At 39.5% G+C, this 288,358-nt stretch overlaps 11 protein-coding genes across 16 annotated transcripts in view; 4 read left to right on the top strand and 7 right to left on the bottom strand.

Moving 5' to 3' along the window:
* The first annotated feature begins 32,732 nt into the window (after positions 1 to 32,732).
* rab26 (RAB26, member RAS oncogene family) lies at positions 32,733 to 148,202 on the top strand. Its single transcript, XM_074697152.1, has 9 exons — positions 32,733 to 33,446; positions 35,309 to 35,419; positions 75,858 to 75,899; positions 79,214 to 79,280; positions 99,177 to 99,229; positions 137,855 to 137,920; positions 142,229 to 142,285; positions 143,879 to 143,955; positions 146,405 to 148,202. Exons 1-9 carry the CDS (start codon positions 33,261 to 33,263, stop codon positions 146,502 to 146,504), a joined length of 759 nt encoding a protein of 252 aa, XP_074553253.1. The 5' UTR covers positions 32,733 to 33,260; the 3' UTR covers positions 146,505 to 148,202.
* A 1,077-nt stretch (positions 148,203 to 149,279) lies between these two features.
* On the bottom strand, positions 149,280 to 166,478 carry LOC141810057 (arf-GAP with dual PH domain-containing protein 1). The gene is made up of 11 exons (XM_074697376.1): positions 166,000 to 166,478; positions 161,681 to 161,811; positions 160,235 to 160,326; positions 158,631 to 158,713; positions 153,200 to 153,312; positions 152,952 to 153,098; positions 152,275 to 152,358; positions 151,616 to 151,678; positions 151,396 to 151,467; positions 151,016 to 151,244; positions 149,280 to 150,935 (listed from the first exon to the last, which is right to left on the bottom strand). Exons 1-11 carry the CDS (start codon positions 166,088 to 166,090, stop codon positions 150,907 to 150,909), a joined length of 1,134 nt encoding a protein of 377 aa, XP_074553477.1. The 5' UTR covers positions 166,091 to 166,478; the 3' UTR covers positions 149,280 to 150,906.
* A 616-nt stretch (positions 166,479 to 167,094) lies between these two features.
* rnps1 (RNA binding protein S1, serine-rich domain) lies at positions 167,095 to 169,488 on the bottom strand. The gene is made up of 7 exons (XM_074695916.1): positions 169,409 to 169,488; positions 168,659 to 168,805; positions 168,374 to 168,559; positions 168,170 to 168,275; positions 167,837 to 167,990; positions 167,604 to 167,745; positions 167,095 to 167,475 (listed from the first exon to the last, which is right to left on the bottom strand). Coding segments are annotated over exons 1-7 (843 nt in total). The 5' UTR covers positions 169,411 to 169,488; the 3' UTR covers positions 167,095 to 167,369.
* Positions 169,489 to 169,516: 28 nt separating this feature from the next.
* On the top strand, positions 169,517 to 172,597 carry LOC141809097 (uncharacterized). Its single transcript, XM_074695915.1, has 4 exons — positions 169,517 to 169,663; positions 170,271 to 170,947; positions 171,092 to 171,196; positions 171,297 to 172,597. The coding sequence occupies exons 2-4, from the start codon at positions 170,306 to 170,308 to the stop codon at positions 172,248 to 172,250; spliced, it is 1,701 nt and encodes a 566-aa protein (XP_074552016.1). The 5' UTR covers positions 169,517 to 169,663; positions 170,271 to 170,305; the 3' UTR covers positions 172,251 to 172,597.
* On the bottom strand, positions 172,585 to 179,326 carry LOC141809100 (cytochrome P450 2K1-like). Its single transcript, XM_074695919.1, has 9 exons — positions 179,138 to 179,326; positions 178,838 to 178,997; positions 178,581 to 178,730; positions 178,285 to 178,445; positions 176,322 to 176,501; positions 174,805 to 174,946; positions 174,208 to 174,389; positions 173,041 to 173,182; positions 172,585 to 172,966 (listed from the first exon to the last, which is right to left on the bottom strand). The coding sequence occupies exons 1-9, from the start codon at positions 179,324 to 179,326 to the stop codon at positions 172,779 to 172,781; spliced, it is 1,494 nt and encodes a 497-aa protein (XP_074552020.1). The 3' UTR covers positions 172,585 to 172,778.
* Positions 179,327 to 181,211: 1,885 nt separating this feature from the next.
* On the bottom strand, positions 181,212 to 187,601 carry LOC141809099 (cytochrome P450 2K1-like). The gene is made up of 9 exons (XM_074695917.1): positions 187,404 to 187,601; positions 187,164 to 187,323; positions 186,896 to 187,045; positions 186,602 to 186,762; positions 186,231 to 186,410; positions 184,167 to 184,308; positions 183,437 to 183,618; positions 181,534 to 181,675; positions 181,212 to 181,448 (listed from the first exon to the last, which is right to left on the bottom strand). The coding sequence occupies exons 1-9, from the start codon at positions 187,599 to 187,601 to the stop codon at positions 181,261 to 181,263; spliced, it is 1,503 nt and encodes a 500-aa protein (XP_074552018.1). The 3' UTR covers positions 181,212 to 181,260.
* Positions 187,602 to 190,719: 3,118 nt separating this feature from the next.
* smim22 (small integral membrane protein 22) lies at positions 190,720 to 193,778 on the top strand. Its single transcript, XM_074697191.1, has 5 exons — positions 190,720 to 190,774; positions 190,858 to 191,039; positions 191,992 to 192,111; positions 192,273 to 192,343; positions 193,467 to 193,778. Exons 3-5 carry the CDS (start codon positions 192,006 to 192,008, stop codon positions 193,512 to 193,514), a joined length of 225 nt encoding a protein of 74 aa, XP_074553292.1. The 5' UTR covers positions 190,720 to 190,774; positions 190,858 to 191,039; positions 191,992 to 192,005; the 3' UTR covers positions 193,515 to 193,778.
* A 1,731-nt stretch (positions 193,779 to 195,509) lies between these two features.
* rogdi (rogdi atypical leucine zipper) lies at positions 195,510 to 205,684 on the bottom strand. Its single transcript, XM_074697182.1, has 11 exons — positions 205,496 to 205,684; positions 202,762 to 202,833; positions 202,500 to 202,582; positions 202,317 to 202,371; positions 202,144 to 202,224; positions 200,395 to 200,490; positions 200,185 to 200,283; positions 199,855 to 199,968; positions 199,720 to 199,769; positions 199,476 to 199,602; positions 195,510 to 197,803 (listed from the first exon to the last, which is right to left on the bottom strand). The coding sequence occupies exons 1-11, from the start codon at positions 205,568 to 205,570 to the stop codon at positions 197,762 to 197,764; spliced, it is 894 nt and encodes a 297-aa protein (XP_074553283.1). The 5' UTR covers positions 205,571 to 205,684; the 3' UTR covers positions 195,510 to 197,761.
* Positions 205,685 to 208,521: 2,837 nt separating this feature from the next.
* glyr1 (glyoxylate reductase 1 homolog (Arabidopsis)) lies at positions 208,522 to 220,914 on the bottom strand. Of its 2 annotated transcripts, XM_074696584.1 has the most exons (16): positions 220,806 to 220,914; positions 219,393 to 219,429; positions 219,229 to 219,308; positions 218,996 to 219,134; positions 217,665 to 217,775; positions 215,627 to 215,710; positions 214,684 to 214,737; positions 214,392 to 214,442; positions 214,163 to 214,236; positions 213,861 to 213,960; positions 212,110 to 212,220; positions 211,911 to 212,012; positions 211,629 to 211,791; positions 210,376 to 210,555; positions 210,056 to 210,180; positions 208,522 to 209,435 (listed from the first exon to the last, which is right to left on the bottom strand). In XM_074696584.1, exons 1-16 carry the CDS (start codon positions 220,841 to 220,843, stop codon positions 209,361 to 209,363), a joined length of 1,524 nt encoding a protein of 507 aa, XP_074552685.1. In that variant the 5' UTR covers positions 220,844 to 220,914; the 3' UTR covers positions 208,522 to 209,360. The 2 variants fall into 2 exon arrangements, with proteins under 2 accessions (XP_074552685.1, XP_074552686.1); XM_074696585.1 differs by lacking the exon at positions 215,627 to 215,710.
* Positions 220,915 to 222,375: 1,461 nt separating this feature from the next.
* ppl (periplakin) lies at positions 222,376 to 244,129 on the bottom strand. 2 transcript variants are annotated; one of them, XM_074697116.1, is made up of 23 exons: positions 244,073 to 244,129; positions 241,426 to 241,682; positions 237,178 to 237,280; positions 236,473 to 236,627; positions 235,508 to 235,628; positions 234,399 to 234,524; positions 234,223 to 234,264; positions 232,723 to 232,884; positions 232,499 to 232,606; positions 230,877 to 230,972; positions 230,648 to 230,770; positions 230,397 to 230,543; positions 229,925 to 230,076; positions 229,694 to 229,803; positions 228,549 to 228,706; positions 228,280 to 228,458; positions 228,053 to 228,191; positions 227,748 to 227,941; positions 227,297 to 227,447; positions 227,094 to 227,177; positions 226,890 to 227,006; positions 225,456 to 225,548; positions 222,376 to 225,370 (listed from the first exon to the last, which is right to left on the bottom strand). In XM_074697116.1, exons 2-23 carry the CDS (start codon positions 241,470 to 241,472, stop codon positions 222,698 to 222,700), a joined length of 5,280 nt encoding a protein of 1,759 aa, XP_074553217.1. In that variant the 5' UTR covers positions 241,473 to 241,682; positions 244,073 to 244,129; the 3' UTR covers positions 222,376 to 222,697. The 2 variants fall into 2 exon arrangements, with proteins under 2 accessions (XP_074553217.1, XP_074553216.1); XM_074697115.1 differs by lacking the exon at positions 244,073 to 244,129 and having other exon boundaries at positions 241,426 to 241,772.
* An 8,098-nt stretch (positions 244,130 to 252,227) lies between these two features.
* The window catches only part of LOC141809049 (syntaxin-binding protein 4), a 56,716-nt gene continuing 20,585 nt past the window's right edge, over positions 252,228 to 288,358 (top strand). For 2 of the 4 annotated variants that reach the window (XM_074695858.1, XM_074695857.1), the window contains exons 1-5: positions 272,158 to 272,500; positions 276,169 to 276,242; positions 278,047 to 278,142; positions 284,680 to 284,749; positions 284,849 to 284,923. In XM_074695858.1, coding sequence (XP_074551959.1) covers positions 272,454 to 272,500; positions 276,169 to 276,242; positions 278,047 to 278,142; positions 284,680 to 284,749; positions 284,849 to 284,923 — 362 coding nt within the window. In that variant the 5' untranslated portion in view covers positions 272,158 to 272,453. Of the gene's footprint in view, positions 252,395 to 255,453; positions 255,632 to 272,156; positions 272,501 to 276,168; positions 276,243 to 278,046; positions 278,143 to 284,679; positions 284,750 to 284,848; positions 284,924 to 288,358 lie in introns of those variants that run through there. The other 2 variants (XM_074695860.1, XM_074695859.1) reach the window with 2 other exon arrangements.

Below are 288,358 nucleotides of genomic sequence, written 5' to 3' on the forward strand. Positions count from 1 at the left end.
CAGTAGTCCAGCGGTGTTTGTCACTCGTGTTCACACATGCTTTCTAAAAAGTTCAGAAACTTTTTGAAAGTTTGTGGCATGTGTGGATAGAGTTATAGACACAATGAGCTGTTTTGTCCTTCCGTTAAGATTTCCTGAAGCGTTTTTTCTCTGTTTTTACAATCTGCCAGTTTCATAGTGAATTGGCTGTCCTGACCTGTCCTGAAAACATAAAACTGACTCATAATAATCAAACCTGGTGCAGGTTATCATATGGAGCCACTGCCTGACCTCTGCTCACTTCAAACCGGTGCAGGCTGGTATTACTGCTGGATCTTAGCAACAGCCTGACAGCAGCTGGCTCTCTGGTTCAGTTGAGCACAGTGGCACTTCGCTGCTGCCTCCCATCCCAGGTGTGTGTTTGTGTCTGTGTGTGTGTGTCTCTGTGCATAAATGGTGTCTGTACAATGGCCGCCCTGTGTGACCCTGTGCATCTGTGTCTGCCCAGACAAGCTCCACTGTCCTCCATGCTGAGCAGTCCTCTCTTCAGTTTTGACAGCATGCTACAGGTGCCTAACACATCTGGCCCTTCACATAATCACACACACACACATCTTACATCTGCTTCAGCACTGATAATTCAAATTAAGCTGTAGCTCTCAAAGGAAAATGCTAACAGAATCAGCAGGAACACAACACACTGCCTTCAGTTGCTACTTTAAGAAGTGAGAGAAAGGTTTTTTTTCACTCTGCAGGGCCACAAATGCCTTCATTATTTGACCAGGCCACAAGTTCATGACCAGACCTCCAGTCATTAATGAAAGTCTGTGTTTGGGGTAGGTTTCTGAACAGTCATCACACTGTTTTTTCATCTAACACCCCACCCCCCCAGCATCTTTTAGTACCAAACACATCCTACACATAATCGATGCTCTGTCCCACCACAACCTCTGTTTGCTAACTCTGGACAAGCAAAAAGTTTGCTTAAAAGGAGCCATTTATTCTCATTTTTGTGGGCTAAAGGAACATTTGTTGGACATTTGGTGTCTTTTAAAACAGCGCGACCATGCAATTGTGATTTAGCATCAGTCTGTGGCTCTCTGTTTCACCCTGCTTGGCTGCAGAAAGGGGGTGAAACGAGTAGAAGTCCAGTTATGTGCTAAGTGATGCAAATAAATCAAGCAGTCAGTCAGTTGGTATCAAACCCACAGTAAGGTCAACCTGCTTGTTTTGCACTTCTGGTATGCAAAAGGCACAGCGTGCAAAAGCAAGCAAGGGGGTTGGTCAGGTAGCAGATGTACTTCCTCCTTTACCTGGCTGCACGTTTGCATGAGCTCCTAAAGAGGAACCATCATCTGTTACCTGTCATACAAATCAGTCAGCAGCACGTTTGGGTGAGAATGTCTTCCTCATTCACCTGTGAAACTCATCCCTTCGCGTGTTTTTATTAAAACCATTCCTAAAGAAACCTTTGGTATCACTTTACTTTTACTTACGCCAAGGAAACATCTTTGATAAACTTCTTCTAAAGCATCAGTTACTGAATCAAGCTTCCTGGCTGAGCTGGATTCCCTCCCAGAGTGTGTGTTTGTGTGTATTCCTGTGTCTGTTATTACAGCTCTAAGTCCACCAGGTCAGGTCACAGGACATGACAGTTGGCCAGTGTAGAGCAGCCCCCAGGCTAGTGTAAGTCCCCTCCCCCCTCGCCCACCTCTCTGACTCACACACACACACATACACACACTCTTCTGGGTGGCCTGTGTTTATGAGCTCCAGGAGCAGGTCATCTCTGCGTAGAGAACACGGCTGCTGCAGGGGGACTGTTGCTGGGTCAGCCCGCGAGCAGCAACCAGGAATTTTTTTTCCTTGTTGTGTGTGTCTATTTATGTGTACTCGCGCTGTGTGTGTGTGTGTGTGTGTGGATTGGGACTTCCTGTGAGCTGCAGTGCGGGGGAGCAGAAATAGGGGTGAGATGACCCTTGACCTTGACCACATGTCCTGGTTTGTGAACTGATCACCCACACTTCCGCTTGCCGGGCCTCTCTGCTCCTCTTTTGGTCCCTGAGAAATCTTCCATCTTGTCAGAGTTGGTTTAATGTTTCAGTTTCATCCAAATCTGTTTCAGCATTTTCTGTTTGTATCGATCCAGCAAATTAAAGACAGCCAGATAAAATTCTGGCTTCCTTTAATTTGTTTGTTCAAAGTTCAGGAACACGCTAGGGAAGTTGTAAGCCAAAATCTTTATGCAGATTGTTTCTGAGCTAAAAAAGTCAGTCTTCTCAGAAATTATTTATATGAGTGTGAACCAACACCTTGGTTACATATGTACCAACCTACTGTGGGTGAGACTGTAATACTATCACTTAGGAGGACAAACAAAGCTATAGTTTCACTCAGACTACAAATCGCTCCTTCTGCTGAAGTTAAATTTGGATTAATTTATCCCATTTATTCAATATTTTCTTGGGACAAGGAAAGACAAATGGAGTTTTCTTTTCCATTGTCAAATGTGCAGTGATTCCCAACCAAGGGTTCATGTACCCCTAGGTATACGCGAACATATTACAGAGGACACATGGACACATTTAATAATTTATTTCCAACTTGAAAGTACTGGGATAAGCCCTTCAATAAACAATATGTGTGTGCCACGACTCGTTTCCCCAGGGAGACAATAACCTGTGGCACAGCTGCATCAAAAACAGAACAGATGTTTACCTGCAGCCAGAAAAATGTGAAAGACAAGCAAGCTCAGGTGTCTTATTAATGAATATAAAGTAAAACTGCAATAGTAAGTCTGTTTATTCTTTTGTTTACTGTTTTTTTCCTGAGTATTAAAGATAGACTGCCTGCTTTAAAGGGGACTAAGGTCATGTCCACACGTAGCCGGATATTTGGGAAACCAGATATATTTTTATGCATTTACGCTTGTCGTCCACATGAAACCACAGCTTTATGTCACTAAAAATGATGTTTTCTGAGAACTCCAGCCAAAGTGAAGATTTTGGACAACTCCGGTTTCATGGTTTGGTGTGGACGCTGGTTAACAAAGTTTTCGGTTTACAAAGTCACAGCTGAACGACAGGGGCTCATTCTGATTGGCTGGCACGGGTTTTACGTCTGGAAAACACCACCGAGTATGGGTTTGACATGTCTCGAGTCGCACTTACCGGTGGATTTACCTGCTGCGTGTGGATGGAAATATTTTTAAACACGAACGAGGGGGAGTATTCCTTTTTGAAAATACCTGACTACGTGTGGCCATGGACTTATTCAACGGAGCTCAATTTTTTTTAAGTTAATGTTACAAGAGTAAAATATAACAAAGAGAGGTTTTTATATTTAGATTAGGTGTTTATTAGGCAAAATATTTATTTTAAAGCCATTATATTTATCATGTATATGTTTACTTCTACACAGATGTTATTTTATAGTGCAAGCACACTTGGCAGTATTTAGCGTTTTTTATTTGCTTTTGTTTCATTTATAAGCTAGATCCTGGGGCTTTTTTTAGAAAGGAAAGGACGATTGATTGAGAAAGAAACAGGATATGAGTGGGGATTGACATGCAGGGAAAGGAGCTACAGGCTGGATATGTAACCCGCTCAAGCTGTTAGCCAGCATCGTTTGCTTCAACTGGTTAATCGACACTTGACCAGATTAATAATAAAAAACAGCACAGGTATAGGTATAGGTATGTGGATGCTAACCTGCAAAAGCTGGTGGCGTTGCCACTCTTAGAAACCATCAAGAGACATCATTTACCCACAGGGTCCATGTTCCTTTGAATCGCCAAGTCAAATTAATTGTGCTAATTTTTGACGGTGGAAAAAGCATCATCAAATTGTGAATTCCTTGAAAAAATCTCCCTTATTGCTGCCGAATTTTCTCCATCCATCCTCTTCTCTGTTTCTAATCAAGTTAATATTTCACTAAAAAAGAAAGAGCCAACAACCTTGGTCAACTGGGCCCTGCTCTACGAAACAAGAGCTGCTGGATCTCATACTGCAGAAAAAAATGAATTACCCTTTTGTTAAGCTCTTTTGAGGAGTTTTCATTTGGTAATGAAATGTACTAAAAATCACACTGACGCCTCTTCATAACTTTCACAAGCATAAAAAAAGGCCCATCAGCGACAAAGCTGGTGATTTGTGTACTAACTTTTAGTGCCTTTAACCACTGCCATGAGGTGGGTGTCAGATGAGACAAGCACCCTGCAAAGCAGCGGGGAAAAAAAGAAGAAGAAGAAAATCTGAATGAGAATGTGTGTGCTGGATACTGCCTACGCAAACATGGTTCAATGAGAGATGGATTGTTCCAGTTTGTTTGCAGGGGGCACCAAAATCAATATAATTAAGAGTTCCTCATAATTAAGACCAAAATGACAAACTATGTTGATGTGAACTTAAACTAGTAGCCTTTTTATTTGTTTGCCCGGTTTTCATCCATGCGCAGCCTTCTGAAACAGTCCACCATGAGCACTGTGATGACTGGTGACCTTTTAACCCTCTCACTTCCATGGGAACGCCATAATTCCTGTCCTCTCACTCACAGGGTCGCAGGGTAAACCTACCACAAGGCTGTCTTTGACAAAGCCTAATAAGAAGACTGTGGTACGGGATTGCAATTGACGTGGGGAGGTTAGCTTCCTTTGCTGCGCTCCTTATCAGACTCTGTATCTAAAATTATTCAATTATGTGTATCTCTTCTCCTCGAGCATTATATCCATCCGGGTAGAGCTCACAATCCTACTAATGGGGTTAAATACAGTTAAATTGTATAATCACTGAGGCTGGTAAAGGAGCCAGTATGTGTGTTGGCATGCACTCTTCTCCAAGATCTCAATTCCTGTAATTAAATGTAGGGGTCTGCGTTTTTGTTTATTGGATTTCTATTGCCTGATTAGCCCTGGCATTGACTGATGGGTGAGACAGAGGTGGTGGTGTGCTGGTGGAGACAGACAGGGTCTGGTTTACTGTGTATGCATCCAATCCTGTTGCTACTATTCCTCCCTAAAGTCAAAGGTTAATGAAGACATTATCAATCACAAGTCTCGGCTGTCGCTTCGTGAAATGGTATTTTAATCAAACACTACGAGTGTCATTGCTTTCACGCTTTAATCAGTCCTTGTTTGCAAAGCCTGGTGTAAGGTCGTGTGTGTGTGTTTGCAGTGGAGCTGGGTGTGTTTATTTTGTCAGGGGTGTCAGACAGATTAGCTGCTGTGTTACAGGTGCTATAAAAGTTGTAGCTTTGGACACGGCTCATGAACAGTATAATGACGCTGGTCTCAGGTTAATCTCACCCTGCCTGGCTCCGTCGTTGAGTCGCTGGCTGGCCTGCTTTGGCTGCCGGGCAGAGCTCAGGGCTAACAGGCAAGCAGAGACGACTCAGAGAGAAGAGGAGCGTTCCAGCCTTACGCCCACAGGCAGAGGCCGGGAAGGAGGCCAGAGAAGGCGAGAGGGAAAAGAAATGCATTTGTGACCAAAACGGTGTTGTTTTCTCATCAAAGGAAAAAACTCTTTTACAATATTTTTTTCCTCTTGTCATTTGCTCCACTGTCATTCATCAACAAAGTATTTGGATAAAAAAGATAAGAGAGAAGATTTCATGCAAAGCAGAGATGAGCTGAGGAATACGCGGATTAGGAGAGAGAATAATGGAAATTCGCTCAGTGTGCTCTCCTCAGAGGAGGTTAGTGTGCTGTGGAGGCCGTGCTGTTTATCTTATTGGCCTTAAGGGGAGAGAACATTTGTTCTGGATACAGTGAACCACATAGTCTGTATTTTATTTGAGTATGAAACTCAGTTCTTTGAATGAGCATCATGAGTCATAGATCTTTGTCTTTAACTGTCACACCAGTTTGCTGGTGCATTTGTTTTTGCCCAAACCTGTCGCTTCTCTTTACACACATGAATTGTTCGAGCTGATGTTATCTGTTACCAATCCCGAGCTCATTCCTTGCTTTTTTGTCTAGTTTGGAAATATTAATTAAGTACAACATGCATCTGAAAACCTTGTACCTCCTTGGTTGGAGGACTGCCAAGCTGTCTGGCATGGCTCTCTGATGAGGTAGTGTGTTGGCACAGCCAGCACACAGGCTGAAAACTCAGGTGTAGTTTTGAACCGCGGTGTTAACGAGGCACTATGCTGGTGTAATCTGAGTAATTGTTTATTACAGGCCTCAACCTATAGTACATGTAATTACTTTTGGGTTGCCCTTGCCCTGTAAAAATCACTTTTGTTTCCTGTCTGGGTGCCTAACACCACAGTCTAAGCTCCTCCTTCCAAACAGTGCATATTGCTCTTTTTGACTGGTATTACATATAATTGAGGATTATTTTTTTCTTCTCTGTGAGCAGCACAGTTGTAAAATTTGTGTATTTGCCATTTAGCATCATTAGAGCTTTGATGGTGCAGAGCTATTCCTCAGTGACACTCCATTGCCTGCACCCATAAAACTTCCAGCACCAAGCCAGTGGGGGAGGATTTTAAGTGTTGCACAGCGCTCTTATACCCACTTCCTTAATCAGACGGCTGGACAAATTGTAATCATTAGCAATGTAGTGAGCATGACATGGGTCTCAGAACTCATTAAAGAGAGTTAGCTGCAGTAGAGAGTGATTGAGGGAGGAAGAGAGGAGGGAGGAAAGTGCTGTCACACACTCACCTGGGTCTGTTTGCAATCAGGAGGTTCAATTAGGGCCCAAAGCTAAGCGCTGCAGCAGCTTGGCTTGCGTCATCTCCGACGACACATGGATGCAAGAACTTCTCTGACATCAGCATGCACACACGGTCAAACATGTGCGCATTAATCCCCATGAGCTGTGATTACACTCGCAACAAAATGCATGTGTGTTTGTGCTCAAGCAAAACACAGATTCTCTGATTCTCCTCTGAGGCTTTGTCGTCCGTCTGTGCCATGTAGCGCTCTGCTGCTGCAAGAGAAAGCTGCAAGGTAGGGCTGTGACTAATGTTCATTTTAGTGATCGATTACTCTGATTATTATATATACGAGTAATCCATGGATCGGAAAAAAAAAACATGAATGGCATGAATGTAGTGTTACTTAAAGAATCAACAGTATGGGCAAAATAACAGAAATACACTGGCCATCCAAACCATGCCATGCTTAAGCAAGATTGTCCTCCCGCAGCGCCGTTCCCCCGCTGGAGGATGGCCAGCACACTACTCCAATGATAACCAGTATTTAGCGGGTATCACACTCGCGAATGGCCCTCCTACGTCATCGTGAAGCATCTGTTTACATGAATCGAATCTCATCAGAGTCAGCACAATGAGACACAGAGAGCACTGCTACAACTTCTAGGAACTTTTTGACTTATGGTAAGTCGTTTTGGCCCAACACAGCCCTCCAACACCCCACTATTGTTAAAACGATTGTCGAGAGATGCGCTTGCGGTGGTCGTACGTCATGGATCACATGCAATGTCTGCGTGCTTGTGCTGGTGCATGAAGTAAACCGTGCCAAAGCCCACCTCTCCGAAAGGTGCCAAAGCAGAGAAGTGAAGCAAAGGCAAAGGCAAATAAATAAAAATGTGTCCTCAGTCTTTTCACCTGCAGGTCAAACAGTACACCACCTCTGCCCTACCACTATCTGTAGCAGCTAACGCTAATGCTAACATTAGTTTAATAAACGCCTTATGGTTTTCAAATAGGGTGGCAATTTAATAAAAGACAAAATGAGTCCTCAAAGACATATCGTGCATTTCACAACATATAAAAGGAGTGTATGTGGGATTTTGTAGCTACTCACCTTGCTGTTGAGCTCCCCGACTCGTCATCGATGAGCCCAACATGTTTGCGTTTTAAGTGTTGGATCGTTGCAGTCGTACTGCTGTGCCATGCAAGGTCTTTTTTTTGCAAATGTTGCTATTAACACACTGTGTGCTCCCAAACTATAGAGATTGTTTGTTGACAAATGGCTTCCCCGGCTCTGCCATTTTTCTCGTGTTTGCTTGTTTCAGCTCAGTTTCCCCTTTGCCACGCTGATCTGTTCACTTGTGGCGCATACAGCACAGCCCAGGTGATCTACACTCCAGTCAAGTAGGTGGCGGTAATGCACCTTCAGTTAGTTGCAAACCGCTGAATAATCCGACAAGAAGGAAGAAGACAAATAAACTGAAGACAAACTAATACAGTAATGAGCATCGTTGCAGCCTTACTGCAAGGTGTCAAACATTATATTGGTTTGATTCTGTTTTTTAATCAATGCACCTTTAAAGGCCCGTTTGTCATCTGTAACTATTCATTCTGTACACAGAATAACGAATAAGGAGAAATATCAACTGACATTATCTTCAGTCAGCCTGTTAATGTAACCGAGGAGCCAAAAACCTTAATGACTAAAGCTGAGAATGGTTTGCACAATAGATTTGGCACACACACAGACGAAACCTCTGAACAGGCGAGCAGATACATTGTAAAACAACCACATACACACACACCAGTACTGTACACGAAAAGCAGCAAGTGTGCACCTCCACAGCTGCACATGCTTGAGCAAAGCTAGCATCTGTCCCAGAAACATCCGTCAGTGCCTCCACATCTGTGTGCTCCAGCTCAAGCCTTTTGCTCCGGCCCCCCCACACCCCGAGCACGTTCCCGTTCCCTGGGCTTGGCCCCCTGCCACCCTCTGCTAGTCCTCCAGCTGAGTGATACATGCGCTAACCTCAGACGGTCCTGTAGCCAATTTAGAATATTCCTTCAGGGAATGTGATATGGTGGGTTTTATTTAAAATGTCCTTATTGATTGAGAGGGAGATGTGGCACACTTACCATAATGGCACCTCTAATGGCTCTAATGTGGAATGTCTCTTCACGGTAACACATGTTCAAAGCCTTTTTGGCATGCTAACTGAAGCAGCAAATGCTGCCCCGCAAACCATCGCTCATCAGTCTGAGACGTGACTTTTCTTTGTAACTTTACGAGGGGACATCAGCTCATGGATATCATTAATGCTGGCAGTTGAAAGCATTGCTCACAGACAGTGACTGACACAACATTTGCTGTAATAGGGCAGAGTAAGAGGCTTGTTTGAACTCTAATTTACCTCATTTCAGTTCCAATTTGGGAGAGCATGCAGTTTTGAGTTAGATGGTTCAAGTTTACATCCAGTGATGTTGTTGTCTCTTTCTTCGGTGCAAGCGTCATTCCTCCCCTCGATCTAACCCCTAACTAACCCCTGCCCCGAGGTCATTAGTCATAAGCATGGAGCGAGTGGAGGGAGGATTGTCAACAGCGCAGAATGGACCCTATTGTTAGCCCCTCAGGCCAGAGGGTGCTGTCTCAACCATGGAAGTGTCACCAATTTGGGCTATGCTTGCAGCCAAGTGTGTGCGTCTTGGGTGTCCTAGCGAGTGTGTGTGTGTGCATTCTTATTTTTCTGCGAGTGTGTGTTTGTCTGCAAGTGCACGTATGTGTTAGAGTGTGTCTGCACAGACATATCACCAAGGCAACTGCTCTTTTCGGTTGTTCATTTCCATCGAGCAAGTGATGTGACGCAGCCTGACACCTCCACATGAGCATGTGAAGCTTGTCACCAGCTAATTTGTTAACTTGTTGTCTTCTTTTACATACACACACTTCATCGCTTCTCTGCCTCCAAAGGTATGCGTTCGCCTTGCAGTGCGACGCAGAGAGCAAACGGCACACATATGTGGTTTGGTGGGTGGCTGCATGTGTCAAGCCCTAATCTGTATTTATGTACTTGCGGTCTAATTAATACAGATCACTATAAATGTATCTGGCTGTGACATGATGATGGTTTAAAGCCAAGTCTCTTTTTATTCATCTCAGTAAACCTATTCCTCTTTCACTGGAGCCCAGATTGTTAAAGGCGAGTACACCTTGTTTCTGGAGACCCGGGCCAAGGGGGGGAAATCAGCCTTTAATAACTTTGTAAGGGAAAAGGCTCACACAGCCAAAATGGCAGCCGTCCTGTATGCTGTTCAGTTGGCAAACCAACAGCCAGAGAAGGAGGGACGGGATTGGAATGGACGCAAAAAGTAAGAGTGATTTTTCTCCCAGACCTCCTGTTGCAGAGACAGCATGTAGGAACGTGAGGAGAGGAGTGTGAAGAGGCTCAGTGAGCCATCATGATTCTTTCTCATTATTATCCTTACATTGCATTGTAGTTCCCCTCAGTATGCAGCTCTTTAAAAAATTCTTTGCTACTGGAAAACATCTTGTAGAGTTACAGTCTTGTAGTTTGCTTCACAGTGTTAACAGTTAGTAGAAAAAAATATGATTGTATAAAATGTTATCACCTTTAAAGATGCTATGAGTAGGATCTGTTTTAATTGCACTCCCTCACCACCTTGTGGCCTGGAGTCTCCGCACACTGTCGTAAATGACTTTTAGCGAGGCATGTGTTTGTTTTTGGGATTAAATGGAGATCGGATTGAAACAAATTTTTTTGTTCAAGACAACTTTTTACTGGATGCATCGCGCCGAAGTAAGGGACTTATCAGTACAGCTACGCAGAGCTACGGTTTGAAACGTGACATCAAGCAAACGTAGCAGCTGACTATATGTTAGCCCGGTGCTCCGACGTATCTGTAGGCTAACGTGACAACAAGTAAACACTGTCAGTTTGTAAGTAGTTTAGTAACCTTTTATATTAAGTGCAGCTGGCAGCCCAGTGCTCTAAGACGTGTCTGTAATGTGTAACGTCAGAAAATCCTGGTTAGCCATGTCCTGCCAGTCATCTACCAATCAGAGCTAATGTAACCTCACTCTTCATTTTTATTGATAGACTCAAGTTTGAACAGACCACTGCAGAATAACTGCTGCATGTGGGTTGGGATGAACATTATCACTAACAGTTTAGCCCCATTGTTATAGAGTGATACAGCCCAATGCTCAAGCTCAGGCTAAAGGTTTGGCACGATTTGGTACAGTTAAGCCTGATCCGATTTGCGTTTCCACAGCCAACTGTGCCCTCTCGTGGTAGGCGGCGTGTAAGCTAGATGCTGAAAGCTGCAGCTGTTTGACAATAGCGTGACGCCGTAGCAGCACGACACAGTTTACCTGCTAATAAATCCAACAAACAAGAAAAACACGTCACAGTAAACTAAGAGCATAGATGGAAGACATCCAGCATTTCGTCCTCTCTGTGATTGATACAAAGTGAAATCAAGCTTTGTTTCAGAGAAGTCTGTGTGCTGCCAGGAGAAATGTAGCTGCTGTTGGGGTATGTGATGATTCTTTTGACCAATCAACGGTCTGCAGTGTTGTAGCTCCACCTTCCGAGAGTGGATTGGTTCAGTCTGGCACCCATACAGAAGGGTCCCAAAAAGTCTGATGGCTTGTCTCGGTTACGTAGGTATCTGTCCTAGGATAAGTCAGTGGAAACACCGCAAAATGCGTGCCGTACTGAGACGAACCGAACTGGTCTGCTTTGTGGAAACGCAGCTATAGAGACCTAGACGTGCCATAAATCAATCCAGTCTTGGTCGACCCAAACTGGAAGCAAAGAAGTAGCAGTATAAAATAAGCTGTAACCAGCAATATTGGCTCTGATAATCTCATTTTAAGGCGTAGATTGCGATTAGGCATATATCTAGAAGGAAGCCTTTTTCAAGATCACTTTCAAACTCCTTACAGCCCTTTAACATGTGGACTCGTCTCTGTCTGCTTGCCCTCTTCTTCTTCTTACTCTTAACGCTGTAAGAAGTTGTGTGTTTCGCTGTAAGCTGAGTCTTGAGTCTGAGCAGACCTTTGTAGGGAGGAGGCTCGCAGCATGCTGGAAGCCACTCCATTGTCGGCGCCAACTCCAACGAGACATGAGTTATAGCTTCGGCTTCCCCGAAATCAAATAAATAATCTCCCTCTTATTTATTTACTCAGGCCCTTGTTTTGATTTGCAGCTTCATGATTATTCTAGGGTTAAAAAGGACCGCTTAGCGCTCTTGTCATGCTTGGCTCTTTCTTACACACGTGCTGTGCTGATTTTCAGGCTCACACCTGTCACATGTTTTTCCCATTTATATGTTTCAGTCTGGATATTTCATCATTAAGTAATTGCAGCGCGGCTGTAAGAGTGTAAAATCATTGTCTGAGCATTTATGCAGGAGCAGGGTTCGCCATTCCTGCACCAGCACCAACAGAAGCAAAAACATTCAGCCAGCCTACCTATAAACACACGCACACACAGACGTACAAGCCTACACACACACACACACACACACACTTGAAATGAGCCTTTGGTAGCCACAGTGTAACAGCAATCAGAGCCTCTTGGCCATGTGTTGAGTGCAATAATGGTAAAGCAACGACAGGCTCAGCCCATACTCTCAATTAGACTCCCAAGTGCTAGGTGTGGAAAGGTGTCTGGCACAGTGCCTGACCGCAGCACTCAAAGAGCACTTTGTCTGCCCACCTCACACCCACCGTACCTGCCTGTGTTGTGGAAACAACCCAACGTTGTCACACAGTTGATTTAATAAAATTGGATCCCCAAAATGAGACTTCTAGTGTTTCAGGGTCTCAATAGTCGTAGTGGAAACACAACCACCCCCCTACCCACCACCAGCACACTACCCTCCTTTCCCTCCTCCCATTTGCTTTACAAGCGTCCTCCCAGAGTGAGAACGGGTGAGGGGGAACCCGGGGTAAACGTACACTTCCCCACTATGAGCCCAAGAGTCCAGGTATGGCAAAGAAACGCCGTGTCCAGAACAAGCATACACCTCGCCACAACCTTGGCTGAAGCAGCAGCCCCCTGATTTGTGAAACGATGATTGCAAAAACAGAAAAAGAGAAAAAGGAAAATAAAAGCAGTGCCAGTGAGGGTAAGGTGCTGTGGTTTTGTAAGTTGGTTTTGGTAGCAGTGGGAAGTCTGTTAAGTCTCCTGTAACTCCTGCTTAGTGCATAATGTTTCAGCGTATGTGTTTACAGCATCGAGGATTAATAACCACCTCAGTAACTAACTTGACTTAATAATGGATGTAGTGTGATGAGAGAGAAGCAGAAAGTTTTACATTAAGTTATCAAGTGTTCACTTACGGCATATGTAGTAGCTAAATTAGCTACAGCAGGGGTCTGCAACCTTTGTCTCAGCTCACCTGGATTAAAGTCATTCTGGAGCCATATATTATTATTTTTAATGAGTTAACAAAAAATTTGACAAAAAAAATTCAACAATTTACAAAAAAATCATTAAAAAAATGTGAAAGTTAAAAAAAAATCAGAAATTTGCAAAGAATTTCAAGAAATGATTTTTTGGGGGGAAAATTCATAAAAATGTTTGAAATTTCCAAAATTTGTATTAAAAAAATAAAATGAAAAAATAAATTAAAAAAAAGGAAAAAAATACAATTTTGAATTTTTTATTTCTTTTATTAGGTTGTTTAAAAAAACACTTAATTTAGAAAAATAAATGTGTGCAAAATTTGCAAAAATTTTTGGAAAGAATACTTGAAGTTGATAACACATATTGCTAAAATTGTTCAACTTGTCATTTTTTGTTTTTTACTAATGTCTTGCAACATATCAAGCATGTCTATTAAACCAGCACGTTGTCAGTGTTATGAGTCCATCCACATATTTTATTCCAGATTTGTCTTTTTGTAGAATTTGTCATCTGTTGGGGGCTCTTGTTGTTAGGTGGTGCAGCAGAGTCATGTTAGGCCTTATTGTAAAATGTGATGAACATTTAGTTCAACAAAATGTCAACACAAGATTGGATTTAGTGTTGATGTCTTTAATCATCAATATCCTCTGTAAGAAAAAAAAGATACTATTAGTATTTTTTTTAAAGCTACAAGGGGCCACTGCAAAGGAGTCAAAGAGCCAGAGGTTGCAGACTGTTGAGCTAAAGGTAGCAGCAAGGTGTGCTCTTCAAACTTGTGTCTCAGAACAGTAAGGGAAAGAAATGTTCTAACTTCTTAACCAACAAAGAAACCAGAAACAAAAAAACAACACAACAAAGAAACCGAACTAAACCAGACTTCATAAGAACCCAGGTCACACAGGAACTCTGCAACATGAAGCCAAACAAAGAGAACCACAGATGTAAAATGATGCCTGCAATAAAAACAGATCAAAGCAATAAAAAAGATTAAATCAGTTAAAAAAAGAAGATCAAAGCAATTACAATATTGAATCAATAAAAAGTGACTGAAGAACCAAAAAGGGATGTAAGTAGTTAAAGAAAATAAGAAACCAAAACAGACTAAAGCAGTTTGAGTTTTCTGAAAACAGTAAAAAGAGGTAGTTGGTTAAAGTTGAGATAAAGGCAATTACAGATTAAGATTACGCAACAAAACAAGATCAACAATAAAGAGAAGTATGAAGATGTGTTTCTAAGGGGATCAAGAAAAACATTGTATGCAGCTTAAGAAAATAACACTCTTATATTGGACCTAGGCTACATCACAACTTACACATCAAACTGAAAGCCTGAAAGAAAACTGAACAAAAGTTTCTTAAATGAAAACTCTTTTAATGAATCCAACATTTGGTTGAACCTACTGGTATTTCACATTATGTGACATTTCTTACCAAACAACATTTCACAACACAAAACACAACGCTTTGCAAAACAACAAAAACATTGCACGAAATACAACAATTCACGGTAAAATTACGCAGAGCACAATGACATGACACAAAACCAAAACAATATCCACAAATCACAGTGACATTTAAAAAAACACAATACTTTTTAAAAACAGGACAAAATGTAACAAAACATTTCACACAAATACATCTTTACATTTAACGGAAAACATCTTGCAGCAAATAATGATTTTTTACTCAGTAGAAGACACAAAACATTAAAGATAGGTTTTAAAAAACAGCTGATCAGTGTTGGATCTTCAGCCTGAGTCCTGGTTATAAACCACATCTGCACACATCTCTTCACATCACCAGTATTTCAGATTCTCTATCATTACCAGTCATACATCATCTGATAACATGCTGTTGTGTGTATGTCTGTGTGTCCTCTGGACATGTGACAGCACATATGACAGAGCTTCTACATGTTCAGATGATATAGCACCACTATGAACAGATGATGATCCATATGCGTTTGCTGCTCTGCCATTTTTTTTCCTACGTTCTGTTTTCTGTCTGGCTTGGAATGATATCCTCCGGCTTGGGACAATATTTATAGGATTTGTCTGCAGCCCAAGAAACTCCATGTCTATAGCCGATGGAGACTAGTTTATGTAAACAAATTACATTTTTACATCAGTGTAATCCAGACTGACTGTATAGTTGCTTAATTCACCTTTTTTTTTCAGTTATTTATTTATTTGTAATTTGAGGCAAAATTAAAAAAACAGAGAAGTAATCCAATAACTCTCAAGCTATAAGAGATAAATGAGGAAGGGGGAGGGGGAAGGGGAAACAGGCAAACACTCTGGTGGCATTTTTGTTTGTTTACCTGTTGTGTGTGTTGATGCATTGCTTTTGCCAGGGGACTCCTAAGATATGGCCGGTGGTCAGAGGTGTGTGTAGCCATTACTATGGTACTCCACTGTACCAATTTTCTGTACTTTTTTGTGTTTGTGTGGTAAAAAATATCAATTTGTTTAATAAATAAAATATCTTTTTTTTCAATCTAACATATTCATTCTTCAGTATATACCCTTGCAATGCAATGTTCATGTCCAGCATGGAAAATCTCCTACTCTTCCACTCCCTCATAGTCACAAGGATGCATTGAGGTTCCCAAAACATGGTACCTTTAGATTTTATGTGAATTGGTACCCAGTACTTTTGACAGAATTCGGTAGGTACCTATAAAAGTACCTAACTCGGTACCCATCCCTGCCTTAAAGAGAAACACATTGTAAGTAACACTCTGGGTGTGTCCAAGCCTCCTGATTGGAGCATGATCCTAAACTGCAGGCATGTACAGAAGTGATGAATGCAGGTGAATCATTTAATGTCAGTTTAACTTTGTTATTAAACCAAAGGAAGTTTGATAAGCTGCCAGCATCAAGACACATACAAGTAAATCTAAAAAAATTATGAATTAATGCACATAAGTTAATACCAAGTGATACATTCTGGAGCTTTAATCACTATTTAACTTTAATAATCAAGTAAATAATTTTACTATTCATTAATTTATCAATCAATTTGAGTGTGAATCAGCTATAATGTCATTATTCAATTTCTGTCGAGACGGCAAGAAGTGCCAGAGATATTTTTAGGGCCTGAGCCCCGGAGAATCGGGGCGAGGCCCTCTTGTAACCATTAGGATTATTATTATTATTATTATTATTATTATTATTATTATTATTATTATTCCCATTCTTTCTTTCTGCCGAAATAATGCCACATTTCCACCCTTTTGCTTGAAAAAAAAAAGGCGAATTGACCTAGCCACAAAATTCAAGCCTAGTGAAAATTAGATTAGATTAGATCAACTTTATTGTCCTTTGCAGGAAATTTGTCTTAGACAGTAGTACTACTGGCCTAGGACGCAGCATTTTAAATGAGAAAATACTAGACACATACAACAGTCACATAAGCAAGAGGTCCGCGGCAAGGATGGCCAGGAGTTATTGCGCAAGGATGTTAAAGTGCAGTGCTCGACACAATACGCAGTGAAGCTAAGCAGAAACAAGTTAAAAACCGAGTTTTGACGATAAGAACAAAACATGGGTAAAAGTCAAATATTGACAGCTAAGAACAAGTAGAAGCAGATAATAAGTAAAATATGTAGAAACAAGTTGAAAAAATAAAAGATAAAAAATGATAAGAAGTAGAAAAAAAAACATGAATAAAAAATGAATAATCATAACAGGTCAGTGACTGGTGGCAATAAATAGGCTAACAAAAATATATATACAAGCATTATATATCAATTCAAGGAAAGAATTAATTCGATTTTTTGTTAAGCAGAGAGATTGTATGACTGCACTACAGCCCCTCTGGCTACTCTAAGCTACAGCCCTGAAATTTGGGGTGTGTAACAAACATGACTAGATCTACAAAAAAGTCTCTTACGACTATCGTGAATTCTGAACAGGAAGTTCGCTATTTGCACGTAAACTTTGGATTTTCACGATTTGTAGCCTATGTATTTGAACAAACTAGCCCTAGTGTTTTGTCACATATTGAGGATCAGTTTTGTAATGCATCACAGGTGCTTCTTGACCTTTTTCCACACTGCATGTTTTATTTTCAGTCTTCTTATAATAATTAAAACAGTCTGCAGCCATAACTGTATGTCTCTTGACAAACAGTGAAATCATTACTTTTCTCCAGTTCCTTCAGCTTACACAATCATCATCTTAAAATAGTCATTTGAGCCACTTAGAAAATTAAAGCCAGATAGTCTCAGCCAGATCCTCTCAACTTTGGACTAACAGTCAACTTGTCAATGCTGTGGATAAGCCGGTGATAATATCAAACATGTCTAAAATTTGGCAATCAGTGTTGGAAAAATTTGTTCCTAAATGGGCCTGAAGTCTTTTGGTGTGTCAGGCTCAATGAAGCTACTGATTTGTGATAGGAGTGATAACAGCTTCTAGCATAATTTGCTGGCTTTACAACTTCTAAGCATGAATACAAGTATATAATAGTTTTGTGTGTATATGCATGCATGTGTGAATGTGTATGAACTCTATACGTCACACAGCCACCTCCAGCCTCATTTCCACAGCTGTCTAGACAGGTGTCATAAGGATAAATTTCACGGTCCATGATACGCAGGTTTGCTTCCATAATCACACTCTGTGGGGTTATTTATATCCTTTATGGGTCTGAACTTGTGACCTTGGATAAATCATGGACATTTTATGATTCCTGTTTTCTCCCTCCTCATGTACATGATAACATCTGCAAGGCTCCCCTGAGGTTCACTATGATGACAACTTACAGTGAACACGTTACAGAAAATGAAACAGCAGAACTCTCCCCTTTCCTCTCCGTCTCTGTCCTTCTCTCTGTTCCCTCTCCTCCTCTTCTTCTCCACTCTGACACTCTGATGTGTTCCTGTAGTCCCAAGAGCTAATTGGGGGTGGATTGGGGGTGGGGGTGGGGGATCTTTTTGCACATCTGAGGTATATTTTGCCTTCCTCTTGGGAGTGAAGCAAAGCTCTGCGCCTCAAAGAAATCACTCAGAAGCACTCTCACGTGTGCATACCCATATGCTCATCAGCTGGCATGCTACCCCAACTTTGCACTGTCACCGTGGCGAGGTACGTCCACTTTTACTTTCCCTGAAACTCAGTCTTCAAGTGCATGTTTTTATTCTATGCACAGCGCTGGGATGTGTAACCCCTTTGTCTCCATGTAGAGAATTTATTCCAGCTTTGGAAACCCCCTTAATGCCTCCTCAGGCAGGCTTGAATGACAAATCTCTAACCGAGCAGGCCTTAACTTGTTAAGGAAAGACACTCGAAGGAGGCGAGGCCTGCAATGATCAACATCTAAAGCTCTAACACTGGTTAAAGGTGTGCATTTGCAAATCAGGTGTTAAGATTTAATCAAGAACTTTATATTTTTAGCAAATGAAAGTGATGGATGATCATAAGTGAACTTATAGCTGAGGTCTTTCGTCTTCCTGTCGCTCATTGCATTGATCCCCACCTGGCAGCTATTGAAGTTAACATCAGCCAGAGAGGGGTTTCACAATCACAGGCAGGTGGTTCTCCCTGTGACCCGGATGTACTTATCCTGCTGATCCCCGTCAAATTGCTGTCTTAATGACCTCCCCTGGTGGCCCTTCCGTCCCCTTGTTGCCTTGCAGGAAGGAAGGATGCGGTCTGTTGTCCTCAGGCGCCGCTTACCCGCTCTCCCCTCCTCAAAAAAAATTATTAATTCCAGGCTTGTCTCTCTCTGTGCTCATGTTTTTTATCCATCTTTTGGTCTGTCCCATTTCCCGTCTCCTTCTCCCTTGCCTCAGCACCCACTTCATCCTCCTTTGACATAATATCTGTCATCTTTCCTCATCTTTACTGTGCCCCTGTGAGATGTAAATAAACACTGTGGACACTGGCGAAACCGCAACACCCTCCAATTCCAATCAGTTAGCCTCGAGGGGCTAACAAGAGCTGTAATTTATAGCCCGTGCTTAATTTATTTCTCACACTGACTAGTTTATTCGTGTTATTGTTATTTTATTGGCCATTTGTTTGCATTAAGAGTGGCAGTCATTTCATGTGGCAGAGAAATCCCAACGCCAGGCTTCTGGGTTTAGTCTGCTCTCAAATGATGCACATGCACTATGTGAATTACAGGACACCATTTGGTGGTAGTTAGGAGGAGAAGGGGACTTCCCGACAGACGGAGAACGAGACCTCGCTGACAACATCAAACGCTGTTTTTTCTGTTGTTCTTCTGGCTGTAGTTTAAAAAGCAGAGACTCCAAACCACAAAAAGAGGTGAGGAGGTCATGTCGAACCTCTTCTAACTGCTCAGTCATCTGTTGTTATTATAGCTGTGACAGCAGTGTGGAAGAAAAATTTTTACCCCCCTGTGCTGATCTATGATTCTCCCCTTTTGGCATCATTATACACAGTGAAATCATTCACACGCACTCTGTTTGATCCGATTGGATTTCCATTAATCACAAGCTGTAGGCATGAAGTACCAAATATAAGTTGGAGCAAGATGGAGCTCCTATTATCTACACTATGCTACCTGCTCATACAGAAGTTAGGCACAGCACACACACAGTGAACGCAATCAACCATCATGCTAACCCCCAACTCTGCTCACTTCAAAGGTGTTATTTAGTGGTATTTGTTCATATTTTCTGTTTCACTGAAATGCATCATCATGACCTGATGAGTGAGGAATGTGTTCAAAAATATCCATCATGCTTTGCGCAACTCGCTTTCTCCAGTGCCATAGAGGACAATAAAATACCTCTTGCTGCATCTCAAACTGGCATGTTGGTTGCGCTGGTGTATATGTTTAGATGACCAAAAAGGCGATAAAAGTGTTTCTTGTACATCAAGTTTTACCGTCTAACAATTTAAACTTTAAACCACAAACAACTTTAAAAACCCACAAACTGGTTAAGCACAGTGAGCCATTCATGCACTTTATATGGGAGCAGGGGCGTGTTCAGACCAGGGACAGGGGACCCTCCCTGTAATCTGACTGACCTTCGCAGATACCTTCTCCAAAATCCCAATCTACGGTTGTCTATCACCTTATAGGAAGCAAAGCTCGTTATGTTATAATCAACTATGCGGACTATGTTTCAATGGACTACTGGCACCCTTTTTTCAGTTAATATGCTGCACATCTTTTCTTTCCTTATGTCGCTACTTTACATTGGGAAGAGGGCAAATCTACTGTATGTCTATTGTGTCATACAGGTGCTAGAAAAGGAAATCAGTCCATCCTAAATTGGAAGCAAACTCCCTCACACAGTCAAATATGCATTTAAAGCAGTCTAAACCTTTTTGTTTGGAAATGCTGCCTATTAATGCTTTGTTTTCTGTGCTTTTAAGGGTGGTTTGAAAGGCCCATTCTCAAAAATGTTGTATAATTAAGTAGCTTGATTAGATATATATATATATATATATATGAATGTTGTTTCTGCTTGTTTCCAACCCATGACCCTTAACTACATAGGGCCACATGTTGTGGAAAAAGCTCCCACATCTACAACTGAAGGAGCTTAACCACAGGATCATTTGTCCCCCTTTGACCTTAGGGCATGTTAGAGCCCAAAATGTAACAAAGACCGAAAATGTAATTTGAAAAAAAATACAATAATCTCAAAATGTAATAACTTTTTCAAAAGAATATAACACATTGTTACATTTTGGGTTTTATTTCATTTTCTATATTACATCTCGGGCTCAGTACTTTTGTGACATTATCGACAAGTTACTACATTTCAGACTTTATTACACATTCTTTTTTTACATTTTGGGTCATTGTTACGGTTCAGGCTCCAACAGCACAGTTTAAATAAACTTAATCTAAATGTCCCTCATTGTAGCTTTAACTATTTAATGATAAAAGAATAAAATATAGTTTTCACTGAGACATGTTTGTATTTAGTTATTTTTTTGTACACAGTTAAAGGTATTTATCATTTTCAAGAGACCAGGTAAAGAAAAAGACATTGGAATATCAGGGGGGACTTAAAACCAAAACTAAAAATAAGAGGAGTAAAAAAGACAAAAACAAAACAAAACAGTAAATTAAAATATAAATCAAATCATGTCTGTGTTAAGTTGTATTATTGCTATTTAAGTCTTATTATATTACATTTACAGATTTATAGTTTTTTTTCCAAAATTTGCTAATGGCATGTGCAATAAACAATGTTAATGTAACAAAAACATAACAGCAGACAGAAGCTAAAGTAAAAATTTAAGGAAAAAAGGAAGAAGAAGAAGAAAAAGCTCTTTGTTAACAACACCTACAATTCAGTCTTAACGAATCAGTTTCAAGCTTGTAACACAGGATGTGATCACTAAAGCCAACTAAACGATCCAGTGGTGTAATCATTCAGCCTGATTTCTTCCTGAATATTGCCACAAATCTGGATAGATTTAGCTAAAAGTTAATGTTCTGCTCATTAACTTGAAAAAATCATTATGAGATCTTTAAAAAGGGGGTTGCTGAGTTTAAATCCATGTATTTTGCGCATAATGCTGTTCAACAAAGTCTTGTTGTTTTGTTGTTTTAATTGTGTCTTTAAAAGTTTAGTTGCACCCCCCGATTTAATTAAATCCTCGTCCCTGTTTTCTAAATGAAAATGTAACACATTCAAAAAGATTTGGGACAAACGAGAGGACAGCAGGAGAGAGTGTAAAGTGAGATGTTGTGATCCCACAGGTGTTTATCTCCCCTCTGTGATGTGGCTCTGCAACTGCAGTGCCACCTAGTGGAAGGGACAGTCCACTGCCCTCAAACGTATGTGTTTCTGGACCAGAGTAGTTTCTGTAAACAGACCCAGCATGTTCTTTAAAACATTGGTAGCATATCTGAGGTGGAGTCATGATAAATAAGTAACTAAGACAGAACACATGTAACCAATTTGTCCCTGTCATCTGTTTGTCCTTTTGCTTTTCCAGGTCAGACTGTTTGTCTGCAACTGTAAAGTATTCATGCTGAGCTTCTCTAACAAACATCAAGCCTGTGAGTTCACATCTGGAGCTTATGTAGGAGATAGACATCAATAAGACAGGCCCTCAAACCAAAAGAGAGCATCCTTTAGCTGCAAAAATTAAAAAAGCTCAGATCAAAAAGATGTCATATCATCCGTTCAGAGGAGGCTGAAGCTTTAAAAGTGTGTTTCAGTTCAATGAGAGGATTGGAAGAAGTGCAAAGGGGTGGGTGAAATGAGAGAAATGAGAGAGAACGCAGTGTAAAAGCAAAGGAAGGTTTGTTTGGCCATGTTTTGCTAATTGGTCTCAATGGTGCAGCTAATGGTTTTAGGTTTATGTCCAAGCTCTAAAATAAGTGGGAACCAGTGAACAGCTAGGCACGGGGTTTTATGCATTTTCTGAAAATTGCAAATGGAGACTGAAATCACCTCATTTAAAGCCACTTGTAGCACACGCTGTTTCTCCTGCATGTATTAAACAGATGTTAAGTGAAGTGACTTTGGTGCTGTTTCTTCCATTAGAAGCTACCTCAAGTTTTCACACCTTAAAATGTCAAAGTAGCATTTTGAATCCACTAACATGCTCCTGCTCTCTTTAAAATTCACCTCTGTCCCTGTCTGTCGTCTCTTTCAGGTTATAAGTGGCCCTCCTCCTGACCCTCAGCAGTCCGTTTTGTCCGTCTTTCATCGGCTCTGGCTGAGGCATGTGGCAACAAAGCTCTGCTGTGGTCATATGGCATCTGTCCCCTCAGTAATCCCAGCCTTATCACTACACATCAAAGCATTACAGGCTTGCATAATTGAGTTAACGAGTGTGTTGGTAAGTAACCTGATCCTTTACTCCCCGTGAGGAGCGCAGTCACAGTGTGTAACCGCAGGGACACATCATGAGAGAGGGTGAGGAGGCCCTAAAGCCCTGAAACAACTGTGGGTTCACGCTGTGAGCCTGGCAAGCCGCGCGGTGCCCAGGGCCAGAGCCACGCTAATGAAAAAACAACAGTGGGGTAATGCTGGTGTGGAGCTGGAGCCGTTGCAGCGTGCCCACTGCACAACTGCCCCGGTCAGCACTGGCACTGGCCGGAGCGCCAGTTGTCACGGCCTTAATCCTGCCGGCTAAATGACCTCACCAATGCCTGCCTGCCTCCCTGCAGCTGCTGCGCGCGGAGGCTCAGGGCTGCAACGGCAACCAAGTGACCTCACCTACACAGCACATGCACGGTCACATGCAAAGAGAATGGTGCAGTTCCCAAAACATGCAAAACTTTAATCAGTACCGTCCTAATATTTTTTCACATAGATAAATCTCATGCATGCAAACTCATATCAGAAAAAAATAAAGACTAAAGCAAAAAGAGACACTCACATCCACGCTAACTTATGCCAAAAACTCTTTAAACTGATTTTCCTCAAGGCCCAAGTTGCTGTGTTCTCTGGCATGAAAAGTGCAGTGGTTTTTTTAAGCAGAAGCTAGCAAGCTACCAGTCAGACAGTGGCGTACTACATCTGTCTCAAAGTGATTTTTTTATTTAAAACGACAAAAAAATAAATGCATAACTTGAGGAATTGTTGGTGTTGTGTTGGTGTCTCACCATCTTGAATGAATTCAAATTATAATATTGGATCCTCTTAAAGAGAAACAACTGCCCACAGTCAAACTTGAGCAGCCTTTCTGTGGTGTCTTTGAAATCTCCTCGTTTATATATTTGTTTTTTTTCATCATTTTATCATTTCTTTTGCATAATTTTGGTTTTGAAACCTATGCTGCATACTTTGTCTGTGATGATTATTCGTGGTTATACTCTGCTTTCCGAGGCGCTGCATGTCCATGTTACTTTTTTGTGCATAATCTGCAAAAGTTACTTCTCTAAGTTGCTCTTAAACAGTTGCTGAGACTGTTTTCTGATGAGGAATCTCATCCCGCTGTCTTTTAAGAATACGCTCTACCACTTGAGCTGAATATTTTATTGAAAAATATGGAGACAAAAAAGGCTTTCGCTTCAACATCCTGTCAGTGGTCTGGTGTGATGCCTGCCCCCTCACAACAACAACAGGCATTATGTACTGGTTCCTTTACAAGTGTGTGTGTGTTTGAATGTGTGTGTCTGGAATATTCTGTCAGAGCTACAGTTATTCTCAGAGGTGTGTCTGAAGCATAGCAAAGCCAGATCTGTGAGATTACAAAGTCAAGTAAAAACTCAGGATTACGCCAGAGTATTAAGATCACATATAACAACAATGTATACATAAAATAACATGCTAGTAGCAAATTACTCTGCCTTTCTAGGTTTGTTAATGGATATTAACCTGTGAGGTTTGTGCTTCTACCATAAGACAATACCAGACACAAATTAAGACTTCCTTTTCTCAGGTATGGCAATAAAATGTTTAAAGTTTATGTTCTGCTTTGACATGCTTTATTCCCAGGGTCACAATTTACAGCTAGAACTTTGGTTGCTGTGGTGTTGATTTGTGACTGCTTTTAAGCTGTTAGTGTTTCTATGGTCTGATATTCAGTTGCTGGCGGGGGAATCTTCATGCGGTGGTTTTTAAATCGACCAGATTCTCTTCACATGTCTGACTTTCTCTCCTGATAAGTCTGCTCTTTTTAACAAGCATGCAATGCGCTCAGCATGTAGGCACTCTCTCTGTTTGTGGTGGAACTGAAACACAGTGCAGTGTTTAATGTGAAAGCACAAGCATTGACAAGCACTGCTCCAGAGTACACTACACTGATGGGACACAACTTACACACCTACCAATGAACTGAGATGTTAGATAGCATAACAAAGGGACATTTAATCTTACTGAAAATGATTAATCAATCAATCTGTATATAGCGCCAAATCTTACTAAACGTTAATTTAAGACACTTTCCAAAGAACATTCACAGGTTTGGACCTCTTAATGTTGATAAAATCTGATTAATGATCAAACAAGCTTGTGTATGGATTACTTATACAAGAATATGGAAAAGAGGCATCACCACTGATATCATTGAGAGCAAAGTATTGACCTGCTTTTTACAGAGTCGTTTATATTTTATGTCAAATATTCTGATATCTAGAGCCCAGAAGGACTAGTGGTCTAGGTTGCGCCCCATGAGGTTCACCTTTGCGCAGGTGGCCCGGGTTTGAATCCAGCCTGTGGCCTCTTACCCACATGTCACTCCCCACACTGTTTTTGCTGTATCTATCTATATATATAGATAGATAGATAGATAGATAGATAGATAGATAGATAGATAGATAGATAGATAGATAGATAGATAGATAGATAGATAGATAGATAGATAGATAGATACATAGATACATAGATAGATAGATACATAGATAGATAGATAGATAGATAGATAGATAGATAGATACATAGATAAATAGATAGATAGATAGATAGATAGATAGATAGATAGATAGATAGATAGATAGATAGATAGATAGATAGATAGATAGATAGATAGAGATAATTTCATATATTTATTGATACAAATATATAAAAATTGGAAATAACAAATAAAGTCTTTATTTGCAAGGGAAAATAGGATGCCATTTTTCCTATTTTTTAATATATGAATATATAGGTATATGATATTTATTCTTCTTCAGACTTTTATTTCTAGGAATTTTTACAGAGACAAAATCAAGCTCACACAGGAAAAATTCCCAGACTTCATGGTCCACAGACTGAAAATGCCTCCAATAAAATAAATTGTCCAACCAAGTTTAAAAGTGTCTTCACCAGGGTCTGTACATTATCAAGAACTACAATTGGATTTTTGGGGGCCAACAATTCAATTTTTTATGGTTTTTATCAACTAAATTGCAGCCACCTCAATTGTCTTTTGGACCCCAGAATAGTTTTGCGGTTGAAATCTGAAAACCAGAGCTGCCCAAGAAAAATTCCACAATAGATTATTCAGCTACGACGAAAAGCCGAGGTTCAGCACCAACACAGGAAGCAGTGGGCTTCAAATGCAACAAACTAAAAGGTGAAAAAGGTGAGCAAGTAAATAAGAAAAATAAATATAAATTAAACCTTTTGTTTGTCAAAACACCACAATAGTTAGAAAAATATAAATATGTTGGAGAAGTGTTGTTTTTCTTTGTGGTTAAGGTGTAGTGACCCTTTAACTAATTATAGTGAAACATGACTATATCATGCCAACATGAGGCTAATTTACATGTGTGTACATCGTATGACAGCTTCTTCTTGCACTCACGTTAAACAAGATCAGACTGCTTTGCCCATACAGACTAATTTACCATGAAGATGGATATAAAGAGACACAAACACAGATGTACATAGTGTTCATGAACATACATCGCCACAGACACACTTGTGTGTGATGAAAATAAAGAGACACTTGCTCCGTTGGCACCTCCTCCAATCACACACGCCGCCTCCACTCCTTCATCCCAGCTGTCACAACTGCAAAAACTCTACAAATACACACGCACACTCTCACATATTCACACTCACCCACACACACCACTTTTCCTGCTCACACCTTTTCCCGCTCACCATGGCTCTCTCCAGTTGGTGCTCATGTGCCCACTCTCTTCTGCAGCTTGTATGTAAGCGTGTGTGACTCTGTGTGTGTGTGTGTGTGTGTGTGTGAGTTTAAGAGAGCGTGTGTCATAGTCTTTTATTGCCGTAGCTCCAGCTGAGCTCAGACATGTATAGTGCCCACCACTGGTTCAGATGCATATAAGAGAAACAGTGGACAGTGAGTCATGTTTTATTGTGGCCTCCTCTAAGCTGTGAAAAATTACAGCCACCTAAAACTCAATCTGTTCAGCGTCTGAGAGCAAGCGAGAGGATTGAAGTGGCAGTGAGCAATTTAGACACGCCTTGTTGTAAATCTGTGTTTTGTCTCTGCTGAACACCCCTTCACTTCTTGCTCAAACTAACCTCACAGGCCATCGAATCTCAAAACCAGTTTCTGAAATCACTTCTGTTGTGCAGTGAGTTTGGGCGGGTTTCTGCACACAACGCCAAACACTTCCTGTTCAACAGCAACGGCCATGTGTCAGGTAATAAATCTGATCTCTGCAGAAACAGAATCCAGTGACAGTGATGCTTTCAGGAAGCACCCAGGGTATGAGAGGATTTATGGGGGGCTTCTCATGTGAATGCACCCAGTACCCTCTTTTTTAACATAACAGATTGACATATTTGCAAGTGGAAACAGGGGTGTTTTCAGCTTAAATCTATTCCCAGGAACACAAAGCAGACTCAAATTAAATTTAAGTTAAAGGGCCTACGTCCAAATAAATGAAGGGACTGAAAAAAATAAAAGATATTGAGGAAAATTGGGCCCCTGGTAGTGATTATTACTGTTGCGGAGTTTTCCATCATGGTACCCTGGCTCGGACTCTCATGTCTGGTTCTTTTAAAGGGCCCGGCGAGGGCTGGGCATGTATTATTTTCAACACTTCAGATTAAACCCTGCTACAGCTCTCTGAGGCCTTACTAATACAGACCCCCTGCCGGGTAACAGCGAAATTAAAACTAGAGAAAAAAAAAAAAGCCCTGACTGTGAAAACAGTGTTAAAACAGAGGTGGAAATAGCAAGCGTGACACTGTGATGCTGTGATGACGTCTTTTGGAACAGAGATAATTATTGGAGTTACCTTTTTAACGATGTATGGGAAAAAGAATTAGATATTTTGTATGATGACAGATTTGAAGTCAGGGCTTGGCTTCACTGGTTTAGCACATTATTAGAGAGACTCAATGATCATGCCAAGGCACTTCGAGCCACCAGAACCAAAGACTTACTTCATATTTTCTCTTGTATTTTCTCAAGTACTTAAAAAGAAGCAGCTCTTCAATTCAAAATATAAATATGCTTTTTTTTAACTTAAAAAAAAATGATTCAGATAATTAATAAATTAATTTTGTCTTTTTATGAATGTCAGGAGTAGACATAAGCTAACATCAAAATAACGCCCCAGAAGGAAATGCGTGGTGTCCTGACTGATGCATCAGATTTATAAAGTTGTAATGAAATTGAGCTCCAAGAAAAAAAAAAAAAAAAGACAACATAGAGCTCTGTGTCTACATGCATGGAAGCAAGTCTATCCCGCTGCCTTTTAAATGTAAAAAAAAAAAAAAAACTACACTTAATATTTTGTTTATTTATTTTTTATTTTAATTAGGATTTATTTGTTTATTTATTTGTATTTATTTTATTTTATGTCTATTTATCTTTTATTTTTTAAGTTTTTATTTACTTATTTATTTTTTTATTTTTTTATTTTTATTTTATTATTATTATTATTTTTTTTTTTTTTTGGGGGGGGGGGGGGGCATTTTTATGAAGCGCAAAATTACAAGTTTGATTACTATGCATATGCTGTTTTAGTTCTAGTTGTGTTATCTAAAGATAAAGACTGTGGCTTAGCGGTACAGTTTGTTTTGTGAGGTTTGTTCCTGAAGTTCACTGCAAAAGGCAAGACAGTAAACCCCAAAATTGCTCTAAGCTAGCACTGTGTGAATAGGATTAGCTAAAACTGACAGGGGACTTTGCATCTCAGACTTGGCCAACCATGCACAGGGGCTTGTCCAGAGGGGTGGCCAGGGGTCCCACAGCCCCCTCTTGAAATTGTTTCCCATCCTAAGAGCTACTCAGAGGCCCAAAACTATGACCAACAAAACCTGGTAAGAGGTTGGACTGTTGGACTATGTTGTATCTGACCCCTGGTAGTTTTTAATGCATTTTAATAAAGATTATTTACTGGTCTAATTAGAAACGCTGACTCAACCTAAGAGGCGAAACGGCAAAGTTAAGGCAGACCTTTAGCTTTGACCAGTCACAGCGTGCCCATCTGGCAATCAACTCACCCTGGCTCCTGATTCTGCAAAACACATAACCTGAGTTTTTTCTGAAGTAATGAGTATTTATAACAAATTATTGACCCCCTGGGCTTTTTTTGAATGGATTTGTAGCTTTTGCTGCTTCTGGAGCCAGCCTAAAGTTAGGTCCTTAAGGAGATGCAGTGTTTAGCACTCACACTAGCATCATATGTCAAACCAGTGGGTTTCTGTCAGTGTGTAAGTGTAAAGCAGGAAAGGATCAACTTTATTTATTATTGACTGGGGCCTCTGGCAAACTGGTGAATGGGGCTTAATTTAGCTATTTTCTCTCTGGTTGGTTCCAGTCTTTTACATATATATAAACATGATTAATATTCTTTACATTTATTTATTCATTTTGAATATAATTTGAAGAGAAACACAATGCAAGACACCTTGTGACATAAAGACAGCCTATAACTTTTCTTAGAACAAACAAGCTCAAAACAAACAAGCAGCACCCATGCCACAAAATTTCCTTTCCCCTGTCCCACACTCACACACACACACACACACACACACACACACACACACACACACACACAGTTCCTCTCATTTAAGACGCCTCTGGGAGCGAATAAGTGCCAGGCTGTACCAGTCCACTGGTGTCTGCTCTCGCCAAGGCCTGACAAACAGGGATGCCGGCTGGCAGGGAGCCCCCCCTTCCCCCCTTCTTCCCCCTCCTCTTAGCACCGGGGGGTTGTGGGCAGCTGAGAGAGGGAGCAGTCAACAGTTGCAGTGGCATTGGGTGAGCGACTGGTTGGGCTGCTGCACGCCACCAATCCCACATTTAGGGCATCTGACCCTGGGTAAACTGACAAATGCCTGGCTTTTGGGTGCGCCTCGGAGTGATGGGACTCATGGGTCATTATGATGTTACTGAGCTGGAGATACACCCACACATGTCAGCACTTGTAGCTATCCTCTGCTTGTTTTGTGCTGCCAGTTGCAATGTTTTTCAAGCACCTGATTTACTACATTACATGTAGTTATTACATTACACTTTCCCGGCTGTTTGATTTATTTCCATGGAAATGGCACAGCTTGAAGGCTTCTTGCTCCAAGAAAAGAATGCTGTAATTTGCTCTTAATTAACATGTTGAAATGATGAGATTTGATTAGTCTTTGACAGCTGAATCAAACAGTTGCTTTACAGTAATTTGATCGTTGCCTTGTAAGTTTTAGCAAAAAAAAAGTACATTTGCCTAATTAGATTTCTCTTCACCACCTTGAAAGTGTAAGATCTTTGTGTGTGCCATATATATATATGTTGGCACAGACAAACAGAAGCATATGGCACACAAGTTTTACAGCCTTCTTATGTATACTGTACACTCCTCAGGCACATTTAAGTCATCTTGACAAGGCTGTTAATTTCTCTGAAACCAGGCACAGTTTTCATCATCCCTTTCTCTCCCCTCTTCCCTCCAAAATGCCCAGCTGTCTCTGCAGTAGACAGCTGCTTCACGGGTAGAATGAGTCTCAGCTGTCGAGGGGAGCTGAGTGCGGGGGTTGGTGGATTTTGGGGGGTTGTATTCCCCCTGCAAACCAATGACAACTCTGCTCCCTGCTAGGCACAGAGTTGGGTGGAGAGTGGAAAAGTGCTGACAGCGTGCAGATTTCAGGACAGAAACCAGAGGCTACAGCTGTCTGTGTTTACAACCAAAGTGCTTAGTACCTCTGAAAAAGGGAAATTCTGGGGTCATAGAAGTGACATCCCTCAAAGTCTGTGAGCAATCATAGTTCTCATCTTGCAAACTGTGTAAACATATTCCTGGTACCTTTTAAGGCTTAACTCTTAACTATGCTCTACCTCCTGTAAATCCTTTGAAAAAATGAACATGACTGTAGGATTAAAAGTACCGGTACCCTTAAAGGTAGGGTCTGCAGAAATTGTTGTTACTTTTTAGTAAACACAATATTCAAACTGGGCTTCTCCTCATTGGCTCAGTGCCAGCGGCAGCACACACCCACTGCTTTCAACCATGACTACGTGAACACACTCGCAAGCCCAGCAACCACCTGTAGCATTGCCTTTCTAAATGGGAGCAACTCAAGAGATGTGCACCTGACTTAGCATGTTAGCATAAGCTAATCACAGGTATTTGACACATACCTGCTCAGCAGAAAGCAAACTTGCATCACTCCAGTGCTGCTTTAGAGTGCCGGTAAGTGAATGAAAGTCAACCTTCACCCTCTATTTGTAAAAAGCTTTATCTGTTTGGCATTTCGTCTCACTTTGGTTTTCTTGCTCAGTGCTACGTCCACTGTCGTAGCCGCCTGGGATAGCTTCTTCTTGCTAATTAACACATAAAGTCACTTGGACTCTGTGATTGGCTGATGTAACCTCACTTACTTTCCACCCAGAAAAGCCCTGGTAAAACTAAAACATCAACATATAGGCAGAGGACAGTGTCTGGGACAGACACAGACACTGACACACATGCACAGAGGCCCTGAAGTGATGATAGAGCAGGATTATTCCTGTAAAAGTTGACATCTTATTTTGTTTGGAAAATCCCACAGACTCTACCTTTAAATGCGATCAAAAAGGTTTCTTAAAAGACAAAACATGCTGTCAAATGTCCACCACAGAACAGAATCTCCCTTTAACATGACTCACAACCTGTTTATAGCTCTGCTGTTTCTCTCTGCTGTTATCCATGCTTCCTTTTGTAAAGGTCAGAGGTAATTTAATCTCACTTCAGTCTCCTGTCACAGAGAGCAAACAAGGTCTCTGGGCTATGATCTCTGAGCGTATGTCTAATAAGCCTGGACAGCCTGGCTCTTGATCACACAGGCAGTTGTATCATACATTAATTTCATATTGCATAACCATCAGCAGCATCTCATTACAGGCCGCAGCGGATCGAGGTCTAATCAGAATATGCTGCTTTTCTTTTTGTGGCAAATGCAGACAATGTGTGGACCCTGCGACTCAGTCACATCCTGGATGTTACAGAGAGGCTCTTGAATGGTGGTGTGGGTTATATCTGCTGTGGGTGAGAGTCAAAAAGAGGCCAGGGACTTTCTTTATGACTGTTCAACTCTGATCCTAATCAAAATTTAAATCAATACAACAACAAAAAATAAAAGAAAGAAAAAGAAAAAAACTGAATTACAAACATGAAGACCTTTTATAATCAGGAATCAAAAAATGTTAATTTAATTTCAATTAGTGTATATGCTTCATTTTGTAGTTTTGGTTGTTTAACACTAACCCTCAACTGTACAGATGTTTAAAACTGATTAAAATTGCCTTAATACGTTTTTGTTTTTTTTATTTTATTTAAATTAGGGGACTTCGATCATTCAGGTTCATCTTGCCTTGACTTTACTGTGTAGCTGTTTCTTGTTCCATTAGTCACTTCCAATTTGATATTGTTCTATTGCCCTCTTGTGGTGCATCATTGTCATCACAACTCGAGGAGTTGCCACAGGTGTCATTCTTCTGAATTTCAGCCATTTTTTCTCCAAACGGTATCCATATAGTTTAAAATTGCATTGGCATTTTATTTATTTATTCATTTATTTATTTATTTTATTTTATTTTATTTTATTTTATTTTATTTATTTATTTATTTATTTTATTTTATTTATTTTTTCGTATGTGTATGTGTTGACGAACAGCGTGTAGAAATTAAATCGACGAGGGTCCATGTTGTAAAGTTAGCTTAATACTAATGCAATCTGTAAACTGCGATCACTATTAACACTTTAATTGTCTTTACGTTCGCGCGAGAGTTCTAGAACGCTTTCGAGCACGTGCGCGCTCCTTATGGTTCATTTTCCTTAATATAGCAAACTTTGAAGGAGACAGGCACGTGCTAGATTCTTCCTTTCATTAGGGGTTTTGTCTGTTTCACAATGGGGAGTTTCTGTTCAGTGTTCATATATTGTTTCAGCACTGCTCATTGTTTATAATATGATGCTCAGAGTTTCAGAGTAAGTGTGTAAGCTTGTCTTCCTGTCTGTTAGCTGTGCGCATTGCAAAGTATCCCAGTCTCCCCCTCTGCCCTGATTGTTTTGCGCTCATGGTGGCGTCTTGTGCCACATCACACGGCTTGAAGCTTCAGCGCGCAGAGAGCCGAGCGTGTTGTCCTGAGCAGAACAAGCTGTCAGCAGCAGGAAGCAGATCCACAACAACGGAAGCGAGCGCGTTTTTCGTTTCAGGACTGTTTCGCTCATACTTTGGGGTTTAGAGGTGAGGAAGAGGAACATGCGTTCATCGCGCAGGTGAAAACAATCCGCTCTTCATCACCTCTGCAACTTTTCAGTCCTACACCTCGAAAAGCTTCGCGATATCTTTTGTTTTTTTTTTTACCTTAGCTTACATTGGTTGAGATAGTTCTGAATTTATAAGAAATGTCACGTAAGAAGGCAGCAAAAGGTAAAGCCGCGAGCAGCAGCCCGTCTGCAGGCAGCCCTACCGGGAAAGGAGCTGGTAAATCAGCGAGGAGCAGCCCGGGCATCGTTCAGATGAACGGCGTGGTCCACCCCAGCAGACCCTCCATCAGCAACAGCAGCGAGTTTTACGACATTGCTTTCAAGGTAAGCTGCCTGGTGTTGTCTTCACAGTTTAAGCACAAAAACAAGGTGCAACTCACAGGAAAGTGCACTCAGTGTGTTAACATCACAGTATCAATATCACGGTAATTATCCATATTGATGTCATGCATGTTAAAATAGCCTATATGTTGAAGTTGTAGATGAATAGGTCACTTTTTTGCCCTCAAGGGAGAGAAAAATGCAGCATATTAAACAGGCTGTGTGGTTGTACAGATCATTTTATTTCTTTTGCCCAGCACCACCTTTCTTAAACAGATCGAGCTCCTGACACCAGCTGTGTCAATATTGGATCGATAAGAAGGGAAGGTGCACGGCCCTGTAACAGCCAACAAACAAATCATTTACAGCAACTGGTTGAGTGCATGCCTGTTTTTCTGAGCAGCAGGGCACTGGGTTTGGATTTACTGAACAGCGATCGCTTCGTCTAACCACAGTGTGAGCACTTTAGTGAGTCGAAAAGTGTCACTTGAACACAACACAAACAAATTTCACGCCCACAGATTCTCAGTGTGCTCCACAACCATAGCTTCAAGGGACTTGTGCCACCTCCTCCTCCTTGGTTTTTGAAGCAGCTGTTTGATGTGAGTGCATGATGGCTTTGTGTTGCTCTTCTTTTGGTGAACAATTGATTGGACCAGCCAAACCATTTCACTCTGGGAGCTGAAGATAGGGGCTGAACAAACAACAGTTTCCCTAACCAGTTGATGTAGTGTTTTTCTATGGTTCCCTGTGCCCAAAGCTTTCTCTTGCACCTGTTTCTTTTTTCAATCCAATTCACACTTCCTGTAAATGTCAACAAATAAATTAACATACATGGAGCTATAGGCAGAAAATGCTAAACAGAAAAACTCTTCTTCACTAAATTGATCTAAGTGGCTCAAAACTGCTCCTCTATAATTATCTGTGCCATTGTTTACACTGCACTTTTAAGTAGTTACATGATTTTTGCATTTTTACATCCAGGCACGTCTTTTTTTCCCAGTCTCCTTCTTAATTATACCTAAATATAGCTTTAATACCTACTTTGATGTTGCAAGAGTGATGTTAAGGGTAGGATAGCTCATTACCAGCCCAGCTTTGCAGAGATTAACCTTTACTGTATCCTCTTTCTCTGAGAAATGCTGAAGTGCATGTGCCATGTTTTGATTACTGTTCCCTCTTATCCTCCCTCTGCACTGAGTCATAGAGAAAATTGATTTCATTTTCTACACAAATCCGAGAGCAGGTAGAAACCAGGTTCCTCTTCGTGCACAGTCCTGCAAACATTTTGCTGCTGCACATCTTGGAAAAGCAGATGTGGAGAAAATGCCATCAAAGTGACTCTTTTCCACAGCTTCTTGCCTGTTCCCATGATGTTCCCAAGTGACCCTTCTGATTTCTTTAGTCTAAGACTCTCAGTCACTCAGGTAACCTAGTAACAGTAATTACATCAAACCTTTACTGTCATCTTGAATTAAAAACCTGCCTGTGTTGAAGATGTCAATGCATTTGGATGGTTGAATGCAGTCAGACTGTTGCAGAATGGACATCTTCCACTGGTGGCCATGATGACACACTCATTCATGAGCCAACTTCACTGGCCAAGCACCAGAAATACCAGGACTGATTTAGCTGAATGATTCAAATGTTCTGTTTCTTTTTTCTGCGGACAAATAATGACAGACAAATCTAAATTTAAACATCTCTCACATTAACGCTTCTCTGTTTTCGTTGTTTCAGTTATGTCTGACATTTACCTCCATTGATTACTCAACACTCTGTTCCTTGAGTTTCATTTTTGTGCGTCTCAGTTTTACCTTCCAGGTGTTCCATCTGACAATCCTCTTGTTGTTTTCCCCACACAGGTGATGCTGGTTGGAGACTCCGGGGTGGGGAAAACGTGTTTACTGGTTCGTTTTAAAGACGGAGCCTTCCTGGCTGGAAGCTTCATCTCCACTGTTGGCATCGATTTCAGGGTGAGTTTGATTTTGAGAAAGCAAATGAACAACTGGCAAAGTCCAGCTCATATAAAGCTCACTCAAACTCTCTGATGTTTGGTGCCTTTTTTAAAACAGGTCATATGGAATGGGAGCTAACTGCCTTTATAAGCCTGCAGGCAATGTAGATTTCCCTGAGTAAAAAGTCTCAGCAGATAGAATATTGATTTCTTAAATTAGTTCGACATGCTTTAGTTTTTAAGTTTCCCCTGGAGAGAAACGTATCTCTCATGTGCCAGTTTTGTTCTCCCTCGCTGAGCAGCCTGGGAAGAACATGTCCATCTTTCCTTTCCTATAATCAAACTCAGGTGTGTCTGTCTCCTAAGAGCCAAAATTAATTGTAGCACAGCAGAGAACAGACAGTTGGAAGATAATCACCTTAAATGTGCAAGACAACCTACACATGTACACTCCCTGGCCACTTTATTCGGCACACCTGTCCAACTGCTCGATAACAAGCATCAGAATGGGGAAGAAAGGTGATTTATGTGACTTTGAACGTGGCATGGTTGTTGATGCCAGATGTGCTGGTCTGAGTATTTCAGAAACTGCTGATCTACTGGGATTTTAACCCACAACCATCTCTAGGGTTTACAGAGAATGGTCCCAAAAAGAGAAAATATCCAGTGAGCAGTTCTGACGCCAAAATGCCTTGTTGATGGCAGAGGTCAGAGGAGAATGGACAGACTGGTTGGAGCTGATAGAAAGGCAACAGTAACTCACATAACCACTGGTTACAACCAAGGTCTGCAGAAGAGCATCTCTGAACACACAACACGTCCAACCTTGAGGCAGATGGGCTACAGCAGCAGAAGACCACACCGGGTGACCCTCCTGTCAGCTAAGAACAGGAAACTGAGGCTACAATTCACACAGCAACACCAAAACTAGACAATAGAAGATTGGAAAAACGTTGCCTGGTCTGATGAGTCTGGATTTCTGCTCCACATTCAGATGGTAGGGTCAGAATTTGGCCTCAACAACATGAAAGCATGGATCCATCCTGCCTTGTATCAACGGTTCAGGCTGCTGCTGGTGGTGTAATGGTGTGGGGGATATTTTCTTGGCTCACTTTGGGCCCCTTAGTACCAACTGACCATGGTTTAAAGTCCACAGCCTACCTGAGTATTGTTGCTGACCATGTCCATCCCTTTATGAGCACAGTGTACCCATCTTCTGATGGCTACTTCCAGCAGGAGAACGCTCCATGTCATAAAGCTGGAATCATCTCAGACTGGTTTCTTCAACATGACAATGAGTTCACTGTACTCAAATATCCTCCACAGTCCCCAGATCTCAATCCAATAGAGCACCTTTGGGATGTGGTGGAACGGGAGATTCTCATCATGGATGTTCAGCTGACAAATCTGCAGCAACTGTGTGATGCTATCACGTCAATATGGACCAAACTCTCTGAGGAATGTTTCCAGTTCCAACCTGGTACTAGCAAGGTGTACCTAATAAAGTGGTCAATGAGTGTATATGAAGAGATCAGCAAAAATTTTCATGATGGGATGGCATTATCAATAAAAACAGAAAGTTTTCCACAGGAGCTCTATCCTAAAATTTGGTTAATTCAAGACTGAGAAACCAACTTTTTAGACCTTGAATTCACAACCATCTCAAAGCATTTTGCCCTTGCAAATAAAACTCTTAGAACCTGACACTGCTCAGCTACTTCTTGAGCTCCTGACGACTTGAAATAACTTTTTTTTCATTATGCACTCATTACCTGCAAACATAGTTTGATGTGCAAATGTAATGAAGCTCCTCTTTAAATAACTTCTGCTGATTCTCTGGCTTGTGTGAGGTTCTCCTACCCTAATATCGACTTTTTTTAACATACTTGAATTTTAATAGAGATGATCCACTTGCAGATGTAGTCTCTTATTAATTTATTAAATGGTGCATGTTCCTGCTGATCCTTAGTCAAAGCTTTTAGCCAAGTGCACGTCAGTCACTTGGTGAAACTTTCTCAGCTCACTGGATAGCTTTCTAAAAAGTTCATCTCCACTTTTCCTCCACCTGTCTCTTCCTCCTGACATTGTAAATTAAACTATTTGAAAAAGCTGTTTCAAGCTTTGAGGTTAACCCCATTATATAAAGAGTGAGAGCAGCATTAGATCCTTTATACTCTTGGGAGGTAGTCTCACATGCAGGCCGATACTGTGTGTGTATGTGTGGAAATGTCTGACCATTGTATGGTCGTGCGTGCGTGCGTGTGTGGGTTGGATGAGAGTGTGGGTGGATCAGTTGATTTATTTACTTATGTAACCTCTCTTATAACACTGTCTGTAGCCCTGATGTACATTAAACCTATCTCAGCACGACAGAGTCCTTCATCAGCTGCCCTTGACTAATACTGATAGAGAGAAAAGTACAAAACCCATAAAGTTTATGCTTAGTCTGCTCCTTTGTCATATTGACTGATTATTCAATTGCAGTTTTGCACTGTGCAGTGTCACATGAATAATTTTATTATCATATCCACGGCTCTCATTTGCTTCTGCATGGTTTATAGTTTGATGGTTCTGCTTTTGGTGCAAGTGAAAAAGTTCACCTCAGGACTTTGTTGTCAGTGTGAAGAAGGCTACAGAGTGACGTCTTGTAATCAGCACATTTCTTGAAGCTGACTTAAAACATTTAATATAAAGTACCCTTTATCTGACTGCATAAATCTTCCAGGATGTGTCTCTGAGAAGTTTTTGAGAGCAGACTTAGTCGAGTAGAAAAGAATGAAGGTTATCTTTGTTTGTCTTCCCATGGAGAATACACAGAGACTGAGAGTGAATGTTATTTTTAGGAAAGACAGTTTTTATCCCTTCTAGTTGGTGGGAAAGAAAGGCAATTTGCCACGTATGGGGATTTGATCTGCTTCCCACTTCAAAGCTGCAGCAAGATGCTATGGTTTCTACCCCCTCTTGTTTATTGTGGACTCATCTCATTTAAGCCCCAGCATGTTCTCAGGATTACAGTGCTGCGCTGCTGCCTTGTTAGGCTTAAAAAAATGCTGTTTCAGAAACAAGAAAGATTGCGCTATGGTTATTGCATTTGATTATAAAATCTCACAAGAAAAGGTTTAAAACAAAGATTGTTGAACTAATTATATTAATTCCATGAGGAGCTTAACCTTGTTATATCATCATTTTCTCAACCTCCTTCTCCAAAACAAGTGCTGCTTTACACTAATGGAGGAAATCCCTAAGAAATTAGTTTAAAGGATCTCATGTAGTTGGGTTTATTTCAGCAGTTGTGAAACTTTTTATGTCATTATCAGTGGAGTCAGTTAGAGGTGAGGGGTATATTGAATATACTCTATATATATTGCGGGTTGTTGCATGTGAGATGTGTGGAATGAGTATATCGCGATCATCAAGTACAAATTGTCACGTAATGCTTTAAGGGGTTAAACTGATGATAAACCGATGTCACACTCACAGTGAACACACTTCACTATGATGTACTGCATCACAAGTGATGAGACAGCTAAGCTATAAAAGCGAATGTGAAGCTAACGTTATGGTATCCAGAAGGCAAGGCAAGTTTATTTATATGGCACATTTCAGCAAGGCAATTTTAAGTGCTTTACAAAGAAAACATATTAAAAGAAAACAACTAAAATTCAATTAAAAGCAGGTGAAAAAAACTATAAGATACAATAAAACAAAATAAAATAGCAAAAAAAGTAAAAAAAAAAAAAAAAAAAAAAAGAGATTTAGGATGTATACTTAAAAGTCACAGTGCAGAGTTGCAGAGTTGTGCAATTAAAAAAATACATATATTAAAGTGACTTCTTGAAATTCTCTAGAAAGGTTAGTCTTCAATCTGGACTAGAAGCTATATTATGTAGCTTCTGAATGCTGTAACATTAGCTTGTCAAGGTTTATGTAGCTGATGGAGCTCCTGAATGCAGCTTAGCTGTTGTATCATTCATGAAATTCAGTTCATTGTACTGAAGTCTGTTTGCTGAGAACTCGTCACCCTGGTCTGACATCGGTGTGGCTGTTACAAGCTAGCTATTGCTGTAGCAGTGTTAGCTAGATTGTTATAAATAGCGATTTCAAAATACAACTCTGTGAAACATGGCTAATGTTTACGTGAAGTAGCTAAGGATTTGATATCTGATAATATCTTTTTAATTCATTAACTTTATGTAAATAGTTCTTATCCCATTTTGTATTTATTGCGTTGGTACTTACTGATACCTAACTGCTTAATTTATTGTATACCTACAACTTATTTATTGTATGTCCCTATTCATCTTATTTACAACTGTTGTATAATTTCAAGAGCAATGTTAAAACCAAATTTCCCCCTGTGAGTAAAAAAAATTTCCTGATACCTGAAAATATAAATCAAAGGAAATTTGTCACACTCCTTGATTTCAAGTGAGCTTCCGGTTTGTCTTCATTTCGAGGGCTGTGCAGCCCTTCCCCTTGATCGTATGTAGAATTGGGACACCACTTCACAAGATGTGCATGCGCAAAACCAAGGAATAGAATAGAACAGAATAAAATAGAATAGAATAGAATAGAATGTACTTCATTAACCCCAAAGGGAAATTCAGGAAGGGGTGAGGATAAGATGCTTGGGGGTACAACTGGGATTAGCCTTAAATGCATATTAAACCTATAAAAAGATTTGTATACCCAACAACGAGGACCATAATGACACCACTTGATCACTTTCTCCTGCACTGTAGCACACTGGTCTCACTTTCTCTGCTCCAGGTTTGCATTGAGGTTTGTTGCAATCATTAATGTGTTTTTAGTACTCATTAAGTTAAATTAGGCTCCATGAGCATTCCCATTTGAAGAAGTTATATGATAAACTGTTTACCAATAAGAGTCTCTTGATTAATTGCACACATTGAAGCAAACAGCTCTGCTTTTATCAGAAGTTTCTTAAAACTTAGGGATGTCCGATTTGCATTTCAAAAGTTGAATCAACAACCCTAAGGTTTTATCTCTGACCAGGTTTTGCCCTGAGAATTCAGCACACGTGCAACCATGCAGCATGTCCAGGACATCAGTTGCCATGGCAGTGTAGGTGCTCGTTTACTGGCAGGTGACTAGGATATACCAGAGGACGGAGCTTGTCTTTGAGCTTATGAAATTCTTGGTTTTCGGAGTCAGAGTGCTCTTCTTTCTTTGCATCAGGCTGGAGGCTATAGGTAGGATATGAAAGGCATCATGTGGGTGTCAATAACTCCTTCAGCTCAGATAGACTTTAGTTGGGTTTTATTTATTTTGAGTGACAAAACTCTGGTGTGCTCTCTATCCTTCAGAGTGAAGTTTGAGTTGAATGTGGCTTTGCAACATGGGTATACACACCTGATTAACATTTGGAGACAACTTGAAACATTGCACAAATTTATTTTTTGCACTGTTGGATTTAGAAGGTTCTATATAAAATTTCAAAATGCAACAAGAAGAAATGGGAATGATGCAAAAAAAATGAAAAATGAATAAGTAGTTTATTAAAAATAACAGGACTAAAGTAGTCTGTTCACCAGCTCATCAAGAGTTCAAGACCACAGCTTTTAAAAGCCAAAATCTGTGCAAAAATGTGAAGTCAATATCATTTTCTGTCAGGTATTTACTCTGCCATGACCTCCTGATGGCAAAGGCTAAAAAGATTCATAAGCAAGGCCTCTCACAGTGTGCCGTGGCTTCTGAGGTTGGACATTATAAGACAGCCATTTCTTCTCCAGGTCATTTCTTCAATGACTTTCAGGGTTATTGAACAAAAGAGTCAAGTGGTAAACCCAACAAATTTTTCTAGTGAGCTGAGCCAGTGGATCTGTGCTGTCTGCAGCCAGATAACCATCAGATGGCATCTGCTAGAGAAGGGCTTTGGGAACAAAAAATGTCTTCAAAGGTCTCGTCTTCCTCAACACCTCTAATAGTTGGGCATTGAAAGGTAAAAAAAAAGTTTTATTCACCAATGAGAAAAAAATGGACTTTGACAGGCTTCCAACATTAGTGGCATGACAAGGAGATCCCACTTGAGATGTTTCCTATGTGGCAAGGTGGAGGAGGTGCCATCAAGATCTGGGGTAGAGCATGTGAGTGGATTTCCTCTCCTCCCTCCCAGAGTTGTCTGCCTCTGTCCCTCCTCGCTCAAAGGGTGCGTCTCAAAGCTCCAAAGTTCCATCCTTCCTTCCTTCCTCCACTTGCGTTGTTCACTTACGTCTTAGTCTCTCCCACCAGAGATGCATGGGCGAGACGCAAGGAAATGAAGAGAGGAGAGAGGATGGAGGAGATTCAGAGCAATGGGACATCCTCTCCTCCTCCAGAGCGTCACATGAAGCGACATGTTTGTTTCAGTGATGACGGCATCAGCTGATCACCTCTGGATCATCTGTCAGTCAGCTCTAACAGCTGTTTGCGCGTCTGCACATGTGCGCTGTAATAACTCTGATCAAACAGAAACAGTAACAGAGCTTTGTCTGTTCCTTTAACCAGTTTAACAAACACACTACCATGAAGAAAACCTGCTCTCTGCTTATTCTGTGTGCAGTTTAGAAGCACACGGATCACTCTACTGGTAAAATGCGTAATTGTGAGATTATTTATGAATTATTTAGCCTATATCTAAAGCACACCTGATTGTGAACTCTGAAACTTATTAATATAACCCAGCTAATTGTGTTTTAACAAGATATTATTTATTAGATTTCAGTTTTTAGTTTAATCCTCTGTTATATTGATTTCATTTCATTTCAAACTCACAACAAACACTTTATTACTAGCTTTATGACCCGTTTCTGAACAATCTTCAGTGCCAGTCCTCAGCTCGTCTTTTGTCTTTCATTAAACTCCATTGTGCTTGTGAAGTTTCATGTAGAAACGACTGAGCCGCTGCAGCATCCAATCAAAGAGTGATATTCAATATGGAGGCGGATCTGCCAGTGAAAAGCTCTTGTGTTTCCTTAATCATAGCTCCTCCAATCTGTCTCCTCCATCCTCTCTCCTCTCTCCTCCGGGCACAATTATCGCTTTGGGACAGTCTTCAAAATGGCGTCTAAGAAAGTACTTCCGGTGCCGTGGAGGAGATAGGACGGAGGAGGCACGAAATTAACATATTGAGATGCACCCAAAGTCCCATCGTGGCACTCCTTGTACTGCTCAGCGCTCAAAGGAGATTGCATCCTGCTCTTTGCTCACGCTCAATGACAGTTTGGAAAAGGACTTCTTCTGGAGGTATAACCTCATTGTTTTGGACCAACTTGCCCCTGATCTAAATCCAACAGAATATTTAGAGATGGATGGCAAGGGGAGTTCACAAAAATGGGCATCAGTTCCTATGAGGTTCACCTTCAAGTAGGTGGCAGTGTTTGAACCCTTATGACACTTTTACTTTTTCCAGCTTCATTAAGATGTGTCAGTGGCTGTGGGCGACAGTGGAAGACCAAAAATTAGTTAGGAAATAAATGAGGACTGCACTCTCCATAAGATAACCAGCAATTACCTCTTAGAGGACTCCTGCAAGCTTCTCCTTTATCAAGGTCTGGCTCTTCAGAGCACAGACTCATCTCAGTATTACAGATAAAAACACAGGCAGAAGGAAGACATCTGCTCATCAAGAGGTTATTCTAACTCCGATTTATCAATTTGTACGGAAGACATGAAGTGTTGTAGAAAAATGTGTATAATTTGCTCTGTTTCTGCAGCTCAACTTTTAAAAATCTTAATCTCTTATAAAAGTTATGTATTAAGACATGGAGAAGTTATTCAGAGCACATTTTGGTTGTCTTAATTAAATCCAAAATACCAGCTATGAATTTTGGCAAAGCCTTAAAAATAAAGAAACAGTGAAAAATTCAAAGCTACGTGTTGGTTTCAGAGAGCCAGTTTAGATTAATTAGTTTCCCCTTACGCTGGCAGGAAAATAAAACTGTCATCCTGTTTATTTGGCCCAAACTTAACAGCATGCTCTGATGGTTCTCAGCTCATTATTCAAAGCCACATACCCTCTTTATACCCTCTGTGACTTATTCAAGGGGAAAATAAAGCAAAACAGACAATTTTTGTGTCACCCTTCCTTCTAACTGTCTCCCTCATGTGGCGTTCAGGTCGAACCCACTCAGTTCAACTGGGAAATGGACAAAGAACCAGCTTCCTGCCCAATGAAAGCAGAGCCAACGATTTGCTGATCTTTCAAACAAAGCGCTTTTCCTCATTGCCCAGCACGTTTGGAAGACAGCAAATAAACATCTTCATATTCATCTTATGGGAATTACTGGAGTTGTTTTTTCCAACTTCATCTTCTGTGTAGGTGTGTGTGTAAGGGAATTTTTCTTTTGTTTCAATTTCCAGTGCTCTTTCCCATTCAACTCAGGTTTCTCCATGAGGCTTGACCCCTGACACATGAATAATATGAAGATGCATTCATGTAGTATTTGATTGCTATCAATTTGTCAAACATTTGTAAATTATACCAAACACCACTGTCAGAAAGCTTTAAAGGTTGTACATGCTTGTCACGTAACTCGTCTTAATTAGTGCAGTGCACTTTATTTTGGAGTCAGCCAAACTTTTTAAAATCATTTACAGCTCGTCCAAAATGCTGCAGCTTATGTTTTAACTGGTAGACACAGATACGACCAAATCTCCCCCATTTGGGCCTCTCTTCACTGGCTTCCCATGCGTTTTAGGATTGATTTAAAAAAATTGTAAACAACTTTGAAGTTTCTCAATGGGCTGGCCCCTTTCTTGCTTTCTGACCTTCTAAAACCTCATATTTTACCTTATACTCTCAGATCCTCTGATCACTGTCTTCTTCCCCAGGTCAGGGTTGAAGCTCAGGGGTGTTGCGGTTTTCTTAGTAGCTGCACCAAAGCTGTCCTCCTGCGTTTAAATCAAACTTGAAAATGCACTTAAACTCTCTGGCCTTTGACTGTGCTTAAAAATGTATCTTTTAATCCTTTCTGTTCCAATTTATTCCTTTAAGTCCTCCATTTAGTATTTTTGTCCTGTATCTGTGTTTTATAATTGGTAACCTTTAACTGTACAGCACTTTGGTCACAATTTTGTTGTTTTTAAATTAGCTCTAAAAAAGCTTCCACTTTCCTCCAAATGAGATGTTTCTCTCTGACTCGTGATCGCATTTTATTGGAAAATGTGGTTACTGCTATAGTCTGTAGACATCATCCCAATTTGTTTTTTTCACATGGTCTGGTGTTAAAAAAGCAAACTTAAAATTGCAAAAACCAAAAATATCAGAGAATCGCAATTTAAATCCAATGGGCACCCCAAAAATTGTAAAAGAATCGAAGCGCGAGAAAAGCATATCGTCCCAGTCCTAATGAATATCTCCCCCTTCATTTGTTTTTAAAATTATTTTAATATGCAGCAGGTAAATCTAACAATAAGTTTTGAATCATGCCAAACCTGTATGTTTCAGTGTTTTTCAGACGCAAAACCCGTGCCATCTAATCTAAATTAACCCCATCATTCAGCTGTGACGTTTGAGAACCAAAAACTCTGTTGCCCAGTGTAAATGTGAGACAATGAAACCAGAGTTTCCAAAACCTTCACTTTGGCCAGGGATTTCAGAAAACAGAAAACATTGTTTTTGCATTTTCATGTGGATGACAGCCTAAACCTCTATAAATATATGTGCTTTTCCAAATACCTGGCTACATGTGGAAGTGTCTTTAGAGGAGAGTTTTTATTTGGAAGAAGTTATCTGTTGGACAAATCATAAAAAAACATCATCACTCATGTTTCTTATATCTGTATATTTCACATTTGCCTGTAAGCTGACAGAGCAGTCTGTACATGGAGCTGTCCCTGGTGCTGAACTCTTCTTACTGGGGCTCAGGGATTTACCAATCAAGAAATATGACATGTCAGCCCATCTGTCTCAGTCTACTGCAATCATATTTTCACACACTAAGGAACCAATATCAATTTCCTATGCTGTAATTGTATAAATCCATCATTCTTTGGATTGCTCATATTTTTTCTGCCACTTTCCTTCCGGCTTGCTATTTGACATTGTGATCACATTCTGGTCAGATATATTTAAAGGGGTCCTGTCAATTCGTTTAAAACTTGTAGCCCAAAAGTTATCACAACTAGGTTATTTATCAAAATAACAACGTCCTAATCTTCAGCAAGGTTTTCAGATCCCTTTCAGAAGTCGAAATGCCCTGATTTGGAAAAGATTTAGATGGATGTTCTTTGCAAGTCAAAAAAAGGCAATAAGTGCCGGAGAAAAATGGAAAGGAAACAATATCAGTGAGGCACAAATATGCACATAGGGGCAGCCAATTTCCATTTTATACACAACTCATAAAATCCAAACAAGCTCAGGGAATCAGGGAAACCCAACCTCTCCTTCCCCCTTCTCTTCTTTCCCAGTAAAGATATACCTCACCTCATGACACTTAAGGCAAGTAATCCTGCAATCCCCTCAGCTGATGCAAATCCAGTGTTGTGGGAAAAGAGCAGTACAGGGGAGCTGCCCCTGAGCTGTCAGTTATGTCTGTGCCCCCAGTGACACGCAGCTTACACAACCACAGATTTCAGCTCTCTGCACACACGATAATTGGCTTGTTTGATTTAGAGAGAAGGGTTTGAATGATTCCTCCTGAATTAGTTTCAGTCTCCAGCTATTTCAATGTCACTCTGTTGTCCTGGCTGAATCCAGTCATTGGATATATTCCCATGAAATTCTGAACAGACATTAGCTATACAATATAAATGCATACATTACATAAGATATACTTTCTTTTCTTGCACCATTTATAAACCCCTTTTTACTTGCAAAGACTGAAGGTGATGTTTTTCCATTACTATCGCAAGGAGTACCATATAACGAGATAGAGAAGTTAGCAAGTCTCCAAAATCCCTAATTTTTTAGTGAAGATTTCAAAATCCCTAAACCATACTGTGTCCAATCACCCTTTTCCTGTCCTCTGACCCCTTTAAGAGATTTCCACCATGTCTCATTCACACACTGAAGACAGAGGCTGTTGATTGCACAGCAAGCTCCGCAGTTCAAGGTTAAGTATCTTGTAAAAGTACCCTTCAGCACCTGGGATTGAATCCCCAACTTTCCAGTTGAGAGAAGTTACCTTCCTGACTAAGGCCCTTCTTCCCTGATTGCTCAGCTTAAACAGGCAGCCAGCTCCAGGAAGAGTCCTTGTGGTTCCAAACTTCTTCCATTTATGTATGATGGAGGCCACTGTGCTCATTTTTCAGTACTCTTCCCCAGATTTGTGCCTCGAGGTAGTCCTGTCTTATGAGCCAACAGACACGTCCTTCAACTTCATGCTTGGTTTGTGCTCTGACATGTACTTTCACCTGTGGGACCTTTTATACTCAGGTCCAGGGCCTGTATACATGACAAGCCATTAGCGGGGAATGGACCGTTTTTACTAAAGACAAAGAAAAAGGTTGATTAGCAGAATGCATGAGTCCAGTTAACAGCCCAAAAGAGCATTATATTTATTGTATACCCCACCTTTACAGGCGCAAACGACAGGATTACAGCGCCTGTTCGACTGTCTAAAGGCAGACATCACGTGATGCAAAATCATTTGGGATAATTTCTGCCAGAAATCTGGGTGTCATGATTGATGACCAGCTGACCTTCAAGGTTCATGTGGCCTCAATGTCGCCGTCTTGTCGATATGCCCTCTATAACTTCAGGAGAATCAGACTCTACCTGACACAATCGGCCACGCAGCTTCTGGTACAGGCCCTTGTGATATCACGCATCGACTACTGCAACTCCCTTCTGGTCTTTAACCAGCCCAAAACAGCTTACATCACCCAGCTGTTAATCTCTCTTCACTAGCTTCCAGTAGCAGCTCGAATCAAATCCAAAGCTCTTCTTCTGGCTTACAAACATTTACAAGAATGGCTCCTGCCTACCTGGGGTCCCTCATCCAGGTCTACACTCCTTCTCGCCCACTAAGCTCTGCTTGTGAAAGACGCCTGGTGCTCCCAGCCCAGCGCAGCTCCAAATCATGAGCCAGACTTTTCTTCTCTGTTGTGCCCAAACGGTGGAATGAATTACCTAACTCTATACGATCCACAGAGTCCCTTTCTACTTTAAGAGATGTCTGAAAACTCATCTGTTCAGGGAACACTTGTGCACTTAATCTGACCCTTCTCCTCTTTGCCCTCAGGGGTAGAATGAGTCAGTAGGTCTAAGACTCAGCTCCTATGATCTTTTAGCACTACTACTGAATGTTGTCGAAGTTTGAAGCCATACAACAGCTTTAGGTTTAGGAGACACATTTTTTAGTGAACAGATGAGATAAGGGAGACAATCGAAGGCTGCCGTCAGTTTTACAAGTTTGATTCGCTCTTTGCTTTTATACATCTGGGTTCTTCCAAGATGTGTGTGGTGAAATGTTGGAGTTCACAAACTGCTTTAAGAGTTATTCATTGAGGCATTGGGGCATTGCTGCAGCTTTCATATCACTGATTTTATTATTGAGGTTTTTTACTTTGTGTGCGGAAACACCACGCACATCTACTTTGTTTAAGATCACCAAACTTTTTCTTTCTCTTTGTTTACCTGACTGACTCTGTAATAACAGCTGTTGGTGTATTATTGCGACAAAATCTCCATCACTCCAGCTAAAAAAATGCTTTTCTTGATCTTCTCTGTCACACTGTTACCGCTTGCCTGGTATATTGCTGTTAATGAGTGGTAGACATGCGCAGTTTGAATTTGTTTGATGGGGTTTTCCAGGAGTTTTCCCTTGAATTATGACCCAATCTGTACCTTTGACTCTTTCATGGTGTAATTAGTTAACGGGCCGAGTATTTGCAGTCATGCATGCGGCTAACGCTGCAGAACGTGAATACAGGCTCTGGTTGATAAATGACAATCTGTGCCAGGTTAAGAGAGTAGACCCATTTTTTGGTCACACACACATCTGATAAATGAAAGACATTCTGTTTCTAAGACTGTGTAGAAACTTGAGCTTCATGCAGATAACAGCCACGAGTTAACCTGAGATCACTATTCCTAAAATAAAACCTTTAATTTATAAAACAGAGACAATTTTATTTCTCTTTTTTCTTTTCTTAACGTGATGAATCTTTGGGAAGGAGGGAGACGAACAAGAAGCTAAAAGAAATGAAGAAACGAGAGGTTAGAGTGGGAGGTTGGGACATGAAGTGGGTGGAACAGGAGTTAAGAAGTTTAGTGTAATCCAGAAACATTACTTCTTGGACCTTGCCCTAACTTCAGTCAGATGCGGGGAGGGGTGGAGGTTTGGACGCTGTGCAGAGGCTTGCCTGTCCAGAGAGATGGTGGGTGTGGATCAGAGGCAGGTTGTCTGTTGCAGGTCATCCAACGCCTGAAGGCGTGGGAACAACACCTGCCCCTGAGCCTTCAGCGGTTTGCTTCCTGGTCCAGCTTTGTTGACGACTACCTTCATGTCAAAAACTTCTCCCTCCACCACAGCACAGGATTTTTCAGACTCTTGTTGTCGCCTGTGCATTTAGCTTCTTCTCTTTTATCATTTCATTCTTTTTAACATTTGTCCCTGTTGGGCTTCTTCAGCCACCTCTGAGACTTCTTAGTTTTGGCTGATTTCGCTGACGCTGCAGTGCCTCTTCAAGATGCTGCCTCTCCTCCTTCTCTTGTAGTTTTATGACAACATCTTCATCATCTTATAAAATCCTCTGACACCCAATCTCAAAAAGCATTTGTTGCTCTTTAGATCGATCCGGCTCCAATTGAGCTGCACGCACCATGGCTCTCTCTTGCTTTTTCTCCTCGGCCAGTTCTCTCACTTTTTTTCTCTATTCTCTGTCCTTCATTTCCTGGACTCTTCTTGCATAGATCTGCCTTCATGTTTTTTAATTTTTTTTTTTTTTGTGCTGAGCCAAGAGCTTAGCAGTCTCAATCTTTCTGGCTTTCTTGATGCGGCTCTGCTTTGCTCCGCTGCTTGTTTTGCCTGCTGCTTTAGATTCTTTTCAATGTACTCTTTATCTCGTGTCAGCCAGCTTCTCCTTCACTCTCCTCTGCTCTTTGGCCAACATGGTCTCAGCATTGATTTGTGTAATTCCTTCTGCAACTGCTGTTGATCCTCCCTCTTGTTCTGCTGGGCTTTGAGCTCATCCAGCTTCAGTTTCTCCTGGTAATTTTGAGTCTGCTGTTGGCCCAGCTCCTTGGTCTCACACAGATCTTGCATTTCTTTCTGACGTTGCTGAATTTGTGTGCAAAGTGCAGCATCCCATTCTTCAGCTTTTATTTTGTGGAGCTCATTAATCCTCTTCGTGTTCTCCACAGCTCAATCATGCGTCTACATGTCTCTCCCCTTCTGCCATGTCTGCTTTGATCGTTTTTTATTCACACAGATTGGGATCTCACAAGTGGCCTGACACTGAGCCTCCAGAATAAGCCTTTTGACCCTCTTAACACCCTCATCTTGCTCCATCCTCGGAGCGTCGGGTGGCTCCGACAACGTCTGAGTACGGTCATGGGCTTCAATCTGCTCTTGAGCCGGTGGCTTTTCCTGCTCACCGAGTTGGTCCAGCTCTATTATTTGCTGCTTCCTGACCTCTGCAACTTTGATATCCTCTCCTTTATTCTTCCAATGAGTCTGTCTCTGGGTCTCAATCTCTTTCTCTGTGAGGACTCTTGAAGCTGTGAGGATACGCCGTCTCTCAGATGACGGCTGGAGTAACAACTCTTGTGGATCCTCAAGTGGAACCCTAAGTTGCAAGTTTGAGCTCAACAGTCTCTCTGTCTTGGGTCTTTTTGGATGGACTTCTGACTCCGAATGTTGAGTTTCATATTTGTCTTGCATTTTTTTATTCTAAAGGATTTATCCCTGAGAGGTTGAGGGCCCATGTGTGATAACCAGATGCACAAGTGCTGTATTACTGCATGTATTACAGGTCCTGTTGCTGGGTTAATAGTGCTCTCTCTGTGTAAAAGCAGTGTAAGTAAGCTGACACTACTTTCAAGGCAAAATAGGCAAGCTTGTTTGGTTTTACTTCAGTGTCCAGTTTCTGTGTTTATGTATCCAAACAATCTAATCCAGGAAAACTCTATCAGAACATTTCATGTTCTAAAAACAGAAAAACTGGCTGCTTAAAAGCACAATAAAAAGTAGGATTTGAGTTTATGCAAACACACTCGATGATTTAGTTCAGCTTTTAGGGGCCGTTTACGCGACAACGGTTTAAGGGTGAAACGCAAAAGTTTTGTTGCATTTCAGCCTCTTGTTTACATGGAAATGGCGTTTCAACCAACCTAAAACGCAAAGTTTTGAAAACGACACCGTTGCCAGGTAAACAGTAAGCCGGCGTTTTCAGTGGAAATGCTGACGTCACACTCCGCCTCGTGCACGCACATACAACAGGACAACAGTACCGTTGTTACGATCCTGGCTAACTACTGTGTTGTGCTTGTGCTGCTGTATCTGCTGACTGTCTTTGAACAAAATGTGCATCTGTTGCTCCACTTTTTAACTTAGTATTCCCCAATACACCAGATGACCGGCTCAACTCTACTTCGGTGGAGATCTCCCAAAAGCGGCTTCTGGACAAGACAGTTATAGCACCACCCACAGGCCTGGTATGCTTACTACAGCGTTTTCAGTCCATCATCGTTTCCGTGTAAACTCAGATTTTTTTCACTGCGTTTTCACAGCGTTTTAGCGTTTTCAGATGAAACGTTGTCGTGTAAACGGGGCCATAGGTCCAAGTGCATCAGCTGGGCTGAAAAGGTTTATAAAATCTTGGATAAAAGGTTTTAAGATGTAAGCTGTGCTGCACGGTGGCGCAACGGTTAACGCTGCTGTCTCACAGCAAGAAGGTCACTGGTTTGATTCCCAGCTTGGCCGGTGGGCCTTTCTGTGTGGAGTTTGCATGTTCTCCCCATGCATGCTTGGTTCTCTCTGGGTTCCTCCCACAGTCCAAAAACATGCTCACCAGGTTAATTGTCTGTAGGTGAGAGTGTGTGTCTGTCTGTCTCTTTGTCAGCCCTGTGATTGACTGGCGACCAGTCCAGGGTGTACCCTGCCTCTTACCCAACGACAGCTGGGATAGGCTCCAGCCACCCGTGACCCTGAACAGGATAAGTGGAATAGAAAATGAAGGAATGAAGATGCAAGCTACCCTACAAGGACAACTTATGTTCAAAGTTCCTGTGCCATGTGAGACGGATTACAAAGCCCAACAACCAGATCTTAACTCGCAACTGGAATTCTTAAAAGCTCTTTAGTACCCATCATGACTAAACAAGCATGGCAGACGATGGGATAGTTGTTAAACCTAACTTTGCCAGCTGTTTAGCTACCTAACACATCTGTTGTGAGTGCATTGTCTGTTTATCTACTCTCCGTTTAGTTTTGATTTATGGTTTTCTTTTGTTGCTATAAATCAAGAAGTCTAATCTGCATCGCCATCTAACATTTCCAACAAGCAGTTCAGTTCACATCGTTTCAGTAGGGTAGCATTTTGTGGCGTTTCCACAAACTAATCCTGGGTCAGATCCCGAAATGACTGAGACGAACCATCCCACATTTTTGAGACCCTTCCATTAGAGTGATAGCTGTAACACTACAGACCGTTGGTTGGTCTAAAGAATGGTCACTTACCGTGCGACAGCAGCTGTATTTCTCTTTTCAGCCTTCTCTGAAACAAAACTTGATTGTTCTTTGTAACAAAAAGTCACATAGAAACCACAAAGAAGGCGAATTGCTGGAGTCTCCCACCGTTGCTCTTTGTTTACTGTGTTATGTTTTTCTTCTTTGTTGTATTTATTAGTGAGGTACACTATGTTGCACTGCAGTGGTGTCACGCTATAACATATCTGGCGTGGCTATTGGCATCTGGCTAACACGCCACATACCAAAAGGGGGCAGGGTTGGCTTCTAAAACACAAACAGGATCAGGCTTCACCAATCCAACCCATACCAGACTGGACTGCTCAAATGTTGGTGAGCACCTCACTTTCACTTAAGCTGATGCTTGGTTATAGATGTGAAACTACATTTATTTTTTCTTTTCTAGGCCCTATGGTTTCACTTTTTCTTACTCCTGTGTTTTTGGGGAACATTAGGCTTTTCTCCTGGCAGCAGTATCAACACCTGTTCTTTGGATCCAACAATAGCATCACTGATGTAGAAAGAGTCTGTGGTCACAGGTGTGAGCAGCAGAAGAATCAGAGCAAACTTCAGCACAGTTTTCTGTCTTTCTTGTGACACTTGTTTAAAAAAATGAACCCACCACCTGTGAGAGCTGCTGTAACGGGCGGCCACCGGTGCAGCACCATCTTCACTATTCAATAATTCATTATGACAAAAAGCTGTTGACTTGTTCACCAGGCTGTTGCATTAGACTCAGTAAAACTCTTCATAGGTAACACAACACTTTCTGTTCAGAACGTAATTGATTGGAGCTGAGAAGGGGGACTGTCATTCATCTTTTTGGCAGTGTTTAAATTTGTCTCTAGTTGTGGGTTGATGTGTGAAAGAAGCTCGGTGATGTGTTTAAAATAAAGAATAGAAAGCAGGATACTCTATTAAACACACTTCATTCCCTTTAAGATCAACAATCATTACCTCCCAGGAGGTTGAAAGGTTTTTTTTTCCCAAATGTTCCATTTCCTGTTCTTTTATTCTGAAGCAAATACAAGTTAAACCGAAAACACCCCTGTCACCATCACTTCTCAGTCTCCTTGGCAACTGCCCAAGGTTCTTAAGAGCCTCTTATTGTTGTGCGGCTCACCCTGCTTATTATGGTCAGTTCAAGTGGAAAAACAACTTATCTATTTTTCCCATGTGCCATTCTGAAGATGCAATGCTTGTGCATCTTTATTATTATTTATGCATCATCCTCTCTGACTGAGATGCTTGACCAGCCTTGAACTCCTCCCTGTCGCTCACTCATATTGGGATTCGATGTCCACCACATTGTTGTAAATTCCCCTGTCGCATAAAAAATGTCGCCCTCGAATGAAAAGGTGGTTACATATAGTTGGCAATAAAGTCACAACAGACCACAGGCTCCAGCCAACGACAGATTGATGCAACACCTCTCTCTCTGCAATGATTTACTTAAAGCACTCCATCAAGGCGCGATCAATGAAACGATCCTGACAGGTTAAAGATGCGTAGATCACGCCCTGCATACTAATCTGTCTTGTCCTGGTTTGTTTTGTAAGCAAGACCTTGACCTTATGATGAAAGCATGTCGCGAGTTACAGCAAAGGCTGTGAACATGGACAAGATTAAAATGATCCTTCTTACTGTTCTCAGTCTAGCATTGGTTTGGTTAGCATGTTAGCATTCTGATGTCAGAAATAAGTTCGGTGTTGCACCATGTAGAGATGCTGTTAGCAGTTACAGCGGCTGACGATGAAGCCAGTGTGCACTTTGTTTTGTCTTTATTAAACTGAAAAAGTAAAGATTTTGTGGCAAAAAATGAATTTCATGACACTAAAAGTAAGAGACAAATTGCCGATTGAGAATAAAAAATCTGAGTGTCAGATGGACAAGATAGCATGAGATAATACATGAGAAAAGTAGCTTCAACCAAAATCCAAATCCAGGCTAACGACTGGTCTAAAGGTAAGAAAACACTTCGTTATCAGTTAGAATGGAGCCCAATTTATTTGAACATCCTTTCCCTGACAGGGTGCCCTGCATGGTCCTTATTATCCTCTCATAAAACTCCTGACCTCCTTGTGTCACAGATAAACCCAGAAGTTTCTCACTTCATTGAGACTGAAGCATAGGAATCAAAGTTTCTATTTATAAGCACAGCAAAAGGCTTTTACCCTGAACAGACAGTCTCTTTGATTCAGATTTTATGTCCTCTGATGTTATTTTTGGGTGTACTTGGTATGTATGTGTGGGAGTTGGGGGGGTGAATCAGGCATCTCTGAAATCTTCTAAAAGTCTGGCTCTCGATTCTCACTTCTAAGACCATTTCTGTTTTTAGCCCAAAGAGGCATTGAACGTACAATATTTGACCTCTGACCTATGACGTAAAGCATGGGCCATGTATTTACTCATGTTCTAATTTACAAAAACACCTCAAAGCTGAAGGACTCTGATAGGAAGTTATCCTTTTACAAAAAAGGGACAATTATGCTTCTAATTTTTTAACTCAATTCTTAGTTATGGAACACAAACGTCAATTGATTTCTATGCCAATGCTGATACAAACTGCGTAGCACAGCTGCATTTGTATTCACTAGCCATCACTGTGAATTGTTAAGTGTCAAGTGTAGTTTTGTTTTGCAGTAATGATTAAGGGTTTGTTTGTTTTTGCTTTTTTTAAATATATTTTTATTTCAATCATAAAGGTGAAAACTCAGAAGTAAATCAAAGTCCGTGTAAAGCAGCAATAAATTTGTGCTATGAGTTTGTCACACAGCAGACACGTGTCATTGACCACTGAGCCAAATTTGAATAATTAAAAAAAATTCTTAGTATCTAAATTTAAGCCTCATAGTCATGGATAAAACAAGCACTTCTCTCTGCTGTCAAAAGCTGGGGGCGTGTCGGTTCGAGGTGCCAGAACCACGCCCACACGTGGGAGGCTAGCCGCCTCCATGTACTGTAAAAACCTATAGCAGCAATGGAAGCTAGCGCCATTAGCCTCATTGGTCAGACCCAGCCCTACCTGTTTGAGCCATCAGAGCCAGAATCTGACTCTGAATCGCTTATCGTGTTCAGCCTCGTTCCTCACAGTCTAGTTGTAACAAATGCTATCCGAGACTCGAGCGAGAGGAAAACCACCGAAGCCAACAACGCTGAACGTATTTATACCACACTAGCAGCAGGGGCAGGGATATGCTAATGATGGCCCCGTTATGTAACCTGAACACAGAAATTTTGAAACACGGTCCGTGAGCATAGCCCCACAACTAAACCCTAAATGGTTGAAAGAAATTTTTCATGTTTTAAGGAAATATATTTATGACCCATTTAATATGTTAAAAAGAAAATGTCTGAATTTGCTTTATATGGACTTAAAAAACAGAGGGGTAAACAGTTAAGTGGAAAAAAATACAAAGAGTGATAATCAAAAAAAGAAAGAAACATTACAAGGGAGTAACTTTATTCTGTTATTTCTTAAAGTGATACTCTGGGATGGAACAAGTTGGGTCCTATCACAAGGTTTAGGGCAGAAATTACCCCTACAGCAGTGTTTTTGTGCAGCAGAATCCCAGGGCGCTCGCACCAAACACCCCCTCCCTGCTCCTCTGCCGCTTTCCTCTGCATTCAAACGGGGCCATATTTTACTTGACCATAAACACAAATTAACGGACTCCCACCGAAAAAATCTGATATTGGTCTGCATTCACACTTTATTTAGAGAATTTTCTGCGCGTTACTTTCACACAAAAACACCGCTAAATAAGGCTCTAGTTCTCATCATGTCTCTTCGTAGTGGCAGACTACCTGCATTTGTTGATATCTGGCACGCCGCGCGCGGACTGATACACTAAGCGGCAAGCGCCTCGTAGCCAGCTGTGGCTCTGCAGCGGAGGTAGCGCCATTTCACGGCACGATGCCTCTCAGCTTACATGAGCAAAACTGAGAAGATTGAACAATGTATAAACATGAATGGTCCTACCCCCTTAAATTTAATTATACTTTCTTACTGCAATCATAACACTGTCTTAAGTTTATCATTAATTTTATAACATGTAAAGACAAAATTGCAATAAAATCCATACCTTATATGGATTTAATAATTTGTGAAAAGGAAAATTCTTTGATAAAAATGCTCAATTTATAAGCTGTTAGTGATGGTATGGTGGTATGGATTGATGTGTTCTTCCTGTCATTGCAAAAGGTGGGAGATGTGTCAGACACAGGAAGGGAGACGTGTCCTGCCTCATTATTATCAGAGTCTGAGACCTGAGATACAGGAACTTTATTCACCAGAAAATGCTCATCATACATGCTGCATGACTTCTTTAATACAATCATACCTGACTCTCAATATATCAATATAGGGACATAAAGGTGTTTATGCTGCTGCATACATGATTGTTTATTCATGAAGCCTGTCTTCTTCAAGGGTATCCAATAGAATGTAAATAGAGGCAGGACAGGCTTTTTCCATGCACCTTGCTCATCTTGTTTGATTAGGCTCAGAGTTTGAACCTCACCAGTTTAAAAAAAAAAAAAAAACAAGGTGCCAGCAGACAAATTTGGGTCAAGTTTGTCCACCTCAAGTGTTCAAAAGATCAATTTAGGTCTTAAGCATCCAAAATCCGCATCCCTGAAGTATGGCCCTGATTTTCAAAAGCAGCTCTAAGAGTTTAATATCAGAGTCGAGGGTGTTCAAACCTGCAGAGCATTATGTGGCTCGGGTGATCACATGTGGACAGCCTCTTTGTCTTTTTAAAACCAGTCATGATACTCATCAGTATGAGAAGCGGCTGGTCTGTTCCTCCACATGATTGTTGCCATGGATACACATCAGCATACAAACTGCCAGACCTATGTGGACAAATGTATCCCAGAGCACCTCAGTGATAGTGATTGGGTCTCAGTCTGTCCTCAGGATGTATGTGTTGATCCATGATCCATGATACTGCCGTGGTCTCTTACAGCTGTCACAGGGCCAGAGGCACGGTAAATCCTTCCAGTTTCCAGTCAATCACAGGCAAAAGAAAAAACTATTCACACAGACAGTTTGAAGTCTCTGACCTACGGGGGTCAGCCAGAGTACCTGCAGCTAGTCCATGCATGCGTGGGTAAAACATGCCAAGAAGAAGTTCCTGCACGGCTGAGGAAGCAGCATGCTGTGATGCAGCAGCACTGAGCAGCTGCAACATGCAAACTTAAGAAATGAGAATAACTGTTTAAATTTCAATAAATCCTTAAACTTTTAAATGAATCCGAGGTGAATTGCAAAGTGTTTTATCTTTAGAATATAAACAAGTTAACTATTCCCACTTGCAGTTGCTACAAACAATGTTTTTTTGTGTTCAAGTGTATATTTTGCAGAAATTAACTTTTTTTTTCTCTAACATTTTGGTAATGTGATGATGCTAGAGAGAAAAATGAATATTAGCAATTATACTTTACTTTTGTCTCTAAATGTTAAATGTTAACTGTATGTGGACATGCCAAATACAGGATTTAGTTCAAGGTGGGGATTTTCTGTCAGCCTGAAGCTCAAGGTGTTTGATGTCCTTTGTCACAGCAGCTGAAATTAAAGCTGTAAACATTGATTTCCTGCCTGAACTCTGACCCCCATAATGCCACTGCCTACGCCAATCATCAGACATCGACACACAGTTCATCAGGGAGGTGATGTTTTGAGGTTTTTGTTGATGCGTGTTAAATACGTTCAGTGTTTGCACTGGCAGAGCCATGGTCTTATGATTGAAAGCACTGATAACAACTTAGTGTCTAAATGGGGTGAACTGTGCCAGAAAGTCAATCTGCTGATCTCAGTTAAGCCCTGACAGGGCTGAGCAACAGGGAGATATGAATTTTAATTTTAATGCTTATCTGAAAAAGCTCTGAAAACTTGGCACGAAAACATGCTCATCCTGGAAAAACAGTATTACAATCTCTCATTAAATATGTAAACCCTCCCGTTTGTTGTGCCAAACCATGAAGTAAAACATTGGTGTGTTGTTCTGTTCAGTTCCATTCAGTCACACATTCAGCAGCACATTAAGAGGCTGTCAATGACACACACATGTTCGCGCAAAATATACAAACTCACACTGATAACAATGCTCAACAGATGTGGGAACTGTTAATGAACCAGGGGAGATCCAGGCTCAGTGTTATCTATCTCTCCTACATCACTGGAGGCAAGAAAGCAGTTGTGAAACCTGGCACCAGCACTGTGTGATTGGATGCATGCAATGTGCTCAAGTGCAGGATGTTACACTCTGATAACTGATGGTATACTGTTGACTGTTGATTGAAAAACAGCTGCCTATAGCTAACTGAGCTAAGCGATTGTATAACATTGTAATAGAAAGTGCAAATACATATTGAGGATTGATATGATTTATACCACAAAAACTTTAACTTTGATTATGAAAACATGAGTAACTTTTGTAAATGTAGAAGCTGAAAACATGCAAAGATATGGAATAGTAACACCATTCTTTTTTTCCAAGCAGCAGCATTTCAGAGTTTTGAGGAGAACAGGAAGACTTTTGTGAAGGAGTTTGATTTTCTGAAGTTTCATATTCATGATTGCTCAACCTTTGTTGTGTATTTTTTTGTTTTGTTTAGGTAGGAGTTGGAGATCACTTATAGACAGGCAGAGGGTTTAAAACTGGGAGAAAGAGGAGGCTAATAAAAGTAATTATCAGATTGATGTTTGAAGTGTAGATTTGTGAAACGGCCTTAATCTGTGTAAATGTTATTGATATGTTTATGATTTTTATCTTCATATAGCCTATTTCTTCTACTATTTTGGTTAAGCAGTATTGAATAAGAGGGTGTATTTGTTAATATTCACTTAGTTCTTGATAAAAAAAAAAAAAGTAAGCCAGTAGGTCCCTTTAGAGGCTTGGACTTTTGGGGGGCCCAAAAATCTTGAACAAATTTCCAGGAAATAAGACTTTGTACACAACTTTAGTGCACAAAAGATATGGTTAAAGTAAGAAAAGGTAGGACAAAACAACAGAAAGGCCCATTTGATATCTTATTTAGAGTTCCAGTTTGTTTATCCCCAGCTCTGAATGTTGTTTTGTAATCTGAGTTTCTGATGTTTTGAGAACTTTCTATTAACATGCGCCAATCATTTTGGGAATGGTGATAATTTACAAATTCATTTCAGAAGTTTGGCAGACTGCTCTCACTATTTGCTGAAGTCTTAAAGAAAACACTTATGGCTTACAAAAAAAAATGAAAAGTGAGCCATCAGCGTTCAAACCACTCATAACAGTAGAGTAGACAACACAGAGGATCAGGCAGTTCATAGAATTTAAAACTAGAAAAGCACTCAGAGAGCACAGACCTCCACCAAGCATATTGTGACTGCCACCAACACTTTAGTCCTACTTTAATGTTATACTCCCTTTCAGCAGACTGTCTGCTACAACTTGGTGTTAGTTGCAGGTTTGTACGATAATTTGTTTCCTGACAGTGTTGAAATTATGATGACCCAGTACATATTCCATATTCCAGATCTTAGTATCCAGAATTTTGCCAGGATCTGGATCGTACTTTTACATCTGTCAGAAATTATGGTGACCTTGTCTTGTATTGTTTTGCAAAGCAATCCGACCATTTATTGTGGAGTTATGTATACATATGGTGAAAACGGCCCTATCTCGCACTGATAAAGAATCCTTTAAAAAAAAATCCTGGATCCAGACAGTGATCCGGATTACCTCCAAAATTTAATCACTTCTTCTTTATCCCATTTTGAACATTTCCTGAAAATTTCATCAAGATCCATTTGTTACTTTTTGAGTTATGTTGTTCACAGACAAACTCTCCCAAAAACATAACCTCCTTGGCAGAGGTAATAAAAGAATAGAAAGCAAAATAAAATAAAATTAAGATACATAAGACACAAGTGGCTAAAAACTAAAGATACCAAAGTTAGGTAGAGACTTGGAAAACTTAATCTTATGGATGTGAACATAAGAATTTAAACTTGACGCATGATATGAGGCACTTTTACCTCTGGCCTTGTGGTACTCTCTGTGTGATCCTGTGTATGTTTATCTGTATCAGCACACTATACACACTGTGTTGGCTGCTTCGGCCTTCAACCTCCTGTACAGTAACGTCACTGCTGACGTTTGAGGTTATTATTGTAAACACTGCATTTTAAAGGATTCGTTCCATGGCTGAAAACCTCTTTGTTCCTGAGAGCATTAGGTCACCATCTTCACACAGCATGTTTTTTAGCCCGTGACTCATGCAACAAGTGGATGTTAGTCATCATGTAATTACCCGACTCATTTGGAGGCGAGAAACTAAATGCACTCTGGTGTAAGAGCATTTTCACAGTTTTGTTTCGAATGTTGCTTCTTTTTAGTTAAATGCTGAGTACTTAATTTCCCTTTTACGCAAACATGAAGTTGATTGTGCAGCTTTTTCTGTTGACACATATAATCAGCAGGCAGCAAATCAAGCTGATGACAGGGAGCTTGCTGCTGTTGCTTTTTTGGAGGATGCAGATTGAGCCTTTCTGTCAGTGCCTCTCTAATTATTGACAGTGATAAGTATTTCTCATGCTGAGGACACAGAAGAAGTGCGACTGTACATTTCAGCACTGCATGTCAACTTGTAAATTAATTCATTGTTCGGTGTTTATTAGAATTCCTCCCCCTGAACTCTTTGTGCTTCTGTGAGTCTGAGTTTAAAGCTGTCCTCATTCAGCCACACAGTTATCGAACCAAGTACTCTTACTGGACTCATTTTAGAAGTCCGCTCGTCTGTTATCAAACAAACCTCACTTATATTGGTAGGGATGGGTATTGATACAATTTTATTGACACAGATGCCCTTATTAAGTCTGCTTATTGATCTGGTTCTTTATGGATTTCCTTTTCAGTTCCTCTTGTGAATTTTCTCTACTTAAAAAGTAGCTCTACAGGTTTTATGTTTCAACAACATTCAGGTGAGTTTATAAGTTAATAAATATGAAATTGGTGACTGGATTTCAATATCTCTGGACGTAAATAATAGAAATAAGTAAAAGTTGCCTGTCACATGACGCTGCTGCACTGTTTTGTTACATATTGACTGAAGTAGGCCATCTAGTGTCTCAAAGTGGTTATAACTTGTGTTTGGGTTGTTGGGAACCTTCCTGTGGTTATGAAGCCAGCCATGAACCAGCTCGTAACTTTTTTTTCATTTGCCTGTCAGTATTTTGACATTTAGAGTTCTTAGTATCATTTACAGAGAGTAATTGTGATATTTTTCTGTAATGAAAGTTGAAGTTATGTTGTAAAACCAAAGTTATGATGTATACTAACGCTACCAGATCAATGCAATTTCCCATATACCTTAGCATCAAGCTAGCACTATTTTGTTTATATCGTTTTTGGTAAATAAGGTGATGTATAACATGTTGAACGTATTGAATATGAATCTTGTGTGAGAGAATAATCTACATTTTTTTGGGAAACTGTTATCAATCTGCTAAGCTGCAGCAGGATAGTCGTCATAAGGTCCAGCAGCTGTGAGATAATATAAAGAATCAATTTCTTATCATCCTACTTAACATCCTGCTGTTTGGTGCCTCTAAAGGGGCTGTGAGGAGTTTGAAAGGGATCTCGATAGGGATGGGTACCGAATTAGGTACTTTTATAGATACCGACCGAATTGTGTCAAAAGTACCGAGTACAGATTCATGTAGAATCAAAATGTACCATGTTTAGGTACCTAAATGCATCCTTGTGACTGTGAGGGAGTGGAAGAGCAGGTGATTTTCCATACTGGACATGAACACAGCATTGCAAGGATATATATTAAAGAATAAATATGTTTGATTTTCTAAATATAAAAAAAATTAAATAAATTGATATTTTTTACCAAATAAACAGGAAATAGTACTGAAAATTGGTACCCTTGAGTACCGGTACCGTTTGCCAGGTACCGGGGATCGGTACAGTATCGTTTCAAATGTGAAAGATGCCATCCCTAAATCTTGAAAAAGTCTTCCTTCTAGATATATGCCATAAAATAATCCACACTTTGAAATAAGATTATCAGCACCAATATTGCTAGTTACAGGTTTTTTTTAATTGCTACTTCTTTGCTTCCTTATCGGGTCTACCAGGACCGGATTGATTCACAGCATGTCTAGGTCTCTATGACAACACCACGTTGGCTGACAAAGTTTAGTAGAGAGAAGAGATAAACTGTTTGTGCCAATGTTGATTCCAGCCCACAATCAGCAGTTATTCTGCAGTGGTTTGTTCAAACTTAACAGTCTATCAATAAAATGAAGAGTGAGGTTACGTTAGCTCTGATTGGTAGATGACTGGCAGGACATAACCTGGATTGAGATGTCTTAGAGCATCGGGCTGCCAGCTGCTGAATATAAACGCCTACTAAACTACTTACAAACTGACAGTGTTAACTTGTTGTCACATCTGCATACAGATACATCAAAGCACCGGGCTGACAATGTCGCTACATGTAGCCGCCTCTACAACATCTGCTTGATGTCACATTCAAGAAAATGTGTTTCGATCCAATCTCTATTTAATTCCAAAACAAACACATGCCTCCCTGACCGTAATTTACAACAGTGTGCAGAGACTCCGGGCCACAAGGTGGCGAGGGAGTGCAATTGAAACAGATCCTCCACATAGCATCTAACACTTTTTTTTTCAATGACAGCTATTCAATTGGCTTGAAAAAATGTTTTGTGAAATTTGACTGTTTGCATATTTGCAACACTTTTTACAAAGTGCAGTTGTGTGATGAGAAGCATTCACACCAATTGAACTCTGCAGGTTGGTGAAGCTGTGGTAGATCAAGCTGCTCCTCTGTAATGACAGATTGAATATCCCTGATCAGTGTATAGTAATGTGTAGGCTTGTTGATGTGTCAATGAAAACAACTTTTATCTGTCATTTTTCTGTGATTAAAAGTATTTTAAAATGACAAAATATTTCTATTATGTAGGATATTACACATCAGTTGTAAAAATTTGCTTGGAAGCAAGTTTTGGGACTCAGCTGTTTGAATACAGTATTTGAAAGATTTAAAAGTTGAAACCAGCAGAAATCAAGTAAATGTGTGAGCGTCTGTTTTGCAAATTTAAGAGAGCGAGTAATTAAAAGAGGAGGAAATCGGACAGCAGGCAGAGAGGCAGCTCTGGCATGAACGTGGAAGATAACGAACCTTTCAAAACGATCAAGCTGTGTGACTCTGTGATTACATCTTCTGCTCGGTACGCTTCGCCTGCTGTTTGTTATGTCCTCCACTGTTGTGCTCGTCACTGACAGTCCCCCATCTTTATGCATCTGTCTAAAGATTTTTATTGTGTTATTTTTAAACTCGTGAGCAGAGGGAGGGCTGACTGGCTCTCCACTGTCCTCCTTCCTGCTTTGCCAGCCTGTCTGCCTGCCTGCCTTCACTGAGTGGTTGCAATTAAAGTGCCAAGCTTGATCGTGCCATCAACAGGCAATAACGTTTCTCCTGCTTGAAAGAGAAATTAATAATGAAAGCTGAACTCAGAGCCACATTGTAGCATAAGAAAGAAAACCTTTGCATGTTTATAAATCCATTTATGTGCAGTTGTTGTGTCAGTCTTGGTTTCTTTTGATTAGGGATGAACTGCCTGTTATGTTGTCATACAAGCTGCAGCCAGAACTGAATTAAAATTTGGTTTCACTCCACAGTTAGTGAGTGTGTTCATATGTGTGTAAATCTCTGTGAAAAAATATTTTGAATGTGTATTGAGTGGGAGCAGGATGGGGGGGGTTCACTTCTGCCCAGGGAGGTGTTTGTAATTAATGACAAGCCGCTTTGCCACCTGCTGCCCTAATGTCACAGGGATCTGGAGAGTCGAGCCCCTAGGAGCAGATTAAATAATTAACCAGAGCATGAAAGAGGTGGAAAGTGTACGCTAGGAATATTAAAACAGCACTGGACAGCAATGATATGGATGATGATGATGATGAAATGGACATTTCTTTACAAAGGAGTCTAAGAAGCAGGAGTTAAAGTATAAAGTATTTAAATTCAGGTTCAGCAAGTAGTGATAAATGATGACTGAAACCTTGCCTGTAGTTTAGTAGCCGTCTATATTTAGCCCATTAAGTGTAATGTTCATAATGTGTTATGTCCTGCCAGTCATCTACCAAACAAAGCTAATATAACTTCACTCTTCATTTTATTGATAGACTCTCAAGTCTGAACAGACCACTGCAGAATAACTGCTGCATGTTGGTTGGAACGAGCATTATCGCGAATACCTTAGCTCCTGTGTAAGCCTTTAGCTTGGGCTGTATCACTCTCCTGTTTAGCTTTCTTCTTCTCTTCTGTCCTTTTTCTGTCTAAAAGTTACGCTCCTGTCCACCATCACTACAAAATTAATCACAGATATCGTATTCAGCAGAAAAATACACCGATCTCTCTACTCACTACTACAGTTCGTCAGCCAGCATGGTGTTGTCATAGAGACCTAGACGTGCCACAAGTCAATCCAGTCCTGCTTGACAGAATCTAACCCCGAACCCCTAATTCACACATAAAGTGTGAGTGCCACCCCACTTAGCGCCGCACACCGCGCCATACTTACAACCACTCGAGTCAATCATGGCATTCACACAGCACGCGCTGCAGTCAGTCTATTTTTGCCAAAGTGCACTGCAGAAATGTGTCAATCTTACCAAACAGGAAATCAGACACAAAAATGATCAAAGCATCCGGTCATTTCAAAATAAAGAACCATGTTCTGGCTCTCGAACGTAAATCTCATTCTTGTTTATCAAAACTACATCTCTGGCACATGGCCAGAAGTCATCAGCAGGTCAGATCCACATGAAATCCGACCTTCTGGACAAGGAAAGTTAATCCTGGAGGTGAAAGACTTAATAATTCTATACGACACAACACATCATTTCTATAAGGACACAAACAGAAAGGAGAAGGAAGGCAGGGACTGAAGGTTTAAGTGTGAATTAGGGGTAAGAAGAAGCATTTGGAAATAACCTATATTGGTGCTGATCATCTCATTTTAAAGTATAGATTATGATCAAGCATACATCTAGAAGTGAGACTTTTTCAAAATCACTTAGGCCACTTGTAGCTGGGTATATGGGAAACCGCATATACTCTTATTCGTTTACATCTGTCATCCACACAAAACTGCAGCTTTACGTCACAAAAAAATGATGTTTTTTGAAAATTCCAGCCAAAGTAAAGATTTTGGAAAACTCCCGTTTCATGGTTTTGATTGGCTGGCACGTAAAACACTGCCAAATATGGGTTTGGCATGCTTCGAGCCGCACTTATCAGCGGATTTGCCCACTTTGTATGAATGTAATATTTTTAAAAACAAACGGGGGAGGGAAACTCGTTTTTTGAAAATACCTGGCTAGGTGTAGACATGGCCTTAGAAATTCCTCACAGCGTCTTATAGCAGTGTAACAACTACTGTTATAAGACATACAAAACATAGAGCCACTCCCAGGAAACTCCACAAAAGTGTTGTAAATAGGGATGGGTACCTTTCACATTTGAAATGATACGGTACCGATGCCTGGCACCCGGCGATCGGTACCAGTACTCAACGGTACCAATTTTTGGAACTTTTTTGTGTTTGTGTGGTAAAAAAATATCAATTTGTTTGATAATAAAATAGAAAAAAAAATCCATTTAACAAGTTTATTCTTCAGAATATAACCTTGCAATGCTGTGTTCATGTCCAGTATAGAAAATCACCTTCTCTTCCACTCCTTCACAGTCACAAGGATGCATTTAGGTACCTAAACATGGAACCTGATTTTACGTGCATTGGTTTTGACAGAAATCAGTCGGTACCTATAAAAGTACCCAATTCGGTACCCATACCTAGTTGTAAATCTAAAGCTCTCCGGGAGACCTTTAAGTAAATCTTGGCTCTCACTTTAGGTCATCACAAGCTGAACTCAATCAATTCCCCACTGCTGATGCTTAAACAAACACCAGTGCGAGTTCTCTGAGGAGTTTGATTCCTTACTGTCTGACTGACACTAACATTACCATGAATGAGACAAACCTCTTCAACCTGTCACAGAAGGCAGGATGTTAAATTAGTTTGTTTTCCAATAACCCTCAATTATCCTGGTTATTTACACTTTTCAATGATGTGAATCATTGTCAGCAGCCAAAGGTCAGCATATTAAATGGTTTTTAGATGATATTTGACTGCTGCATTTTATTGAGGAAGAAGAAATCATACTTTCAGATAGTGCTTCTGTTGAGTGTGAGGTTTGTGACTCACATCAGTGTGATGTGTTTGTTTTTTTGGCTTTTAAAAGCAGTGCCTGAATTTCAGGCAGGTTGTCTCAGCAGTTGAGGGAAACTGTTATAAATCTGAGCAACATATGCGTTGGAAGATATTCTTTGGAGATGTCTGTGATCATGCTGGGCAAAAAAATAAAAATAAGTGCTTCTGAGAGAAAAACAAAAAGCAGGGGCAGAGCACGGAGAGGAAGAGACTCTTTCCCTTCAACCATGCTTGTAGTCGCTTTGTTTGCTCTGTGTGTTTACTTCACAGGGTGAAACGTGCTGTATACTGCACATGTGTTCGTATACCGACATCGCCAGGGAATAAACGAGCGAGACAGACGAGAAATGAGAAATGTTTGGATTTGCAGCTAACAGCTTGCCCTAAAGTCTGTTCTGTCCTGTGATTCAGCCCTTACACATGCTCATAGATACCACAATAAACCATGCACTGTACTGCTACCGTTGGATTAGTGCCATGCCAGTGTGTGAAATAAGCTTCAGGGAGGTCAGGGCTCCCCCTCCTTACAGCATTCAGCTGCATAATGGAGCTTTGAGACGGCATCACATCACACTGTGCGAGTCCATTTGTGTGCTTTTATTGCCCAGGGGTAGGTTTGGTTTCTGTGAACTCGTCGTCACAAATGAAGATGCAGCTTTAACCCAGAACATGAAGGGTTGCAAAGTGTTCAAATAAATCTAAAATAATCACAAGCGATAAAGTTACGTCTCTTCTTTTTGAGGATGGATGAACTCTGAGGTTAAAATGTTTATTTTGTTTTTCACTGGAGCTTTTCAGAAATGGCGCTCCGCTCCACGAGCGTTTCACTCTCAAAGAAATGAATGAGCAGGCCGGTGTTTTTGCAGCAGTGGAGCTTTCATTGTTAAACGGCCCTAAGGCCCACTGCGCTTTCAATTAGTCTCAGTTTTCAACTCCAGCGGGTCACTCAAGTGAAAAAGTCGATAACAGGAAAGGTTCAGGCTATTACACCGACAGCACAGTCAGAAGTGTTTTGGGAAGGCAGAGTTTTCTTTTTCTGTCAGTGCTGTGACTGATGAGCACAAAACATGTCGTAAATTTCATATAAATTATCATCACCTAGTTATAATTCAATGTAGAGCCATCTAACTCTACTATATTAAACAAATAACCCCCCCCAAAAAAAACTAAACACATTACACCAATAAGCAGCACCTGTCTTTATACTAATTTTGATATTTTGGGGCAGATAACTATCACCCGTAGAATCATACTTACCAAATAGGCTCAGTCAGCAAGTTTATCCCATCAATGAATGAGTCCCAGAGTGTCCATACTAGCAGCAAGTGTGTATGGTGTTCTGTGATTTATGGTGCTATAAAAGTCTCCAAGAGAATACCCAGTGCTGCTAAATGAAACTGTTTGTATGAGACGCTCGCATCGTTTGAAAATGCTGACGACGCCGGAGGAGAGGAGAGGTCAGGAGAGGAGAGGAGGACAAGCATTCAGAGTTTTTTCTATCACTAAATGCTCATAAAGCGGGTGGGTGATCTAAGGCTACAGTGACTGAAGTGATGTTGTGATTTTTGTACGTCAAAAGAGTTGTGCTAAAATGATTTGATGACTTTCCTTATGACAATAAATTGTGCAGGGTGAGCTTTTTCTTCATGCTCAAATGATTTTAGATAGTCTGTCCAAATATACACCTGAAACTGGAGTTTCCTGTCTGACCCCTTCGTACCTGCTTACTTAGGGATGGAACAGCTCACATAATCCACAGTTCAGATCCTATAATGGGTTTGTTTTGGTTCATTTTACTGTTTTCAATTCAGTTCGATGTACATTTTTACCTCCGCCAGGGAGGTTATGTTTTTGGGAGAGTTTGTCTGTTTGTCTGTGAACAACATAACTCAAAAAGTAAAGAACAGATCTTGATGAAATTGTCAGAAAATGTTCAAAATCGGATAAGGAAAAGATGATTAAATTTTGGAGGTGATCCGGATCACCGTCAGGATATAGGACTTTTTTAAAGGGTTCTTTATCATTGTGAGTTAGGGATGTTTTCACCATATGTGTATATAACTCCACGATAAATGGTCGGATTGCTTTGCAAAACAATACAAGACAAGGTCACCATCATTTCTGACAGATGTAGAAGTACGATCCAGATCTTGGCAATATTCCGGATACTAAGATCTGGAATATGAAATATGTACTGGGTCATCATAATTTTCAACAGTCAGGTAAAAACTATCATACAAACCTGCAACTAACACCAAATTTTAGCAGACAGTCTGCTGAGGGGAAGTATAACATTAAAGTAGGACTAAAGTGTTGCGTGACAATCACAATATGCATGGTGGAGGTCTGCGCTCTCTGAGTGCTCTTCTTGTTGTTGTTTTTATCACCCCAGACTACCATATATCTCATTAATCCACCGTTAACACTTTTTTGAAAATAATTTGTCATTTATAGTCATGTAAAACCTGAAAGAATCTGGCAGTTTGCCTTTTAAAACATCATAAAAGCTGAGTGTGACATTGCTAGTTTCAACATGTCAATTCCTCAGCAAGGGAAGTCCCTATTGGCTGTCATTAAAAGTGGCTAAATGACACCATCGCCTAATTTGTATAATACGCAATTTGCCTGTATTTGATATAGGCGCTGTAGGAAAGAGAAATAACGAGGAAGAGACTGAAAGCAGGTGAAAAAAAACTCCATAAATATGTTTAGAACTACAACCCTCCACCTTTTTCCAGGTTTTGCAGAGGTGACCCAAATGAGACATGCTCTTGTGCGATTTGCTTGAATGTAGTTGTCTGCTCTGGGTGCAGCAGGAGGAGACTGCTGCATGTGAGGGGGACTTGTTTTGTCAGTGTTTTGGAAAGGGGAGGGGCTTATAACAGCACTCGCTGCTCATTGAGGAGATTAAGATCAAAACTTGCTTTCATGTCAGAATCTCCAAACGCTTAAAGGTCCCATATTCTGCTCCTTTTCTGCAGTTTAATACGGATCATTGATGTCTTCATGAAATGGTAGTAACATGTTTTGGTCCAAAAAGCCAATAAATCAAGCACAGCAATATTGTTTCCAGGCTCTCATAGGGAATCGCTGACGTTGGCAAATCCCAGAAATTCCAAACAGCTCGTTTTAGGTCAGGATTTTACATTCATAAGCACTACTACGTACAGGTTTGGTCATTAAATGTCACATTTTGTAGGCTGGGAGGAAAGCCAAAGACCCACAAATTTCACCAAAAGACTCAATAAAGTGATTTTTGCATAATAAGGGACCTTTGATAAAAAAAGAAAGTTGCCACAGGGATCTAAAAAGTTGCTAAATGTAGCGAAAAAGCCGTAAAGTAGGCAACACTCAGTCATGGTTTTATCCACCACCGTCATAGCTCCTGCAAACTGTGTACAGCAGAAAAACACAGCGCCACAGGAACATCCATAAACACTGACTTTCTCCTCCGCTTGCCATGTAGGCTACACAATACACACATATGCCTTTCTCCACATGTGTCCGACTGTTCTCCTTCACCTTACTTTGTGCATGATCAGAACGACATACATGCTCCAATCTGAGTTGTAAAACAACAAAAAATAAATAAAAAATATGAACTGAACGGCATGCGCGCCCCGATGGGAGTCATCTTTTTTCACAAACCCTCCCATCCCTACTGCTGACAGTTTCATAGTTTGCACCTCACCAGGAAGAGTATCTCAGGTGCAGGTTGGTGTATTTGGATAGCATCATCACAGAAATGGCACAACAGTTTTGCTATGGAGGCTAACTTTTAAAAATTACAAAGTAAACACTGGCAAAAAGTTTGATGAAGGGATGAAGCATGTTAAATATGCGGTGGTGACCTCCCACCTGCTGACACTTTCTCATCATGACGCCAAAAAACAAGCTGATCAAAACAAATAAGGTTTCAGTACCTATTCAAAAGAAGTAATATTCAAAAATAGTCCGAGTTGTCAACCCTACATTCAAATTTTCATCCTGATCATAAGAATATCTCCTCAAACATTCTTCCAAAGGGAGTTCATCATATGAAACATGATGGCTTGTAACCATGGAGGCTTAGAAATCGCTGATTGAAATGTTGTTGGTTTGTTGATAACTGAATCAAATCAATAAGCCAGGTTACACCTCCAAATGTGATGCATTCTGAAAGGCTACAGTTTGTTTCTTTCTGTATGTAGAGGTTGAAAGGGTCAGCTGTGTGTGTTTGTGTGTGTGCACTGTATGTATAAGTGTGTGCATATGTCTGTGTCAGCACGCCTTCGATAGCCTGACAGCTGGACACTGGGCTGACTGCAGAGTAGAGCGATGCCTCTCCGTATCCCCCATGCTCTCACTCCTTTAGCTCGTTTCCCCCATTGCTTTGATTTTTGACGTGTGGTTGAGGCTGGGCAGCAGAATGCATCAGCAAACTCTCGGAGCAAAAACAAAATGACGTTGATGAACAGCTCCACGTAGCCATTTTCCCATTACTTCTCTCAGGATACGTCTCATGCGCGGCCTCTCCGTGTCCTCTAAGCTCCTTCTCATTGCCTCACGTTGCTGCTGTTAATGTTTTATTGGCTCACACTTCATGAGCCACTCTGAAAGCTCTTCTTGCATTTGTAATTTATGATCCCTATGAAGGGCTGTTAGACTGACTTCACCTTCACTCATACACCTTAAGGGGAGAAAGATACAGGCATCCAATGACGAACATACAGGCGCTCGCTGGTGAGGAGAGCAGTTTGTGTTTGAAGATCTGCTCAGTTTGGGAAGCTTTCCGTCTGAGCTCAGGGAGTGAAATTGACCTGAATTTGGTACAAGCTTCTCAGCAGCCCTTCTGTACATTAAAGTATTGAAGCACAGAGAGTTGTTGGAGCTTGTGAAACTTTCTGAAAGCAAAGTGGAGCCTGTGTTCCTTTAGGTTTTGAGTGACAGCCTGTAATCTACAATACTTAAACTCTTCACTGCCGACTTAGTCAAATAAGCCACTGAGATCCTCTTTATCCTGCCCGGTGCACACTCTTAGGTCTCATTAAATCTGTGTTTTCATATGTCCTGTCCTGTTTGTTTTAAAGTCTTAACAAATCCAATATAATTATACATGTAATAAAGCCTGACTAACTCCCAAAATCCCCCAAAACACCACTGAGCTATCATTAGCTTCTTTTTCTAGGTCACTAAATATTCATGAGGCCTGTGAGCACACTGAGGCGTTTTTTTAGTGGCGTCAACATCAACAACAACAGGGAGAAAGTCTTTAGAGACTTGTGATATCTATCAGCGTACACTTACGAAGCTCCCAACTCGTAACTGTCAGTGAATTTGCATCAGACTCCTCCTTACTGACTCTCAGCGAGGTAAATCAAACACGTCAACACAGAGCGTATCTTTTGTCCAAGTGTTCTTATCATGGGTTGAATATCTTCTGTTTCTCCTCTGGGAGAATTGGAAAGGTTAGCACAGCTTCTCAGGAACAAATAAGAGGAGATGTTAGAGGGGATAGGGGGGGTTGAGCGTTACCGTGGTACCAGATGATGTAATCCACATTGGCGTAGCCGGAGCTGACATATGGGTTACCTAAGAACATGTTGACCTCCTCTGTTCTGCAGCTGCTCACAGAAAATGAGAATTCAAGAGGTGAAATTGATTTGTGGTGAGGGGGAGAAAGAGCTTAAGTGGTAGTGAGGGAAGAGAAAAGGAGAAAATTTTTCTGCTGCATTTTCTCTTTTATTTAGACTGAAAATGATCTCTGTCTGTAATTGATTTTCCTTGGAGCTGGCATGGTCTGCACTCACCTACTACTATTGTGTTCAGGTGTTATTCACAGAGGACTGTTAACAATAAGATCATATATTTTTATAACTTCACAGTAAACTTAAGGTATGCTAGGTTTTGCCTTTAAAAAAGTTGTTGTTCATACACTGATAGGGATGGGCACCTTTCACATTGAAAACAATTCGGTACCAATGCCTGATACCTGGCGATTGGTACTGATAATCAACGGTACTTTTGTGTGTGTTTATGTGGTAATAAATATTAATTTGTTTAATAATAAAATTTCAGTTTTTAATTTAACATATTTATTTCTCAATATAACCTTGCAATGCTGTGTTCATGTCCAGCATGGAAAGTTGCCTACTCTTCCACTTTTTCACGGTCATAATGATGGATTTAGGTACCTTAACACGGTACCTTTTAATTTTACATGAATCAATACTTGGTACTACAGATGGGATTTGGTCAGTACCTATAAAAGTACCTAATTCAGTTCCCATCACTTTACGCTGATGCACTGGGCATTTGAAGATTTTGGACTTCCCAATAAGCCACGTGACCCTTTCCTTAACTGCTGTCACTTTTGATGCCACTTTGTAACTTTTTTTTTTTTTTTTCAGAAATCACCAAAAAAGTTAAGAGACCACTTATGTGTTACTTTACTGGTTAAAAAAATATTTAAGTAAAAGCTGTAGGCCCCTTTCCTTTCCTCACAAAATCAATTGTGGCTCCCTTTGAAAGAGGTTCAGGCACTCCTGGCCTGGATGACACATTTATAGGTAAATTTATAACTGTCAGTGGGTGAATGGTACCAGCAAGTTTAAGCAATCCTGCTGTTGATTTGGGGTATACGGTAAATTGAAAATACATCAATGTTTATTAGGGGTGGGATTTTTTGTTTGACAATGTCAAAATCGTGATTCTTTGTTAAAAAATCAATGTGTTTTTTTAAATTCAAATTCTTCATTTCAGTCTTTGTTTATAAACTGGATTAGAAAAAAGTTACCACTTTTCTTTTGCAGAGGGTGAAATGTTTCTCCCTGACTGCTAAAGTCTGTAGACATTAGCATCATCATTTAACCCATGGTCTGGTGTTAAAAATAAAAGCAAACTAAAAATCGCAAAAATCATAAATATTGAAGAATCCCGATTTAAATTGAATTGACAACCCAACAATCGTAATAGAACCGAACCGTGAGAATAGCATATCATCTCAACCTAATTGTTTATGTTGGGAATTCTTACTGAACACAGCACAAAAGTCTTCACTACCTTAAAAGACAAAATATAACAGGCACTTTTTCCACACACAACACCCCATAAGGACACCATGATTTTTGTTTTTTAATATTTACAACTTTATTAAGAGCAGTTTCTGCTTCTTCCTTGTTTTCTTGTGAACTGGCGTGTTTGGAGAACAGAGCAGGAGAAATGCAGTATTCCCATTAAGAGTCCCTGGCTCCCATCAGTGCTGTAATCTGACAACATTTTATTTATCTTTATAAACAGATTTCTGCAAGCCGGTGCAGCTAACAATCTGTCCCAGATGAAGCACTTTAAATTGAGCAACAAATCTGCTCTATGCTGTGTTACGAGAGACAATCAACACTCAGAATTCCTGAGTTACCGGAGTGCAATAGAAATAACTGACTCGATATCCTTTATAAAACACGTTTATTAAAAGTTGTTTCTTCTCCTTGATGACACACCCAAAAAATTACATTTAACTATTTTATCTTGTCTTTAACCACTCTTAAATTTACTAAGTTTATTTCCACATACTGACATCACAATGTTGAACAATGATCCACATCTCCCATTTTTTCTTTTCCCAATCAGCCCTTAAATCTAGTCTTTTAAAGTTTTCTGATACTCGAACAGCAAAAATGTTGAAACAATTTATCAGAACAACATAAACAATCCCTTGTTGTAGCCTCTTATTGCTTCACAAACAGGAAGAGGCAGTGGTGGTTATGCAGCATTGGTTTCACAGCATAGATCAATAAAATGTAATGTTCCAGGAGATGTTGGAACAGGAGAGATGATCAATGAGCTGAGGGGCAGAGGGTGTAGAGCAGGTCCACACCTCATGGCTGATATATCTCCTCCTTGTCACTGCTCAGGTTTGCACATTTGCTAAGAAGAGGGGGAGTTATTGAGTTCAGCAATGTCAAGTAAAGATTTTAGATTTTTCATCTAATTCACATCTAATTCTGTTTTTCTAAGAGAAGCCTCCACTTCATGCTTCATCTTATTTTTAATTCACAAGTCTGCCATCATTAGGACTGATTTATCTAACGACAGGTGGTTTAACCTTTGTGCATCAAGTCATTAAGACGACGTGAACCTTTGACCAGAGACACTGCGTGCTCATTTGGCTGAGCCCTCACTCTGCAGTGTAGAAGATAGATCGAAACAGAGATCCGAGGACTGTCTCACGAAGATAGAGGGACTGGTGGAGGTGAAAAGAGCAGAGGGGGTTAATTCTTTTGGAGGAAGGAAGCAAGGCTTCATCAAAAAGGGTCAAAGTGTGGAGGATGCATGCAATATTGATAGAGACAGAGAGGTGTGTGTGTGGTGGGTAGATGAGAGGAAGAGGATGTTTGAGGTGAAAGAGAGATGCTGGACCACTGTGATTTTTTTCACCCCAAGACGGAAAATATGTTAAATGTCCCATGTTCTGCTCTTTTTCTGCAGTTTAATATGGATCATTGATGTCTTCATGAAATAGTAGTAACATGTTTTGGTCCAGAAAGCCAATAAATCAAGCACAGCAGCATCGTTTCCAGGCTCTCATAGCCCCTCTGCTCAGAACGCTCTGATTTAGTGGGCGTGACCTTCATATGTAAATGAGCCACCACTGATACCGCCCCGCTCTTCCACGTCACTGAGAGCGGCGCCACGAGCTCTGAGTGCACAATGTTTAGAAAACAGCAAAGCTTGTTTACAGTAACATTACAGGCTAAAACGACAGGCTAACCGCAGCTAAAGTTAGCATCCTGAAGCTAACACAGAGACAGGGGGGGACACTGAGGAAAAGCTCTTACATCTGCTCCACAGCACACAGCATTTAAAATACTCATATTTCCAGGGTCTGAGGTTTGTTGGCGGATGGTTGGTAATGCACCTGGATTCGGGACCAGTCTATTCGCTAGCCCTCTGTTGGACTGTCCAAAGTTGGAAAAGCAGTCGGCCATGAAGTGAATAGCACACACATGCACAGTTTTACTGAGTGTAGCTGGCACATTTCCTTGATAAATGAACTCTAGACACTTAGTCTTGTCTTCTTCGGAGATGGGAGGCTTGTGCATGGAACTATGTGGCTGTTTACAGCCAAAAAACAGAGCAGTGATGGCAGTGATGGCTACTGGAGCAGCAGCAGGGGGTTTGGAGGTTTCTGCTCCAGTGGACCAATCAGGTCAGACTTGCTCCTGATTGTTCAAAAAAGGGAATTGCTGACGTCAGCAAAGACCCAAAATCCAAACAGCTTGTTTTAGGTCAGTATTTTACATTCACAAGCACTACTAAGTACAGGTTTTGTCATTAAATATCACATTTTGTGGGCTGGGAGGAAAGGCAAAGACCCACAAATTTCACTAAAAGACTTGATAAAGTGATTTTGGCATAATATGGGACCATTAAGAGTCTTCAAACAGTCTTGAGATGAAGCTTGTTGGGATTTGGGGCTATACAAATAGAGATTGATGTTTTAATTCAGGCTCTGCACTCATGTTCTTTCTTTCTTTTATTTCTAGAATAAAGTCATGAATATTGATGGAGTCAAGGTGAAGCTTCAGGTAAGAATTTAAATGCATCCTGCCAATCATTATAAAACTGCTTATACAACAAGTTCTTTGAGATTTTGTCAAGAGCGTTGGAGCCACTTGTCAGATCTTGTTTCAAAGAGAAATCCAATTTTGGCTTCAGCACAGACCCAGATGTAAACATGAGATGGAGGCTGAAGGATTTTTGGCAGTTACAACAAAATTGTACATTGAACTGCACCAGAAATGTAACCTGGGTTTACTGTGTAAAAACTGTTATTAAAGATGAGTATGAAGGGTAGTATGCTGATATCTGGGCATTTGCAGGAGACAGAAAGTCATCTGCAGAAACCAAAATAAACAAAATTAGCTGTGAGGAAACCTACAAGATATTCTGTGCGAGTGCAAAATGTCCACCACCTGATTCATAGTTAATTGTATTTCTAATACACAACCAGACTGAATCTTGCTCTGACTGCTAAATCATGTTCTGGATGGATAACTCCACAGACAGCTGGGGGCCTGGTGTAGTCCATGCAGTTGCTTCAGGGTATGTTATCTGACTGATGAGATGCCAGAGGGCATGACAAAGTAATCTGTGGAAGATTCAGTAATTAAAACCAAATTCAGCTTGATTATATACGTGGCTAATCACGCTAGATAAACCAGATATTGGTCTCATCTTATAGAAAAAATCAATGATGTGGGCATTATAGGCTCCAGGAGGATAATTAGTGTTTATTTGTCTCCATAAATACTTTTCATTAGGCCTAGAGGTCCCTTTTCTACACTTGTGCTACTTTTCTGAAAACCCCTGCCCACACCATGAACAGCTCAGCACTTCTGTATGTTTAATATTTCTGTCAAACAGAGCAAGTAATTATGTGAATCATGCCTAATGATCTTAATTAGGGGTTGACGGGGGCTGGTGGAATGGGCCTTTTCTCTGTGATGTATTCATTCCGGGTTAATTGGCTCAGAGTCCGTTAGCAGAGCAGCCTGTAGCCCGTGGAGAGAAAGAAAAGAGAAGTGAAGGAAGAAGAGGAGGAGAGATTCTTCTTCTGCTAATGGCCATTCTTCATTACTGCTGCCTGCACCACAGGGGGCCAATATCCCCATGGGACCATTGGGCGAAAGAGCCAGCGCCACAGCTGCTGCGTCTCAGATAGAGTCAAAAAAAAAAGGCTAAAAATTTTCGGAAATGTTCCTTCAACGAGAATGAAGTGATGTGTGCAGCCAACCATTACAGGTCTGCTCCAGGGAGGGATGGAAATGTGATTGCCATAGGAGCAATGGTGATAAGTGACAGTGAGGCCTGATGGGAAAAGAGAGGGATGAAATTGTCCTTAATTCAACTACAGTTAAACAATGTGAAGAATGCTATTAACCAAAGCCAATTACTTTTCAGATAACTGAACCACAAAAAAACTCAAAGAAAGCACATTAACAGAGTTCAATATGTGTTATGACCTTAAAACTGCTCTAATCTATGTTTTTTCATACTGATGAATGCTAAAAGTACTTATGGGATTCAGAAGGGATTGCTAACAGCCTGTTAAGCCCAAGAGAAACTCCTACTCATTTCCCTCATCTTCCTTTTTGCAAAAGAGTTAGGTTTACTGTTTTATAAACACTGTTTGTTACTGGACCAAAGGTAGCCAAGCAAAAATCAGCATCAGCTGAGGTTTTAAGATGGTAAACATTTGGATCTTACAGAACTTACAGTCTTACAGTTTGGAAAATTTACTTACGCATGACACTTAGTGATATTTTTCTTCTTTTGGAAAACTTTTTAAGAAGGGGGCTGCTGCAGCCTCAAGTCAGACTTGTGTGTTGACAACATATTGTTCAATAACAGTCCACCTTTAATTTCCTTTCCCACAATGATCCAGTATCATAGGTGTTGGTTAGTGTTTCACAGTGAGCTCCAGTGGGATGACAGAGCAAACGAAAGAGTTATTGTTTTTTTATAACTTTATTTTTCAGAGTGTGAGTCACAAATGTAATAGAACTTGTATATACAGCAGACCAAAAAGCAAAGAGACAAAGCTAACAGATGAGAATACATTTACACAAATACATTGACTATAAACAAAATAGACTGACAATAGATAAACAACTTACAAAATAAAAGGAAAAGTAGAATACAAACAAAAATGGACAAAGTGGTCCACTTTTTATTAGTTGACTTTTTTTTTTACCAGTATTACATATTGTGCTATTTGCTGTGAGAATTAAACTGTGTTACTGTTTTTACTAGGTAGAGGTTTAATGTAATAATGGTAAAAGTAGTAATCCCTATTATTGTTATTTTAATTGTTGTCAGTTTACTTTGTTTGCCCCAACCTTTTTACCATAGTTTCCCATTTTGCCCACAAGATTTTTTACTCTTTTTTTGAACTATAAGAAGTAAGGATGGGTACCAAATCAGGTACTTTTATAGGTACCAACCGAATTCTGTCAATAGTACCAGGTACCGATTCATGTAAAACCAAAAGGTACCATGTTTAGGTACCTAAATGCATCATTGTGACTGTGAGGGAGTGGGAGAGTAGGCAGTTTTCCATAGTGGACTTGAACATAGCATTGCAAGGTTATATATTGAAGAATAAATGTGCCAAGTAAAAAATTGTTATATTTTATTATTAAACAAATTGATATTTGTAACCACATGAACACCAAAAAAGTACCGAAAATTGGTACCGTTGAGTACCAGAACAGATTGCCAGATACCAGGTATCGGTACCATATTGTTTCAAATATGAAAGGAACCCATTCCTGACCAGAAGATCAAACCTTCTTTGTCTTCTCAGTGATTAACTTATGTATTTATTTACTAATTTATTGCACAAATAAGAAATTAAACCTAGAAGAAAGGAACCATACATAAGGATTTCGTAGAAGAACAAAACAAAACTGACCAAGCAACAAACAATAATATCAGGAAATGTGCAGTGGGGGCTCCCTCCTAGAACGAAATCTGGTCATACATTCGCACAAATACACAAATATATTACAGTAATTCAAACAAATAAATAAAGTTAAACAGGGAAAAAAAACAATAAAGTGTTAGCAAAAGAGAGATTGGAGAAAAAATGATGGTGGTAAATTGATTAGTTGATCCAATAAAAACTGTGTGGTATGTTTCTTGAAAGACTTTAAACTGGTATGGTGTATGTTTCTAATGTGGCTAGGTAACTTTTTTCAGCAGTGGGGTCCTCTACATCTAACAGAGAATGGCGAAAATGAACTCCTGAAAGAGGCTTGATGTTTTGAGAATTAAACTGAAATAAATTTCTAGAATAAACAGAGAGTAAGTTATTAACTTCCTCTCATACTCTCTGCAGATCTGGGACACCGCTGGACAGGAGCGCTTCCGCAGTGTCACTCATGCCTACTACAGAGACGCCCATGGTGAGACACAAACACGACTTGAAACATGTTTATTTGTACACAGTTTTAAGACATTTTTTTCCTTGAGACTCACTTAAAATATAAACAACAACCTCTACTTGATTTTACCCTACTTTACATGAAATTCATATGACAATCAGGTGGGTGCCTTGACATAAGGGGAGTCTTAGTTTGAAAATCTGATGTTTTTATAACCACACGATGTAATCTACACAGGTGTTTCATGGCAGAAAAAAACAATTGTGCAATTAAATATATGAAAAAATGTCTTGTGCATACAGGGCTATAAAGGTAACATTTTTAGGCTTAAGATAAATATGCAGACTCCATGTGTATCATTACAGATACACTGTAGTGATTTTTTCATAACAATTACAACTTTGAGCTGTGGATAAGATTGCTTTCTGCTGTGCACTTGAATCAAGCACTGAGGTTTTATATCTCTCCTGCTGGGAGTGAAGGACATTGCGTTCAGAATTCATGGCCTCTTTGATGATCTGCAATCAGTCACTCCCAATGGGTGCATGAGTCTGCTTACAAGTGGCTCTACTCTTATTCATAATGGTGTCATCATTAGCCGTTCAGGTTCATGTAGGAAGCTCTTACCGGTGACACTCATGTGTGCTCAGAAATAGCTTTTAGCTTATATCGGATCTAAAAACCTGAACCCTTTGTACTTTTTTCATGTTACTTGTTATTCACTTCATGTTGGAGTTTGTCATTTCCTCATCAGTATGGAGCGTGCATCACATCATCTGGTCTTTTAATCTGGTGCCTTCAGCGTTCCTTGTGCGATCAAAGGGAAGTTTCACCTTCTGAATTTGTGTTTTTAAGGTTTACACAGTTAAAGTAAGCACGTATCGTGTGTGTGATGGACTACATGCATAAATCTCTCGATGCAAATCATTTGCATTTGTTGTAATGGTTTGGCAGGTAGCCCGCATAGTAATGGTAGGATTTATTTGTCTCAGTCTGGAGGCTGCAGATCCCAGACGGCAGTTAGCCGGTTCAGTTTCAGGCAAGATTCCTTGATGCAGATCTTCCTCCATCAAAATCCCACTCTTTGATGGCTCAATGCCAGGATTATGGATTACCATGCAGCGTATCACTGCTAGAATTGCATATGCAGGATCTCTGTGTGGTTGTGCATTTCAAACAAATGTGCAACCCTAGCTCCAAATTGTTTGAACACGTTGTGAAAGGTCGATTAAGGCAGATTTTAATGGTTTGCAAATCTTGTGAAATTAAAATGCCTGATCATCTTCTTTTAATTACACTTTTTAAATGTTTGGTGAACAGAGAAACCAGTTTCTGGGATTTCAGCCATTCAAACAGCTCACAGGCTCATTTGTCCTTTTTTCATGATGCCCCAAAAGTTTTCAGTGGATGACAAGTGGACTGCAGGCAGATCTGTTTGGCTCCTAAATCATTTAATACTGACATACAAAAAGCCTTTCCTGGGAAAAAAATGCATTGAATGGATGTCAGCACATGTTGCACCAAAACCTCTGTACGCTATATAATACTCATACCAATGGTACCTTTCCAGATAAGTAAGCTACCCATGGTTCAGGCACTGATGCCTGCCTGCTTTTGAACTTTGCCCTTAAAATAATCTGGGGGTCACTCTCCTCTTCAGCGCAGAGGATGTGCTGCCATGATTCATTATATACACCCGTCTGTCACAACATTATGAAGATTGTTTGGACCCCTTTCTTGTCAAGTCAGAGCCAAAACAGCCCAAACTCCACTGGATCCCTGAAGGTGCTCTGTGGTATCTGGCACCAAGATGTTGGCAGCAGATCCTTAAAGTCCTGAACATTTCAAAGTGAATCAGACTTGGTTGTTCAGCATCGTCCATCAAATGCTCAATTAGATTGGGATGCCGGGAATTCGGAGGTCCAGACAACACTTGCATGTTAATCCAGACCACTTCCTTTTACTGCTCTGTAGTTCAATTCTGATGCTTGAGTGCCCATTGCAGGGGCTTTTGGTGTTCGATCTGCAGATATACAACCCAATGGCTGAAATACACCAGATGTGTCTCTGTTTCGTCATGACAACAGATCAAATAGGTTCCCATTCAAGTCAATGTGTCATCTTACAATGGATCTGTTCCGTTGCAGTCCGTAAGCGTGTCTGGTCCTTTACGTCAATCATTCCCAAAGTCTGGGCCCTGACCCAAAGGTGGGTCTCCAGAGATTTTTTATGGGTCACCAAATTAGTTTTCAAAATGTTTCCACGAAATTCATGCTTTCCTTAACCAGAATAAATCTCCCCTCAATGATTTGTTTAATGATGATTGGCTCCTCACACTTTCATAGCTGGTTATGTTTTCATTGTGAAGGGTCATCAACAATGTTTACTGTGACTGGAAACATGTAACTGTTTTTCAAAAGTCAGATGCCATGAGCTTGCTACTCAAACAACCAAAGCCAAACCAGTCTATAGTCAGTGCGACGGGCACCAGCTGCAGAAACTGAGCTGTTACAGTTTATTACTGCTGTGAAGTGATGTCACGCCGAAAAAGAGGCATGGACGGGAGCTGTCACCTTTGTTTTGATGAACATTGCATCTTAATATCTTGTCCTGAATATCACATGACTGGGATACAATTCTGAAAAGCAAACAGACCAACCCATCACAGTAAAAATGTGAGTATTGTCAGAGTGTTAGCCTAACAAAGCTGTAATGCATTTGTCAAATATGTTATATGTTAGGCCTGTTAGCTGGTACAAAAGATGTAAAATGATGCAGAACCATGATTCAGAACCCTTTTTTTTATCTTTGCACAGTTATCCTGTCGATTTAGAGATGACACATTTTGGATTGGGTTATGGCTTGTTTCCCCAAAAATGTGGGTCACCTGAAAAAAAGTTTGGGAAACACTGCTTTACGTTGCAGTTAAAACACAGCCATCCTTTTTCTATTTCTGCTGTGATGCACTAATGTAGTTTAGGGAAAATCAAACGGGACAGGAAGTCGTGCCTAGAAACTACCTAAAAACAGCCAGCGACTTTAAAAATAAGACAAAAAGTGTCAAAATCGATTCGTTGTCAGCTTGACTTAGACAACAAACGGACATAATGAGCAGAGTCAGACCAGGGGTCATCAGGTTTGAGGTTTTACAGCCCAACTTGGAACTTCTTGGTCTCAGGACTCCAGTTGTCAGTCAGTCATGCAGCTTGTCTAAATGAACATGCAGGCGTGAGTTGACAAATGCTGTCAACACGCAAGTACGTTCCATCAGAACCAGTGAGAAAATTTCCAGCAGTTTAAGCTTCAGTAGTTCATGAGTTGGATCAAATCACACCCAGCTTTTACTTTCCTTCACTGAGCCTTGGCTGCCCATGACCCCGTGGCCTGTTCTCCAGTTCCCCACGCTCTGACCCAGTCATCAAAACACCACAATCTGACCTTTGTCGAAAAGCCTGACATTCTTACATTTGTTCATTTTTCCTGCTTCTATGACATGAGCTTCAGGGACACGTACATATTTCACCCACTGATTGAAGCTGTTGTAAAGAGATTAAAAAAACTCACTTCAGTTGTTGCTCATATTGTTATGGTTGATAGGTGAATAGTTTCCTCTTTGCATGGTGCACTATTCACTGATAACTCTGTGTAAAGCTGATGCATGATGTGCTACTTTCAAACTGCAAAGTTTGCACTTGACTGCAGTTTCTCTTAGTATTCAAAAAAGAATACAATTTCAGTGAAAATAGCTAAAATAACCTCCGATAAGCGAATGATCATAACATGAAATATATTGGAGGTCTTGCAGGATCTATGGCAGCTTGGTAGACTAAATGAATACCTTTTGTTTTAGTGGTGATACCAGGAGGAACATGTCTCCAATCATCATCTGAATTCTCAAACGGTAATCCTATAAATGGTTCCTGCTGTGATCTGCTGCATTTTCTGGAGCTTAACAGAGTCCTGCTTCAGAGACAGACTGTCAGCGAGGCTTTGAAGTCTCTGAGGTGTTGAACCAAAGTTTCTGTTACTGATGTTTCCCCGGCTGTCAGTGCGTTGTTCAAACAATGCACCTACACATGGATCTTACTTTTATATTGTGTGCAAACTCTTGACAGTCAGTCTCTGTGCGTCTCTTGAACTCTGAAAACAAACTCCACAGTCTTCAGTGTGTCCTCTTGTATCCCCACAGTGGAATGATCACGTAACATAAGCAGATGTAGAGGGTGAAAGCATAATCTCTGATGACTTATAGTTCTTCAACATTAAAGTGAATTAGTGAAAAACGCCAGCTGACCTTGAGCAAAGCTGAGTGTTGAACTTTGTAATTTTAACAGCTGTCTGACGCAGGTAAATGTATTGTGAGAAGAGTTGGAATTTAAAATGTGCTTCCATTGTGCAATGAGTAGTATGCTCTACTACTCTCAGTTCTTCTCAACTACTGTTGAATGACTACACTGGAAAAACTGAGATCTTATCAAATGATTTTGCCTGATTTTCAGTAGAAAATGTCTTTTCATGCTTAATATAAGCCACATTCACCTGACCAGGTTAGAGAAATGTCTTCTTTCAAGTCATTTAAAGACAAAAGTGAGGTCTGAATCTCTTGTAACAAGTTTTAAAAAATCTGCCAATGGAACAAGAGAAAAGTTACTTGTATTAAGACATTAATCTAGTTTTAAGCAAATTTACAAGCAAGTTTCTCTTTTTCCATTGGCAGATTTTTTTTTACTTGTTACAAGAAATTCAGACCTCATTTTGTCTTTGAATAACTTAAGACAATACATTTTCATGGGCTGACCAGATGAATGTGGCTCATGTGGAGCATAATAAGACAATTTTTACTTAAAATAAGAAAAAAAACACTTGATAAGATCTCGTTTTTTTCAGTTCATGTTACAAAAAAATAGGTTAAACTTAGATTCACGCTACTCATGATCACCCTGATCTCTTTAGCTGTTTAATATCAATATATGTAAACAGGGTGTTCGATATGTAAAGGGTGAAATGTAAGTTTAGTGGGAGTGGGCTTTATTTTGTCATCCTGGTACCTCTGTAGTAGCTTTTTGTGAGTAACAGCTAAAATAAATTCAGCCTCTGTCTGAGATGACTCATTAAGCTGCTGTACCTTTCAGGATGTACGCTCCACAAACCCCCTTCCCTCCGATTGGCCGGCCCTCTGGAGGCTTGTTGTGGGCAGAGCTATTGGCACCCTTGGTGTTTAATGGTGTGTTACATTTGTACTCGGAGGCCGGGATTTACAAGTTACAAGTAGAGGGAGACCGATATATCGGCCGGCCGATATATCGGGCCAATATTTGGACATTTGTCTCTATCGGCCATCGGCTGTATTTTCTTTTAAAAAGCCGATTTTTGATCCGTTGTATAAAATGACGCAATTTTTGATCAGGCACAAAAAAGATGAGCACCTCAAACTTGTGGAACCACTTGGATACATTACATACTTTTGTTCAAATTATATTAATAAGTTTAAATTTCTTTTTTGACATTTTAAGAAGAGTGTGAATGTTTACTACTGCTTGTTACATTGTGTGTTTACTCAGACAAAATATTTCATTGTTTTGAAAGCTGAATAAATGTTCAGAGGACTGGACATGACTTGTTGTAATAGATTTCTTTTAGTTGCTCAGAAATTGCTGCATTTCACAAAAATGTGATAAATATATATTTATTTAACAATCGGCCTGAATATCAAATTGGAAAAATCGGCTATGCATATCGGCATCGACTGCCCAAATTTGGAAAGCATCGGCATCGGCCCCCAAAAAACCCGTATCGGTCGACCTCTAGTTACAAGTGGGAAATTCCTACTAGAACGCCCCCTTGAGTTAGAATTTTCTACTGGGAATTCTGCAGATTAACAGCACCCCTGAGTTTACAATCAAAATCAAAGATGGCTGCCCTGGGTGTAAACAGTAAAATTCTGTTTATTTTAACATTTCTGACAAGTGTTTTTCACACTAAATCATCCATTATGTCAGTATTGTATGATGTTTCTATATAGAAATAATGCAGTAGTGTTATATACATTCTTTGTGTGGTATGCGTGATTTAAAATGTAGTGGGTGCTATCAACAAGTAACAACAGCCAATAACTTGACAACTGGGACACTTTAACTTGATGATGGTGTCCTCTCTTCCTAGTATACACTGGAGATCAAAATTAGAGAACACACCACAATTTTACAAATGTAAACTTCATTCCATTGTCCTCTCATAAATGTATTCAAACACAAGTTCAAGGTCAGTTTTTTGAGCATATTGCACCAGTTAAATTCATTCTGAAACACAGAATCAAAAACTTAAATCAGATATTCAAGAAAGGACACTGATCAAAATTAGAGAACACTTTCAGATCCCTCCATGTAATTGGTGTTAGTCTGGCACCTGGTGCCAATATCCTTAACTATCTGACAAACCCTATTTAACTGGCAGCCTAACTTCCAGTTTTCACTGACTTCACAAGATGGCAAGCCGTTCTAAAGTCACAGAAACCCTCCGGCAGCAGGTTGTCCAGATGAAGACCAAAGGGATGACCTTGTCAGCAATAGCAAGAGAAGTTGGGCATTCCAAATCTGTGATATCCAGAATATAACATCTCTTCAAAGCCACAAATTCATGTAAGTCCACCAAGAAGTCTGGTCGTCCACAAAAGACAACTGAAAGAGAGGACCGAATAATATGGAGAACCTCAATGGACAATCGGTTTAACACTGCAGCTGAAATTGCTCGTCAGTTCAGTGACCAGCAGGGTAAGACAATATTTCGTCATACAGTGTCTCGACGTTTGAGAGCATTTGGACTGGAAGCCCACTCTGCAGTGACCAAACCTCTCATTGGCAGAAAGAATCAAAAGGCTAGACTAACCTTTGCTGGGGAACATGTTGTGTGGACAGAAGAAAACTGCTCCAAAGTTCACTTCAGTGATAAAAGCAAGTTTAATTTGTTTGGGTCTGACGGAAAACACTATGTTTGGTGTCGGACTGGGGAAAGACTGAACCCAAAGTGTGTAAAGAAGTCAGTGAAAGGTGGAGGAGGAAGTGTTATGGTGTGGGGAGTGTTTTCTGCAACGGGAGTTGGGCCTTCAATACAGCTACATGGCCCAGTGAATGCAAATGTGTATAAAAGCCTCCTTCGACAGCATTTGATTCCTCACCTGCATTCATCACCCAATCAGTCAACAATTTTCTTGCAGGACAATGCCCCTTGTCACACAGCAAAACAAGTAAAGCAGTTCCTTAAAAGTGAAAACATTGAAGCAATGAATTGGCCAGCCCAGAGTCCCGATCTAAACCCAATAGAGAATCTCTGGGAAATCCTTGGAGACAAAGTTATGGCCAAGAAACCGACTACTATCACTGAACTGTGGAAAAGACTGGAAGAAGAGTGGACCAAAATCACACCAGAGCAGTGTGAGAGACTGGTTATGTCCTGTGGTCGTAGATGTGCTGGAGTAATTCACAGCAAAGGCCTGTACACTTCCTACTAAGTTTTGATCATTGTAACCTCCATAAAATGATGTTATTATCTTTCTTTGTACTACAGGCGTTGCTGTTCTTTAATTTTGATCATCATGTTTTTTACAAAATGAAGTTGTTTTTGTCAGTGCTTTATGTTTTGATGTAAAACACTGTTCCAGTGGTATGGCATTGCCACCACAAAGAATCCTTTAAATGTTGAGCATTGAGGATTACATTGTTTTGGAAAAAAACAAGTGTTTATAAATTGTTCTCTAATTTCGATCTCTAGTGTAGATGTAAAATCAACATATCACAAGGCAGTAATGAGATCCTTATGACCTCATAATTTGAGCAGGTCTCGTGAAGATCTTGCGCTATTTTTAGAAAAGAGTGATTCCGACTCAGGGATTTCTACAACTCATAAATTATGCAGTGGTTTCAAAAATCTGCATTTGTTTAACATCAAAATCCAGCAGTCACTTTATATTCATGTTTGAAATATGGGAAAGCGTAAACCTGTAAGCGTAAAAGAAGCCTTGAATTGCCTGGAACCATTGACAGGGTGTGGCATGTTGTCTTTTTAGTGATAACTTTTAAAAAACAGAGTTTGGCTTCCAGATCAATGGTACAGTTTGGCTTGAATTAAGGATGCAATGGGGTGATCAATCTCAGGAAAGAAATCACCAGTTATTCATAAAATACACACAACTTTCCCTTGAAAAATACTTCACTATCCCCCACAGTAACAAAATGCATATAACTGACAATATTTCAAAGCTCGAGAACATATTGAGGTGTGGGCTGCAAATTGTTCAGCCCACTGAATCCCATTATGCAGAGAAGGCTCATTAAAATAACCTCGGCGGACACAGAGCGAGGCTCAAACCACTAAATATGGAATTGCTGCAACAAGAGAACTCGACAGAAAAATACTGCCTGCTTATTGAGAAACACAGTTGGTCCATATGGTCGGGTTTAACCCATTCAGCAAATGGGTGATAGTGTAGTCCCAGAGGACACTTACTCAGAAGGTGCTGATGTTGCTGGTTTCCAAAGATACTGCCAGCATTTCATCCAGAGGTGGGACAGTGCTGTAAAGGCTGTCAACCTCTTCTAGTTGAATAATATTGCATGTGGCAGAGCTATCATGGAGCCACAGCCCCCAAGCTGAGCGTCCTCGCTGGCACCTTCAGCCGGATGGTTCAGGTTAAAACATGATCTGAATGGCAACACTGATAAAATCAAATGTAAGAGGAAGACCACACATCTCTGCCTAATGGAATATTGAATAAAAAGAAGCATGCTCTACAGCATTCTTAATCATCCCGATTGTCAAACATCCCTACAAGAAATCAGAGGGAGTTGTGCTGAAAAGTCCATATACTGCCTCTCCATGACTAAGGGGCCGTTTACACAACTACGGTTTTAGAGTGAAACGCCAAAGGGTTGATGTATTTTGGCCTTGCGTTTACACGAAAACAGCGACCTGAAAAGCAAAGTTTTGAAAGCGGCCTCCATTTTTCTGAAGCGCTACTGCCACCGCTGCTGTGCAAACAGTAAGCCGGCGTTTTCAGTGGAAACGCTGACGTCACGCTCTGCTTCACATGTGCGCTTACAACAGTCCAACAGTACCGTTGTTATGATCGACCAAACTACCGTGTTTGTCCTGCTCAGTCTGCTGACTGTCTTACAACAAAATGTGCATCTGTTTCTCGACTTCTGTAATTAGTATTCGCCAATACACCAGATGATCAGCCCAACTGTATCCATCCATCCATCCATCCATCCATCCATCCATTTTCTATACCGCTTATCCTGTTTAGGGTCGCGGGTGGCTGGAGCCTATCCCAGCAATCATTGGGCGAGAGGCAGGGTACACCCTGGACTGGTCGCCAGTCAATCACAGGGCTGACACATAGACAGACAACCATGCACGCACACATTCACACTTAGGGACAATTTGATGTGAGCAATTAACCTGGTATGCATGTTTTTGGATTGTGGGAGGAAGCTGGAGTACCCGGAAAGAACCCACGCATGCACGGGGAGAACATGCAAACTCCACACAGAAAGACCCACCGGCCGAGGTGGGGTTTTGAACCAGTGACCTTCTTGCTGTGTGGCTGCAGCGCTAACCGTTGCACCACCGTGCAGCCCAGCCCAACTGTACTTAGGTGGAGATCTTCTAAAAGCAGCTTGAACAAGACTGTTACAGCGCCAACTACAGGTCTGGCAGCGTTTTCAGTCCATTAGCATTTCAGTGTAAACACAGTTTTTTTTCACTGCATTTTAGTGTTTTCGGATAAAACGTCGTGTGAATGGGGCCTCACAAAAGCCAAAGAAAGCAGCTGAGCCATGAGCCTGAAGATAATTTCTGGTATTTCAAAGTGGATAAAAGATAATTGAAATTACTCTAGATGTAAAACAAGGAAGAAAAAAGTAGAAACTGGCATAGTGAAGTTAACTCAGCTAAACACTGTCCATAATCACACCAGGAGTAGCTTTTATTTTACTGGAAACAGAAACAGAAATGAAATCAGTGGCTCTTTTAAATGCTGCTAAAATGTGTGCTCTTGGCAATGAGAATCATTATACTTTCTCAAACAAAGAATGAGTACAAAATAATTAATAAAAACTAATATGATACTCTACTGTGCCATCAGCTCACAGAGAGAACATCCTTGTTAGCTTGTTAACCGCTGGCTTTTAGCCAGGGAGTTTGTGCTTCATGATTTTTTTTTATTTTGAAGATGCACTTTTTGGTAGTCATCCACTGAATGCTTATCTGATGAGTACATTTTGACATTACAATGAAAAGATGCCCTTTTTTCAACAATTGTAACCATGACAACCACAGGAATTCATGTTTGAAATTCACTGGTTAACAAGGTCACTCTGTCGAACAGAACTGGAAGGTGTTGAGTCTTCTCAGTCTAGTGCTCTCATTGTCAACGTAGTGAGCCTAGATTAAAAAATATATCCAGTGATTCCTTTAACCAGCTTATATTTCTGTAAATTACATTTTATTGATACAAATTTGCCTTGGATCATAATGGAGACTTGGTCAGATAACAAGAACTTGAAGAGGCCTTCCTGCAGCACTATACGACCTCTGAACTACACAAACTGTGTCTGGCTTACAAACACACACTCCACAAAACCAAGAAAAATGATGAATGGAGATAATTTCGAGCGCCACAACTTAAGGAGCCTGAAGCAGAAAAGAGAAATAAAATTCAGCGAGAGAATGAGTGTGGGAGGGTAGAGGGGATTCAAAGAGGAAGGAGACGCTTTGAGGGAGGACGGAGTGAAAGACATAAAGGGAAGATTACGTTAGATGTTGATGAAATGCAATGCGTCCACTGTGTGGGAGAAAAAGTGCGGGCAGACAAAAGAGATTTTTCTGCTCAATTTTAAGTGAATATTGAGTGACTTTATCTTCTTCAGATGTTTTTTTAATGCTTATCCTGGTTGATCAAATTTGTGCGCACTATGATAAAATAAAATGAAAACAAACTCAGACCAGACAAAACAAATGAAATGACAGGTTTTCTCCAAGAGGCTGATTGAAAACAGAAGCTGGCAAAATATTTCACTTCAACAAAGGCCTCTGTGTCTGCAGAGAAAGAGCAACGTCATGCAGTGGACTTTAATTCAACACGCTGGTTCAGTCATATTACTCTATTAGGCTGTCTTTTACAGAGGGATAGATTTCTTATTCCTATTTTGCAGCTTAAATTTATCCTAAATTAATTCAGTGGCTCACGGTGCAATCCATTTTCCTTAATCATATGCTGTTAGGTTTGTTTATCTGGAGAAAGTAGTCTTCCTTAAGCAGCACTTAAATGCGTGACTGTTTGGGATCTGAGATAAGAATCATTTCAGAAAACAAAATCATCTCTAACCTCCAGGTACAGAAGAGGAGTGAAACGTCGTCGGTCATAATGTTCCTCATTTTAGTACAGGCAAGGTTTTTCAAACATTCATTATCATACATTTCTCATCTTTCGTAACTGTCTTAATGATTGTTGGGGAAAAACAGTAATAACTAGGGATGGGCAGTTCAATCAAAAGAGCTCTTCAATATTCACTTGTAACTATTCAAAAATTATTTGAAGATTGTTGCTGCTGCCCGCCCACATACACGTACCTGCTAACATTATACTTTGACAAATATGTAGGGGGCTGTTATAATTGCATATGTCAATCATCAAACTTACTTCTTGGGTGGCAAAGTCTACCATTGGCTGCAAGTCTGTGGACAGTGCCACACTTTCTGATGCATGCCTCATCCTCACATGGCTGTGCAAAGTTGTTGCTGACTTGTGATATGCTAGCCTAACCTTAGAGAGTTTGAACTGCACCTCATTTTCATTAATTTCATCGAAGGAGTTCCCGCACTTCTCAGTCCATTTTTGAGTGTCTCCTCATACCTTTTTTTTTTTGGCTCTAAATCCTCCAACCTGTTGACTCCTACAGTTTTATTTAGCAGACGCTTTTGGCCAAAGTGACGTACTACACAAGCAAGAAATTAAGACAAAAGGAAAACCTTAGTTAGTGCAACCGAGTGCTATAAGTTATTTGGCCACAGGTGTTGACATTGAGGCCTTGTCTACATGACAACGTTTCATCTGAAAATGCAAAAAACGCAGGGGAAAAAAATCAGTGTTTACACAGAAACACTGAGGGACTGAAAATACTGTAGTAAGCATGCTAGGCCTGTAGGTGGTGCTATAACTGTGTTGTCAAGAAGCCGCTTTACTAAGTAAAAAAGTGGAGCAACAGATGCACATTTTGATGAAAGACAGTCAGCAGATTGAGCAGCACAAGCACGACATGGTACTGTGCTACGATCGTAACAACATCGTAATGTCAGCATTTCCACTGAAAACGCCAGCCTACTGTTTAAACAGCAACAGTGTTGGCAGCGTTTCAGAAAAATCCCACTCTGGAGGCCGTTTTCAAAAGTTTGGCTGAAACACAACAAAACTTTGGTGTTTTACCCTAATACCGTTGTCGTGTAAACAGCCCCTAAGTGCAAGATATTTTCGTCTTTTTTTTGGATAATGTAGAATAATCTAGCCAATTAACCACAATCAATTGCTGCAACAGTATACTCCAACCTTCAACAACATTCAGTTAGTGCTGAAAATTGACGAAGAGCTGTGTCTGAGACCTTCTGACTCATTCTACCCCTCAGGACAAAGAAGGGAAGGGTCAGATTAAGTGCTTAAGTGTTCCCTGAACAGATGAGTCCTCAGACGTCTCTTGAAGAAGAAAGGGACTCTGTGGATCGTATAGAATTTGGTAATTCATTCCACCATTTGGGCACAACAGAGGAGAAGAGTCTGGCTAGAGATTTGGAGCCTCGTTGGGCTGGGAGCACCAGGCGTCTTTCACAAGCAGAGTGTAGTGGGCAAAAAGGAGTGTAGACCTTGAAGAGGGACCCCAGGTAGGCAGGAGCCGTTCTTGTCAATGTTTTGTAAGCCCGAAGAAGAGCTTTTGAATTTGATTCAAGCTGCTACTGGAAGCCAGTGAAGACAGATTAACATGTATGGTTTCTGGTCTGGCTCCATTCATTATGACAGTTTGTTGCTGTAGTCAAGTTAAAATAATCTGGTTTGGACACAGTTTGTTTTATTTTGAAAGTCACTGGGCCTTTTAGATGGTTTCTGTGCACAACTTCCTGTCCCGCTTTCTCTGCTCTTATGTGAATTGACGTGTAACAGCTTCAGCATCCGGCATAAAACTGCAACTTGCTGCTGACAGGACAAAGCCATCACTGCATGATATTTTTTAATGTTAATGACTATTCAAATATTCAAAAATCATCCCTAGTTACAACCACATTAAGGCTCTTCTTCATAGTAAGTGGGGTTGGAGGGGACCTTTCTGTGCTTCTATCAAACCAAATATAATTAAAATATTCATAGACATGATTAATTTACCTCCGTGTGAACATGACCTTGAGCTCAACTGTGTTTTGTATGATCTGAGTGTGAAGAGACTTTGTTTACCTGGATGCTGCAGACACTGATTCATCCCCTCAAACTCACACCGTGTGCTTTCTGTCTTGCGAAGAATGTCAGTGTCACACATGGTGCACCTTCCTGTGTTGCTGCCTTTTTGATAGATTATTTGTCAAACTTTGGACAGCTTTCTGCAGTCTGCCATGAATCATCTGCTCAAAGCTTTGTACACCTACTGTGTCACAAACAACATGCAATTATGTTTGCGCAGCAGCTCCTGGCAGATAAATACGAGTTCTATGGACTGCTGTCACCAAAAAACTGAAAAATAGAAAATGAAATTCTCATGCCGCCTTGGTTCCACAAATCTCATTCCTCCATCTTTGAAAATCATTATCAGTCAACCAACAACCTGCACCTAATTTAACCCAGTGCTGCACATATCCTGTCGTTCACAAATTGAAAGCCTCCTTGTAGTCGACCATGGAAAAGACAATGAAAACTTTTTGAAAACTTTTCTGCACCAACTCCTTGAAAACACTGATTGAACACTTTCGTTTCAGAACATTGTTTCAGGGCTCGTGGGAGGATGGAAATGATTACGGTGGCATAATTCCCTCTTTGTAAATTTCCCTCTGTTTGAATTCTACTTTGATTTATGACACATTCACAGACATCAGCCGCAGTTTTTAAGTCACTTCTGTATATACTGCAGCTCAAATCATTGGATTGCAATGCAGCAGTCACCAACAAAAAGCTGGATTGAATCCCTTAATCTCTGACTCACAGGCCAAGCATTCATAACTTTACTGTTTCTTTAAAGAGAGTTCCTTTCGTCTTTATGATTTCCCAGAACCTTCTTTTTAGTTTTTGAATTTGGTTTGAAAAATGTGAAATACTTTAAAAAATAGTTTCACCAGTGAATTGAGTGATTTTGTCAAAGTTACAAAACTTTTTCTTTGACTTCTTGATGTACTCATATTTCAGAAGGTTAAAAACTGACCAAATTTTAGTCCTGAGTGCTCAGACCAGGGCCCATATGCACATCCAATCATTAAACAAATGGAACCATTAGTCATAGCGTACTGTTATGGAATGGCCCATTTGGCCATAACTGCCATTATGGCCAACTGCCAAAAATTGGCCAACTGACTCCACCATAAAAGAGAGGCAGGTGCAGAACATCATATGTCAGGGGAACTTCCAGGAAACTTTTTCTGACAAATTTGAATTGTGCATGCATACTCTACATAAACAGCAATAAACATGGCGAGCAGTGATGGTGCCACATATATCTAAATTTGCAGTATATCTTGGGGGTGTCATAATTTTTCCAAAGGATTTATTAGATCCCTGAATATGTGCTCCCTTATTATTTTGTCTTTAACTGTGCCAGGTAAGCATGACGTCCACTTTCTTTAAAACAAGTGCAGTAATCTTGTTGTTAGGGCCTGTTACGGTGGAGTTTACTGCCCCTAAATTTTATGTTTTATTGGGAAGTTAACCTGGCTCATGCACACCACTCCACATAAAAACAGTCCATTTTCCTCATTAATGGCTGGACGTGCTTGCAGGCCCTGGTTTTACCCTGTTTCCACCAAATTTATGCACTGAAACCCTGTAAGGATTTGACTTCCCTACAATACTGTGAAACCATAACCACATTGTCTAGCTAAGTGATACACTTGAAAAAACAGATAGGTTCAAACTGAAGGAGATCAACAAGATTTGAACCAAAGACTGTAGAAAAAAAATGGACGTCGTTTTGTTTAGATCAAAGTGAGGGCTCCACAAAAACTGCTCCCCCTGGTGGCTGGCTGCAGTATAGGTAAAAAAAATCCATCTTCTCAGCCATTCCAGATTGGCTGTTTTCAAACTTTAGAAAACCAATACACCTCATTGAAACATTTCTCATGTCTGATTGTTGTGGCGATTTGAAGATATCATTTGCTGCCTTGTATTCAAGTCCTCTTTTTTATCTGAAAATCTTCATTTTTATTAGTTATAAGGGGTTAAAAACAAGGTTTTACATCAGGTTTAATGATGATAGACAGCTTCTGTTCTTGTGTATTTTTTTCAGGGATTGTAAAATATGCCGGGAGGTAGAGTCAAGAAAAGATTAGACTCTCGAAAGAAAAAAACAGTTATTATCCCTCACAGTCCTTACTGCGCAGACTCTGTGACGGGGGTATTTCGGCTTCAAAATCGCACAATGGTAAATGGCAGAGCCACGCTGTCCACTCTTTGTACAGTCTATGATTTACACAGTGCTGACCACACTCAGGAAATAAAAATTTATAAAGAAATAAAATTAAAATTTCTAAAAATGTGGTCTCAATCAGAACAGAACGTGTCCATCTGAAAGTTTACACATAAATGAGGCAAATATTTGTATTATATCAAGTTTCCATTATGCTTTATTGTTACTCGTCACTCCTCTTATTGTTCCTCAGAGATGTTCCCTCATTTAAGAATGTGGGTGTAATAATTATCACTCTAGTGTTGGTCCTTCCTCTGCCCTTTCAGTGTTTGCTCATCTACCCTTTAAACCTCTGCTCCATTGTTGTATTTGCAACTGAATCTCGTGGTTAATGACACTTCTTGATTGCTTCCTTTGTTTGCAGCGCCTCAAAGAAAACAGGGGCTGTGTATTTCACACAAACTGCTAATGTCACATTTAGTGACCTCATTTTCTATGATTTACAACTGGGGCTGCCCTTTAAAGATACTGAAACAGAACGGGCAGAGAGCCCACCAAGAAGGCAGAGAAGACAGGGATGCATGAATTCACATAAACACTTTCTCTGTCTATCTCTCTCTGTATCTGTCTGTCCTCTCTCAAACTACATCCCTGGCAGATTCTGATTTTCTTTGCTCTGCCCAGCTTGTGAGGGATAATGGACACAACACACGAGTAAGAAACAGCTCCAGGACAAGTTTAGCGCTACACAGCTTTATTACACAGTTGTCAGTCTGCATCATGCTCTTCTCCAAGCTGCAAGGTCTTCTGCCACCTTTGAAATACCTGCGCTGCCTGGATGAACTACACTAAAGACACAGAGCAGGACACGGCCTGAGGCACCTCAGGAGTTTAAAATAGGGACGCCTACATCTATTAAAGAGAATGAACATCACTTTTTGATATTTTTTCAAATATACAATAATAAAATAATAAAATATGCCTGCGCTTGTGATGTAATCTATAACACTATCTTTATATAGCATTGTCTTATTATACTTAAACAGTGTTTCTGTGGAGAAGCCTGTAGCTGTAACAACGGCAGACTTTTCTTGTGTGCAGTCATACAGGTTGGAGTTATAACAGAGAAGAATGCACTGTTCCCCCAGGATGAGTATTACCTGGGGACTTCTGGCAGTTAGTGAATTTGTCCCAAATATCAGTGTCTGATGTGGGGCATTGGCATTGAAAAAACAACGTCTGTAATTTACTCAAATTTACCGCAGACAGCCAACAGCATTTGAGAATGTGCATAATTGAGCAATGTGGTAAAGTAAGCCTTTGTGCTTAACAATCCCCTTATCAATTCTTTACATTGTGCCGTAGCCGCCGGGGCCTTCAGCTATCTTAGCTTAGCAGTTAGATAACGCTTCCCAAGAAAACTCTGATTCAGGATTTTCAGCTTGAAGTTTTACTGAAGAACTGACTTCAAAGTGTACATTACTCTCTCAAGAGCCTCATATTCAGTACATTCAAAATGGTATAAATCACCTTATTTACCAAAATAACAAAATAGCGCAAGCTTGAAGCTAACGTATATGGGAAACTGCATTGATATGCTAACCGTTAGCATACATCGGTATAACTTCAGCTTCAAAATAGAATTTCAACCTTCACCACAGAAAAGCTTAAGGGCAATTGAAAGGCTCATGGCTGACTTCATAACTACAGAAAGCTTCCAAACGACTTAAATCATTGCTATAACCACTTTGAGACACTAGATGGCCTACTTGAATTATTGATATATTACAACACAGTACATCTACAACGCATTGTGTGCAATTTTTTACCTGTTTCTGTATAATAATGCTCAGAAATATCCAGACTCAGGGACCAATTACATTTTATTCACTTACAGTTTAAACTCAATTAAATATTGTTGACACAGAAAACCTGTAAAGCTACTTTTTGTTCCAAGAAAATTCACAAAATATATTAATAAGGGAATCGATAAAGAATCAGATTGATAAGCAGAATCAATAAGGGCATCGGTATTGACAAAATCTTATCAATTCTCATCCCTACCAATCAGTAATCAGTGAAGCCAACCAGAAAAAAAGGCTTCAGTCTGCTAGGGAGCTTAAAGATTGGACTCTGAAGCAATAAAAGAAGGTCATGTGGTCTGATGAGTCCAGATTGACCCTGTTCCAAAGTGATGGGAGCATTAGGGTAAGAAGAGAGGCAGATGAAGTGATCACCCATCATGCCTAGTGCCTACTATCCAAGCCTGTGGGGCAGTGCTGGGGTTGGGTGTCTGGGGTTGCTGCAGTTGGTCAGGTCTAGGTTCAGCAACAGTCTGTGCTCAAAGAATGAGGTCAGCTGACTACCTGAATATACTGAAGATACTAGATTGGCCACCACAGAGTCCAGACCTAAACCCCTTTGAGAATCTTTGGGATGTGCTGGAGAAGGCTGCACAGCGGTCAGACTCTACCAACATCAATGCAAGATCTTGGTGAAAAATGAATGCAAAAATGATGGAAATAAATCTTGTGACATTGCAGAAGCTTATTGAAACAATGCCACAGCAAATGCATACCGTAATCAAAGCTAAAGGCGGGCCAATGAAATATGAGAATGTGTGACCCTTTTTTTTGGTGGCAACTTTTTATTTGGTTGGACATAACATTGGCACACGCTGTTTCTTAAAGCATGCTTCAAAGCAGAATCACTTCAAACCCATCCACTGAATTATTTCAGTTTGCTTATTTTGCAAACAGGGCTCTATAACAATGACTCAGAAGAACTTGAATCTAAATGCCATCTCAAACATGTTCACAACATCTGATGCAGCCTTCTTCTTAGGAGTTACATTCACACTTTGTACCATCAATCTGAATCTTTAGGTGCGGGATTATAAGTGCAACAGTAAGCCAATTTAAAAAATGCAGACAAACTTGTGTGACTAGAGATGGGTACAAGTAATCAAGTAATTAAGTCCTTGAATGTTTTACTTCTCTTCCTTTATTCTTATCATCACTGTAACATCACTTTTTGTCCTTTTCTTTTAGTTCTACATCCTTTTGAAGTTTTATTGCATTCATCCTTTTATTTAGTCCCTAACTATTTTTGTGGTCATCAGGATGTCTTTTCCTTTTTTTTACCATCAATGTTTTGTAGATCTTTGGCAGTGATTTTTTTTTTGTTTTCATACTCCTCACTTTTTTCGTCTGCTCTTAGTTTGGCCAACTGTGAACACTTTCTGTTTTTACCTGCTGAGCTCCTACCTTTGCTCTGCTCTTCCTTGCAGCAGCTGTGTTGACAGCAGCAGTGTGAAAAATAAGAAGCCAAACTGGGGATGAATTTGTAAAATGTTTCACACTTGACTTTTATCCACTTTTACCAATGTCACTCGTCTGCCTCTGCCAGACTAATTTGCATATTTTAACAAGCCTGGGGCCCCCTGTGTTTATTTCAGGTTTTCATGGTGCATTTTGAATTAGTGCAGAACAAAAACATTATGAAAATAATAACCCATCAGGGAAATGACACGTTGTGTAGCTGTGGGTTGTAAGGAAGTAGCTTTAGCTCCAGCATCCAATGCTCAACATCACACACTGACAGTTCATAAGAAGCCAGGTCTATGAGTGTGGATTTTTGTTATTTACCATGTTGTTTGATACTGATACCACGGAAAGTTTAAACTCATTCCATATGAGAGATGGCCATGTTGTTTTGTTTATTTTTTCCTTTGATTAAAAATACATCAACAGTGCTTCTGAGGGCCGTGCATTATTAATCTGGAGCTCTCCCTCACAAAATATTCCCTCTTTCTTAGATACGTATATATATTATTGAAAAGTATGTCTGAGGTTAATATGAATAATGTCCTGTGTGGCCCCTTGTACCTGCTGGCATCGGCCCAATCAGCAACTGTTAGAGGCCTCTCTGAATCAGGGCTGGAGTGATTTTTCAAAACAAAAAGGAGACTGAAAGAAAAATCCACCACAGCAACGGTTTGAGGAGTTTTCTGATTCCCAGTCTACGGTATCCTCCTACACATACCTGTGCTTTTACAAATTCAAAGGCTTAGCCTGTACAACTCTGGCTAATTGGGATTCAGAGCCCTTATAATTCTAAGACAGAATATTAAAATTCATCAGTCTGTCTTTTGTTGAAATAAAAATGAATTTTCATAATTTATTACAGCTGCTGAGGATTTGTTCTGAAAAACTATTTAACAGTACAAAAGGATTTTCAGTGTGTTTAAACTTGTTTCTTTGTCTTCTAGCTCTGCTCCTGCTGTACGACGTCACAAACAAGACATCCTTCGACAACATAAGGGTAGGTTGTTTTTTGTTTGTTGTTTATTGAGACTGACAGTATTGTTTTGGATCAATCCTGTCACTGCTATCATTTTTCAACTCAGGTGAAAAGGAGAAGCAATGCATCAGGGTCTTTCTATCTCTGTCAGAATTCTAATTTGCAGAACCATCTGTTCACTGTAAATTATCTCACTTATTCCCCTGCTATCAACGGAATTCAAAAACAAGGTGACACAATTTATTGACTGCAAAATGATCCTATTATTAAAATTGTTTTCCCGTAGAGCTAAATACAAACCCTCTCCACTTTTCACCTTCTTAGAAACAGCTTCTCATGTGTCTCTTTTTCAGATTAGTGGACAAGATGTTGTCCCTCTTTTCTCAAACAATCTGTGTTTACACATAATCAGTAACCCTTTCATAGTCGGAAAACTAGCAATGACCCAGTTGCCCAAGGGCCATGTGAACACCAATAATCCTTTTGAAAAATCAGGATATGCTCATATTCTGTATTTTAAAAACCCTAAAATCCCCCCTAGGGTGCTCCTTTTCTAACCTGAATATTTGGTCATGTATACGCCTATCGGGATATCCCCGACACTAACTTGTGTTCTGTGCATGCTCTGTTCGCAAGGAATCTTGCAAGAAGTCCGCTGTGCTGCTGCTGCTGTTGTTGCTGTGGATACAGCAAGGTGAAGCAGAGATGACGCGCATTGGGTCATGACGTTTTCCGTGTGTTAAGATGTTGGATCACTGTTTTTATCAGGATACCATGTAAACAAGAAGAACTATGTTTGCTCACACATGTTCACATGTTTTTCCAAACATTCCAGAAAACAGAATATTGACCTAAACCTGAGTATTGACTGCATGTAAACGTAGCCATTGTAGGGATGCATCGATCTGATCCTGGTATTGGATATCAGCGCCGATCCAGCTCGATATAAAGCTGGATCAGGTATCGGTGGGATAGGATCAATCCAAACTTGACACTAAGGCTAAACTATGATTTTTTTTATGATAGTTTAAATAAATATCAACTTCAGTAATTCCATATGTACTCATTTGTGTCTTTGACTCAAAACATTACCAGTTTTATCTCACAGTAGAGCATGCAGGTTATTATTTAACACTGGTATCGGATCAGGATTAATGTCGGTCGATGCCCAAAGCCCAGGTATTGGTATCGGTATTGGGACCAGAAAATCTGGATCGGTGCATCCTGAAGCCATTGATGCCCGGGGTCCAGTTGCCCCTGGGGTTGGTAGCTCTCACTATTAGGGTCCAAGCCAGGTCACCTTGAAACCCCAAGGATTATTCTTTCATTGCTTCTTCTGCTTCTTTAACCCCAAACTGCGTGTCTTCACCGTGCTTGAAGTTTTAATGTAACACACCAAAATATTTGCTCACGGAAAAAACTTTATGAATCTAGTGTTTTTGTGCCAATATTTGCTCTATGGCGCTTACTAGATGAGAAAAATATAGCCCTACCAGCTACTTTAAGCTACAGGCCTGAAATATATCTATCATGCTTAGATCTACAAAAAAAGTCTCTTGTTGGCATGGTTAAATCGACACAGAAAGTTCATAAATTTGAGTTAAGTGTTGAGTATTGACAATGTATAGGATATGGTCGTTTGATTTCTTAGTTTTTTATTTTTAAAAAGTTTCTTTTCTTCTAAGTTCTTTCATAAGCCATCAGTCAATGATCTACTCAGTTCCTTCAAATCAAAGAATCACACAAGGTGTAAGATTTCTTTGTCTTCTGCTCATGTCTTAGGTGTTATCTCATAGCGTTGATGCTCAGTTGTGGGTTTCCCAGGTCAGAAAGAGTCCAGGCATGGCCTGGTACCACACTACAACCATCAGATTAATTATGTGGACCAAAAAAAACTGAATAGCTCTGAAGTCTCTGTGAGCAAAGGAACGACTGCATAATGTTGCTTTTGACTAAATGTCATTGTTCGCTTTCAGTGTAGCTTCAGGCAACATCATTAACTAGATTGTGACAGAGAGGGATATTATGTTCTCTGCTAGATGTCAGATGGGGGAAAAGCAGGAGAGGAAAACAGCAAACCACACGGGAGGAGGATAGAGGGTAGTGTGAGTTTAGTTCGGGAAAGCAGGGTCAGCGTTATGTTCTTTCCAAAGTCCGGAGGGACTTCTCTAACTGTCCATTTATCTGACAGAGCTCCAGTTTCTGTCACTCTTCACTGGGCTCTGATGCTTTAAATCAGAGGAGAAATATTTCTGATTGAATTTCTCTCCTTCTTGGCCTCTCTTCTTTGTAGAGTCAGATATCAGTAGTTGGCTCCAGCAGTGTGAGCCCTAATAAGTCTGTCTGTGTTCAGTTCTGGCCTGGAGAGTGTTTTAGAAAGTTACTCCGGACAGTTGTAGATCGTCGGTTTGGTTTCTTTGAAGTTTCGTCTCTTAAGCTCATAAGATTACAGGCTCAAGTTTTTAAAAGGGAAAGAAATTGACTTTTTGGGGGCAATTTAGCTGAGTTAATTCATGTTCTTATTCTCTCCAGAGGAGTTTGTCTTGTGCAAACACAGTTGCCAGCATTTTGGTGAAGAGTTAATTTTCATATTTATTTTTCATCTAAAGCAGCTGAATCTTAATCTACAGCGTACACAATAGCCTCAATGTTTGTTTGTTGAATTCTCAATTCTGATTGGTCAACAGCCCAACGCACTGGTGGGTTGTCTCAAAAGTAAAGCATCACTTTGACGATCGGTGGACAATCTGATTTTCATTTTAACTGTGGTGTCTGTATACACAAGTATCACACTTGAGGTCACCAGAGACATTTTATATTTAAAAAATTTCTATAAAACTCGAAAGTCCCTGTCGTTATATATACCCAAGTCCTACTGCAGCCAATGCTTGATCCCCAAAAACCAAGACTTGGGTCTAAGCTCTGGACTCAAACAGATAATTTTATAAGATCTGATAACCTCATTAAGACAGAAGATTTTACAGTATCCCCTCTGAGACCAGAAACAGCAGCCTCCTGCGCTGAACATTAACATGAAAGACATTCAGACACACGCTGTAATTCGTAGGCATATTGAAAATAATCCTTTGCTGCAGCCAGCCTTGCAGGATACTGCAGTTTTCCAATTAAATTACAGTGTAGTCTCTAGAAAATCAGACTGTTTCTTTATTGATTTAGCTACTTAGAAGAAAATGAAAATTCAATACCAGGGAGCAGTCTGGTACAAGGAATCTTATTGATTTTACTTCTGTCATTGTCTTTGTACTCATAAAATGGGAGGGGTTGTAGCTTCGTTGTGTATTTGATCTTTTTTTAAGTTATTTTGTTGGGATTGTTAAGCCTTTATTTAGCGGACAGGACAGTGAATCAGGGAACAGAGTGAGAGTTGGGAGTGACATGAAGGGAAGGTCACAGGTTGGATTCAAATCCAGGCTGCCCACTAAGGGTTTACAGGTCCCATACTGTGCTCCTTTTCTGCAGTTTAATATGGATCATTGATGTCTTCATGAAATGGTAGTAACATGTTTTGGTCCAGAAAGCCAATAAATCAAGCACAGCAGCATTGTTTCCAGGCTCTCATAGCCCCTCTGTTCAGAACGCTCTGATTTAGTGGGCGTGGCCTTCATATGTAAATGAGCCACCGCTGATACCGCCCCGCTCTTCAGCATCACTGAGAGCAGCGCCACGAGCTCTGAGTGCACAATGTTTAGAAAACAGCAAAGCTCGTTTACCGTAACATTACAGGCTAAAACAACAGGCTAATCGCAGCTAAAGTTAGCATCCTGAAGCTAACACAGAGACAGGGGGGACACTGAGGAAAAGCTCTAACATCTGCTCCACAGCACACAGCATTAAAATACTCACATTTCCAGGGTCCCAGGTTTGTTGGTGGATGGTTGTTAACAGATCTGGATTCAGGACCAGTCTATTTGCTAGCCCTCTGTTGTACTGTCCAAAGTTGGAAAAGCAGTCGGCCGTGAAGTGACTAGCACACACATGCACAGTTTTACTGAGTGTAGCTGGAACATTTCCTTGATAAATGAACTCTAGCCGCTTAGTCTTGTCTTCTTCAGAGATGGGAAGCTTGTGCATGGAACTATGTGGCTGTTTACAGCCCAAAATAGAGCAGTGATGGCTGTTCAACTTCAGCATTCTCCATTGGGGAGTGGGCAGGGAGGAGGTTCGGGGGTATCTGCTCCGGTGGACCAATCAGGTCAGGCTTGCTCCTGATTGGTCAAAAAAGGGAATCAGTGATGTCGGCAAATCCCCAAAATCCAAACAGCTCGTTGTAGGTCAGGATTTTACATTCACAAGCACTACTAAGTACATGATTTGTCATTAAATATCACATTTTGTGGGCTGGGAGGAAAGCCAAAGACCCACAAATTTCACTAAAAGACATAATAAAGTGATTTTTGCATTATATGGGACCTTTAATACTGTCTGGTCCTACATGTAAATTTTTTCTTGTTGGTTTGAAACAAAGAAAATAACTGAATGAATTTCAGAAAGTTTAGTAGTCCAGATCAACCACTTTTTGGCACATCTTCCAAAGTCCTCCATGGACCATAGTACATGCCGAGCTTTGCTGCTTCTCCTCACCTGCACCTGTGACCACGTCACCCCCGTCCTCCAACACCGTCCCCTACCACATTCAGATTCAAATTCTCCTCTTCACTAACAGTGCCCTCCACCACCAGCCTCACTTGACCTCACCCACCATGACATCCCTTCCCACAACCTGCGTTCCTCTCAACTTACAAATCTCTGTAAAAAAAAAAAACTCATATTTTAAATTTGCTTTTAATTTGTGACTGTGCTGTTGTTTTTGTTTTATTTAAATTATGTGTAATTTGTCTTATTTTTAGTATTTCTTCCAAATGTTGTGTAGTGTGTTTGAGTCCTGAAAAGCGCTCTATGAATAAATTTATTCTGATTATTACATTCAAGGAAAACAGTCAGCATCACAAAATGACAGCTTTTCAGCCACATCTATCTCCCCTTTGCCCTGCTGCATAGTGTCACTGCTGTCAAATGGACTGAAGTTGTGCCAGCTGGTGCGACTATGTCAACACACCTGCTGTTTCCCTCCGTGTGGTAAATATACCCCAGAACAGGAGGGCTGGCTATTTTCAACTGCTTTAATTGACACTGGCCGTCAGGACGAATGTCTCTCAGAGCAGCAAAGAGGCTGTTAAGGAGAGGAGAGAGTGTTGGTCACTGCCAGAAAATGTGAGGTGCCCATTTTTCCCAGGGGATGATTTAGGCAGAAAAAAAAATTGCTGCTCGAGCTCCAGATGTGAATTGCAGCATAACAAGGGTGCGTGTGTTTGTGTGTGCTCCGTGTCTTCACTCTTGAAGGCACACACTGCTTTAAGCTCTGGTTTTCCCAACAGACTCTACCTTAGCAAGCTGTTTGTAGCTGATGCAGTCCTCCTGCCTTTCTATTTAATATGTTCCTCTTAGCGTACCCATTAGCACAGATATGCTAAGTTTTCATAATTTCTGTTACTGCAGCCAAATATAACGTTTTATAATTTTCTATCCCTCAAAAAATGGTCTTTATACCATGGCACGCCATGTCATTTGAGCAGTTATTGACTCTTCACCTCCCCTGAGCATTTGGAGCTGCTTTATTTTCCTCCCAGCAGGATAACATTAAAACTGACAGCCTGATTGTGCAAGGGAGAACCCATTAAAGTCTGATTCACTAATCTGAATCACAAAAACTGTAGCTGTGGATTGGGCTCATAAAAAAGCAATGAATATCAGCCACAGCTCAAATAAAATCTATGTACCTTCCCAAAGTGTAACACCAATGTCAATAGCCGGGTAAAATATGTGGGCTGAATATCTGGACTCCTCAATATCTGTGATTTTATACTTCCATACTTGATCTGTTGTAGGCATCAGATTATACTAAGCATATTTACATCATTTACAAGTCCACAGTGTCAGGCCTGTTCCACGTAACTTTTTATTTAACTTTTGAAGATGGTAGCCAGTAGGGCTGTCACTTTTTATAAAAGTTTCAAATGTTCATTTGAACATCAGGTGAAAAGTTCATAGCGCTCTAAGAATTCACTACCATGTTGACGCACTGCTTACCTATGACTAAACAAAGCTACACGAGTGGGGGGGAAAGGCAGTTGCTGCCCTGGGTGCTGTGGGGGGCCCGTTTGGGGACTTGTATCAATGGGATGACTTTAGCAATTTTGATGACATTGGTTGCAACAGGTACCCGCAACTCTCAAAGCTGGCTTTTAAAAACCTGTGTGTGCCAGAAACGTCTGGGAACTCTGGGCGCATGTTCTCATTGGCAGGTGATATTGCAAACAAAAAAAGAGCCGCCCTTGATCCCAATCAAGTTGATAGACTTGTGTTTCTGGCAAATAATCTCAGAAATAAAGACGAGTCGCTCGGCTTGACTTTTGGTTTTACCTTGTTGTCATTTTTGAGCTGTCGGCACTCCCTCCATTAGGCAGGTTGAGAAATGAAAGAAACAAAAACAATGAGTATTGCTGTGGTGTTGAAGGGGAGAGATTTTTTGACAGCGGTGGGGGAGTCTGAATATATTTAAATGAATTACAGTTCATTTGAAATTGGTTTGTACTTGATTTTTGGAAGAAGTGACAGCTCTAGTAGCCAGCTACCTAGCAGCAATGTTAGCAAAAGCACAGGTAACTTGAGCACAACCTTGTTGGGATGCATCCTTGGAGAGATTTCATGTCCAGCTTTTCTCCAAACAGAGTAAATTAGTGTTTCACTCCAATTTAAGCGACAGTCTGGAGTAAAGGTGAGCTGACTTTGTTAGAACTGTAATGTGTTAACAGCTTTCCCCTATTACACATTTCCATTGGTCTTCATCAAATATCAGTCTGACCAAAATTTTGCGAATCTGTAACAATAATTGTCTTTTGGCTCACATTGATCACCTGAATTCACCAAAATGAAACAACATAATAACCAGTTAGTCTCTTTCATATCGCACATTAGCAAGCTCAATTGGAGTGCTCCTTAGTCATGTGTCAGGGTACAAAAGCTTAAATGACTAAAAGATGGAGGAGCAGCATTGCAGCTGATGTGGTTGAGGACCTTTAGCACAACTAGGGTCAAAATTGGGAGATATAAGCCCCGTTTCTACCAAGTGGTTCAGTTTGGTTTGTCTTGGTAAAACACGTATTTTGTAGTGATTTTTTTGTGGCAGATCCCCAAATAACCAAACCATACCAGTCCACTTTTTGGGGACCCTTCAGTTGGAGTGTCAGAAGTAGGAGCTACAATACAACTAATAATAAGCGGGGTACATTGTGTCACGCTGCTATGGTGTCACACTATTACGTAACTGACGCAGCTATCGGCCTCTGGCTTACACACCCCTACCATGAGGGGGCGCAGTGGGCTGTGAAACCCTGTTCCCCAAAATTTGACCTTATGGAGCTAAAACATACATTACATAGACACTTTCAATGGCATTGGCACTTGATCACATCAGTGTTTGATCAATGCTCTCTAAGTCATGAGTGGTTAATGGTTGTGTTTGCTGTTTTAGTGTAAGGAATGTGTTGTGGAAGAGAGCTTGGTGTTTTGCCGTAGTGGTGAATTTTGCAACTGATTTGCAGTGTTTTGACAGTTTGAGAGATTGAGCCACAGTCTCCGGAAATGTGTTTTGAAAAATTTTCCTGTAAAGATGTTACTACTGTTTCTAGTGTGAGTTACGATGCTGCACTGAAGTTTGAAGCAGTTTTAAACTTTCAAAACCTTAATAAATTTAATTTCTGTCATGTTTCAATTACATGTCATCATGTGTTATGTATTGATTTACATTTTTATGCCTGAGTTCGCCATTGGCATATTGATGGCTCTTGTCTTTGTTGTTACTGTAAATCTTTACTTTCTTTCCTGGGTCTCACTATTTCGAGTTTCAGAGAGAAAAAAATGGGGCAGACTTATTAGACACATTTTGAAACACACAGGCATCACCCTGTTGAGCTTTCCCTCCTTTCTTTCTCGTCTCTACATCCCTCCATTGCTCCCACAATCAGTCTCTGTGTATTACAGTGAACAGAAACTCAAGCAGGGTGCTACAGATGCCCGCTGGCACACCGCTGCATAACGAGCACTAACTCATGTTAATGAACGCTAATGGTGATGAATGCCGCTGAAGGAGAAGGAGAAAAGAGACGAGCAAATCATTCCCTCTTCTCCCGCCTGCAGACCTGCTCCTCCTCTTTTCTCCTGCTCTCTGTTTAAGAGACATTACGGCATGCAAAGCATTAACGTCACAGCAGCTGTCAATCAAGCGGAAGAAAAAGACTCAACACTTAAGGCCAGAGACACTTAGTGAAAACATTTCTTCTTGTATTGTGACATTTCTGCATTCTAAAAATATCAGCTGCTTTATTTGGAGATAATAACCCTGTTTGAAGAGAAAGGTGACATTTCAGGGAAACTTAAAATGAGATCATTTCCCAGGCTTATGCATTTGTTTTTATAGCTTTCAGAGAAAGTTTGAGCTACTTAAATTTGATGTTGTCTGGTATGGTTGGAAGACTAAATCAATCTTTTGTTTGTCTTACACAAAGTGGCAAGTAATCGTTGCTGTAAGCCATTGAAGCTGAAACACACAATCCATTTAGTGATGTGATGAATGTCTCTCTGTCAGACGGCGTTCTTCAGGGAAACTAAAAGAGTCCATTTGGGGCTCTACTTTAAATCATTTGTCTGAGTAACTTGGTTTAAAAAAAAAAAAAAGGAGGCCGTCCCCATTTTGCGAAAGCATTTAAAGCTCCGAACATATGCCTCTGACAGAAATCCAAAGGGTTTTCAAACCAGAACCATTCAGTGTTACCAACCTGTCACTGAAGCTGCAGCTCCTGAAACATAACGTTTTAAGTGGAAAATAGACGACTCTGGGTTGCCTGTCAGCTATAAGCTGCAGTGTTGGTAAGAGACAGCCCTTAACGGAAAGCATCCTCAGTGGAGCTAATTTTTTTTTTCCGAATACAAACAAGACCCGTACTTATGTAATGAGGTCATTAAAACCAGGAAAATGTCATTTTGGTGAAGTGCAACAATCTGGAAACACACGGCAGAATATTTTCATTCTACAATGTTGTCACAACCATTACTTGTTGTTTACTAGATACAAAATGCTCCATATTTGTCTCCAGCTTGCTGCTACCTTTCTCACTTGTGTCACTCTAAAAAAACATCTGGAGGAACAGCTCCCGACGACTATGATTGCTTGCATAAGTTTGAAATGGATATAAGAGGTTGAGTCTCCCAGACGTATAGATGAACTGAAGAAACACACGCCATTTCATAAAACATTCCTTTTCAGAATCGATAAGAAACGGTTTAATCCATGAACATCATTAGCCTTTATGCTTAACATTTCCCTTACTGATTCTTTACGCTTCGCCAAACATTCGTCCTAGCTATCTTAGCTTAGCAGTCAGATAACCTTTTCCTGAGAAAACTCTGATTCAGGGTTTTTCACTTGAAGTTTTATTGAGAACTGAACCCACAGAGAAATGTACATAACTCTTTCACAGTGTACGAAAAACCAAATTGAAAAAATAGAATGAGCTTGATGCCAGCGTATATTGGAAATTACTTTGATATGCTAGTGGTTAGCATACAAAGAACTAGCATACAACTAGCATCAAAGAAGCATATCACAATTACATTTTGTAAACAACTCTGAGATGTCAAAACACAAACAGGAAAATGTTTTTCAAACAGGAAGATGGAAGAAATGTCATGTGCAGGCTCATGCCTTACTTTAGCATAGCTATGACAATAACCACTTTGAGACAGTAGATGGCCTATTTCAGTCAATAACATAACAAAACTAGAAAAGCACTCAGAGAGCACAGACATCCGCAAAGCATACTGTGATTGTGACGCAACACTTTAGTCCCACTTTAATATTAAACTCCTTTCAGCAGACAGTCTGCTACAATTTGGTGTTTAGTTGCAGGTTTGTACAATAGTTTGTTACCTGACAGTGTTGAAAATAATGATGACCCAGTACATATTTCATATTCCAGATCTTAGTATCCAGAATATTGCCAGGATCTGGATCGTACTTTTACATCCGTCAGAAATTATGGTGACCTTGTCTTGTATTGTTTTGCAAAGCAACCTGACCTTTTATAATGGAGCTATATACACATATGCTGAAAACAGCCCTATCTCACAATGATGAAGAATCCTCTAAAAAATCCTGGATCCAGACAATGATCCAGATCACCTCCAAAATGTAATCACTTCTTCCTTATCCCATTTCGAAAGTTTCTTTAAAAAACTACATCAAGATCTATTCGTTTCTTTTTTAGTTATGTTGTTCACGGACAAACAAACAAACTCTTCCAAAAACATAACCTGCTTGACGGAGTTAACAATAAATCAACATCACGTGACAGAGGGTTTTTTCTCTTTAGTATTTATCTACGTCCACAGATATCCAGATTCAGTGACCAATTTCTTTTATATTTACTTTTAAATTCAATAAAATGTTGTTGGCACCAAAAACCTGGAAAGTTACTTTTTGTACAGAGAAAATTCACAAGAGGAATTGATAAAGAATCAGATCAAAAAGCAGAATCAATAAGGGCATGGTATCAGTAAAATCTTACAGATGCCCATCCTTATGGCAGACTAGTTTGTTTTTTTAATTTACCAACCTTGACCCTGCATTTGTGCCATAGACTGTATAAACATGGACGTAGTCTCGCCGACGTCACCCGTCTTTTTCTGAAACAGAAAATGAAGCACATCGGCTATAGCGGTCATATTGGTAGTGGCAAGGGCTTCGCCTGCAGCCATAGGGCGCTTGTCGGTCACGTGACCCTCAGCTGTGCCTCTTATTGGGGGAGCTCGTGATCTTAATATCGTCTGAACAGCCGCGTTAGAAAAAAATCCCCCCCCGTGCAGTGGGTGCAGGTAGTAAAATTAGCGACTCAGACAGGAGAAGTTTTTTGAACCAGGCTGTAAATAGGTTAATTTCTGCTTTGAAAACAGCTTTTTTTGGTTTGGTGTGTTTGTGACTTCCGCTACCTCCGGCGCCAGCCTCAAGCGAACACTCGAGAAACAGCAGATTTTAGCACTTCATCATTGTCTCATATTCTCAGACCGGAGGTTGCTGCTTGATTTGTGCCCAAAGCAGGACCCTTATCATGCATTTTTGCAAAAGGATATGCACTTTTGCATGAACACGAAAGGAAAAAAAATGTAGTTTCTGCGGTGGACCTGAAGTGCAAGAAAATGGAAAAAAAATAAGAAAAAAAATGTGACATTGCAAAACGCAAAAAGGAAAACACAAAGTGCATGTTTTGAGATAAAAAGAGCAATGTTGGTGGGTAATTGCAAGATTGTATTCTCATTTGTGTTGCCCATTTTATGTTTTGCTCTTCAGGGCCACCGTACTCTTAACATTAGGATGAATCAACATGCAGGCAGTGACACAAGCAAGACAGGCTCAAATGACAGAAACCTGGTTGTGCCATTGATGTGTTTGCATGTGCAGGTGCTTGGTCACTGAAGCCTGTGTGTTTACGTTGAAACCCTGTCAGAGCATTGAGAAAGACAAAGCGTCCAAATGTGAGCCTTCATTCATCTCTCTCTGTCTGTCTGTCTCCGTCTGTCTCTGGGGCATGATCCGGCTTCAGATGAAGCGGCCGCCTGCCTACCACATAGCAGTTAGTTAAATGTCATGGCATCACCGCACCAGATGGTGATGAGAGGAACTGTTGGTAAATAATGCAGTGATGTGAATTTAAATACCAATCATTTAGAATCACTGGAGAGTCTGGCATTTTCAAAGTGAATCATAAGGCAAGTGTCACATGAAGAAGCACATCATGTTTCGTTCTGCATAATAGTCAGGCCACGACATGCAGTAATGCTCATTCATTACCTTGTCATTCTAACATCACCTGTAATTTGCCCCCCTGCATGGAGCATTATTAGTATTTCAGCCCAGTGCTCCTGCAGCTTATTGCCCGTCATGGCTTGTATTCATACATGATGCAGCCGGTGGAGCATACGGCTCAGCAGCAAAATGATTCCCCACTGTTCAGCTCATTTCTGTGCACATTTCCATTTACTTTGAAGGCAGCTGCAAAGTCACAAAATGGATTGAATGCTTATATGCACACAAAAACACTCAAACAGCAAAAGGAATGAAGATGTCTTGTCGGCTGGGAACTTTACGTTGTTGTTGGAGCGCTTCAATTTCCCAGAAGGTGTGAAAATAAACTGAAATTCATCACACTGGATGAAGTCACATCAGAAATTTTCCACTACCTCTATGAAGATTACTTCAGAAAACATGACAAAATGTTGAGTCTCCTGCTTGTTTTTCCCCTCGCTGCCCTTTTTTTTTTTTTTTTTCTTTTTCTGTTTTTGTTTCATGGTTCAAAACGAAAGCCTCTCTTTTGTTGTATGGGTTTGGGAAAAACGGTAATCTCGCTGCTGCTCATTACATAACACCTCACTTTTGCCTGCTCACCCAAATAGAGCCTTTCATGTTCCTCTGAGTTTCTTGCAACTCTGCAAAAAAAAAGAAGCACTTTACCTGCAAAAGGGGCTGTAAAGGTCAAAGCAATTCAGACAAATGAAAAAATGATTTACAGGCTGCCTCTTTCCTTCCTTTACTTCCAGCGTCAAAAGCACCATAAAGTATTTTGTAATATCAGAGGCAGCTTTGCCATGAACTAAAGTACTAAACCACCCACTCAGCTTTTCAGCTAAAAATCTACAACTTTGTGGAGAAGAGTATCCAAGGACAGGCGTTTATGTGCTCTTTATTTTGTACTTTTATTGTTCTAAGATATCTTAATGAAGTGTTGGCAGTGTATGAAAAAAAGAAATATTCAAGGCTAGAAGATCTGGATTGCACTGATTAATCCAGATAGAGAAAAGATGTTGCTTTGGGTCAGTCTTGAGGTGTTTGAGTCTCTTTCACAGTCTAGCAAAAGTTGTAGAGGTTGCTTTGGAAAGTTTCCCCATAACTCACCCCAAGGGGTTTAAAATGCCTCACGCTGAGTCCCTTTACTCTTTCTACATTTTCCAAAAGCATTCAGTTGATCCATGTTTCTCAGATCATCCTGCTGCAGCCTGAGTCCTGGACTGCATGTCATCAGGGATGATTCATCCAAACACTGTATGTCTGTTGCTGTATCCATTAGTCACAGGAACTACTGACCCTGAAGTCTGACACGATATGTGATGCCTCTGGAGTTCTTTGTGTAAATCTTGCTGTTTGCTGACACCATCGCTTCTTTTCACCAGCAGCACATTAGTTCCCTCATCTGTTCTTTTGAGAAGCGTAACAGTTTGTCAAAGACAGGTCAAATTATCTTCATCTGAAAACAAAAAGAATCAAGTCCTGAACATGTTTATTGTTATAGAAAATTTCCTGTTACAGGAGAAGAATGAAGCAGAGACTTCTGCCAGCCAACAGACCCTGAAACATAGGGAATGTACAGTGGAGAAAATAAGTATTTTGTACACGCAGATTTTGCGACTTTCCCCACTAACAAAGAATGGACAAGCCTGTAATTTTTATCAATGAGTACACTTCAACTATGAGAGAAGGAATCTAGAAAAAAAATCTAGGAAAGCAGTGTATACATAAAGTCTTACTTTAATGTTATACTCCCTTTCAGCAGACTGTCTGCTACAATTTGGTGTTAGTTGAAGATTTGTACGATAATTTGTTTCCTGACAGTGTTGAAGATTATGATGACCTAGTTCATATTTCATATTCCAGATCTAAGTATCCAGAATATTGCCAGGATCTGGATCGTACTTTTACATCTGTCAGAAATTATGGTGACCTTGTCTTGTATTGTTTTGCAAAGCAATCCAACCATTTATTGTGGAGTTCTATCCACATATGGTGAAAACAGCCCTATCTCACAATGATAAAGAATCCTTAAAAAGAATCCTGGATCCAGACGGTGATCTGGATCGCCACCAAAATGTAATCACTTCTTCCTTATCCCATTTTGAACATATCCTGAAAATTTCATCAAGATCAGTTGGTTACTTTTTGAGTTATGTTGTTCACAACTCAACTCAACTCAACTCAACTCATCCCTATTTATGAAGCACTTTAAAACAACCTCATTTGAAACAGAGTGCTGCACACAAAAGTAGTACAAATAAAAAAGTAAATAAAACAAATAAATCATTAAAACAAAGGTGCACATAGTAAAATAAATTGTGACATTGTTCTAAAAATAATTTAAAACAATGAAACAATTAATAAAAAACTGAAACAGACCGTAAAAACACTAAAACATGAGCAGAGTCTCAAGCTGTTCACAGACAAACTCTCCCAAAAACATGACCTCCTTGGCAGAAGTAATAATCAATTTGCATTTTATTGGGAACAGGACGACTCCACTGTATTGAGTGTAGGATGAATGGGACCCTGTATTGCGAGATTTTGGGCAACAACCTCCTTCCCTCCATAAGAGCATTGAAGATGAGTTGTAGCTGGGTCTTCCAGCATGACAATGACCCAAAACACAGCCAAGGCGACCAAGGGAGTGGCTGCATTTCAAGGTCCTGGAGTGGCCTCGACAGTCTCCAGACCTGAACCCAGGAGAATTTATTTGGAGGGAGCTGAAACTTTGCGTTGGTTTGGGTCATCAATATGGTGCAGTCGTCCTGTTCCCTTTGCAGAACAGCTCCCACAAATCGGGATGTTTCCACCCAATGTTGGGACGTTGAGGTTGTACTCTTCCTTCTTCTTCTTCTTCCTCCAAACACATTCCTCTACTTAGGTTTTATTAGATCACATGACCTTCTCCCACTCTACCGTGGATCATTCTATTTTACCATTGCATCAAATACTTATTTGATGCAATAAAATTCAAATTATTTAAAAATCATAAACTGTGCTTTTCCAGATTTTTCTAGATTCTTTCTCTCATAGTTGAAGTGTACCTAGGATAAAACTTACAGACTTCTCCGTTCTCTGTAAGTGGGAAAACTTGCAAAATCTGCAGTGTATCAAATACTTATTTTCCCCACGGTATATACTAGGAATGCCCCCCTAAGGCATGCTTCACACTCCTCTATCTGCTGTAGGAATCCACATCGAGACAGAGCTTTGTATCTGGGTGGGAGGTCTGAGAGGTGTAGACATCACAATTTAAAACCCAAAGGAACTGGGATCTTACTGGTATGTTACAATTATAATTTACACTCACAGGCCACGTTTTAGGTACACCTTTTAAACTGCTTGTTAACACAAATATTTAATGAGGTCAAAGTGAGCATCAGAATGGGGGAAAAATGTGATTGAACAGACTTTGAACTTGGCTTGGTTGTTACTGCCAGAAGGGCTTGTCTGAGTGTTTCAGAAACTGCAGATCTACTGGGGTTTTCATGCACAACTATCTCTAGGGTTCACAGAAAATAGAGAGAAAATATTCAGTGAGCCTTGTTGATGCCAGGGGTCAGTGTAGAATGGCCAGACTAGTTCAAGATGATAGAAAGGCAACAGTATCTCAAATAACCACACGTTACAACCGAGGTATTCAGAAAACATCTCTGACTGCACAACCCATCCAACTCTGAAGCAACCTCAGGCTACAGCAGCTCGAGACCACACTGGATCCCACTTCTGTCAGCGAAGAACAGGAAACTGAGGCAACAGTTTATACTGGCTCAACAAAATGTGACAGTAGAGGATTGGAGAAACATTTCTCAGTCTGAGGAGTCTTGATTTCTGCTGCCATATTCAGATTGTGGCTCAGATTTTGGCATAACTGAACATGTCTATCCCTTTATGAGCACAGTGTAACCATTTCCCCAAATAAGCAGCAGCTGTGTGATGCTATCATATCTATATAGAGCAAAACCTTTGAGGGATGTTTCAGCACCTTGTTGAAAAGAATCAAGGCAGTCTGACGCTAAAAAGACCTAATAAATTTGCCGGGAAAGGTATTAACACTAGATTTGCACGCACACAACTTCCCCACACTCAGACTTTCTGTCTCTTTTGTCTCTTTGCAGTGTTTTATCTGGCATGAGTAAATACAGAGGCGTCATTAATTTTTTCTGTGACCCTGCCTTTTATCACAGTCCTGCAATCCTTTTATCATCCAGACAGAAGGACCTTATAGCGCTTTGTTTGAATAGAGGGAGGGTGAAAATGGGTTTCCATTATGTGTATGAGCGGAATAGTAAATGGCCTCTAAAAACAGCTGCTGCCTTTTTCCTGATGGCTTGATGAAGTGAACGGGAGAAATAACTTTCTCTGGTGACAAATAAAACCAAAGTATTTGTGCTGATAATGAGATTATTTTTCACACAGCTTGATCCATCAATTATCCAGTGTAATTAAGTCTCTTGTTTTTGGATCAGCATGTTGCTTTTGATGTTTTGAAAATGATCTTATTAAAGCAAAAGAATGAAATAAATAAATGGGTGGTGCAGAAGCAGAAACAGAAGCTAACTTGTTGGAATCTCTACCATCAAAAGTGAAACCACCCATCCTCTGATTGGTCAAATTGCTTGTTCCCTTGTTTCCAAATGTGCAGGGTGTGCTATTTTGCAGACCTTAGCTGGAAAAAAAGGTTTGTTTGTTAGAATGAGCTTTTTCTATGGAGGCTGTTATCAAGCTATTCTTTCAGCCAGAGGTCATCAGCCTCTTTAAGCCCAAGATTTCGCAACTCAACCTGTGTGAGGCAAGATCTCCTTATTGAAGCCTTAAGGAAAAAGGACAACAAATCATGTATTTCTAGTTTTTAAAGAGCCTAGTTGTAGGAATTACAATGAAGTCTCTGTGTAACTTCTAAACTGAAACTCTAAAATGTTAAAACCCCCCTAAATTTCCCATGCCTTTTGTAACACCACATTATGTAGTAGAGGTAGACCGATATATCGGGCCGATATTTGGACATTTGTCTCAATCGGCCATCGGCCATCGGCCGTATTTTCTTTTAAAAAGCCGATTTTTGATCCGTTGTATAAAATGACGCAATTTTTGATCAGGCACAAAAAAGATGAGCACCTCAAACTTGTGGAACCACTTGGATACATTACATACTTTTGTTCAAATTATATTAATAAGTTTAAATTTCTTTTTTGACATTTTAAGAAGAGTGTGAATGTTTACTACTGCTTGTTACATTGTGTGTTTACTCAGACAAAATATTTCATTGTTTTGAAAGCTGAATAAATGTTCAGAGGACTGGACATGACTTGTTGTAATAGATTTCTTTTAGTTGCTCAGAAATTGCTGCGTTTCACAAAAATGAGATAAATATATATTTATTTAACAATCGGCCTGAATATCAAATTGGAGAAATCGACTATGCATATCGGCATCGGCTGCCCACATTTGGAAAGCATCGGCATCGGCATTGGTCCCCAAAAAACCCACATCGGTCAACCTCTATTATGTAGTAATTCTCCAATATGTAATAATGCAAACCCGCAATTTGTGATGAGTGATGCAATATGTAAGAACTTATAACATAACAGGGCAACGTTTATTACATAATGTTGGCCATTTTTTTAAGTATTGGCATCAGCTGATGTGTAAAAGTGAGCCGATATTTACTCATTAGCTGCTGGCCATTTTCAGAGCATCTTGAAAGATCTTTTAAGACCCAAATGATTAAGTTTCGACTATGTAAACACCAAATCTACCTAACTAAAAAGAGTGGACCCTCTTCTTTTATGTTTCTCTTCCTGTTTTTGATCCAAAAAATAGACAAAACATACTTTTTTGATCGCCTTTATCTTGGGCTCTCCATCCTTTGATCCTCTTGTTTTTTCCCACAATTGCACAGCTCTTTCTCTCTGAACTGCCTCAACAAATCATCACAGATTGATTTTTTTTTAACCAATATTGATATCAGTAAATATCAGATATCAGCCAAAATTTTCATATCAGTGCATCCCTAGTTATTACAAAATGTGGCATTGCACACCTTCAATAAAAAATGAACATGTGTACACACCAAAAGAAAACAGCCAGCATGCTTGTAGTGTTCAGATCATAATTGAGAGTTGTAAGCTGTTTTACCCAATGAAACTGCTGGATGCTATGACTTTGCCTTTTATATTCATAAGTTGAGCTGTTCTGTGTGTTTGATAAATTCCAAATCAGAGCCATAAGGTGACCTGCAGTTAACATCAGTTATGTCACATCTAAAGCAGCATCACTTTAAAACACCATATAAAAGACACAATAATTAGTGACTGAATACTGTCTGTGAGTGCCTTATAGTCTGGCTCATAGCCACAAACAGCCGGTCTGAGACAGTCAGTGAGGTAACTGTCTGTATGGCGGCTCCTGTGCTTAAATTTTCTGCACATGGCTGTGTGTGTATGTCTATTGAATTATCATGATGATCTTATAAGAAATGTTGCAAGGACAGCGTTTGTGTTTGTTGTTACTGCTTTAACACTGCAAATGTCCCTGTTGTAGTATTTTTTTTCTCAAATCTTGCCTTAAAAACTACTTTAAATTTGGTTGATGCATATTTATGTATCATACATTTATATACTTAAATCATACACTGAACTAGAGTTGTTTAAGTATAGAGTGAAGTTAAAGAGGAGAAATGGTGATGATTTGTACTTGTGCACATCCTGGCCACCCCAGTCTGAAAGTCTGGCGCACCCCTGCTTAAAGGCACATTGAGAAGAAAGATAGCCAAACTAAAATTTCTGTCCCAAAGAGGCAGGATAGGGGACTCTTAGTCCCCTGGTGCCCAGTGTGCGTGAGTGAATTCACAGCGCATTTACGGCAGCACTTCTGCTTGTGCTGACTTCCTATATGGGTATAAACCTGGAAAAGTAATGGGAAAGAAAGTTTTCTCCTTGACTCACTGGATATTTATGCTGTGATGTGCATTATTACAGCATAAAATACAGAGTTAGATGATAACGCGCATCTGTAAACACTGATTAAAGGTCATAGTGAGCACAAGCGGATTAATTATTTTTGCTATTAACTTTAAGAGCTGCAGGGGAAGCTTCAAAGATTTACCAGTCGAGTGATTGGTTTGAGGCTATACTGTCCATCTTGGACCCTCTTAGGATCTTCACATGGTTTTACAGCAAAAAAAAAAATCTTTGCATTGATGTTTTAGATACAAACATAATTCATCCTCTTTTTGAAACATTTTGTTCATTTTGGCTGCTGTCTCTTTAAGGCTCCAAGCCTTCTCTCTGATTGGCTAGCTATCTGAAGGCTTGTTGGGGGCAGAGCTATGAACAATGTTTGAGACACACTCCTCGAACGTGTCATAGAGATCATTAAGTGACAACTTCGTCATTTCAGTCCCATGGAAATCTCATGCAAATATTTAGAATGGACTGTCAAGCAGATTTAAGACAAATCTGGGTATTTCTAAAACCTATGAATATGTCTTGGTTTGAAAATCTGCACACAGCTAGGACAGACATCCACCTTTGTTTCTTTATACTAATGTTTAAAATATGATACAGCATAATACCTCCTCTGTTAAAAAAAAAACTGGATGGTAATCATTTTTACATGGTATGATCTGTATTTCCTAGCTTATTGTGCACTCACTGTCAGTTTTACTGTTTGTTTCACTATCATGGCACAGTTAATATTTTCCACCAATCCATAAACCAGTCTGTATTTATAATCTGACAAATCACAACAAATGTTATTTTGAATGCTTTCCAAACAAGTAACTCTTATAACTTTATAACTGCTTAAAACCCTAAAAGTCAACAGGATACACAAGCAGCACATGGGAATACCTTTAAGCCGACACCTTTTGAGGGTTCTCATGGCAGACTAACACTATCAGAAATCCTTTTATCCAAAAGTGCTGTAAAATGCCTGCCTGAGATATGTTTACATAACTTGTTGTAATAGAAATGCTCTTTTCTCTGGTGTTAATAAGCCTACAGCATGTCAAGACATTAGCAGTGGGCCTTGGATGTTTCTGGGATCCTAACAGCAGAGGAAAAAACAGTAGATCAAAGGTATCTCAGCAGAGGTCACCCGCTTCCCACGCAGGGTTACTGTATCAAAGTCAGTAAACTCAATATCTGGCTTTAGGGTTTTGTTTTTTAGCCTTTCAATGTGTTTCTGTTTTTCTGATTTGCTTTGTCGTAGCCTATCCCCTTCAGTTTGAATCTTAGAATAACATGAGATCAGATGAATAAAATCAAGATTAGGGTCTCCTCATGCACATTTTAGTGGGTTTTTTTTCCAATAAGCACTGATGAAGGATTTTTCTTTGATTGGCAGGACGACACTGAGATCGATGCTCCCTCCCTCTGAAACTTAGTGCATGTCGCAGGAAGCAACTGGCACAGATGTTACAGTGGGAGCCATGATAATGAGGGCCTCAGGTGTGCTCAGAATCTTAAAAGACACAGCTACAGCAATACTTTCTTCCTTCTCCCTGCTGTGTAATTTCAATACTGCGTGAATCATTTTCTTCTAATGAAAAAGCGGCAAAGTAGCACGTTTGCAGGTTAATGACTTCGGTTCTTTGTGTCTGCAGCCTTTAGACTTTTCACTCGCCTCGTTCTGAATCTCAATTTTGCTGGCACTTGACATTTTACCATCTCTATTCCTTCTTTCCCCTCGTAGTGAAACCTTAAAATATTGATTTGCCCTTTTATATTCATTATTCGCTGACATCAAAAGTTATTCTCGAGGCTGCTCCGGCAGGAAATGAACTGACTGCATTTAATCTCTTGACTTCACTTCTTACCACCAATAAAACACATAAGCTGTTTCCCAGTTCTGCAGATGTCCGCTGGGCTTCCCCAGTTTTGTGACATAATAACTTTTATCTTGTGTGCTCGATTTCTCTTGTGCTTGGTGTTAATGAATCAAGTTTCACTCTTTTCACAACCTTTGTCATTTATTGCTATTATTTTATTAATCCTGAGAACACTGCATTATGTAGCTTTTATCAGCTTTTTTGAGCGATTGGCATTTTGTGTGAAACAAAATGTATGCGACCTTTTCAAACTGTCACTGTCACTTACTTCTGTGCATCCTTTACGTTGGCATTGCTGTTAACCATAGGCTGTAAAAAAATGGACGTCATCTTGCTCGGCTTTAAGTGAGGTTGCCACAAAAACTGCTCCCCCTGGTGGCTGGCTGCATTTTAGGTCAAAAAATCACTCTCCCCAGTCATTCCAGATGGGCTGTGGTCAAACTTTAAAAAATTGATACACCTCAAAGAAATGTTTCTCATGTCTGATTGTTGTGGTGATTTCAAGATTTTATTAGGCTGCCTTGTATTCAAGTCCTCTTTTTTCTGAAAAGTTTTGTTTTTATTAGTTATAAGAGGTTAAAAACGAGGCTTTAGGTCACGTTTAACAATGATTGACAGCTGCCGTTCTTGTGTATTTTTTTCAGGGATTGTAAAATATGTCAGGAGGTAGAGCCAAAAAGTGATTAGACTCTCAAAAAAGAAAAATTATTATTATTTTTGTCACCTGACTCCATTTCAGATTCTCCCAGAATCCCTCACAGTCTTTACTGAGCAGACTCTGGCTGCTCAACAGCTATCAATGGCGGCGCCTGTGACGGGGGAATTTTAGCCTCAAAACTGTACACTGGTAAATGGTGGAGCCACGCTGTCCACTCCATATACAGTCAATGCTGTTAACCAATACATCCACCAGGATGTGTATGAAAGTTCCGCCAAAATTATTTCTTCTTTGTGTCTCATTACAGCTGCATATCAGGTAGTAACAGCAACACTGCCCCCACAGTTTCCATTTGGCTCCATTTGGCCTGTATTTGGCCTGATCCTTCTACTGCTTGCTAATTGTACCTTTGCATGTGTCAGAATTAAGTCATTCTATTTTTCTTAACAGTCTAGTGTATCATTCAGAAAAATAAAGAAAGAAGGAAAAAGAAAAAAATGATGGTTTTAGGACTTTATTTGACATATTAGCTGGAAAACAACAAAGTATGTGATTAGAATCTTAAAATAAAAATCTCATGTTGCTTTTGTTAGTCATTAAGGTGAACTGTACTTAATTGTAATGTGTTCTATGAACAGCTGGCCTGGTTTCCCCAAACCACTTCTCTTGGGATAATAGGTCTAAATCTGGCAGATGCATTTCTCTTTTCTAAGGGGAATTAGCAAAGACAGCATGAGGAGTGATTAGACAGTTGTCCACCAATCAGAGCAATGGAGCGAGTGACTTGGCACATATTGGTTGTTTACAGAAAGGTGTCCTGTGTCATCCTCCTGTTGAACCCGCCCCATTGTTAAATAAGGGTTGTGATTGGTCAGATGTTTCTCAGCCCTGAGAGAAATTGTTAAGACTGGTCCAGTGTTTGTATCTGGTAACGCTCCTCACATAAGGTTTACAATAAGTGTTTTGTGCATTGACAACTGTGTCTTGTACATGACTTATAATTATTCCTAGAAAAAATAGAGCTGTCATCCTGCTCTGTCAGCAGTTAAATGTACCATTTACTGAACACGTTCCTGTTGAACATGTGAAAAGAAGGCTGTGTTGGCAGTATGCCGTTAACCTCTCTGTCTGAAACCTACCCCCTGCCAGCAAATCTGGACATCAAAAATAACTCTATGGAAGTAGTCACTCTCCTTCATCTAAAGTCATTAATGTGAACTTCAGACCACTCCATAACCACCTCAACTTGATTTATCTTGCGTATCTAATGGATAAACTATCTTTTTTGCTAAGTTAATCAACCAACCATGCAGCTAAAGTCTAATTTCACTATTATAGCTACAAAATGTTTAGCATGTTGACTTGTAGAGCTGCACGATTAATCGTAAATAGGCTGCAACCTTGATTCACATATTATCTTATTTCTAAACACAGACAATTCCTAAGCATATTATTTCCCGGGCTGTATTGTAAACAAATGCCCCTGACCAACAAAGCATTGCCGCTGCCTCCTCCTTCAACCAATGGTAAAGCATCTTTACAACACATGAGCCTGCTGCTACTGGCTGCAGTGAACTGAGGAAAGAGTGACTGCTGCTTACTCTACTTAGTGAAAAAAGAAATGTGCCAGAGACTTTTGATCTCAATTCTAAGCAAAGAGAAATCGTGATTCACATTTTTGCCAGAATCGTGCAGCCCTGTTGTCTAGTAAGTTTTTATGTTGGTTTTGAAAATCTGTGTCTATCTGAACAATGTGTACATAGAGAAACCTCAATAGTAGCTACTAGCTCTTGAATTTGGAAACAAAAGACTCACATATTAACAATTACTTGTAGTTTCTGAACAATTTTGAAAGCCACACATGCACAGCAGTTGCAAATATTATTTTGGGCTTCGGCAAGAAAGAACCTTCATCTGCAAATGCTACAAGATGACCTTGTGTTTTTCTCAGCTCAGCAGTAATTTTTCTTCCCTTGGTGATGTTTCTCTCAGCTATTTTCTGAGCCTCGCTGAATCTCAGTAACGAAAGGGCTTCAAGAAGAGGGAGAGATTTTCCTTAGAGCAAAGAAATTATTTATTCACACCAAGTTTTTTTAAAAGAAAATGTTCATCGACCACAATAATAATGCAAAATATAAGTAATTTAAAGAATTACCTTTAATTACCAGACTCTAAATCCTCATAACCCCTGATCGTGTGTACCAATCCTGCACAATAAACTCACCGCTGACCTGAGAATTTTCATCTCTGGTTTTGTTCCACCTCAGCACAACAACAAATTGGCCGAGAACAAAGAAGGTAAAGCTAGTCCCAAAAACACGCCTCAATGTGTCTCATACTTACAGCTTTTCAAAGCCCATCAGTCATCAGACTTGTCTCACACTCATATTTGCTGGCAGAAAGATGTGTCAGCTGCTCTTGTGTAAACATAAAAGCCTTTCTCATCCCTTGTTAGATCACAGAAATCAGCTTACAAGGCTGCTGGGGTTTTTGTGATACAAAGTTTTATAGCACAGAAGAGACTTTGTGGTAGATGTCTGATGGCACAATATTGTATGCCTCTGTGAAAATCTGCATAAGATTTGTGACATGAAGTGCTAACAAGCATATTAAAAAGTTTTACCGCAACTATAATTTACCTAGATTCCCAAACACAACACATGTTTTTCACAACGTTGGATGTGTACTTACATGAAAGTGTGAATACACACAGCCCTGAGTGCAACAGGATTTCTCAGTGTCTTCCCCGCGTGTCAGACGGTGACACGGTGTAACTTCATTTAGCTAAGCTTCTATGCGGAGCTTAAACCTTCTCTCTGGGGAGAAGCCCTCCTTTCTCTCCCTGCTGCTCTTGGTGTGCTCAGTCTGGCTCTGCCTGTTGTTGCTGCTCCGCTCTGTCTGTTGGTGTAATACCCTTGATCAAAGCTTGGCAAAGAGAGGCATTGTCACCCACTGCAAATCTGCTCAGACAAAAGTGCAACAGAAGGAAATTTGGGTCATTTGGAAAAAGACTCAGAGGCTCCTGGAGGAATTTTTCACAATTTGCATGCTGCAAAGCATGACTGTGCTGATAGGATGCAAACAAGTTTTAATTCAGTCCAAGCAATGCATCATTCCATGTCAGTGAGAAAAACAAAGTCAGATTTATTTTGAAGTATAAAATTGTTTTATTTTTCATATTTTTATATAACAGATTTTATTTTAAGGGGAATAATGACAAAGCTGGTTTAATAACTCTTCTCAGTTTGAAGGTTGAGAAAAATAACTAACCCTGCTCAAACTGTACAACTATTTTCTGACAATATAATATAAAATGTATTTATCATAGGTACTAAAGCTGTTCTGAAGCGACTCATTTTTACTCATTGAAAGCTAAATTTTGACTTGCCAATCATAGGTGCACAAAAGAAGAGTCAAAATAAAGCATTGCTTTAAGTATGGCTCATGCTAGCAGGGCTAACACCACCAGGATTTGGTCCTTTCTGTGTGTCAACCTGCATGATGCCTGTGCTGGTTAGGCTTTGCTCCTGACAAGTAGAGGGTATGCCGTGATGTCACAGCAAGGGGAAGTCACTGCCGTTATGCCCACTGAGTGGCAGAAAGAGGGTCTGTTTTCCAAACTGCCTGCTACACCAGCAATGGCTTCTATTTTGGTCGAAATTTAGTCCGTAGTAGTCAGTATATGAAAACTTGCAAAATCTGCAGTATGCAGTATAAAAAACCCCAGATGTCCAACTGATCCAGGAATATTTTCCAATATGCAACAGACCAGTCTACCTTGCATACTGTTTCCCGCAATGCACAGCGCTGACGTTGTTTGTCAGTGCAGGTGTAACTTTTCGGTGAATTCCACCGTCTAGTGGAACGAGTCAGAACTATAACTACAACACAACAACATTAACATTATATGGTTCGTGAGATATATGTAAAGTTATGAGAAAAAAACACTTGTAAATCTTTTCACTTCTGGTTGTAAAAGAGGTGTTTACTTCTACAAATTCATTAAGGACTAATTACCCATTTTTAAACCATATGTGGATTATATGGAAGTGTTTTTTTCATCAGCTGTAAAACTAAAAATCCAGATTTATTTGCAGTCAATGATATAACTTTTGGTGTAAGATTAGATATCAAGAATGATGATTCTGCTATGATATGACTGATAAAATAACTAAAATCCGAGATCTGCCCATTGCTTGTTTTGTATATTTATATTAAAGGCAAAAAAAACCCAACATCATCTGTAGCTCTGCCTTCCGAGACCGAAAACCAGAGTAGTATACTACAAAACAGACCCAACAGAAAAGTCATTCTACATTCCACAAGCAAAAGCAGTAGGTTGTATGCAGTGCCTACTACATACTACATTCACATGTAGTATGCAGTAGGCAGTTTGGAAAAGAGCTAGGGAGATGAGTGGCAGCGTTGGCATCAATACCGTGTAAACTCTAAAACAAAATCAAAAAATGGGGAAGAGCTGTTGTATGATTGATTCAATGAACATGTTTGAAAAGCAGTCAGAGCGATCTTTTAACAAGCTACGAAAAGACAAAGAGAAGAGAAACTGATGGATCGCTGCTATTTATAGAAACAACCCAAGCAACAAAAGCTGGATTTGCGGTTCCCATTTTGCGTCAGTTACCATTAATTTATGCTGTATTTTTGGGTTAAATCATTCCTTAAATTACGAAATCTCTAAATGTTAATTTTTTCATTCATCATATTTGTCATAACTGAAACATTTTTGTCTTTTGCTCAACAAATAAGGGGAACCCCAGCACAAGCAGTTGTAGCTTTGCTGTATAAAGTAATTGATATTAACTATACATGAAGTCACAGAGACTATACGTCTATTAATAAAACTGTCTGTGTTAAATACCAAAAGTACAAGTAGAAAATACATATATTTACTTGGGTCAATCACTGTATACCGTAAATTGAATTATTTAGAGGCTTTCGTAGCTTTCAGCCTTTGCATTGTGTGTTTTCCTGGTGCTGAAATCAGGAACAAATAAACGTCAGGATATGATTTCTGGCCACATGTCGATGTTCTGTTTTTTTTGGTAGCTTTAACAAATCAATGTCAAGTCCAAATATTCTTCATTTCATTTCATATTACACATTCTTCCCAGTCTCACCGTGTTTACTGCCACTCTCCGTAATGCTAAGTGAGGTTTGTTTTGCCACTCAGTCCGACTGAAGTGGGCGTGTCCCAGAGAGGAAGTGACGTACACGCGTACTCTCTCTACTTAAAGCATCCGCATCCTGAATACAACTTTGTCTATATTTTATTCATTTTGAAATAATACAAACCCTTCAAGATGCTGTCGGTCATCTGTGCTTGTTTACATCTGGTGGTAGAGCGTTATAGAACCATGGAATAAACAGTAACCAGGCTAAAGCTCATGGCAGATGGATGTGCAACAGCTCTGATACAGCACTTGACAAATATTTTAGGGCCAACAAATTTTAAGCTAACGCTTTACTTCAACAAATTAACAATTCTGAGAATGACGGGGTTAAATCATTAGGTTGATTAAACACATTGTAGACTTTTTAAATAATCATTTTTTCAGTATTTTCATCCCTTAATTTATCAAAGCTCCTTTCAGGGGCATTTATTTTGTGTCAGTTTTGCACTCCTTTATCTTTTTTCTGTTGCTGATTTGTTCTGTGCATGTGTAAGTAGCTTTTACAAATAAAACAGAGAAAAAATGACCAAATGTTTTATTAATGAAGAAACTTTGCAGTGGAAAAATGTATAGAACAGAAAATAGAGGATGTTTTGGTAGTGCGAAGTTAGCCTTCAGCATACCCTAAGGCAGCAATTTCAAGCATTATAAATAACCATAAAGAAATGATCAACTTTTTATGCTGGGTGTCTCAGCATGAGTAGTCTGTTACTTATCTGCTTTTAGATCCTTGTTGTTTTCTATTTCATCATATAACCAAAGTAAAACCTACTGATGTGTGCGCCTGCTTGACAGTTGACTTTGATCCTGATAAAAAATGAAACAATACAGCATGTAAGGGATGTCATTTCTTGATCACTTTAATTAATAATAATAATAATAATGCATTTTATTTATAGAGCGCTTTTCAAGTTCTCAAAGTCGCTTTACAAGGTAAAAGCAGTATAAAAACAAGTTAAAAACAGATACAAAAACAAAATGAGATAACAGAAAAAAGAAGGACATGTATAGAAAAGAAGACGAGACAAAAACAATTCAAAGGTGTAGAGTAAAAGCAAGTTCAGTTACCGGTGGTTGTTAAATTAAAAGCTATGCGAAACAGGTGAGTTTTGAGTTTTGTTTTGAAGGCAGTGAGGTCAGCAGTATCACGGAGGTGTTGTGGGAGTGAGTTCCAAAGGGAGGGGGCAGCAACAGAGAAGGCTCTGTCCCCCCAGGTTCGGTGCTTGGTCCTAGGGACGGTGAGGAGGTTTGCTACTGAAGAACGGAGGGTGCAGGAAGGGGTGTAGGGGTGGAGCATGTCAGTAAGGTATGGAGGGGCCTGGTTATGGAGTGCTTTGTGAGTGAGAAGGAGGATTTTAAACTGGATACGGTAACGGACGGGAAGCCAGTGGAGATCTTGAAGAATGGGAGTTATGTGTTCACGGGAACGGGTACGGGTGAGGAGGCGGGCGGCAGAGTTTTGGATATACTGGAGTTTGTTGAGGTGGTTGTTGGTTGTGCCAAAAAGAATGCTATTGCAGTAATCGATTCGTGATGTGATGAAGGCGTGGATGAGGGTTTCAGCAGCAGAGAAGGAAAGAGAGGGGCGAAGGCGGGCGATGTTCTTAAGATGGAGGAAGGCTGTTTTTGTAATTGCTTTGATGTGATGAGAGAAGGTGAGGTTGTTGTCGAAGATGACTCCGAGGTTACGGCAATGGGAAGAAGGTAAGAGGGTGGAGTTTTGAACGGTGAGGTGGAAGTTATTGGCTGTAGAAGTAAGGGATTTTGGACCAATTAAAAGAATATTAGATTTTGAGAGGTTGAGTTTGAGAAAATTACTTTGTAGCCAGGAGCTGATGTCGGAGAGGCAGGTGGAGAGGGCGGACTGGGTCAGAGAGGTTATTGATTCGGCGGATATGTAAAGTTGAATGTCGTCGGCATAACAATGAAAGCGGAGACCATGACGTTGGATAATCTGACCAAGGGGAAGGAGGTAAAGGATGAAAAGGAGGGGACCGAGCACCGAACCCTGAGGGACACCTTGGGATAGGGGGGCAGTAGAAGAGGAGCAGTTGTTGATGAATATGAATTGTTTCCGGTCACTGAGGTATGAAGTTAGCCAAGAGAGGGCGTCGTCTGTGATGTGGAGGAGAGATTTAAGGCGGGAAAGCAGGATGGAATGGTTGATTGTGTCAAAAGCGGCGGTGAGGTCCAGGAGAATGAGGATGGATAGAAGGCCAGAGTCAGAGGAGAGGAGGAGGTCATTTGTGACTTTAAGGAGGGCAGTTTCAGTGCTGTGGTGAGTGCGGAATCCAGATTGAAACTGTTCGTAGAGGATGTTGTTGGTAAGGTGGGTCTTGATTTGTGCAGCAACGGTACGTTCAAGGATCTTGGTGAGAAAGGGCAGGTTAGATATGGGGCGAAAGTTATTGGGATCGTCAGGATTCAGACCAGGTTTCTTGAGGATCGGAGTGATGGCAGCAAGTTTAAGAGACGGAGGGACAGTGGAGGAGGTAAGTGAGGCGTTGACAATTGAAGTGATGAAGGGGGAGATTGTAGGGAGGCATTGTTTAATGAGGGACGATGGGATAGGGTCTAAGATGCAGGTGGATGATTTCATGGAAGAGACCATTTTTGACAGCTCTGTTTGGGAGATGGATGAGAATTTGGAGAGAGGTGAGGTGACAAGAGGAAAGGAGGGAATGGAGGAGACATAAGCAGGGGGTGGTGTTGATAAGGAGTGGTAGATGGAGTCAATTTTTGACTGGAAGAATGAGAGGAATGAGTTGCATTTTTCTGAGGTAAAGGAGTGAGAAGTGTTATCAATGGGGTTGATGAGTTTGCTAAAGGTGGAAAAGAGAGCCTTTTGGTTATCAGAACTGGTGCGGATTAGGTTTGAATAGTAGGTGGAGCGGGCATGGATAAGGGCAGATTTGTACAGTTGTAGATGTTCCGTGTATGCTTGAACATGTACTGTGAGTCTGGTTTTCTTGTAGAGTCTTTCAAGCCTACGTTTTTTCGCTTTAAGGTGGTGAAGGTCAGGGGTAAACCAAGGGGCTGAGTGAGTAAAAGTAACTGTTCTGGTTTTTAAGGGGGCTAGGTTATTGAGGCAGGTGGAGAGAGCACTGTTGAAGTGGTTGACAAGCAGTTCTGGGCTAACTGATGATGGAGGGGGGGTCGTGGTCATGGAAGTACGAACGGCGGCCGAGAAATCTTGAGGCAGGATGGAGTTGACATTTCTGAAAGATATTGTGCGTTTTTCTCTGGCGGAAGGGACAGGTAGGTGGATATCAAACACTATGGCTAGGTGGTCAGAAATATGGAGGTTGAAGCAAGTGAGTTGTTGAATGGTGAGACCGGTGGAGCAGACTAGGTCCAGGGTGTGGCCGTGGGAGTGGGTAGGGAAATTAACGTGTTGTGTGAGGTTGAGGCAGTCCAGGAGGTCGAGAAAGTCAGAGGCTTGTTTGCAGTTATTGTTGTCAATGTGGAAGTTGAAGTCACCAAGAATTAGTACTGAAGCTGAGATGGCTGATAAATGAGTGACAAGGTCAGTAAAATCAGAGAGGAAAGATGGATTTGGCTTGGGAGGACGGTAGATCACAGTGATTATGAAAGGACTGGGCGAGAGTAGTTTGAAAGCAATGTGTTCAAATGATTCAACAGAGGGAGTGGAGATGGAGCTGGTTTTGAAATGCTTCTTGTAGACTGATGCAACACCACCGCCTCTTCCAGTATGGCGGGGACGATCAATGTATTTGTATCCGGAGGGGGTGGCTTGGTTGAGTGAGAAGTAATCCAAATGGCTGTGCCAGGTTTCGGTGATACAGAGAAAGTCCAGGTTTTTGTCCATGATGAAATCATTCAGTATGACTGCTTTATTGTTGAGAGAGCGGGTGTTATGGAGAGCGAGTTTGAGGATATGCTGTTGTGGTGGATGCTGTGTGAAACTGGGGACCAGGGATAGGTTTTGTCGGGAGTGCTTGACTTTTCTCCTGTTTATGTTGCGGCGGCTGGGGGATCTGGTTGTTATAATGGGGAGAATGGGAGCAATATCAGCAGGAGCACAGTGCTTAATGCGAATGAGCTGGCGTGTGTTTGTGGGGACGGGGCGGTTTTGAGACGGTCTGACTGAGATGACAGGCTGAATGCTGTGAGGGGCACAATGGGGCTGCAATATGCGCTGAGGCCTGTAGAGGGAGGTATAGCAGGTAGAGGTGTTTAGATTTTGGACCGTAGATGAAGACAGGGGGCACTGCGGTTTGAGTGTAAACAGTCAATCACGTGGTTGAGTGTGGACAGCATGCTGTAGGTTGACAGTTAACATATGGCTGCCCAGTTTGTTTGGGTGGAGACCGTCGCGTCTAAAGAAGGATTCACGGCCCCAAAACAAGTCGAAATTGTCAATGAAGTTTATGGAGTGAGACATGCAGGCAGATTTAAGCCAGGAATGGAGGGAGAGGATCCTGCTGAAGAGTCCGGAGCCACAGTTGTGAGGGGAGATTGGACCGCTCATGAAGATGGATTTCCCGGTGGATTGAATGAAACGGAAAAGTTTATCGAACGCTAATTTTGTGATCTCGGACTGTCGGCGAAACGCATCCACGCAGCCAGCGTGGATTATAATTCGACGGACAGATGACGGGAGTGAGTGGAGTAGACCGGGAAGTTTGTGAAGGATGTCGGAGACTGTTGCTCCAGGGAAACAGTGCGTAGTTACATTGAAGAAACGGACATTTCTTATGATGGAGTCTCCAATTAGTAAGGTGGTCGGGGGGAAAAGGGGCCGAGGGGATGGTGCCGTTGAAGGGGCAGCAGGATCAATTTTGACCGGTGGTGAGCGTACAGGCGGAGATGAGCTTGTGTGGGTAGCGGTGGTTCGGCGCACTGGAGCCGGTGTGAAAGGGACAGAGAGGCGGCGGGTCATGCGGCAGGGAGGGCCCCGGGAGGGGGTTTCAGGAGGCGGTGAGCTAACAGTCAGTGAGGTGCACGATTGTGGAATTTTACGTGTGTCCATTTCAGGAAGGAAGTCCTGCGTGGCAAGGATGTCAAACCTGTTACTCAGGTGGATTTTGTGATGGAGTGCATGGGGGGGCTGCTTGGATTCTACACTACGAGAAGCGACCAAGGACCACGATGCAGGATCTCGTGGGGTAGAGGTAGCGAGAGACTTGGGCTTTGCCCCCAGCTTCGACCAGGTGAGGTCCCCAGCAGCAGTCGGGGGGGCGGAGGTAGAAGCCGGTTTGTCAGGAGCGGTGGCACCGGGCGGAGGGGCTGACACAACGTCGGCTTGGGCAGTACCGGGGGCAAGGCAGGACTGGGCAGGACTGGATGAATTGGACGCCGGTGACGAGGGACGGAAGAGAATGGTGTCCATTTGCAGCTCTGCTTCACGAAGTGTGTAAAGTGTGGAGATACGCCGCTCGAGTTCAGAAACTTTTTCAACGAGGACGGTGCAGTTGGTGCAGCCCGAAGGAGAGGTAAGTGGAGCCATGAATGTAGATAGCACCTGAGAAAAGAGTAAGAAGAGGGCCAATACAGGGCTAAAAAGTGTACAAAATACGTAAGAGGCTACAGTGATAGGAGCAGTTAGCAGCGATGTAGCAGAGAGCAGACGGGCACAGGCACTTACACGCGGGGGCTCCTAGTACGGAGCCCGCAGCGGTGGGGTGGTTCAGTGTTTAGCAGTGAAGGACCAGCAAGGAAGACAGAGACTTACCAGCAAGGGCCCCAAAACAGGGCCCGCTGTTGATAGTTGATGTACTAGAACAGTAAAGCAGTGGAAGCCGGGAGGCGAACTCGGGATCTGCTGCTGCTGTGTAGCTCTGCTGTGTAGCTCTGCTGTGTAGCTCTGCTGTGTAGCTCTGCTGTGTAGCTCTGCTGTGTAGCTCTGCTGTGTAGCTCTGCTGTGTAGCTCTGCTGTGTAGCTCTGCTGTGTAGCTCTGCTGTGTAGCTCTGCTGTGTAGCTCTGCTGTGTAGCTCTGCTGTGTAGCTCTGCTGTGTAGCTCTGCTGTGATTGCTTGTTTGTACATGGAAAAATAAGCTGCAACTTACATGTTATAAGGTAAATGCAAAGTCTCAGTTTAATGTTCTTGCCCATTTTAACCACAGAAGTTTTTTCAGTTTAATTGCTAATTATGGACACCAGACACAAACATCAGGGCTAAATGTAGTTCGTTACTTCCATCACTGCATGATACATGCTTTTAAACCAAGTGTAACCCCACACCTTCAGGTGTCTTAGTGTCCTGCAGTTAGATTTAGCTCTGTGTTTTTATCTGACTGACAACAAAAGAAACAAAGATACACGGGAGCATCAGAAGTACCCCCACACGCCACAGCCAGTGACAACTATTCTCACCAAAGTCACGAAGCAGCCGCCAGCAGCAGTCTGCCTGCCTTTCATTTTCCCTCCCCCCTGATACACATCCTTTGTATCTATTTCTTGTCTTCTTCTGTCATCTATCTCTCCATCTCTCCACTGCCTTTTGGCTTTCTTTTTTGCTCAACTCGCTTTCTGTCTCATCTAAAGTTAAGCAAGAAGCAGGAGTGCAGTAATACATTTATGATTTTGGAATAAAATGGTGTAAAATTCTCGCTTCTGATTCAACTTGACTGGAATTGTTATATTAGAAATTAGAGCAAACTTGCAAACTGTTGAATTCCCCAGAGCTATGGATTATTAGAAAAAGTAATATCTGCCTTGGTGTTATTATATTTTTTATAGCTTTATTGTTGTTCTTTCAAACTAAATGCCAGATACATAGGATTTATTTCACATGGTTTTGGAACTTGTTTTCCCAATAGGTACAGAAACCACTGTTCTTTATCACAGTGTCATTGACATTTTGCTCTATGAGCAGTGGACCAGAGATTGTGATCCCAGTCTGGAAAAAAATTGGAACCCAGCCTTATTCCTTGCCTGGCATGGAGGTTAAACACAGATTTCTAGCTTCCCAAAAGAGACCTCTGTCCTGACTAAGCAGCAATCTCCGATCTATGAATATGAGACAATGCGGAAGTGCTAAAACCTTCTGTTTCTGGAGCGTCTGCGTGATGCAGGCTCCAGAAGTACAGGAAGTCGCACAGCTCTCAGCACACACTGTACGGGAGATGAATTTTTTAATAACTCAGGAGTTTAGGGGAATTTAAGATCGTAGTTCACCCAATCAGAGGCTGACAGGGGATGGGTGGGTACCTTTACATTAGAAATGATACGGTACCAATTCCCAGTACCTGGCAAACCCGGTATCAGTACTCAGCAGTACCAATTTTTTGTACTTTTGTGTGTGGTAAAAAATATCAATTTGTTGAACAATAAAATGTAAATTCTTTTCAGTTTCATTTGTTCTTCAATATATAACCTTGTAACGCTGTGTTCATTTCCAGCATGGAAAATCTCCCACTCTTCCACTTTCTCACAGTCATAAGGATGCATTCAGGTACCCAAACATGGTACCTTTTGATTTTACATGAATCGGTACCCAGTACCCGCTCTATAGCTGTACTCGAAGCCCCCATCACTTCCAATATGGCTGCAATAGCTGATGTGCTTCTTGAGTCAGTTTCAGAAACAGGTGGGTGACGTTGGGGAGACTACGTCCATTAATTATACAGTCTATGGTCTTGACTAGTCAGAATTAGCAACACGGGAACTGGTCGACACATCTACTATTGAAATAAATAATTGGCTCACAACAAAAAAATAAGAAAGTGGAAATTAAATATTTTCTTCCAGTTACTTTAAATGAAGGTTAAATTCATTCTACACAAAGCAAAGTACACTCTTCTGCTCCATTTTTTCCACTGTTGCAGGTAACATGCTCAGCTAAAATTTAAAAAAAAAAAAAAAAAAATTAAAAATATGGGACAGGTTTGAATATATTGAATATATCATTTTGATTTTGAGGTTATTACTTTTCAGACTGCACATATGTCTCATGTCTCTTGGGTTCTTCTAAAGACTGGATGATTAAAACTCACACCTAACAAACCCAATCACACAGCAGTTGACAGGCGTGTATTAATACATTGCATTAAGTCTGGAGATGTCAGTCGACATCACCGGTCTTAGCTTCCCTGAATTGTCTCCCACTGAGTTTTAGAATTGCCTCTGATATTCACTAAGAGACAGCGATGTTCATTCCAGTCTGAAATATGAATTCTAAATCTGAATTGACTGACTGTGTCTGTGATGTTTTATAATTGTACAACACAGCGCAGGACAGCCTCATATTTCAGGCTTTGTTTACAGCATGTGGATGAGATATTAAAAACCAGCTGTCACTGTTTATTCAGCCTTTCACAGAGATATAATGGCCCTCAGTGATGGGCAGCAAGCATTGTATCTGTATTTATGTAAACATGTTTACTCATAAGTTCTCACATCCTCCAAACTACAGTCAGGTCTTTTTTTTCTCATTCTGACAGATGTGTTAATACTCAAGACGCCTGCTTTCTGTCGAGTGGTTTTTGCTTGTTTTGGGATTTCAAGTCGCATAATTTAGTCGAAGGACTTGCTGGTAGAGACAAAGCGATCATATGCCAAACTTACTATGATTCCCTTTGCAGTTTTTAAGATAAGAACCACCTAAATGAGATGACACAGGCTGGTTGAATCGAAGTGTTTTAAAGACTAAGTTTTATTTGCACCAACTTTTACATGTATTACAGCTGAATTCAACAGATAATTATGAGAATCAAACGATAATGTTTAGATCACACAGATCTAGTGGGGTCCAACCAATTTTAATGCTATATTTATTTTCCAATACCAAACATTAAAGTCATCATTGTGGCTCCATAAAACTGTCTGTATGGTTCAGTTGGCTACAGGTGACACCTTCCACGAAGAGATTAAAACACAAAAGAGTTTTGCTAAAGATAAAGAAGAGCCCAAAATCCAAGTAGTATGATTTGGGGTGTAATTGCTGTTGTATATATAATTTTTTTTCTTTCGAGAGTCCAATCACTTCTTAAATCTACCTTCCAACATATTTTACAATCCCTGAAAAAATACACAAGAACGGCAGCTGTCAATCATCGTCAAAAGTAACATCAAACCTCGTTTTTCACCTCTTGTAATTAATGAAAACAAAAGTTTTCAGAGAAAAGAGAACTTGGTTACAAGGCGGCCTAATAATATCTTTAAATAACCACAACAATCGGATATGAGAAACATTTCTATTAGGTATATTCATTTTTTAAAGTTGGACTACAGCCCATCTGGAATGACTGGAGAGACAGATTTTTTGACCTATACTTCAGCCAGCCACTAGGGGGAGCAGTTTTTGTGGCAATCTCACTTCAAGCCGAGCAAGATAACGTCCTTTTTTTTTTTACATCTTTATGGGGATGCTGATTTAATTATCCAACAGGACTTGGCGCCTGCCTACACCACCAAAAAAACAAAAGCTGGTTAGATGACCATGCTATCACTGCTTGATCAGCCAGAAAAGGGCTGAACCTGAACTCTGTAGAGAATCTATTTTCAAAAGTAGGATGAGAGGAATCTGACCCAGAATGTAAGACAATGGCAAACGGACCAGTACTAATGAAGCGCTTTTCTAGTCTTTCTGATCACTCAAAGCGCTTTACACTGTGTCTATCGCGCATCTACACCACATTCACACCCTGATGGTAGGCTTAAAGAAGACAGGTTTCTGCAACAAAAAACATTTTTGTCTATTTTTTTCTTTTATTGAATTAATATTGATGTGTAGGCTTTACACCGATCATATCGGTTATATCGGATCGGCCGATATTTGCCATTTTTTGTAATGATCAGGATCGGTCGTCATGTCATAAATCACCGATCAATCAATGACGTCATGGTCGTGTTTAACCTGTCTCATTTACTCCAAACTAGTTTCACAGCATCGACATGTTCATTTGTGTGTATCCGAGAGCAATGACTCATGATTAAAAAAAACTGTTAATTTTGTGGATGTATATAAATGTTTTGAGGCAGCTTCGTTGTATTTGCACTAGAGTTACAGTCTGTGACTGTTAATTTAATTGATATGCTGCTGTATGTTTGAGGCAGCATTACTGTCCTTAATTTGCAGTATTTACTTGTTACAGGAAAGTAATTAATTACAATAAAGTAATTTAATTACTATAAGTTGTGCTAATTATTTTTGTCTTGGGTTATATTTTTGATTGTCCAGACTGAACTTAACTGAACATTGGGGCATGGCAAGATTGATACTCAGGAAACAGCACATAAGTATATAAGTACATAAACAAGTAGTTTAAATATTGCTCCTCATGTGAGCGGATCGGTGATCGGTTATCGGTTTATTTAAACTCACTGATCGGTGATCGGCCCAAAAATTGTGATTGTGTAAAGCCTATTGATGTGAGGATTAATCAGCAAGCTAATCGCTGAACTGTAAATTGATGCAGATAAAAAAATCCATCAGCCAGAGTATTAAAAAAAAAAATCATGCTTCATCAACTTGTCCTTTCTGCATCATTTATCAGACATCAAGGACTGATATACAGCATGATTTAAACCTTTTCAAAGCTGATCTTACCCTTGAGATTTAGTCGCACCATCCCACAACAGAACCCCAGAGCTCTGAGGATTCAGAGTCCGCTCCACATCCAATAGAAAGATGCATGGCCCTTCACAGACTGGTATGATTAGCATTACATGACCATGTTGAAACATGCAGGTGCTTATAAATAAAAGATCTGACTTCCTCCAGTGAGCACTCCTTCGTACTGCCAATTCATGCAGGAAGTCACTTTTTCTCCAAGGTTCTTAAAGTGACTGAGGGAGAGGACGATGACAAACTTACTGAGTGAGGGATGATTTGAAGAGGGTGGTTGTTAAAGCAGGTGAGTGGAGCTAATGCATGGTGGGTGTTACACTTCTATTCAAATTTAAAGTCAATAATTTGACTCAAAAAACACAGATCTGTAGATTTTTATACAGGTGAAGTCGGTAAAAGCTTCATCCAGAGCAACACTTTAGCTGATAGCCATCTTGAAATGGGCTAACAGCTGTTATTACTCTTTCAAACTGATGGCAAGGCTCTATCTCTGCATTCATCAGCATCTAATGTTCACCTTTCTGTGAAGATTGTCTGCTCTTTACAGTCGGCTATCAAGAGATACCAGATTGTAACTATGGGTTAACAATACCAAGATAATGGACTCCCATTTGTACTTAGATTTTCACACCAAGATTTGGTCATATTAGCAAAAACCTACTGTTGATCATTCCGATTCTTAAGTTTCCATGGGTAGCACTGTCAATATATCACTCCTCTCGTGTCCTGTCGTTAAACGCGACCTTTGGCTTTTGGTGACCCCACTGGAATCCCTTTACACACATTCACAGAGTCATCACCAGAATTAATTAAAGAAACTGTCAGAGAGGAAACAGCTACGGAGAGGGACTGCTGAAGAAAAGGCTGATTGATCTCAAGCCAGTCAGAAAACCGATGTGGAGCCACTGTGGGTACAATTAAGCTATGTGCTGACATTAGGGATATCGTCTCAGCAGGTGGCGACTGCAGGTGTATGTCTGAGCTGACGAAACGCTCGGCAAATGTAAAAGATGTCTTATGTACACTTCGATGTGTTGGCTGTCCCTGAAAGCTTTGTTTTTCCCCCTGTGGACTCTGTGCATTAGGCAAGGTTGAGCAGACTGTTTATCAAACTGAAGATGACAAGTATAACCAAACTCCTGCTTTTCATGTATGTTTCAAACCCCCTGTCCTTGCTTTTATCCCTTTTCTCTTTGTTCTTGCTTCAATTCCATCTAATCTGTCCACATTTTTTCCACTGAAACTCATCTTCTAAATGCTGCTTTTTATCCCTCCTCCTCTTTGTTCTCTTATTAGATTTAATGCGCAGGCTTGTCCTTGTCGAGTCCCAGACGAGGGTTTCTTTTTCCTAAAACCCCTTTTTCATGTGAACGACACATTCGTTCTTACTTCTCTCTAATGTTTGATTGTTCCCTTTATAGCTCTTCACACTCATAATGTCTTAATGCCTCTCTAACGGTGACTCTGTCTTCTTTCTCTCTCCTCCCTTTGTCCTGTTTTGTTGCCAGGCATGGCTGACTGAGATCCACGAGTACGCCCAACAGGATGTGGTCCTCATGCTGCTTGGGAACAAGGCAAGGCATTATGGGCAATTATTGTGACTGTAGGTAATAAAAATATGAGGGGGGAGGGGGGTTTTGTGATTCTAAAGAATGTGTTAAAGACCAAAAGCTGTATCACTCTCATATATTTTCCAACCTAAACATTGTAGGAGAGTATAAGGGCCACATAAAAGCAGGAAATATTTTGAGGTTTTGTAAATATAGTCACAAATGAAGGCTAAAAAAGCCAACCAACTGCCTGTGTCGAGTTAATGGTTGTGGAACATTTTGTGATTATGCTTTAGGACAGGTTTAATGAAAAGCTTTTAGCATAGCAAAACATTGCTTAAAAGATGCTACAAGGAGGATCTGTTTTAATTGCACTCCCTCGTCACCTTGTGGCAGTGTGTGGAGTCTCCACACACTATCGTAAACTTCTTTTAACGAGGCGTGTGTTTGTTTTGGAATTAAATGGAGATCAGATCAAAACAAAGTTTCTTTGTTCAAGACAAATTTTTACTGGATACAACACACTGAGGTAAGGTATTTATCTGTACAGTTACATAGCTCTATGGTTTGAAACGTGACATCAAGCAAGTGTTGTAGTAGCCGGCTACATGTTAGCAACATCAGAAGCCCAGTGCTCCAACGTATCTGTAGGCTAACGTGACAACAAGTTAACACTGTCAGTTTGTGAGTAGTTTATTAGCCATTTAAATGTAGCGCAGCTGGCAGCCCAGCGCTCTAAGACATGTCTTTAATGTGTAACCTCAGTAAATCCTGGTTAACTATGTCCTGCCAGTCATCTACCAAGCAGAGCTAATGTAACCTCACTCTTCATTTTATTGATAGACTCTCAAGTTTGAACAGACCACTGCAGAATAACTGCTGCATGTGGGTTGGAATGAACATTATCACAAACAGCTTAGCTCCTGTGTTAGCCTTTAGCTCGTGCTCTATCACTCTCCTGTTTATCTTTCTTTTGCTCTTCTGTCTTTTTTCTGTCAGACAGTTAGGCTCCTGTGTCCACCATCACTACAAAATTAATCACAGAAATTGTTGTCAGCAGAGAAAAACACAGATCTCTGTGTTTAATCTCTTTTCACTACTAAACTTTATCAGCTAGTGTGGTGTTGTCATAGAGACCTAGACGTGTTGAAATCAATCGACCCGAACTGGAAGCGAAGAAGTAGCAATTTAAAATAACCAGTAACCAGCAATATTGGCTCTGATAATCTCATTTTAAATTGTGGAATATAATCAGGCATATATCTAGAAGGGAGACTTTTTCAAGATCACTTTCAAACTCCTCACGGCCCCTTTAGAGTATCAAGATATAAGTACCAGGATTCTCCTCATCTCATTCATTTGGTTTCTCATGTCCCATATTCACATTGTCCTCATGTCTTAGCTCCTTCTTGTGAGGAATCAAAAGAGACATGAGGACAGAAGAGCCATATTTGTGAAATGAGAAATTCTTCCTTCCATAGCATCAGGCTATAGCAGCATCAGGCACTGTTGACAAAGTCCCCGGATATTTGTCCCCACTGGGACAGAGGACGTGAGAAGCAGCCAGTCTGTTCTGAAAAAAGACAAATAGGAAGGATCTGTACATGTCTGCAACTGCTGTTAGTCCCCAGCTGCTGAGTATAACTTCACAAGATGTTCCTCATTTTAGTGCAGGTGGCACTAGGAGACAGGATTTGTTACAAAGTAACATTTTAATATTTTTTATTATTTTATTGTCCCATAAATCCATTACTTCTCCCTATTACGGTTTTGCTCTCACAAAATTACTACATTATTATTCTTGTAACATTATTATTTCAAAGTCTTGAAAAAGTCTCCCTTCTAGATATATGCCCGATCATAAACCACATTTTAAAATGAGATTATCAGCGCCAATATGAGTTATTTTGAAATGCTACTTTGTAGCTTCTCAATCAGGTCCAGCAGGACCAGAGAGACAGAAGAGCAGAAGGAAGCTAAACAGGAGAGTGGCAGAGCATGAGCTCAAAGCTAAAACTTGGGCTAAAATTGTAAAAAAAAAAAAAAAAAGTCTTTGACAATGAAAATTAGTTCCAAAACAAACACGCTTGGTTAAAAGACACATCTTTACGACAGTGTGCGTGAGACTTCAGGCCAGAAGGTGGCGAGCCAGTCTTATTAAAACAGATCCTCCTCATAGCATCTTTAAAATTCTTTTTTCCTCCTCAATCTAACTTTAACCATTCTTTATTAAAACACATATTTGATATATTTTGCCGTATGTTGTTCAGTTTTACTTATTCAGAACTTTTCGGCAGCTATAAAATAGAGAGAAGAAAAAATTGTCGAAGGAGTCTTGCAGTTTATGCAACCAAAAGTCAAATCATCCCACCTGCCTTGATTCTTGTCTGTGTAGTAAAAAAGTGATGTAACTTCTCAGTGCTTCCTTATTTTTGTTTATAAACTATTATAAACAGATCAGTGAGTCACACAGTTACACTGCCTGACAGGTTCTTTATTACATCCAATGTGGGCACTGAAGTTTATTTTGAGACAGTGACTCACTACTGAACCAAATCTGGACTAATATGCAGCTAAAAATAGTACAGAAAACTTCAAGTGTGACTCTTGTTCGACTGATGCCTTGTGAAAACAACAGTGCTCTGTATTTTGGCAGCGTTCTAACTTTATTTTCTAAAAATACAAGTTTATTTTTGTGGTGCAATGTTAAAGATTGACTTCAATAGGAGCAAACGGGCTTGGCAGGGTAAGGAGGATGACACAAACTAACTTTATTTAGACCTTTTTAGACTGTTATACAGTGAGTTTTGATTTATGAGACTTCTGTTATGAAAACAAGAAAACCCTCCAGCATTGTGAAGTGCTGAGATTTAGAGTCAGAAGTTAATCAAGACAAACATTTAACCACAAAAACATTCCTTTTTTCCTGGATGAGAGTGAGTAACTGTAACTTTTTTTGCAATCAGAAAAAAATGGAAATAACACCAATGTGATATTTTAGCATTAAAGACATTATTAAAATGCTTACAAATACTGGTGGTTCAACTATCACAGAAACATAAATAAAAAGATTTTGGTAATCAGCTTTATACTGTTTTTCTTTGTTGTTTTTTTGTAGAGCAGCTGTGGCAAACACTGTACATTGGGTGGGGATCGAATAAATTTGCTAAAACACTGGGTGTTATGTATAGCTAACTGGCAGTTATGGGAAAAGCAGAAACCCTTCAGGATAGACGACCCCCCTCTATGTTGCATCAGAGTTTTATATCTCAAAACTACCTTTAAATTGATCGAGGCAAATGTCACAACTTTAACGCTGCTGCTTCATCAAAACCACTCATGACTTAAATTTCTGTGTAGATTTCGATATAAGTTGGTTTCACCTGCTCCTCTGCCATCACAAAGACTGTAGCACAGAACTCAGTATGAAATACCTGTTGATTAGCTTGTTGAATTAGCTAACTGCTAATATTTTAGCCACACTGTTTTCCAGTATGATGCTAACAGGCACTGAAAGTTTTACCTGAACTTACCGGTCTATGGCTTTACTCTATGAAATCTTTTCCCCTGCGTCCCATCGTCAAGGGGTTTCAACCAATCAGAATCAAGCATCTTACAAGGCCAGGAGATCAGTAAGAGAGATGGATTATAAACACTTTTAATACTCACAAAGTTTCAAGCACCTTCATGTTCACTGACTCAGTTTAAAATGAATAAGACAACAGCTGTATAGTGAAGAGCTCCCCCTAGTGATCAGCTGCAGTAAAGTTTATAGGCCTACCTCCTCGGCTATTTAAAACAAAACATCTGTTGAACCAAAAAAGGAAAACTCTTTTTTTTTCTTGTTGTTTATTACTCTTCTAATCAGTGAAACAGTTGGAAAATATTGGGAAAAAAGTATTTGCCGTCCAACTTCAGGCTTTATCAGTTAATCAACAATAAATTCTTGATTCTTCTTTTTAAATTAATTTCTAAAATGAGTTGAGCTTATCTCTAACACACATTTGATCATGTCCCAACCTGCTAATCTGCAAATATCAGTGTCACATTTTTTTGTACAATTGCCACTAACATCTCCCCTCTGCACAGAGAACAGATGTCTCTGCCTTGGAGCTCTGTCTAGTTTCAGTCCTCAGCACTCCATATCAGTCCTTAATTAGCACTCCAAGAGCCAATCTTGACTCATTAGATGCTATCAGACCTGAACACTCGGAAGGCTTGCATATAAACTGTGGATAAATAGTGCCCAGTGGGTTGGTGGATTTTGTGAGTTTTAGCACTGATGTTGGTGCATCGTGCTCAAGTGTGACCTTGTTTTTCTTGTCACACCAGGCTGATGCAACTCACGAGAGGGTGGTGAAGAGAGAAGACGGGGAGAGGCTTGCCAAGGTAAACAGTTTGAAAAATATGAGCGTATTTCTCTCCCTAGATGTACAGCAGTTAGAATTAATCCTGCACTGAAAACTTTTGGCTTTTTCTATCTGAGATGCATTTTCATGTAATTTCTGATAGTTTAATGTTAAAGAATTTCCATCAAATATGAGCATGATTGGTATGACGGCAAGGCGAGATTATCCAGGGATTAGATCCCCTTTCTGCTTCTATCTCAGAGATTAGGGTTTCTGCTCTGTGGGGTAAGAAATTCATCCCTCAAATAAGCCAAACAAGAAATCACAAACCGTAGATGTAACAGGTGTTTTAGCTTAAACCTTTGGTAACTAATATTTATAATACAAATAGCTCCTTTATGTGTCATCCATGAGATGTTTTTTGATAAACCTCAGTGCTATGAACAAGGAAACCCCTAAGCACAAAAACCAGGAGCAAACATCAGCCTTTTATAAATCTTTCAGACTGTTGTTTTTGCAGAGTGGCACAAATAACAAATGGCAAACAGAAAAGCAATTCTTAACCAGAAGAAGCAACAAAGTGCCTCTAAGTATCTTAAACTTCAGCCTGGGGAAAACCGTGTATCAGTCACCACCACTGTGGGCTGGGATAAATTCCCTTGCAGATATCAAGCTAGGGGAACAAATTCATCACATCAGAGCAGCTCGTATTAGAGGGAAACAAGTTTACTGTTGTGCTGTAAAGTGCTCGATCTGTATCATTTAAAAACCTGTTAAACCATCAAACATCTGTTGTAGTCTTCTGGAGAAAATTTCCCAAGGATAGCCTCAAACTTGGAGCTTATAAATCTACAAACTTCAAACAGATGTCTGAGCTCATTCTTTGCATAAACTAGAGCTGTTGAGAGTGATTTCTGTGGGGGTTCAGGTTTTGTTTTTTTTCCCCTAACAAAAAAAAGGCTGACGTTGCATTTACTTCAAACTCTCAAAGTGTTCACTCCAGCAGAAAGTCATATTTTCAGGGAAAGAGTGTATGAAAATATGATGATTGTGGAAAAGAAACATTTTTATGTAAATCCAAGCTGATACTCATAAAGATTTTTATGGCACAAAATCATCCCTCTGCACAAATAAAAACAAATTACAGTGCTAACACTGCTGTTCAATTAGACAAAGAATGTGCCATGTTGTGTATCATTTGTGATTTGGTGTAACCTCTGGTCCAAAAATTTGTGGCTATGCAGAAGCACCAAAATCTGCTGTTTCTGTTTCAGGAAGTTGCATACACACCAAGCCAAAAAGAAGCAGTTTACGCCGCAGAAATTAACATATTTACAGCCTGGTAGAGAAAACGCCAATTCTACTATCAGCACACACTGTAGGGAGGTTTTTTTCCCCTAACTCAGCAGATCTCAAGTTCGCCCAATCGGAGACACAGCCCACATCACTTCCAATATGGCTGCACCAGCTGGTTTGCTTCATAAATCCATTTCAGAAACAGACGGGTGACGTAGGAAAGACTACGTCCATCAATTATGCAGTCTATGGGTGTAACACGTCAAAATAGTTTCTACATGGCCAATATTAAACTGGCAAGTCTATATAAATTTTATTCTTGATTTCACATCTGCAGGAGTTTGGCGTTCCCTTCATGGAGACCAGCGCAAGGTCAGGCCTGAATGTGGAGTTGGCTTTCACTGCTGTGGCAAAGTAAGTTTCATAACTCTCAGTCTAATTAACCAAGGTTTTGTTTGTATTAAAGTTCAAAGATGTAGATCTAACATCCCTTTTAGTTTTCACTTTTTAGCATTAAATTGAAGAAAGGCTTCAAGCCAAGGGTCAACTTGCTAACTCTTCTACTGCAAAGCCCATGTCAGGAACTTGATAGATGCATGTCATGAAAAATGACAACATGACAGTGAGCACACCAGAAACAACAATAGCAGAAAGTTTTTAAGCTGATGCATTTTGACGAGGTCCATAATTATCCCCATCTGAATGATGCCTCATCGCCACTGCACAGCAACAAACATGCCAGAGCATGAAGGGAAACATTGAAAATACATTAGCGGGGACAATGCTGATGGCGTGTGCTGTTCACCGCTCATTAGTCGCCTGGCTCAAGAATTTGTTGACTACTTGGCCAATGCAACCCAGAATTATTATAAAGGAACCTTGGTGATTTTTGGTGTGTCTCTAGGTAAATTACCTACAGCCTGAACTCTCTGGTGTTCCCTCCTGAGGTAACCTCCAGTAAGACAAGTAATATATTTAATGTGAAGTCCATGGCACAGCAAGGTTAAACAGAAAATACTGTATGTTTTCAGCCTAATATCGCTTATTGTTGACTTAAAAGATGTAAAAATAAACCAAACAAAAGCTTTCTGTGAACTGTTTTGTCTGATGCAAGAGTAACGCCTGAAATACACTAGATACATCTGCGGTGTGACTCTGTTGCCATTTGTTGGCACCGACACCGGCTGCGTTTTCAGTCATGTTGGGCTGTTAAACCTCAAACCTGTTGACTCCTGGTCTGGCTGTCCGTTTATCAATTTAGCCAAGCTTAAAAAAAAATGGTTTTGACACGGTCTGTTTTATTTTGTAAGTCCCTGGGTGTTTTTAAGCAGTTTCCAGTCACGACTTCCTGTCCTGCTCGATCTTTCCTATGCTGAATTTATGTGTCACAGCTCCGCGTCCGTCAAAAATAGGATGGCGGAAACGACAGACCAGCCACGCAGACGTGCTCCAACAACTGCAACAGAACAGATTCTGTTCATTTGAGTGAAACGGAACAGAGACGCACTGCTGATGCATCCGGTGTATTTCAACTGTAAAGAGCTGATTTTTTTTAACTAAATTACTTTTCATACCTTTGAAGCCAACGGTCTGGGTTGCCTTTGTATTTAAATGGACTGTTAGGAGTATCTAAGTGATCATGAAAGTCTCCCTTCTGGACTTCCTGATCACGAGGTTGAGCACAACTGGATTGATTTATGGCTCGTCAGAGTCTTTTTGACTACATCACGCCAGCTGACAAAGTTTAGAAGTGAGAAGAGAGATCTGTGTTTTTCTTTGCTGTAAATGATTTTGTGGATTCATTTTGTTTTAATGGCGGACACATGAGCTTAACTAGCAAAAAGAAAAAGCACAAACGAGCAGAAGAAAGCGAAACGGGAGAGTGATAGAGCACGAGCTAAAGGCTAAAGCTCAAGCTAAGCTGTCTGCAGCAGTTATTCTGCAGTGGTCTGTTCAAACTTGAAAGTCTATCAATAAAATGAAGAGTGAGGTTACGTTAGATCTGATTGGTAGATGACTGGCAGGACATAACTAGGATTCACTAGCATTACACATTACAGACATGTCTTAGAGTACTGGGCTGTCAGTAAAACTTAATATAGCCGGCTACTGAACTACGGCACATACCTGTTGATAAATACCTTACCTCTGGGTGTGTCCAGTAAAAAGTTGTCTTGAAAAAAGAAAAGTGATGTTGAAAAGAAGATCCGATCTCCACCATTTCCAAAACAAACGCCTTATTAAAAGGCAGGTCTTCACGACAGTGTATGTGAGACTCAGAGCCAAAGGGTGTCACTGCACTCCAATTAAAACAGATCCTCCTCACAGTCTCTTTAATAAAGAAGCATCAGTATCTGTTTCACTGTTTTATAACTAGCCAAAAACTCTTCTCTGTGGTTTTTGGAGATCTAATTTATCAGAAAGTAAAATATCATGAATACATGTAATCCTACCTGAAACAATGTCTCCTACTTCTCTTTTGATAGCACCATTTTCAGTTTAAGTGCAACAGATTTGTCAATTAAATGAAGCTCATGTGTTTAAGCTGTAAACTGAAATCCAGCGTGTGCTTATTACTCTTCAGACAAATAATAGTGAAAAAGCTGCCAAGTGTAGAAGTCTGCATGTTCATTATTCTCCACAGAGAAGTTCAAACATTCATTAAAACGGTATCAGTGGGCCTGAAGGGTGTTTTAAGATAACCATCTCTTATTTCTTTTTTTATTTCAAAATCAATGAACACATTAGTCTCTTACCTGTTCTAAAGTTTTTAATTTAGTTTCCAGCGCAACTTGAGAGACCTGATGAAGCGTAGCGTCTGACTTTGTTCCAGTCGGATTTCACCCTCCTCTTTTGTCTTTAGGGAGCTGAAGCACCGATCCATAAAAGATCCCAGCGAAAAGTTCACGCTGCAGGAGTATGTGAACAAGGAGATGAAGGGAGCCGGCTGCTGCAGGTCTTAAAGCCTGCACGGATCACTCTGTGGATCTGTGTGACTGTGTGTGTGTGTATTTATGTGTGCGTGGATCATTCATGTTCATATCTGGCCATATAAATAGAAGATGAAGAGTTAGCTCTAGCGAGGTAAAAAGTTTTTAGTAATTCATTTTTAATCTCTCCTGTCTTAATTTCCATGACCAACATTTGTTTTGTTTTGGTCCAGCTCTTCTTCTGGTCCTTCGTCTGCAGCTTCCACCTCAGTCACTGACACATTAACGGACATTTTCTTCCATCACTGTAGCTGCATGATAAGAGTTTAATTACACCACAGAATCTGACACCAACCAAATATCCTGCATCACGTGGAGTTATTTCATTGTGAGACTTAATTCACATCAGATCCCAACCCTCCCACACACACACATACTTTATTTTTTCCTCATCTTAACATGAAACCTCATTTAGGATGAACGTTCCCACTTTGGTGTTTGGATGAATGTTCCTATAATAGATGTATAGTGGTGTGTCTTCTGTCTATGGTTCAGTGTTCATGTCAGTGATTCCACAGGCTATCTGGAGCCAGTTAAGCTCACCAGCATAAACCTAATCTAAGCATTACCATGACTCAGCTGTGGATATTTGGGAATATGTATTACTTCTACATAAGAGTAAAAAGGTGTTGCTGTTCTGTTTTTATGTTGATATGAAGCACAGAAAATCATAATAAGCCACAATAATGATTTTCTTTATAGATTTAAATTCATGTTTAATGCTACACAAAGACGTCTGTGGTAGTTTAAGAGAAACTTAAAAACAAATGGCATTGCATGGGTCATGGTACCTGAAATATTCTGGGCATTTTTCCAATGGAAGAGAATCAATATTATAAATGATAAATCTTGGAGCGCTCTAATGCAACTTCTCTATTTGATGAAATAGTTTCTTTGCTTTCTTTTTGTCTTTTGAGATTGTTTCTGAAGGGAAGGTCTGTTTTGGGAAGTGAGGTTGTATGAGGGGCTTGTTGACAACAGTGTATGCTCACTGCACAGGGGATGCAGAACAGAACTCTCCCACTTAATTATGCTAAATTTGTCCAACCTGGACTAGAGTGTCATTGTAAGTGAACATTTGCAGCTCCTTACTATGCTCTCAGACAACCGCTGTGTTTCACTGCTATGGAAGAACGACATGTTCCTGTACGTGGTAAAGTGGTTGATCACCAAGCTGTGACAGTTCACCGACTGGTTGAGCATCTCCTGTGGGTAATACACCCACTATTCACAAGTACCCCATATAGCCCTGCTTCAAAAAGTTAACCATTTTAAAAACTATAAATATATAATGTAACCTATATTAATCCACATGGTGTAAATACTTTGTTTTCTCCCTGTAAAGGAAGAGTTGGTGGCACTTTAATGGTAAATTTGAGTGGGTTGAGTTATTTATATTATATTGACAGTGTTACCAGAGTATAGCCTTGTTATTACCCTTATTTCTAATGTCTCATTTGAAAAGTGCAAATATGTGGGCTGCTTGCTGTAGTACCATTCATTAATATATAAATGGAGTATTTAGTGCCATCTTTTTTTTAAGCATCGACTGTTGTATTTCTTAATTATCTCCATTACAGAAGCATACGCCTCTTTTTATACTGCTGTTGCTTTGATAGAATTCATCTTAGTCATAGAAACTGAATCTCTGTACAGTATTCACAGTATTTTCAAACTTGATGTTTAGAGGTTAAAGTGATTTTTGGTTTAACTATTTTTCAATGTTTAACTCCTTTCTTGTAACTGAAGGTTAACTACAATAAAAGGAAAAAACAGTAACTGTTCTTAATAGAGACCATGTTTTATTTTCAGGTTGATGTCCTCCTCATAATCTCCACCATTACTCCACCGCGACTTCTGAGCATGTGTTGCAGAACTCTGTGGTGGAGTTTTAGCATGTTGCTGAATAGCAATAACGAGGGATGGGTACCAAATTAGGAACTTTTATTTAGGAATAGACCAATTATCGGCACTTTGAGACATATCCAACGGCCGATAAGACACAAATTTAAAGCTGCTTTGTTGCAGCTCTGATGCAGTCACTACCCAGTTCCCAGCACTGTCCCACCCACAGCACCATCTGATTGGTTACAAGCAGAGCCATGGCTTGGGAAACAGCCAATCAGCAATGCAGTTATTACAGTTATTGCAGTTACATTGAAATTTTGGAAAACTTTATTTACTTGAGAAAACTTAAGCTATTTATTTTTTTATCTTTTCATTTAACGTTATAAAACATGCTGCTAAATCTGGGAGCTGTTAAATAAACTCATGCTTAAAGTGATACTCCGGGATGGAACAAGTTGGGTCCTATCACAAGGTTTAGGGCAGAAATTACCCCTACAGCAGTGACTTTGTGCAGCAGATGCCCAGGGCGCCATATTTTACTTGACCAAAATCACAAATAAACGGACTCCCACCAGAAAAATCTGATATCGGTCTGCATTCATGCTTTATTTAGAGAATTTTCAGCGCGTTACTTTCACACAAAAACACTGCTAAATGAGGCTCTAGTTCTCATCGTGGCGTAAAACGATTTTCAGTGGGCGTCCGTTTATTAGTGTTTTTGGTCAAGTAAAATATGGCCCCGTCTGAGTGCAGAGGAAACTGCTGACGAGCAGGGAGGGGGTGTTTGGTGCGTGCACCCTGGGCTTCTGCTGCACAAAAACACTGCTGTAGGGGTAATTTCTGCCCTAAACCTTGTGATAGGACCAAACTTGTTCCATCCCGGAGTATCACTTTAAAGATATTTGAATGAAGTTTAGTGTTGGAGTTTGTATTGTTCAAATTTTTGACACCAATATTTGCACTTTGACGGTCTATCTCTACTTTTATAAATACTGACCAAATTTCATCTGTGGTGTGTGGTACCAAGTCCCGATTTACGTAAAATCCAATGGTACCATGCCTCTGTACCTAAATGCATCCTTGTGACTGTGAGGGAGTGGAAGAGAAGGCGATTTTCAATGCTGGATATGATCAAAGCATTGCAAGTTTATGTATTGAGAAATAAATATGCTTAACTGAAAAATTAAAGATATTCTATTATTAAACAATATAATATTTGTTACCCCATAAACACTGAGAGATACTAAAAATTGGTTGACTACCGATAGTGATTGCTGATTGGTACTGTATCGATTAAAATAGAAAGGCACCCATCCCTAGCAATAACAGGGCAAAGACATGCACCAATGAGAAAAGATCCCAGCTGCAGTTTCATTTCATGGTTTTCTTTTTGGCTCTTGCATACACTGATCACCAATAACAATATTTTTTTTCCTTCACAATGATCGCAAAAAGTGAACGCTAGTTCTGATAAAAATGTGTCAGATTGGTCAAGGTGCCCATTTTGAACCATTTTCCAATTAAAGACCCCGTCGTGGATGAGAAGTGGAACCAAGGAGCACCTGGACAACGTCATGTTGAGGTGTTGACTTGGCTTTCACCCCCTAAGATCACAATCCAACAGAGCATTTGTGGGCAGACATGACTCAAGGGGCTTCAAGGATCTGCTGCTGACACCTTTAGAGGTCGTGTGGCAGCTTTGGCCCTGACCTGAAAAAGGAGGAGTCTGACACGGTACCCAGCATGGCTTCATTATGTTGAGACTGATCAGCGCTCATCGTCAGGCTCTGGTTGGAAGTAAATCAAACCCTTTCCTTTGTCTCCCTCTAGTGGACAAGTAACAAACACACATGAAATTAACAGTTTACATTTTTTTATAGTTTGACAAGACAGGAGTGTGAGCAAATCCTTAAAAAATGATTTAAAAAAATCTTTATAGCAGCAGTATTAAATTGTTACAAGCTGCAAGTAGCAAATGAGACAATTAAAAAAATAAATAAATAAAGAAATAAATACTATTACTGATACAGTTCAGCGTCAGAATTTGTTTCATTATTCACATAACTGCCAAGAAGAGCAAAGTCGAGTTAAGTTTAAATGCAATGATAATTCAGGAGTCACTGACATCTGATACATGCAAGTTTGCCTGTTTGACTGAGAAAAACATCTTTTGACATCTGAGCAGCGACATTTCTGATTCTGCATTCATAGCATACTTCTACACAACCGTACACTCAGGTGAGGATGACTGACCTCTTTCAAGTATGTGAGTCACATAAAACAAATTAGTTCAACATTCATTAGCTGAGGAGAGATTCAGACTCCCTTAAAGTCTGTAATGTGCGTGAAGCTGAGCAGTGAAGGGATCACTGCGGAAATGGATGGATGCTGTGATTTTGAAAAAAAGTGTGATTTCACCTTTAAATCCTTTTGTCTGTGGACCTCACGTTTTTATTTCTGAGGTCTTTCTCTTCCTCTAGCCTCTCTGTTCCTCGTCATGCACCAACAGTCCTTCAAGCACTAACGCTCACGGTTTGTGCTTAAAATAAGCCTCCACTGCAGAGAGATGGTAAAAAAACAAACTGGAGTATTCAAACAATGAGTTAAAAAAGGAGCTGACATGATGCTCAGCTTACCTGCATACTCCTGAGGCAGCATGGGTCTGTTGATAACTGTGTGAAATGCAGCAATCCAGCCTTTCTGATCCTCTTCAGTCTCACATGCAAATAGGAACTTCCTGTCCGGGGTCACTATGGTGATCCCAAACTGCCAGTGGTTGCCCTGGATGTTTGCTGGGAGGCCGGGAAGCACAGTGTAGCTGTTCTCCTTACTACCAATGAACACCTCGCCTCGTGCATAAGCATCCTGTGCAAAAAGATTAAAATACACACAAACTAATACATTTAGAGAAATAAATCCACACATTGAGCTCATGTGACTTTCAAAACTGCAATAATTAGGAAAGAAGTCACAAGGAACAAGGGATAGCACCATCTGCTGGTCATATTAGTTTTACCAGTGGATCTTTGAAGTACATGAGCCTCCTGTCGTCCATTGTGAACCACCTCTTCTTGAAGCCTTCTGTGTGCTGTAGGGAGAAAGTCAGTTGAAAGTATACAAGTAATTCCTGCAAGACCCCATCAAAGGCCTGCATAGGTTTAATGATAAACATGTATTTTAAAAAGTATTCATTACCACAAATAATATTTTTTGCTGAAATTCAAAATAACTGTTACCTTTGGGCCCGTCTTTTCCATGTAACCCTCTCTGATGTAGTTCCTTGTAAGCTTCGGCAACAGCTACACAAAAAAGCAAATGTGTTCACTGTCAGTGTTTACATACGAGGGGCTTGAGACAGAAACTCTGACATGCTCTGACCAAAAATGATGACTTTACATTAATTCAAACATTCCTGTCCTACAGATAATTTTTCAAACTGTTAGGTAACTATCTTGCTTAAGTCAGGTTGTGGAAGGCGGGACCTTGAATTGAACCCCTAACCTTCCAAATGAGAGACAACCAACTGGATCACTGATCTATCCTAGCTCAGGCTTGTCCACACATAGCCGGGTATTTTAAAAAACAAATATTCCCCCCTTCATTTGATTTTAAAAATACTTTCGTCCACAGACTCCGGGCAAAAACACTTACAAGTACAGCTTGAAGGATGCCAAACCCACACATAGCAGTGTTTTTACGGTATCCACAAAACCATGAAACTGGAGTTTTACAAAATCTTCACTTTGGCCAGAGTTTTCAGAAAACCTCATTTTTAGTGATGTAAAACTGCAGTTTTGAGTGGATGACAGACAAAAACATTTAAAAATATATGCCGTTTCCCAGATACCCTGCTACATGTGGACATGGTTTTAATACATGTGTGTGCACTACTCACTTCAGAGTTGGAAGCTCCAGGAAAAGCCACCTGCAGGTAGTGAAACCTGGCTGCTCTGATTGCATTGAACCAATCCACAATTTCCTACAAGACAGACAACTGAAGGCTTTTAGTTATTTTAGTTATTGATTTTATCTTCTTTTGTTGAATGAAAAGAAATGCAAAAAATAAAAATAAAATCATGTTGGGAATTACTTTACGATAAGAACAAATTGTGTTTTTCCACCTGTCATGGACCAAAAAATAAGGAGCCAAAACAAGTAAGCATGAATCAGACTACAGAAAAACACCAGAAATCTGGCACACTACTTCAGTTTTTACTCTTCAATGATGATAATTATCATGAAAGTGATTTTAAAATCAATAGAGGCCTAAAAGCAGCCCCTATGGTCTCCATTTATTCATATTACCACTACTAAGTGAGACAATAAGTACAAATTAGATCTGCTTTATTTGAAAGAATAATCCTAACTCTTTCAAACCCTTGTTATATAACATGCAAATTTCTATTACACACTTAATTGCAATAACATACCTCTTCCAACAGGGGGGAAGATGCATGTTGTTTTATTAACACTACCTCTCAGACACATTAGACAGTTTTTTTAATTCAATAAGCGACAAAGTTGTGAAATCATCTCCAACTTTTCTTTCAGCTTCTCCAACGCTGCACTCACCTTTCCATCCTCGTGGTAAACAAAGATATTTCTTGTGCTGTTGTCTTTCAAATAGGTTATCTGCAAGCCCTGGGCAGTGCCAATCTTTGTTGGCTGGAAAGTGGCATTCACAGTATTGAGCTTCATAATTGCTTTGGGCTCTCTAGCCTGCAGAGAAGAAGACATTTCCCACTGTGTTAATGCCAAGCCGAAGGACAGTTCATCATCAGATGAGGAAAATGTATTTAAAGGATAGGTTTAACACTCACATCGTGCTTGTTGAAGTACTTTAAAACACCCTCCCGTTCAGACAGAATAAATTTTCGGCTGAGAAACTGTCCGTTGTCCCTGCCTCGTTTCCACAGAAAGCCCTCTCTGTAGCCTGCAGGGAGGAGAGCCACATGAGTTCATTTCCATTAAAAAGGAGCTGGGATGAAAACAGAGTAGGGTTTAAACGAAACTTAGTGCACTGCCAACAAACACCCTTAGAAACACTCCCACAGAGGAGGAAAGACCGCAAATCAAGCTCAACATCAGCTTTTTCAATCTGCATCATCATCATAAGTTTAGCATGTGTGAGTTTTTGTCCAGTGGGGGGCAGCAGAACTGTTGATAAGCTTTCTATTTACACATCCAGCAGTCACAACAGTGTGTCTTCCTCTCAACATTTTGTGCTCTTTTATCCAGATTAACCTTCAAAAAATTAATGCAACTCAAACTATCAAGAGTTAAGTGAAATACTATCAGAAATCAGACCAGGAAATGAGGCCCCTCTCTGCCCCTCACGGTTACAAAGACCTGACATGTTGGTGTGAGCACGCTTTCATCTTTTGTGGTCACTTCTGTTAGCAGCTCAGCAGTGATGGGAGGAAGCACGTCTGCTTTTACTACATATAAATATTTCACTCGGTTTCCTCTTCAAGCCTGAACGTAGCAGATATGGACTTGCTTTTTCTTTCTCTCCTGAGCAAACGCAGAGGTCTTGCTGCGCCTGCTCCTGACACCAGCAGGTTCACTTAGACTCTGTGTGAACAGATGCAGAGGCGCAGGAACAAGTGCACTGGGTGTATAACCTAAACTGCATACATAAAAACACACACAGTAGCAAAACTCAAAATAAAACTTCACCTTGTTTCCAAGTATTTGTGTTGACTGCTGCAGAGCCTTAGAGCGTTTTTCATTAGGTGTTATCAAGTCAGCAGCACTGAGATGCTGATGAAGAAAGTTTAAATCTGGCAAAAAACTTTTAATTTGTTAAAAGCATCTGAGGGTTTTTTCCACTGTACAGTGCTCTTTTACATTTTTAAGCTTAGTTTGGGACCAAAGGTTTTTTTTCTTTTAAGTGAAATGTTGGTCTATTAGCATTATTTAAAAAGGTATTTTTGGTATTTATACTTTTTATTACCTCAGCCAAGAGGGTTATGTTTTGAGGAGAGTTTGTCTGTTTGTTTGTGAACAACATAACCCAAAAAGTTATGATCTGATCTTGATGAAATTTTCAGGAAAAGTTCAGAATAGGATAAGGAAGAAATGATTACATTTTGGAGGTGATCCGGATCACCGTCTGGATCCAGGATTTTTTTTAAGGATTCTTTATCAGTGTGAGATAAAGCCATTTTCACCATATGTGTATATAACTCCAGGATAAATGGTTGGATTGCTTTGCAAAACAATACAAGACAAGGTCACCATAATTTTCTGACAGATGTAAAAGTACGATCCAGATTTGGACAATATTCTGGATACTAAGATCTGGAATATGAAATATGTACTGGGTCATCATAATTTTCAACACTGTCAGGAAACAAATTATCGTACAAACCTGCAACTAACACCAAATTATAGCAGACAGTCTGCTGAAAGGGAGTATAACATTAAAGTAGGACTAAGGTGTTGGTGACAATCACAATATTCTTGGTGGAGGTCTTTACTCTCTGAGATCTTTTCTAGTTGGTATTTATATTTAATTGGATTCGTTGACCCTGTAACCCTGTCAACAATACCAAGCACTGCTCTCCCCTAATCAATCTACCACATCACTTCAGTGCCCAGCATCTTGGTGTGGCAGTTGAGTCATCATACCGTGGGTCACAGACGGCAGTAAGCTGTCTGGGTAATGGCTTCATTAATTATTCATGAATCTCAAGGTTTTGATCCACTGCTGTGTGCAGGCAAGTCAGGACCAGAGGGTGCGTCTCTCGTTCGGTCCTCAGCTTTCTCTCCTTGTGTAAAATCTAGAGACAACGTTGTGTCAAATAGTTTTAAACAAAAGAGGCTATTCTTCTCCTGTGACACAGACACACATCCACATGCTCCTGGACACCACAACACAAGAGGCCATTGAGACAGAGACCCGGAGAGTTTCACAGTCATGAGAGTCAGATAATAGTGCTTTCTCTAGTAAAGTAAAATTTTCAGGGTTTTTTAGCAACAATCTGTTTGAGAACCTTGAGAAGTTGCTCAATAGAAACTGTGAGAACTCAGCCTTGCTTGGTTAAGTTAAAGGGAACTATGTTGATTTCAAACAACACAATCTGTTTCCTCATGTTGCTTCATGTCAAACCTGTGCGTGAAATAAACCAAGTACGGGTGGTAATGACATCACATCACTACAAACGCCACAGAGGCCAGCAGGGTGGAGAAACTCAGTAATGCCTTTCAAAGTTCTGTAAGATCTGTCTTTCAAAGAGTCATTCTTTAAAACAATAAAACTAGCTGTGTCACAAAGGAAAAAAAAATAGGTAAATAATAAACAGCATGTGGAGGAGCCACTCTGATAATACACAACTTCCTGTTTTCTTTAAAGCAGCTGACAAGAAGCTACAAGGAAATTACGATAAACAAACAAGATTGTGCAGTGCATCACAATGATTTATTACTGTTACAACACTGTTTTGCTAGAATTACTCACATTATTTTCCTCATTTATTGCCACAGCAGCCTTGATTCTAAATTATCGATTGCTGTTTCTGCTGCCCTGGTTTTACCGACGTCCCCTCTGTGTGCATCTCTCTCTGTCTCTCTTTTTCAGCACCTGGTTCCATCCTGTAAAAACAAGTTCTTCTTTGCTGTTTGTTGGTGAATCAACCTTGTGTCTAAATATCCTCTTTTTATTATTAGATGCCTTGTGGGCTGATATGATGTTTTGAATCTATTAAAAATGCTTAAAGGGGCTGTGAGGAGTTTGAAAGTGGTCCTGAAAAAGTCTCCCTTCTAGATATATGTCTGATCGTAATCCACACTTTAAAATGAGATTCAGCGCCAATATTGCTGGTCACAGGTTATTTTAAATTGCTACTTCTTAGCTTTCAGTTCAGGTTATCCAGGACCGGGGTGTTATACGGCACGCCTAGGTCTGTATGAAAACACCACACCGGCTGACAAAGTTTAGTGGTGAGAAGAGATAAAACCCAGAGATCTGTGTTTTTCTCTGCTGAAAATGATTTCTGTGACTAATTTTGTAGTGATGGTGGACACGGGAGCCTAACTGTCAGACAGAAAAAGGACACAGGAGCAGAAGAAAGCCAAACAGGAGAGTGATACAGCCCGAGCTAAAGGCTAACTGGCCTTAAGCTCGGGCTGTATCACTCTATAATACAGGGGCTAAACTGTTTGTGTTAATGTTTACTCCAACCCACAGTCAGCAGTTCTTCTGCAGTGGTCTGTTCAAACTTGAGAGTCTATCAATAAAATGAAGAGGGAGGTTATGTTAGCTCTGCTTGGTAGATGACTGGCAAGACATAACCAGGATTCATTAACGTTACACATTACAGACATGTCTTAGAGTAATGGGCTATCAGCTGCGCTACAAATAGACGGCTACTAAACTTCTTACAAACTGACAGTGTTGTCACGTTAGCCTGCAGATACGTCTGAGCACCGGGCTGCTGATGTCGCTAACATGTAGCCGGCTGCTACAACATTCACTTGATGACAAGTTTCAAACTGTAGCGCTACGTAACTGTACTGATAAATACCTTACCGGTGCACTGTAAAAAGTTGTCTTGAAAAAAAAAAAAAAAATTTACGACAGTGTGCGTGAAAGTCCGGGCCACAAGGTGGCGAGGGAGTGCAATTAAAACAGGTCCTCCTCATAGCATCTTTAATATATGATTAAGCTGCTGATAAGGCCAAGCTATATATAGACAATCCAATGATGGTGCAGACACATTATAAAATTTTTGTTCAACAAGCAGATCTGATAACATATGTTCAGGCAGTTGTGACACCCAACTGAATTTGTAGCATAAGGCAATTACACAACACGCTTGTAGCATTAATCAAACTATCCTGGGGAAAATGCTCAGGTGGCGTTAACATATTTGCAGCAAAGATGAGATTCTTAAGTTTCTATAAAGAAAGAACTGGGGCATATTGCTGTTATGAGTAGATACAGAGAAGGTGGTGAAAGAAGCACTGAGGATACCAGAGCAAAAACACACAGAGAGGTGGATAATGGAAAAAGTCAGATTTCTGCTCCAAGATGACAAGGCTTAATCTAGATCTATCAGTCTAAATGCTGTAAAAACAATCTGATGTGGCCTGAATTGATAATGGGCAGTGGGGAAAAGCAAGCATTAGTTATTAATGGAGCTTAGCCTCAGTTCCTGCAGGATGCTGAGGCCAGCCTGCTGTTAAAGAAGACTACTGAAACAACTCTCATACCGATTCCTTCTTCACCAATGATGCCAAAATCCTCCTGCTGCTATATCCGAGAGAGCTTTCTCTTCCCAGCTGCCTCTTTTTAAGTCAAATAATACTTTTTTAGCCCAAGGAAGGAGCCATAAGTGCTGAGCTATCTGTCACCATGTGGTCATAAAAAATGAGATCCAAGGCACGACGGGCCATGTTCCTTACTGAACTACACCCTACAGTGGTATGATGCCATTAGCAGGTCTTTCATCATTATCTACAACACACTAAAGCCTTATTACGACCTTTACCTTACCCGTGGTATTATTCTGATCAAAAAGTGCATCTTTAAGATGTTAAAAAAGAAAAATGTTTGAGTCTGATATATTGATTCAGTCTCCTTTAAAGAGTGCAGATATGTGATCGCAAAATGGTTTGAATAGCTACTCTCAATGCTCAGACTGAATGAAGAAAAGGGCTACATTTATACACTAATCAGAAACAGAACTTCAGTAACCAGCAGATGGACTAAATATCTCAAATTAAGAAAGTTACTGCTGGTTCTGGTAGAAAGATGTTCAAATACACAACGCATTAGCTTGTTGCACGTTGGGCTGCATAGCTACAGGCCTTCCTAAAGCACCAATGATGACATCAAACAGGACTGTGGAGAAAAGGGAAGAGGGTGGCAGATCTCTATCAAACAGAGCTACAGTGGAAAAACTAATTTCAATTCACGGCTGTTTGACCTCACAACCTGCAGAACTTAACAGGATCTACAGCACATTGAATGCACATTTTCCTATATTCAAAAATATTCAGGTATTCCTAATTTTAATCAGAGAATGCAAACAGGGGTATGAGACAGTTCCTCCTCTTCCTTTGTCTCTTTCTCTTTTTCTCAGGTTTAGTCAGCTGTTTCTCAGAGGAATGCTGGTAACCATAATGGAGAGGCTGTTTCCCTGCCAAGTAGTTAACGTTGTGTGAGATGCAGACAATTACTTGTTTTCCCAAGTAAGCAAGAGGTATAATGTGTTTGCGTTAGCAGCTGTTCAGAGGCACACGTACCTGCCGAGTAGGGCTCTTGCAGCTCTGTTTTTATAAACTCCTTTCTCTCGTACTTGGCTCGGATCCACTGTTCCCTCAGGAGCCTGAACAACAGAGGGTGATGGACACACAAATCTGATCAGTTTGATGTTTACTTCATGCTTGATTTAATTTGAGTAAACATGCACGGAAGTCAAACCTTCTCTCTACATTTCATAACTAAGAACAAAAATCAAGATTGACAACTCTTTTATTCATTAACTCAATTTTTCTGGACTCTGTGTTCCCTTTATCAGTTATCTTTCCATTTTTATGCATCTTCTCCAAGTTTCTCACTGGGATCCATCATGATATCAGAATGTTTTACAACCCTTTTCACTCAAGATGCTGTGATTAAGAAGACCAAAGGAGCTCTAGTAAGGGAGATTTTAGCCATGTCTGTGAATAGCATGATGCTACTCTGCCTTCTAGTATTCCCTCTGTTGCTAGGTTAGCATGGCTAGCGTGTCCATCTTATTGGAGACAGATCTTGCGTTCCCAATAACGATGGATGGACGGACAGGTCCATGTCATCACTTCTTAGCTTACACTTGAGAACCAGCTCATCATCCTCACCTCTTCTCCTCACCTTGTGGGGAAACATCAGGCCTTGCACCAGTTAGCATTGACATGCTAAAGGCTGCTAACAGCTGATTTCACATGTAAACAATGAGCCCATGGTTACATGTAGGATCTCCAGACAAACACAGGAGCAAAAATAGTAAAAATATCACTGTAGACAAAACAAGTTTGGTGTCGATGACCAACAAATGAACAATACAAAGTTATGATCCACTCCAAATGCAGAGATGGCAAAAAAAGAGGTGAAAAAATTACAAGAAACGGACAAAGAAGAGAGAGCTGCTGCAACAAGCAACCACAACCAACAGGGCAAGGCCTAGCAACAAATATAAAAATATATAAAAACAAATATATTGTGTTGTATTGTATAGTTTTTCCAATATAGTCAAAAACATATCCTCTAAATCAGCAGTTAGGCACATTAACATACTAAAATTAAATGAATGAATGGAAATAGAGATAAACTTTGGCTTCTGATGATGTCTGTCAATCAAGCATATGACAGCAATGTTCATCTGATGCTTTTGGTGCAGGCTTACTTCTCACTTAAATTAGAATAGCATCATCAGTGTGTTTTATGTGATTGTTTCAAGGACTTCCCAGATTGTTCCCCCACCCTCTTTAACTCTTTCTCTCTTTGTTCGATTTACTCTGTTTTTCTTTCTCTGCATAGTCTTCCAGTTTCATTTAACTGCCAAAGAAACTTTCATAAGCACAAAGAAATCTCACAGCTCTATGTAATGTTGCTACAGTTCATTAATGAGACCACTCAAAAGTTATAGAGAGAACTTGCTGAAGTGTTGCAAACAACAGGAACTTAATATTCTTATCACCAAGAAATGTCTGTCGTCAGGCTGGCTACTAAAAACCACAACTTTCTCTATTAATAAATGTTTCCGTCTGTGGAAAGATAGGGGCTGCTTTAAGATAAACTAAAATTTTACAGTTTGTTTTTTACAGAGGAATATGGTAGAGAGGTGACCAAAGGATTTCACATGACTTACATGCAGTCTTTGTGTGTTGGACGGTAATAGAAGGCAGGAACTATCTTCTCAAACTTAGCCTTGGCAGCATCATTACCCACAGAGTTCATCAGCTGCAGAAAGGTTAAAGGGAAAGATCAGAAGTCTGAGATATTCATGTTCATTTCTTCATAAGCTGCTTGTAGTCCAGTGTTTGAGTGGCTGAGTCAGGTAACCAAAACTTTATAAGACCTCAGATCTTACTTCTATAACAACATACACAAAGCAAGGAAGAGTTTTCTGCTCAGAGAGTCTCACAGTTCAAATAGAGAAACACAGAGCGAGTCATGCAGACAAACACAAAGAAAGTGTTTGTATCTGCCAGCTGCTGGCTCATGCCTTTTAGCCACTGCTGAATGGAGAAGGATGACTTGTCTTATTCTTTCAGGCAGAGATTCAGGGCAACAGCCTCTAGGCAGACAGTGCTGCTCACAGTGGAGCAGGCTAAGGCCACAGGCTGCAAGTATTACTCCAAGCCAAGTCCACAAATCTCCTCTTTACAATTTTTTTTTTTTTTTTTTTTTGCCTGTTTAATAATAATTAGTGCTGCCAGGCAATCCAAAACAAATAAATCAAATTAATGTTTGTAATTGATTAATTTAATTAATCACATTTTGTTCTCAAATCTGCTTAAGGCTGCCAAATAGAGAATTTGAATTCTAGGACATCACAAAATTGTAGTGCATGACTAATCAAATGAATATATGATGAAGAAAAGATTTGTAAATCCACATTTTTTTTCAACAGGTCAATATCAAAATGTCTGTTTGCTGCCATTGACACTGTGTGACAGTTAACTGCGTCTATAGAAGTAAATAATGTTTTTTTCAGCAGGGTGAGGCAGGGGCAAGCGGAGCTTGTCAATCAAAATCATGCTCGTAAATTACTGTGGGTGAGAGCAGTGCGCTCTTTGGATGAGAGCTCAGCATGGATATGAGGAGAAGATGTGAGATGACAGAGAGATACAGAGACGCTGCAAGTCAGAAAAGTTCAAGCAGCTCACGCTCCAACTGAGGATGTGTCGCGGTAGTTCAGAGGGAAAGAGCAGTGCGATTGTGAGAAAAGACGACAGAGATCATGGAGAGGATCAAAGGATGTAGCGCCAGAGACAAATGCGATCAAAAAAAAGTATGTTTTGAATGTTTTTAGGATTAACAGGAAGAGAGACATAAAAGAAGAGGTCACTCTTCTTAGATAGTTTTGGTGTTTACATAGTCAGAGAAAACGATATTTTTTGGGTCTGGAAATATTGTTCAAGATGCTCTGAAAATGGCTAGCAGCCAATGAGTTTATCGCATTGATTATTTTAACCCATTAAATTGAGCTGTAATTAACATGTTAAAGTGACAGTCCTAAAAATAATAGTAATACAAAAAACTGGGCTTTTGTCTTTCTGTGGACATTCAACACAACAGAATGTTTTTTTACCTCTACCTCAGAGGAGCTCCAAGGATCCAGTAGGACAGATTTCACCTTGCTGATCTGAGCAATGTTTCTATGGAGACCTGAGCAGCTGTGACACACAAACACACCCAGGGTGTAAGACGCCCACTCAGGATCTGAAAGACATCATAAAAAGACAAGACATCTTTTATAGATGCACATGTAAGTTTTATATAACTTAAGTCTGCAACTTATCTTGAAACTTCAAAGTAAATTGATCAGACAGGGTGACCACAGCCTGGTCAGGTTTTTACACGTTTTCAGTTGCTGACCAAAATATGACAATGTTACCTCAGAAAACTCCTTATAGGTTACAAATAAATTCATGAAACCAAGAACTACAAACCACAAATGGAAAACACTCTTTTTCTCTCCTTCACTGTCTTAAACACTGAGTATCCTGAATATTTCCTGAAAACGTTTCAGAGCCAAGGCAGAACTGAGAACTTTACACCAACACCTGAAACCAAAACTGCAGCAGGAAAGTATTCTTAGGTGTGATTTCTGCCCACATAAAGTCGCAAAACAATTTCCTCCTCAATACTATTTTCACTGCTCCCACCCACATTACTACAACTATAATTCTAATGAGCTTTCATTTTATTCTCTTTAAAGGTGAACAGTTTATTTTATGCAAGCAGAGGTGTGCTTTGACTTTTTCAGAGGGGGTGGACCAACTGGCACACCGACCTATCCAGGGATACTACAGAGCACAAGTGCTCCTTCATTTTTACACTATTTATCCTGTCTAGCTATTTTGATAAGTGAAGTCCACGTCTCATACAGATGGTCATAAATAAGCTTTTTTTTTTCTTTTAAAAGGTAACAAAAAGTTCATCTGTACCTGTCCAGGGAGGTTGGTTGTGATTGTGAGGCTCAGCATTTTTAGCTGCATCTGGTACATCCACTGCTGTCACAGTTTGATTGTGGTGTGTTTTACAGGAAAAGTCCTACAAACCACCGAATGAGTGACATACATGTACATTTATGCTTATGCTAACCAACATCACTGTGTCCTCATTTATTGTGCTTTCTTTATCAGTCAGCTTGTTTACCCATTGGCTGTCAGTTTCCCTCAGACTGCTGGAGAGCTGTCCTCTAAGCTCACCCCATACAATGGGATTTATGTTGATTAATATTTAACATTAATGCAAATTGGTAAGCCCCAATTATCTTTTGAAACACATCTGAGGCAGTAAAATCATTCCTAACCAACCTTAAAGGGGACATATCATGCTTGTTTCTCCTTTTCACTATGCCAGACTAGGATGCCTGTAAAGCATTTCTGCCCTCAGTACAAGTCATTTAGTTACTTCATTGCCCCACAATAGCGTTCTCAATATCCTCATTTTAGGCCATTCTGAAGATCTCGTTCAAACACTCCGTTTCGAGAATGACCTCCAGTAACCTCGCAACGTCACAGCCCTTTGTTCTCTGATTGGTCAGTTCTATCAGAGGGGCGGAGGGGGTAGAGCCAGGGGGCGGTTTTTGCAGCATGGCAGTATTTACAAAATCGCCACATTGAATGGAGCAGACAGCAGTTTGCCGTTTGCCAAAACTTCACCGTAAGGCATTGATAGCACTAATAAAATGGCAGAGTGTAGGATACGTCCTTTTGTATTGGACCCCGAGTCAGACCCGGACGGTTTTGCAGCTTAGGAGGAAGAAAATCCACCTGGACACAGATCATCTCAGGACACTTCGGTGTGGTGTGTCAAACCGGTACTGTAACATGTATAGTTTATACGTTTATACTCGGCTCTTGGTGGGTGTATCCCTCGGTGGCGGTTGTGTGACTAACTGACTTCACAGAGGAGGAGCTGCTTTATCAGATTACTCCAATAAAAAGAAAGGATCCTCGTGTCGTCAGGACGTTTGAAATCTTGCGGCCAACTGGCAATGACCTATTTTCAGAGGCATCAAATCTCGTTCTAGGATATCAGAAAAAATACAATATCTCATTTTTTGAAAATTCAGGGGGTGTAAGGTCTTGTTTTCAAATGTATTATATTATATGTAAGTATTAAATCAGGGATCAGCATGATATGTCCCCTTTAATCACAACTTTGCTGACTTCTGTCAGAAAAGTGGCTCAAAATCCACATGATTGTCTTGTTGTGTATACCCTGTTTTACACAAGATAATCTTTTACTCTTGAATCAGAAGGAAGCTGCACAGCACTAGTAGATGATTTCTAAACTTCTGCCTCTGATCTGTATTATTTGGTCGTAGTTCAGGAATCTGAAGAGACCAAGCAGAATATACAGGGCCAGAGGCAAACCACCCTACGGCTTTGCTATGAACTTGCCCCTGTGGGTATTCAGAGATTTTCTTTCACCAGTAAAGTGTTTGGTTTTAGGTATCACAAAGCTACATTAGAACTAAAGATTTGGACAAACACTTAAAAACAAACACCACAGACTAAAATTATTGTTGTTTTTGTATAGTTGTGGCTTAATGTTTTAATTGTGCTGAATTTTTTATTGATTTTCTTGACTTTATTTTTTCAATCAGAGCTTTTTTCAATCACACAAGTGAAAAATAAAAATTGTCATTGAAGATGTGAGTTTTTAAAAGGAAATCTTAGTAAATACTGGAAATTCACAAGCCCATCTACTGTCTTTCACAGTTTACATTTCCAGCACATACTTAGTGTCATCCACACATCACAGTCACACCTTTTTGCTCACATCTACCACTCACACCCCCACTATGAGTCCAGTATGCAGAAGACAAAATGACCTTTTCATCTGATCATCTTATCGCGATTTAGCACTTGTAACATTTCACCACCTTCTCGAGAGTTCAGTGAAAGTGAAAGATCTCTAGCTCACTGAAGTCACGTGAAAAGAGTGTGCAGTGCAGCGAGAATCTTTCTCCAACAAATCCACATTTGTTTTTTTGTTTGTTAGTTTTCTTTTAAAGCCAGGAAAAATTATGTGCCGCAGCAGGAATCAACACCCCTGTTATGACAAGGTGAGATAACAGCATTCTTTATTTCTAGCCGAGCAAGATAAACAATGTTTGGACAAGCTAACTCCTGATGTTAAAATTGAACTACCATTGTACTAGCACAGCTGCAAAAGTGCACAGACACATACTCTGTTACATCTTTGTGTCACACATGAGGGTGTGCGTCCAAACGTGAGACAAGAGACCGATGTGTGATGAGTCACTCATCATGTCTCTGAAGCTTTTTGCGGTTGAGACTTTAAGAGTGTATGCATTTCATCTTCTCATTAAGTGACCTCGCTTTGCAGACAATTAGCAGATAGAGGGTGGTACCACATTTTGAAAAGAAGTGAACTGGGTCCATAAAATGACTTTTGAGATAAGCAAAGTTATATTTTTATATCTATGTGGTGTTATGCTACTTTGTCAAAGCTATTTCAGCCTTTTTAAGCAAATACAAAACAACCTGAGCATTCTTTGAGCCGTTTGGGAATCTAAATTGAATGGATTTGCTTATTTTTGTTGCCTCTATATAGGATAAAAACACCTTAAACATGTTTGCTTAAGCTACTAGTTATCATGGCTTTTTTAAAATGACATATTTCATCTCATATGAGGTTAAAATAGGTCACATCCAGAGAAATGAATCCTGAAAATGAGAGAATGATTGGAATATGCATATGGGCTTGTTACATTTAGCACTTTTGATGCTTCATAATAATTTTATAAGCTCAAAAAGAAAGAGAACAGATGAAAAACACAACTTTAACATACCGTTGAAAGTGTCCCTGAGGCCACACCTGATGACTTGTGTAATTGTGCTGTCTACCTCTGGAATATACTGAGATATGGTTAACTTCCAACCCACTAGATGTTGCAACCAGGTGGTTACCAAAGCATGTCTGCTTCGAAAAAAACGTTATTTTAGACCTTCCAACACAAAATACATCTACCAAGGATGATGAATTGCTCATATTAACTTTTTTTCTGAACTACTAAGTTCACACTACAATAACAATAATATAACACATTTCTCTATTCTGAAAGTGTGGCTTTAATAGCTTGTATGACCACAACGAGAAGCAGACCAAAGAAGTTCTGGACGTTTCTGTGACCGTTCTGACCAGATTCGATGCACTCGCGCGCGCGGACCCGAACTGTTTAACCGTCCGCCAAAGAAACTGAAACCGCATATCGTCGACCAAATAACTCAGTTTCATGGTGAAATGTTGGTTCTTACAGCACTTTATGTGGAAATAAATAAATAGTAGACTATGCCTGTTTTGTAAAACCGTATTCAAAGAAGAAAAGGTCACTCAATCCCTCCAGCATCAGCCCTCTCCTCAGCCTACCTGCGGCTCCACAGTCGGCACAGTTTCCGTTCCCGGGTTTCTCAATTAGCTGTTTTAAACGCCGCCTGTTGTTTTCTTGAACAGAAGCCATAATGAATATGACACTGCTCGGTCACTGAAAGTGAGGTTGCCGCCCAAGCTGCGCTGGAGCAACTACTGAGGCGGTGGTAGGCTCAGTAGCTGGCTGAATGGTGGAGTATCACCGGTCTGTTATAAATACATGAACTTAGAGAGATACAGCTATGGCCCATATGCTTAAAGGCTTTCTCAAGTCTGGTATCAAAGTGAGACCTCCAGTGGTCACTGCTGGAAAAAGAAGTCTCACAATCCTGCTGAGCACGACACCCACAGTTGGCAATCTCCTGCTTCATTTTTCGAGAAATCTATCGTTACCTCATCGTTTTATTTATAAAGACCTATTTTATTCTCCAAAAGCAACCCATAAAACAAAACTGAAAAGTTACAACCAAAATAAGTCTTGCCTCGCTGCTGAATTACCAATATCTATACATGTGATTCCAGCTTGAAAAATCAGTGAAATCTCACTCAGGTGTTTGAATCCTTGATTTCAAAGATGATTGGACTAGGACTCAGGTCATTTGTGGGAGGAGCTACGTTGTGGTTTCTGCAACGTCACTCCGCGTTCAAGGTTCAAGATGAATCGGCTGGGTGTGTAGAGTACAGAAAATTGAAGCACACCTTACAAACACAGGGATTATGTTACATTAAACGAAAAAAAATGTTATTCTATAAATGGGGGTATAACCAACTTGGCTTGAACATGTGTTAAAACATCCTCAATAACACCTGGTACATTATGATAAAAAAAATCTGCACCATTCCCATGCATCACTATAAATTTAAACAACTTTTTTTTCTTATGTTTTGAAGGTTTTTTGCTGTTGTTTTCTATAAATGTAAACAAACTTTAACTCCAACTCTACTACTGCTTTATCTGATGTCATATGAAGTGCAAAATTTCCTATCTGCTTGTCCTGACAGTGAAACACTGAAATCAAATACTGCTTGTTTCTGCATTTTATTTTTCAAAATGTTTAAAAATTCAGTACACAGTAAAAACGAAGTCACAACTCAAAAAGAAAAAAAAAAAGATCCATCTCTGAGAAGACAGGTATAATCTTGAAACTTCAACTCTGAGCAAGATTTGAACGATAACTTTAACAAAAAAGAAAATAGAAAAAAGACTTGTGGTGCAGGAAAAGAAACGTCTGCTTTTCACATGCAGGAGGGTTGTAATATTGGCTGCAAAGCAGATGTTTTTATTTCTGACAAGTCCACTGGGCCGAGGAAAGCACAAATGGTGTCAGGAAGTCAGAGATCACTTTTAATCCGGATGATGTGAAACCCTTCTATCTGGAGGAGTTGGAGCTTGAACGAGAGCGATGACGCCTGCGACCAGGGGATCTGGAGCGAGTGCGGCGGCGTGCTGGTGACCGTCTCCTTGGTGAACGGGATCTAAAAAGGCAAAAAAATTGTATCACAAGTCAGAGGCTGGCTGATGACGCCAAATCATAAGACAACTGACATATCATCTGAACCCAAAATGAATATGGGACCCATTAGTTGACTATCAAATTCATCACCTTCTCCTCATGCGTGGTGGTGTGCGGCGCCACATAGGTGGGGGTGGAGGCATTCTGCGAGGGGGAGAAAGTCTCCGGGGCGGAGGACGGATTCGTTGAGGTAGCACGGCTGCTGCAGTGATTTCCTGCCCATCAATCTGACCTATCAATCACACGTCAACATCACTTAAGTCAAGCATCAAGTATGCTCCCAGTTATGTCGAGACAAGGGACAAGAACACAATATGGCGTACCTCCATCCATATGTTTTAGGGCTTTCTGGGCTTCTTCATGAGTTTCAAATTCCACGTAGGCAAAGCCCTTGGACAAGTGGGAATGGAGCCGGTCAGCTGGCATATCAACTGTTTTGATTTTTCCATAAGTCGAAAAGATCTCCTGAATATGTTCCTGTAAAAACAAATACACCAAATTTTGGTAAAATGACAGAGGAAACACAATCTTTATATAACCTGAATTCACCCTGTGTTAGACTGTTAGAAGACTGAGAAATCTTTTATCTACAGAGTGGTAACATTGTACAACTACGATCATAAATCCTGTTAAATTATATTAATTCCTCAGCTAACCTTGGTGACATTTCTGGTCAGACGTTTCAAGTGAATTCTGGTTGGCTTCGGGCTAGGGCTTCTTTTCCTTCGCTCCTTTTCATCGCCTCTCTTCTGTGTTTTAGACCTGCAGAATCAAAAACAAAACAATGCTTAGCCTTCTCAGCAAGAAAAATAAGTAAAAAGGGTGACAGCTATGTCGCTGCATCTAATCAAAGAACCTACGCTGAGCGTGAGCGTCGTCGATTGTCATGGCGTCTACGACTGGGGCTTGGGGAGCCTGAGGAGCTGGAGGAGGAAGAGGAGCGAGAGCTTGAAGAGCCAGAACGGCTGGAACCAGATGAGCTCGATCCACTTGAGGAACCAGAGCTGGACCCAGAACTGCTGCTTGAGGAAGAGCTGGATCTGGACCTGGTAACGGGAAAAAAAAGCATGAGCAAAGAATACACCTGAGATTTATTTCGTCAGAAACACAGATGATAATATGAAGAGATAATCTTAATAGCAAACCTGCTGCTGCTGCTGCCAGTAGAAGCACTACGCCGTTTCCTTACTTTCTCCCGTCCCCTGTCTTTCTCCCCTTCCTTGGTACTGCTTTTTTCTTTCACTCGTTCTTTTGTTTTCTCCTCCTCCTTACGTTTTGTAGGCGATGGTGCCCTGAAATCAAGGAAGACAAAAAAATATATTTCAGGAAGTAGGTCTTGAATCAAACCCCCAATATTAGCTTTGTATTGGTAGCTTCTGAATAATTGGTTTGATGCTGAAATGTTGTCACATGTGTGAACTTTTGTGTCTATCTTTTAAACATTGTTTTAAAACTCAAATTTGTCAACAAAGTCACACCAACCTATTAATTTGGGGACCGACAAACACGTACAAGTAAAACGGTATGTCAAGCCAGTGGATGGTAATAAATGGAGCTAAATCGCTGTGATGATTTAATAAGTTCAGGTCATTCAACTTAATATATGAAAATGTAAGCTTTAGTCTCAAATGGTTTGTTATGTATTCGTGAATGTTATTCTGACGAGCAAAAATGACTTCTACCATAACATAACCGTTGGACTGAGACCCGCCGCCATTGATATCCATTCAAAAAGACTCCAAAACAAGGAGCGTGTACCGAGGGCGATTATCTTGAATTACTCTAGAATTTAACTGTTTATACATTTCACAAACGCAGCAGTTTTTTTTCTTTTTTCAAATGTTAGTTGTAACTGAAAGAAGTTTGCATGGAATTGAATACAGGCCCAGACTTACATATCTTAAAGCGCGGTGATCTTATTTCAACAGCTTGCGGCCCGGGGAGCGTCGCACGATGATGACATCACAGCGGAAATGACGCCGTTTACCAAGCGCGAGGCATACTCATTCGTTGTTTATTTATGTTGAGGTGGATGAGATGTGAAAGTGTGAATGTGGCAAAATCATAGACGCACATGGACGAATTATTTCACACTATAACCTGTAATGACATGACCGAATAGGCAGCATAAACTGATCCATCCTCTCGAGGTAAATCTGAGTTTTTCACTTTATAACGGCTTAAAGGCTAGCTGTTGTTAGCCTTTTTATCTGCTAACACTTGTTACTGATATACGTGTACGCGTTCCTGTCTCGGTGAAAATACAGGTTCTAGTAAACAAACCAGGGTTGCCGGTCTGATCAGTTTAACACTTGCTTTAGCTTGAACATCGAGCAGCAAAATCAGATACCAAGCAGATCCAGTGCAAATATGCCATTTGCTAGGTCCATCTGTTATTTAGGTGGACTAGTGTGTTTTTTTTCTTGTCATTTCTTGTTTCAAATAAAGTGATACTCTGCATCCAAAGAAAGGTGTCTCTCTATGTGGATAAGTAATATCTTAATTTCTTGAAGATTCTTATTACACCTGATATTTTTAGATGTATGTTTGATTTAGGAGCATCTTGTTTACAGAGACTCCAGTGTTTCCTTCTTGTTTTTTCTTGTAGCATCTGCATCACTCATTACATTACTGTTGGACTTTGGACAGCATTTATATTTATTTAAATGACATGCTTGATGTAAGTTTTCAGTGTTGAATCAGCAAAAGAACAGGAATAATTTTCCTTTTTTTTCCATAAATGTGTTGATCTTCCAGATATTAAGAGCATAATATACAGAGGAGTCCTAACCATGGGCCGGCTAGACGAAGCAGCTAAGCAGAAAGTAGTGGAGCTACGGAAGGCTGGTCTGAGTTTCCGTAAAATCAAAGCTGTGCTTGAGCTGGAAAACATCAAGGTGTCTGCCCAGGCCATCTACCTGTACCTGAGGGAATTTCAAGGACGGGCACCTGGGAGGGTCAGACCTCTGGAGGCTGGAGTCAGCACATCTCAGGCACAGGTGCAACCTCGAGCAGGGGCAATACAAGAGAGCTGGAATAATATTCATCTGCAAAACCTTCTTCGAGAGGCATCTCAGCATGCCGGCTTTCCAGCTGTTGCAAACTTTGCCAAACACACTCCAACAAATAGAGACACTGGTGCAAAGCTATCTAGGACTGGGGAGACCAGTGGAGGTAGCCGGCCAGAGCAGCAACCTGAGGTGGATAAGGAGGAAAATGATATCCAGATCATAAGTGTCACCTCCCTTGCACAAAACAGCCAACAGAGGACTTTGCAAACTACTGTAACAAGGGCGAATACAGGTGCTGTGTCTTCCACACTAACAGCATCTGGAGCAGCTGTGAGGAGAAGAGTCACACCTTCTCCAGCCACCAGTTCAATGCTGGCAGCTCGAAAGAGGCTTTTGGACAAGGCTCTGTCTCAAAAGATGAAGGTTTGTGTTTTGTAAAACATATCTTTCTAACCTACTAATTTAAAATGTAAGGTTTGTAAAATGAGCTTTTTCAAAGTTGCAAAATAATTCATAAACATCACAAAATGAATTCATCCTTGACCTCAATATATTGTTTTTCCACAGTCATTCCACCAGGTGGCATCTTTGTTAAGGAGAGATCACCTTAGTGTCCAAGTTCCAAGTGCAGTGACACAATCAACCGAAACGTACGATTTAACCAATGAAACGGTGAGAAAAGAGCTCCATGAATCCTCTCAGCCCATCATACACTCAAACACTTTTTTATGAGTTTCTGCTATGCCCTGTGGTGTGTTTCTATGTCTTACAGACTGTTATGGAAAGTCAGCCTGGAGGAGGTTCTGCCCCCAGACGCTTTCTCACACAGAGACCAGGTCCTGTTCATTCCCTCCATCCTCTTCCTCGAGTTGGCGTTCATCTTCCAAATGGATCGCCAACATCTTTAGTATCTTCTGCACCTGGGGCTGCCATCATTCGTATGCAGACCTCTGGAGGTCAGGGCACCACTCGTAGCGACAAAAACCCTAGCCCCCAACAGACGGTCCAAGACACAGGAGGTAGAGGAGGTCTGCAGGATCAGATCAAGACTCTGAGTACTGAGGTTCATAGTTTGGGTCTTGCAGTGAAGATGCTGGTAGAGCAGCAGTGTCGCCTTGAGAGGGAGCATGCAGAGCAGACACAGATTCAGAAGCAAATCCTCAGCACTCTACAGACATTCACATCCAAACTCGGACATTGTAGCACTGCCCAGCAGCAACAAAAAAAAACTCCACCACCTTCTGATCTGCCAGTTTCTGCACCTTCCTCTTTCAACCAAGATGCCTTTAGCTTCAGTCAAGGCACATACAGCCAATGTAGCCAGAACCAGCCAAGCTACAACTCCTTAGAGAGTCTAGAAAACACGGAGGCCTTTAAACTGCCTGTTCTGAGCCCCTCCAACATGAATGGGTTTCCACAATGTAGCAATGCAGACAACTGCCCACTCACACACACTTCCCCTCAAGCACAGATGTATGCAGCAGCTTACCCACAGCAGTCAAACAGCCAGGCACTCATGCCAACATACACAGAGCCCTATGTCTCTACATACAGCCAGTCACATTCTCAGACTTTCATAGGATCAGAAAGTGAAGCATCTGATATCCCAAGCAGCTGTTCAGCCGGGACTCTCCAGGACTGCAGCGTGTCCACCCGGCCGTTGATGAACTCTGACCATTCTTCAGTGGATCAAGAAATAAATATAATTAAAGTAGAAGGACCTTAAAGAGCTCCCACTGAAAGTGTTTGGACCATAAGGGCTTGGGGGCTCTTTTCAGAGTCACTTTAGAATACTTATTTAAGTAGCCATTTTTTGTTTATAGTGACTGATACTGTAGCTTTTCTTAAAGTAACTTATTAAGATTCCAAAACACATTTCAAGACAAAACAGAAAGCAATAAAATGAACCATTTAATGTGACTGAAAATAAGGAAGTGATTGCAACATACAAGCATGGTTTTGTGCAGGAAGTTTCACATTTTTTTGAACAGTTGTGATTTTTGTACCTCTTATTTTTGTAACATTAGGACTTGACTAGAAAAGTTTCTTTTTATGGCTAATTAAATAAAAAATATTATCCAAAACATGAATGCACAGCACTGTGTGAGGAGCTTACATGCTTAGACATGTTTCCTTTTTACAAAAACCAACTCCATACATATGAACATAAAAAAAGCAATGAAATGCACACTTCACACCGTACAGCTTGAAAATATGGACAGGGGAAGCTCAAATTTGTTTCCTGCTCATGTTTTTAGACCCTGCTGATAGCACAGAGTTCATGAGGTGTAGGAGTGAGGGTGAAGCCCACAATCTGAGTCAGATCCAGGTCTTCCTCTTTAACTCCTGGTGGAGGAACAAAGCGAAAATGTTGGAGGAGTGAGGCGAAGAAAAGGAAAAGCTCCATTCGAGCCAAGCTTTCACCTGCACAAGTCCTCGCACCTGAAACAAAACAAGATTGATCAGGTGTGTACACTTACTCCTTTAAATGCCACGGTTCAATTCAACAAAATTACCTGCAGAAAACGGTAATAAAGCGTCTCTCTTTCTAAATTTTCCTTCTTTATTGAGGAAATGTCCTGGGTTGAAAACGTGAGGGGTTTCCCATTCGTCTTCATCAAAAAGAGCAGATGAAAGCAGAAAAAGCGCTGGAGTTCCCTATAAAACCAGAGAGGATAAAGTTTTAACAGATTTTTCATGTCACTGCCAAATGGCTTTGGAGTGCATGAACCTGATTTATTGACAGTTCACCTGCTTATACTGCAGTTTGTCTTTTCAGCAGAAAACAAAGACAGCATCATTTTTGAGATAACACAAAACTGAATCACAGCTATTCAACAAAAATAAATTCACATCCGACACTCAAAGTTAACCAAAAAGTTATGGGAAGATGAACCATGTATTCCCATGTAACACACAAAAATGCCACAGATTAAGTCAACTGTAATGTAATCCTAATGTATTCCTAATTTATATCTACTTATATTCATATTTATATTCCAGTGTCAGTCATTTGAGGGTGTTTATGAAGCAATGAACCTTGAAGGGACAGCGGCTAAAAAATATGTTTCTGAAGAGTTTTTTTGGTTGTTGTATTTCTTTCAGACACGGGCTTAAGTAAATGTTTTCTAAAACAATGACAGTGTGAAAAAAGGGATCATTTTTTGCTGTAATCATGACAGACCCAAAATTTTGACTTTTAAAGTTCAGTTTACAGTTTCATTTAGCAGACGCTTTTGTCAGAAGAGGTGTACAACACAAGCAAGAATTTATACAGAAGGAAAATCCTAGTTATAGTAGGGTAAGGTAGCAGTAATGAGTGCTGAAAATTCACTAAGAGCTGAGTCTGAGACCGTCTGACTCATTCTACTCTTACAGGAGAAGGCTCAGATTAAATGTCTAAATGTTCCCTGAACAAATGAGTTTTCAGACATCTTTTAAAGTAGGAAGGGACTCTGTGGATCAGATAGAGTTTGGTAATTCAGTCCACCATTTGGGCACAACAGAAGAGAAGAGTCTGGCTAGAGATTTGGAGCCGCTCTGGGCTGGGAGCACCAGGCGTCTTTCACAAACAGAGCGTAAATAAACATAAATGATATAAGGACAAGGCAAATCATACAAGTCTTTGAAAGCATAGTCTGTGACATACCTAATTGTTGTCTCAAAAAGCCCCACCTCCTTACCTTCTTGATGAAGTAGCCCTGAAAGATGGTGTCTTCAGCTGTGCGATGCAGAGTTGTTGGGACTGCGTTGGCCACTCTCTGTATTTCATGGATGACAGCATCAGTGTACGGCAGTTTCTTCCTGTCCTCTACTCGGACCTGTCGACTCCCAACCACCCTGTTCATCTCATCCTGGACTTTGTCTAAAAGTTAGGACTGAATTGATAAGTTACTCACATTCCATAACCTTTACAACTTTTGGTTTCCGAAGAAACAGAATCAGAATAGCCTTTGCTGCACTCTCTCGGCACAATCATGTATGAATAAATATTACAAACAGGAAACAGATCTTAGAGGTAGAGTCTGCAGGATCTACAATGTTTTGATCTTGTGTTTTATGAGCCCCATCCCATAGAAAATAAACACATTCCTATTGTAGCTCATAACACTACATTACAATTCAACAAAGGAGGACAGCTTATTGGAAAAACGCTTGAAAAGTCTCATAAAGAGGGAGCTTGAAAGGGTTTTATTTCTTTTAAAAGTCACTGATTGAACACATTACTAAGTGTGCTCACACTTATTAATGTTTTACCAGTTGTTTATTTAGTCTCTTACCTTGTATTTTAGGGTACTTGGCCATGAGCAGCAATCCATATCTGAGAGTGGCTGAAGTGGTGTCTGTGCCAGCAGCGAATAGGTTGACAACAGTCACCAGCAGGTTATCTTCATTGTAGTGAGAATTCAGATTTCCAGATTCCTGACAAGAGTTAAAATATGACAACTGAGATTTTAGTCACACAATAAACTGGTTATTTGTGATAAAGCTTTAAAAAGTGTTTTGTTTTGCAAATATTTTGACCAGGCTTGTGTTGTCCATGATGTAGTTTTTTATTCAGTTGGTATCAGGACTGTTATCTACCAAAAAACAGAAGATAAGGTGTCTCTTTCAGGTCAAGATGAGTGCAGGCTGGCTAGTGGCCATCAGACTTCATAACTCCTTGAACACGGTCATATTTTTTTTTAACTGAGACCAATTTTCAACTCTGGGCAGTGCAATCTGTCTGCAGCTGTCGTAAAGTGCAGCATCTTTTTTTAAAACAGTCCAAGTGCACTTTTTAGTTTTAGAACTTACTGCTTATTTTATCACTCGGTTATCATTTACTTATTGCACACTTTACTTAATTACCTCCACCAAGGAGGTTGTTTTTGAAAGAGTTTGTCTGCCTGTTTGTTTGTCTGTTTGTTTGTGAACAGCATAACTCACTAAGTAATGAACGGATCTTGATGAAATCTTGAGGAAATGTTCAAATGGGAAGAAGTGACAACATTTTGGAGGTGATTTGGGTCACTGGATCCACGATTTTCCTAAAGGATTCTTTAGCGTAACTCCATGATAAATGGTCGGATTGCTTTGCAAAACAATACAAGACAAGGTCACCATAATTTCAGATGTAAAAGTAGGATCCAGATCCTGGCAATATTCTGGATACTAAGATCTGGAGTATGAATTATGTACTGGGTCATCATAATTTTAAAACTGTCAGGTAACAAATTATTGCACAAACCTGCAACTAACACCAAATTGTAGCAGTAACCAAAACTGTCTCTATTTCTTCTTAATCTACACTGGTTTGACTCGAAAAGATGTTGCTCACAATAAACACCCAGAAACCCCAAGTGCTGTTCTAGCATTCTGTTATGATGCATGAAGTTTTACCTCAGAATTTGTTTCCTGAATATTTAGTGTTTTTTTTTTTTTACAATTTACAATAACTATATTGTCAGTCCATAAAATGGCATACTTTCTTGTTTTGTCTATTTTTCTTCTTCTTCTGTTACATTACAATGAAAAACCTCACACATCAAAATGTTACTGCTTCACTTTACATCCTTCAAAAAGTTACCTAAAGTGAAGAAAGTGTTTCAAAAAGATCTTTACTTTTTTTTTTTTTTAGAATAAATACACACACTGACAAAAGCCACATCTATGCCCCCCAGTGCACATGGAAAAAGTCTTCACTGAGGAAAATACTGCCATCTAAAGGTCCCCCAAAATCAATACAACACAATACGACAAGTCATCACTGTGCCTTTAAATCTATGCAGTCTAAATAAAGGCAGTTATGACTTACTTCAAGCTGCATCTTTCGAGCCAGGAAGGAGTCCACCACACCTCTGCACATCTGGGGATTAAGGGTTTCCTGCAGACCCTTAACTAACTGTTTTATATGTCTCCTGTTGACAAATGTGCTCTCTACGAGTTGCTTTCGAGCTTGAAGCCAACCGAACAGCCTTGGAAAGATGTTGTATAACTGAAAAATGAAAAAACAGCATATTAAAGCAAATAAAAAAAAAAGTAATATGTTTCATGAATTTTAAAATGATCTGTATTGTGTCATTTATGCTTTTATCGACATCCTTTCAAAAATATTATGGTTTCCTCATTCGCCCAGCACTTCCCAGTATGTCATGCTAACGGGCCGTTTACACGAAAACGGTTTTAGGGTTAAATGCAGAAGTTTTGTTGCATTTCAGATTCGTGTTTACATGAAAACGGCGTTTCAGCCGAATTACAACGCAAACCTATGAAAACTGCCACCAGAGTGGGATTTTTTCTGAAACGCGGTTGACACCGTTGCCGGGTGAACAGCAAGCGGGCGTTTTCAGTTGAAACGCTGACGTCACACTCCACTTCGCGCAAGCGCATGCAATAGTCGCGAACTACCGTTTGGGCTCGTGCTGCTCACTCTGCTGAACCTGCTGACTGTTTTTTTTTTTAACAAAATGTGCATCTGTTGCTCCACTTTTACACTTATTCCTTAATATATATGAAACTAAAGTCTTTGGCTGAAGAGGGTTGATTTTGGACCATGGAGGTAGACAGGCGAAGAATATGTAGCCTATGTCATTTTACCTTCATGTATTTATGCCTTACTAGTGATACTAACTGTAGACTTTCTATGAAATTAAACAGACTATCATCCAACACTGTTAAGGTTTAGGTAGAAGGTACTACCATTTGGGCAATAAAACAATCATTCACCCAAAAAAGTTAAACAAATATCATCTGCTGGTCTTTGTTTTCTAACAGTTTTAAGATGTGATGTTATTCTTCAAGAGTTTTATTATATCAGTGCATGCCAAATGTGAAACCTGTTTCTTTTGATTGAGAAATAGCTGATAAGTGATATGTTCTCTTTCCCACCTCATGGGCATCAGGAAGAAAACACCAATCAAGATCATTTTAGACTATGAAAACACAGCAGATTTTTTTTAAAACATATATTTGATGTAAAATGAGATGGGGGGGGGGGACTGTGGAGGTAGAGGATTTGGGAGTCATGTACTCTGGACATGTGATGTATATATATATGTAATTATTATTATCATTTTAAATAACTATATTTTATTTTATTTCATGTATTTATTATTATTATTATTATTATTATTATTATTATTATTATTATTATTATTATTATTATTATTATATCTTTTTTTTGTTATAATTATGGTTTATTCTGTTTCATTTAACTATCCTTTTGTAAATTGTTGTTGTAAGGGACTAGTTCTTGGGTCCATTACATGTACTTACCTGTGTTTTTCCTTTTTTACTGCTACAATGTGTAAAAAGCAATAAAAAGTGAATTACAAAAAAAAAACATGTATTTGAAACTTTCACTTGTGGCAGTTTGTAACTAAGATGGGGCATCACCACCTGGGAACGCATACTCTTACATTCCTAAAACTGGGATAAGAACATCTTTTCGCATTATTTTGGCTATAGTCAACGATAGTTTGTCTTTGGGTACTCTTTACTCTTGGATGCACCAATCCTGCTTTTCTGGTCCCTGTACCAATACCTGGGCTTTGGGTATTGACCAATATCGAGCCTGATCCGATACCAGTGTTAAATAATAACATGCATGCCCTACTGTGGGATAAGACAGGTAATGCTTTGAGTAAAAGACAAAAATGGAATTACTAAAGTTGATATTTATTCAAACTATAAGTGTTTAAATGTTAAACAACAAGTTGGTTAAAAAAATGTTTCAAAATTTACAGAAATGATTGGAACATCCCTTCTTTGTACTGTACCTGAATTAAAGCAGACCCCATGAGGTGAGTATTCTTGGCAGCTCTGCCCACCATGGATACAAAAACTGGGTCATCATATTCAAATCTGTTTCCAAAGACAATCGAGGAGACGATATTTGAGATGGCATAGTTTATCGGCCTGGCTGTATCAAAAGCTTTACCTAGAAGAGAAGAACATTAATCAGACACGGTGCGAAAAATACTGACAGTTAAGTATAGATGATGAGTTTTTGTTCAAAACTTTTTGTTGAAACAAGAAATAAATGTCAGCGACAGACAGGCAGAGTTTTGGTTACCATTTTCTTCCATGAACACTTCAATCAGTTGCTGGCTTTCCTCCAAGATTTTCTCCTCAATGATTGTTTTCCCCATTCCAAAATCTTTCATATTCGTCAACGCAAACTGCCTCATTTCTTTCCATGTGTCTCCATTTGTGAACCCAACCCCTGCAAGTCATAAAAAACTTAAGCTTTTCCTTACAACTCTGTGAATGTGAGGTCTCTGTTAAAATGCACATAAAGCAAAACTCACACCAGTCATTTTAGCACCTTACCGTGTGTTAACTTCATGTCTTTTATTATTGGTGGAACCTCTTTCTCTGAAAATGCATCAGTGCTGACCAAGGCGTGTTTGACCATCTTGTGACCGGCAAACACCACCATTTTTTGGGGCCCAATATGAAATGAGAACACAGGTCCATATTTCTTGGACAGCTAAAAAGAGGCACAACACAGCAAACGTTACAGAAACAACCTAAAGACAGACAACTGAGAAGAAAGTTCTAGCTGATCATTAAAACCAGCTCAAGATAACTGTTTGGTATAGATTAAGAGGGATGTTAAAACTCTCATACCTGATAAAATGTTGTGTGAGGTGATTTAGGATCCAGCTGCAACAAATTGCCAATTAAAGGCAGGGGCCAGGGACCAGGGGGCCCCTTCCTTTGATTAAAGCCAGAGAAAAACACATAAAAGACAAGAAGAATCCCAACAGTGACCAGTAATGAAGTTGTACTGGGGAACTGCAAGAAAAAGTTTTCCATCTCAGCTGCACCTTCAGGTTTAAAGCCAAAAGGAATAAAAGAAAAATCAAAAAACAATGCCACTCAGTGGATACACTCAGCACACTGCCTTGAGTGCAAATGTTGGACTTTATTCTGGACCAATTGGTTAATATTTAACATTGGTTTGTTTATTCTTTCTCTTTTTGTCTGATCACACACTTTGCAACGAACCACCTTACATTAAATGATAAAATGGAAAAGCAGAATGAAAATAAAACAGTGAGTTCCCTACGCTTTCTGCTGCCAGATTCAGATGGTTGGCTCAGAATTTGGTGTAAACAGGAAAGCACGGATCAATCCTGCCGCTTATCAACAGATCATAGGGCTGCTTATTGCGTAATGATGTGGGGGACATTTTCTTGGCACACCTTGGGTTTTAAATGAGCATGATTTCCAATCCAGCAATGGATACTGTTGTTGACCATGTTCAACCTTTATGACCACATTGTACCCGTCTTTTGACGGTTACTTCCTATTGGATACCATGGCATGTCACTAAACTCATATTATCACAAACTGGTTTGAGGTAATCTAAGCAAATCACCTTCAACTTTGGGATGGAGGGGAACAAAAGGTTTAAATAATGGATTTAGAACGTTGAAATGCTAAACGCTAATATAGAGGTAAAAAAGGGTCCAACCTAGCACTAGCAAAGTGTGCCTACTTAAAGTGGTAGAAGTAGAGTACCCTCAGTCCAGAAGACATATCAAAGTCTTTTTTTGTAAGCAAAGGTTGCTAAAGTTAGTTTTTCATGATAGACTGAAAAAAAGATCCAATTTATTTAAATTTTGCTGTTGTTAAGTTAAGCTAGTTGAAAGTCATATTTTGCAAATACAGACTAAATATCAAGACTCTAGCTTGCTACTTGTTATAACCATAAACTGTGAAAAAAAAATGGACGTCATCTTGCTCAGGTTGAAGTGAGGTCACCACAAAAACTGCTCCACTGCTCCCCCTGGTGGCTGGCTAGTTACACAAGGTTAAAAATGAGGTTTTACATCACATTTGACGATGATTGACAGCTGATGTTCTTGTGTATTTTTGGGGAGGATTGTAAAACATGTCAGGAGGGAGAGCCAAGAAGAGATTAGACTCCTGAAAGAAAAAACAAAACATTTTTTGCCACCTGGCTCCATTTAGACTCTTTCTGAGTCCCTCATAGTCTCAACTGTGTAGACTCTGGCTGCACAACAGCTGCCAGTGGTGGCACCTGTGAGCCAACTTCAAAACCGTATAAAGGTAAATACGCTGTCCACTCTATATACAGTCTATGGTTGGAAGGCTATGGTCATCCCCAGTCCCCCTGAATAGCCATCCCACAACAGTTTGAAAATACTCAGCCCCCAAGTGAGTAAATGAAGGAGACTAATGGTTGAAACAACAGGAAATATTGCATCATTTCTACTGTTTAAGGCAGGTTAAATTTTAACAAAATCTACTAATTTCTTTAGTTAAACATCCAAAGATCACACAAAGAGGATCCATTTCTCTGCTCAGCATTTATTCTGGTCACAGGTAAGGTTTACAGCACTGGTCTGAAAAGAATGAGCTCTGATATCTAGGAGCAATACAATTTTACAACAGTCATTGTTACATCTATACAGAGTTTAACTTAACACCTGAGAGTAATTGGCCAACAAATATGACTGACACCACTGTCTCAACCCACAGCTGGTGAGACGTGAGATGTGCTTTCCAAGTGTGTGCGTTGAATCAGAGTGTGGCCCTAGGAGACTGGGTGAAAGGTTACACAGGGTCAGAGACACCTCACAAACACATTAGAGTCTTTCTTCTGAACACAATAAGAACAGATGCCGTCAAACCCTTTGAGATGAACAAAAAATGTTGATTATATTCATGACTAATTGGAGATTCATTCAGTGTGATAGCAGCCTGTTTATTTTTTATGTTTATCAGATTCTGCTGACAGCACACAGCTTGTGAGGAACAGGACTTAGAGTTATCCCGACAACCTGTGTCAAATCCAGATCATCCCCTGAAACTCCAGGTGGAGGAGTGAAATGAAAGCTTTGGAGGAGGGCGGTGAAAAAGATAAAGAGCTCCATCCGAGCCAGACTTTCTCCCGCACAAACCCTTGCACCTGGAACGAACAAACAAATAAAGCACATCACATCTTAGTGCTAGGTTTCTCCTAAAAATATCTTTGCTGTATACAACAGTATTACCTGCAGAAAATGGTAGAAAAGCATCTCTTTTTCTAAAGTTTCCTTCTTTATCAAGGAAATGGGCGGGGTTAAAGGTGTCAGGTGTTGCCCATTCATCTTCATCGCAAAGAGAAGACGAGAGCAGAGCAAGCACCGGAGTTCCCTGGGTAATGTTGGAAGTCAGAGCACATGTACACGTTAATATCTCACATCCAAACAGAATTAAAGGGCTTATATTAATCTTCATGAAAATTTATTGTTTTGTGTTATGGAAGTTATTATATTAGAATAGAGTACTAAGACATTCATCATGTATTGATCTACACAACTGGTGTCGTGTAAAAAGCCACACTTTTGAATGAATGGGTGGATGAGTGAGTGTATGAAGGATGGGGTGGGTGGGTGAGAGGGTTCAGGGTAAAAGGTAATAGAAACACATTGTGGCTATTATAAAAGAAGAGTAAGTGGGGGTAGGACTCAAAGAGCTTCTGCTCTACAATCCTGCTTAGGGCCTCCCAGCCACTAGGGGGCCCCCAATTGCAATTAACCAAATAAAAAAATAATAATGATTCTATCTTTTTTGCATTTATGAGTGATGATTTCGTCACAATCAACGTTGTATTACACAATTTTATGTCAACATCAGCTGCTGCTGATGTAAGCCTAGCTTCAATGCAATGGTAATATGTGCCTCTTGTGGTGCAGTGTGCACTTCATATCCAAAGTGCTGGAAGTTTCAAGCAAAACAATGTTGTAAAAAAGGACCTAAACTTCAGGAACAGATAAAAAAAGAGGAAAACAAGGAAAATGACATGATTAAGGTATGTTTGCATGTCTTAGACATGGAATGCTCATCAACTATTTTTGTGTAGCCGCTAATAGCAAATAAGCTAGGTAGTTAATAACAAGAGAAAATGATCTTTTACCTGGTCAGTTAAATAGCTCAATAATCATGCTGACCTCTTTATATTTATGTAATACTAAGCTTATATTTGAGTTGATTCTTTAGGTTGGCCTTATATATATATATATATATATATATATATATATATATATATATATATATATATATATATATATATATATATATATTTTTTTTTTTTTTTTTTTTTGGGGGGGGGGGGGGGGGGTGGGGTGCTTCAAAGCAAAGTTTTTGCTAATGTTTGATAGCAAACATTAGTTAATACATCACCTTGTTTGCAAGCAGAAATAGAGGACCCCAAATCAAATTTTACTCAGGGCCTCATGGGGGCTTGGTTGTAATACCTTATGGTATTGTGTACCCTTGAATTAACTTATTTTTGTTAAGTGAGTTCAATAATGAAATAAACTAGAAGATCACTCAGAGAGCTGCCTTTCAGCAGACTGTGTGCTACAATTTGGTGTTAGTTGGAGTTTTGTACCAATTTGGTTCCTGACAGTGTTGAAAACTATGATGACCCAGTACATGTTTCATATTCCAGATCCTAGTATCCAGAATATTGTCAGGATCTGGATCGTTCTTTTGCATCTGTCAGAAATTAGGGTGACCTTGTCTTGTATTGTTTTGCAAAGCAATTTGACCATTTATGGTGGAGTTATATACACATATGGTGAAAACAGCCCTGTCTCACAATGATTAAGAATCCTTCAAAGAAGTCCTGGATCCAGACGGTGGTCCAGATCACCTCCAAAATTTGATCACTCCTTCTTAAGCCCATTTTGAACATTTCCTGAAAATTTCATCAGGTTCGTTTTTGAGTTTTGTTGTTTACAGACAGACAGACAAACTCTCCCAAAATCATAACCTCCTTGGCAGAGGTAATAAATAAATTTGATTGGTTTTGAAACTTCATCATCATCATTTCCAGATTTGGAACACCAGCCCTCAATCCTCATTCCTATCACAGATTTACTAACTCGTGAAAAACATAAGGGCTTCAACCTTCTTGATGAAGTAGTCCTGGAAGATGACGTCACGGGAGGTGCAACGTTGAGTTGTTGGGACAGTGTTGGACATTCTCTGTATTTCATGGACGACAGCGTCAGTGTATGGAAGGTTTTTCCTGTCCTCTACTCGGATTTGACGGTCTCCTGCAACCCTGCTCATCTCTTCTTGGACTTTTTCTGAAAGACAGGACAATCTCTTTGGCTTTAGATGCAGTAAATATGATTGCGTAGTTAATTAGTTAATAGTTGAGAATATAGTGAGCTCAAGTGGGACTTCATTCAGCAATAGATGTTAACACTGAAGGATTGGTTAGACTCTACCCAGGTCACGAGTCAAATCATCGAACTCATGAAGTCCTGCGTCAGCAATATGGTAAAACAGTAAACGAGCTTCATTTACCGTTATGAAGATTAGCATAAACTTGACAAGAAACTGAATTTATTAAGATGTTAAGATGGTTCCAACATATGATGATTAGCTACTCACAATGCTAATTACGTATTCATTTAGCAGCCATCTCTCTCAGTTGACATCCATTCCCAATTTGCAAATGGGAAACTAAGCAATCCGACCATTTTGTATTTACACATCATTTATCTTCATGTGTGAAAATCCAATATTAGTGTTGAAATTGAACTTTTTTTTCCAGAAGAGACAGGACAAGAAAAAAACAAACAAACAGTGTTTTATTGAACTGGTCTAGTGGTAACGTTTTTGTCCTCACCTTGTACTTTTGGATATTTAGCCATGAGCAGTAAGCCATATCTGATAGTGGATGATGTAGTGTCTGTACCAGCAGCAAAAAGATTATTAACAGTCGCTAGTAGGTTGTCTTCATGGTAGTGAGAATCCGTATTTCCAGAAGCCTTAAAACAATGAAGATACAAGTATTATGAAAACAATCACTTTTATCAGGTCGTTACCTTGTAAGACACGTTTCAATTGAAGTTAATGGTTGGGTGAAGTGTAACACTTGTCTCCCACCATGAGCTGTAATTTGACTGTATGGACAATAACACCTTATTTATAAATCCAACATTTGAATTATTTGTTAGATTGCAGGTGAAATTGTTGCAGGTCAAACTCAGCATGTATGTTTATCTCAGTCAGAGTCATCTTCCAGGAGCTCTAAGCGCCATCTGTATACTGCGTTGCTTACATTGAACTGTGTTGAATAGTGATTTCACACTGAGCTGAAAGACAAACTCAGGTTAACTTAGTTTAAATATCACATTAAAGTTGGCTCACAGACTTAGCTAGCAATCCAATAAGTTAGCTAGATGGATAAAATTGCATTATTTGTCAATCCAGCATCTGTAGTTTAGGATTGGATGGCATTACACAAGCTGGTTTTGTTTAACTTTTTACTTCTATAAAAGACAAAAGGGAGTAAAAATATACAGAAGAGCTTCTGGGTCAGGGATGAGAATAAGTTCTGGGGGAAAAAATGGAAGTTTTTTGTTTCTTTCCCTGTTTGTTTGTTTTGTTGTTTTCATTTATTTTTTTTTGTGGGGGGACAAAAATAACATTTTGAGAATAAGGTTCGAAAACAATTTCATGATTAAAATCCAAGTGTGGAGGACATAGTTGTGAGTTAATTTCAAGATTGAGGTAAATGGTTGGTAAGTACTGACATCACCTCGTTTCCAGTTAAGATTAGGGATGGGTACCTGTCACATTTGAAACAATACGGTACCTATGCCCGATACCTGGCAATCAGTACCGGTAGTCAACGGCACCAATTTTTGGTACTTTTTTGTGTTTATGTGATTAAAAAAATATCAATTTGTTTAATCATAATAATTATATATACATACATATATATATATATATATATATATATATATATATATATATATATATATATATATATATATATATATATATATATATATATATATATATATATATATATATATATATATATAATTATTATTATTATTATTATTATTATTATTATTATTATTATTATTTCAATTTAACATATTTGTTCTTCAATATTTACCCTTGCAAAGCTGTGTTCATGTTCACCATGGAAAATCGACTACTCTCTCCCAGTCCATCAGAGTCAAAAGGATGCATGTAAGTACCTAAACATGGTACCTTTTGATTTTACGAAAATCTGTACCTGGTACTTTTGACAGAATTTGGTCGGTACCTATAAAAGTACCTAATTTGGTACCCATCCCTAGTTAAGATGCTGATGCTAATGGTGCTAATGGTTCTTTAGCTGTGTTTTTACCTAACTCAAAGTTTGTACATTAGTATAGACTGAGCTACTATGACTAAGTGTAATGTTCTGTATAAAAGGCAAGCCTACAATTATCATTTTTGGCTTTAAATATTACTAATACCAGTGTCTGATTAATGTTAAACAATGTGTAAACAGATTAACCCACAGCTTCATGTTAGCATCAGGGAGCTTTAAAAGGTCCCTGTTCATTCAGAAAGGAGTGTAAATGAGACGATCGACTTCCATTGTCTAATATTTCTTTTCATCTTGTTCCAACAATAAATATATTGGTTAAACTACAAATGAGCATCTTTTCGGACTGTTCTGTGAAAAAAAAAAGTCAAGACACTGCAGCAAAATAGCAATATGGTACACTGTGGCAGCTTTAGCAGCTACTTGCTGTTCTTCTAGTGACTTATTCAATCTTTTTTTTTTTTTTCAAAGTTCAAGAGGAAAATTAATGAGTTATTCCCTCATGTTCTCTGCTTAACTCAGGCATAAACACTCCATTATGAAAATGTGCCACTCACAGGAACTATATATTGCTCTCTGTACCTCAAGCTGCATCTTGCGCGCCAGAAAGGAATCTGCTACTCCTCTGCACATCTGTGGATTGAGAGTTTCCTGTAACCCTTTGATAAGCTCTTTCATTTGTCTCCTGTTGGCAAAGACGTTCTCCATCAGATCCTTTCTGGCCTTGACCCATTTGAACAGACTTGGAAAGGAGTTATACAGCTGAAAAAAAAAAAAAAGAAGTTTTAGAACAAATAATTCAAAACTGCTGTTTCATTTTACAATCAACATCTGAACTACTGGCTTGTTAACTGCTTCTGCCAGCGCTTGACCTTTAACATCCTGCTTCTAGACTAATTATCTTAACCTCTGCATGACACCGACTTTTATCCTTAAGTGCCTATGTCCTTTACCTGTAACGCGGGCGTTCCCAGGAGTTTAGAGTTCTTTGTGGCTCTTTCCACCATGGATATAAACACAGGGTCATCATATTCAAACCTGTTCCCATAGACAATAGAGCAGATGATGTTGGAGACTGCATGGTTTACTGGATCGGCTGGGTCAAAAGGTTTACCTAAGAGATGAGAGAAAGTTTACTCACTGTGTTCCCCTCAGTTGATGTAGAGAATTACAGCAAAGTCTGCAGTTTGGTAACAGTATTTTTCTAAGCAAAATATATGTCGGAAATTTTGATGGAAAAGTTTAACCTTTTTTTTCTGAGAACAGATCAATGAGGCGTTGACTCTCTTCTAATATTTTCTCTTCAGATGCTTTTTTCCCCATCCCAAAGTCTCTCATGTTAGTCAGTGAAAAGTGTCTCATTTCTTTCCAGGATGGCCCATTAGCAAATAGAACTCCTGTGGATGAAAATACACCAGAGTTTCTTCATTTTGTATTGCATCCTGTTATTTCTTTTTGTTTCTTCTACATTTTTAGTGATTAAAAATGCAAAACTAAACTTTGTTTGTTACTCACCGTGTGTTAGTTTCATGTCATGGAAAACTGGAGGAACGTTCCTCTCTGAAAATGCATCAGAATAGACCAGAGCCTGTTTGATCATCTTATGACCCGCCAGCACCACCGTCTTTCGGGGCCCAAAATGAAATGTAAACACTGGACCATACTTCTTAGACAGCTGAAGGAACAAGAACTCATGATAAGTCAGGGATCAAAAGTCAGTTTAATATTTCTACACATTAGCTTTCCAATACTCGCCTCATTCAGTGTGATGTAAGGTGATTTGAAATCTAGCTGCAGCAAATTCCCAAGCACAGGCAAAGGCCAAGGTCCAGGGGGTTCCCTTCTTCCTTTCTGATTGAAGACGGAAAAAATCAAATGAACAACAAGAAAAATCCCAGCAGTACCTAGTAATGTAGTCCAACTAGGGGACTGCAGGAAAAGATTTCCCATCATAGCTACACCTTTCAGTATTTCACTCAAAAGAATCCAAGACAGTCTGGGGCAAAAGTGGTCACCGCTGAGACTGCACAGAGTTGATATAGTGCTCATAAAGCTTCCAAATTCTTATGCAAACTTTAGGGCCCCTGACTTAAATGACATGATATAAGCATTTTATAACTCAACATAAACCAACCTGACCTTATGTGAGGACAGTGCTACAGACCTTGCAACTTATCTACGTAGAGGAGTAAACTTATCAATCATTCTAAAGCAATGGTTACTTAAGACTCTGAATAAATTCCAATCTCCTCAACAAACAGCATGGACATAAACTGTGGAAAATCAATCATTTACAGCCATTCAACCCTCTCTCAACTATTCCAAACAGTAAAAAGTGCAGATTGCTAACTCTTTTTGTCTCTTATCTGCAGCAGTTTTGAAACTGGCATTTATTTGGGCAAAGTTTAACCAAGGCCCTGACAGCGCTTGAGTAACACATCAAACCAGTCCAAGTACCTCATCTCTGAGATAGCAGCTGTTGGATCAAAGTAAATGATTTAAGATCAAATGTCTGCATTTCTTTTTTTACAATTGGGTGGAGTCTTAGAGTCTCCTTTTGAGATGGTGAGGGCTGGTGAAATATGTGAATAAGAAAAAAAGGATGGTGTCCAGTACAGAGATGGGGAAATGGGTTTCCCATCACAGCCACTGCCTGTTGCAGCAGCTCTCTCTTCTTTGTGCGTTTCTTGTGATTTTTTTGTCTTTTTTTTAACTTTGTATTTGGAGTGAGTCATTACTTTGTGTGGTTCATTTGTTGGTCATGGGCACCAAACTGGTTTTGTGGATTCAGCAATATTTTCACTACTTTCACTCCTGTGTTTGTCTGGAGGTCCGTCATGTAACCATGGCTGCATTGTTTTTATATGAAACCAGCTGTTAGCAGTCTGTAGTATGTCAAAGCTAACTGGTGCAAGGCCTGATGTTTCCCCACAAGGTGAGGAGAAGGTGAGGATGATGTGCTGGTTTTCAGGTGTGAGCTAAGAAGTGATGACATGGACCTGTCCTTCCATCCATCGTTATTGGGAAGTAAGATCTGTCTCCAATAAGATGGACAAGCTAGCCGTGTTAACCCAGCAACAGAGGAAATACCAGAGGGCAGAGTAGCATCATGCTATTCACAGACATGGGTAACAGCACTAACACTGGATTCACATGCTGTGGGCAGACAGGATCCAGGAGACAGAGACTGAACAGACTTCTGAAGAAGCTCAGTCCTGGACCCTGTGGAGGTGGAAGCTGGCTGACTGGAGAATGATGGACAAGCTGTCAGCATCTTTTTCCTAAAGACCTTTTTGCACTTTCTATACAATTTCTTACTCTTGTTTTCTTGATTGCTGCTGTGACTCCTGAATTTACTCTTGAGGATAAATAAAGTTTATTCTATTCTATTCTATGCTATTCTATTCTCTGACCGAGTCAGTTCAGGGTGTGTATGGCTGAGGACACCTCAGCATTGACCTGGAATGTGGAACTCTAAACCTTGAGAGTTGTACCACTGAGCCACAGCGGCCTCTAGTGGTCGCTGAGCCAGCATGTAAGCTATTTTAAAATCTTTCTAAAAGTTTTGAAGCAAAATAAATTTAAGCAAATAAAAAAACTGGTCCGAAAATGGGATTGGTCTCAAAGTCTCTTGACTCCATTTGTAAACACTGCGCAGAGGGTAATTCTCTTTTCATAACCAATTCAGTTGGTTATCAGCCAGGGAGGTAAAAGTCTGCCTCAGTTTTGCCACTTAGCCTGTTTGGCTAAATGTTAGGATGAGTCAGCACTTAGAAGAATGGTTTTGATTGGCTTTAAGAGCCCTCTACTTGGTGATGTCACTCAGAGAAGTTATACCAAGCTTACATTATCAACCCATTTAGGGTTGTGAATCCTCCATTAGCCACAAGTCAGCCGTTACATTTCGATTAAGCTTATGACAAGTCTGTTGTCACTAAGAAAATAAATAAATAAATACAAATTTGCTTCAGGTTTATTAAACCATAGGTTCTGCAATTGTCACAATTTTTTTTTGCTGATCCTGAGGTCATAACTTGTTTGAATGTTGCATCAGGTCCACCTTTTCAGACAGGCCTTCACCTTTTTGACAGATTTCTGCGTTTGGTCTGTCGTGAACCACACACAGAGGGTAACTGTGAAAAACAAACTTCTCATCACCACTGTGAAAGGGGTTTGCCTAAGTTTAACTGCTTATGTTGATTTACTGTAATGTCTATCCGTTATTAAACATCACCTTGCCGTAATTAAAAGGCCGAGCTAAATTCAATGCTGAATTGAAATTTTTGTTCATAGTGTAGAATTGTATGCTTCTTTATTTCTGTCTGCCTTTCTTTCTTTCTTTCTTTCTTTCTTTCTTTATTTATTTATTTATTTAGTTTATAAGTTAGTTATTTAGTTAGTTACTTCTAATTTATTGTGTTTTATTCATTTATTAGTCTATCTTATTTTATTTTATTTTATTTGATCATTTATCCATTATATTTAATTTTATGCATTTTTATTTTATTTATTTATGTATTTCTATTTTATTTGAAGTTTTTCAATTATTTATTGTCTAAAGTAGGATACCTCATTAAATCAGTGGTTCTTGAACTTTTTTCAGTCATGTACCCCCTATGATATGTTTTTTTGTTTTTTTGTTTTTTTTTCTTCTGCCAAGTAACCCCAGAACAAGCACAAACCAGTTTTGGATGGGAAAAAAAATAGAACATAGCAATTTACTCTTCATTGTCTATTGAAAATTATAAATTTATGAACTTAAACTTATATTGGATTCAAACATTGGTTAAAAAAATGGTGATGAAGGAATTTTGCTTGGCTGCGATTTTTTGAATATAGGTACATATTTGAATCTTGAGCACCCCCTGGAGTGCCCTAGGGGTACACGTACCCCCATTTGAGAACCACTGCATTAAATCATGGATCAAATGAGCCAAAATCAGACATTTTGCCGTTTTGGTATTATCTGGTTTAAAATATGGCCAACAGTTGCCTTGTACCTCACTTTTCACTTTTTAATTATATTCCACCATTTTATTCGCTCTGTGGTGGGAAATATGACGTCGTTTGATATTTTCCGATGTGATCACAAACTACACGATGCGGAAATACTGCGTCACAGCCAGGTGAGCGGCAGCCAGGTTCAGGTTTTGGACAGTTATTTAACAATAGTTCTGTAAAAGGAAGTAATTTCTTCATTTACCTGGAGGTTGTGTCTTTGCTGGAGTCTGTTTGACTCCTCCATGACACTGGACCAAATCAAAACACAGCACAGGTGCTACAGTGTGCACAGGTGCGTCTTCCAGGAAGAACTTCGTACCCGGAAGAAAACCAGCGAATCTATTCACAGGTATACGAAACCGACAACAACAATACTTCAAAACTACGACTGTGAGTATGCTGGGGAATTTTTTTTAATCATAATGTCATACTTGAATTTAAAAGTGTGCTTTAACATTTTTTTAATGAATGCTGTCACTGTGGTTTACTTCGTCAGTAAATAGAGACGTGTCTGACCTCTTTACAAGTCATCACGAAATATGGAGCAGTGCTTAATGTGTGAAAAGAAATGGCTTCAGGGTGTATTTTGTCTTTGCTGTGACGTATTTTTTTTTCAGTGCTGTCATACAACGACACAATTATTTATTCTTTATTTTACACATCCAGTTTGAACAGACGTGAGCGTCAGACTTCACTATTCCTTTAATTTGACAATAAACAGGTGTTTGCTACACTGTAACTCATCAAAATGCAAGAAATGAGAAAATGCTGCTTAGAAAATTAATAACAACTCACTGCAAACACCTCTGTGTTATATGCAGTTTAAGGAAATAAAGCCTTCAGGTGTTAAGTAGGCCTACTCATTTATTTTATTAGTCACTCTTACACTGTGCTGTCAAGTCAAAGTGTCTGTCGTGACAGACTTGTGGCTTGTTTTAAGAAGCCCTGAAACCAAATGAAGCTGTCAAAGCAAACAGATGGGTTGTCCTGATCCTTAATAAACAGACTTTAAAAATTCAGACTTGCCTTAAACATGATGGGGAAGAATTCCTTTGCAAACCATTGGTCCAAAGATAAAACTCACATTCATGTCCGACATTTGGAACATCCATCCTACATCACTGCTGCCTGCCAAGACTGGTTTGCATAAGGCCTTTGGATTCTCATCATGGCCTGTTTTCTAGATTTTATGTCAGTGGCAAAAACCTACTAGTTCTTCTCCTCGTGAGATTTTAAAGTCCTGAATTTTTCAGCGTATTTGTAATGAGTTATTTTGCTACACTCATGTTTGACTAATAGCATTTATTTCCTTTAACACTGTAAATTTTGTTTTTGTTTTTAGAAGCAGAGGAAAGGATGGTTGAGGATCAGATCAACGATGTGGTTTCAAGACTGCAGTCGAAGCAGTTCTTCCAGTCTGACTGGGACATTGCTTCTTTTGCAGTCTTCTTTATTTTCATTGGTGAGTGAGAGAAATAGAAAAGGGAATTCTCATATTTGTGATGTTTTTCATTCCTGTTATATAAATAATTATATTTTGAATTATTGGAAATTCAACAAAGAAAAATGTTGTTATACTTTATCTTCAGTCATAGTGTTGTTGTACTTTGTATGTTTTGTCAGGTATGGTCCTGCTGTTGGTGATTCTGGTCCTCATCCGATGTTGCTGCTGCTGCTGCTGTGACAATGACAAGGTATCAAAAGCTCAGTGAATTTTAATCACTTTAGTAATACTTACCTCAAACCTAGTTCTGGAGGGACACAGTGGCAGAGTCCACAGAGAAACTCTTACAAACTAGAAAAGCACTCAGAGAGCGCAGACCTCCAACAAGCATAATGTGATTGTCACGCAACACTTTAGTCCTACTTTAATGTTATACTTCTTTATAGCAGACTGTCTGCTACAATATGGTGTTAGTTGCAGGTTTGTATGATAATTTGCTCAAATTTTATATTCTAGATCTCGGTACCCAGAATGTTGCCAGGATCTGGATCGTACTTTTACATCTGTCAGAAATCATGGTGACCTTGTCTTGTATTGTTTTGCAAAGCAATCCGACCATTTATCCTGGAGATATAAACACATATGCTGAAAACGGCCCTTTCTCAAAATGATAAAGAATCCTTTTAAAAAGTCCTGGATCCAGACGGTGATCCGGATCACCTTCAAAATTGAATCACTTCTTCCTTATCCCATTTTGTACATTTCCTGAAAATTTCATCAAGATCTGTTTGTAACTTTTTGAGTTTGTTCATAAACTCTCCCAAAAACATAACCTCCTTGGCCGAGGTATACATTGGTACAAAGCTGCAGGCCAAAAAGAAGAAAATATGATGAACCTGTTTCTTTATTTTCAACAAAAAAAAAAGGAAAAGAAATAAAAATGGATTACAAACACGTGTTTAACAAGTTAACAAATCTGTTTAATACAAGTCTGTATTTTGTAGCCTAAACTGTTTAAAAACGATTGTTTTAAACAAAATTATACTTACTTAATTGTCTAATCCCCGATATGAAGTTGAAGAAACATACAGAAAAAGTACAAGTTAAACCATACAAACATACAGAAACATTTTGGTGAAGGTCAAAGGTCAGCCTTTAGACTACTGTTAAGCATCTTGCATTTACTTCACCCTGTAGACTTTCCTGAAGTGTTCCTGTCATCTTTGATTCTCATGTTGAACACCTTATATGAGACTGACAATTGGTCGTTTTTTGAACCAATCTGAGCAGAGGTCCCTTTGGATTCTGTTGTTTTGTAATTACAGCTGTATTATACAAGCTGTGTTCATCTTTCTTTTATTCTTTCTGTACAGCCTCGAAGACAAAAGGTTGGCGTTGAGAATTTTGGATTGGAACCGTAACGAAAAAACAACACAGATGATATGATGCCAAGGCTGATGAAGCTGTGAGGGGAGCCTTCTTGACTGCTGTGCCAAGAAACAGAAGTTATTGATTTACAGTGACCAGTAATCAACCACATGCATAACATAAAAATAGAACTGATCATGAGGTCTTTACCATTTAGTACGAGGCTTTAAAGTAGTGGAAATACAACACTTGACTGTCACACTAAAAGTAGTTTTATTGCGATGACACCAGAGAGGGGTGGTGACCGCTGGTGTTTTTACAGCTCTGTAGATCATCATTTCACTTCCTCCTGTTTTACTTGTTTAAAAGATTTGTATGTTTCGATGTTTTACATGTAATAAATGTATTTTAAAGTTGTAAATCTTGCTCTTTATTTGTGCATTATTATTCCTTTTCAAAAGACATGTATATCTGGTGAGATTTTTCAAGCAACGGCAAAAATGTACAGATATGATTGTGTTGTTCGGAGGACATCTAAGTTTATAGGCTCCCATACGGCAGTGAAGGTAATAGCAATCATAGGATTCAACCCAGCAAATGAAAACTCCCTCAGTAAAACTTAGTATTCAAAATGCTGTGTTGGAATCACGCCTGGGCGATTATGGTGAACCTTCTACCTCGTTTTCAGTTAATTCACAATTATCTCACTCTAAACTCAGCTTATTTTGTACTTTTGAAACAACTGAAATGAACATGCACTGATGAACATTTAGATAGATAGATAGATAGATAGATAGATAGATAGATAGATAGATAGATAGATAGAAAGATAGATAGATAAAATACTTTATTAATCCCCGAAGGGGAATTCATGATTCATGAAATTCATTTAAGGGTTATTTATAAAACAATGGAATTGAAAAAACACATTAGCAAGAATGGAAATGTTTCCTGAAAAAAACTGCTAGAGCTGAATGCATCACCATCATTGTTTATCCATTCTTTAAGTCTTACTTATGAAAGACACTGTAGCTTTGCTTGTGTCCCTTTTGCTTGTGATTTCATGATGATTATGAAGTTTTTATTCATCTACCTATGAGCTTTTTTTCTTCTTATGAAATGCTCTAAAGATCTGTATCATTTTCATTAAGGACAAAAATGTGGTTCAATGTTTTCTTGTTGCTAGACATCACCCTGTTGTGGCTGCCTGTTGCAGCAACTCTCTCTCCTTTGCTCGTTTCTTGTGATTATTCGTCTCTTTTTCATCATTTTTGCATTTGGAGTGGGTCATTGCTCTGTATGGTTCATTTGTTGGTGAGATTTCTTACTATTTTTGCTCCTGTGTTTGTCTGGAGATCCTACATGTAACCATGTCCGCATTGTTTACAAGTGAAATCAGCTGTTAGCAGCCTGTAGAATGTCAGTGCTAATTGGTGCAAGGCCGAATGTTTCCCTACAAAGTGAAGAGAAGGAGGTGAGGACGACGTGCTGGTTCTCAGATGTGAGCTAAGAAGTGACGACATCGACCTGTCCTTCCATCCATCGTTATTGGGAACGTAAGATCTATCTCTAATAAGATGGACGAGCTAGCCATGCTAACACAGCAACAGAGGGAATACCAGAGGGCAGAGTAGCATCATGAACAGACTGCTGAAGAAGCTCAGAGGTGGAGACTGGCTGAACTGGATAATGATGGACAAGCTGTCATCATCTATTTTCTTATGGACATTTTTGCCCTTTCTATACACCATCTTACTTTTGTTTTTTTTGTTTTTTTATTACTGCTGTGACTTCTGAATTTCCCCTCTGGGATAAATGAAGTTTCTTCTATTCTATTCTATTAAAGATCAGTTTTCATCAGAATTTCAACTGTGGGTAGAAATGACTCCAATATCAGACACAATCTGTTTCCAGGATACAGAAATCAAGAATCTCAAATCATAATGACTTCAAAGAGCTCAACACCACCATTCACCTCTTATTGTTAAGAATATATTTATTGCAGACATATCAGATAAATATTTTCCACATTTTACATGATAGACAGTTTTTCAAAAAGATTAACACTTACTGGAATAGTTTCATTTGTTCATGATTTGATTAGTGTTTGGTTTACATTAAATCAATATGTGCAAACAGTATCAAATAAATAAGGAAATAAAGCAGACAAACACTTGAAATCAAAAATAACATATACGGACGAGAACGTAGCTTATCATCTTGTCATATTTATACAATAGCGAACATGGAATGTGAAGTGTCTGTTAACAAAAACAGGAAAAATAACAAAATAAAGCTCAGATTTTATCACTGTTGATGCAAGCTGTAAGCTATACTGTAGTTGTTATTCCCAGTTTTTCCAGTTGGTGATATTTAGTTTCTCAGACAGCACTGATATTTCAAAGAGTACACAAACAAAAGAGCCTGAAAAATACAGAAAAATGTAAACAAAGCTCAGTTTCACGGATATGCTAGTATAGTGTCGATCTTCATTACTTCCACAACACACATTTATCACACAACTTTTTCTGATGAGGGTCTTCAAATCTTAAACTGCGAATGTCCTCATTACCTCAAACCTGAAGTTGCTTGTGACAAATTTTCAACGTATAGATTTTTTGTATCAGTATTTCTGATTCAGCTGTATATATTGCGCCTCTTTTATCCCACACATCCTGATTCTAAAACTGTTTTTAGGAGGAACGTACGCTTCATAGACTCTATTTTTCACTGCCTGAGTTCAGAAAAATGTGAGATGACTTCAAAATGTGGGCACATTTCTGTTTTACTTTTGCCTCCTTTATCAGCAATAAGTTTCCCTTAAGACATCTTGCCTTCCCTTTGCGGTGACCTCAGTCATGTAAGACTTAAAAGTAGAATTGGTACAATTAGGGGTCTTTTTTCCCCCAAAAGATGATGATGTATTTCTTTTGACTCTAACGAACCAATGACTGGCTTGAGCAGTACAGTTTGCCTGAACTATTCCTCCAATTATCATTAACTGTTACCATGCATCTGAAATCTTTCCACCTGTTTTCTTGGAGACCTCACTTGTAAAAAATGAAATTTTGAATGAAATCCTGTTTATTGCTGTTAAATCAACTCTGTGTTTGTTTTCTGGTTTAAGTTTCCTCAACAGTTTCAGGCTCTCTTGCTGCTCTTTTGGGTCTTTTAGATGCACATTAATGTCCGCAAAGTAAACACTTCCTGGCTCCCTGATTTGAAAGGTAATTCTGGTACAGAGATGCTGTAATTTCTATCAACCCACCTGACAAAATTTCATCACAAAAAGTGCTAACGGCCTCGGCTACAATGCCAAACTTGAAACGTAAAACCATCACAGCGGCTACTTCTACTAAGAGACACTGTCAAAGGATCTTTCACGTCATGTAATGTAACAGAAATGTAATTGTCCATCCATGAGGATTCTTGTTTCTTCCTAACTCCACATTTCGAGTCAAATCAAACTGTGGGTGTTTTAAGTCCAGACTCACTCAGGGCACTAAACACAGGAATTGTGCTCAGATGCCAACCTAAACCAAGACAGTCTAGTGGAAGTGGACTGAAATGCACATCAGATAAACTCTGAACTGATGCGTTCACAGCGTATGATAGTCTGCTAGGTGAGGACATGTGAAATAAAGTTGATGATAGCTAGCCAGAAGTTAAACTGAAGTCAAACTGGGACTAACTTGTGTGTAGTGTGGTAGTTAACTTATGTTGGGCTCTCTTTACTCAATTCCAGCGTGATGGGGAGATGTAAATCTTTAAAGATTACCAACCCATCCACTACCTCAGATGGGACAAACTACAGGTTTAGCAGAACCCATAGATCCATGAACACATTATCAGATGCCCTTTTAAAGCTGGTAGAACAATAAAAATATCAATCTGCTCTGATGTTTTCCCAAAAACAAAACAAAATATCTTTTAACTTTTCTAACCCTGAGCAATTAAAGTGTCCAGAAACGTAATAATTTGAACAAGCTAAATATCTGTAAAGTTTAAGATGCCTATGTAGCAAAAAATATATAAAATCAGAAACATTCATATACTAAGTTTTTGTGTCTGTGTTGGGATAGAGTACACATCAGGTGAAGTCAGTCAGCAGGACTAGCATAACCAGGGATGGCGTACATCAGTGTCTCTGATGGTTTGATAGGCTCACTCAGCAAATCATGCAACACTTGAAACTGAACGGCTGGATATTAAATATGAGGAAATAAAAACCTGATGTCCCTTTACACTTTTGGGCGTAGTTTGGTTCTGACTGGTTTGATGGAGTTTGACAAGACATGGATTAGAAAGGTCTGTAGTTCCAGAAACTTGAGAAAACAGAGATCTGCAAGAAGAAAAAAAACAACAAATGGTTAAGGATGAACGGGGCAGCTTAATGGTATCAAGGCAAGAAGTGTGCCACAATGAAGCTCATACGCCATGGATGCCACCACGCTACAGCAAGAAGCCTTTCTGTGGACAAATTAATGTTAATTAGACATTAACCTGACATTTTTGCACTTTTACCAAAACCAAGTATGCTTCACAACTAGAATGTCTGTTTTTTTGAAGTTTTTATGAAAATTTTGTATGATGTTATCTTCAAACAGAGTTAACAGCCAGAAGTCCTGTCATGGTCAATATGATATGTTTGTTTTGGAGCTATTGGCAGCTCAGCTATAATTGCTAAGCATATCTTAGCTATTAGATAAGTAATTTAGGAAATACTTTTTTTTATTTTATTTTTTGATATTTATCAGGTGGCAAACCCCCTTTTTTAGGTTTCTAATTAGACCTTTTGACTTTTACCAAATCTTCAGAAAACAACTCATTAGCTACCTCCATTTTATTTTGCAGACACAGAACGGTAGCTGAAAACTGAGAAACTCTTCAGCCGTTTAATAAAAGAGAAATATGATCAGAATAAGATCAGAGTTCAGTAAATATGTCAGCATTTGAGTGACTCATTGGTCTTTGAGGACTTAAAAAGTTAAAACCTGCATATTGTCTTTATTCAGACAGTTCTTGAAACACCAAAGCACACAACATGACACCAAACTGTTTCTGGTGTCAAACAAGGATGTGTGGTCACTTTTGTAAATTCAAATTCAAAATAAGCTTCATTAGTGCAAAGTTTTTTGTTTTGTTTTGTTTTGTTTTTTTGACCTACTTTTTTAAAAACCATGTTACCAAAGCTAAATTAAACGATTAACAAGCAACAAATAAATTAAATAAATGAAAAAAAGTATAAATAGTACTAATTAGAAGTTAGCTGATAGTAAGTTTTGTCATTGTAATGTTACAGGCAATATTGTTTTGTATAAAACATGTTTTTTTTAACTACTCATGTTTTAATATAATGTATTTATGCAATTACCAATCAGAACATTATCTCATCACTCTTCATCCTGGTGTCTCGAGCAAACAAAAAAAGAATAAAAAATTCAGTAAGCAACTTAGTTCTAAATCAGCTGCTCAACTTCATCTGCTTGATTCTATCATTCGTATCTCTGTTATCATAATGTGATTGCATGGCCACTTGCATGGCATCAGCTGCAAATAGTTTCTTTTTTTGTGACTATGTACAATTGCAATGTTGCTGCTAAATAAACGAATAAAGAAAGATTACTACAAGGCCTGCCTACAGCACTGCTTTGCTCTTCCTGCAACAAGTATGCATATTTTTATCATTATTTTTATCAATTTATTTATTATTATTATTATTATTATTATTATTATTATTATTATTATTATTATTATTGTTGTTGTTGTTGTTGTTGTTATTATTACTATTATTATTATCATTTTACTGTGATTGGCACAACAACAAGACATCAGTATGTGCTGCTGTTGCCTGTCTCTATCGGTTCCTTATTATTAAGTATAAATAAAGTTAGATCTTTTCGATGTTTATATGTTTGTAAGTGAAGCCTTTGGAAGTTATGTCACATTTGAATCAGTTAAGTTGTTCCGTCTTTAATGTTCAATAAAAATTTTTTAGAAAAAAAAGCACCAACCTTATCCTTGAGCTGCTGACAGAGCTGCAGGGAGATGGTGAAGAATACCAGCGTATCGTTCAGCCATGGCACCACACACTCCACCTTGTGAACATGGCTCACCTCAAACCGGTTGTTGTTGAGCTCACTGTGGTGGAAAAATATTCACAAACAACCAAGAGAGTTATGAGGGCCCCTTGTGAGACAAAAAACACACATATTTATAAAAAACAAGTATGTAGTTTTCCAGAAAGAAAGGACGTACAACATGGCTCCTGGGTTGTGTAACACTGAGCTTCCAGCTGGCTTGAAGTTCTATCAAGATAAAAATCAAAACATAAAATCATGATGTTTTTTTCTGTGTTGCTTCCTGAAATGTTGCACAGTCACACGTCCTGACCTTTGTGGTGTTGGGAGGCAAAACATGAAGCTGATAGACAGTCAGGCACAGTTTGCTCAAGTTGATGTAAAAGTTGACCATCACATCCCCGGGCATAGGAGGAGAAAACATTTTCTGCAATGAAGGAAGACAAACAGAAATGTTCAATGAAGAGAAGTTAACTGTCATGTTCGAATAGTTTTCTGTGTATTTACACATAATAGTTTCTTACTCATTTAGTGTGACCACATGAACATGACAATCACATTGCACATAAATCACAACGACATCACTACACTACTGTGTGCAAAATCATCATGTGTGCAGAGTGTACTGTCCAATGTCCTGTACCATCAGACCACTGGTGGCCAGTTCAGGCAGGGTGAGGGAGGCGGGGGTTGTAAGGCGGTTTCGTGCTCGAGTCAGCTGGAGCATCACTGCATCCATGAGCTAAGACCGTGATGGAAACATAGAGCTAATGTCACCATAACAAACAAACAGACTGACATGTCCTGTTCTCTTCTGACTTGAAAAAGGTTTTGCTCATGTGAGGATACAAACCTTATTAACCTCAGCTCCTGTTTTAAAGTGGTAGCTCTCGTCGTGGCTGCTGAGCAGTTGGAGGGCTTGGTTCACATGGTTCCTGGCATCTTGGATCTGATGGTCGAACAGAAACAAGGGGTATGGGGTAATTTAAGAGCCAGGATCTGAGCTCACAGAGATATTATCCAGAAGATTATATGTGTCTGATGAATTCATGGGAGCTCAGAACTGATGTTAAAGTTATTTGACCCCTCTTTAATCTTGCATTACAAGCTTTATAGTTTTATGTGTAAATTTGTGCTAGCCCAAATGACCTCAGCATAAACGGAACAAAAACAAACAAATGTAGAGTTTTAAGCATGTTTTCATTACCTGAGCTAAATCAAGAAATAACCATTAAAAGACTATTTCTATTTTACATTTTCAAGAGTTAGGCAATGAAATCAATTTTCTGGCTATCTATGAATCTTTTTTAGGAAACCAATCAGATTTTTAGCAACATCCATTGATAGCTCTTTGATAACAAAATGATAGCTCTGGATGCTCAATTCAACACATTTTCCAATGTAAAACTGAAATGTTGAATCACTGAATCTTGCAACGCCCAAAATGTGTTAGCTTTTAAATAGCTAAACTTTGGTTTTCTACATACAAGAAAATTCTAACTGGTTTCCATTTAAAGTTTTCAACTTAGAAAAAAAATCACAAAATGTATGAAGAATAGTTTTGCTGAACCTGCTTCTCATCTTGCTTTGAACACTGACTTTCTGCTCAGGGCTATCAACAGCTAAGCAACAGTATATTTAAGCTAGAAGGTCAATTCTAAATGTCAGCAATGACTTTCAGAATAAGCTGATTCTATATCTACGGTTCTACGGTTTCATTTAGCAGACTCTTTTGTCCAAAGCAACGTATAACACAAGCAAGAACGGAGGACGGAAGGAAAACTTAGTTAGTGCGACAAAGTGGTTTAAGTTATTTGGCTGAGGGTACTGCCATTACGTTCAGGACTTATTTTCTTTTCTTTTAATTTTGAACAATGTAGAATAATCTAGCCGACTAACCACAATCAATTGCTGCAACAATAAACTTCAACCTTAAACAACATTCAGTAATTAGTGCTGAAAATTCACTAAGAGCTGAGTCTGAGACCTTCTGACTCATTCTACCCCTGAGGACAAAGAGGAGAAGGCTCAGATTAAGGGCCTAAGTGTTCCCTGAACAGATGAGTTTTCAGACATCTCTTAAAGTAGAAAGGGGCTCTGCGGATCGTATAGAGTTAGGTAATTCATTCACCATTTGGGCACAATAGAGGAGAAGAGTCTGGCTAGAGATTTGGAGCTGCACTGGGCTGGGAGCACCAGGCATCTTTCACAAGTTTAGTGGACGAGAAGGAGCATAGACCTGGAAGAGGGACCCCAGGTAGGCAGGAGCCGTTCTTGTCAATATTTTGTGAGCCAGAAGAAGAGCTTTGAGCTCTGAATCAACCCATATGTTCACACTTAATTCATCTGGATTGAAAGAGAGCTTGGATTTATGAAATGAGACCTCAAGTGACCAAAGAGCAGCCAGTATGAGAGCATGCCTTCATTAAATTTAAGCCATTGCAGTGTTTATGGCAATGCAATAGTTACACTTCTTTTGTTATACTAGAGTTGGAAATAGACAAAGGTAGGGATATTCTTGAATGATATGACTGAAAACTATTTTTTGTCTACATATTCTATTTCTGTGGTCATGGTGGAGTTAAACACCTGTAAACTTTACCTGCTGCAGTTTCCAGTGCTTGTCATCTCTGAACTGAAAGTGCAGCACTTGGCTGCTCTTCAAGACCTTTAGGTTTATATCCTGTTAAAATGCAGAATGATTAACATGAGACACATGAACAAAGATCAGTTTTTCATTTACACACAGGGTGTCCATCAGTTAATCATACTCACAGCCTGAGTCAGAGTCTCTCCCTGCATAGTTAGCACTCCCTTCACTTGGTCCATGCTGGAAACAAAAGTTTACATTAATTATTTCAAACTTCCCTTTAGGAACTGAAATTTACCATTCACTGATTTTGGCTTGTGTGTATTATATGGAGTTAGATATGTAAAATGTAATGAGAAGATTTTTACGTTGAGCTGCCAAGGATGAAGTTTTCCTGTTTGAGCTGACTCTCCAAACCTGGCGTTGGCAAGGAAAAACGTCTTGATGCCTCCTGTTAATAAAAGAGACAGAGGCCAGACGAAGCAGATAAACTTCATTAACATCAGTGGAGACATTTTTTCACTCTGATGTTCACAAAAATCTACACAAAGGCTGAAATAAACACACATTCCCAAAAAGGCAGACCACAGCATTCAGCCTAATCAAAATACATAAAATGTTATATTTTACCTTGAGAACATCTTGAAGCTGCTTTAATACAGCATGCACCTCTTCTTTAAGCAGCCAGTTGAATTCTTCCTCCTACAAAAATAAAAAAAATAAAGCTTTCAATGTCAAAGGCAACAGTAACTCAAATAACCACTGGTTACAACCGAGGTCTGCAGAAGAGCATCTCTGAACGCACAATACGTCCAACCTTGAGGCAGATGGGCTACAGCAGCAGAAGACCACACCAGGTGACCCTCCTGTCAGCTAAGAACAGGAAACTGAGGCTACAACTCACACAGCAACACCAAAACTGGACAATAGAAGATTGGAAAAACGTTGCCTTGTCTGATGAGTCTGGATTTCTGCTCCACATTCAGATGGTAGGGTCAGAATTTGGCGTCAACAACATGAAAGCATGGATCCATCCTGCCTTGTATCAACGGTTCAGGCTGCTGCTGCTGGTGTAATGGTGTGGGGGATATTTTCTTGGCTCACTTTGGGCCCCTTAGTACCAACTGAGCATGGTTTAAAGTCCACAGCCTACCTGAGTATTGTTGCTGACCATGTCCATCCCTTTATGAGCACAGTGTACCCATCTTCTGATGGCTACTTCCAGCAGGATAACGCTCCATGTCATAAAGCTGGAATCACCTCAGACTGGTTTCTTCAACATGACAATGAGTTCCCTGTACTCAAATGTCCTCCACAGTCCCCAGATCTCAATCCAATAGAGCACCTTTGGGATGTGGTGGAACGGGAGATTCTCATCATGGATGTTCAGCCGACAAATCTGCAGCAACTGTGTGATGCTATCATGTCAATATGGAGCAAACTCTCTGAGGAATGTTTCCAGTACCTCGTTGAATCTATGCCATCAAGGATTAAGGCAGCTCTGAAGGGAAAAGGGGGTCCAAGCCGGTACTAGCAAGGTGTACCTAATAAAGTGACCGATGAGTGTAAACATAAACATGGAACAACAAGCAACCTAGATTTTTCTAGAAGAGTGTGAGAGCCTGTAGAAAAAAGCGACAAAAAACTAAACTTCTGAACAGGTTTTTTATACTACAGTTCCATATTCTGTCTATGAGACACATGAAATTAGCATTTTCTGTCATCTTATGTTCAATTCATCCCTTCACTGTTAGCATCTAGTTTTTTAACCTCTTGTCTCTTCTCTTATAGTTTGTGTTTTTTGAAGAAATGGCCACATATTTTTTGAAGAAACCAGTTGTAACCAGTTGCACTGTCATTTGTACTTTGAACAAATGTGACTTTATTTGGTTGACCCATGGACTGCCAGAAAAGAGTGAGTTCAGCCTTTTGGTTTAGTCTTAGGTGCATGTAAGTTTATTTAAATGGCCTTCTGTCTCGCTTAAGTTGTTTTAACACACATTTCTGTTCTCACTTCAGGGGCCAAAATAGTTGGATTCAATACTTTTCACAACCGTAAGATGTTTACTGTGTAAATTTGTTGCATTTTAAAGTAAACAATACAGCAAAGTATGATTTACGGTATGAGAGCCACTACCATGGCGACCAGTCTGTAAGGACAGAGGTAGAGCAATAGGTCTTGGGTGAAATGCTTTTCTCCTTAATCGATTATTTTACATCTTTCTGGGGTGCCAGTTTGGCTAAAATTGCGGTTCTTCGATGGTTCAAATTTTTGTGATTTTTAGTTTGCTTGTTTTAAACCAGACCATATGAAAAAGTTGAATGATGATGGTGATGTCTACAGACTAAATCAGGAGCTGTCTTTTCCTAAAAATGCACATCACATGTGAGTCATCTTTTAAGATTTACTCAGGGGATCAGATATCTCAACTTTTTCCCAACCCAATTATTAATCAAAGACTAAAATGAAGGACTTAACTTTAAGAAAAAAAGTGTGTTTTTTTGTTTGGTTTTTTTTTGTTGTTGTTGTTGTTTTTTTTTAAGATTTAAAATTGTTAAATAAAAAAAACCTAATACTATTTTCTTTGGAACCGTATAAAGCAATGCTTGTCCATTCATGGATTGCTCCAATTAAACAGGAAAGACAGTCAAGGTGCCAAAATTGAGAATACTAGTACACTTAATACAGTCTTGAACTACAACAGTGTGATGGCAGCAGTCCTGCAATGGAACTTTAAATGTTGATTTCAATTTTTATTTTTTTTTACTCCTTAAAATGTATTATGATTGGGTACACTAACTGACAAATTAAACTTGATAGTAATTATCTTTGAAAATTAATAAAACTTAAAACAAATTTCAAAATCAGCAAGGTAAACAAACCCTGTGGGGTCCCACAATCATCAAAAATTGAGGGCTGGGTGTTTTCTCATTCTTAATAAAAACAGCTCAGCTCTGTTTGTTTGCATAATTATATGTCTCAAAATGAGGTGTCCTGAGTTAATATACCATTTAACACTAAAGTCCTTGTTCACCAATGCAGACAGAGGGCAGACCCAGTGATGATACTGGCTGTTACCGAGGTCCACTGGCCAGGCCCGTCTGTCCTCAACATCATCACAGAATGACCGTGACAGCGCGAGCCATGGCTACAGCACCTGCATGGTGGCGCGAGGATGGTACACACACACTCTTTCTCAACTAACAGCACACCAATAACGTTTGGCATCATTATAACCCGGGATTATTTTCAGCTGGGGTATGTACATGCTATGTTTACCGAGGGCTCAATGAGAAAGACAGCGACCGTTCAGCTAAACAGCACTGCGTCTGTTTTGCAGGGCAAGAAAAATAACAAGCTTACCAAAACAGCTCTCTCCACCTGACTGGCAGCGGTCATCTTAGGGAGCTCCGACAAAGATCTTTGTGGATTCAACATTTTGTTGCAGCACTGGGAATGAAATCCTCGTATACTAACCAAAAATAACACTGTCCTCTCCTTGGGATGGAGGCGTTTAACTACCCACTAGCTTAGCGGAGGATCTGGTGCTCTTAAGTGCTCTCGGACGTTACGCGACTTCGTGTCTACGCGAATAAATCCAGAGAAGTACGGCTGAACATGAAAACATTTTTTGTTATAGGCTAGAGCCACTGGGTACAAAATTTAAGCGAATGTTAGTAAAGAAGAAAATGTATCATTTAAAATGGATTTAAAATGTATACTGCCTTCCGTGTACAATTTCTTCCCATTTCCGCGACAGAGACTCAAAGCAGGAGCATGGTACTTGTTGTATGATTAAAAACTAAAATATCTATGCAATAATTTTAATTGCTTTGGAATTTATTCTCTCCAAATTGCTTAAATAGTGAGAAATAATTTGCTTTTACGAGGATCCCCTGAACGCACCATTACGCTTGTCACACATTCAGTATTAAACAAGCCCCACCTGCTGGTATCCACTGAGACGATGCAACTTCCGCCCAGCACCGAAACAGGTCAGAATGTGGAGAAAGTGTCCACAGTGTATGACGAGGAAGTAAGTGAAAACAATCCTGAATACATAAACCTCAAGGATATTTGTATTTCCCCGGGCTTTACGGTGAATATACAATACCTGTTGAGCTTGACCGATCGGCGACTGTCGAGAACACTCGACGTTTTCCGCGTTTGTTTAAAACGAACAAACCTTAGCTTTGGGAAAAGCGTCTAAAATCAATTGTGACAAGCAATAAAGGCACAATTATCATCACCAGTTTGCTAGAATTGGAGTTAAGATGTGGTTTGAGCTCATGCAAAACTGGGAAGTACTAGCAGAACATCATATTGTTGGATTTGAGAGGTCTTGGTTGTAAACATCACCTTAGTAAATAGACTGAATACATTTGTCAGGAATCAGGAGAGAATTTATTTAACAGCACAAAAAGTCTTGATATTTTCACATGTACACAAAATCATAAATATCCCCCAAAACAATATGCATCCTCATTCAATTGCCAGAATCCAACTTATTGAAATTTCAGTGATAATAAACCAGATTATATAAGTCACATATTAATCAACCATTTACACTTGAACTCAACCTACTTAAGACACAAAGATGTTAGTTGCTTCCAAAATCCGACCTATCTCTGTCATAAATCCATGTTTGTTGATATAAAAGAAACCCTACAAGACTCGACACACTATTTACATCTGTCATCTATAAACAGTTCTTTACACTAGGGTGTGTAAGGGTAACCTAAATTAAAAACAATTTTTTTGGCAAAAATAAAACTTTACGATATGGGATAATGCATTTTTAACATGCGGTTAAATGATTCAGTTTGTTAAGAATTTATTCAGTTACACAGTAAACTTGTTAAAAATAAAAATAAAAAACAACCTGGACCTTAAATCATTTCCCCCTGAAAGGATTACAACTGACATAGTGATGGTGCGAACTCTCCTTTCAATCCTCAGGCCTTATTCATGTTATTTTGTGATTTCTTTTTTTTTTAAATATATTTTTCTCCTACAGGCACTAAACAAACCAGTTTTGCTGTCATATTTGATCTGTGGATTTTCCTACTTGAGCATATTTTTCTGTAACCATCTGGAGTGAATGAGCCCTCCCCTATGGAGCTGTTGTGTTGAAACTAACCTGATACCAACAGATACAAATCTAACAATCCAAGTGTGCCAACATCCTGTTGGTCCACAACTTCCCTCCCAGTGTTTTAGGGAATTTTAGCAGTGAAACAAAGCATATATTGGAGCCATATGTTTGATTTCTGCTTCTATCAGGGCTAACATGCCTCTCAGGTACCCAACACTTTGAGTTTAGCGTATACATCAGTGAGATATTCCTTTGGCTTTGTCATTTTCAATAATCAAGTTGAGTTCTTTAGGGGTCTAAATTGAACCCATCCAAATACTGCCCATTGCCAATCATGCAGTTTTTCATTTAAAAGAAACATCATTGGTAAAAACTTGTATAAGACTTGATTCAGGTTGTAGTAGTTCCTGATTTAGAAAACACACTTGAACCGTAACATTTTCCTCTTTTTACAGCTCATTGAGAAATCATGGTGTACATGTTTACCAACTTAAGACACTTGAGTATAACATCAACATATCATCATACTGGAGTCTCACATAGCCTGAACTTAAGTAGACTGTGGCTGGTGCTGACCTTTGAGGCAGATACAAACATGAACATTTAAAAACATAAATGGTTTTGATGACACTCCCTGCTTATGCACCGTGAAAAAGATATGTGGATTGTTTCAAGACTTGACATAGGCGGTCGGATAGTCAATGATGTTAAGGGTACATTTCTGAAATCTCAAAAATTTAATAATATTTTAAATAATTAGCAGACAGAACAAATGCAACTCATTTCATTAACTGTAAATACTTGATGAAGATTGCTAGAAAATGTTTCTGCAGTGGTCATGGGTGAAAATCACCAGCGCTCACATGTTTTGTGATCATATCACACTCATCTTTACCCCTGATCTTGTTTTATTTTTATTTTTAGGGAGGGGCGGCAAGTAAGAAAATTCACAGAAAATCAAAACCAACATTCATTTGTGGGTTTTAGATTGGTAGATATGGAAATGTAACATAATTTTGTGAGTAGCGTGCATGAAGAGTTGTGACTGATTTTACAGTTTGCTTATAATGACATTCAAACTAATAAAATGTACTTATTCTACAGCTTTAAGTTTTATTCTTGAAAGTGAAACACGTTGCCCTGCCACCAACTTTTTTTTTTTGAAAACTGTTATGAGATTAAGTTATGTTCTCACACCTACACAACCAAGCAATAAGCTGAATCCTTCAACATGAGGAAAAAGAAAAACACTGATGTTTGTGCTTAATTATGACCTCCAGATAAAACGAAACTCATCAGGTAGATTCCAATAAGAATTCAGAAAATATTTAAAAGATAAAAGTAAAAATGAGAACTCTTCCAAAGACAAGAATTAAGGGTTTCAAATGAAAAAATCTGTTGATGAATCTTCTAATTGTTACTGCATTTTAAGGCCTCAACATAGCTGTTATTCTTTTCTTCTTAACCCATTCAAGAGAGATCATTAACACCAACATAAAAGCAACATCCTTTCATCAAACACAGAAACGAGCCATGCCAAACGCTGCCAAAAAGACCTAGAAAGAAACATAAATAAATACATCTATTGTAGAGAGTCTCAAGGGTTTACAATATTAAGGCAATGCAGTGGCAGGTTCTTGGTGTTCTTCTTCCATAAAATTCTGGACATTAAAAGAAAAGCAAATATTACACTCAATTAAATAAACTTTTCATTTGCACATAACAAAAAAAAAATCTTAGGGGTTTATGCATCCACTTTTCCTGACACCCCACTCTTTACAGTGGCACAAGACCCATAATCCTTGCCAAACACCCTGAATTGCTACTAGAAATGTTCAGTTGTCAGAAACCATACAAACCTCACCTACAGGGAACTGCAGCAATGCAAGTAGCACAACCTCTTTGGAGCACTCTTACAGCCATTTACCTTCAGTACAGTCAGTGCAATGCTCAAGGTTTAACAAAGAATTATATCTTATGATTTGTAGGCAGGAAACATAGCTGGCGCTTGGGTAAAAAAAAAAAAAAGTAGAAATAAACCATAGAATTTAAAATTAAAAACTAAATACATGACAAGAGAGAATAGCAAGGGATAAAAGACTGTGTGGTCCAGAGGAGAGATCACAGCTTGCTCTAGTGAATGTAGGCTCTGTAGACTGCTGAAATGTCATTGTCTGACTGGTCCAGTGCCTTAGCCCTCTTGTAAACCTGTAAAAAACAGCAAAAGAAACAGTTCGTTGTAATTAAAATGCCTTTGCTCGTTCATATTGTCTGTCCCCCTACTCCTTTAAATACGGGGTAGATATTGATAATAGGCATTTACACAACCAATTTATAGGGAACGTACAAACTTGACTTTTTACGGGTGAATTCAAACATCTAAATTGAGTGTGATGACTGAATTCTTAACTGTTAACTTATTGAAACATTTTGTATCCGTAGCAGCTTGTGAAACAGACTCCTCTTATTTTAAATGACATATGAGTTTTAAAGCTAGCTGGATGAATCCATTTAAAATGCCTAAAAATTACAAATCTTTCTCTTATTTACTCAAAACAGAATTAAAATTTTCCTAAAGGTAGAGTCTGCTGTATTTTCCTAAAGAAAAATAAACAAGTCAACTTTTACAAGAATAGTTCTGTGTCAGTGTCTGTGTTTGCCTGAACCCTCTCCTCTGCCTTCAAGTTGTTGATACAAGACTTTAAATTCATGCGAACCAAAAATAATCGTCAGCAAGTATTAGCAGACAGATACTTGGTCAAAAAGTTGTGCGTACATAGGATTCTAGTTTCGTATCTTTTTAATGTATTTCATGATTCTTGTTTTACCTCATTGGCAGCTGCAGCCATTGGGGTTGGATGGTTGGCCATATCGCCCATGGAGATTGCGAGCCTCAGGTCTTTTTGAATATGTTTCAGATAGTAGTCTGGCTTAAAGTTGCCCTGTAAAATATCTGAAAGACAGGTAGAAAATTCAGCAAGCTTTAGTTAGTTTAAATAAAAAGAGTGTACTGGAACTAGTTTTTCCTTATTTTAACATCATCAAACCATTCCAATCAAAATTTGTTTAAGTTAATTTATTCAGACACTTTAAAAGAAACAAGTCAGCAAAATGATGGTAAGTTAGTGTGGCAGGACTTCTCACTTACTTTGGCATTTCTGGTCCACAAAAGTACTCGCCATCTGGCCCTGGCATAAGATATCTAGGAAGGTCTGCTGTGATTGGCCGGTGGCCTGAGCCAGAGTCAGACCCTCTGCGATAGTGGCCATGAAGCTGCCCTGCACCATGTTGAGGATCAGCATCATCCTTGCTGCATTCCCTGCTTCACCTGGAAAGACAAGCACCACATACACACAGAGTTGATGAGTCTTTTTTCATCAAGCATGACTGACAAGAGCAGAATCCGAAGCGGTGCCAACCTTGTATATTGGTGATGAATAAAAGGAGCTGGATCTCCTTTTCTCTGCTTGTTATATATTTTGCCACACAATGTCTCAACAGTCAAACATTGCAGCACTAAATCATTGTTTCACTGTATGAGAATGTTTTTCTGTTTGTGACAGTTTTTTTCTGTTTTGGTTTGTTGAATACAGAGCAAAGGTTTTTGTGAGGAGACATATGGAGGAAAGTCTGAGGTCCTTCTGGTCGCTTTCTCAGCATTAGTGTTTTTTCTCTATCTCCATTTCTTCAGATTTATTTTTGGGCGTTGTACGCCTTAATTCAAAGAGGATGGGACTGAGCAGGAAACAGAAAGACTGTGTGGAGTAAACGGGGGATACAGGCTGGGATCACAGCCAGGCCACAAACCTGAATCTCAAAAACGGCAAGTGTTTGTCTTTTTAGAAAAACATTTCTTGTCAACATTCCTGAAGTAAGAATAATTAAAATAAGAAAGTAAAAAAAAACCTCAACTTATACTGACAGCAGATTTTTTTTTACTTTTACGTGCAATTTGGGCATCTTTTTTGACATCATGGAAATTGTGAAATGGGTGAATGTAGCTCAAGTCTAATCTTCGTTTCTATGATGCTTTGACTGTTAAGCAACAAACAATGGCACCATATAAAACTCACAATTGTGCTAAGAGTATTAAGGTTTACCTTTTCACATGCTGGTTACCAGGGCTCAAAAATAAAGTCTCCAGAAATATCTCTATATGCACAGCAAGCCACAGATACAGATCATTTTCAAAGTATCTTTGATCACATATTAAGTAAATTAAACAATCTTTCATAATTTTTAATATCCTGACATATTTGTTTTATAGCAAGAAAACTAAGCTGTGAAGCTACTGCTGATTGCCTTGAAAAGATACAGATCAGAAGATTTCCCCAATATACCCTGGTAAAAAAAAAAAAAAAAAAAGTGATGAAAATGTCTCCATCAGTGTACTTTTCATACCCAGGAAGAAGGAGGTCTTTCCCATCGCCTGGAAACAGCTGCTGCAGTCCTCATAGACCGTTCTGTCACCAGCTGCCAAAATGACAAGCATCCCATCGTTGGAGAGCTGCTGGCTTCCTGCAACTGGTGCCTCCAGGAAACGTCCACCCCGCGACGTGATCACCTAACATTGGAAAATTCAACAATAATTTAGAAAAAAGAATGACTTGCTAGTTTTAGGGTCTACTGAAGTGTGAAGGCGTTGCTGTTTACATTGGTTTGTATATGTATGTTGGGGTTTACCTGAGATAGTTCTGTGATGGTCTCTGGATCCACGGTGGACATCTCTATGTAGCACTTGCCCGGCCTGATTCCCTGCAGCACTCCACTGGGTCCCATCACCAACTGAAGAGGAACAACCACAAGACTTAGAAAAAAATTCATTTTAATTTGGCCGTTCGTCTACATACTGCAAAAAAACAGTGATGGAGATAGTACTTACATCTCGAGCAGCCTTTGGGTCTGAGACACAAGAGAAAGTGATATCACACATGGAAGCAACCTCTGCTGGAGTTCGACCCAATCGTGCACCCTCCTGGATGAACAAGTCACACTGGAACACAAAAGGCATTTCTTAATCTCTCAAATCTTAACAGAAAACTCTCCCAGAAATACATCTTCTCATTCATCAGTGCATGTATAATTTTATCAAGACTCAAATAAAACAAGCTCACTTCAAGAACAGGATACTTTTTGAATTAATCAATGCCTTCTGTGTTAGAAACTCTGTGTGGGAATTGGGTCAACCAGTTTCCAAACATGGCTTTATTCTAAGTGGCCGTTTACACAACAATGGTTTTAGGGTGAAACGCAAAAGTTTTGTTGCGTTTCGGCCTCGTGTTTACACAGCCAACCTGAAACGCAAACTTTTGAAAATGGCCTCCAGAGTAGATTTTTCCTTAAACGCTGCCACCACTGTGTAAACAGTAAGCCAGCGTTTTCAGTGGAAAGGCTGACATCACGCACCACTTTGTGCAAGCGCATGCAATGATACAACAGTACCGTTGTTACAATCGTCGCGGACTACCATGTTGTGCTTGTGCTGCTCAATCCGCTGAATCTGCTGACTGTCTTTGAACAAAATGTGCATCTGTTGCTCAACTTCTGCAATTAGTATTCACCAATACACCAGGTAATCGGCTCATCTCTACTTCAGTGGAGATCTCCCAAAAGCAGCTTCTGGACAAGACAGTTGTAGCACCAACTACAGGTGTTTCAGCGTAAACGCAGATTTTTTTTCCACTGCGTTTTTAGAAATTTTCGGATGAAAAATTGTCGTTTAATCCAGGTGTAATCGTTTCTTGCTCTTCTATCTATCTGTAGCCTATCCTTTATTTACCTGAATTGTTCAGGTGCAGTAGTCAATTTTAAACCTGGGCACTGTCTCCTTTGATCCACATCCTCACATCACTAGGGATGAGTTTTGACATATATTACCCTCAACTTTTCACCAATAATTTACACTACCTAAATCTTCGAAAGTAACTGTTTTGGACTCAAACTGCAGTCATCATAACACAAATACAGATTCAGCCTCAGTTTTAGTAAATTAAACAGAAAGAGAAAAAGTTGCCACAGTGGAAAAAAGCAGAAAAGTCTGCCCGCTTAATTTTCTTTATGTCTTTTTTTTTGGAGAGGGCAGCATAAAGCCCATCAATGCGTGCATTTTCAGCAAAGAGTATTTCTCATTGCTTGGCAATACAATTGGAAACTCCTGCTACCGCCTTTTAGAAAACAAATGTGGGCCTGGATGTAGCAGTGCATGGACACAAGATAATTAAACTGCAACCACGAGTTAATGATACATGACCACGAGAAAATCATTGTTGGTCATCTGATGCACAGCAGTGGGGAAAATCCATTATAAACAAGTTACTAGATGAAAAGAAGACAAAAAAATAATTAAAAATAATAACTAGTTTAAATTAGTGCTCTTCATCTGCATCTGCTCCAAATTGGATAAAAAACTTGAAAGTTTTAAACTAAATCCCACCAGAAAATATTTGTGGCTTTCAAAAGTTATTCAATCTAAGCTGTGAAACTGAATTTGACGAGAAAAATGAGCAGAAACAGAAATGAAATTCAAAACCTAGAATGTCACATCCGACATAAATCAAAAATGTCCTAATTAAAACTCACAACCTGATAATGAAGTAGCCTGTCTGACATTTACAGTGTCTTCCATTGAGGTACCTTTTCTGCTGTGCGGTTCCACACTGTGACGACATGACCCATTTTCAGAAGGTTGGAAACAATTCCACTACCCATCAGCCCAAGACCCAGGAACCCTATCCTGTAAGGCAAAGACCAAAAAAATCTCAAACATAATCAAAACACAAACATGCTTAAAACAAAAACACAATATTTGTATTCATGCATCTGTGCAGTCTTAGCCATAATCCAAATACCCTTTAAGGAATGAGTCATAATATCAAAACAATAATCTCTGTTGTGATCTGTTTTCATTTTGATAATGGTATACTGCGGTATTAAACCTTTTATCTGTCGGTGTGATGCTGCCATTGATGGCTGTGCTGTCTGCTGCTTGGATAGACGTTGATCCTGTGTCCTGCAAGAGCAACAATTTCATATGAAGGGAATGAGAAGCCACAGATAGATTCACTTTAAATAATTTTCAAACATACGTTTTCTTATGTGAACATTACTATTCAATGAAAATAAAAGCTGTTTGTGGTTTGCACTTGAATTTAGAAGCTACTTTACCTCTTCAATGATCTTCAGGCGCTTGCTAATGGGTTCCATTGATGATGCTGGCTGTAGACAAAGAGGGAAACCTTCAAACAGGATGTAACCAATGTACATACATGACAGTACTAATGTGTTTATTAATGTGTTGGTAGGTTTACAAGACATTTATCATATAAGAAATTAATATTCGTTGTTGTGTTAACATGTGAAATGAAACGACAGGCACTCATGGGCATGAAACCGAGGCATATAACTGTGGTGTAATACATTTTTTTTAAGTGCAAAAAAGACAAATCTTTTCTCTTACCTTCTCAGATTGACTGAGCAGAAAGTGATGGAAATGTGGGTCATCCTTCACAGGCTGTGACAGAAAAGAAAAGGTCATTTCAGCAGACCTTTAATTAGATATGTACAGTGTTCATAGAACAAAATACTGACGTATCAGAGCTCCTATCAGTTTATACAAAATGCTGCGACTGAGGAGTTTCTCTGGAGAGATCTGGAAGTGATTTCGCCCATGCAATGTAAAAAAGATAGGACATTTTCACAACTGAGAAGGATTTTTTAAACATAAATGAACTGAAATTACAAAGCAGTCATACATGTTTCTCTTCATGTCAGTGGAAACATCATCAAAGATGAATCAGACAGATTTCATTCATTATGTTGCAATGTTGTTGGAGAGTGAACTGTTACTGCACTGACATGGTAACTCAATTCTTAAAAGTTTGGAAAAAGGAGGTGCAGGTATTTCTTAATCACAAATTTGTATGCTGTAAAATGATTGACTAAGATTAAAAACTATGATTGGGAAATCATATCCACTGACATGAAGATCAACAGTTTTTTAGCTCTACATTTACTTTGGGTTTCACTGGTTTCTCACACATCCACTCACCTACACGGTGTCTGTACATATTTAAGAGCAGAACATTCAAAGTGATCAACAACTCTGGTCCAAAGAGGCAGATTGGTAGTCGTTATTTTTAGATGCTCATGGACTGAAGGAAGCTAAAAAACCTGAGCCAAACCTGAGCCTCCTTTGGAAACGCCACATTAAGAATCAATGACCACCTTGACAGCACACGCCACGACAAACACTTTGAGTGATCAAGGGTGAGCACCAAAAAGTTCAGAAGGGAAAGGTTTGCAGTAGTTGGAGTTTGAAGCCAAAGGTCAAGGTCAGGTAGAAGTACAAACAGCAAGGCAAAACAAGCTTGGTGGTAGGGGGGAAAGGGGGGTTCACCTACACTGCTTTCCCATTTGAATCCTGAGCAGGGTCCAGCCCCAAGCCTCTCAATAGTGGATGGCTCTGGATCAGAGTCAGTTAAGTCCTTAAGGAGGAGAGAGACACAAATAAACCTCTTCACCTTTTGTACCTAGGTATGTGTCCTGTATTGGGAGACTCTTCAGTGTTGCATTCAAGAGCAAATGCGTGAAATGAATTACTCCATTCTCCATCGCTTCACTAAACTTGTGCTCCTTTGCCAACTGAATTAGTGTCCTTTTCAAAAATATAAAACCAGGACATGAAAACAGGTCTTCACAGCCCTTATCAAAGAGGTCTGGTTTACAAAGGGAAAGGGTACTGCTGTGCCAAAGAATACATAATTAAGCCATTTGTTTGTTTTAGAAAAAAGCAAAAAAAAAAAAAAAAAAAAAAAAAAAAAGGTAAATGGGGCTGGATTTCAGAAGTGGTAAGTCACAGCGTCAGTTCTGCAGGTTGAAAATATCCTCAATATTTAGTCTCCTCAAATGGCATCAAAAACAAAAAAAAATCTAAAACGACAACAGTACAAGATGAACACTATCTACACACTGTTGTCTGCTTATTGGTCCATTAGGAACCCTACTGCCATGGGCGTGGGCGCTGAACCTTTTGACTTAACAGTGTTAAGCAAGGTGCAGATAATAAAAGAAGCTATTTAGTAAAAACAAGTTTTTCATGTACAAAGAGGGAAGGTGGCTGCCTCAGCCCTGTTTTTACTGTCCCCAGCTGTCATCAGCTCTGACACGAAGAGCACCATTTTTAAGGCGTCTTTTAAGACTCTGACACAACTGCTTCTGAGGAGAAGTGGTAAACTGTTTCCTGCAGGATGCATCTGTGTTTCTCCACAACGGCCAAGGACGTAAAATGCACGTACATTTACATTTTTCACATTCTCCCCCCAAAAATAGGCTGTCTTCTTGGTTTTAGTCTGTCTACCAATCAGAGGCTGTGTCCTCAATCAGCTGACCCCAGGGATAGACACTTGTATAAAAAGGATAACTGTATTGCAGGGCTGGGATGATGCTAAAAATTGAGACCTTCGTCTTTTGGTACAGCAATGAACCCTAATTTGTTTCCAACAGAGACCAAAATAAAGAACGTGACCCCCAGTGTGTAAATCTGATAATTCACAATTCTGTTGGGTAAAAGCTTATCAATAAAAAGATGTGAAACCAAGGCATCTCACATCTGGCTGGTACATAAAGATACCCCAAATTACAAGAAATTAAGTGTTCATACCCAAGATAGTATCACAAATATCACGCAAGGCTCTCGTTGTGTGGCAATGAATGGAATAGGAATGATAAGTTGAAGATGTTACTTTTGAGGCTGGGACAAGCAATTTCAACGTCAACACCAAAATGGCAAACCACATAGACTGCCATAATCAAATTCTGTCCTAAAATGTGTTTTTTCAACAACAGAACTTAGGCTATTGAAAATGCAGCTGGGTGAGTAGCCTTGGTAAATTCCTTGCTACCGTTTCCCCCCAAAAAAACATTTTGTTCGGTGCTCTTATTTAAAGGGTAGGTAGTTCCATGTATTACTTTATCTAAGATGTATGATTGGCAAGCTTTATGAGAAGTGAGAACAGGCAATACCACACACAAATGTCCTTTGTTTTGCAAGTTTATCCATAAAATTTTTTCTTCCAAGACAACAATTTAACACAAAGACTTGCTGTTCTCATTTTGGTTGGAGTTAGGATATCTTGGCCTAGGAGGAGAAAAACTTAACAGGTGAAATGTGCAGTGTGTTACTGCAAGAACACCACAACGCTACATGGCTAGCACAGCTAGTAGCCTATCATAACTTAATTCAAATCTGAAACGAAATGTCACAATTTTTATTATCTAGCAATACACATTACAACGTGTTTGGTTTGTTTAGTGCTTATGATTTGTGACATGCTTCGTTTTTGCTTCTAAAACTGTTATCTGAATTGCAAATTTCAAATAACTTTCAGTGTAACTTATGCTTGATTAAAAAGTGTGTTTCACTTTTTCGTATCTTTATACCTTCTCAGATGGGTCCTTTAGGGCACTGAGATCCTCATCCTCCTCCTCGAGTATCTTCAAGGGCTTGTTGGGTGTCTTCTTTCCTTTTGATTCTCCTTTGCTGTCAGAGTTCTGTTAAAAACATAGATAATCGTTTTGTGTTTGTGCTTTTGTATGCCAAGAAAGTTATAAGCAACATGATAACTGTTGAGATTGTGACAACTGTTTATTCACTTGAAGAAAAACAGCACTGAGTGTTTATTGGCACACATCATCAAATCCTTTAGGATTAGGATTCTCCCAAATAGCAGAAGTAACCTTTATCTATAGAAGTTGAAAAATAAACGTATTTTCTAACTACATACCTATATCTCTGCTTTCTTAGTTTTAGCGTACTTACACAACTTATTTAAGTCTTCCTGCTGACACTGGAAATGTAGTGAGATCTATCAACATCTATGGAAATGAAATGTTATAAGTTTGTGTGTTTCTATCCAAACAAAATTACTAAACAAGTCACACTGTTTTCCATTATAATTATGTTTCAGCTAATAGATAATACCACTTTCCTTTCAGGGAAACCGAAATCATACACAGTTTTTCCATAAAGCCTGAGCATATTCCTTTCAGTACTATTCACAGAGAAATACACATCCCTCCGCCTGAAGCCTACTGATCAGATGTTAGGAGCTTCAGGCTTCAAAAGCGACAAAAATAGTGCTGTGGTCACGAGTGGGACTTGGTAGCAAGGTAAGGTTAGATACAAGCAGTTAAAAAACTGCTGCAGTCGGCATCACTCCTCCAAATAATGATACAGAGGATCTATTGATACCCCAGCAACATGCGGATGGATGGTATGGGAAAGCTGTCCTCTTTATTCAAGTTGCACATTTTGTATCTGGCTTATGCAGGAGGCTTGTGAGTTCAGCTCATACTCTGAAAATAAATGTTTAAATCTTTTAACATCTTTACAGGTTCTCTATAAACTGTGAGTGGCTGTTGGACTGTTTTTACTCTCTTCTTTAAAATATTTACACACACCTTGGGCATATCTCTGACCCGTCACTAGGCTAACATGTAGAGCCAGACAACCATTCATGCACAAACTGACACTTAAGAGTGATTTGGAATGACCAAACAACCTGATCAGCAAGTTTTTGGTCTATGGGAGGAAGCTGAAGTACCCAGAGAGAACCCACAAGCAACTCCACACAGAAAGTATCCATGGCATGGAATCTAAACCTGAAACCGTCTTGCTGTGAGGCAACGGTGCTAAACACGCTAAACCTTTATGCTTGTATGCATTCAGCTTGATATTGTGCTAGATTAAGAATCAAAATGAGACTCCTTACCTGATCTTTACCCTTTGCTTTCTTCAAAAAGTCTTCCACAGCATCAACTGCCTGCTGAAAACGCTTTCCTTTATTTATCTTGATCATTTCCTCTTTGTGGGGATGGTAGGGCTTCAGTTGCTCGACTTTGATCCAGGCGCTGGAGGAGCACACAGAAAAAACAGCTCTTACACATTTCATGAAGACAAACATGCAATGCTCATCAGGTTTACTACCAGGCTGTTGAGACTTACTGGTCTTCAGTTCCAAAGAATTTTACAAAATGGCATTTTTTCCCCCTCGGTTTTTTCAGGTCCTTGGGAGGGCTTACTATCTGAAATGACAAGGTCCAAAAATTTAGAAGCAATAAGAAGTTTGAAATAATCATCATGGACATTGAGCTATTTTTACTACTTACCTTTCCTGGCCATGGTGGGTAACGGCCAAGCTTCCCCCTTTAAAGAAAAGTTATATGATTAACCTATGATGCATCTTTGTCAACAGTATAGAGACGTTTTAACATGTAATACATTAGAGTCCACTGGTGATGTCACTTGCTTCTATGGTTGTATATTCAGTAGGTTTACTATTACGAACATGACATGCCAGTAGCACTGAGTATAAAACGATGTGAAGCACAGAGAGCTCAAAGCAAATGTGTAATGAAGTCATCGTTCTTGGTTACTTCTTTTTTACCATTACTCTAACCAAACAAAGCAAAAGTTCTGGTTTATTTATAATATTTTTTATGCAATTGTGTGTTCTGTGTTGGGTCTTTTCTTAAGTCTCCAGTAAGTGACACCAGTCATTATTTCTGCATATTACATCAAGCTATCTGTGCACAACATCTCACATTGCATCACACCACAAAAGCTGAAAGATAACTAACTTTAGAGTTGAACAAGACATTTTATTTCGTTGGTACCCTCTGTCGTTCCAATATCTAATTCCTTCCAGTAAGAGTTGTGTACTTTGTCTCTTTGTTTTTCTGGGTTCACCATTGTGTTCTTATGAACTGTACAAATATTTTCCCTTGATAAACAACACGATTTTGCAGTGCGGGACATGCAACAGCAACCCGTCCCTTACTACTATATCTCACCCTCATACGTCATAATATAGTTAGTATATCTATTTACTAGTGAAGTAAAACGACTGAAGGGTTTGCAAATGGTTAAAACAAACATTGGTTTCAAAACTCTGCTGAGGAAAACGGTACAATAGAAACTGGTCGCTGCTTCACATGACTGTATAACGCGTATTATTCCCACTGTTGAGGGATTACACTGAAAAAAACTAAATTCTAAATGTACGTGGTTAATATACAGAGACTATTTACAGTTGCTCCCCTTTGTCAATCGTCAAGAGTTTCAGTAGATAACACGGAAGCAAATGGCAAAGCTATGGTTCCTCCAGTAAGTTGGATTTCCGCTTAAGCTAAGTTAGCACAACTCGTCACACACCACAACATTTCTACGACACTGTGGTGATGGAAGTGTAAAGTTAAACTCTTACACAATAAACACGCCAGCAGAAGAGTTGGATCAAGAAAATACAGATTTGTGTATCTGTTTCATTTCGGTGTTTACCGTTGTATTTAGCTTGTCCGCTAGCTTACAGCTAACGACGGCTGGTGGCTGAGTCAGCTTGGCTAGCAGTTTGTTTAGGTTAACATCGACTAGCACAGTAGGCGTTAACTTGTATAAATAACGTCTGGGACACACCAACGCAAAACGTTTATGTTCAACTAACTCCTTTAACCCTTTACTGTATAATGCACGATTGTTTCCGATAAAAGAAGTTAGTATATAATGTTTTAAGGTTATCTCACCACACCAGGTCTCCGATTCTCAGATGCACCGTCGCCATCTTACAACATTAATAAAACGTCGCACTGAATGAGGGTAAAAGAGAACACACACCCACTAATCACATGTGAGGGCAAGCCCTTCCCCTAAAACATCCGTTTCTGTATTTACAGTGTTTGTACGCCGTTCAACTCTAGTACGAGTCATTCAGTTTACATCATATGTTAAGTATAAATGCTTTGTGACTTTCTTAAAAAGAGAGAATAGTTACTCCCTGAAAAGCCCGGGGGTATGGTTTCTACATACAGTGTTAAATACATCAACTAGAAAAAGGTAGTGTGTTTTTTAAGAGAATTCACAGATTAAAGTCAAAATTCTAACTTTAATTTTAGAAAACTGACTTTTCCCTCATAATTTTTTTTCTCCCAGAATAATAATTAAAAAAATATTGGACATCAATATTTTTTTTTCTCAGTGCGCATACATTCTCTTAAGTGGTCCAATCTACTTTTCATTGTGTTTGAAAATGCTGTAACACGGTCTGTATGCAAGCTGTACAATAATTATTCTCAAAACAACCTCTTACAGTGGTAGGCCTTTAATGTAAACAATAAAACTGAAATAGCCATTTTTGTTCTCATTTGACTGCCACAGTGGCATTGGTATTAATCTAAGCCTGTTCATAAATTCTTCAAAAATCTCTGTGATACCAATAACCCTGTGAGGATCACTCAGATTAACTGTTTTTAACAATACTCTAGTAATCAGATTATTATTATTATTTGCATTGCATTGGACAACCATGTGCTATTAGGCCCATTTTATGGAATTAAATCAGGGATGCACGATATTATCGGCACAATATCGGTATGGGGTGATAAAAGCTTAAAAACACCTTTATCGGTACCTGCAAATATGAAAATGTCTGCCGACAGGCACAGCCAATAAGGTGCTATTCAGTTAGGATTATTATTATTTTCCATCTGAAAAATAAGCTCCCTAAATAAAATGTAGCACTTCATTTATTTGCACTGCCGAGCTCTGTGTCTGTCACCAGGTCGTTACAGTAGCTCTAAAAAAATCAAATGCAATTATGTTTGAAACTGCATTGTATATTTAAAGTTCATGTGATCTAAAGAAATTATTTTTCTGTATTTTAATACTGAATGTCTTGAGTTTGAAAAAATAATACATTTCTTATTTATGGTAAAAATCAAATGTTTTTTGTCTTGTTTTATGTGTGTTTCTTAAACAAATAAGACCGTCACAATAAGAGTAACATATAAATTCCAGTACAGGATAGACTTAGTTTTCTTTACAGTGAAAAAAACAAACAAACTTGTGATTATCGGTATCGGTATCGGTATCGGCCAAAAGGGGTTGTGATATATCGGCATATCGGATATCGGCAGAAATCCAATATCGTGCATCCCTAAATTAAATGCATTTTTTTCTTTTTACATTATTAACTATAATGAGCTAGAAAAATTCATATATCACAAAACACATTATTTTCATTTAATCTGTTTTATTGAAAGATACAGAACACAAGATAAAACGTTAAGGAATAAAAAAAACAATAAAACAGCTTGTACCCTTGTGACTTTTTAATGGCAACATTCAAGTACCCATAACAAGAAATCAATGGTTAGCTTAGCACACATCTTTCACCATATACCATACTATGTAGCTGGCAGTAAGTATATTAATGTTCATTATTTGTATTACATCAGTAAACTTAGATTGATTAATCGTAAGGAAATAAATATACAGAGCATTTGGGTATTGTTTTTAAAGTAGGCCTCCTAAACAATGCCAAGTCACCATAGTCTTGAAGTCAGAATGAAGGTAAACAAACAAATCAAGCTGATCTTGCAGTTTTAAATATGATAAACTCTCTTTAGCATAACTGTATTCACTTGTTTTGTCCAGACACAAGGACACCGAACTCTTGGATGGAGATTTCTTTGTTTATGTACTGCTGAAGCTGGCGGTTTGTGATGTGGCCAAGGCGCAATGCGTCGTCGATGGAGAACTTTTTCCCTGATTTTCTGTCATGAAGCACGGATGATTCTCCCCTTGGGCCCTTGACTGATATCTCCTCCCAGTCACACTCCTGACTCTGCAGGTTGACAAACATCTTCCAGTCGATCAGCCCTAGTTTGTAGGCCTCCTCTGGACGCATCTCTTTGCCTGTATCAGGGTCAATGACCACGATAGACCTCTTCAGGTGACTCTCCCTCTGTTCCCTCTTCATTCTTACCGCAGACAGGTTCTTCTGGAGCCTCTCGATCTCATCATCTTTCTGAACTGTTATGCCTTTCAGCTCTCCAAGTTCCCTCTGGAGAGAGTCAAGCCTCAGCTCCAGGTTCTTTCCATCCTCCCTTGGAGCGGACTCAGTGATGAGGCGTGTTTCTTTGCTGGTGATCTCAATCTCAGACCGAAGCTTACGGATCTCGTTTTGCAATCTTTGGTTTTCTTGCTGCAGCCTGCTACTTTCATCGCGGATGTAGTCCATTTCTTTTGAAGACTTGGTATTGGAGAACTCCACATCAGAAAGCTTTGCAGTGAGGGAGGCCAACTCTTGATCCAGGTCTCGCCTTCTTCTTTTCTCCTCCTCCAGAGTTCTCTTCAAGTTCTCAATCTCAATTTCAGCCTCTGGATCTTTCTCAACTTGGACTTTCTCAGTGCGAACAACTCTTTCCTTTACATCCATTTTCTCCAAGGTGATTTGCTGCTGGATGAGTGCATTCAACTCTTTCTCCAGAAGAGTCCGCTTGTGCCTCTCTTCATCGAGCTGTAGTCTGAGGATGGAGTGTTCCTTCTCCTGCTGAGGATCCTGCTGTAGGACGACCTTCTGTTTGACGGTGACCTTTTCGCGGTTTTCTTTGTCGTGGATCTCGAGCTCATTGAGTCTCACCCTAAGCCTCTGGATCTCCAGTTCTGCATCACGCCTTGCTCTACGCTCACGCTCAAGTTCTTCCATTTGCAAATCCAAGTCAGCCTTTTGCCTCTGCAGTTGGTACAGCTCTGTCTTCAGGCTCTCCTTCTGTCTCTGCTCATTTCCAATATTTTGTGTGAACGAGTCACACTCTGACCTAAGAAGAGGATCCTCTTCCACCTTGACCACCTCTTGCTGAACGATCTTCTCGCGGACCTGAGACAGATCCATTTTCCTCAGTCGGATTTTCTCCTCTTGGGATGAACGATCTCTCTCAAGGTCAAGGCGTTTCTTTTGTTCATCTGCCAGTCTCCGTTTGAGAGTTTCAATTTCCTCCTTGGTCTTGGGATCCTCTCTATACTGCAAAACTTCATTGACCACCTCTTTGGTCTGCACTTGGGGTTTGGTTTCCCTCCATCTTTGTATTTCATCCCGAAGCTGACGGGTCTCCATCTCAGCCTTTTCAGTTTCGTGAGTTTTGTCGACAATGTCATTACGCAGTTTCTCCAGTTCTCTTTCAGTCTGCGGATCCGTCTTGTACTTGATGACTTCTTTAATGATCTCTTTAACCTCCACTTGTGGTCCTCTGTTTCTCAGCGTGGTCAGTTCCTCCTGCAGGGATCTGAGCTGAAGTTCAGAATCCTTATAGCGCCTCTGTTGCTCCAGAAGCTCGAGTCGTAGATTGGCGACCTCATTCTCAGCCTTGGGGTCTGGACGAACTATCTCTCGCACTTTCTCCTGGATGACAACCTTGGACTTCTCCTCCTCGAGGCTGGTGATTCTCCTCTGGAGTTCAGCCTTGTCTCGCTGGGATGATCTTCGCTTGGCCTTCTCCTCCTCATACTGCCTTCTGAGATTCTCTACCTCCCTTTCAAAGGCAACATCTTTCTCTACTTTCAACACCTCCTTGATGGAAATCTGTTCCTCTGCCATTGATTTCTCCTTCTCCAACCTGTGTAGCCTTTCCTGAAGAAAGTGAAGCTCATCCTCCAGCTGCTTCCTGCCATCTGCTTCTCTCTGTCGCCTATCAAGGAGCACTCTGTACTCAGTTTCAAGCTGGGGATCATTTTGGACTTTGATGACCTCCTCTTCAGTAATCACCTCCTGTTCCCTGCTCTTTTCCTCAGCAAGGATTGTCACCTGCTTCTGAATCTCAATCAGCTCATTGTCTTTTATCACCTTTTGCCTTCTTAACTCATCCAGCTCCTCCCGAAGCTTGCGTACCTCTTCCTCCTGGCCTCGGTCTCTCTCTATGCGCAGAACCTCCTTCACCGTGAACTGCTGTGCCCCTTCTTTGACCTCGGTCTCAAAGCCACGCAACTTCAACTTGAGTACCTCAAGGTCATTTTCCAGAACATGAGTTGTGCGGCGCTCCTCTGAGAGTTTCTGCTGCACCTTATGGACTTCCTCATCCAGTTGGGGATCTGGGACTTTTTTAATCAGCTCCTTTTTGACAATGGTGTCTTGTGGCTTCTGTCCTTCAAGGACATAGATGTCAGTTTGGATGGTCTCGATTTCTTTCTCAAGCTGCTCACGCCTTTGGATTTCATCTTCCAGCTGCTTCCTGATTCTCCAGGGTTCTTCTCCCTGAGCGGATGCGTAGTTGGTCTGAACAGTTGTTGACTGGATCGAAGAAGTGTCAGGTTGCTGAAAGGTGGAAAAAACTCATTACTATTGTTTTCATTAATGGGATTATGATAAAGTTAAACATCACCCTGTGATAATATTTCACCTGGTTCAAAAGGCTTTGGGTAAACTCCAGATTCTGCAGCCGCTGCTTGTTCACAGAATTCACCTCAGTAAATTTGGCCCCAATGGCAGCTTCCTGTACACATGAGAATAACATATCAGGTTATATCAAGGGTGCATTGGTCAGGGGCTCTTACAAGGAACAAAAACTCAGCATGCTTTCAAAGATTTTAGAACAAGTTGGAAGACATCTTGTCCATCTGTTCTGCAAAGCGAAATCTACTGTTGTGACCCAAAACTCCACCTTTTACCACCTTTTTAACCTTTTCAGACATAAGATGTTGCAATGAGCTTAAAAGGTCCCATATTATGCAAAAATCACTTTATTAAATCTTTAAGTGTAACTTGTGGGTCTTTGCCTTTCCTCCCAGCCCACAAAATGTGACATTTAATGACAAAACCTGTACTTAGTAGTGCTTGTGAATGTAAAATCCTGACCTAAATCAAGCTGTTTGGATTTTGGGGATTTGCTGACGTCAGCGATTCCTTTTTTTGACCAATCTTGGTCCACCAGAGCAGAGGGGGGTGCCAAAGTTAAAGAGGCATCACTGCTTTGTTTTTGGCTGTAAACAGCCACATGGTTCCATGCTCAAGCTTCCCATCTCAGAAGAAGACAAGACTAAGTGGCTAGAGTTCAATTATCAAGGAAATGTTCCAGCTACACTCAGTAAAACTGTGCATGTGTGTGCTAGTCACTTAACGGCCGACTGCTTTTCCAACTTCGGACAGTACAACAGAGGGCTAGCGAATAGACTGGTCCTGAATCCAGGTGCATTACCAACCATCCACCAACAAACCTCGGACCCTGGAAATGTGAGTATTTTAAATGCTGTGTGCTGTGGAGCAGATGGAAGAGCTTTTCCTCAGTGTCCCCTGTCTCTGTGTTAGCTTCAGGATGCTAACTTTAGCTGCAGTTAGCCTGTTGTTTTAGCCTGTAATGTTACGGTAAATGAGCTTCGCTGTTTTCTTAACATTGTGCACTCGGAGCTCGTGGCGCCGCTCTCAGTGACGTGGAAGAGCGGGGCGGTATCAGTGGTGGCTCATTTACATATGAAGGTCACGCCCACTAAATCAGAGCGTTCTGAACAGAGGGGCTATGAGAGCCTGGAAAAAATGCTGCTGTGCTTGATTTATTGGCTTCTTGGACCAAAACATGTTACTACCATTTCACAAAGACATCAATGATCCATATTAAACTGCAGAAAAGGAGCAGAATATGGGACCTTTAACAAAAAGCTTCTGGCACTCTTTTAATCCTGCCTCTCACAAGGCCAATAGTCAGTCAAAGTTTAGGATTACTGGCTCATATTGGTTAAAACAGAACAGGTTATATTTCTGTGATGTATATTTTCGAATACATGCTTCTTTTACCGTTGCATACAAAACTTTGTTGAACTTCATGAAAGTTGTGCCTCACCTCTGCTTTGACTGTGAGTGCTGGTGATTCCAGTCTGCTCCTCTTGTAAGACTGAGGTACAAGTCCATCCTCAATGTCAAGGATGGCTCTGAACTTCTCAGTTTCATTCTCATAGTCCTAAACAGAAGAAACAGGAATTAAATATAAAACTTAACCTCCTTCTGCAATTTACAGGTAGCAATATTGTACAAATTTATCTCTTACTTTGACAGCTTGTTGGTAAAGCTGGGCATTTTTGGACACATTGTTCAAGTCAGACTCCTTTCTTGCAATATCTGAGAGCAGGTTCTGTAGTAAACAAAAAAGAAGTGATAAAAGTTTTGGTTAGCGACCGCGGATAAAGTATTCCTCTACAGCAGAAATCATCAGAGTCTGAACTGCCCCCATGCAGCCACTCATCAACTCACCCTCTGATTCTTCAGCTTGGTCTCCACTGTTGCAGTGTCATCAGTTTCTTTGGGATCATAATTTGGGACACGAGCCAACCAGTTGTTAAGGTTGCTGTAGTCATTGTTGTAGTTTTTGTACGCCATCTTAGCTCTCTGCAAGCACTGAGCCCTGAAACACAAAGTAAAGAGATCATATTGTAGCTTTTGCATATGGTCAAAAGTAATGTGGGTTTTTTTAATGTGACACTTTTGTCCTTCTAATTATCAATTAGTCTTTTAAAGCACTTTTGGTTAAAGAAAGCATGAAGCGGCTTTTTCTGCACCAACCTACATTTTTATTTGACAACATAGAGTATAAACAAAGTAAGTTTTATCACAGGGTACCAGTATGCAAAACTGGTTTTGCATACTGGTACCCTGACATACTTGGGTTATTTTTTTACAGGTGTTGATAGCCTGACTCTCTTACCTTGTGTCGATCTGTCTGTTGAGGTTGTCGAAGCGTTTGTTGAGCTTCTTGACTTCTGCTTCTTGCCTCTCGATGTCAGGGCAGTGCTCATTGCATTCGGTGGTCATTTTGTCGCAGCTGTTTTTAGCTGCACGCAGGTTCTGCTCCGTTTCAGAAATCACTGCCCTCTTGGACCGGAGATCAGATCCAATATCCTGCAGGAGTAGCAAGAAGGACTCGGTGGATGACAAGTTATACGATCATCAAAGTGTGAAACAAACAACTTAACTGTCTAATGAGAAGGGAAAATAGGAGAGCCATCTTACAGCGAGTTCCCGCTGAGTTTTCTCAAGTGATGAGATGTCAGCTGGAGCAACCTCCTCCCTGGCGAGCTTGTTCTCAAAGTTGGACAGCACAGTCTTTCCATTTTGTAGAGAAGTCTCCAGCTGGTTGGAGTTCTTCAGCCTTAAAGTGGGAGTAGTAGTTAGTCAATCAGTACTTTGAATATATGGAAAATTTAGAAAGGTATACGGATATATATCAGCTCCCTTACTTTTCCTGAGAGCACCGAAGCAGCTCCTCAACCTTGTCGTACTTCTTGCTGGTTTCCTCCGCCTTGCTGTGGAGCTGAGAAGCGCTGGGACAGTTGGGGTTGGCTATCAGGAAGTTCTTCGCTTCCTGTACCTTTGAGACCTTCTCTGGTTCAATCTTACCAACAGCAGAGGCGATATCCTGACAAAAACATCAAAAAATTTCAAACACACTCTTCTAAGATGAAGTATGATAAAATACACACATTTAGCAACGTATTCTTCAAATTACCCTCATGTCCTGCAGGCGGTCGGCGCTGTCCTGCAGAGGCCTGTTTGGCTCCAGAGGGGGGCGCACTCTGGCATGAATGGCCTTCTCCTGTTTGTCCAGGTTGTTGATGACATTATCCAGACCGGCCATCAGCTGGCGGCACTGCTGCTCGTCCTTGTCTGAGGTCACAACCAATCACACAGAATATTACTAATTGGCAACTTCGTCTATCCATAAAAACTGATGTATGCGGCTCCTGATATGATTCTTTCCTTACAACTCTTTTCCAGGAATTCAGCAACAAAATTTAAAGTTTAATATCAAATCTGACAGACTTATTCCCAGGCTGATTAAGCAGATAATAGTTGGAGTTAAAAAATGGAGATCATGGCCCTCATTTATCATTCTTGTGTGAAAACTGGTGCAGATTTGGGTGTAGAAATGAGCTTGTGACAATGTTTCAGAGTGATCTATGCCTAACCCAAGGAAATTTGTGCTGTGGAGGGGTGTATTATGGTAAAAAATGTCTTCTCTTTTCTGGAGATCAATATCACAATAACAGCACTGGAAAAAAATGAAACCTTATCAAGTGTTTTGGTCTTATTTTCAGTAGAAAATGTCTTTTTAGACTTAACATGAGCCACATTCACCTGACCAGAAAAAACCCTTGTTTCAAGTTATTGAAGACAAAAATGAGGTCTGAATTTCTTGTAACAAGTTAAAAAAAAATTGCCAGTGGAACAAGAAAAAAAATTCTTGTTTTAAGACATTATTCTAGTTTCAAGCAAATTTATTTGCAAACTTCTCTTGTTCCACTGGAAGACCTCATTTTTGTTTTTAAATGACTTGAAACAAGACATTTTTTCTGAATTAATAAGTTCATTGTGGCTCATATCAAGTATATTAAGACAATTTTTGCTTAAAATAAGACTAAAACACTTGATAAGATTTCAGTTTTTTGCAGTGAGAGCTTGAACCTATTTTTTTCAGTTATAAGTGTGTTTGATAAATGAGGGCCCATAAAAACTAATTTCTGACTCAGAGCTTACATTTAATTTGTTTTTCCAACCCCCTGACATGCCACTGATCTTACTCTAGATATACAACATGTCTCTTATATCCTATCAAATGAAGTGAAATACAGCAGGAATCACTGGGTCATGTACCTGTAGCTGCACCAGCCCCACTTGCTTTCTGCAGCTCACCAAAGCGTTTCTGCATGGCAGCTTTGCTGCTCGCCATTTTCTGTTTGACAGCTTTTTGCTGACTGGCAAGGCTACAAGAACAGATAAAAACAAACAGTTGTCAGTTTATCTACATCAGGATAAATGCAATCATGTTTGTCACTCATTAGGCTTATGGTGTTTTTGTATAAAGTAGATGTTGAATCCACTCACTTGTCAGAGGTGGCAACTGCCTCTGGGTCAGTGGGTGGGATGAAGAAGCAGACAGCTGGGGCGGTAAGTTTATGACCACTTGCGTCCTTCACGTCCCATTTGGTCCCGTTGTTCCGGAGCAGAGTGTACCTCTCTCCACGCACAATCTGTCCCTGTAAATGTTGAATAATTACAATCTGCATTCTTTTGACCTTAAAAAAAAACTGTTAACCTTAAGATCTATTTCCATTTAACGTCTCATGTAAAACCATCTGACTTTTACACATGTAAAGGAGAAAGGATTATGAATGGTAAATTTAATTTACATTTTTATGTAGTTTTACTCTTTTTTTCTACAAGTATGGTTATTTAGGATCTCAATCTTCTGGAGTTTCAAATGTTTTCTGATGACCATGTTCCTTTACAGTAAGACACAGGTTAATGTCTGTGTGCATCACTTTGTTTGTTTGTTTGTTTTTTACTACCCACATACCTCATCAGTGTCAAACTCGCACAGAGCCTCAACAGGCAACAGCTTCTGAGGGGTTTCCTGGCGGTACTTCAGGGGAAAAACCTGCAAGCTACTCTTCTGAAGAGCTTTGATCCGTTCGTCGAAGCTATCCATGGCTTTGGCCTGGTCCTATAGAAACACACACACATATACATCCTGCAGTGTGAGGGAAAGAGCTGGCAGTACATTCTGTTTAAGATGATTACCCATGTTTAGATAAAAGAAATCCTCACATCCATCTCCCAGAGGAGACCCTCCATCTGATACATATCTTTGAACTCTGGATTGTACTTCTGGTTGGTCTCTGTTTCCATCCGCTTCAGCAGGTCCTGAGTATCACGTGCCTCCTTGTAGTACTGGACACACACACAGACATACACCAACAGGAGTGAGCTTTACCAGTTAGAATGAGTTTTTTTGGTATCCAGTTTAACCTCTGTGGTTTCTGCTCCTTTGACTAACCTTGTGGTACTCAGCCATGTGTTTTAGATGGTTTTCCTCACAGATGAGTAGGTTCAGGTACTCCTTCCAGTCAGCATGAACTGCCTCCATATGAGCCTGTATGAGGGCATTTGATTGAGGAAAGTTAGTAACTTTAACTTAAGCATGTTAGACTAGGGATGGGTACTTTTCACATTTGAAACAATACAATACCAATGCCCGGTACCTGGCAATCAGTATCAGTACTCAATGGTACCAATTTTCTGTACTTTTTGTGTTTATGTGGTAAAAAAAACATAAATTTGCTTAACCTCTTAAGACCCCAGCTTTTGTCTGGTGTGCAATTTTTAGTTAACCTTGCTATTTAGGAAGACCTAATAAGTACAATAACCAAACTTGGTCTTTGTACAGGAAGTTGGATTATTTGTGTTATGAGTTCTCTATTGGTTGTTTGTTAGTAGTGCTATTGCACTTAAATACTTTTTTTTTTTTCACTAAAATCGGTGTAATGTTGTGATTTCACCCAAAGATGATGTGGGCAGTGTCCCTAAATGAGGCCAATTGGTTCAAGTTAAAAAAAAATTAGGTATCATGGGTCTGAGAGGCAGAAATGTAATGTCCACAAATGTGGACGCTGGGTTTTAAGAGGATAATGATAAAATTTAACATATTTATTCTTCAACATATAACCTTATAATGCTGTGTTCACATCCCGCATTGAAAATCGCCTACTCTTCCACTCCCTCAAGGTCACAAGGATGCGTTTAGATACCTGAACATGGTACCTTTTGATTTTTCGTGAATTGGTACCTGATACTTTTGACAGAACTCGATTGGTACCTATAAAAGTACCTAATTCGGTACCCATCCCTGTCTCTACCGGTGTTAATCATTAAAGTGTTTGATTTTGTTAACCAAAGCACTTCACTTTACTGAGAGATTACTAAAATATGCTACAGTACAAAACGACAACGGTTTTAAGGTGAAATGCAGAAGTTTTGTTGCGTTTCAGCCTCGCGTTTACACGGAAACTGCGTTTCAGCCGACCTAAAACGCAAACTTTCGAAAACGGTCTCCAGAGTGGGATTTTTCTGAAACGCTCCAGACACCGTTGCCGTGTCAACATTAAGCCGGCGTTTTCAGTGGAAACGCTGACGTCACACTCTGCCTCGCGCGCGCGCATACAGCAGGACAACAGAACCGTTGGTACGATCGTCGTGAACTCCGTGTTGTGCTTGTGCTGCTCAATCTGATGGATCTGCTGACTGTCTTTTAACAAAATGTGTTTTTTTTGCTCCACTTTTTCACTTAGTATTCCCCAATACACCTGTTAACCGGCTCAACTCTACTTCGGTGGAGATCTCCCAAAAACGGCTTCTGGACAAGACAGTTATAGCGCCATCTACAGGCCTGGCATGCTTACTACAGCGTCTTCAGCCCATCAGCGTTTCCGTGTAAACAGATTTTTTTCACTGCGTTTTCACAGCGTTTTAGCGTTTTCAGATGAAACGTTGTCGTGTAAACGGGGGTGGAGGGGCACATTTGTGGTTTTGAATTTCAAACCAAGACTTTCAGCAAAATAAAATAAGTCTTAATGAAACTAATAAATATTTATCTGTTTGAATACACAGATGAGCCTTTACCTCAATGACATTCTTCCCTGGATGGTTAGCAGCAATCAGTCTCTCCCCATCATCGTTCAACTTGGTGATAGTGGCCTCTTTTGACTCCAAACACTTAGTAATGAAGTTCTGTTGGAGCAGGACAAATGCAGTATTAGGAAACAATCTCTGTTATCTTGGAAGTATTAGTGTGTGCACCGATGTAGACTGGATCTGTGCAGCTGGTGTCTCTTGCCCTCGGCTACCTCATACTGCCTCTGGCGGGCAGGGTAGTCCAGGTTGGCGTCGCTCCAGTCATAGTTGATCCTCTCCTCAGCCTGCTGGTCCATCCAGTACAGCTCATTAGTGCAGCGTTGCATGTAGTCCCGCAAGCTCAGCAGGTCACGCTGACGAGCGCTTGAATTGGCCTAACAGACAACAGGAAAAAAAAATTAAGAAAGAAGATACTCAACATTAGAATTTTATGGTTTTCATTTCCAGAAGGCTCAATTGAAGTTAAGCTAAATATCTGTAGAAGTATTGAGAGTCAAGGCTCAATAGATAGTTTCCTACTTTTCGCAGGAAACATTTTTTTAATAATTCTTTTTTTTTTTTGTAAAAGAGATTTTCATTGATAAACAATTAAGCATTTCTTATACAAAGTCCTTTTCCAGTCTTTTGAATTTATACATATGTAGAATTTTGTGTCTTCTTCAAAAATATACCGCTAAACATATTCTCCTTGTTGCTGTTTACATTTTAAATGTTTGTAAATCTCCATATGATATGATATGTTACATCACACATATAAATGAATAGCTATGTACAAATTAACAAGGAGAGTTTACATTCACATTGTGTCTCTCACTTAGGAGGTTGAAGAAGACAGTGGGGTCAGACAAAGTCTGCTCTAAATGGGGCAACAAATTTAATCCACTTATTCCAGATGAGATAAAATTTGTCTTTTTAAATCCTTAGATTGTTAACTTCTCCATTTTAAAGATTTCTAGGATTATTTCAAACCACTCGTCTCTTGTAGGTGGTAGAGGATTGAGACATTTTCTAGAGATGGACTTTTTGCTAGCTGCCAGAAGGGCCTGTAATTACTTTTTTTTTCACTCCTATCTTTTATGGAAACAATATAACCAAGATAAAGTCCTTCAAAATCCAGTAGTATTTGAGTGTTAAATTGTTTTTCAAGTGTTTTTTGGAAATCCTCCCAATACAAATTCAGTTTAGGGCAACCCCAGAAAACATGAAAATGATTTGCTACTTCTGAACCACACTGTCTCCAGCACATTGGACTTGGGTTCTTACACTTTTCTTCATATGGGGTCTTAAAGTATCTAATAATATTTTTCCAACAATGCTCTCTCCAATTTACCGAATTTGTTGAGAAACACTGAAAACTGCAAATCTCTTCCCAAACTTCCACTGACAGCCTTATCCCTGCTTCCTTTTCCCATTTTTCTTTAATGTGCAAAGTACTGTCATTGTCAGAGTTTAGCGATACACTCTGACGTTGAAAAACCTGAGAAATTACACTTCTGATCGAAATAATGACGTAATTGTAGAAACCTAAAAAAGTAATTCTGTTCTAGGCCATGTAACAGGAAACATTTATTGTTGATCTGACTCTGCAGATGCATGCAACCCCAACCCTAACCCTACCACTTTTTTAAAAAAGCTGACTTGCTGGTAATTATTTTCTTGGATGAAAATGCATTTGAGTGGTGAATGTGTTTTTGTTCTAATGATTTGATTACCAGGAGCTTGTTATACTTCATCTGGAGGCTGCTGACATATTCCTGTAAGAACACAAAAAGGAAAAACAGGAGAATTCAGAAAATGGTCTGATGATAATTTCACAAACATATCACTCTTCACTGTGTCACAGTCAAAGATAAATCTTGTTCATGTCTTTAAGTTCTGTTGCTTGTACCTGGTCTCCGCTGGCAGATAAGTGAGGAGCCAGAGCCTCCACCTCACTCTGGAAGATGTTGTGTTCCTCCACCTCATTCTCCACACTTGGTAGGTCTTGGCCAAAGCCTTTGTTATTCAGGTTATCCTGCACAAGGAGATAAAACAGTTACCTTTAAATCACACTGTCTCATTTTGACAGACAGTCTTAATTTGTTCATTGTCAACATTGACCAAGCAATTTTTTTAAACATAAAAACAAAGGGAACACCTACTGCTTCTGATTGGACTCTTTTTTGATGCTTCAGTACAGTATGTTGATTTTTTTTTTTAAAGCTGCACTAAATTATTTTGGCCACATGGGGTCAGCAAAACAAGCTGAAATCATACTGGTATGCTATCACTTAAAGCAGGGTTCTCAAACTTTTTTAGGCCAAGGCCCCCTTAATTATTTTAACATTAATTAGCATACTATTAATACGATTTAATAATGCTATTCAATAATTCTTTCCAAGTTATTCATTTTGTAAACTTTGAGAAAATGCTGGCTCCAAGGTGTTTTTTGTTTTGTGTTTCTTTTTCTGTCGTTTCCACTATGAATTGACAAACATGTCATGATTATATCAAAATTAATCCCATGGCACAAAACTAAACTGGGCAGTTACTGAAAATATAGGAGATTTTATTGACGTGAGAGATCTAATTTTTTGGCATGCTTTTGCAGGAATACAATACAATAATTTTGAAATTATACCGCTGACCCCCAAGCTACGGTTTGCGGACCCCACTTTGAAAATCACTGACTTCATGTTTTTTCTTTCAAGGATCAAGCAGATAAAAAGCCACAACTCATGTACTGAATGTGACCGAGCTTCACTAAATTTATGAGTTTATGGAGTTTTAAACAAACAATGTAATGTGGATTTAGACATTCTTTAAATAACTAAAATGAATAAGATATATAAATATTTTTGTTGCACTTGTTTTGCATTTCTGCATTGTACAGTTCGACACAAAATCTGAACCAACATCAGCAACTCTTAAGTGTGCTCTTCATGCCAGGTAATATTGTTCCATGTCTGTAGTTGCTTTTGATCGGACAATAATAAAAATAAAAAAAATGCTTCTTACCAGTTTCTCATCCATCACGTTTCCCCAGTTGATGGTGGGCTTCCCCTCAGTGCGGCTCAGATGGTAGATACTGTCATGATTCTCTTCCAGATTTTTCACTCTTTCACGCAGTTGCTTCATGCTAAGCACACATAGACACACCACATAACACAGTATAATTTTTTACCACATTAAAAAGTGTTCATTAAATTTTTCATCTGAAGACATCTGCTTCTGTTTGTGTTAATATTGCTATCCAAAGAACCCTTTACATAAAATAAGTAATACATCTATTCAAATATGCGACCTATTGCTGGATACTGACTTATTATACAAGTGCAACAAAAGTCAAATTTACAAAAAGTTTTATAAGCCAGTCTGTTTCTTGTGTTTTTTCTTTGTAGTATGGATCGTTGCTTTGTATGGCTCATTTGTTGGTCATGGACACCAAACTTTATGTGGCTTCAGTGATATTTTTACTGCTTTTTCCCCTGTGTTTGTCTGGAGATCCTACATGTAACCATGGCTGCATTGTTTACATGTGAAATCAGCTGTTAGCAGCCTGTAGCATGTCAGTGCTAACTGGTGCTAGGCCAGATGTTTCCCACAAGGTGAGGAGAAGGAGGTGAGGACGACGTGCTGGTTCTCAGGTGTGAGCTAAGAAGTGACGACATCGACCTGTCCTTCCTTCCATCCTTATTGGGAACGTACGATCTATCTCTAAAAAGATGGATGAGCTAGCTGTGTTAACCCAGCAACAGAGGGAATACTAGAGGGCAGAGTAGCATCATGCTTTTCACAGACATTGGACAATAAGAAACTTCCTTTTCCTGATATAAACCAGATTAGATTTCTATCTGTCACTAAAATACGCAGAGAAAATTATCAAAACTACGTCAAACTTGTGTAATGTGCAGCCTGTTGGAGTTCAAATGCAGATTGCACAATTTAACATGTAAGTAGTGGAGGAACTGGCTGATTCTCACTCTTTCTCGATCATCTCTGCCTGTGGATGCTTGAGGCTCTTGGCCCTGACAGCCTCTTGGTCGAGACCGTCCAGCAGCTCGAAACAGCTTTTGATTCTCTTGCTGGTGTCATCCTGATACAACGGCTGCTTTCCCTCGTTGATCTTGCTCACATCCTACCAAACAAAAAATGTCAAACAGGTCAAAACAAACAGAACGATTACATGCTACACCCCAAATTTGAATAGTTTGTTGTCTGAGATGGAGTAATGAGTAATAGTAGTAATACCTCCTTTAAAATACTGTCAAAAATATAAAAGCATATTTTAATGATGAGTCATAACATCATTTTAGGGAACTAAGAGAAACTATTTGTTTATTAGTATCTTTATCAAATGTTACTATAGAATCAAAGGCAGGCATAAATAGAAGTTGTCGGCGAATGGTTGGTATGTTTCAGAGTTTAAGAGGCAAAAAGATTGGGTCTAAACAGTTCACTTATCAAAATAATTTGAATAAATCCCTCGAAATTGGAAATAGCTTTTTCAAATATGACCATGCTGTAGTGAGCTTAAGGGAATTAACAGCTGCAGAGGACAGTAAATCTCCACACAACTCTCTGAATGTGTCACTACATGAGGGTAAAAGCATCAAAAGCTTACTTTGAGACTCACAACAGATGTCAGAGGCCTCTTTCTGAACATTTTCTGTGGGGTTTTTTTTTACCTTGTTGAGGTTCTGCTCAATATCAGTGATGTAGTGCTCCACCTTATCAGCATTCTTCTGCAGTCTTTCAACGAGAGCGCCGAGCTCTGAGACTGTAGTTGTCCTGCAAAGAAAACACAGAGGGGTGAAATTGGATACTGTCTGTTGTATAAGATGTTGTAATGGCTCATCTTGACTACAACATAGACACACCTACTATTACTGGTGCTTTTAGAGTGACATATATTCTTTTTTACCATGTACCAGGCTGGTTTTAGGAAACAGTTACCTCGATACTTCTGGTCAAAAGACAACCATCTTTCACCATGTTTGCCAGTATTCTGCTCCCTGAGTTTAACACACAACAGATAAAGACCCTGACCACTAAGAGATATGTCAACATGAAGCGTAAATGAAAGACAAAGTCAAGGATATCTTGCACTGGACACACCTAGTCTCCATGCTCCCTATCACTCACTGTGGTATGTGCAAAAGTGCATGTTTTGGTGCTCATGCTAAGCATGACTCACACCAGTATAAGCAGTGTTTAATACAAACAGTGCAGGCAGATCTGTTAGTGACATCAATCAAGTGATGCCATCTGCACGTATGTCTGCAAACACATAAAAAGTCATTTCAAGCAAATACCAAACACCAGAGAAGAGTTCAGGTAATTTTTCTTTTTTTTCTTTTGAACATAATGTTTGGTTTATATTTTGATTTGCCACAACATAGAAACAATTTGGTCAGACATAGACCATTTAAACACTTAAATATGAATAAATGAAAGGCAAGGACAGGGAAAACAAACAAAATAAATAAATAAATACATAGATAACTAAATTACACCCTAAGTGTACAACGGTGTGGTAGTTTTGTTAGTCTCTTCAGCATGAAATCACATTCATATGATACTTATCTTTTTCTCTGTTTTATCTCTGTCTTATCTTTTTCTCTGTCTTGAGTAGCAACAAAAGGAAAAATGTACAATAATAGAAATTTTAACATAAGTTGATATGGCCTCTGGAGGTAAGATGAATGAGTATAAAAAAGAGAAAAAAAAAATGAAAAAGGGAGGGTAAGAGAGAAAGTACAAAATATATACATATGTATGCACATATGGATCGATATATTTATTTATAATTCTAAAGATTTAAAAAAAAAAAAAAAAGGAAAAAAAAAACAGTTGAGGTATTTTTTTTTTTCAAACAGAAAAAAAGATTATTTTCACATGGTCAATGTCCCACTCATTGCTTCGGTTGTGCAGTCTTGTCTCACTTTTTACAGACTTTAACTTTGTGTTTTTGTATTAGAAGTGTTGTGCCTGATACCATTCCTTTTCCATCTTTAATGATGAAAACAAAGGCCATGAAAAGAACCTCCAAGTCAGTGGGATGTCATTTTTTGTGCATGCAGATATTAAAGCAAACAGGCTAAAACAACATGTTCATGCCAATGAATTGAAATCCACCATTCAAAACCCTACCCAACTCACTTCTATGCACACATAACAGAACATCTGTTCAATACAAAGCTGACACAAACTGTAATCCTAATGTTTTGCAGTTTTAAATACCAAAAAAATTAGAGCGTGTTTGAACTTGAATACTGTAGACTTCTGCAGGACTGTCTGCAGAAGCTCAGAAGTGGTAACACCCTAAGGGCCTTTTTTCGTCAGGTTGGGGCACAAGCTCATGATGCCAAACATAATACAGATCTCACTCCTTGTTTTCACCAACAGTCAAACCCACAGGTCCCTTTTATAGACATATAATACATAAATATATATACACTTATATTTTGATTGATTCATGTGCAAGAGGTCTGATGTTAAATGGATTAAACTATTCATTTATAAACTCTTTTTATTGTTGTTGTTGTTTTGCAGAAATGTGTTTTCTCTTACTCTAGACCAACCTGGCTGTACCTGCTCTTCTGAGTGCCAAGCTTTGCCACTGGCTGTGTACATGTGGAGGAAACAGTCTAGGAACAGTTATAACCTGGAAGTCAAGGAATTTTCCAGGGAAAAAAATCTTGTGTCATTAAATTTTACACACTCAAAAGCTTTTTACTTTTACTGTCTTTCACAGCAAATGTTGTCCAAAGTTTCCACAGGGAGGCTCACTGGCTAAAGCTCAGTTTTTTGAGTGTTTTTTGAGTGTTTTTTGAGTGTGTTTTGAGCGTGTTCATGTTGATTCTGGGAAGGAACTGGCACGGGTGCAAAAGTTTGAGAAACACAACTGGTGTTTCCATATGGGAGAGGGTCAAATTGAAACCAGAAAGCTTCAGAATTATGTCATAGAGGGTGTGGACTGTTGCTGCTGTCAGTGAGAGTCAAAGCAAACTCAGAGCCCAGCTCTGTCTCTGCTGCCTGCTTTGCTAAGTCTGTACTAGCATGCACTGCAGTTGTCAAACTATTTCACTTAACTTATAATGCAGAAAACAATGCTTGGGTTGACTCTTTAGACTGCAGCACTTGCAAACATCGAAACAACAAATCAGATGACCAAGTGTTGGTGTGTTACGTTATGTGAACAATCCTTCTAAATAACATTGATTGTTGAGAAAAGCAGTGTGTTATCAGTGAAAACAGAACTTCATCTCAGCTAATTGTTAAAGTTTAACTCTCTAAAATCAGCAAAAGTATCAGGTCTTATAACCAAAGACTCCTTCTAAGTAAATCTGTTAAGAAATGCCTTGAAATGATCCCAAATAGATCCCCACCCTGGGTCCCCACATGTCCATGTCCTTAGTAATGCTTTATTGAGAGAATGAGAAAACTAAATTTGTTCTGGCATTTCAGCGCATTAGTATTTGCACACAAAGACAGGCACATCTCCTCAGCTTGGATGTTATGAGATCGTTGATCTCGTGCTTCAACTTGAAAGTTTCTTTAGGCTGGCTCAAGCTGGTGACTTGCCACATACCAACTTTCTGCTCCGTTTTTAACACCCAAAAACCAAAAACCTGAGCGATGATGGCTGCATGAAGACATCAGAAAGGGTGGAGCTGCATTATTAGGATTCCAGCACTGTCTGTTAGTAGTTATCAGAGAAAAATAGAACTTATCTTTAGGACTTATCTCTACTCAGGCCTCTTTATTGACACCTGATGAGCTGAAACTAATAATAGCCACACAAATGAAACACACTCGACTGTTTGGAATGGATGACTTAAACCAAATGCCTTTAGATCAATCCAGGAGTGATAGCGTAGTGCAAAGAGCACTGAAAGAACAGGTCAAATGCAGGAACAAACCACATTCCTTTGCACTTACTGACAGGTGTAACAGTGGCGAAACCACACCTTAAATCTATGGACAGTGATTGAACCAGATTAGTGAATCTTCAAACAAAAGGGAGCCTCTGACCTAACACCTGCTGAGTGACAGGGAGGTTTACACACTTCACTGTCTTCACCAGGGTCCCTCCTCTAAAGGGACTTTAAAGATGAAGATGTTTAGGTGATACACATGTGGATTTTATTATTTCCAGCTGGGAAAAAGAGATAGTACTGCTTAGGAGCTTAGGAGTGTACGTGGAGGAGCAAATGTGTGGGAGAGGCTGCAAGCAAATCCTCCTGCATTGTCTTCCTCAGCAAGGAATACTTATCAAACCAGTTACCACCACTTTACTGCACTATCAACCACACCCTAACATGAGTTAAAGCACACATTATACAACCCAGTTTACAACTTTCTGTCCGTGCTGTTCACTCTGCATGCCATCTGAAGTGTGTGCTAATACCACGAACATTTAACCACAAGATTAGAAGATGAAAGAAGTGAATGAGTGAAGTCACAGAAAATGACAGCTCAGGTGAAAAGACCATCTACTCTACACAGTCAACAAGTCTGGGTACGGGTACGCCTCGTCCTCTTGTGGCAAATGCAGATTTTAGACCACATGTTAAGTAAAAATAAAGTAATACATTCACCAAGTTCCTTTTGAATTAGCCTGATTCAGAAAGTTTATTGATACACTGCTGTAGCCTATCTCCACACCCCCGCAGCGGTTGAATTGGGTAGGACAAGTCCGTACAGGATCAACGATTAAATAAAACGGCACAACATAACATTTTGACTTCTGTCTCAAGAGCCTGTGCAAAACTCAAAGAGGTATGTGTGCCAAACACAAAGCTGAATGCGTGTCTTTAACGCAAAGCAAGGTCACAACACATACAAACTTTTAATGGCGTTTGACATTACAGGTCATAATACTACGCCACAACACCACGCCATCGATAATCTCCAAAAAGATGTGTACTTACGTTGCTTTTGGTGTCGTTATAGTCGTGGACTTCTTTTTCGAAAACATGCTGATAGATCATCTATCTGCGGCTTCGGTAGACAAAACTTTCCCAGGGAGGACAGGTGGATTCAGAAGCGGGCGTAGGTGGGTGCGTCTTCCCGTAGACAAGTCACGATCGACCCTCGGTGTTAACCAGCGTCTCTTCTATCAGGTTTATGCGCCCTGTCTTGCAGTGTCAGTGTTGCCCTTGTCTACCAGGAGGACCGGACTGGTGACCTGAAACGTTCACTTTTAGCTTTTACATCGAGGCTGTGTACCTGTCAGACAGTATAGGACGGGAGGGGCCATGTAGCTTGGCCCCGCCCTGTAGCATGGATCCAGGGACTTCGCAGGCAAACATTCACGCACATAATATGAAAGCAAATATAGAGTTAGACAAAGTAGATATGAAAAAAGGAAGATTATGATAGCAAATTTAAAAGTCCTGAGCTAGAGAGTCACAGTTGTGGGACATATTGTACATTTGTGTCCAACATATCCACAGGGAACAGGGTGTAACAGCATGTTGGCTTTGAAATACTTAGTGTTTCACAAATTTTTCTTTATACCAATGCAGTATAAATGGCTATAGTCAGTTTATTATACATAAAGTTTGAATCTGCACATTGTTTTAATGTTGTGTTTGGACTGTAGGAGACCAAGAAAAAGAAACAGACACTGAGACACACACACACACATAGAGGGGGTGGAAGAGAGACAGAGAGAGTTGTGTGGGCGAATGGGTGGGTGAAATGCTGAAATGCTTTGTAGTTGGGGGTGTGGCACCAAAGACTGCACTGACTGAACCTGTCAGACTGAACCTGTTACTCCACAATTGACGGCGACAGTCCATTTATGTGTGTCTTAGCTGAAGGTGGGTTACACTGCAGAATTTATTAGGTGAACCTGACCCCTAGAAAGCAAGAGGAGATTGGATGACACAACACATCAACAGTTCTGGCATTGACTTAGGTTATATGCAATGTCATTAGAAATAGGATTACACCTTAAAACTAGAAAAGCACTCAGAGCGTCCAACTCTAATGTTATACTCCCTTTCAGCAGACTGTCTGCTACAATTTGGTGTTAGTTGCAGGTTTGTACAATAATTTATCTGACAGTGTTGAAATTATGATGACCCAGTACATATTTCTATATTCAGGATCTTAGTATCCAGAATATTGCCAGGATCTGGATCGTACTTTTACATCTGTCAGAAATTATGGTGACCTTGTCTTGTATTGTTTTGAAAAGCAATCTGACCATTTATCATGGAGTTGTATACACATATGGTGAAAACGGCCCTATCTCACAATGATAAAAGAGTCCTTTAAAAAAGTCCTGGATCCAGACAGTGATCAGGATCACCTTCAAAATTAAATCATCGCTTCCTTATCCCTCTTGGAACATTTCCTGAAAATTTCATCAAGATCTGTTTGTTACTTTTTGAGTTATGTTGGCGGAGGTAAGAATATCCCCACATCAACGTTTTATGGGACTGTGGTGTCTGTATGAATGAGGCAAAGACACAAATCTTCGCCTTTTAATATCATTTGTGTATGCATCAAAGAGTTTGTCAGCTAACCTGCTTAAAAAGGTTTATTTATTTATTTAGTTAAGTTGGTGCATGAGTTGATAATTGCACAAGCAGAAATGAATACTGGTCAGCTCACCCCCTTCAATGGAAAAACTGACTAGTATACAACCTATATCAAAAAAATATCAACAACTGAGATGACTTTATGGTTGTTTAAGTGACTTTTTTAGCATATTTTCTGTTATGTTAGATGTGTTTTTTGTAATCTAAAAGAAAATAATCAGTGAAAGTTGCTTAAGTAAACTGTCCGTTGTTGTTAAGGTGTAATGTTAAGGAAAATATCAGATGAAACACACACCTACCTAACTGTGTTTACCTTAACACTACAGTAAACAATAAGGTGTTTTTTTCTCCAAAGTTTTCAAATTTTTGTCATATTTGCTGATCAGTTTGTGCTCAAATGTTCATTTCTAAAGGTTCTGTGGACTGTGACTTGGTATAGGCTGCTAAACTGAATATCCTTTAGGGATCAATAAAGTTGTCTTAATATATAACAAAATGTTAATATGAACCAATAACACCCAAGAGCTAAGTCTTCCACAACCTAATCACAAGGACTGGTGCAGAAAGGATGCTTCATACAGTCGATGGTGATGCAAATACTACACTAAGACATAGAGGTGTGTCTTTCAATTGCTGTCATCATGGGTTTGTACTCAGTTAAGTTTTATTCGAGTACCAATGAACAGTTAATTATTCATTGCTACAAAGTGGAAGAACTAGAAGAGTTTGAGATATTTAACTTTTGGTCCCAGTTATAAGTTACGCTCCCAATGAGTTTTGGCTCGTCCAGTAGATGAAAATATTCAACAAACATCTTTTATACTTGCCCTCATTGCAAACGATGAGAGGGAAGATTTATGATATCAGTTTCCACTTATTACCTCTATTTTATGATCTCCTTCACTGAGGTCAGTGGCTTTGTAATTAAGTGTCATTGTTTGATATTGGTTCCATTGCGCCTACGGGGCTGTGTCCCACACCCAGAGAGCATTGTCTGAAAAGTGAGCAAGAGACAAAGTTACTTAACTGTTTCCATACAAGAAAGCAATGTCATCAGGGAGTTCTCTGCACAGCGAAATGATGGAGATGCAAGGGCGGAGTCCTGGTGGATTACTTAATAAAATAAGCAAGGTAGTTTATATATCGTCCCCTAAATGTAAAAAGAAAAAAAAGATGCAAAGTTGTCACCAGTTACAGATGCAAAACATTCTCAACATCTCTTTATTACTAGTGGAATGTGCTTTTAGCATAATTAAACAGATATGGAGCATTTCTGTTCTTCTATTCATGTTGCGCAAGAATTTGAAGGAAAGGATGATATCAAGGAGACATCTTAAAAATTATCGAGTGAACTCTGTCATGGCAGGAAGAATATTGATGATTGTGGCACATTTCTGCGCCACTGTCTTCTATGCAAGTCACAATTTTCGCTTCTAAAATTTTACGTTTTCTACCATCCTCGTTGCCTCTACATGACCAAACTTTTGCCACCCATCATGTCGTATTTCTGGAAGGATACGGCCTTATTTAGTATTTCATACATAATGTTAAAACTTATTAAAGAAAGAATTTAAATTGGCAGATTATTTAACAGTAATTAATGAGCCCTTAAAAAGACAGACACTCACTAAACACAGACTCTCCGATCATAAACTGGTCAGTATAGAAATCAGAGATTAGAGAGATCTTAGAGACTCTGTAGGCTCTGTAACACAGGACAGGTAGAAAATGAGATCCATTTCCTCATCACCTGTCGAAATTATACAAATATTAGAAACATATTTTCCACAAATTTACAAATTTATGCCCTAAATTTCTTAATCTCCCCGAAGAGGAACAGATCCAGACGATCCTGGGTGAGGAGAGCGCTACTGTTCAGCTGTCAGCCGAATATGTGACAGCTTGTCACAGAGTTAGTCAAGCTGCTGTGAAAGACAGTTAATAAAGTGTTATTAGGTAACAAAAACCATCAATGTCCATGTAAAGAAAGGTCATTGTTAGTTTATTTTTTTATTTCATTTTATTATTGATTGATCTTATTTCTCTTTGTGCTCTAATTGTGTTTTTGCTTGTTGATGTGTTTTTAAATCCTTTTATTTGAACATTAGCTTTGGCAACATGTTTAAAAAAAATGCTAATAAAGCTTGTTTTGAATTTTGACATCCCCTTGTGTCAACTTGGGAAAAAAAAAATTGGAAGGTTTCTATCGTCCATTTTCTATATTTACAAGGACATACCTAAAAACTGAAATACTGTTCTTCTTGTCAGACAATATAGGTAAAAAAAAATTAGGAATAAAAATCTAAGTGTAAAACTATTTTTAGATATAGAAATTTAAATGTGAAAAAAGAATGAAATAAATAAAATAAAAATGCACACAAAGCTCAGAGACAGAGTAGCCACCGTGTCCATGCCCGCCACCACCTCGGTTGACATAAAAAGACTTTTGTGTAGACTGGGCCCCTTTGATCACCAGAATGTTATATATTTTTTTATTTCAACCTTTCCTTTGGAGATCATAAAGCAAAACACTCCTCAGACAGAATCACTGTTTCCATCCCCCTGGTGGAGTGAATAAGTGTCATTCAACATCTGGGCTGAAAGCCATGACCCTTCAACCATGGAAGGAAAGCTACTATCAGTTGAAAGGAAGCTCTGAACAACCAGCCGTGAATGAGATCCAAAACAATGGTGTGAGTGTTTCCATGTTCTCATATTCTCAGAAATCCACTGAAATGTGAAGTTCTATTTTTATACAACTTTTGTGTTTCGTGAAATGGTGAAAATCAGCAAACCTTCCAGGTCCAGGTATTTCAGAGTCAGGAAGGACACCTGTTGTAGGTGAATTCCAGCAAATGATACCTATTCAAATTATGCTGCATGATGTTGTCCTCACAAACAAATTGTATTCAAAGTGCAAGAGTGAGTTGTTTTATAACCTTTTAATCAGGTGGACTTGTTGTTTCCTATAGCAGGCCAGTGACCCAACAGGTATTGATCATTGAGTCTAAGTGGAGGAGCTTTTTTTTTTCTACATATAGAAGTTCAAACAAAGCAACAAATGCTATGATAACCAAGCTTATTTTCCTTAGTGACTCATTTTGAGCCTCAAAATTTTAAAACTTTAGAGGTTGTTAAAGCTTTCTGAATAAAATTCGCAGATTACAACCTGATGAAAATAAAAAAAAACTAAATGAGAGCATTGATTTCATATTCTCATGCATTTGATGTTGTCTGAAGCTTGTTCGGTTGTTGAGCATGTAGCTGTCTGCTAACCAAATCTCCACTACATTCCTTTGCTCAGAGGAGGGCATGGATCAATGGATTTGAAAGGATAATGAATGGTCACTCTGTTCACTGCTTAAACATTAACACTAACCTAAGCAACCACAGCTTGCAAAGTTCGCTCTTCTTAAAACTGTCATACATGGACCACTGAGAAATGCTCATTGAAGGTGAGATGATTTTAAACCCAAATCTTCTCCAAAAAAAGAAAGAAGACAGTTGTTTATATTAGTTGTATATGACTGTAGGCGTTCCTGTTATAAAGAAGTTGATTGCAACCCTCAAACATCTTCAAGATGCAGTCAGAGAGGTCTGTTGAAAATGGCTGGTAAAACATTCCAGCGGGGTGCTGTCAGGTAGACTGATCCAGAAACTGTACCATGACTGGAATGTCTGACTGGATTGTTGAACTGGTACAACAGCATTTCAGTCTTCAGGCCAGGCATGAATGAACCATCAGCAGAGGCTGAAACCATGGTTCAGCTTATGATTGTACAAGGGGCGGAAGTTTAATGCAGCACGATACTATACAGTAACAACATGTTGTACACGTGACTTACTTGGAAGATTTGTTGAAACTTACTGTTTCTAATATTTTACTTAGATGCTTTTACAGCTCAAGGAAAGAACAGACCAGCGGCCAGCTGTATTTCCTTGTAGAGACACAACAGAATCAAACAGAAATGGATGACAAAGCTGTGGTTCATTGACTTTATAATAATAATAATACTAACAATAACAATAATAATAACTAGAAAAGCACTCAGAGAGTGCAGACCTCCTTCAAGCATATTGTGATTGTCACGCAACACTTTAGTCATACTTTAATGTTATACTCCCTTTCAGCAGACTGTCTGCAACAATTTGGTGCTAGTTGCAGGTTTGTACAATAATTTGTTACCTGAGAGTGTTGAAAATTATGATGACCCAGTACACATTTCATATTCCAGGTCTTAGTATCCAGGATATTGCCAGGATCTGGATCATGCTTTTACATCTGTCAGAAATTATGGTGACCTTGTCTTGTATAGTTTTGCAAAGCAATCTGACCATTTATCATGGAGTTGTATACACATATGGTGAAAACGTCCCTATCTCACAATAAAAAAAATCCTGGATCCAGAAGGTGAACCCGATCACCTCCAAATTTTAATCACTTCTTCCTTATCCCATCTTGAACATTTTCTGATAATTTCATCAAGATCTGTTTGTGACTTTTTGAGTTATGTTGTTCACAGACAAACAGTCAGACAAACTCTCCCAAAAACATAACCTCCTTGGCGGAGGTAATAATATTATTAATAATAATTTCAAAATGCTTTTCTTGGCACTCAAGGACACTTTACAGAGTGATTAAAGATTCTTAAGATGAAATAAAAGACCTTTGACATTTGACCTGTGTTAAAATTGGGACTACGGTTTGGCTCATAACATCTGCCTTTCGTTCCAGAGATGTTCAAATTAATCACATTCATCAAAGATGAACATTTTCAAGGCCGTTTTATTGAAATAAGAGCTACAACCTGCCTGATATTTATCAGTACCAGCTTATCACTGCTCTGGTCAAGTACAGGAGGCTACTACTTGCTGAACTTCCCCTATCTGAAACAAAACAACATTACATCATTGCCTTTAGTACAGTGGTCTGGCATTCAGACAATGGTATAAAGGCTGGAGTTACTTGGGCTGGGGGAACCAGGACTGTTTTGTTTCACCACCCTCATAGGAGCCTTCCTCATAACAGTAGAAGCACTGGAAGCAAAGCATTGTTTTAAAACTAAAAGGATGTCCATCTAGAGCCTGGCTCTTTCCTAGCACAACTTTAGTATTTGAGGGTTGAAAGAAGCTCCAAACAAGAATACTCAGCAACCTTAGTGTCAACGTTTCGCTCGTTTGAGGGTGTCAAATGAGATATCCTTCCCAGTGACCAGACACCAACCATGGTCAGTAAACTTATCACCATATCTTTGTCAAGATTCTTGCCCTTTGTGAATATCAGTTGCTCAGGGACAGACATATGACATTATTCAATGCACCGTAGGCAAATATGTATTTTGAAATCAAACTACACTATTTAACACTTGAGGCTGATATCAACGCTGGATAAATGTAATTTAGGAGGACATAGTGAGTAATCATTTGTGTTCAATACTGCTTATTCTGTGTAGGGTTGTGGGGGGCTTGGGCCTTATCCAGCTGTCATTGAGCAAGAGTTTACTAGTTGTGTTACAAATTGAACAGACTTTCCCAGCTGTTAGTTATCAGATTTAAAAAACTGGATTACTCAAACAGCGAACCAAGATCACTTTGTTTCTTCCAAACCCAAACCTTTTTAAAGTTCCTATTCAGCAAAGTTTTACATCTAGTCCAGGCTTTAGACCTTCCTAAAGAACTTTATGTGGACACTAAACTTCTAATGGATCCCAGACAGGACGTATACATTGCAGAGACACTATAAGGCGTTTAGATTCAACAGGAAGAACACACTTGGTGTATTCATACCTTTGTCGAGTCACATAGTCCACATTCCCTGAGGAGGTGTGACCATCATAGATTAAAGGTGTGTTGGTTGTCACCAGAGTTGAATTACCATGAGGTGGGTCACAGCAGGTATGACAAGTATGACACATGAAGCTGTAGACACATTGTTCTCCTGGGTGGTACCAAATAGAGGTGGAGTCCTTGAGGTGACTACAACTACTTTGTCGTAGTTTTCAGTCAGTGGCTTTTAGAGAACTATGCATTGTGGGTTAAATCATGCATTTCTTTGCCATATGTAATATGTGTCTATGTATCCAGAAAGACAAAGAAAGAAAGAAAGAAAGAAAGAAGATGCAGTTTCACCACCAATTTATATTTATTTATTTATTTATTTTCATCCTTAGGTTAGTTTAGTGCAATGGATGGTGAAATTCCCCTCCAAACCACCCAAAACCATGTGGATCTAAGCTTTGGGGGACACATTACAACTGAAAAGTGATGTTTAAAAAGTCATTTTCATTTCAAGTGAAAAGTACACCTTCAGATTTAATGAGATACTTAAAGTGCATTTGAACTTTCTTTGAATCTTTCGTTTAACTCATTAGATCGACATTGTTGCACTGTTTTATTTTTGTGCATACAAATAAAAACAAAGTTATAAGATTTTTGTGACATAATTTTTGCAGTACATTTAGTCTTACAAAGAAGCAGTGGTTTATCTGTGATCTTTGCAGTGAACTGTTGTATCCCTATTGTATCAGATGGAGGGTGTGTGCTGCAACACCCTCTCAATGACAGGAGTGTCCAACCCATCAGGTTTTAAAAAAACATGCTTTAACCATGAACACTCCGAAGTCACATTAAATGCAGGTTTCATGCAGACAGGCACTCGCTAACACTGACACACATATCAAAACAAAGCCACACCCTTTTCTGCATATCATGATTAAATAGTTTGTAGGCAAGCAGGTGACTCCACCCTGCCCTCAAATATGTGATCTCAATAAACATACCAGCTGATACTAAAATGGTGCTTGATGACTTTAGTTTAATGTTCTAAGGTAAGGGTGCATTAATTGTTCTGTGATAGAACTTAGGCCATCGTAAACACAATAACAAATCATTAACCGTGATGTAGAGTGAAGTAGATGCTAGGTTCATGCTTGAGATAGGTTTCATCCTTGGAGTATTGCCAAACATAACACTCTGTGTGCTGAGCATGTGTCCTCCTCAGTCAAGTCCCATATGCCTCATCATTGTCTGCGTTAACTAGAGTGTCCCTGATACACTGGACCTGAACTTCAATACACAATGACAAATCACACACTATGTTAAACTCTGCCTAAAAGTGGCCCCGTGGGGCTGACAACAATCTACAAATAACCAAAAAGAAAATGCATCAAAACTTTAATTCGAAAAAAGGGGATTTATCAATATCAACACGTTAAGAATCAAATAGTGAACACAAAATTAAATTTCTAAAGACAACAAAAATCCTTCAAGGAGTAGCAGCAGGGCAGCAGCCACCAAATCAAATCCCTCTTTCTAGCACTAACTGCTGTGAGCTTATAAAGGCTGGGGACAACAGGAAGGGGTCACCCACAAGTCATCAGAAAACACACAAGTTACTGTTATTGATGTTTTGAAAGAAGTAACCTTGTGAGCCAAGGAGGCCACACCCACTACTCAATGATGTATTGATCCGTATAGTGACTTCCAACACCAAGCCATAACAAAGCCTGTTAGCTAAATGAAAAACATAAACAGAAATGCACAAAGTGACCAGAACCAAAAAAATGGACCAGAGCCATTTCACAAAATGAAAACATGGTAGTCTCATGGTAGCTAATGTTGCACCCAAGACGCAACCCATTCTAATCATACATTATCCCTAAAACAACATCTTCTTATCCCTCAGGCAGAGAGATTTTCATGAAAGGCCTTCCCCCAATAAAAGCCAGGTTCATATAAAGGCCTGTTCCTGTTGAAGTCATCTTCCCCGCTGTTACATATTCTCACTTAGTGTTCCTGTGGTATCACCGTGTAGTGGCTGGGTGTATTGAGTAGCCAAGATATTTACAGTGACGCATCATTGATTCTACTGATACAATTTTCATATGGGACCCCTTTTTTTCTACCAAAAAAAGTTAACTTTTCCATACAGATCTGATGCTTCTTTCTCACAGTTCCACTTTTCTCCCCCCTCAAATTTGTCATGACCTTTTTCAAAATATACCTTTCCTCTGCATTTCTTTCTTTCTTTCTTTTTTTACATTGTTTAAAACTGCAGGACAAAGCTTCTCAACAATCTAAGAAATGATTGCATACTGCTGCATATGACTGCTGACTACTACTGCACAATAGTTATACAAATTGGGATTCTAACGGTGATTTTTTTTTTTTTTTTGTCAGGGTCAAGTTTCATCTTGAAGGAATTCTGATTCACCACCTGTTCACCATGCATCACAAAAATAATTTAACATCAGTAAAGATGCAGCATGAAATGTATATATTTAGTTATCTATCACATTAAATTGAACATTCCCTTTGACAAATCTGTTAGACAAGGTAATTGGGTCTTCAGATGGGCAAATTAATTAGGGAACTTTTTGGTGTCAACAAGCAGAACCTAAGAGGAGCACTGAACAACCAGCTGCCAAGATATACAGTAAGTGACAAATCTGTTAATTCATCCATCCTTTAGTCCAGACACTTCATCACTGAGGAGAACAGAAAGAAAGAGAGACAAAGAGACAGAGGGGTGAGAGAAAGTGAGAAAGAGTGTGACAGAAAGTGAAAGTCAAAGCCTACAAAACCTGTTAAAGCCCCTGAGATAGGAAAGTGCTGCTCTGTCTGTCTGGACTGTTAGTCCTCCCTGTTCACAGTCTGTGGCCAAATCAACACCAGACAAGCGGAAAGCTAATGTTGCTGTCCTCGTGTGGCTGTTGATGCTCACACAAAATGGGACACCTCATCCCATCTTTACTTCAGAGAGCCTTAGATTTTCTTAAGTGACAATTTTTTGCCAGGTAATATTAAAATTCTATGAAAATTTTACCTTATAAGTTGACAGATATTCAAAATATCTCTCAGATAACTGTTTGGGGTTCTGTTGTTTAGGCCACATGAAAGAAACATATCACTTAAATATTCTTATACTGCTTTTGTAGGTGTGTGTGGGTGTGTATTTACTGACCTTTCCCCTTCACATAGCCTTTTGCTGTTTTTCCTGACCCAGTTTTTGAGTGTGTTGTGTTTTCTTATAAACAATACGATTTTAACGTTTCAACGTTGTCTTGGGACGTTTCCGGGTGGAGAGTGGGCGTGGTTACATCAGCCAATCACAGCGCGCCCAGTGCGCAAGTGACTTTGCATGTTGATTAGCAGTGGATGAAGCTATCCGGAGCAGCTATGATCGTGGAGTAGCACGGAGCCAGAAAAACACAACCAAAGTGAAACGCCAAACAGATAAAGTTTTTTTTTCTAACAGAGGGTGAAGCTTGGCTCGACTTTCACTCGTTTTTGGTAACTTGGAGAGCAGCATGGGAGGAAGAGTGATGCGAGTTAGCCTCTTGCTAACCAGGTATGTGTCAGATACCCGCGATTAGCTTGTGCTAATCATGCCAAGTCAGATGCACAGCTCTCAAAGAAATGCGATGCAACAGGTGGTTGCTGGGCTAGTGAATGTGTTTATATAGTCAAATCGGAGGCTGCATTCCCTATCGTTAAGTATCCTTTACATCGGGGATGCTACATTTTGAGGTTCTGATAACAAGTCCAGAGGATATCCGTGATACCCCATGATGGAAGTGAAACTTTAGTTGGTCAGTCTATAGGTCAACTTTCTGCTTCATTTCATTCCATCTTGGATGAGCTTTCAAGCTGCAGCAACTATCTGTTTATAGGCTTTTGTTTTGGAAGTGGTTTTAAACCCATGCAGTTTTTCTACTGCAAAGCTGTGCAAACTCAGTGCCACTAAAGATCATAACTGACAAGCATTAGTAATCAGCCTTTTGTACAGCAATTTCTTCATGTTCTTCATTTTTAATGACAACATGTTTCAGTATCTGATTTATTGTTTTTGCACTGTCATTTAAGACATATGCTTCTCATGATTTGAAGTATTAGCTAACACATTGTGCCCAAGGGAACTTTTACTGGCATTCTACTGGAGCTGGGATCAAATCAGACATCTTGAATGACAGATGATGAACACTGAGTCATCTGAAAGCAGTTTACAGCATCTTTTAAAGGGGTGTAAGGACTTTTTAAGTGATCTTGAAAAAAGTTTCACCTGTAGATATATGATTGTAATCTAAATTTTAAAATGAGATTGCCAATCAATGCCAAAGTAGATTATTTCTAAATTCTATTTCTTAGGCTCCCGGTCAGTTCAGACAGGATAGATTCATGGCACTAGTCCCCATGACAACACCATGCCTGTCTTCAAGATAGCAAGAAAGCAGTGAGAAGAGAGACCTGTGTTTTTCTCTGCTTTCTCAGATTAATTTTATAGTTATGACGTGCATTGGAGCTGCACAGGCAAAAAGAAAAAGAACAGAAGAGCAAAAGAAAGCTAAATGGGAGAGTGATAGAACATGGGCTAAAGGCTAAAACATGGGCTAAGCTGTTTGTGATAACATGTACCTAACTCACATGCAGCTGTAGTGGTCTGTTTAGACTTGAGAGTCTATCAATAAATTGAAGAGTACTGCTCTGCTTGATGAGGTGAGGTGAGGTAAGCACTGGTAAGACACAACAAGTATTAGCTAACGTTACAAGTTGCACGTCTCAAAGTTATGTCCCCACTGCAGTGGATTCAAGTGTTCATGGGAAAACATTTTATCCCATTCTTTACCCCAGAAGAACCCTAGCCTGTCCAGCTAGTCCTTACAGCCTCTTTAACCAGAGCTCTTGACATAGACACAGCAGGCTCAGGTGAGAACAATCATAAGGGACCAGATTATTTCTCCTCCCAAGTTTACCTCTAAACACTTTTTTAAAAATATGAATGAACTGTTTTGTTATCCTTGCCTTATAATTGGTTTACTACTGCCTGTGTGCCTTGTGCTTAATGAATAGTTACTTTAACTTTTCCGTCACAATATTTCTTCTTCTTTGAAAGAATTAACCCAGCCCCCACCCAGTGAATATCAGATAAACTGTGCTGTATGAAGTAGAGTCTAATTAAATCCCTGTGATTCTCACCACTGTTTCTGTACACCTGAAACCATCAGTGTCTCAGTTTGGAGGTCCACACCTTCCACTGGTATGTCATGAGAGCAGGTTGCTTGTGTTTGGGTGTGTTTGTATGCATACTTGCACACTTTATTGCATTTGTGGTCTGATTGAAACTTTGTTTGGGCGACAGTTTGGTTTAATTCATTAAGTCTCTCAGTTTAGAGAATTCTTCCTCTGACAGCCGCTCTTCTCCACAAGCATCCTTTTCTGGACAAGAAAGAAACATTTGAGGCTTGAAAACAATCTGCTGTTATTCATTTCACATTACTGCACTGAAATTGCACCAAATGCAATGACATGGTAATTTTAGAAGAGGGAAGTAGAGTAAAAAAGGATTCTGAAAAAGAACAAAAAAGTCTTTCTTCCTAAAAGAAAAAAAAAAGTTCAATTCATTTTTTAGATGATTGAATTAGCAATGCAGTTGCATTTATTTACAACTCTCACTGCTTCCTTGACCAATGATACTTTCTTCTTAAATATTTTCTGTAATATTTAAAAAGTAGTCTATAGGTGTTCAAGGAAACAGGTGAATTTTTGCTCAGTATCCCCCTTTGCGAAAACCTCTTTATCTGTACTATAGCTCCACCTGCTGGTTGGTTTAAAACTTTACCCAAATTGTTGAAAGTTAGAAATACTTTTTACATCACTGCTTTGTAGTTTTACAACCATTTAAAATGCTTTCATCAGTTCATTCCATTTTGTAACACTTTTTGAATGAATGAATGAAAGAGCTGCTATGTAAGGTGTCAATAAACCAGTCAGGGCTGATTTTATCATTCACATTCATGTTCACATTCTAGTCCTGCACAGCTCACTTCACTTCAGGGTTCAGTGATTTGTTTCAGGACACACAATGAGTCAGGGACTGGTTAACAGACCTAAAATGAGGGATAGAGGTGACATTTAACAGGAGGTTTAAGTAAACAAAGGTAATTTATTAACCATGAAATGTGACAGCTGCTTCTGGAGATTGACAATTGTGAACTCTTAACTGTTCCAAAAAAAGCATCTTTCATGTGATCTACATCTAGATCACAAACCATTGAATTGGTAAACTTCTACTGTGCTCTTCTCATCATTCTGACCACTCAAAGTGCTGTCACTGCTAGTCTCTTTCATTTGTCGCTGGACTGCTAAATTACTTGAGATCGCAATACTCAAATGCCTCCATTTCACCTTTATCATACCACCTTTTTTAACATTTCACAAAACTACTGTAAGCAAGTTTTTTAAAAAGTCCCTACAAACAGAAAACATGCTGTAGGAGCCTGTTTTGCATTGCAATTGTTCTCAAACTAGGGTTGCAGAGGTGACATTGCCGCTCTCAAGTCAGGCGAAATGTGGAGCTGGGAACTCTGCTTTTGAAATTGATTAATTAATTTTTTTTATTCATTTTTGCAGAAACAGCAGGAAATCCCGTCTCACGGGGATAAGATCCAGCAAAGAGAAGAAGGATGCTCTGTCCCAAGAGCAGCTGCTCCCTCTTCACATCTTACCAGAACTCACTGTCTGAGCGGCAAAACTCCCCCTGCTGGTGGAGTCGAGCATCATCTTGATGAACTGTACTTCTTCCCAAAAGGTAATCACTCTCTGTAAGTACAACTCCCATCTCCTCACTGAGTGTAAAGAACAGACAGGCTTTCAGGATCCAGTCTTCACATTTGTTGATACCCCCTTGATTAGTGCCTGCAGTCCCCTCTTTTCCCCCACCATGATCTCAGAATCATATGTGCAAACTCCCACACAGATCTCCCACTTCGGTCAGGTAACAGACAAGAGGTTTAAATAGCCTCTCAGATCTTGCCCTGCTTCGGACATACTTGTAAAGGAGCAAATCCTAAACAGTGACTCTGACATGCCAGAGTGAACATAAACGACCAACACAAAGTACTTATAGCTTTAGCTAGTCTTAGTCAAAACATCTCCAAGATCATTTGAAATGTCATGTGAACAGTTCCTAACTAGAGAGAGGGACAGCCTTCAGTTTTGCACTCGTGTAATCTAGTAGAGTTGACACCATACACTGGAGATCAAAATTAGAGAACACGCCACAATTTTACAAATGTAAACCTCATTCCGTTGTCCTCTCATAAATGTATTCAAACACAAGTTCAGGGTCAGTTTTTTGAGCATATTGCACGAGTTAAATTTATTCTGAAACACAGAATAAAAAACTTAAATCAGATATTCAAAAAAGGACACTGATCAAAATTAGAGAACACTTTCAGATCCCTCCCAGTAATTGGTGTTAGTCTGGCACCTGGTGCCAATATCCTTAATTATCTGACAAACCCTATTTAACTGGCAGCCTATCTTGCAGTTTTCACTGACTTCACAAGATGGCAAGCCGTTCTAAAGTCACAGAAACCCTCCGGCAGCAGGTTGTCCAGATGAAGACCAAAGGGATGACCTTGTCAGCAATAGCAAGAGAAGTTGGCCGTTCCAAATCTGTGATATCCCGAATATTACATCTCTTCAAAGCCACAAATTCATTTAAGTCCACCAAGAAGGCTGGTCGTCCACAAAAGACAACTGAAAGAGAGGACAGGATAATACGGAGAACCTCCATGGGCAATAGGTTTAACACTGCAGCTGAAATTGCTCGCCAGTTCAGTGACCAACAGGGTAAGACAATATCTCGTCATACAGTGTCTCGGCGTTTGAGAGCATTTGGACTGAAAGCCCACTCTGCAGTGACCAAACCTCTCATTAGCAGAAAGAATCAAAAGGCTAGACTAACCTTTGCTGAGGAACATGTTGTGTGGACAGAAGAAAACTGGTCCAAAGTTCACTTCAGTGATGAAAGCAAGTTTAATTTGTTTGGGTCTGACGGAAAACATTATGTTCGGCGTCGGACTGGGGAAAGACTGAACCCAAAGTGTGTAAAGAAGTCAGTGAAAGGTGGAGGAGGAAGTGTTATGGTGTGGGGAGTGTTTTCTGCAACGGGAGTTGGGCCTTTAATACAGCTACATGGCCGAGTGAATGCAAATGTTTATAAAAGCCTCCTTCGACAGCATTTGATTCCTTACCTGCATTCATCACCCAATCAGCCAGCAATTTTCATGCAGGACAACGCCCCTTGTCACACAGCAAAACAAGTAAAGCAGTTCCTTAAAAGTGAAAACATTGAAGCAATGAATTGGCCAGCCCAGAGTCCGGATCTAAACCCAATAGAGAACCTCTGGAAAATCCTTGGAGACAAAGTTATGACCAAGAAACCCACTACTATCACTGAACTGTGGAAGAGACTGAAAGAAGAGTGGACCAAAATCACACCAGAGCAGTGTGAGAGACTGGTTATGTCCTGTGGTCGTAGATGTGCTGAAGTAATTCACAGCAAAGGCCTGTACACTTCCTACTAAGTTTTGATCATTGTAACCTCCATAAAATGATGTTATTATCTTTCTTTGTACTACAGGCATTGCTGTTCTTTAATTTTGATCATCATGTTTTTTACAAAATTAAGTTGTTTTTGTCAATGCTTTATGTTTTGATGTAAAACACTGTTCCAGTGGTATGGCATTGCCACCACAAAGAATCCTTTAAATGTTGAGCATTGAGGATTAAATTATTTTGGAAAAAAAACAAGTGTTTATAAATTGTTCTCTAATTTTGATCTCTAGTGTATATACTGTTGTTGTGGGACTATTTACACCTTTACACCTCCTGCACTGGGAAACTCTATGTGCACCTTTTGAAACAAGGAGTACCGTTGTTGTTGAAATGATACCTTTAAACCTCTAAACCAAATTTGATGAATCCAAGACCAAGATCAGCTTTGTCATATTTCCTTCAGTCTGTCATCGGTCTCGTTTTTCCTCTGAAGATTCAGACATTTTATGAACTACTGCTCAAGTGGATAAAAAACCAAGTGAGAGGACTCAGCCCTGAGGGGAGCTATTTGAAGTCAGAGGAGGTGTTTGGTTGACGAGAACACCCTGTGACGTCCAACATCCATAGGAAAAGCTAATTTTCAAGAGGTTTGCAGGCACTGAGTTGGTTAGCCAGGATGTTGGATGCAAATCAAAGTCAGGTCTGCAAACAAGAGTCTGAGTGAAGTGTTGAGATAATCCAAAAGATGTATGTCCAATATCTGTTATAAATGTTTATGTATCGTCTATGCCTCTGCTCTCATGTCAGAAAGGCGGTTGAAGACTAAATAGTCATATTACAATAATCTCAAGGTTGTTTTTTTTTAAATCAAGTGGTAAGTACAATATTTTCTGGACAAAGAGAAGTTAAAAACCAGATGCACCCTGGAAAAGGTTTATACCGATATATGTAAAGGTGAACAACAGCTGAGTCACTTTGACTGGGAGTCACTTCATAAGTTAATTTATAGCCATTGGATGTAGATGTGTGAGCCCAATGCTAAGAATAAAAACAGAAATGTTAGTGTGTGAGTTTTCAGAGGACTACAAAGTGCTATACAAGTTCAGTTCATTTAACTTGTCCAACATGGTGTTACTAGTTTCTCTGTAACCAGGTTTTCACAACTATACAGGATAAATGAAGTTCACTCTTCTGCTTCTCTGTCATAAAGAAGTAGAGGTCCTAGCTGCAGATTACACAAAAAACATAAACCAAATCCAAAAACTCTCAAAAAACACAAAAGAAATCCAAAAACTCTTAAAAAATCAAAATCTACAAAAACACTTGAAACACTCACAAAGACCAGGAGACATGGGTGAACAGACAACAGCAACAAGCAACATATGAAAACTACAGGGGACATTAAATAACCAAGAACCACAGAAACTCAGAGGCTGTATTTGTTTTTGAAAATACTTGGCTACATGTGTACAAGGCCAAAGTGAACAAGAAACACAAGGTAAAACACTCAACAACTTTTGTTGTTAAAAAGAATAACTAAGATTAACTTGGTAATACTCAAAACAGAAACAGGATAAACTCCAAACACTGAAACACTGAGACAAAAAGTGGCAAAAGGCCTAAATAAGAAAGAAACACAATGAAACCAAACCATGAGATCAGCAAAAGGCAAATCAAAGACCAAATGATAACACTCTTGTGAGTATGAGAAAAAACTTTTAAAAATAAGCATTGTAGCGTTTTTACAAATGTCTGAATCAGTCTTGAAGGTGTTATTTGACGCTAGACTCTGCAGTATTGAGTCACAGAGCCTGATCTGGGGCTCTCCGTCTGGACAGAGAGTAGTTTTCTGAATCACGGTGTGAACGAGGAAATGATGAAATTCTGTTAAGCAGATGGGTTGAGGTCAGTCAGTAGGAAAAAGCTCACGTGTTGGTCAGATTAAAGTGGGACAGACAGAGAGCCCCGTTCCTGGGCAAGCTGTCTGTCCCATTGATTTGAAGGGGAATGAGATCTGACACATTCACGCAGTCAGCGAAGGCACACCGCTCAAACTCACCGAGCAAGGCCGGCTGGACAGCAGCACAGTGATGTGTTTCTGGGACAGAATCAGTGTTTGCCTGCTCTGAAACACAGGAGCCGTGCGGGGGCTGAGCACGTATCGCACTGGGATAATATGTCTCTGCTGAAAGAACGAGGGAGAGAGCTTGAGCGTTTTGATGGACTGTCGCTCATCTACTGGTAGGTACAAAATGGGTTAAATCTACTGTTCCCTCTTGAGATTATAAAGACAAAACAGCAGGCAAGACAACTTCGTAATGAATCTGTTTTTTCACCAAAGAAAAATGAGAAAACCTTCCAAATCAATATGGACCCCTGATTGGTTCGGGGAAATTCAATACTCGTCTTCAAATAAAACTTCATTTTCTTATTGTTTTTGTTCTGAAAATGGTACAATACAGTGAGACAATCACCAAGTCAAAACCATCTTACAGAGAGGGATGTTTTGTGGAAGTCAAAGGGGATATTTGCTTAATGATATATGACCCCAACTCTAAAGAATCCTTAGAGTTTCCTTTCAACATGCGATGCTTTTTGTTTATAAAAGTGGTCATATTTAAATGTTGCCTTGTTCATCTCACCTCTTTAACGACTAGGTGGGGATTGTTAGTTCTGGTAATTCACTTAAAACACTTTAGATTGAGACCACAAACATGAGTGTTAAAGCAAGTTTTGTTGTGGTTTGATAGAAAAGAAATTTCCTTTTGATTTTCACTGCGCAGAAGCAGCAGTCGAGTAAGCTAGCATAACATGTAAAATACTTTGGGACCTTTTTTTTATCAATAGAGATTAATTAAAAAAGCTGTAACTAAGGCAATGGTTATAGCTCTTTTCCCTTGTTTTAGAAACATTCTTGTATAAAACTTTACTGTTGCTGTTGTTGAACTTAATACTGTACAAAGGAACTTAAAGCAATAGCTAGAGACCAGTCACTTCCTCCAAGTGTTCCTCCAACATCGTAAATAAAATAACAAAGATGGAATATGTGTGATCCCCTGGGAAAGGCATTTTCGAGAGGTCGAGCTTGTTTCAATCTTGTGCTCTGTCCAAAGGGGAGAAGTCAGTCAGCTAAACGTAGGTGCTGAGTTGACAGTTAGGGTTGGTCCTGGCTGTAGTACTGCTGGACGCCTCATACCTTCATGGCACCGAACCCAGACGTCTCTCCTGCAGACAAACCCAAACCTGGAGCTTCCCAATGATTCTCTCCTCAAAGAAGTTACCTGAGCTCTGGGACTATTTCCTTATCTATGTCTCAGGGGCCCTAGAGTTTAATCCAGACTGCCATGACATAGACCTGGGACTGTTTCCTCTCAGGATGAATCCCACCATTAAAACAAGGTAGGTGTGGCTAAGACAGTGGTGTGGATGTATCTTGGAAATCTCTTGACAAATTGAATGCATTCAGAAGAGCCGTTTTTTCAGTCTTTCTGTAAAATATTTCATTTGTATTGACTTGCACTTTAATGAATTTCATATAGGTTGTGGTTCAGTTTACATGTCACTGAAAAACACAAGAAAAAGTCAGTTTTTACCAAACTGATCTACAAATATAAAAGGGTATCCTATAAGTAATATTAAGTAATAAAAAGTAATGTATAGGGAACACTCTGTGATTTAAAGGTCTATGGATAGTTTTTTTTAAGCAAGTTATTTAAAGAAGTTCATAAAGTTAAAATTGAAAACAAAAAGTTTTTACTTGCTCGATCAAAGATTGATTAACACTGAAGTTGCTTTTATAATACTGAGTGAGATGGTTGCATAACTTGCATCTTAATTTATGTAGTTTAATTATCTATTAATTTTTTTTTCACCCTTGTGTGGGTAAAATGTTGGTACCTCAGGTAATGAGAGAGGGTGGTTCAAGCAGGAAACTTTTAGATGTTGTGATGTCTTTGAATTGGAGTCTTAACTTCAAAAATATTACATAAAATAAAAGCCATAATGGTGAATTTAATTTTGTCACATAAGAAGATTTTTATTTTTGTTGCTGTTCATCCAACACATTCAAACAATATCAGAATCTAAGATTTAGAAATACAGAGAAGTGGCTCAAGTTGTTTCCTTTTTGGTTATGAAATGGCTCTGAAACAGAAATTTGTGAAGCATGAATAAAAATGCTGCTGCCAACATAGATAAAACATGATGTGACGACAGTGTGACAGATGGTGCACTGCCTTGTGCAAATATTTTTCTTTTCTTTTTCTGTGTCCTCCACCTCTGTTTTACTGTGCTTTTTGGAACTATAGATGGTTGGCTGAACTTAGTGCCCAGTTAAAGATTTCAGGCTGTTAGTCTCAGTCACTTCAGATATAATTGAGGGACAATCCTAATCTCACTTTATCAAATAGTTAATACATTATTTTTTATGTAGTGGGTTTTTTTTAGAACGTTTAAAGTTGCATATAAAATGATGAAAGCAAGTTAACAAGCTAAGTTTTGAAAAAGGAGTTTAGAAAAGGTGCATAGGGTCCGGCTGGGGGGATAAAATGTATAAAAAACATAGTAAATAACAGGTTTTATAACATCACAGGAGACAGTCATTTTTGGTTGTAGTATTGGGTGGTTGAAATGGTTGAAGGAATCTTAACATGGATTTAAAAGCTTGTTATGAGCTGGTCATTAAGATCCCCATAACAACAATAGTACCGGGGAGTCACCATGGTGGTCTTTGAATGTTGTAAAGTTAATTGCTCATAAATTCAGCTAATTTTTTAGTTAGAGTGTAAACTTGTTATTATTTTTAGTTCAGGAGTGGCCAACCAGTCAGAGACCAAGAGCCAAAAAAATCACCATTGTACTACAAACAGCCACATCAAGCACGTGGTCTTACAAACACACTTCCTCTTACACATATATAAAATGACATATAAATGAAAATCAATACGTTTCCCATTTCTAAAGCAAGATTTATTGTGTTTATATTTTTTTATTTGGAGCCGTTTCAAAGACAAATGTCTGTTTTACTGCAAAAGAGACAAAGTTCCATCTATCTATCTATCTATCTATCTATCTATCTATCTATCTATCTATCTATCTATCTATCTATCTATCTATCTATCTATCTATCTATCTATCTATCTACCTATCTATCTGTCTATCTATCTATGAGCTATTGAGAGGAGCATATGTAGAGAAGAGAAACTGAAACTTAAGTATCAACCTCATTACTTAAGTATTGATCAATACTGAGCCCAACTTTGGCATCAGTATATCAATATTTTAGATTGATCGGCACACCGTTACTCATAACTATATAGTGGATAGAAGAGCCACACACCGAAATACAAAGAGCCACATGCGGCTCATGAGCTGCAGGTTGGCCACCCCTGTTTTAGTAAGTTAGCTTTTAAGTTGATTTTTAGAGTTAAGTATGGAAAATACTACAGCATACTAAACATGTCTGTAATACAGAGAAAGGTTGTCTGCAAATACTGGCCTGAGTTACATCCATTCTGTATCATAACTATGTAAAACTATTGGTTTTTAAATCATTTGAGTTTCCGTTTAGCAAGAATAAGCATGTATACATGAAACACTTGAGGAAAGAATGAATTTAAACTTTTTCATTAGAGAGGCTTTTAATGCTGTTTTATTATTAATATTTGTTTCAGAAGATTTCCCTGTTTTAAAGTTAGCTACAATCTGAGCCTTAAACTTCCCCTGAAACTGCTCAGAACTCAGACTTCTCCTTTTTTTTGGCTCTGTGTCCTTGACTTGATATTTGCTGTGACATTGGCCAAAGGCTGTGACAGGTGTGACTGGATACGATTAGACAAGTTATTTGCTCACCTCTTGTCCTCGGGAGTTCAGGCTTCTGGTGACAGCAAACATTGCTCTGGCTCTGCAGGACACAACATGCTCTCATTGAGTCATCTGGAATAAACATCTTTTCCCGTCTTCTATGGGACACGTTGAATGTACAAGTGTCTTTCATCACCTTAAGTTCTGCGTAAATAGATGTATGTATAAATTGATTGCTTGTATATTATGATTTATATCATTAGAAATCTTAACAACATTAAAATTGGTTCCTGGATTAATTCCAAACAAAGATGCTGAGAAAAATCTAATGGACTCTTGTGTTCTCGGTATGTTTTAAAAGGAGATTTTCTTTCGGTCTTAACATACTGCTAAAGGCAGCTGCACTCCCCTCGGTCAGTTTTTATCAATAAGTGGTAATGACCTTTAAATTAGCCTCTATCGACTTCCACCAAATTCACCCCTGGGGATGGAAGATTTGTTGTTGATGAGTATTTCGGGTTTGATTTCCTCTCTCATTCTGTTGATCGTGAAGCAGAATGCTGACTGGACACGTCTCCAGGGAAGTTTGTGTGTTGCTGATGTATTTTTTCTCTCCCCCTCAACCAATTGATGTTTCCTCACTTAGCTGAGTGGCCTGCTCCATCTGTATCAGGGTGTCAACATGTCAGGAACCAGTCTTACTTTTTTTCCTTGATTTGAATTGAATTGGATGGATGTGCAAAGTCCACTTGTTTTTAACTAAATGGCTGTTATCAGCAGGGACAACCGTCCTTATGAAGCTTATAAAACGTTCAGGAAGATCTGGCTTGTGCATTTTCAAAGACTGTCTCTGAAACTGAGACACACCATGATAAAATACAACTGTACTCACAGTAGATTTGCATGAGCACCATTACGGTTCCTTTTATCACACAACTTTTGGTCAATTAATCTAATGTAGAAAATGTTTCAATTAGACTAAACACTGAATCAAACAGACATTGAACTTAACTGCACTCTTACAGCTTAAAAGAAATTTAACTTGATATGAACAAAAAAAAAGTTCGCCATGATCACTCCGCAATCATCCGATTGACACAAATGCACAAGTAGATTGAAATAGGGCAAAAGGGTCCAAAATGCTATCATTAGGGATGGGTACCTTTCACATTTGAAACGATATGGTACCAATTCTCGGTAACTGGCAATTGGTATCGGTACTCAATGGTACCAATTTTCAGTACTTTTGTGTGCATATGTGGTAAAAAATATAAATTGGCTTGATAATAAAATGTAAATTATTTTTACTTTAACAAACTTATTCTTCAGTATATAACCCTGTAATGCTGTGTTCATGTCCAGCATGGAGAATTGACTACTCTTCTACTCCCTCACAGTCACAAGGATGCATTTAGGTACCTAAACATGGTACATTTTGTTTTGACATGAATCTGTACCTGGTACTTCTGACTGAATTTGGTTGGTACCTATAAAGGTACCTAATTCAGTACCCATCCCTAGCTAACAGTAATCTCTTAAATTATGAATTACAGGATTTATCAGCATGTCCTCATCAATTTGCAGTCTGTATTTACTGACATGACCGTTTTTCGTAGAAGAACAAACTGTTTTTTATTAAGCAGTTCTAAAAAAAAAAATTTCAGGTGCTGATTTTAAGACCTTAGTTTAGTTATTAAACTGGTATGGGCACCAAACTCACATCGGCCTCAAAAAAAAGAAAAGAAGAAATGTAAAAAACAAAATAAAAAAACACATTTTTTATTTAGAATAGAGAATAGAATAGAAAATACTTTATTTATCCCCGAGGGGAAATTCAGGAGTCACCGCAGCATTTAAGAAAACAAAAGTAAGAAAGAATATAGAAAGTGCAAAAATGTCCATAAGAAATTAGATGACGACATCTTTTTTTATTTACTTGCTGCAGTTTAAAAAATAATAGGTACACATGGTACATTCAGTTAAAAATGCATTTTGTAATATGTTATTTTTCCTTATTTGTACCAAAGCTTGCCTCCACATTTTCCTAATCCAATGCCTTTTTCTTGACATTACTGAAAACAAAATGTTTTGTTTCAACCTTAAAAACACACGTTAGATGATTCTCAATGTCCTCTTGATATTAGAAACAAAAACAAAACCTCAAACCTTAAACCTTCAATTGTGACATTAATTGCTGTTCTTTTTTATCCAAGTCAGCAACATCCTGGCTCTGCTTTCCACAGAATATTCATAGAAAACACATAATCACACATACACATACACATAATTAGGTTGCCAGCTTCTAAAGGTCAAGACTCTTTAAATTTAAAATTTTGAATACTGTGTCAGTTTTCACAGTTTTCCCTGACCTGATTTTAGCCATCACACACTTTGGAGAATGTATTTTTTTAGGCTAAAACCCTCAGGAGAACCCCTCAGATATACAGCTCAGTAGCAGTGGAGCTTTTTGTCCTTTAAATAAGCAAAAGTGAAGAAAAAATAATTAGTGTTTCAGGGGAAAGAAAACCTTTGAAGTTTTCTTTTAAATGTTTGTATCATTTTTTCTACTGGCGGCCAATGAGACCTCAAGATCACAAAGAATACATAAATACATTTTTATGATCTTGACACCGTTATTACAGCTGAATTTGCAACTTATTAAAAACCTTGTATGCTTGTAGATGAAAGCAGAATGTGTGTGATTATTAACAGTTTATAATTTATCTTAGACTCCAAATGACCATGGCAGAGTGACCTGTGGCAAGCCTCTAGTTTACAGTGACGCAGCCTTGGATATGCTAATCTCTGCAGTATTATCATCCTGCTTGGTAGATAAACCAGAGATACATGGAGGTTTGAACTGACTGGGTCTGAAGTGTTTTAGGAGACAAGAGAGGAAAGTCTTTTGCTGACATCCTCTAGGTATTTTGCTCCTGAATCTCTCACAGGATGTCAACCTTTATACTTTATGTCAAATCCTGTTAAATTACTAGATTGATGTTCCTTCAGTCAGGTTTTTGTTCTCTTAAAACTCACAAAAAAGCTGGGAATATTTTGTTAAACTGTTTATAAAACCACCAAAACAAAACAAAACTTAATCTTAACTTTTCTGAATCAACCCTGATCAAAGCACTTTAAGGCAATTTGAGAAGCGGCTGCGGCTCAGTGGAAGAGATGGTTATCTGAAAGTTTAGGTTTCACTCCCAGGTAGGCCTGCATGATACGGCCTAAAGCCAATATCTCAGTATTTTTAAGCTATATCCTGATACACAATATACATCTCAATATTCTTATTTCTTCTCTGAAGCACTCTTTAAATTTTAAATTCAACCCCTTCAGTTGAATTTTTTAAAACTTGCATTTGCAAATCCCAAACCTGCAACTGATGAGATATGAAAGCAACTTTTTTCCCTCCTCTCCTAATACAAAAACACTCATGGGCAGGAGAGTTTTCTGGGTGGGCAGGGTATTGTGCTGCTTGCTGTTCGAGAAGCACCACCAGAAAGTGAAAGAACTGAAACCGAAAAGAGAATTACGTGCGTCTTGAGACGTTTACATGACAATTTGTACTTGATGGTCACGATAAAGTCATTTCATACATTTCACATGCAGCATCCTGTGGTACATTAAGTATATTCAAGGGATACACAGATATGGAAATTTGGGGCGATACTGATACCAATATTTACTGATATCAATATTGGAACTAAAAAAAAAAAAAAAACAATCTTGACACAGATGATATGTCGAGGTAGTTCAGAGAGAAAGAGCAGCGTGATCGTGAGAAAAGACGACGGAGATCATGGAAAGGTTCAAAGGATGGAGCGCCTGAAATAACCGCAATCAAAAGTATGTTTTTTCGATCAAAAACAGGAAGAGAGACATAAAAGAATAGAGTCCACTCTTCTTAGGTAGTTTTGATGTTTACATAGCCATAGAAAACAATATTGTTTGGGTCTTAAAAGATTGTTCAAGATGCTCTGGAAATAGCTGGCAGCTAATGAGTAAATATCGGCCCACTTTTACATTTCGGCTGATACTGATATGTCCACATGCTGGAGTGTCCACTGAAGGACACTGAACAAACTGCCGTGGAACTGATCAACACTGGTGGACATTTTATCAAGTAGCTGTAAAAGGTGGTGAAGCTCTACATAAATACCTGCTCTACCTTACTAATGTTATCTGATTAACTAAACCCCAACAACAAGACAAGATAAGGAGTCTTATCTCATCTTAATCCCCCTTGAGCAGAGCACTTTGCAGGTTACAGTGGCAAGAAAAAAAACGTCTTTTTAACAGGCAGAAACCCTCAGCAGAACCAGACTCATTTGTGTCAACCAGGTTGGAAAGAGGGAGAGAGGAAAATTACTGAAAGAGGCAGAGATAAAAGTAGTTTCTATTTGCAAAAACTTCCAGTTAGGTCTTCACATCTATAATCAAACAGTGCTGATAATAGGAGTAGGAATCAAAGTGGCAATCATTGCAGTTGGAGTTGGACTGTTCGGAAATTTACATTGGCATAGTACCGATAAGGATACAATAGTTGCAGGAAGGCTGGCACACAGCAGCACACCATTTACAGCACTAATCCAGAGGCTTGTACAAAATAAAGGGAGCTCAGGGACTCCTGGAAAGATCTAAGATCTGCAACTTGAAAAAAAGATTAAAGTTGTTAAGACTCAAGGATACCCCTTATTTCTACCACCACAGTATCACAAAGATGAGATACATCCTGTCTCAGAATCATGCAGAAAAGAAGTCCACAAGTTTAGTTCCTCCTAGGTTGGATTGCTGCAATTCTCTTTAATCAGAGTCAGAAGTCTCAAAAGATTTCTTCAAATGATTCAAAGATTTGCAGCTCAAGTTCAGACTGGACATCAGTTTCCCTACTTTGGCTCCTTATTGTATGCAAAATAAAACTTAAGGTTCCTCTACTGAGCCACATAGCATCTGATGGTAGAGTAACATATTTTACAGAGCTCTGTTCCCACTGTAGAACATAACATTCCTAGTTTGCTGGTCTGCTCATGGCATCTTAAGTCTTGTGAAGTCGTATGGAAGGTAGAGGTTTCAGCCCCATCTTTTATACAGGTCAAAGACCAGAGACAGACACTGCAGAGAGTATGCTTAAAATCCTTTGGGGGTTGGCTCAGGCCTCAGCCCCCTTTAAGTTCTGCTTCTATGAACTGCGGGGATCTGGTGCACTGAGCTTGTTTCTTCTCCCTCTGTCTCTCCTCTATCCCTCTACGTGTCATCAGCTTTAAATCTTCCTGGATGTCTTGAAAACTTTAATAAAAAGGCAGCTGCTACTCCTGCTGCTGTACGAGTGCATGAACTAATGTATAAGCTCTTTACTTTCCTCTGAGTCTCAGACCGGTTTCCTGCAGACCCGTGTTATTCTTTCATCCACCGTTGACAACCTCGACCGTGAGTAAAACTTTTACTGTAGCTTGACAAAAAGCTTCGATATTTGGTTCATACAGAGGGTAACTGTAGAAACCACATGAAAAACACTCTGCAGGAACAGCCCAGGAGCAATTAAGGGTTCAGACTTGCCCACTTTGGTATGTGGACTGCAGGATTCAGATTACCAAATTTATGATTGATTGATGACTGACTCTACCACTGCACCCCAGACAATAACTTTTTTATTTTTCTGACACATTTTAACAAAGTTATACATGGAACATATACAAGGAATAAGATAGATACAGTGGTTTAAAAATAAAACAAATAAAATGTAATGATGACATGCTCATCTATCTCTGAAATTTTATAATTTTTCCTGACTGTAGGGGGCAGCCTTGCTACTGGAAACTCCTGTCAGTTTTAGTCTTTTCTTTGTGTTGCTCTTTGCTTCAAAACACACTCCCTCTCCTCTCACTCTCTCTTTTACACACACACGCACACACACACGATATCTTGATCACACAAGAGATTCACTGCAATCATGTCTCTCTGTGATTGGGTTTGGGCCTGTTTGACTTTTCAGTGAGGATTGGTTAATCCCATAATCTGATAATGACCCACTGTGCAGATTTAGTGATTAAAGTTCTGAGGCAAATGGTTGTTGCCATGGCTGCAATGAAGAGGAAGAAGAGAATAAATCTCTGTGATGAGAATATGTGTGTTGTTCTGTGTGTACTTGTGTGACTACTAATTCACAGAGAAATCTTTCATTCCATCATTGTTTATTACGTTTCCCCAAACCCCTGCTAAAATACTATCACAGAATCGAGTTCCTTAAAATAAAGTCGTAATTTCATTTCATCATTATCACATTTATTTCTAATAAGAACAGACAGAACTTCTATCAGTTATTTTAATTTTTGGTAATTTGAATGCATTCTTTGATGCATAATTTAATTTTTTGAAGATCCTGTCTGTAGCAGCTGAAATCCTTTAAACAGAAATCCATAAATTTCCTTCAAACCACATCAAAAATTGCACATAACTAGAGATTCACTTAGCATTAACTCAAGGTGTGACTCCTCTTCAGCTTTTGATTCGTTTTATATCTGAAAAGTCTTTCTGTTATCAGTAGCATCTGTGGCTGTCACAAGATCAACCAAGACTCTAGAAGAGTTCATCTACCACGAAAGAGAAAGGAATCAATACAGTTTTAGTACCCTGAAGCCCAAAAAATCAAACTGCTCTATTGTGTATGCATGCACTGTAAGCACGCTGCAGCCTATGGTTTTCTTTTTTGGTTCAGCTTCCAAGTAACTTTAAAAACAGCTCACAAAGTTGCGTTTATGTATTACATTGTTTCAAATTTAGGGTTTTATGTTGTGGAATACTGTGGTAAATCAAAGTGACCTCAAAACCAACCCCACCCATAACTTTAAGAGTGCAGCGAATAAAAGCTGAAGTTGTTCAGTTGTTTGAGCTTCAATATGAACGCAGATTGTTCTTGGTCATCCCGAATGTCATTTTTGTAAGTGTTTCACTTTTCGGTGAAATCATCAAGAAAAAAATCACAAAACTACTTTCAAATGTTGACTCATCATTTTCATCCATCCATTTCTTTTATTAAAGTACTTTGAAATGTGTGCAAGTTGTAACATTTTAGAGTAGAGCAAGTTTTACTTGGTGCATTGACTGTGATCAACTTTGCTCTGTGAGCTCACTGTTTATTAAGCTTGTTTAAAGTTATTTAAGGAAGCTTTGCAGACCAGGTTTGTAGGGTATACTTTGCTGCCTGTACCTGTTTTAAGCTTTTAATGTACAAAACATGATACTGTGGTTTCAATATCATCTTTGTAAAGATATTCATATTTTGGCAACCATAGCAATGTGCTAAACTTTCTTGAAATTGAAATTAGGAATTCCTCCACTCTTACAAGATTATCTTTTTAAAATATGAATAAAATTTAGCTTTTTATCTTCTACTTTTACAGTTGTTGTGGCCGTAAAGAGAAAATGCTTCACAAAATGCTGCAACCCGTACCTCTTCCCTCTTGCTTGATATTTAAGCCCACAAACAGTGATCCAAAATGTATTAATATGTTTAAGGCTGGAAGGGGGTATAATGAATTTCCTTAAAAAATAACCTGTTAGCATTCTGAGGTAAACCACGTACTATTTCATGGGGGGGGCACACTTATTTGAGTTAAAACACAAACTCGACATGAATGTGAAAAAAAAAGTTACAATGAAAAGGTAAGCCACGACAGCAAGGTGTACACAGAGATTTCAGAGAGAAAAAAAAGATTAAAGTGGTAACATTATGCTATGAAATTAAGAAGGTGTTTTTGTTGAGGTGTATTTTGAAAAGAGAGTATTTTTTTCTTATAAGAATAATATGTATAATAGATGAGGTTGGTAAAATCTCATCCCAAGAAAACAAATCTGTGACCAGATTGTACAAGTCCATTCCCATGGTTCATACACACAGTATTATACAAGATAGGCTCACTGAGTTTAAACTGTGAGCACAGAGTGGATTAAATAGGTGCTCGACATGATCAAAAATATTCCTGCTGAGACTTCTAACAATTTACCCAGTGATGAGTGTTTGGAGACTCCAGGCAGCCCTCTCAAAAAGATCTATTCTTAGCACATTAAACCATATGGATTATCCTTTTGCCATAAGCTTATTTTCTTTCATACAGTATCATCAATGTCAGCGTCTGCTTTGCGGGAAGAGGGCACCATGACAGACAATAGTCAGAGCCGATGATCACAAAAAAAGGAAAAAAGATGTTTTATAGGTTGAAATTGCCTCTTAGCTTTGCAAGGTATGTTTTCTGTTGTTTTTAAGTTGGTCGAGTTGAATTGTGAGGATGTGTAGTGCTTGTTTGCAAAGAAACATAAGCGTAAACTGAAGGTGTTCTGACGAAGTTAATTTCATATTAAGCCCAGTTTTAAGTTTTGTCGTTACTTGAGTGTGAATGTAATTGTGTGAGAGAAAGCACGTTAAGTGCGAAAATGTACAAATGCATTGAGAGGTGTCAACAAAAGTTAACACAGGTGTGTCTGTATAGAATTCAAAATGTAATGGATGTATTATAGTGTGTACATAATTAAACTTGCATAACAACAAGCAGCTAAATAGCTTCTTAACATCTGAATTAACAATTAGCATCTAAAGGGAATTTTAAAACTATAACAAAGAGCTTTAACTCTTACAGTTGTGTATGATTCTGTAAACTTAACTGAAAATAGAGGTTAAATTATACCTGGTTAATCCTGGGTTGATTTGTTTACACCTAGCACTATTTTGACTGAGTGCAAACCTTTGTGGTAAATTAGTGATCCCTAGCCTATGGCAAGTATTTATGTTTGTCTTGATTTCTGAAATGGTTAATAAAAATTTCAAATTCTAAACTTTATTTAAAAAAAAAAATACATACAACATGTATAGATAGTATTTTTGTATACAATAAATATCATATCATAATCATAGTCCTCTGAAATGAATGGGCTGTGCTGAGGATATCCTGCACGGGCATGCAACAATGCTCTCTCTCTCTTCCGAGGAAGCTGAAAAAAATCTCTAAATGTGTATGACAGATAAGCTGCAAAAATAATTTCTAGTGTCAGTGCAGTCAATGCCCTTTTAATTTCGGCGACTTTGGTTATGTAAGAGATTAATTCTGTGGGTTAAGGTGGAATGTTTGGCGCTGACAGTCTGGTTAACTGGAATTAGAGGCTGGCTGTGTTGACAGACCACCTTGAGGTTGCGGGCTAAGGGCTGAAAGCCGGGGATTCTCCTAACGACCTACCGTCTGTCAAACCGTAGACGCGGGCTCCATGTCAAAATGCCAACCTTCTCCGTGATGTACAAAGGTGCTGTCATCATTAGCAGGTAAACAAAGGAAAATGCATTTCTAATGGAGCGAGTGACGTTGGTTGAGGTTGAGGCTGTCAGATACTGATTGAAGCGTGTGTGTTTACTTTCGTGAAGTGTGCTATGTGATGTTGAAGTAAGTGACGGTTTCAGCTAATGTTACCGCAACAATTGTGCGGTGGAGGCTGCGGAATGAGGAAAAACATGCGGTTATGTTGTTGTTGTGTGGCTCGCGCAATGCTCGCGCGCTTTGCAGTTATCTGTATTATTCGAGAAACCAGCAGCCTACATGTGGTGCGGCATTCAGTGGCAGAGGTAGCCTCAGTAGGGACATATTTTATGTGACGTGTTGGTGTCAAACGACCGAATATGACAGCAAACGAATGAAGCTCGTGAGAACAGTCTTTACTGGTGGTATTTCGGTTCGATAAGATCAGATAGGATAGACCTGTCACCATCTGTCCATGCCGCTTGTGCGTCGCGCGCACAAAAGGTGGTTGCCGGAGCAACAATGCTCAAAAAACTTCGGCAGAATCTCCTTTTTTACATATACTTGAACACCTTTTTGCTCAAACAACACACTGTAGGGGTTGTTTCTGTCGCAGAAACTACAGCAAAAGACGGCATGCACCATATGTAATCATATCAGAAACCAGGGCAACAGTTCATGATGTCCTTATGCTCCCGGGGTGTTTTAGCGAAATGCAGCGGAATTGCAGCATCCCTAGCCTCCAATGTTCGGTTTATTTACAATACAATCTGATTTTCACGACCTTTTTTTTTTTTTTTCATTTTTTTCAATCTAAATCCTCAAATTTGATTAAATTTAAGTCTTCAACCTTACTTTTACCTGCTGAAAAGTCAGAGATTTAATATAAAACGACATGCCTCCTGCTTTATGGGGGCAAAGCCATGAAATGTAAATCACTAGGAATAATTTAAAAGTCAAAGAGTTCCTGAATGAAAAAAACTTATATGACCTATGGCGTAGAGGTTTGGGGGAATACGTATAAAACTAATCTTGATCCGATTTGTGTGATCCAAAAAAGAGCAATTAGAATTGTAAATAAAGTGACCTACAAACACACAAACTTTTTATCAAACTGAAATCTTTAAAATTTAGGGACTTGGTCGTCTTTAAAACAGCCCAGTTTATGTATAACATAAAGAACAATAAGTTACCTGTTCACATTCAGGGATTGTTTCAAAAGAGAGATATGGTTTTTAATTTCCGAGGAGGTGAAATATTTAAAAAACAGATTATAAGAACAAACATAAAACAGCACTGTATTTCTGTTGCTGGGGTTAATATTTGGAACAAGTTGGACCCAGAGCAAAAAGACTGTTAATCACTATTTCAATTCAAAAAGAAGACCAAGCAAAACATTTTAAATTCCTATGTTGAGGATGACCAATAACTGTTTAAAAAAAATGTTGAAAAGTCTTTGCATCCAGTATAGTTTGTTTTGTGTCTTGTATTAAAGCATTGTGATGCATATTGGTTTAAAAAAGAATTGGTAGTTTCTGTTAAAGCTGTGATGTCTGGGCTGGTAGCCATCTATATGTTTTAAAAACTGTGTAACTTGTGTTGGGGGCGGGTAAAATAAGCTTCAGCTTCAGCCTGCTCCTTTTCAGACTACCATGTTGTTTTGTTGCTATTTCTCGCTCAGTTAACAAGTTTGTCTGAATAAACTTAAATGAATGAATGAATGAAAAAAAATGTAGATAAGTGTTTTGCTAAATCACTGAAAAGTTTAATTCTGTTAGTATTTTCCCCTCTCATTAAATAATGAGCATCTCAATTGCACTTCTCACCTTTCACCTCGCCGGCCAATCAAAGTTCAGAGAGTTAACATTACCTGGCAGAAAGAAGATTTAAAGGTGAATGGCAGGTCGACTTTATGTTTTAATGAAATCACATCAACTTAAATCAGTCTTCAGCTTTAATCCTTGTATGCTATTTTTTCAGACCCTTTGAGGTGAAAGAGGCTTTGCTGCAACAAAATAAGACATTTTAAAGCAGTTGAAAAAGTTAGTGGATTAAGAAATAAGAAGGAGCCAAATAATATCATTAGCATCTTAGCATTTAGCCCCAGCCAATATTTGTTGTTCACCTTAAGTGTTGACAAATAAAGCCATCAACAGCAATAAAAAAAAGTCCCAGCTTAGATGTGAGTGCATCAGATGGCCATGAAAACTAACTTTCTACTCTTTATGTATCCTAACTTCAACCTGTTGCAGTAATGAAACTGTTGCTTTTGTTTGAACGTATTACTGTACTGTAGCCACACTGTAAGGGCTTTGTTTGTGTCTTGTAGTATGGGCCAAAAGTATATTAAAAAAACATAACCAGCAGGGTCAGTTGTTGAGTAAAAAGCTTTGACATCACACATTTTTAGTACCAAACTAGAGAAGCACTCAGAGAGCGCGGACCTCCACCAAGTATATTGTGATTTTTACGCGACACTTTAGTCCTACTTTAATGTTATACTCCCTTTCAGCAGACTGTCTGCTACAATTTTGTGTTAGTTGCAGGTTTGTACAATAATTTGTTTCCTGACAGTGTTGAAAATGATGATGACCCAGTACATATTTCATATTTCAGATCTCAGTATCCAGAATATTGCCAGGATCTGGATCGTACTTTAACATCTGTCAGAAATTATGGTGACCTTGTCTTGTATTGTTTTGCAAAGCAATCCAACCATTTATCATGGAGTTATATACACATATGGTGAAAATGGTCCTATCTCACAATGATAAAGAATCCTTTAAAAAAATGCTGGATCCAGACGGTGATCTGGATCACCTCAAAAATTTAATCAGTTTTTCTTTATCCTATTTTGAACATTTCCTGAAAATTTCATCCAGATCTGTTTGTTACTTTTTGAGTTATGTTTTTCACAGACATAAACAGACTGACAAACTCTCCCAAGAACATAACCTCCTTGGCAAAGGTAATAACACTTGAATCAAAAAGTTCCATAAAGAAGGAGTCATGGGACATCACACAAATTGGCAGCAATGAAACATTATCGGTAATACTGATAAAAAATAAGAGTAAGAACAAGTTGACAGAGGCCATATTGGACACGCTTTGCCCAACCTAACTTCAAGTTAGCTACAGGGGTTGCCTGCCTGTCAGTCAAGTATGCCATACCCCTGCATGAGCCAAATGTGTTAGTTTAAACACTTTGCAAATAACAAGTTCTAAAAAATCCACCCTCTTACAGTGTGTGCTGATAGAGAAATGAGCTGTTGAGACCCAAGTCTTGTGGTTTCCGGTGCTGAGTCACAATCAGAATCTGACTGCACAACTTGTGGTTGGTTTTGAAACACAAAACCTTAACATTTTTGACTTTTGCTACAAAAATATCAACCTTTGTAGCAATGGTGCTGTGGGCTAAAGTGCACCATAAATAGTCTGCGTAAATGCCAGGTTGCTGTTTTGTGATGTTTATTCTGAAGATACAGAAAATAGACCTTGAGGTTTCCTTTTCTCCCCACCCAAAGTAACAGTATGTGTTTGACAGCTTGCATGGTGCCCCAGACAAACATAAGGCTTAGTTTTCTTTTGCATAAAAAAGAATGTACAGTTGAACTGGGAAGATTAGCAAAGCAAAATAAAATATTCCTCTTTGTTTTGCCTCCATCCCTTTACTATCTTCCTCTTTTCTTGATCTCAGGACACTCATGGGTCCATATGGAGTTGACCGTGCTGTTTATTCCATGGAATTTACAGACTGTGAAAACGGCCTAGGTGAGTATTCTGTTGGTTTTCAATAGATGAACAGGAAAGGTTAACAAAAATGTAATATAATGTGATACATATTGAATTAAATTATATTGTATGATAATATATATAACTCAACAAAAACACATTGTGGTTATTATAATACCAGCACACTATTACATATATTTTAATTATAACAGTAGTAATTGTTTCTGGTTGTTACAGCCTGTTTTGTTTAGCTGAAATGATTTGAATCTTTATTCTAACAGGCTTGTCTCTGCAGTGTTTATCCTCGTGTTTGCTGGGTGTGGAAGTAGGTCATGTTGCAAAGCCCTAACCCACTTAACTCAGCTGGGTTAAGAATACAGGGAACTGATGTCGCTGTTATTTGGATTTCAATCCACACTACGCTGGTGTGGCTTGTGTCTGTACAGCAACAGCCTTTACACATTAACAGCAGTAGAGTCTTTAAAAATACCTGTTGTGCTATACACAAGTGAAAGTCTAAAGATCAGAAGAAACTTCTTGCAAAGATGATTGCAATCATCATATGCCTTTGGGTACTTGTAACAGCTTAGCAGCTCTAAATGAAGACCATGGCCATTATCATGTTTCCCATTTTCTAGTTTCCAAGAATCAAAGTCTTTTTTAATCATTTTATTTCATGAAACATTTATTCTTTTTCTAAAGACACACTGCTCGTTAGCATAAAAGCTCAGTCTGTCATTTTAAGGCACATGCAAAGCGCATCATTTGGAATAATGTATTAGCTCAAGCAACATAATATTTGCGAAACTGACGTGTACATTTTTGTAATCTCATGCCAGTTTGTGCCTGTAGTTAAGCTGCCGCTGCCTCTTCTGCTCTTTCTGCTGCCGTGATGTAGAATAATAACGCTGCAGTGAATGTCACACATCACTGTGAAACTGGCTCCTCTGGGTGGCTCAGTTGACGAGTCAAAGGAAACGTATGTTGAAGGGAATTTAAGCACCATAGAAGCACTTAAAGATTAATCAACCACCTACGAGCGAAGCATTATGTGCAGCTCATCAGACTGATGTCAGTGGGCAGTCACATCAAAGAAGTTTGCACGGCTCTCTTTTAGAGTTAACTGTTTGCTACAGGCCTGTTGATAGATCCAAATGGAAAAAAATGTTGTGCACATTTTTTTTCACAAACCCTTGCATATTGCTGCAGTTGTTTTGTGGTCAGAGTTTCTGAAAGCCATCTTTGATTGACGACCATCTGAAAGTCAAAAGATGGCTAGAAACTTAAAAAAAAACTGTTTTCACCCACTAATGAAACAGCAACCTCCTTGAAATGACCCAAAAGATCACGATATTTAAATTTCCATCTGTACCAAGCTATTTATATTCATTACTGCATTTTAATAAGCTTGTGCTCCTTTAGCTTGAACCATTCTTATGGTGTGGAGGACAAAACAATCATGTTTCTGTCTGTCTTGTTTTGGTGTCACCTCTAACTTTCAATCTTTTTGTGAGCTCTCTTTTAGCTATATTTGACATTTTGGTTTAAATGTTTAATTGTTCAGGAAAATACTTAATATTTTAACCACTCAAAAGGCACTACTCCATCAAACGTCATATTGTTTGATTGATTATCTGTTTTCTTCTTGAGGTCAATTTTGATTGCTTAGTTTTCTTACACAGTCCTTGGTTTCCTGGATAGTGCTGGAATTTTTGTACAATGGCTCTTTGCAACTTCTACTCAGATTTTAACCGTTTTTAGACTTTGGTCTGAATTATTCATCTGTTAGTTCAAGTGTTGAAATTGCATCCACTTATCTCTACTTCTCTTCTTGTATCAACAGGAATAAAAGTGATCGGTGGAGTGAAGGAGATGACTGGAGAGGAGTATGGAGTGTATGTCAAAAGGGTTTTACCAGGTGGCCTTGCTTCAAATGATGGTAAGAAACTTCTCTTACTTCTGAAATATCACTATTAACATCAGGGTTACTTTCACACAAAAACACCGCTAAATAAGGCTCTAGTTCTCATCGTGTCGTAAAACGGCGCTACCTCTGCTGCAGAGCCACAGCTGGCTACGAGGCGCTCGCCGCTTAGTGTATCAGTCCGTGAGGCGTGCCAAATATAAACAAACGCAGGTAGTCTGCCAGGACGAAGAGACACGATGAGAACTAGAGCCTTATTTAGGTGTGTTTTTGTGTGAAAGTAACGAGCTGAAAATTCTCTGAATAAAGCGTGAATGCAGACCTATATCAGATTTTTTCGGTGGGAGTGTGTTTATTTGTGTTTTTGGTTAAGTAAAATATGGCCCCGTCTGAGTGCAGAGGAAACCGGCAGAGGAGCAGGGAGGGGGTGTTTGGTGCGAGCGCCCTGGGCTTCTGCTGCACAAAAACACTGCTGTAGGGGTAATTTCTGCCCTAAACCTTGTGATAGGACCCAACTTGTTCCATCCCGGAGTATCACTTTAAGGCTGAAAATTAAAGAATGGGAAATAAAATCTGCTGTCACAGGACAAAGGCAAACTCCACACAGAAAGGCTCCCACCCAGCCAGGGACTTAAACCAGGAGCCTTTTTGCTGTACAGCGACAGGACTAACCCCTGTACCACCACCACCTTTATCGGCCTATAAAAGTTTTTTTCCTGTTATCAAAAATAGATCTCAGCAGCTGTTAAACTTCTGTGTGAGACAGTTGGGATTTATGGTGATAAAAAGGATCTGAATGTACTGTTGTTGTGCCAAAACTGTAAGAGCAATCAGGAAAAATACAATGTGGGCATCCCTGAACTCTGATGAACTCAGTGGTGTGTTTTTCATGTCTGTAATGCCAGAAATATAATCAGGGCTTAGAAAAAGGCTTTGAAGTTGGAAAAAACAGTCTCTGCTGCTTAGTTTTGACACTGAAGAGAGAGTCTTTTTACCCTCCATCACCTGCCACCTTAAAGCTCACTGTGACAAAACTATATTTGGCCATATCTCATTGAATATATTTTGAGTGAATCTGGATTGGGTCGTCTCTACAGCTTGAAATACTTTTTCTGAATTTTGTGGTTTTGGATTCTTAGTGCTACAACAACATAGAAATTTATAAAAATATTTTTTGTTTTTCTTTTTTCTTAAATTGGACATTAAAAGGTATATAATAAAGGACTGATCTAATGCTATATGCAGTTACTGTAAAACAACACTGATTACCAAAGTAGGAATAAAAGTAGTTAGAGCCTGAGAGTGAGTGTTGGGCAGGTGATGGGGCTGAAAGTGTAACAAAAAAGAAACTTCAAGCTAAAATCAACTTATTCAACTAACCTCTACTGCCCCTGTTTTTTTGCTACGTGCAATTTTAAAAATGTGCTGTAAATCATGTACTCTTATGTTACTAAATCCTACTCAAACATAATAAGTAGATTCTGTTCACTTTGTTGGCATGAGACATTGATCTAGTTGGGTAAACATACAAAGATTTTGAGAAAATGAGAATTAACTTAATAAAATAACTTGAGAACAACGTAACTTAAAGAAAATTAACATTTTAACCCATGTTCTTGATCATTCAGCTGTAATTATTCACACGCAGCTGGTGTATGAAACTCTTTCCATTCACTCCTTTAATATTTTGGAGATGTGCATTACATAACACATTTAATATGAGAGTCAATTCATAAAATGACTGACTGTGACCCAGAAATCAGTGCGTACAGTCAGTTGTATCGTAATCCGAAGATCCCACCTCATGCAGCCCACATGTGAACATTATTCCCAGGGTATGACACTTCACCTCTTGGTGGCATAATTGTTATGTGTGAATGTACATGAGTAGGATTAGTATATGCTGATGGGCACTGGATGTAGCATCTGTTGCCATTGCGTGTGAACACAGCGGTAACGGGTCAGTGTGACCTATAGTGTAAAAGCATAGACTGTATAAATTTAAGCCTTTTCAGATGACTTATCACTAGAAGCGTACAGTTCATAACCAGTACAATTTACAGTATTCAGCTGTGCCCTTTGTCTTTACCACCACGAAACCACCAAATCCTTTAAACACAAGTTATGATTTGACTTTCTAAAGTCTTAAAAAAGGTCTGCAAACCTTCTGTTGAAATCCTTCAGCAGGTTTTCCTCAGGAGAGAGCTTCCAGGAGAAGGTCCAGACAGATCAGCAAGCTTCTTAGTCAGTGTGTTAAAGGTGTAAGTGCTAGAATGAAGAAGACATGAGTGGTTGCTTGGAATAGGGAATGGAAACAGGCCAGTGCTGGATTTAACGTGAACCTGAGGTTGATCCATGTTGGCCTGACAGGCATTCCTTTATTTACTATAACATTAACAGTTTAATTTACTTTACTGGAGTGACCTTTTGAGTTCATTTGTCTTCCTAGTATACAAGACTGAACAAAGATCCAATAAAAAAAGCTGTTTAGTTTTATCAAATCAAATCAAAACTTTATTCATAACGTGCTTTTCATACAAAAAATGTAACACAAAGAGCTTTACAAAACAAACCACAGCCATACAACCCACAGTGAACAGTCACATACACTGTGCTTAAGTGTAAGTGCTTGGATGGTCTGGCTCCACCTTATTTAACTGAACTTTTAAAGCCTCATATGACTACCAGGGCGCTAAGGTCATCAAACCAGTTGCTCCTGGCAGTACCTCGGACAAGGCTCTGCACTCGGGGGGATAGGGCATTTGTGGTGGCGGCACCAAAGCTGTGAAACAGCCTACCTATCCAGGTTAGAGCTGCACAGTCAACTGAGCACTTTAAAACACTACTGAAAACCCATCTCTATTCTTTGGCGTTCAACCCCAACTAAATGAGTAATCTTGTTTTTTTATCTCTTTTTATCTTTTTTATCTTTGTATCTCTTATCCCTTACATTTTATTCCCTTTCCTATCTTTTACTCTACTTTTATCGTTTTTATCCTTATCTTATTTCATTTCTGTTTTTACGCATATTTAATGTTTGGCTCCTTAATATAAAGTGTATGAGAGGTTGTTTTGTACCCCTGTAAAGCACTTTGGTCAACCGAGGTTGTTTTTAAAAATGCTCTATAAATAAACTTTGACTTGACTTGACTTGATACACACTCACCCAGATCAAACACCAACTTCTACCAAGAGCCAATGTGACAGACTCCTGCAACCACAGTCGACCACCGTGAAGGTTTGTCAGGTGAAAGCAGGAGAGATAAGAAGACCCAAGACCCTCAACCCTCTCAAATCAGGTGTTGCAAATTTGCAACAGCTAATTGCTTATCTACCTAATTACTCCACATCCACATTTTATGAGCCTTTTTTTCTCAAAAGTAACACTGCAAAACTTAGTTTTCCACTAGAAACAAACAGTTCCCCACTATTCCATTGGAATTGGCAGAGCTGTGTCACTTCCAACATGGCTGCCTCCTTGGTTTCACCAAAACAGATTTTCAAGGCATCAGTTTCATGTAAGTTTCACTACCAACCTCCATTAATTTGAAAACAAAACTGCATAAGATGAATCCTGAATATATAAAGATACAGTACACACCAATTAGTAGAGTTTATCTCCTCTGGGTTTTTCCCTAGGGGTAGCTTTAATACAATTTTGCAACATCCCAGAATGCTTTGCATGTGAAGGTCTCTCTCAAAAAAGTCAGAATTGTATATAACTACCCCTTATGACATTTTCCCCCAAATATCTGATTTTTTCTTTTACTAAAACTTAATTTGAGCCTGAAAGGGTTATGCCATTTAAAACCAAGTAGAAGAACCTTAAAATTGTTCATGAAACACAGAGGGAGCCAATGCAGGGACATTAAAACCGGTGTATTTATGCTAGTTATGTTGGTGACTTCTCAACACCCAGCAAAAACAGTGTTTGGAGTGTTACTATCAGGAAGCATACATTTTGGATAAGTTTTAAGAAATGTTCTCTTCTAATAAATGAGCATCCATGCAAAAAAAAAATATGGCTGCAAAATGTTAGAGCACCGAACATTAAATAGTGTGACTTACAGACTACATCAAACACTCTGCTGTTTCTTAAGCGTCACACTTTCGCCCCTGTAAGACCTACAGAATAAATCCCTTTCATCTTTTTGAAGAGAGAGCTCAAGATTTTCTCACAGGCAGTATAGGTGTGCATCCCACTCATACTCAGCAGTGCTCTCTTTGCCAGGCTGCTGACAGGACTGTCCTCTACAGAGTCAGCCACAATAGAAAGAAGCACAGCAGTTTGTGCAACTATTGCATGTTTTACAGTTGGTGAAATAGACTTTACTGGCAGTCACCACCTCAGTAGGGAAGAGCAGCCAACGAGCTGGAGTCACATTTCTGGTCTCACCCCATCCTTTTTATCACCTCTCCCCTCTTTTGTAACATTTGGAGCCTCCTTAAGTGTTTTGCTGTTTGGTCATTGTCATATGCTTGTTATGTCAACAACTCCCAACTCTACTCTGTGAATTACTTTAGTAATCTGCAGGGGATTAATTACTATCATGTATAAACTGAGAACGATTTAACAAATAGGAATTAAGATGGCTTAGAGTGGTTCCTTAATGCCAATTAAATGTTCCACTCTCTATAATAGGATGTGAAGGGGCAAGGTTTTTAGATGGAGCCCCAAGATCTGACAAGACAAGCCACAAACACATCAGTAATATCTCCTCAAGGTTAGAAAATGAAGTAGTTTTATGACACAACTATTAAAAGAAACTGTTTGTCTCATGTATCTTAAGCCCAGTTTCCACCAAGTGGTTCAGTTCGGTTCATCCCTACATGGCACGCATTTTGTGGTGTTTCCACTGACTAATCCTGGAGCAGATCCCCAAATAACCGTACCGTGCCACTTTTTAGGACCCTCCTGTTAGGGTGCCAGCCATACCAATCCGACCCCAGAAGGTGGAGCTAGAAACACTGCAGTCTGTTGATTTGCCAAAACAATTGTCACTTCCTGTGCAACAACTGCTGTATTTCTCATGGCGGCACAGTATTCTCTGAAACAAGAGCCACATGCTTATCACAAAGAAGACAAATTGCTGGATGTTTTCTTTGTTGGATTTATAAGCGGGGTAGACTGTATTGCGCTGCTACACGGTCGTGGTATTACCTTGCTGACATGGCTATCGGCACCAGGCTTATACCAACCAAGAGGGGAAACGATTGGCTGTGGAAACACATACAGGATCAGGCTTTACCAATCAAACCCATACCAAAGTGTACTGATCCATATTGGACTGTTGTAAACGCCAATAGTGAAAGGAAAAGGTTAACTTTTGGTGGTAGGGTTTGTTTTGAGGATAATCAGTCAATAAAGCGAAATAGAGATCGAGATCTCAAATCAGAGAGTGTAATTTAAAGTCCATACAGAAAGTGCCCCCCCTTTATGTAATTTACTGTGATTATTATTCATTTTGTTAGTTTTAATGTTGAATCCTGATGCCACAACTGATTGCTTCCTTTTTTAAACAGTCTTAATTCATTGCCGTTAGGACATTTTGTAAATCTATTAAAACGTAAAAACTGAAATATCACACTGGCACAGGTTTTCAGACCCTTACTCAGTACCTAGTTGAAGCACCTTTGGCAGTCACAGCCTCAAGCCTTTTTGGGTATGACACAACAAGCTTTGCACACCTGGGCTGGGGGATTTTCTGTCATTCTTCTTTGTAAATCCTTCTTAAGCTCAGTCAGGTCGGATGGGGGCCGCCTCTGGGCAGCCTTTACCATGTTTTTCCAGAGATGTTCGAGTTGTCTGTAAAGTCACTCCTGTGTTGTCTTGAGCGTGTGCTCACAGTCTTTGTCATGTTGGAAACTGAACCGTAGGATAGATTTTCTCAGAGGATTTCTCTGTACTTTGTTCCATTTCTGCTTTCCCTCAACCCATACCAGTCTTCCTGTCCTTGCTGCTGAAAATCATCCCCATAGCGTGATTTTCCTACCAACATGTTGACCTGCTGGGATGGGCAATAAGCTGTACCCAGGCATAATGTCTTAAATTAAGACCAAACATTTCAGTCTCTGTTTCATCAGACCTGAGAATCAAACCTCAATCGACCTTTCATGTGTTTTACAATGAGAAGAAGCTTTCATTTAGTAGCTCTGCCGAAAAACCATGATCGTTGAAGGGCCAAGTCTTGGATGTCACAAAATTCTTCCATTTGAGAATTAAAGAGGCCACTGTGCCATTGGGAACCTTCAGTGCAGCAGAAATGTTTTTGTAGCCTCCCCATATCTGTGCCTAGCAACAATCCTGTTAGTGAGCTCTGCAGACAGATCGTGACCACATGGCATGTCATGTCTGCAACAAAATGTTGGTACATAAGCATAAAATAACTTACTCTGAAACAACAAAACAGATTGCACAAGCTAGCTAGAGCACCCTGTAAAATCTCCTTTTGTAACCCCGTATGTGATAGAAAAAGAGACTATCTTGACAGAAGATGGTGTATGTTGTCTTCAAATGCACTTGACTTAAACCGTTTCTCTCTCCTCCTGCAGGAAACCTCATGTCAGGGGATCAGATCTTGGAGGTGAATGGTGACAGTTTAGTTGGAGTCACAAGTGAAAGGTACGTCACTCTTCTTTCTCTTTTATTTGTGTAACTGACAAGGTTAAATACGTGTAAACTAAAACAATAATGCATATTTCTTTTCATGGTTGCTTGCAGAGCTGTGGACGTCTTGAGAGCTGCCTCAGCAACGAATCACATGCGCCTTCTCATAGCCAGAGATGAGGAAGCAAAGTAAGAAACTGTACACTATTTATTTTGTATTTAATCTGAATTTATTAGTTAAGGGTATGGTCAGCAGGAGATTTTGTTACTTGTTAGTAAACACAACATTCAAACTGGGCACCTCCTCCTTGGATCAGTGCCAGCAGCACCGTGACATGTTCATTTGCCCAGCAACCATCTGTAGCATTGCGTTTCGTGTGAGAGATTTGAGACTTGGCGTGTTAGCGCAAGGTTATCATTGGGTTATTTGACATACCTGGTTAGCAGAAAGCCAATTCAAGTCACTCTTTGTTACATGCTGCTCTCCAAGTGCTCGAAAGCAAGCAAGCTTTAGCGGTTTGGCGTTTCAATTCACTTTGGTCGTGTTTTCCTTCCTCTGTGCTAAGCCCACTACCATAACCACTCAGGTTAGCTTCTTTCACTTGCTGTTGTCAATATGCAAAGTCACTTGCGCACCAGACATGATTGGCTGAGGTAATCTTGGCTACTCTCTGCCCGGAAACGTCCCGACACAACCAAAACATCAACATACAGGCAGAGGAGGAGGTTGAGGCAGACACTGACACTGACACACATGCACTGAGGCCCAGAAGTGATGATTGAGCAAGATTATTCCTCTAAGTTGAGATATTATTCTTTTAGGGAAATCCTTTCTACTTTTCTACCATTAAATATGTTGCTCTCAAGGATCAGTTTACCCATCAGTGTCTACCTTTTTTGAAAGCAACATTTGAATTTGATCATTCTGAATCAGTTTTAGTCAATTGCAATTAATTTAGGTTAGCCCCTTTAGATGTGGCATCTCGTTTTCAATGGGGTATGGTATGCAAGTTATATCTCTTGTTGGAGTCCATTTGTGAATTGATTATTGTTACCACTAAGGACTGTTTAAATACACTAGCATAAGTTATAATAAGGGGTGCACCAATCACAATTTTCTGGCCGATCACCGACCTTTAAAAAGCCTGACCTGCCGGTACTGATTTTGTCCGATACCGATACCGATTTTTATTTTTTATGTTTCATAACTGACAGCATATACCTTCAATGTTCTAATCTTACTTTATTGAAAATCAGGGAACAATACCTGTGAAACAATAAAATCTTTATGCTAAACAACCAATCAAGTGTCCTGAGTTTTAGGTCTCAGAGCAAAAAGCAACAATGGCTGGCTGTCAGACCTTCCTGGAGGTATCAGATATGTAAGGATGGACCAATCACTGATCACAGATCACCCAAAATTAAGGAAATCAGCACTTATTGATTGGTGCATGTCTAGACATAATACAAAATGTTTCTATTTTTTTTTTTTTTTTCCATTCTGTAATGAGAATTCTCATGAGAAAGGGTATTTTTGTTCCCAAAGTTCCCTGAATATAGTGCAGCCCCCGCACGCAGACACATTTAATCATCACTGAATGTAATCAATAGTGATAGATTCTCACAATAGGGTGTAAGAAGCATGAATGCCCCACTCTGCTGCACTAGAATGAGAGCAGACTGAGGGGAGATAGCTTAACCTAGTGCAGGGCTCCTGAGGAGATGAGTTGTGTTAATCTGCCCTCTCTGTTTTAGCTATGCTGTCAAGATCAGAGGAGATGAAGGGGAGTAGAGGGTATGGCAGGGAGAAGAAGGGGGATTATGCCTGTCTGTTTGTGTCTCACATCAAACAGATTCCCTCCTTAAGACCAAGTCAAAGCGTTGGTAAGCACGAGTGACACGCTTACCAACTGGGAGGGCCAAAAAAACTGTCTGAGTGTGTGATTTCATAAAGCCTTAAAATTCCATGTCACCCACTTATGCAGCTGGTTTAAGATGTTTAGTGCTTTGTTTTAAGCTCACAAACCTTTCGAACAACAACTTGTTTGGAGTATTCTGGACACGAGAATAAATAGGTTGGAGGTGGTTTTACATTTGGATGTAGGCAATCACTGGGTTGAGCTGTGCTTTTTAAAGGACGATTTTAAACAAGTGTCTTCATCCATTACAACAAGGTTTTTCCTCACCTAGAAAAGAGTGGAATTTGGCGCTGATTTCTTTTGACTGTGGAGTTTCTCAGAAAAACTTTTTTGGGGGTGGGGGGTACTGTAAGGTAACCCTTCACTTATTATCCCCAAACTACAGATTATCGACAGATGTGTGAATAACTTTTTTTCTTCATATCAAGGCTCACTGTAAATAAATTAAAGGAATCAAACAGATTTTACAAATTGTAGTTGAGGGGAAATGAGGCAGCAGTAATAGCTATTGTTGAAGTGAACTTCAAGTTTAAGGTTTCACCGGATTCAGTTACATTCCGATAGACTGATTATCAGCGCTTATATTCAGCAATTTGAAGCATATCAGCATCCTTTGTTTTAATCCAACATCGGATGAGAAATAAATTTAAAACTGTTATTTTGGCTCTAACTCTTTGTCTGCAGTCACTACTGTGTCTTTAGCTTTAACGCCCTTGTGCACAGCCCACATAGATGTTGAGGAACACCTAATTTACAGGTATCAATAATAAGTAATTGGGAGACATCCAGAGAGAAACTACAAGTCACAAGTTCAGGGGAATTTTACATTGGAACATGGTAGACTTTTGCTGAAATAGAGAAGTTAAACAGATCTGTGTCCTCTTCAGAAACGGTTTAAAGCCGTCATCTTGCTCAGCTGCACTTGCTCCGATCAATGGTAGATTACATACTGCTTGTGATTGAATGTGTTCACTTGCACCTTTCTTATCAACTGTTTTTATCAGACAACTTTGATTATAAGATTATTAAATAAAATAACATATACCCAGCCTGTATCAGACCGTAATTTTTAGACAGTTATCCAGTAGAGGACACACTCTCTCTTACTGTATAACTGTCTAATAAATTACGGAAAGGTGATCCTATTTTAACTTAACTTACAGTCCAGGTCAGACATAGTCATACATAGACAGAAAATAAGACAAAACCTCAAAGATTGATGATAGATCATTTCATATCATTGTGCCATAATTGTGCTGTCGTCAGTACCTGCTCAAAAGTGGACCAAGGTAGGATAACTGGTGATCTGAAGATAGGATCATGAGCAGCCAAGGCTTATTGGTGTCTGTTGGGACTACAGGATGGCGCATGTCGTCTAATCCAACAGAAGAGCTACTAGAGCTTAAAATACTGGAAAAGTTTGTGCTAGTTTTGATAGAAAGGTGTAAGAAGTCCAACATCACAACTGTTCCTTATGGGTCATCATTTGAGCCGCTCATACTGACTGCCATGGAAACTGCCAAACTGTGAAAAACAACAGAAGAGGTTATTAATAAATGTGTTAATTTGTATCAATAAATCTCTTCTGTAACTATTAAATATATCCTATTTTCACATTAAATTTAACAAATTTCTTCATGTTAATGATTTTCTTAGCCAGTGACATCAGCTGGTCTACTAAATTACATTTTTTTGTTACTGCATG

The sequence above is a fragment of the Halichoeres trimaculatus genome, unplaced genomic scaffold, assembly GCF_033239565.1.
Source record: "Halichoeres trimaculatus isolate MK-OKI-2021-1 unplaced genomic scaffold, fHalTri1.1 fHalTri1_scaffold_20, whole genome shotgun sequence".
NCBI classification, from domain to species: Eukaryota; Metazoa; Chordata; class Actinopteri; order Labriformes; family Labridae; genus Halichoeres; species Halichoeres trimaculatus.

Bases quoted from the DNA above. Each gene is read 5' to 3' on its own strand.
- rnps1 (XM_074695916.1), bottom strand. The intron at 167,991-168,169 runs GTTAGCTGAGGA...TTGTTTTTACAG, and splicing joins TGACCAGAAATGTCACCAAG to GAACATATTCAGGAGATCTT. The intron at 167,746-167,836 runs GTACGCCATATT...TGTGATTGATAG, and splicing joins CCTAAAACATATGGATGGAG to GTCAGATTGATGGGCAGGAA.
- LOC141810057 (XM_074697376.1), bottom strand. From the start codon at position 166,090: ATGGCTTCTGTTCAAGAAAACAACAGGCGGCGTTTAAAACAGCTAATT. The intron at 161,812-165,999 runs GTAGGCTGAGGA...GATGTCTTTCAG, and splicing joins TGCCGACTGTGGAGCCGCAG to ATCCTGAGTGGGCGTCTTAC. The intron at 153,313-158,630 runs GTACGTGTGCCT...TCCTCCCTGCAG, and splicing joins GCAAGAGCCCTACTCGGCAG to GCTACAGAGAGGGCTTTCTG.
- LOC141809099 (XM_074695917.1), bottom strand. From the start codon at position 187,601: ATGATGGGAAATCTTTTCCTGCAGTCCCCTAGTTGGACTACATTACTA. The intron at 187,324-187,403 runs GCGAGTATTGGA...TTGTTCCTTCAG, and splicing joins CTTACATCACACTGAATGAG to CTGTCTAAGAAGTATGGTCC. The intron at 183,619-184,166 runs GTGAGGACAAAA...CCTGTCTTTCAG, and splicing joins TAAATATCCAAAAGTACAAG to AAAAAGTCCAAGAAGAGATG.
- LOC141809097 (XM_074695915.1), top strand. From the start codon at position 170,306: ATGGGCCGGCTAGACGAAGCAGCTAAGCAGAAAGTAGTGGAGCTACGG. The intron at 170,948-171,091 runs GTTTGTGTTTTG...GTTTTTCCACAG, and splicing joins CTCTGTCTCAAAAGATGAAG to TCATTCCACCAGGTGGCATC. The intron at 171,197-171,296 runs GTGAGAAAAGAG...TATGTCTTACAG, and splicing joins ACGATTTAACCAATGAAACG to ACTGTTATGGAAAGTCAGCC.
- ppl (XM_074697116.1), bottom strand. From the start codon at position 241,472: ATGTTTTCGAAAAAGAAGTCCACGACTATAACGACACCAAAAGCAAC. The intron at 232,885-234,222 runs GTAATCAAATCA...GTTGTCTGTTAG, and splicing joins TGAAGTATAACAAGCTCCTG to GCCAATTCAAGCGCTCGTCA. The intron at 227,942-228,052 runs GTAAGATGGCTC...CTACTCCTGCAG, and splicing joins AAACTCAGCGGGAACTCGCT to GATATTGGATCTGATCTCCG.
- rogdi (XM_074697182.1), bottom strand. From the start codon at position 205,570: ATGTTGAATCCACAAAGATCTTTGTCGGAGCTCCCTAAGATGACCGCT. The intron at 200,491-202,143 runs GTAAAGTTTACA...TTCGACCATCAG, and splicing joins AGCACTGGAAACTGCAGCAG to ATCCAAGATGCCAGGAACCA. The intron at 200,284-200,394 runs GTTTGTATCCTC...TCACGGTCTTAG, and splicing joins CAGGAGCTGAGGTTAATAAG to CTCATGGATGCAGTGATGCT.
- LOC141809100 (XM_074695919.1), bottom strand. From the start codon at position 179,326: ATGGAAAACTTTTTCTTGCAGTTCCCCAGTACAACTTCATTACTGGTC. The intron at 178,998-179,137 runs GTATGAGAGTTT...GCCTCTTTTTAG, and splicing joins CTCACACAACATTTTATCAG to CTGTCCAAGAAATATGGACC. The intron at 178,731-178,837 runs GTAAGGTGCTAA...TATGACTTGCAG, and splicing joins AGACATGAAGTTAACACACG to GGGTTGGGTTCACAAATGGA.
- rab26 (XM_074697152.1), top strand. From the start codon at position 33,261: ATGTCACGTAAGAAGGCAGCAAAAGGTAAAGCCGCGAGCAGCAGCCCG. The intron at 137,921-142,228 runs GCAAGGCATTAT...TTGTCACACCAG, and splicing joins TCATGCTGCTTGGGAACAAG to GCTGATGCAACTCACGAGAG. The intron at 143,956-146,404 runs GTAAGTTTCATA...TTTTGTCTTTAG, and splicing joins GCTTTCACTGCTGTGGCAAA to GGAGCTGAAGCACCGATCCA.
- glyr1 (XM_074696584.1), bottom strand. From the start codon at position 220,843: ATGGCGACGGTGCATCTGAGAATCGGAGACCTGGTGTG. The intron at 219,430-220,805 runs GTGAGATAACCT...TTTTCTTTAAAG, and splicing joins AGAATCGGAGACCTGGTGTG to GGGGAAGCTTGGCCGTTACC. The intron at 212,013-212,109 runs GTAAGTACTATC...GTTCCTCTTCAG, and splicing joins ACCCAAAGGCTGCTCGAGAT to TTGGTGATGGGACCCAGTGG.
- smim22 (XM_074697191.1), top strand. From the start codon at position 192,006: ATGGTTGAGGATCAGATCAACGATGTGGTTTCAAGACTGCAGTCGAAG. The intron at 192,112-192,272 runs GTGAGTGAGAGA...ATGTTTTGTCAG, and splicing joins AGTCTTCTTTATTTTCATTG to GTATGGTCCTGCTGTTGGTG. The intron at 192,344-193,466 runs GTATCAAAAGCT...CTTTCTGTACAG, and splicing joins GCTGCTGTGACAATGACAAG to CCTCGAAGACAAAAGGTTGG.